The sequence below is a fragment of the Mugil cephalus genome, chromosome 10, assembly GCF_022458985.1.
Source record: "Mugil cephalus isolate CIBA_MC_2020 chromosome 10, CIBA_Mcephalus_1.1, whole genome shotgun sequence".
NCBI lineage: Eukaryota > Metazoa > Chordata > Actinopteri > Mugiliformes > Mugilidae > Mugil > Mugil cephalus.
In genome coordinates, this window is record NC_061779.1 from 21,227,126 (window position 1) to 21,486,848 (window position 259,723).

Consider the following 259,723-nt stretch of genomic DNA (forward strand, 5'->3'; position numbering starts at 1 on the left):
ATTTCGTTTTTAAACACATCTCATTGTGATGTGGGAGTACACCTGAAAGTATCAATCAGCATCTCTGACACAGATTTGATTTTTCTCAAACTGAGGATTAATTACTTAAGACGATCAAAAGAAGATTGGATAACTACCTCATTCAATATGACTGCATAGATTAATTCACAACAATGTAACTGAACATAACAACAGGAGGACTTAGTGGAGAGCTCACATGGGCCCAGAAAATAGCATATTTGTGTGAACAATTTAGCGTCTTGTGGGAGACCTAAAATAATTTGTGCAGACAAGAGATTTATGTGCTTACAGAAGAATCCCTTTTGAGATTTTGGGGCCATTATCCATTATCTATTTTTATATATTTTTCTGTGCCTGTGCTCATTTATAACTTGCAATATCCACCCAGGTGTTGCCAAGTGGAAAAGGTTAACTTTGTTTTTGCTCTGGTGTAAATGTAATAACGGTTTTCTTTTATTAAAGAACTGTGGTTAAGTGCTAAAATGTGTCGGCTCCTACTTGAACAGGACTAAATGCAAGTGAGACTGTTGTGTGTAACGAACAGTAATTTCCTACTAAATGTATATGTGAGGCTAGTACTTCCACCCAGAAACACACACACGTGGCACTTTTAACTCTATCCCCTTCCCAGACGTTACAGTAAATATCCACAATGGAGAAGTGATGCACCTGCACTTTCTCTAAGCCGGGCAAACAGATGCTTTTGCAAGGTTATGGAAAAGTGCTGCAGCCAATCACACAAAACCATGAATTATTGAACAGTACCTCCAGCAAAGCCGGTACTTTCTGTCCATCCACACAGAAGACAGTCCCAACTTTCATTGCAACCCAGGCACTTGCTCTTGTCCTTGTTTAGCATTTGCAGTGTGCTCCTCCGGGGTAATGCAAGCACAAAATTGTAGTTCTGTGCATGAGAGTATTTCTGCTTTCTCAACCCCATTATGACTCGCGAGAAGCGCTCAGCCCCTGAATTTCCCTGCAGATCGCCCAGCCTGTGTAGCATATGCATGTCTAATTCAAGGGAAACAGTGGAATTGATGTGTGACAGAGGCTTACTTCCCTGTATTTACAGCAACGCTGCACTTGCTGATAGCGAACGTCACAACAAGAAGACATCTGATCGAGCTACAAGACTGAGATTCTCAATCAAACAGACTCGACGTTTTAGGCAGATGACCACATAATCTCAGACGTATCTTTCATTTTGTTTTGTGAAACATCTGAATTTAATTTACATGTTACATGCTCCTGTGTAATAAATATCAAAGTATACTTCTTGACAGTTCCTCATGCACTGGCGTTCGTCATCACTTTTTCCTCCAACGGCAGCTTGCCTAGGAAACATAATTAGCCAACACATACTGTACCTTTGCCCTTATTACCACGGTAAACTTTCTTTCCTCCACATTTGTTAGCAGTATCATTGTTTCGTGGGTAAAATAGAGAAAAGGAATCAGGATAAGGGCCAAGCGCAGACATTCTTTTCCCGTAATGAGCATGAGATTCACAGACAATGGGGATGTTCTCTCCTTAATCCAGCAAAGAGTCACAATCCTGCCGAGCTATAGAGTACTTAATTACATGCTCAAGTTAGCAGTCGGTGCGGTTTGCTACGCAATCAAGGCGTCCAACTGGCTGTCCCAGTGTTTCTCAAGGCGAGTCAAAGTTATTAGGGAGAACTGTTAATTGGTTTTATGGGTGGCACAGTGGAGCAGTGGTTAGCACTGATGCTTCACAGCAAGAAGGTTCTGGGTCTGACTGGGGCCCTCCTGTGTGGAGTTTGCATGTTCTCCAAAGACATACTCATTAGGTTAATTGGTGATTCTAAATTGGTTCTCTCTCTCTCTCTCTGTTAGCCCTGCGATAGACTGCGGACCTATCCAGAGTGTACCCTACCTCCAACCCAATGATAGGTAGGACAGGCTCCAGCCCCCCTGTGACCCTCCAGAGGACAAGCGGTTACGGAAAATGAATGGCTGTTTATTGGTTTTATTTTGTATAACCACTTAAGCAGCGGAATGGAGGAAACTGGGGGTCTGAAAAGTAGATACACGGATACATGTTAACAGGAAACAAGCCTTTAATTTGCCCACAGCATCCACGATCGGTGGGGAGCAAATGAAATTGTCCTTCTATGTTTGTCATACAGACCGTTTAGTGACAAAACAAAACAATGCATTAAAACTAGTATCGAGCTAAATTTCAAACACTATTCTAAAATGCCGGCCTGGAATTTCCCAAACGTTATAAATAAAACCTAACTTAAAATTCCATGTCTCACTTATAACATTTCCTTTCATCCAATATTCAATTTTATTTATTTATTCATGATGCTTTAAGTAGCTTTCATTAGTACGAGCTGATGAATATTGCTCACTTTTGTTTGCTGTAATGGTAACATTTTCTCTGCGAATTTCAAATTTAAACGCTGACATCATGCCACAGTGAAACTAACCGCTCAGCCACAACGTTACCTTAAAATGTCCCATACATTTTCAGTAAAGCCCTACCTCTAGCACAAGTCTGTGTCATTGTTTAAAGGGATTGTTAATTAATGCTATTGTAGTTTATAGAAAGACGAAGAGACCACCATACTTTCCTCTTTTTTTCCACTTTCGTCAACTAACTATCAAAGTGTCTATGATACTGTAAAGAAAATCAAAATACCAAAAGGAAGTACTAAAATATTGCAGCAATAATAATACGCTACATTAGGTCATTCAGGTACTATCAAGATGCAGCAGTGTGCCATAAGGCAGGCGGTAATAAGGCCCCGCTGCCTTCTTTATTTCTAATGTAAACACTCCAGCCTTGCTGCTGATGTAGGTGGCAGCCGGCTTCAGTTTTCAAGAGCTCTTTCTGCTTGCTGTCACAGCTCACCTTGTGGTCATGGCAACCAAGGAAAAACTGATTAAATGACACCGCTCTTGACCTGTTCAACAGATTAATCAATTAAAAAAAACTAAACAAACAAACACTGAAGGGTTAATATTATAATCAATTATAATTATAATCAATTGAGTTTTATATTTCCTGTTTTGATCCCTTATGGGGAAATCCTTCCTCTGCATTTGAGACTAGTGAGAAAACTTGGAGCAAGTGCATCGTCTAGGACACAGTTTGGAGGGTTTGGATGTCCAGCTGTGTACACTGAGGGGCTTCAAACCAGTGAATGTACTGTTGCAAATGGCTCCTCTAACCACAGCTCCCTTAGTGTTATCACTACAAATTCTCTGTATTTTAGCTGGGGCTTGCTCTGTTGAAGTGTATAAAATGATCATGAGTGGTGGAGAGCGGAGACGCCAGTGTGTGGCACAGGCTGCTGGTAGAATCTGATGTACCACTGCAGCTCACCCCCACGTCAACGTATAAAGCAGCAGCTTTGTTGGATGGTAGAGCAATCTGCGGTCTGAAAGCACTTCAGAACAAACATTTCCACTAGCAGCTGACGGACAGTGTTTAACGGGAGAAGCTGTTCCATCTTCCCGCTTGTACAATTCGAAATACATTTTCACTGTGGCAGTGAATTGAAATGGTGCACACAGAGGTGACATTTTCAATGACATCACGAGTCTGTTGAAGAACACCAGCCGTCGCAACTCTTATTTATCTTACTTTATCTCTACTGGTTGTATTTATGTGTGGACGGCCAGAAAATGTTCCTCTTGAATCGCCATCTGAGCTTCATCACCCTTCGCGACTGTGATTTCCCGAGGAGATTAGTCGTTTGAATGGGTTTTAGAAATAATGGAAACAAAAGCCGTGTTTTCAGCTCAGCCTGGTTAATTTGGGCATGAATTAGTTGACTGTTTCGCGGTGTGAAAACAGCCCATGCCTCAGACATCTGGCCTGGCTAATTCCTGTGTCAGTGGCTGTGTCTCCCCCCTTAGCTCCCTCTCATTAGCTTGACCTCTTACCCTGCAGTTTTAATAATCCACAATATTACTACCCCCTGTGACCCATGCATATTTATAAAGCTCTCATTATGCCATCACTCAAAGTAATCATTATCCTGGGGCCCATTATAGCAGATTTTTGGCACTGTCCACCGTGGGACTGTTTTCCAATAGATACGGCACAACCGAGAATACTTGGCAGACATTTACACTTTGGGGGATCACAGGTGGCATTGAAGAGTGACAGAAAATACAAACAAGCAACATGTTATATTAAAATTATCTGGACGAGAAGAGAACGGGGGATAACATCACACAGCTTGCCATGGTGACTCAAAACAGAAAGGAGGTGCAATAAACCCGGGCAATATTCATCTCTCCCTGCCTTTAAGGACTGGATTCAGTGTTCGCGCTCGCGTTCCAGCTCAGTGCCTGCTGCTTTATTTGCTTTTAGCTGTGTATTGATTGCTGGCAAGTCAAAGATACAACTTCTGCTGCGCTCCCCTGTTGTATCCTGGTGTTGATATTGTTTGAATTTGTATCGGTGTGATCTGTATGATTGCAGTTTGCTCTTCATGGCTGCCTGCAGTGGTGCTACTGAGCAGCCGTGACTAGGGTCAAAGAGCTGAGTTATATTACAGCGGGAGCAGCCAGAGATGGAAACCAAACTTTTTTTTTTCTCAGTACTGGAATGGTTTGTCTGAGGGCAGGACAAGTAGCTCTGTCAAATATGTCTGTATTTGAACTAGTGGGCTTGTATGACTCACCCCTCATTCCTCACCATCTTGCTGCAGGATTTCCTCAAGCAGGCCCTTCAAGCAGCTCTTTCTGCTGCTTGGTTGTACCACCATATGTGTGGCCTTTCCTGCTGGCTTCTGGGACTCCTCAGTCTTCTCCACCTCCTCAGTGGGTCACGGTCAGTATGTGTGCACTTGCAAATCTGAAATAATGATAAAACATAATATATAAACTTCCATCATACTTTGCCTCGATGGTTACATATGTCATTGTGCAGTAGGTTGCTTTGGGTTGAGGGGAGGAGATTCTGTGGATCATCCCACAGATACTTGATCAGTTTGTGATCTAATGAATTTGGAGGCCAAGTCAACACCTTGTGCTATTCTTCATGTTTCTTGGTTTGTTCCTAAACCATCTGTCAGTCTGCATCCTGCTGGGGATGGCTGCTGTCATCAAGGAGTGTCATTGCTATGGGGTGAGGGAGCCTGGTCTGGTCTAGGTGGGTAGTACATGTCAAAAGAACATCCACATGAATGCCGGGTCCAAATCTTTCCAGAACATTGAATTGTTACAGGATGGTCAATGTTATTTACTTCTCCTGTCAGTGGTTTTAATGTTGTGGCTGATTGGTATCACATCTGGATATGTTTTGATTGTACTATGTACTATATTTAATAAGCATACTGTTATACATGCATTATACCTGGCTTTGAGTAGGGGGTCCAAGAGTGCTCTAGAGGGTTAGTCTTCATCGTCTTTATACCCGTGTCATGCTGGTTCTGCCGAGCAAGCGGTTGCTTTAACACTGTGACCAAGCGGATAACTTCAGCTGCAGAGGAGCTGGAGGAGCTAATCTGTCTGGTCAGCTCTAACGGTGCCAGAGGTGTGATTGGTTTGTCAAGCAAAGCCCACTGGTCGGCTGCCAGTGTCGCTGGCAGGTCAAGGTAAGCATCATAAACGATGAAACCGTTCACCTCTGCTCCAGAAGACTCGCAACAACTAAAAATGTAAAAGGCGCCACATGTTTGTATAAACGTCTGGTGAGAACTTAAAAAAAGCCCTGTCCGCATACTAAGATTTGCTTGCCATTCTGATTGCTGGGGAGTTGTGCTTACAGAGGTCACTGGTTTGAATCCCTTCTATGTCCATAGCTGAGGTGCCTCGAGCAAGTAACTAACTCCCCATACTGCTTCCACGCCTGCATTACTGCTCCAAGCGCGCTCACTTGGACGGATTAAATGTAGCCAATACGACTGATTTGATTTGTTTTAGTAGACGTTCCAGCCTCTGGTAGCTTAGCCAACACCCTTGTATATTTTCTACATCAGATGTCTGTAAGTGAAGCAAAGGGAGCAAAATAACACTGGTTTGCATTATTGGATGGAGCTAGCTTTTTGTTGAGGGTGTTTACCTGCAGTAAATATTTGGGGAACTCTGTGTTTGCACCCTTTGTCAGTCAACTGTATCAGTTTTCACTAATCGTCACTACACCATACTGAGTGTGCTGCATTTGTCAGAGCCCCACTCACATTTTGTGTACTTCACACATTTACCTCCTCCATCGCTTTCTTCCTGTTGCATAAGGTATTGAACCTTGAACAGCCCCATATGTTCAAAACACCACCGTGCACAGTTGGTTATCATCAGTGCAACTAAACATGAAAACTGTTAAGTAATTATAAAGTGCTTTTTCATCAAGATAGTAGTCGTCACACTTACTTTTTTTACGTTTTGTTTTGTATTTTTTTAGTTAGAGCATTTTCTGCTTTCTGCTTTTTCTTTACAATTTGGAAAGGGAGAGCACAGTATTTATTTTTTTCTAGCCTGGTTTTAGTGTAGATAAGTTTAAAAAAAAGAAAAGAAAAAAAGGTAAATAGTAGCAGAAATTGTATCTTTTCTGTCATCAGTGATGTTCCAAAAGATATTTTGAGCAACTCTACGTCATGACAAGACTGAACAAATACACTATTTATTTTCCAATCTTTTATTAACTTGAAGCTGATGTATCACATCTAGGCTCATCTGTGTTTGTTCAGTCATAATACTGTGTCAATGAAACTAATACCACTTCCTCTCTTCCTTTTTATGATAGATATACATATTTGTAGTAGAGCTACGAGAAAGTGTACAATCACTGAGATTAACACATTATTATATTAATACATCTGTTAACTGAAACTATAATTTAAGTACCATACTTGATTAAAATGTGTAGTGTATTTGACTATACTGCAGAATTCTCTCTAATACTAGCTAGACTTGAAGATAGACTTTTAAATAAAAAAAATATATAAAGAAAACAAATTCACTGCAGATGTGGCCTATATTCCAAAATAAGTGTCTTCAGAGTAAGAATTCAATTTACCCCTAATTTATTCAGAAATATGAAGGTTTTGATAGGAAAGCTCTTGAGGGTATTATCTGCTTCACAACAGAGGGTCTGACTAAATGAAAACTGGCAGTGTCACACACAATGGTACATTGTGCATTCCGTGACACAGCAGAGGTACAGTATACTGGCTATTTTGGAGATATAACCTTCAGTCTGTACCAAGGTTGTACTGTTCAACTAGTGTAGGGAAAGGAGGCGAAGCCTGGCCCAGTACCTGAATTTTAATTCACTCATTAATCGTGTTTAAACAATCTGAACTACTTTGGCACATTTGTGGTACTTTGTTTTGCTTGTATTTCTGGGATCTAGACAAACAGCTCTTTGATGCTGCCGTGTACCACATGGTCACACCATTACCTTATGGGGAGGGTTATGTAGCTCTACACATCCTGGTCCATAAACAAACTGTCAGACATCTTATTATGGATCAGCATGTTCATTAATCAGGCAACCAGAGGAACAAGGTGTCAATAGTAGAACGCTGATACGTCTTACCACTAGAAGTATTTTCATCCTATCACTCAACTATCAGTAGCATCCAGCATTGTGTTTGGTGGTGTCACGCTCCTAAGTCTGAGCTGCCTGCTGTGGAAACTTCCTCCAACTGTTCAATTCTGCTGCCAAGGATGTCGTGCGACGCGACCCTGCTATGGCCCTTCATGAATATTTTAAATGAGAAGGTATGAATGTTGAAAAGATCATGAAAGAGGTAGGATTCCACAGTTAGTGGCTCAAATGTTTAACTGTGTATCTGCATAAATGTTTTGCCTGACTTAAGATGTGTTGTTGCTACTTTATCTACAACAAAATTACAACTGTCAATGCCATCTTTTTTATGTCCGGCAAAGATAATACGGTAACACTTTCTATGAAGGTTGTATTTACAATGCCCTATGAATGCACTCATAATGTTTTATAAGGTGTCTATAAAGCATTATAATGGTCATTATTACCATCTATACATATTCACAAGTCGTCATAACCAACTTCATGATGCATTATGACAACTGGTTATGAATGATTATAATTTTAATCTGAATAGTGCATTATAAATATGTCAATATCTGCCTACTCACTTGTTAATGTTATGATGCATCATAACTACTTCGCTTTGCTAAATGTGCATAGTGATGCATAATGAGTTTTGACTTCGCCTATAGTGCTTTATATCTGTAGTTATAAGTATATGTAATAAAGTTATAATAATGTATACATCTCCCTACAGCGCACTGTTATAAACAGCTATGCAATATCATAAGTGCTATTTGTCAGCGCTAAGTAGAGTGACAAGAATATGACACTATTATTAACAGATATAAGTTACTATGAGTAATTAAAAGGTGCAATAAACTAAGTCCTGAGTCTGGCATCTTTACCCCATATGCACAATGTTAATATCATAGGTGTTATTTGTCAGCTTTAGGTAAATTAGTGCAAATGAGGTGTTGTGGATATAAGACTATTATAAACAAATATGAGGCGCAATGAAATGAGAGCCTGGACAGTAAAGACGAAAGGAAAGCATTTAGTTCACTTTATTTTCATTTAAACCAACACACATAATCAGAATGATTATCAATTTTCTGAGCACATTACACAAACACATGAAACACATGAAACAGGCCACAAAAGTGGCACAGCGTGGTCCTAGAGATGTGGATCTTAAAAGTGCCTTTGGGTTGGTGAGGTGATTCAGGGTCAGAGGTCAGGAGATGGTTTGACAGCAACTACAAGAAGAACAGAGGCAAATCTTTAGTGCTCTAGCTGGGTTTGCTTTTTTATGCAGAAAGGTTTGATTGAAAACACACAAGCAGATCACGTTTTTTTGTTTAAAGCAGCCTAATGAGACATTGTGTTACCGCATATCATGCAGGCAGCGCAGATTACCCGTAGGTGGCTTAAGCTAGCTAGACGAAAGTTACCAGACACGGCTAGTTTTAATTCACAAATTAGATCGTTTTCATTATCTTGCGTTTAATGATTGAAACCATTCAAAACCATTGCATTAATATATAAACGATGTGCTTCATGTAAGCAAAGTAAGACATTAGCTCACAAAACATTAGCAGGACAGAGAGACAACCTACCTGTCCTGGAGAGGACTCAGCGGAGAAAGGAAAGAAAAGCCGCTTTACGATTAGTACATACAGTCAATGCTTTACGACAGTGGGAGGAGCTGGGACGGAGGTGGGTGGGTGGGTGGGGTCTGAGGTCAGGGGTCATGGACTAAAGACTGACATTTCTACAATAATAATAATATAAATAAAAACGATATTAAAATAATATCTGATGGCATTCAATAAAGGCGGACATTTCTAGCGACCCTTTATAAAGAAGCGGTGTCACGGTGGATGTGAAACTGTCACGAAAATTAATCTACTGTTTGGTGCCTGCCGATTTTTCTCAAATTTTCATGCCGCTCGAAACGAATTTCAAACTGATGTATTTCAATTGGAAGTTATTTCGTGCTATGAGGACGACTGTCAATGTGACAGTGCGCAATGAAGAGGTTTGATTTTATTTCATTTAGACTAGATTTGTAATGATCTTATTTCGGTTTTTAATGTAAATTTTGCTGCAGGATTCGGCACTTTGAGATTCGAAAAAAAAAATTAATGGTTATTTGTTATATCGGTCTATTATACAGGATCACTAGAAATGTCCGCCTTTATTGAATGCCGTCAGATATTATTTTAATATCGTTTTTATTTATATTATTATTATTGTAGAAATGTCAGTCTTTAGTCCATGACCCCTGACCTCAGACCCCACCCACCCACCTCCGTCCCCAGCTCCTCCCACTGTCGTAAAGCATTGACTGTATGTACTAGTCGTAAAGCGGCTTTTCTTTCCTTTCTCCTCTGAGTCCTCTCCAGGATAGGTAGGTTGTCTCTCTGTCCTGCTAGTGTTTTGTGAGCTAATGTCTTACTTTGCTTACATGAAACACATCGTTTACATATTAAAGCAATGATTTCGAATGGTTTCAATCATTAAACGCAAGAATATGAAAACGATCTAATTTGTGAATTAAAACTAGCCGTGTCTGGTAACTTTCGTCTAGCTAGCTTAAGCCACCTACGGGTAATCTGCGCTGCCTGCACGATATGCGGTAACACAATGTCTAATTAGGCTGCTTTAAACAAAAAAACGTGATCTGCTTGTGTGTTTTCAATCAAACCTTTCTGCATAAAAAAGCAAACCCAGCTAGAGCACTAAAGATTTGCCTCTGTTCTTCTTGTAGTTGCTGTCAAACCATCTCCTGACCTCTGACCCTGAATCACCTCACCAACCCAAAGGCACTTTTAAGAGCCACATCTCTAGGACCACGCTGTGCCACTTTTGTGGCCTGTTTCATGTGTTTGTGTAATGTGCTCAGAAAATTGATAATCATTCTGATTATGTGTGTTGGTTTAAATGAAAATAAAGTGAACTAAATGCATTCCTTTTGTCTTTACTGTCCAGGCTCTCATTTCATTGCGCCTCATATTTGTTTATAATAGTCTTATATCCACAACACCTCATTTGCACTAATTTACCTAAAGCTGACAAATAACACCTATGATGTTAACATTGTGCATATGGGGTAAAGATGCCAGACTCAGGACTTAGTTCATTGCACCTTTTAATTACTCATAGTAACTTATATCTGTTAATAATAGTGTCATATTCTTGTCACTTTACTTAGAGCTGACAAATAGCACTTATGATATTGCATAGCTGTTTATAACAGTGTGCTGTAGGGAGATGTATACATTATTATAACTTTATTACATATACTTATAACTACAGATATAAAGCACTATAGGCGAAGTCAAAACTCATTATGCATCACTATGCACATTTAGCAAAGCAAAGTAGTTATGATGCATCATAACATTAACAAGTGACTAGGCAGATATTGACATATTTATAATGCACTATTCAGATTAAAATTATAATCATTCATAACCAGTTGTCATAATGCATCATGAAGTTGGTTATGACGACTTGTGAATATGTATAGATGGTAATAATGACCATTATAATGCTTTATAGACACCTTATAAAACATTATGAGTGCATTCATAGGGCATTGTAAATACAACCTTCATAGAAAGTGTTACCGATAATACTTCTAGTTTTAAGAATGTACTGTATGCATACATACAATATTAATCCTATGGTAACTCAGTAGACGTGGATGGAAAATGGGCAAGTGAAGAAGGCTGGATTTAAAATCCCAGACTGAACTCTGGAGCAGGGCCGAGCAGGTTAGTAATCCAGTTACATAGGTAAACAAATGTTTCATGCAAGAATATAATGCATGTATTTTGGCACCAGAGCCTCAGAATTTTATTTTTTATTTTCAGATATCTACTGCTTTGGCTCTCACCCATGGGTCTGCTCTTCCCTTGGGAACCTGGTCTGCTCTCAGTGGCCAAACTATTTTCACATGTAAAATACAATCACAATGACAGACTCATTGGATGAACAAAAGTCTGTGCATTCTACTACTTAAAAAATGTATTTTTGGTCTCAGAACTAGTGGGCCATTCAGTCGGCAACAGCTCCGTGTCCCCTCCACCTCTGTCATTTGGCAGTAAGTTTCGCCAGGTCACGGCAAGTTCACCTCAGCTCATCCTCCTGCAGTCACAGCATCGCTGTTTCATGAATAAGGTATGTCTGAGAAAAGTTCAATTATCGTTATCAAAAAACATAAACAATATCTCGAGAATTACCTTAACTTTGGTATTTAGTGGAACACAGGATTGGACTCGGCCAGGGAGTGTCATTTGTGGCGAGAAGGCGGATAACGATGTGTGGAAATGTGTACTTACATGGTAGTGTTTCCTATTTATTAACAATTTCTTCCACCTCAATGCTACTACTTGTTTTAGCTGCTTCGGTTTAATCGTTTGATATGACGTCAATTCTTAAAGTTACAGTGTTGTACTAATCATACTTATTCACACTTTAGTAGTAAACATGAATGATGCCACATTTTTATTCATACATTACAGAATTTTCACCACAGAAGGGATGTGAGAGATGCTAATCAAATATATTAGGTTCCACTCCGATGTATGTATGGAAGAATCCAATATTAGGCTTGATAACCAACCCTAAAATACAATATACATTAGGTGAAGCCAGCTTTCTATTTACTAAATTTAACACCAGTTTGAAGACCAGTTGTGGAGAGTTTACATCCTAACAAAATGCTGAGCTCAGACTTGACTCCGCTGACTTAGTCCTTGGTTTAAGAAGAATACAAATATCAGACTGCATGCAGCAGAAAGTCTAAGGGACCTGGATTAGAATTTTTTTTTTACTGGCGTAAGAGGGTTAGTCAGAGAGCTTTTTGAAGAGGGCTAGTCAATATGGCTCCAGTGCTCATTCTGCTGCACCAGAGCCAGAAGATGTCAGCCTGCTGGGACTCTAAGTGTGTTTCAAAAGGAATGCACTGAGCCGCAAACCTGGAGCCATTCCAGATGATCCCTTTCTGAGCTTCAATACCCTTGTGCGTGTGGGTGTGTGTGTGGCACATATATTAACAGACGCACAAATACATACATACATACATGCACACACACACATACAGAACATCGTGGAGCATGGAACATGAAAGGATTCAAATGAATGGATGAACGGGTTTGACCGAGCCTCTTCAGGGTTCAATAGGTCCCTGGTGGTCTGGTATAAGATTTCTTGGGTAAAATGAAACTTCATACATGATTATAATAACTACATATTGAATTCTGATATATCTGGGGAGGGTCAATATCTCTAATGAATGAGAATTTATCAGTCGTGAAACCAAAACTCAAAAATTCTGGTATTCATTGATCTGTTCTCTACTGCAAACTTATTAGCAGACAATACCTTGGTCTGACTGAAGTAATTAATTTATCCAAGCTTCTACCAACACAGAATAAATGCAATGCATCTGTGGGGTGGTGGAGGAATACTCCCACTATATACTTATATACTGTCCTTGACTGTTGCTTGATATTCTTGAAAGGACTATGTGTTTGCTTGGACAACGACCTTGATAAATTAACAAGATAATATTAAGCATCTGACAAAAAGAAAAAAGTCTAATCATGTACAACGTTAGTATAGAGTATCAATATTCAGTACTTATTCATCACGTTACCAGGAGGGAGATATCTCATCAATCCCAAATTCATTCTGCAGCAGGAAAACAACCCTAATCACAGAGTCAGAGTCATGAAGAACTCCAGCAAGAAGAAGAAGGAGGACTACAGCAGATGGTTTGGCCCCCAGAGAGTCCTGATCTCAGCATCGTGGTCTCAGACTGGGATCACATGAAAAGACAGAAGCAACTGAAAGTCTACATCCACCAAAGAAGTGAGGAAAGTTCAACCTACCTGCCAAGGTACCTTGGAGAATTGTTGAGGTTTTTAGGCAAAAGCTTGTGTCATAAAAATTTTATACATTTATTTTTCTCACCTTCACTTTGTTGACTGTGAAATAAAAACTCAGAAAGCATTCTGGCTTCTTGTTTATCACCTACATCTTTGCACAGTAGTGTGTAATATTGGAACGGAAAGCGAGGAATGCCAAAATTAGTAGCAATAATTTACCATTCATTTGACATGTTTGAGATACATTTCTTTTCAAAGCATTATTCCAGGTGAATCCCTTTGGATGTCCGGCCGTTGCATTATTCCATCTCACTTGGTACAGTCAAAGAAACCTGTCAGAATGGGGATAAAGTCAGCTCATTCTTAAAGGTGCCCTTCCCTTTAAAGCTTACAGTGATAACTGAAGGTTACCGGCTGAATGGAGCTGCCATGATAATTGACATTTAGTGATGAAATGCCTCACACAATGAATGCTAACGGGGAACTAATTGCTGCCTATCCAAGTGTCAATAGCATCATCTGCTCTCTTCTAAATGTCAGTTTTACATTGAAATGCTGGAGGCACGGTTGCCAAGCCCTAATGGCTAGTCATTGGCAGCACTACTTTTGGAACGCACTCTTAGGTAGGGCGTGGTGGACATTACTAAAGCTATCACCCCTGCGCCGCTGTTTGCTCTGAGAGATTCAGTGAGCGAAAGTTTCACATCTTTGAATGATCACCTCCTATCAAATGCCATCATTAAGCGGTGTCCTCACAGCATGTTGTTGACTTTGCACATGAATGCACAACTCAGTCTCACGGCAGTTCATGAAACTGTCACGAAATGAAACTAATCTATATGTCTAATTCGTGCTCCACGCAACGATTTAATTTCTTGTTTTCGTGCTGCTCAGGACGAATTTAAAACTAATGCATTTCAATAGGAAGCATCTTTCGTGCTTGCACCACGCACTTTACAGCTATGCTGTCATGGTTTTGATGATCACATTTATGTGTTTATAATGTCTTTATTGACGTTTAAACGTACTTTACAGGTCCCAGAAGTGCACAGTTTTCATGCGTAGGCGGCACATATGACAGAAAATAAGAGTGTTTTCGTGATTCTTTCGGGTCAAAATAAAATAAATGTAAACTCCTGATCATTAACGATACTGCAGAGTTGTGTAGGGTCCATCGCTAAGAAATATTTATGCTTCTTGTCTGAGAAATATCCAATTTCATTGTTTTTTCCGTCAATTTGCACTACAGTTCCCATGAGTCTCAGCAACCGTCGCTATGTTGACGAGGCCAGCTTTTAGTACAATGTTTTATATTGCTGATGGGTGGTTATCGTCAGTGGCTGGTGAAATACTTCCCTGTAGCAGTTACATTGAAATGTGAAGAAAATAATGTGTGTATAATAAAAATCGACCAGCCACAAACAGTACAGAAAACATTTCATGCATTTCAGCAACTACCTGCGGGGATCGGCTCATTCATTGCGATCAGACCACCATCCAAGTAAGTGTTGTGCTCATAATATTCTGCTGCATGTGTGGCTGAAATGTCATTAATGATGCCGTTCTTTGCCATAACTCGCATGGTTTATTCATTAGGCCAATAATTCAAAGTCTGGTCGATAGTTTGGACATTGTTAGTAAGATAAATTTGACAGTTTTTTATTTTTCACAGTGAAATTAGGCTTAATGTTCAACATAAGCTAGCGCAATGCTTCATTTCCATCAGGTGAAAGGAAGCAAGCTTTTTAAAGAGTAGAATGTGACTGTGACTTTGGCTAGTAAATGTTCACATCTAAAAAATTTAAGTTCCCTTACAACCTGCATGAATGTATCTGTTATGACAATATTAATTTAGCTGACCAGCCTTCTGCACAGTCCCCCACTTTTAACAGTGTTACGGGAAGTGGACAACCCCGAACTTTCAGTCTTTTACCATAATTACTGAAGAAGCAACGGAAAATTACAATTCCTTCATTCAGATACACATTTCAAACCTTTCAATATGAATATAGGCACAACTGTGTCGTAAATTATTACTTTACTTTTTCTACAAAAGAGTAGATACATATGTGATAATATCTTTTTTCTCCAGTATTCTCCACTCAGCAGTGACCCTGGTGAGAGAAAAAAGAACTGTCTAGAATATTCAAAATGCCGATTATAGCCACGGAAAATGTTTTCAGATGTTTACATAGAAAAAATATATTTATTTATTTTGTATTTGGTACAATTAACTACTGTAACTTTCTCTGTTCTCTCTGCAGCTACATCCAACCAATACACAACAACGCACAGCAACACACAACTCATCCTACACCCACACCACAAAACCAATGGCACTTTTAAGAGCCAATCTCTATCTGTCTCTCTGTCTATATTTCCAACCAACTCTTTATCTTTACCTCTGTGTATCTAGCCCTGTCTGTCTGTCTCTGTCTTCTATACCGAATCTGTCTGTTTGGATATTTGTATTCCTCGTCTGTCTGTCGGTATCTGTCTGTGTTGCAATGTCCTACAGACATATCCCAGACCCCAATAGTCTGGCCTACAAAGAGGGGCAACGCATGGCTGTTGAAATTGATTTTGACCAAACTTCAGCTGAAGCCTGAGTAAGTATTTTATGTATCTCATTCATAGTGTACTTGAACAGACGGGTGACAAAGTGCACAGGGCACTTGGGCTCACTGAATGGTTTGATTGTAAATGATGTGAATAATATGCTGTGGCCTTCAATCACCACATCTAAACACCATCTCCATCACCACCATTAAAACACAAAATGAGGGAATATCTTTTTATAGAATGCTGTTCATCCCTTGAGACATGTCGAGTCAAAGCTGTTTTGCATTGAAGCTATTCAGTTCCTCAGTAACGCACTATGTTGGGGACTCCTTTCATTTGTCACCTCTCTTTTGGTTTCAGTATCTTTAACATCAGTCTTACACAATTTTTCATTTCAACACACAGAGAGCATTTGAGGAGTGGAAACGAGCACACACTGGGGGAGACACTCCACAGACCTCTAAAAGGGGCTGTGCGAGACGAGGGTGACGTCATGCCTCAGCCACAGGTTTATATCTGAATGTGTATTCATTTTCAATTGTATGAATTTTTATTTGTATGAATTAAATAAATGGTGGACTAAATCAAATCAGAACTTATTGTTAAGAATTTAAAATTTTCCAATCTATAAAAAATACATGTTGAAAGTAGAAAAAAAAAATGTGCAGTGGCATTACAGTCACATTACATTACCAAGTACTTAACATATTATATCTGTTTTTATAAATTGTTATGAACATGTAGGTTGAAAGAAACATGCATGTAGTGATAACCTAACCTGTTCTCGTTCTTCTATGCACTGTTTTACAGTCACATGCCCATGTCACACGAGTGCTCCGTCTCATCCAGTGTGGAGGTTCTAATTTACTGAACCCTCAGCACAACTAAATCCTTGAGAGAAGTTTGGTAAGTCACAGTGATGAATTTAAGTTTAAATCTAAAATACATGTCTAATTAGTTATCAATGAGACAGAAAAATCACAACAGATAGTACCATGCATGGATTAATAGATTTAATAGAATTTGGGTCAGTTAAGTAAAATGGTTATTTATTTATTTATTTTACATATTGATCAGCTGGCTTTTAATGGTTCTCATAATTGCTCATATTTTCTTTATAGAAAAAAATATGGAGAGGCTCCATACTATTTTGGCCTCATGTCCCTCTGCTGACCCTCAAAGAAGCGCTGCATCATCGTGGTTTCTTCGGCAGCAGAAAGCCTCAGAGCGACTTATTGAAAAAGAAGCTTACGGTCAACCCTTGTGTGGCCTCTGCCATAAGCCTGCTGTTATCAATTGAATCTCATTAATGTTATATTAAACTTATTATTAATCTATTTAGCCAGGGTTGGCTTGTTGAGCATTAACGCTCAGTGCCCTGCTATATATTGTCAGCTTGCATGTCTTTTGGGGTGGAAGAAAAGATGGATACCAGTAGGAAACCTACATGAATATGAAAAGTTTATCTTGGACCCTGGGTCTGTGAGATGCTACCACGCAATAAAATCAAACCTTGTATCAAACTTAATTCAGATTATCTTTAGTTGAATGTAGAGTACTATATGAATTATTCACCTGAAAATGCAAATCATTATATTAGCATAACTTTGTATTTCCTCCCAAGGTGCAGAGAATGTCTACCTGAGGAGTGGTTCTGCAGGGATTGTGATGTACGGCATCACAAAAAACAGCCTCTCCACAACAGGGAAACTGTGATTGATGGGTTGTTTTAAAGCCATTCCTCCAATCACATACATCATGACAGGGGAGGGTGGATATTGCACCCATGAGCAAGGTGTGTTCTCACAAAAGCCTTAATTTTGCTTTTCACATGTGTCTGCAGCCAGGTAAAGATAATGTACACAAATGTTTTTCTTTCTTTTTGCCTGCGTGCATTTTGCAAACTGTGAAGGTGCAAAGCTGCTCATGTGAAGCCACAAACTTCACTATGTCTCCAGGCAAACCAGTGATTTTGATCACCATCAATGGTAAAAACTATTTACCATTTATATTTCTGTTGTAGATTTGATCTTTGTTGACAATACTGTACTGTGGCATTGTGTCTACAATTGCACTAGTGTCAAACCCATGGTATAGCACATGGTATTGTTATTAACCCGAAACATAAACAGACATAATTTTTGGCATTTGGCGTCATGCACCTGAAATGTTTGGATTGAATTATTATTATTATATTATTTATCTGTTTTTTTTCTTTTGTTTTTTTGCTTCAAGGGCGTTGCATCAGCCACTATATGTCTGTGAGTCGTGTCAGCAGCAGTGAACCCCCGATTTAAAGAACCTCCCTAGGAGTGGATGTTGGCCGGCGACTGTCAACACGTCCACACTGTACACGTTGGACCTTCTTAGCTCCTTTCAGGAACTCAAGGTTATCGTGCATGGATTCTCCAGACAGGCTTTTGCTAAGCTGCTGGAGCATCGCACAAAAGTGCATGAAACTGTTTTTGATTTTTTTCACAGTCAAGAAGCAGCTGCATGACCATGTGATGTTGACAAGGCGACTGCAAGAATAAAAAAAAAAATGTTTTGGTGTCGGAGATGGCACAGCACTGCACATGGTTGCAGAACCTGGCAGTTCTCAAGAACAAGGTGGCTGAGGAGGGTAGGTAGGAAAACTTAGCAATACATCTAAAGTTTGAGTTTCAAATGACAAAAAATCTGACCAAATCAGCCTTAGTCACAGAACTTGGATGGAGTAGAACACTAAATGGTTTGTTTGCCATGTTCATTTGGCTTGTGCATAATAAGATGGCAATTATAGTTGCTTGCTGGAGAGACATTCAGCTCCATTCAATTTTATTTATATAGTGCCAAATGGTAACAGAAGTTATCTCAGGATACTTTTCATATAGAGCAAGTCAGACACTGGCTGCCTCTTTGGTCCTTGTAGCAAAACCTCTCGCTGTAAATTTGAATGGGAGAGGCCTTTCTGCTACCCTACTTTTGATGTAGTATGTAATCTCTTGTGTATTTTCAAAAGTAGACACGGGAAGTGAAGGACTTTGCTGTCTCTTATGAAGGAGACTTTCAGAGGTGTTGGACAGGTTTCAAGTGGTCCTCCAACAACAGTACAAGACTGTTTTAGGTCCTGAGGCCTCTGTCCTTCTACATGTTGATGAGGACGAACGTAGTGACCTTAGCCGTCCAGACACCAGTGAAGATGAAGAGGAGAACACAATGTAGGTAATTTATTTATGATTCTATGTTTGTATGGGCATGGGTACATTTACTTTATGTATTTTGACATTTTTAGGGTAACCAGTGGGAGTGGCTAGGCCTGGGAGAGCTTTTGTCTGTGTGAGCAGTCTTGTGGGTAATGCAGTCACAAGTATATTTGTGTTGTTTAGTTTGTTTTGTTTTATGCACTTTATTTTCTGTACATTTGTGTTGAAAAATAGCCCTAACCATAACCAGTAGTGGAAGAAGTATTCAGATCCTGACAATACTAATACCACAGTGGAAATACTCCACTCTAGGTAAAAGGCCTGCATTCAAAACCTTATGCACCCTATGCCTATGCAAGTATTATCAGAAATATGTACTACAAGTATCAAAAGTAAAAGTATTGATAGTGCAGTAAAGTTCTTTACTATTATATGACCCTGGTCCTAACATACGGCAGATCTAACACAGATCTTGCATTTCATCCTAAAAAATAAGGTTAAAACAGGCCAAGTCCAACAATTTTAACGAGGAATCAGAAGAAATGAGTGAGTACAAAAATAATCTAAAATAAAATATTTCCGCCTATTTCACTTTCAGAGGGTTCTGTAAAGCTATGCCTGTGCAAAGCCATGTCCATGAAATGTGGAAATTAAAACTTTGTCGCAGGACTAAACCAAATACATCATTGGAAAGCTCTCAACTTGTCGAGGATACCATTAAAACAAAGCCTCAACATTTGATTGTCCGACGTGATGAAATTATTTCCGGGCGACAGGCGGGGGGTTCCCCCTTCTCCAATGGGAGGACTGATACAATGAGGGCCGTGACAAAGCGCTGAATCTCCGGATGAAGAACTTAATCCAGTTGTTGACCCAGATAATAATTGTAACCACATTAATCCATCAGTTATTAATCCAGATAAGGATCAACTTATTATTAAATTATATTCTACCCCAAACTGTTAGACTACCTCTAAAATAATCCACTTAAAACGATCAATAATGAAGTGTGATGGAAAATTAAGAATTTTACACAGGCTAAGTGTAGGCTTTGAGTTGAAGAACACAGAAGAATGGCTCCTTTCACAGTATTAATAGAAAATCTTTTTTTTTTTTTTATCACTGATAACTACATGAAAATAACTGTAATATTGAGGTTTGTAAATGTGGAACTAAGTACTTTGTGTACTAGTGGGTAGTTAGTATAGGGTAGTAAGAAAGTAGAAGTAATTTAGTTTTAAGGGTGAACCACCTCTTTAGGACATAAACATTGATCCAATCTTTTGCATATCCAACACTACATCTGAAATCTTACTTAAAAAATACTGTGCATGCTTCTCACCTTCACAAAAGTACTCAAACAATGAGCTTATTTTCTCAAGGTAGTCCTGGGCATAGGCGGTAAGTGTGCAGCGCGGGGTTAACATTTCGCACTTCTTCTTGGTGTCCTTGCCTGGAAGTAGCAGTGGATTGTAACCAACTGCAGTTTCTCAAGCTGTAATGACAGAAATATGAATTTGCTTTTTAAAGAAATGGAAAAGCAACAGCAGAAGTATCTCAGCATATTAATTATTGAGGAAATACAACATTATTGGTTAACGTATCCAGGTTAATGCCATTTTGAATTATATTGACTTCATGGTGGGTTTAGCATTTGTATGATGACTTGTGTGTAAACAGGAAAGACTCATACAGTAGAAGCATAAACCAACTATATGTTGACAAACTAATATCACAAAATTGTACATACCATGACAACGGCCTCATCCCTGATGGATGCAACACTGTAGTTCTTCTTACGACCAAACACCCATTCCTCTCGCTTATCATCAAACCTTTGAAGCTTCTTCATAAGGCGTTGCTTCACAGGCTCCTCTTTTTGACAATGTGAACATTTCTTTTGTGCACAAAATAAAATGCCCTGACAAAATGGGCAAGTCTTTTTTGTAGACCCCCCTGGCATTCTGACAAACTACAAACAAAGACTAACAAACAAAAAGAAGACAAATAACACAGATAAGTAGACAGATAGATAGATGAGACCAGATAAAGAAAGTGAGGGATGAAGATATAGATAGAGATTAGAGAGATGGTTAGAAATACAGACAGGGCTAAAGATAAAGAGATGGTTGGAAATATAGACAGAGAGACAGATAGAGATTGGCTCTTAAAAGTGTCGTTGGTTTTGTGGTGTGGGTGTAGGATGAGTTGTGTGTTGTTGTGCGTTGTTGTGTATTGGTTGGATGTAGCTGCAGAGAGAACAGAGAAAGTTAATGTAGATACCAAATACAAAATCACTAAATATATTTTTTCTATGTAAACATCTGAAAACATTTTCACTGGCTATAATCGGCATTTTGCATAATCTAGACTGTTCTTTTTTCTCTCACCTGATCACTGCTGAGTGGAGAATACTGGAGAAAAAAGATGTTATCAAACATGTATCTACTCTTGTAATCTGATAATGTAATTCTGATTAGCCTACATGTAATAATTTACGACACAGTCGTGCCTATATTAATACTGAAATGTTTGAAATGTGTATCCAAATGAAGGAATTGTAATTTTCCTTTGCATCTTCAGTCATTAAGTTTGGGGTTGTCCATTTCCTGTAAGACTGTTAAAAGCGCGTAATAGCATCTGGGGGCCTGTGCAGCAGGCTGGTCAGGCTAAATTAATATTGTCATAACAGATACATTCATGCAGTTTGTAAGGGAACTTAACTTTTTCAGATGTGAACATTTACTAGCTTTTTTACTTTCACTTGATGGAAATGAAGCATTGCGCTAGCTTATGTTGAATTTATGATACTGACAAAGTCCAAACTATTGACCAGACTTTGAATCATTGGCCTAATGAATAAACCATGCGAGTTATGGCAAAGAACGGCATCATTAATGACATTTCAGCCACACATGCAGCAGAATATTATGAGCACACAACTTACCTGGACGGTGGTCTGATCACAATGAATGAGCCGATCCCCGCAGGAAGCTGCTGAAACGCGCCGTTGCCTGCAGGTGGTGCTGCGCGCAACGTATAATAATGTCCACCTTAATAAATAAAATAATAAAATATATCTTATCCTAAATGTAAAAGCTTCCATTTCTAACTGTGCTGGCTTTAAAAGGTACAAATAAAAAATACAAATTATGTTCACAGTGTGTTGGTTTACATATCTGGGCCAGTTCAGCCAATCAGAAAGCTTCACATTCTGTTTCCTGTCCCGTTTGTGGCTGATCGATTTTTATTATACACACATTATTTTCTTTACATTTCAATGTAACTGCTACAGGACAGTATTTCACCAGCCACTGACGATAACCACCCATCAGCAATATAAAACATTATACTAAAAGCTGGCCTCGTCACCATAGCAACGGTCGCTGAGACTCATGGGAACTGTAGTGTAAATTGATGGAACAAACCAATGAAATTACGCTAAAAATAATAAAGTACTATGAAGTGTTGGGCTACTTAGAAAATGTAGTGAGCTAAGCTACAAGTTATTCTACATTAAATGAAGCTTCACTACACTGAAGCTACACACCGGAGAAATGTAGCAAGCTAAACTATAATAAAATTACAAAAGTAGCTTAACTACATCAAAGCTTCTTTTTTATTCCAAGTCATTGCCATCTAGTGATCAATGAAACGGTGAGACAAACAGAGCAGATCAGTTCAATTGTTTATTAAACTCTTTAAAAGAAAAAAGGGAAAGGAAAATTTTCAAATTTTGTAACTTTACTCTTCAAGTATAAATAAACACTAAATTCTAAAATCTTTGGATAATCATGTATTTTATAACCACTGCAATATCAATATGTAAGTCTAATTAGTCATTGTAAATCAGTCTTTAGTTTTAATTAAATATTTTATCTACCTCATTGTTTTGTGTTTTGATTAATTTAAAGTGGCTAAAGTAACCTGTTTATTTCGTTTTGGATTAATAAAGTAGTCTTGCTATGAATATGTCTGTGTTTAGTAGTATATTAGCCCCATTCTGTACTACTGCCATCTACACAAATATCAATTATCCATTTAAATTGACCACAAGAATTTTGTTTTGTAGAGAAAAAAACCTGCACAAACTTAAGTTATACTGTTCAGCTTCTCCTGTCTTCTCATTTTTCCGAACTTTTCCTGCCTGAATTCCTTTCACACACACATGCACTCACAACACACAGACAGTGTTATTCTTGTGTTTCCAAAGTAAAGACAAGTTTCTAGCTAGTGCTATGTTAGCTTAGTTGGCGATTGTGTTAACTTCGGCACAAACGAGCGCACACAGAAACAACATTATTATTTTGCTTCTAAAGGACAAGTTGCTGGCTAGTGCTATGTTAGCTGTTAATGTTTGCTGACTGAGTTGTGATGATAGCTAAGCTGGTGATTGTGTTAACTTTGGGAAATACCTGAAAGTGCGTCCTTAACTTTGTGTTAGACGTCTTGGACATTGACAGGAGCTTCCTCTTGGGGTTGCATAGTCAACAATGGAATGTGAAACTGCTCTGTGAGGTCTCGACAAGTGACACAAAGTTGTTGAGGCATGGCCATGGTGAATCACAAAGTGAAGACGACTCTGTCTCCTCCCCAACCATTCAGTCTCCAGCTGCCGCGCACTTTCTATCTCGACTGCTTCAGCCAACTCTCGCGGGCATCTTTTTATACGAGTCTAGGGTGATCATCAGCAGGATGATAGCTAGGCTACCTGACGTTACACGGGAGAGACGCGTTTAAGGTCTAGAAATGCCTGGGAAAATGTAGCTTCCGTGGACGCTGCCCCGCTGCCTGGCCACGTAAGTACCTTCATTACTGAAAAGATATTTGATGTAGAAAACAGCGACGCTACGACCACGCTACTGAGAAATGTAGTTAAACTAGTAACGCCGCTACTTGTAACGGCGCTACTGCCCAACACTGGTATTATGACACTGTCATGCTGATATTTTGCGTCTGGAATCCAGCACATACTACATTGGCCTATTTATGATTATTCCCCAGTGTACTTATACTACTACTACTGCTACTATTGTAGCAGCATGATATTTTGCTGTTGTAAGCATATAACAAAGCTACTGACATGTTTAAAAATAAACATACGGTGGTAAGCCTTTACTGTTAAACACCCATGGTGCTTGCATTAATACCCAGCAAATGCTTGACACATGACTAATAACTAGGCTGAAAGAATGAATACTTAACTATAGGAAAATAGTACATAGGTTGCGCAATGAGAAGTTTGGTTTTGAATGAAAACGAACGGCCCTGTGTGCAAAAATATGATGTAAAGGTTGGGAAACAAGTGTATTACAGACATCAGACTCATGCAATTTCAGTTCTTGACCTGTGGACATACTGAGGACAGCATGGCTTCAACAAGGGTCTGAGCGTAGCTGCACACAGCACTCTGTTTGTGAGGGATGTTCAGCAACTACTCAGGGAACTACAACTAACAATTCCCCTGAGACAGATAAATCTGCAGAGATGAAGTCCCTTCTCAATTACCTACATGTGTAGATTTCTGTTTTAAGTAGCTAAAACTGATTACCTGTGCATCAACACCGAGACGCATTGGCAGTTTATCCTTATCATTGTCGCTCGGCTGGATTCGTTTCCAGTGTGACCCTTACACGAGTCAGTCTCTGTTGATATCCTGGTACTCATTACCAGTTGCAACAAGGGGTCACAGCCACTTTCGTCCCAGATATGGAAGGTCGGGGCTAATTACAGTGACGCGGCAATCATGTCAGCTGAGAGAGAAGTGTTGAACGTCGGGGCTCATTATACTTGTAGTGAAATGGGAGGCAAGTTAGCAGTTAGTGCATCCCTTAACATACCTTAGTCTCACAGAAGGGAGCTCTGCATTGATTTCACGATGTCATCCCAGCCGCACAAAGGGGAGACACTGCAAAATAAATAAATAAATTACCGTAGAGAAAAAGTCAAGGCGGATCAAATGCTGTGGAGACAGTGTTAATGTTAATACTGGTTTGTTCCTAAAAAGAAATCTCCTCTATCTCTAGCTTTTGGTTTAGTGTTTCAGACTTTTCTGCTATTCACATATTTAATCTCTATTTGTTCAGTTTGAACATATTTGTTTATTTAAGTCTTTTTATAGTCTTACAATGTGTTGTGTATGGCAATTTAAACCCTCTCTTTTGATGCAACCATTAGAAGTCCACCTTTAAAGCGTATCAGACAGAGAGACTGTCAAGAACTGGATCGACATACCTTCCTGCATCTAAAAGGGTCTGACACAGTTCAGATCAGTTTGAGCTCAGGTTTAAGAGGACATATTGCTTGAACCCCCTTCAACCGGCTAGTTTCAAAATGCCGTCAAATTGCTCTCCCTTTTTATACTGACTCTTTAATGCCTGTGACTACATTGACTCTGCAGTCGTGATGGTAGAGCCCACACAGCAGTACCTGAAGTAGTCCAGCCCTTCCTAATCAGTCTACGATTATGAACCACAGGGAACACGAATGATGGAGGTTAAGTGTTTGACGCTGTTTCTGCAGCGTGTCTCTTATTTTTAAAGTTGTACAAGTAGTTTGGTGCAGAAAAAGATCAACAAGAACTTTTGCACAAATGAAATATCAAAGGATAATTTCATCTAAATCCTTCCACTTATGAGTTCAAACTGAGTGTGGCGGTAGCCAAGCACATACTCCATTTTAATATGCGAGTTCACCTTTGTGACATGGTATGCTCAATATTGTCTTATTTCCTGGACAGATGTACCATCCAACAGAGGCAAAAAAAACACAAGAAAACAAGCATAGCATGTTTGAACTGTTGCACCTTAAATACAATGCATTACAAATAACACTTGCTGGAATCAAACACTATTGGGAGTTAGGTTTGGTCCTCATTTGACTTTCAATGACCACCTCCCCATTTTAATCTGCCAGATGCTGAAGAGCTTGTCCATGCATGCATCCATTATCTCCTCTAGACTGGACAATTGCAACAGACTCTTTGACAGAATTCCTGGCAAGTACATGCAGAAGCTGCAATATGTCCAAAATAGCTGCCAGGGTCCCAATGAGAGTCCATAAATAAGCGCATATAACTCCCAACTTTTACTCACTGTGCTGGCTCAGTCCCGGTCCCATTCGGGATCAGTTACAAAATTCTGCTGCTCACCCTCAATGGGCACACATCGCCCTACCTACAAGAACTCATTAGTCCTCCACCCGTACCCTCAGGTCTGCAGGCAGCCTCCTCCGAGTTTCCAGCAACAAGATCTCAACCATGGAACACCAAGCCTTCTGCTCGACTGCACCTCATCTATGGCACAGTCTCCCCATCCAGTTGAGGGCTGCACAGACCTGGACTATTTTAAAGATGGCCTAAAAACCTTTTGATTCAAGGAGGCCTGTGTATTTTTATATGTGTGTGTGTGTGTGTGTGTGTGTGTGTGTGTGTGTGTGTGTGTACAATAATATGCAGATCATGTACAAACATAATTACAAACTATATTCTTATATTATGCTCTTATGCTTTGCCTTCAACTTATAGCACTCTGAGATCCTTGGATGAAAAGTGCATTGTGAATACAATGTATTATTATTATTACTATAACCATTATTATTGTATATGATATTGTGCCACATTTATATGTGTGACAGATCAAATCGACTCACCTAGGTCATTGGGTGCACTCAATTGTCAGTGTTGTTGTTTTTTGTTGTTTTTTCCATCTCATCTCATTTCATACTACTGTTTATCCTCACTAAGGTCACGGGGGTTGCTGGAGCCTATCCCAGCTGTCATCAGATGAGAGGTGGGGCGACAATAATTATAATTATAATTATAATATTAATGCAAACTACAGAGTAGAGCTAATTGTTACGGCTAGAAGGGCTCACAAACCCTTATTATAATGAAATCTTACCAACTAGTAATAATCTTTATAAAGTAAAAGATGGACAGGTGCCTCATGCAAAGGACAGACAACTCCTCACAGGCAAGACACTGAACCTGAAGTAGCTCCCAATGGCAGGCTTGCACCTCGATGGCAGCGTTTTGCATTTGGGATGTGTGAATGAGAATTAAACATGACGAGATAGTGATCTGAGTACACGAAGGTAGAAAGGTTCTAAGCACAGATCATTTAGAATTATTATTAACAAACTGCTCAGATTAACCTCTGCACTGCACAACTAAATGAAACAACAGCTGGCAGGCAGAGTGCATGCGAGGCCAGGATTGCTGGAGCCGTTTACATGATTGTCAGACTGCTGAGTGTCCTCCATGTGTACAACGTGGATGCTTCGACGCAAAGTGAGTAACAGTTCTTTTCAGAAAGGACCTTGGAAACAAAAGATCTAAGGACGACAGACTGAAAAATGAGACTTGCTAACTTTACCACCTACAGATTCAGGGTCTGTTACCCCTGAACCTCTAGCAGGTCCTCCTTTTCCTCCTCTCCTCACCTGTCCAAAGGAAAGTGGTGATATGTCTGCCTGCTGCACCAGTATAACATGTAGAAAGCACAGCAGGCCAAGTTAGCTCCTCTGATTAACACCATTGTGGGTAAAATACACCACACGCATTCTTAAATATAGAGGGTCAGGGTTATGATGACAGTAATCAAAAAAAAAAAAAAAAAAAAGATGGGACACAGTGTACCTGTTGCTTTTTTGATTCATGTTTTCATAGAATTGTTTGATTAACAGAATGACATTGAACCACTGGGTTTCATATTTATTTCATGTCATGTCAGACTGTTCTGAATCTCTCATTAACCGTACAAAAGTTTTTACAAAAGAGTTCCAGTAAGCTGCATATAATTACGTTCGTACATGATCTGGATATTTTTATACACAGTGTATCCTGCCATTTTATAAACGCATGTTGAATTGAACCATACGGCATCCAGATACAATCAGGCATGGTGAATTAGCATCCAAGACTTTGAAAAAAACCTGCATATAGATGGTATTACTGTGAGATAGAAGTTCATGCTGACCCGGGGGAGCTTCTATTGCCAACCGTTGTGCCCCATAAACTGAAGTTATCGCTCTCACAGCAGTGGTGCTGTTTCGATTTCAGCCTGTGCCCTTTGCTGCATGTCATCACCTCTCGCTCGCCCCATTGCAATCTGCTTCTCAACGCTGTAAACTATCCAATAAAAGCACAGAAACAAACCAAAAAAAAATAATAAAAATGGAAGTTCATGCCAATCCATATCACAATGACATTTTACTGCAGCCATCTACAAGCCTGAAAACACAGTCTTGGAAGTGACAGGTTGTAAGAAACCACACTCCCAGACAGACAAGTGAAGGGAGTTCAAGGTGAAAGACTATCATGCTGGCATGAAGAAGACAGTAGATGTTCTAGACTTAGGGATGTGTAAAAATCAGTATGAACAAGGAAACTAACGCCCAGAAAGACATTAGCTGGAGGAGACATGATTTATTTTCAGAGTCAGTAAAACGTTTCCAAAAGTGAAAGGGAGAACTCCTCTCCAACTAAACTGCACCAGACTGGGCACAGTCAAGTCAAGGGCTTTTCTAAAAACCAAAGCTGAAACAACTAGACTTGTAGAATTCAATGAAGACTTTTGACAACTCATGGACTGTAGCACCCGGACAAAACCCACAAACACACAGAGACATACTGGATGCAAACATATGAAATCAGCCCCAAAGATCCAATTTACAGACATGGATCCCTCAGCATTATGATGATGCAAGGAATTCCAGCAGCCAGAGAAATACATTTACTGGCCACTTTATTAGGTACACCTGCTTAATTGCTTATTAACACAAATAGCTAATCAGCCAATCACACTGCTGCAATTCAATGCTTTTAAGCATGTAGAGGTGATCAAGACAACTTGCTGAAGTTCAAACCAAGCGTCAGAATGGGAAAGAAAGGGGATTTAAGTGACTCTGAACGTGGCATGATTGTTGGTTTTTCAGAAACTGCTGATCTGCTGGGATTTTCACACACAACCATCTCTAGGGTTTACAGAGAATGGTCCAAAAAAGAGAAAAAATCCAGTGAGCGAAAGTTGTGTGGACAAATATGCCTTGTTGATGTGAGAGGTCAGAGGAGAATGGGCAGACTGGTTGGAGATGATAGAAAGGCAACAGTAACTCAAATAACCACTCGTTAAAACCAAGGAATGCAGAATACCATCTCTGAACACACAACACGTCCAACCTTGAAGAAAATGGAATGACACAGTGGAAAAAAAAAACAGTTGACTTTTAAACGTGCTGGTGTGGATTCACTGAGGCAGTTTTTCTGACTGAAACAGTGACGTGGGAATAAAACAGTGACTACTGAAAAAAGTTGGATCCATGCACAGTCTTGTAAAGCAGTTCTGTGAAGCTAAAGTTAAATGCTAAGCATTGTCACTGGGATCCTTATTGAAACCACGATTTGTCATCAAATTTTCTTTTATACTGTGCACTGTATCTGTTTTCAATCGTTTTCTCTTGGTGGAATTATGCTGCTTCATAAACATGTTGCTTTACAATAGCAAATCCAACGGAATTCATTCATTCAAGTGCTTTATGTGTAGAAATTTAGTTTGGGCTTGTGTATTGCTAGAAAAGGGCTTTTTCATTGGTCTTCACCTTTTGCTAAGTCTTTACTTGTAAGTATTTTTTTTGTACGTAGAGCCACTGATGATTAAGTTCATTTCTACTTTAAATGAACATATTAGCTAGTAGAAGCTAACATCTGGTCCGGAATGACTTTGATAATGCTTTTAAATTTAGGCATGGGATACACATTTCAGCATCTGTGCCGTTTGCTAATTACTGTCATCATCACAAATCTAACACTAATTTGAAGCCAAGACAGCTGTAAAATTAGTGTTATGCAGCATCATTGTCATGAAGAGTAACAATTACATGTAGTTAATGTTCAGCGTGTTAGATAAATTACCTCACAAGTAGGGAGCGTTCGATAGGATACAGTTGTCTGTGCTAGAAAACTAGAAAAAAAGAAACGAGACCTTTAGGACCATGTAAGTTTGAGATTAAGCCGTGAACTTGAATAAAACGAAACTGAAGCAAACCCTGTAAATTGAAAAGCATACATACAGTACAGAACGCCATATGAAAATGAGTGTAGATATTCATAAAATGCCTTAAGTAACAGTTTGAGTCAGTTTACTGAATTTGCTACCTGTTACTACACCACTACGGAGCAGACTTATGTGGGAGACAGATTTAATGTGCCAGATGTTACTTGCACCCACTCAGTTTGTTTAACAGCCATTTACAGCCATGGCCAAAGCTGCATCACACATTGATAAAATTGTAAAATGTTTCCATGAGTTTTTTTTGTCTTTCTTTTCTTTTTTTCCCATTTATCTCCACCTCAGTCATTATGTGAGGCAGCTGGCTGTAAACAGCAGAAATAGGACCTTTACAGCGTCTACACTGAATATAAATCCACCACAGCCCTCATAGTTCATCAGGGCTCTATTAAGCTTGCATAATGATGCAAGGAAGAAAACATACCAGAGGAACATTATTATTCTTCGCCACATCTCCTTGGAAGCTAAACAACGCTTGTAAACCTCAGCGACTTCTCTGCACCTCCTTAAGGGTAATGAGTCTGCCACTGGAATTAAAGGACACCGAATTGGCCCTCGCCTTCCTTTTAATCAAGTGTCAGATCAGCAGCAGATTGTTCATCACTACCTCTCTAATTTTCACAGGCTTAATTATTCAGAACTTTGTTCGTCCGATGAACTCTGCACCACCACAAATTAAAGAGTAAAAGAACGCCAATTTGCACAGAAAATACGACTGAGACAGCGGCGCAAATCACCTGCTCCAATAAGTGTTCTCATCATTTAACCAATTATCCAAGTGTCTGAAGCCATAGGCATGCACAGCCTGTTCAGGAACCGAAAGCACTTCACTGAAATAAAAACACTGTGTTTCACATCGAGTTAGGACTGGTTTAAAGTTAAAACTGAAACTTGCTCATCTTTACCTGAGGCTTCTACACCAGCCAAACATTATGTTATTGCACAAACTTCAGATATAGAAAACATAGTGGCGTCAGATTTACCTGTTACAATTAGCAGGGAGCTGAGCCATAAAGCAGCTTTTGATTTACCAGTCCATCTATGTTATAGTCTTCAGCTATGGTTGTGGGTAGTGACCAAAACAATGGCGTTGCATACATAGCTTATAGAAGAGCCATTGCTCTACTATAACACCAAACAGGGATAGGACAACTTGTACACAATGCTTAGCCTGTAGTAAAATCATTTGGATGAATTGTTAACTGGTGGCAGATTGCTCAGATGTAGTGACCTGGTTAAATGTTAGCTTCAAGTTAGCACTTGACTTGAGTTGCCTTATAACATGGTCTTTTTACAGGTAAGTCATTTTGAATCAAAAGCCTATACCTAAACCTATTGAGGCCAACAGATATTCCGAAACAAATGCAGGCTGTATCAGATGAGTTGCTGACACTGGAGCGATGGTTCACTATTCCACTGTGCACAACTGTTAATGCGCAGGATCTGCGAGAGTCACAAGAAGGAAAACTTAGCTACAACCCCAGTGAAACGTTTACTATCCATAATTTTCCAATTTTTTGTTAACGGTCGAATAATTCAGAGTCAGGGCTAAATGCAATGCATTTGAATTGATAAAAATAACTCTCTAAAATATCCTTGGGGACATTTTCAGCTTTAGAAACAACAGTGAGGGCTCAGAGATCAACACTACAAAAAAAGGCAGTAGGATCTGTCAGAGCTTCACCAGAGCCCTTCAGTGGAGTAAAGGAGCGAGATAGAAGCCTCTCACGGCTGGTTAGGTGTGACCACAGCTCTGTGTTGCTGTCCATGCTACAGTGAGCAGTGGTCAGAGGGTCTAGCCCATGTTCCTTGACCTTCCATGTCACACATTATCTGCTCCTTCATTCCTCTGAATTTGTTAAATATGCTAGGAGAGAGACTTCAAGCAAAGGGATTCGATTTGAAGGATTAATTAACATTCAACGTTCACATTAAGGACTGACAGGGGAGGACTGAATGTACACCAGTGAACATGTTGCACAAATTGATTTATTTTCTGTGCTCAGTTCTTATTCCTGATTATCTAAAAGCTAAATATGCTTAATGTAAGTCTTTGTGTTTTCAAAAAACTATTAAATTATTATAAGCATTTATTTTTTCTTTTTTTTTTTAACTGACTAAAGACAGGAAAAATAAACTAAATCTGAATGAAAGAACACATTCTGTGCTTAACATTTGCATAACAATCCATGGCCTTTCTCTGACATTTAATATAGCCTATGAATTATAATCAGCCCCAATAACGAGATGAGAAATACCAAGTGTGTCAGTAAAAGGTTTGCCTCAAATGAATCGCAAGCCCCCCCTCCAGATAACGGTCTCTTATGTATCACGTCGAAGGAGACAGTGCATCTCAATAGAACTGCCCCAGGTTGAAAGGAAAGTTTGAACTTAAATTTGCTAACCAAAGTATTTTCCGATCTACATGGGAGCATACAAAATGCCTAGAGTGCAATGACATTTATTTAAAAGTGGTGGTTAGCTGTCAGCCTAGGTAATGTGAGATAATATCATCACGGCTCAGGAAATAGACCTAAATGAATTACACAACTTTAGATACAATGTCTAAAAACGACAGCAGGACAGACTGTGGTGTTTTCCCTAGCCCGGTGTAGCCAGACTCAGGCCTTAGTCTTGTGAGAATATGATTATGATGACACACCACTTCAGTCACTATAGACAACAAATACCTCATAGCTCAAAGCAGTTACTTTATTTTTACACTGTCCTCTCCAAAACAACAGCATCAGCTTTGTTCACGTAGTTAAAGTGAAGAGGTTGGGATGGCTGGCTGGGTACGCGATTAGCACCCTGCTCTAACTCAACAACAAATATCATTTTCTGGTAACCATGACTTCAAACAAAACAGAGTTTCAGAATAGGCCTATGGGTAATTGTTAATCTGGTCAAGATGAACAGGGCCTGACAGCAAGGTGTGATGACAACAACCTGGTCCTGCATCATAAAGACGTTATTGTGGAGAGGGTGGAGGACAGCGTACACGGAGGACCCTGTCTTCAAGTCCACATACTGTATGTAAGGACCTTTCTTGTACTGCATACATCTTACCTCGCCTATGAACTGTTAGCCCTCCTGTCCTCTGGGAGACAACTTAGGATTCTCTGGTCCAGCACCATTAGGTTCAGGAAAGGAGAAACCGTATCTACCAGCTTCCTGGTGTCCATTACACAATTATTTATCCAGGCTTATAGCTTAATAAAGTTGTACATACTGTATATTCACCGATCAGGCATAACATATGGACCATCTACCATACATAGTGAAGATCTCTCTTGTCCCTCAAAACAGTTGTGACTCATCAGAAAATGGACATGGGTCTTCTGAGGGTGTCCTGTGGTGTCTGGAAACAGAATGTTGCCTTTGGGTCGTATGAGTTAAGGGGAGGGGCCTCTGTGGATCACTCCACAGATTCTTGATCAGTTTGGGATCTAATGAATTTGGAGGCCAGGTCAACACCTTGTACATGTTCTTCATGGGGTGAGGCTGTCTGGTCTGGTCTGGTCTAGGTGGATGCTACATGTGTAAGTAACATCCACATGAACGACAGACCCAAACATTTCTCAGCAGAACAATGAGTCATCACAAGATGGTCAATGTCATTTACTTCTCCTCTCAGTGGTCGTAATGTTATGCCTGATTAATGTACAAGTATCTGTGTGTGTGTACTGTACTGTGTTGTCGACACTGCCTGCACTTCACGTGCTTAGTTGTATACACTACTACTCTGTTATAGTATTATTGCATTATATTTATGTAGTTATAGCTTGTCCCCTGTTATGAGGTTAATTTGCATCTCTATTTGCATTCCATTAAGTACGTACACATAATTTATGCAATGATAATGCACTAAACCCATTTTGTCTATTAAATGCTTGTTGGAAAAACAGTATTTATACCGCACATTACAGAACATGCTTCCATTATAATGGTCTTCAAGGACTATTTACATATTGTATCATGGAAAAGTCTGTTAATTAAAAAGACCTTGTGATTATGCCTCACCTGAAGAATACTTCAAGATTTCTGTTAAACCTTTATGTTATGTAAAATGAAAATCAGCATTCTGGGAAGAGTAGATCTTGACAAAATAGAAAAGTCTACAACATTATCAATTCAGATATTCCTCATATTTTCTCTTTGTGTTGTTGCTGCAGGCTCAGCCATCCATCTCTGCTGACTTGTTCCACGTGCAAGCTTAATCGAATCCCGAAACAAAAGAAGCAGAGCTCTCCAAGAGATTTTATGTAACTGCATTACATTTCTTTGCAGAGGCTGATACTTTCACTCACCGGCGTGTTGGAACGATGTAGGGTGTGCGTTTGTTGGTTTCCAGAAACAGTACGCTATAAATGTGGACCAGCTTGAACTTGAATTAAATATTTAGAAGCGATTACTTGACAGAAAATGCTCGATTAACTGGTTTGTGGCGAGAAAGAGTGGCTTTAGAAAGTGTTCAGAAGTTGGATTGGTTTCACAGCATGATGAAGATTAGCCTGAGACTTATTTCTCTTCATCTAACTCATTTTGAAGTCAAGAGTAGCTGTCTGCCTTTCACAGATTACAGGAAGAAAAGTGGTCACTTCCCTGATGTTTTACTTGGAGGGCAAGGACAGAAGGAACGCAGCCAGTAAGTAACGCGGTTAAACTGTCTACGTGCTGTCACTCTTTTGATTTTATTAAAACACACTTCTGAAGGTCCGAATATTCGGCGCCATGTAAACAAAGCAATTGTTGTTTAGAACTACACTTGTATAAGAGGAAGCATTACGACCAGATTTTTACTCTTGTTGGTGACTTCAACCATGCACACTCATAAATAACATTAGCTTTATCCATATCCCTGTTACTTCTCGCTCAAGGTTGGCACTAGATGGAAAGACTTAACTGACCTATGACCTTCCAACCAGAGAACAATGTGTCACTCTCAGAAATATGCTGATCAGGGCGTCAATAAGACTGACCATCTTGTGACAATACAACCGTTCGTATTGATGTTACCATGTACCACCCACCCAGACCAGACCAGGCACCCCCACTTCATAACAATGTCACTCCTTGATGGCAGTAGCCATCCCTAGAAGACTGACACAGACACACACAAAAACAGTGTAGAAAAAAAAAAAGGCAGCCAAATATTTGTGGATTGATGCACAGAGGCTCCTCCCCTCAATCCATCAGATCTAAAGACCCCCACTGACAACATTCTGTTACCAGACACCACAGGACACCCTCAGAAGACCCATGTCCATTTCACAAGGAAGACCCCCACAATATTAGGAAGGTGGTCATAATGTTAAGCCTGATAGGTGCAGTATTGCACTGTCAGTACATTTGTGTTGATCTACTACTATCTAAATGCAGTGGGAGTTTTACTATGCATATTTAGGACACACGGTGGACTATTGCACCTGGCTGCTCTCAGTGGGTAGCTTCATAATCAGCCGGAGGAACAGATTGTTCACTTACACTTTGTGTCTTGTCATCATTTCTGGCTGCTGAAAGATTTGGCTGATCTTAGCACTGTAGGGAGCCAAAGCCCAGCCAGTTTGTCAAACTTTCTTACGGAACATGAAGCAAACATCGTGAACTGTTATACACCGAGTGTTTCTGACAAATTAGACACGTTCCTAATATGGATGTATTGACTTCCTGTGCATGACTGTATGTCTCAACCGTGAAATTTAAAATCCTTCTTTTTCCTGTCCTTTCCTTTATTATGTTCTCTGGGCGTCTATTTTCACCTGGGGAATGGTAATCGTTTTTTACACTCAAAAAATCAGACGCAACAAAAGCATGAGCTACTTTAATGCAAGCAAATTATACTCCTGATCATTTACTTTCAGTTTTTTAAGAACCACTGGGAGTCTGCGGCAATCTTAAGAATTACAGGAATAATTACATGTACCCATTTGCACAATAACTCGACGCCAGTTCGTTTCAGCAAGTACAATAAAACGTATAAAACATATTGGTACTGACCCAGTGTGTAACGTCAATTACATGATCATTACTTCACTCCCCTTCAGAGTGTTCCGGGCAGATAAATTGGAGTTTAATATGTTTCCACAACAGCAGCTCTCAGAGCTACCACCAAGCTAGTACAACTGAGTATATACCCAAGCAGCAGTTCTCCATTTTTCTGACGCACAAATAATGGTTAATTCTGATGGTTAATCAGAATCTGAATTCAGCCAGGATTTTGTTGTATAGTGTCTGACATGCGTAAAAGCCGCCACCATTGAATTCTGTAAGATTTGTGAAGCGGAAGAGAGTGGGCATATGGCGTACGATTGTCAATTCAAGACCATGATAGATGAGTCCATGTGAGAAGGTGCACTCGCCTGCATTTTCCCTTAAGACCTTGAACGCATGTGGCTGCTGACAAGGTTCTAATCTAGTTTGTATTCCTCTATATAAACGTGCCTATCAAAATGCTGTTTTCCTTTGGGGCCTCTCAGCTTTCATGTCAAGCCATGAAAATACACACGTGACGCAAGATAAACCAAATAAACTAAAGAGGCTACAGAGAATAGGGACCTACACACTCAGAGCCACAGTAACACCCAACAGATGTGGTAATACAGGATATTAAAACAGCCCCCTTTGGCTGAAAGATCTCATTAATTATCCAACTTGAAAATAAAAAAGCACGGCTCTGAATAGGAACCCGGCAGATTCTAAGGAAAATAATCAGTGTATTCATTTTTGATGAGCACCTTTTGCTCGCAGATGTGATCGCTGCTCCAACACAATGCAGGCCAGAGATAAGGCTGTGATTACACCCTGCTGTATGGTTCTGTCCTGATACCAAAGTGGGCTTTTTCAGTACAATTAAATGAGCAAAATGTGCCTATAATTATAACATGTCACTTTAAACACTGGAAGCACATTAAATTAAGCATTGGCTGCGGAACTTGGGCCTACTCACTTTTGGCCTGGAGGCAGTCCAGTCCAAGGAGAGACAGTGAGCAGGGACACCAACAAGAAGGAGTCATTAGTGTTTAAAGAGGTCATGATCCCTCGCTGGCTTCCCACCCATAAACACTGTCAGTTGCGTTTATTGAGGCCAAGCCAGAAGCTGCGCTGGCAGGAATTGTACTGTGGTAGGAGAGTTTCTCATTTGCCACCCAGCTAATCGGTTGAACACTCCACTGTTGGCTCAAGTTGAATTGGTACGTATGTGCCCCTTAAAGTGCTTTACGCACTCATGTCAGATCAAATTCATCAAAATCACTCAAACGATTCCAAGCGACGATGGTGATGTGCAATGCGACGCAGTTTTATTAGACCAAGCCCCCGGTCACCACTTCATAGAAGCAAGCAGCAAATGCCTTGTTGCCATGGTTACGCGAAGAATGTCTATTGCTCGGGAACGTAAATATGTATTTACTGTATAGCACAGAGGAGTGGGATTCTCCTTGCAGACGAGGACAGGAAAAAACAAAGCAGCGGTGATTCAGTTTTAACTGCAGGGTTGTTTGCCCTTGGGAGTCCGACCATGTGTGTACCGCATCAAAGAAAGCCAATTAAGGAATGGACATTAAAACGGGCAACACAAGAAAAGCTCAGCGCTGCGCCTCCGGAGAGCAACACAACAGTTACACTTTGCTTTAATTACAATTTAATGCACTTAATTACTAAAGGAGAAATTTAAATATCACGCTCCGTTCAAATCCCACACCACAACTTTAACATCTCACTGCTTGGCAAGTGATGAGCAAGTTTTCAATTGTGATGCTGGTTTTGTGAAGAATGTGCTAAAAGATTATTAAGTATCTGTACGATTTTATCAAAAAGCACAAAGAAATCTGCGACACTCTACCGATTCCCTGGAAGTTCAGTATGATGGATCACAAACGGTATCAGCTGTCCATCAGATTAACGTTAATGTGATTTTATGTTTCCTTTGTTCCGGCTGACAAGGCCATGTGGAGCTGAAACTGAATGTTAACTGGCTAGGCTGTCACATTCGCAGGCAGCTCCATTGTCATCCCTGAGATGAACAAAGATACCTGTCGTATCGCTGCATTCCCGTTTGCCTGCCAACCCCAATAGGAGGTGAAGTTTTGCCCAACTGCGGTTTTGCTGTGCGCACTGTTGATGTGGGCAGTTTTTTAAAGAAGAGTTACGATACCTGACCTGACGGTTAAACAGCCATTAAACTTTGTGAGCTTTCATATTTCTGTACTTTTTACTCAAAGTATACAAGATCACGAAGGTCGTGAAGACAATTAAGGTTTAAAAGAGTGTTATTTTTCTGTTATTTATTTATTTATGTTTTTGTGAACATAGCAGAAAGAATCCCGCTGGCAGGGATAGTGAGAGCTCAAGTAACACTCAGACAAATATAAACTGAAAAGGCGGTTGTAGATTTAAAAGAAAACTCAAATCACACACAGCCTTCTCTCTCGTCACTTGCTGCTAGGCCATGTGAAAACGTTCAATACAGGATTGCAATTTGTTCCAGCTCTTGCCTATGCCTGATATGACTGCAAAATATATTTTCGTAGAGTGGAAAACTGAAAAATTTGAAAGGGGTTGAGGGACTAAGAAAACTACACATCTCCACAAAAATTTCCAGTTTCTGGATCAATTTAACGACCAAATATCCCAGGTGATGGGTGCTTTTATTCAAACCACCCCACACTGCTAGAAGTGAATATTTTGGGGATGGGTGGCATCAGTGGGTACCCCCCAGGCATACCAACCAGTCACCAAGACAAACAACAATCTACAGCAGAACCATGTTAAAGCTGTAAAGCTGTGTTTTTTTTGTTTTTTTTTTTTTACTTGTGCCATATTTCTATTTGAACACATGCACTCACATCCAAACCGATTGCACTGTCTCCAACAGGAAATAGCATTTGACTCTTCACCTTTTCACTTGCAATCAGTGACTAACACCGCTGCCTTTGCACTTAGCCTCTCTGACAACTGAGATATTTTTTTCTTCCAACAAAGCCCATTTCTACAGAGAGGCAGGCCTACGTCAGACATGCCTGAGGCTCTGGATTTTCTGGATTTATACTCGTTTTAGGATTTGCAGTTTGTTGTTATCTCTTGTATTTATTCACAGTTGTTTTCGGGTAGTGATACGTAGGCCAAAGTCAAAGGAAAACTGACAAATGAATGGAGCACTTCACCATATGGAGATCACTTGTCACAATAAACATCAATTTACCATGCAAAAACAGTTTTGCGATGTCCTCTCTGGGACAGTGGGGAGAATTGTGCAGCGTTGACAGTCTTCATATTTTCAGGAAACCACCAGCTCTACTATATTTATTTTCTATCAACCCATTTAGCTTCTTATTGTATGCTAATGCCAGTGTATGGTTTTTGGTGAACTACATGTACTTGTCAAGTTAAATGGAACAAAAATTGGGAATGACTGGATTGGGCTGCTGTTTAGCACAAAATTGAAAGGAAGAACCAGTTCATATAAACAGGGTATGACCATGTAAGGACTATAAAACAACTCCATCCTTCTCTGGTTGGGTTTCCTTTCAGACTTTTCCTGCATTTTTGTATCACTTGTTCTTTACCTACCTATATATAGTCTGCCTTCTGTCAAACATTTGAGTGTTATTTATTCAGCTTGTTGAAACCGTTCCTGTACCCGACTCTAAACTTGGCCTGTGACCCTATAAGTGCTGGTTGCTTTTTTATGACTGTGTATTTGAACTTCGCATCTTGCTGCAAATTACTAGATGTGGGTTGCCCTTAGAGGGGATTCTAGGGTCCCGAGAAAAAAAAAAAAATTGAAAAGGCCTCTCCACCTAGCATTCATCACCATTATCTTACTCACCGAAAACCCACGGTTGTCAAGATCAGACCTTTGAATTGGTTTGTGATATGGCTGTGGTAATGCTGTATCATCCCCCAGGTCATGAGATATATCGGTTGTCAGCCTGCTGAAGGTAGACAGTTCTGATTTTCTGCTGCAGGTGGACCAGTGAACTGATACGAGTGGCTGTAGAGCAGCGGTTACAGATACAGTTTGGGACGGGAGGATCCCAGATTCGCTGAGGTGCCTTGAGTAAGCACCCGATGCCCAACTTGCTCCCTGAGCCTTCTTCTCCAAATTTCCCCATGAGATATCAATAAGGGAATAATTAGAAACTTGGCCTATCATGTCTCATCAGACTTGTGAGCTTAACTTAAATCTTCCAACAGTGGCACTCACACTTGTTCTGGTCACACTGCTGTGCTAGCTTAGAAGTTAACCAACACAGAATGAACAGAAAAATGTGATGCTAGTGGAAGAAATTTACCAAATGTCTCTCCTCCTTAGTAAAGGCTAGACTAGCAGAATTAAGTTAATTATTTAGTAATATTGTGAATCCTCATTGTCTGATTTACTGACCTCTGCCTTGTTTAATTTTCTCCCCTCTCTCTTTTCTTTTTCTCTCCCAGGGGGACAACTTTTTAATAACTTTTGTCTGGGTGCTGTTGCCATATTTAATTTCTGTAATTACTTAACTACTACCGTTAAATGAACACGACATGCAATAGAAGCGAATCTGACTTGTCGTGTTGTGTCAGACTTGTAATCGGGGCACTTACTGCCACTGAAAACCTAGTATAGTGGTGCCCACACTTTTTTGGTTCACAAGTGACTTTTTACAATGACCAAGTAAAAATGATCCACCTATATTAAAGAATATGTTGTGTAAATACTCCCTGTGTCTGCGTGGGTTTCCCCCGGGTACTCCGGTTTCCTCCCACCTCCAAAGACACGCTCATTAGGCTGATTGGTGACTCTTGACTGATTGAATAGGTGTGCCTGTGAGTGGTTGTTTTTCTCCGTGTTAGTCCTATGATAGACTGGCGATCTGTCCAGGGTGTACCCCGCCTCTCACCCAATGACAGCTGGGATAGGCTGCAGCAACCCCCGCGACCCTAGTGAGGATAAGTGGTAGTAGAAGATGAGATCAGATGTATTATAAATATATATAATATATAATGAGATCTCAGACTGTCTTGACCTACCTTCACCTACCTTGGATCGTGATCGATGTACTGGGCACCCCTGAATAAGAAGATTAGCATAATTTTAGGTTTGTCATGCCTCTGGGGCCCCATACGGTTGCCTGCCTTTCCTGTTGCCCAGCTGCATCCATGGCCCTATGTGTGTGCGCCTCCCTGTGTGAGGAACCTTGTGCGACCAATAAACTCCAGATTTTGCATTCTCCCGTTGTTTCTCATCTGATCTCTGCATTTGAGTCATTACCCGTTTCCTGGTCTTCAGGCAAATCTCTGCAAGTGTTCAGAGATTGAGCACCAGTATTCGAAAATGTATTCTCTCATGTTATGATGATAGTGGTGTGCCACTTCAAAAGCTCCATATTTGTTCAGCTGGGTGAGATCTGATACGACTTTCACACCCACTGGGTAATCCTCTATGGAAGCAGCACAGTTTTAATGTTTCTATTTTCATTTATCCAAGGTCATTTTTTTAATTTGTCACAGAGCACAAGCAGAGCATATAGAGTTTGTAATCCGTTCTATGATCTTATTAACATCTAAAATGGGTTACTTGGACTTTTCAACCGGTTACGCTCTCTTATTTGTATCAACTCAACCAGAGTCAGCAAGAGATGTCATCACTTCACTTAGCTGTGAAAACTGTTTCACGTATTCCTGTGATACATTATACCTAAATGATTTGCCCCGCTGCACATCCCCCTGGTTACATCCCACCATTCAGATTTTCAGATGAGTGTGGGAGGAAGTGAAGTGCTCTCTGCCTGTGCCTGTCTGCCTATAGGGCCATCCACATGATGCTGGTGCCAGAGAGCCTCGGATAAGAGATTCAAGTATGCATATCGAAAGGCCAATGGAGACAGATGGAGGACAGGGACGTTTAGACAAGCCCCTCTTGTATCGCCTTTGAAAACATGTGAGGTATTTTCTGCCTGTCATCGCCTGCAGTATAAATTACCGCTTACCCAAAAGAAATGCCACGCACAACATAAGAGAGATGAATGGTGTGCATGGTGCTGCCATGGAACACTGCTTTCTTATGTATCTAGGATGTTAGCTGAATACTACTAGCGATGTCTCAGACGTTGGTCAAAATTTCATCAAACAGACAAATGCCTGCCCACCGTTGGTGTAACTGTATTATATTCCCTGGGGATTTAAAATAATTTAAAGGACTGAACAACTGAGAATTCCTAAACCAAGCCATAATTCACCGGGGACTTGAGCCTAAATGGCTCACTGGCATAAATGAGGCTTTTCAAGTGATGAGCCTTGGTGCTGGCTCTTGCCATGGGGACAAGCCTGATTAGCATTATGGTGAGGGATCAGAGAAGGGGTACAGTCAACGTTTAGAAGACCTTTGATGCTGGTACACTAGATCATTCCCTAGCTATATTGCTGCCTAATATAATACTCAGCACTTGACCTTATGGGTGCTTCTTAGAGAAAATAGCTCTACAAATCAACAATCTTAGTTGTTGTAGCCAATATTGTGAATTCAGGAGTAACCATCAAGATAGTGGGGCCAGTTTGTTAGCCTCATTTACAGCAGGGCTAACACAGAGACAAACAACCAATCCCACTTACAATTTTGGGCAATCACCAATCAACCTAATAAGCATGTCTTTGGAGGGTGGGAGGAAAGAGTACCCAGAAAGAAAGGCCTGAGTCGGAGTCAAACCCGGACCTTCTCACTAGGAGGGATTGTTGGAGTCTATCGCAGGGGGGGAAGAGGCGGGGTGCACCCTGGACAGGTTGCCAGTCTATCGCAGGGCTGATGTTGGTTGTGCCACATGAATATTTTTTGCATTCAACCAAGGAATCTCTCATCTAAATCTAACAGGTATTTAGTCAAGGAGCAGCAATACATCAACTATTTAAGGACCTGATTATTGATTTTGACATATCTGCAACGTATGGGTGATTCATCTGTATAAATAGCATGTAAAGAGAATATACCCGTTATTAACCTAAGTAGGTTATACAAGATTCCAAATGCTTGCAAAGAAAATTGTGAGGTCAGCAGGGACCAACATGGAAATGAATCTTTCCTCATCTGTAGGTGGGTTTGGTTCAACTTCCAGACAGAAATTTGGCTCCAAGCTTTTCAGTAGGCGAGGACTAAAAGTCCTCAAGGTACAGCGTTGCAATGGTGCAAACAAGTGCTTAGTGGATTTGAAGATGACCTTGTTCATCTGCTACATGAAAAATCAAAGAAGGAAACATATTTCTGACGTTCAAAAAAAATGTTGCAAAAATGTATATTTGCGCAAGGTTTCATTTTTGGATTGTTTCCTCAAGTGCTGCTGTAACTTTTCATATTAGCCCAGACTTACAGACCAACAGCATCTAGAACTTTCCTCTCAACCAGTGAGGCCTGGGATGGCCCCAGCTCTCTTGTGACCCCCAACACGGTAAACAGTTTAGCAAATGGCTGGATGGTTGGATGCCTCCGACATGAACGTGTCCCTGTTCTTACAAAATGTAAAATCAATAAAGTGGCTCTTTGTGTTCAGTCACAATTGTATATGAATAAATCATTCATATGCAAACAGCAACAGATTAGATCTCCAGTTATTTGCACTCAACATGCCATTATTATTGTATATGACAACCTTCAAGTGGCAAATTATCTTACTCCCTATATTATACATCTGAGCTACGCATTGTATCAACTCTGCACCATTATCTGCAGGGTTTCCTGTGGGGACGGCGGCTGTTCACTCACAAGGAAAAAAAATTGAAATGAATCATTTATTCCTTATGTGCCACTGGGCCTCCTTCTTTGGCATCAGCAGTACCGCAACCCACCACTGACTAGCCACACTAAGCAAGGTCATTAGTGGAAAATGAGACAGTCTTTGGTCCTCTGGGCCATCTAGACAGGTACTGGACATGATCCAGCATTGAAAAGCACAGGTGATGACAGAGAGCGAGAGTGGAAGTAAAAGAGACAGAGGGTCAGAGAAGAGTCTGCGACAGAGGTGGTAGGGGAGAATGAAGTGGAAAAAAGCTAGATAGGAGACTGTGGGTGGAGGGGAGGAAGTGGACGGTCTGAAAGAGAGTGATAGAGACGTAGAGGATGCGAGCCAGGGAAGAAGTGAAGGTGTGTTATCTGGGGAGAGTGGCAGTCCAAGGGGCTGCCTTTTCTGCAACGCTGCCATCAAGTCCTAATGACCTAATGCTGTGCTAGAAGGGGTGGGACGTGTGCAAACGCCATGAAAGCAAAGCCATCCAGCTGGAGAATCACTGACATGTGAAGTAAACAGAGCCGTGTGGACCACAGGTAGCCACACAAAAATAGATTGGGCTAAATGATGCATGTTTTGGCCTAAAAACTGCTTTCTATCCCTCAGTGCAGGTGTGAGGTTAGACGATTAATTAAATGATTTAAGGTACATAATTTAAAGCAGGTACAATAGGTCTATCAAAGGCTAAGGCCTTTAGGTCATATAATATAAACCCTAAATGCAATTTGCATCCCCAACTGAATCTTTTCATAAAAAAGAAAAAAAAAGCAAGATGATAACATAAGAAAAATGACACATCTCTGACAACAACCAAAGTGCAGCTTGTTTGAGTGCAGAACGGATGTTGTGAGGAGACAGATTTAGATAAATCTCTGACATTTCCCAAACAATTTTCAAAGCTAAAAATCTCAAGACTCAAGAAAATGCACATCATTTATCACAACAGTAGAGACGTGCTTTTTCCACTTGCCAATACATCTAAGAAGAAAGAGCCATAGGGTAAAAAAAAACACATCAGACAACAATCGTAAGAGCGAAGATGACGTGTAAAAAGTCCTGTTGACGTGCATTTGTTTTTGAATGTCCGTGACAGCAGAAATCCATCAACCAATACGGACTTCTTGCTGTTATGTTTGAGTACTTGCATGGTACATGACCTGGAAGAGATTAAGGCTAAGTTGTGACACAATGTATCACTGAATCAATGGGAATCAATAGGAGACCAGCTGTAAGAATGTCCTTGCACTAGTTGGCAACTCAACGTGGACCACATGGACCAGCTGTGATTGAAAAATGGACCATACGGACTTTGACAGTTGGGGTAGAAGGGGTTCTGTGCAGCAATCGTGAATTGGAGCATTAAATCTTTCTACTAACAGGCCGTGCTGAGGCTTCCTTGCACCCTGCGTCAGCATTTCGGGGGAAAGACAGAAGGCAACCTCTCTGTATTCTCGGATAATTAAAGGCTTTGACCTGCTCCATCACCTTGCCTTTGAGACTCAGGGGGTTTGACAGGCGTCATGGGTCTTGGAGTAGTTGAGCTCCCAGGAACTCTCTTTGATGCCCCACTGTCCGCACAGTAGCAGCACATCCAAGTGACACACAACTAGAAGGCTGCGACCAGAGCGAGTATCCCGCTGCATCAGCAAAGGGGTAACAATGCAAGGACATGAAGTAGAAGCACATTTATGGGGAATATGCCTACAAGTTTGAAGGCATATGAGAATCAGGAGGGAAAAAATTGTGAAAAGTAGAACACACGCGAGATGGCATCCATATTGCTGCTGGAGTGTAGAAAATGATTGCTGCTCTGCTCTCTGATAATATTGGAATATTGATTTCTGTCTCGGCTGTGCTCTGCTGAATGTCAGTTGTTGGGCCTTTTATGACATGTCTAACAACAACCCTGAATGATTGACTGAACCTTTAATGAATAATAAACTGGCATCGCAGACACGGACTACAGGAACGGGGCAAACGACGAGATGAAGCGCACCACACATACTGCCGAAAAAGAGGTTGATGGACAGCGGCAAAAGCTGGAGATGAGCTCCCGATCATTTAAAGTAGCAAAGTAAAACTAACTTTAGTTGAACATCAACTTTTCATTGAATTTACTATTCTGCTTTAATTGCTTTTTTTTTATTATTATTATTTCATTTTATTAAGTTTCATTCCCCTCGATTTGTGGTAGAGTGTTGACAAACATACACGCAGGACAACACTGCTTACCTAGTAGCGCGAGGGAGCCATTGTGGAATATAGAGTGGATTTTAATTATACCGCTGTTCTAGTTTTCACTCAAACAGAGGGCCATTAATTCAGAGAGACAATCATGCCCTGGCCCCGTAAGCCTCCCGAGAGATAAAGGCACATTGCTTTGACAATGTCAGCTCGGCAATAAAAAAAAAGATCTTGCGCAACATATTGACAATGGGCCCATAATATCATCCACACAATCAACCCAATAACTATATTCTGTGTAAATGAGCTAGTTTATTTATATAGTACCTGAGGTGAGGTGACAAAAACACAGCACTGCACTCCCGTCTCTGACTGTGACAAAAGTAACTGTGACGATTTCTATTTTTACAGGCACTTAGAGCGGATAATGTGATTAGCATTTACTGAATTATTTGTGGAACAGAGGTGATTTTGTGATCACCTCTGTTTTATGATGAATTCCTGGTAAAGTTTTTTTGATTTAATCCTCAGTATGTGCAGCTTGTATGAACAACTGGGAATGTGGCGTGAAAGAAGCCTTGCTGTACTCGCTGCGGCCTTTTACCGGCACTCCGTAAGTGTTGGGACCTCGTCTGACAAAATGATTTGGAGTTTTCGTCTACCAAGATTAAGAAGTTGACCTTGAAAGAGAGGGCCGCTAACAAGAATCTAAGGTGGCATTTAACAAAGATAAGTGCGGGTGAAACCTGTCTGGAGATGCAATCTGTGGCCTTTAGAAGTTAAATATTAGGTGTGATGCCGATCATTCCTTTTTTTTCTTTCTAACAGCAAAGAAAAATTAAAAGCAGGATTATTGCGCCCACAAGAATACACCCTTAAGAGATACTCCAGTTTTGCTCAACAATGAAGTTGGTGTTTGCAGCCATACCCGCTGTACATCTAACGAAGCATTTTAGATGATAGGTTGTCCTAAACTGATCTAAGATAACAGGGATTTTGAAATCAGGTGTCATCGTGCATATAAGGGGAAACTTTAGTGATATTCTAAAAGCACATACTGGAGGATATTATTTAGACCAATGGTTCACAAGGAAACAGATGTTATAAACCCAACACCTCTGCTGTGTAACTTAATGTGGCTGACTCTACATTTGTAACACTAATAAAAGTTGGAATCAGTGTGGATGAGAAAAAATTTTCTCATATATGGGATAACACCAGATCATATTGTTTAAATTTTGCCAAATACAGCTGGGGCTATACTTTAGGTCTGAGGACATCATGTCCGCTTTATTTAGGTAGATATGAAGAAATAAATAAATAACTATGATAAAAAAAAGGTGTGTTTTTTTGTGAAAATGTGCCTAAAAAGGCTCCATTTGGCAAAATGCTTCACTGGCCAGTGAAAAGGTGGCTGCACATTTCCTTCTTTCTTATCTTTTTTCTTTTTATGGCTTTATTTTAATAGCTGGGTGAGCTATCAGGGTGCTCTGACATGCACACACTTCTCTCTGTGATGTCAGTGTGTTTCCGCTATTTACCTTTCGATAAACGGCAGAAACTCGCAATAGAGGAGCGAAGTGTTTTAGTAGGAGATGAATCTTCAAACTGACGCTCTACATGCAAACTGCACCTTTGGGATTAAATTTAATTGTCTCATTTTAACTGTACAACGCAACCTCCCTGAGGAGCCTGGCAAGTCAAATACAATAACACAACAAAGCGTTTTGTTAAACAGCCAACAACTGTCACTGTAAATCAAGTTGTTAAACCTTAAGTGACCCACTTAGAAACTGTGCAGACATTTGTTGTCTTACTTTTTTGGTCATGCAGTTATTTGTAATAAACTTATACACCGATCAGCCACAGTCGAGTCGCAACTGTTTTAGAGGCTCAAGGGAGAATTACACAATAATAGAAAGGTGGTCATAATGTTATGTCTGATCGGTGTACACTGATGATTCACTGAATTATATTTTACACTTTTATTGGAATTAATTGACATTTTCTGACTCAACATAAACAAGTAAATGAAGTAAAACGATACGTTATAAAACTAAACACAGTATAAAACACAGTTTTGACAAAACATAGCAATATCATTTAGTTCTAATGTAAGAAGCACTATTGAGTTTGGATGTCTCAATGACACACAAGCTCTTTTAGGTTGCCCCGTCACCCATCACGCTTTAGGGAAGAAAGCGCTCTGAATCAATTACACTCCTCCCTGCAGCCTTCCCTACCATGGGCTCTGGAATCCAGTAACCCACAGCCATATGCTAAACAGACTCCCATATGTCGCCTGTGAGACTATCAAAGAGCCAGGAGGACCCAGAGGACAGAGGACAGCGCTGAGACTGGGCTGGGTGGTGCTGGATAAGAGGCAAGTTGGTGCCCTGTGCATGTCTTTGGGTTGCAGCGTGGGGAGAGAGAGATGGGGCAGTGACTGGGACAGTCTGTCTGGCAGTGTACTGCCAGATGGAGAGACTGCCTGCGGACATCCGCGCCTCGTAGGAGACTAGTGCACATATACTGATGCCAAAGAGGATCCAAAATAGCCTCATCGTTTGCTCAGCGTTCTTTTGAGCGTAAAAATACATCTAAAAGATGGTGGGGTCATTTTATTGAGGATGGCAGCATTTGAATTTACACTATCTGTAATGTCAAATCCCCTTATATATATATATATATATATATATATATATATATATATATATATATATATATATATATAATTCTTGTAAGAGATTGACAGGTGTCATGTCAAGCGCCCGTCATTCACTGATCATCTCATCTTCTAGTATCACTTATCCTCACTAGGGTCGCGGGGGTTGCTGGAGCCTCTCCCAGCTGTCATCGGGCGAGAGGCGGGGTACACCACCACTCTATCAAACCACCATTCACACTCACACCTAGGGGTAATTTAGGACCCCCAATTAACCTAACATCCATGTCTTTGGAGGAGAAATGCTGATTCAGCAGTACCAGATGTACGGTTGGATAGTACAATGGTGACTGTGACCATCACACGGGACATTGGTGTTCAAATCACGGTCAAAACACATCCCACTGAGGCGTTGTTTGGCTCAGTGAGTGGAGCACCCTCCCCATGTGCGGAGGCTCCAGTCCTTGCTGCAGGCGGCTCGGTTCGTGTCCGTGTGCCTCCCCATTTCCTGTCCGTCTCTACTGCCCTTTCAAATAAAGGCTAAAATGCCAAAAAACAAAACTTTTTTTCTTTTTGTTTCACATAATTTGCATGAAAACACAGACTGAGTCTGTTAAAAATGGCTGTTAGTGAAATGTTGTGATTGTCACGTCAGCCTTATGATAAACGCCTGAAGAAGTGACTGAATAGAACAACACTTAATAGGACACGAGTGGGTCCGCAGCTAAAGCTACATATTATTCTTTCTGAAACCACTTCTCAGTTGTTGGACTTTTTTATTTGGTGCATGAAAGCTCTGTTGAGTCTGTTAAAAAAGGCTCAAGTTACTGAAGTGAAAGGATTCTGGTTTGAATTGAAATGCAGCTAATTTAGTATAAAAGGGAATAGATGCCTCTCTAGCATCACCACTTGTTGATCGTTTTAGTTGATCACTTGTTTACCATTTGTTTTCTTTGTGTTTTCCTCCTGTGGTATTATATCCTACTATCTCAGCTTCAAACTGCTCAGTCTTTTGTCTGACTTGCTTTTGTCTGTGCTAAAAGAACATAACTTTATATTATACTCATTCCAGTGTGTGGTTGTTGTTCGAGCGTGTATAGAGCAATGATGCAGGCTGACCTTGCTGGCAGAGGCTTGTTCCTGATAAAGGTAGCCGTTAAGATCACTGAACACTGACGTCTGATGTCAAGACTCATTCATCTACTAAAAACACAAAAGATAATTGAAAAAGAACACGGTGTCCATGGCTAACAGTATATACGCAGGTATCGGTGCAAGGTAATTGGCCTTGGGAGAAGAACGAGAAATGGAAAGGAGAGCAAGGTGAGGAAATGAGCGGCAAAGAGCACGGATTGGCGAGGTGCACTTCATGCTTGTGCGGTGGACCTTCAGAGTACATTAAGACTCTCCTGGCAGCCTGGAGGCAGAGCTGCTCACCTGACAGCGGAGGACCCCTCGGGGTTCTCTGTGGCCTCAGTCATAAGCCGTGCCCCACATGCTGTCAACATCTCCGGACAGAAAGGTCCCTGGTTTGAGACACGCAAGCGCACCTCCTAACGCTCATAGAGAAAAATAAATAAATAATTCCACACAGACTCTTAAATTCAGAGTATTTCAGTCGCTCCAGTCCCATGACATTCTTGATAATTACGTCATTATTATGTAATAAAAACCACATGAGTGTCATGGAGAGTGGTTTGTGGTGGGTTTGAAATTGCACTTTCTCTTGTCAAAACCTCTTTTATTTGTATTTAGTCAGTTTTACTGGGTAATCAATTTACATTCATCACTGCCTGGTCTGGTCCACCTGGGTGCTACATGTCGAACAAACATCCACACAACCTCAGTCATGATCCTGCTTCTTCCATGGTGTTTGCTTTCTTGCTTTATGTCCCTATGACCGCCTTCCTAATATTGTGTAAGTCTCTCTTCAAAACAGTTGTGACTCATCAGAGAATGGGTGTTCTGTCCTGTAGTTAGTGTCTTAGTGTCTTTCCCTTTGTTTCTCTATGTTTCCAAGATATATTTCTATGTTGTGAACTTTAGTTTGGACTGTTATTTGGATTTCCCTGCCATGGGAGTTCTGCCCTTTTTGCTCCTGATTCGTAAATTTAATTAAAGTTCTTTTGTTTCCTGCTCCCGCCCTCCCTGGCGTCTGCAGTCGGGTTCCTACCTCTTTGCCACGCAAAAAAAAACAACACTCACAAATCAGCATGCACAAATGTATCTGCCGTCTCACTGGAGATGTGAAGAACCGGAAAATGAGAAATTGACACCACCCTAAAGATTTTCCGACGTCACTGAATAGTTTGATAGAGGAGCTTGGTTAAAGACTTGCCGTGTTGTCTGTCATCCATGAGTGACTGGAGCAGATGGTAAACACATGGAATCATCATTGAGAGGATACAGTTTAAGGCTGGAATCCCCTCATGGTGGATAAATGATAGATAGAAAAGTAAGGTGGTATGGAAAGTCAATAATAAGAAAGTCATGGTACATTTTTAATGTGGGGAGCGAGTGGGATTGTAGCACCGGCACATATTACAGATGTGTATAATAAAACTATCAGGCACATTTTACAGTGTGATAATAAAATATTAAGAGTTCTGAAATCATTTCTTTTACAAAAAGGCGGTGTGATTTTGCTTTCATTTTTCAGCCGAGTCTGGCTGGATCCAATTTCTTTTTTGCAGTCCAATCCCGTTAGGTAAGATCCCATTGGATACGAGGCAGCGACTGTGAACTGTGAAGTGCAGGGCAGGAATATACAGTATGTGTTGCTGATCCTTCTGAGGCTACTTGATCATTTGTGGCTCGTAAGTGTTGGTGTTCTACCCATGTTTGGGTCTGTTCGGGTTGACTGCAGTTCAGGTTGGGTCTAATTAGCCTCGGCTCGTTTCAACTGGTGTTGACTTTGCTTCTTATTTCGAGAAAGCTACCGTATGTCGAGAACCGGTTCATTTCGGACCAAAGCCTCCGTCCACAGAGTTGTCTGACCAAATTGCTAAAAAACTATGGCAGCTCACTGGCCCAAACATGCAACATAACAGGATTGTTATCCTTTCCAGTGATCAGATGGTGTTATACATATCTCAACATGAGAACAAAGTTGTGATTGTTCTTGTTCAAATACCCTGGAACAGGTAATTCTTATAGGTTGTAGATTTGTATGTTGGGTTCTCATAATTCTTCCTCTCTTCCTCACACAGCCATAATCACAAAATCGTCTGGGCCCGAGAGTCATATTCAACCATTTGTCAAACAACACAGGCAATGATGAATATTTGTGCTGGAATAGGACTGAGAACTAATAGCAAAGCAAGTCACTTCACACTGTTAAATTTACAACCTCTGCCATTGTTGAAATGGGTCACAATATGCCCGGGTGGCCTGTGTTTGAAAGCTGTGGTGTGCTGCATAAATGTACGTAAAGCAGACCCCTCCAAATGTAACCTGAACTGGAACACTGATAATTGGTAAACTGGTACACACAGATCACTGTTTATTATTTAGACAGCCGTAACTGGCTCTGATGACTGCGGTCTCTGGAGGCCTGGGTTCCAGATCAACCTTGGCAAAGGGTGACTCAGAATTCAGATTGTAGCCCATTAAACCACATCTCCCAAACTACAGAGGTGCTCAGTGGGGGTTTTTACATTTAGAGAAATCGAGTCAGGCTTCACTGAGCCGCAAAAGATGCCATGTTAATGCATATATTCCGCATCTGAGATCAAAACCCTTTCACAGGGTCCCTGGGAGCCACAGTACAGTATATTAGAATCTGCAATAAATCAAGCGTGAACACCTGAGAGTCTGTCATCTTAAGCCAAGAAAATGCCAAACAATTTTTTGGGGCCTAATTGGATGAAAAAGTGTCTTTGTTGCAGTGTGTTTTGTGGTTCGAGTATTGGGTGCCTGGGTGCCATTAATCAGAAGCAAAAGATCTTTACTGAAGCGAACAGCAGGCCAATGACTCGGTGAGAAGCAACACAGAAATGCTATCATCAAAACTGGATATAAGTCAAACAGACAATGGTTTAAGTGATAATAACAATAACAATAATAATAATGCATTGGTTTTATATAGCTTTATCATTAGATGCTCAAAGCATTTGAATGCATTATTCATTCACTTACACAGTGGTGGTAAACTACCTCAGTAGTCACAGTTGTCCTGGTGGAGGTGATAAACTACCTCAGTAGTCACAGCTGTCCTGGTGGTGGTGATAAACTACTTCAGCACGGAACAGAATCGCCAACCTTTCGATTATTGGACGACCGCTCTACCTCCTGAGCTACTGACGCCAGCTAATGCAGAAGAAGCTTGGGAATGGTTTCTGTACAGTGTCCCATATAGTACCAGAAACATATTATGTAACATTTACTGTGCAAGCGTTTATGAAGGAAATAGAACTACTTTTGAAAGAAGCATTTACATAACTTTTGCCAAAATGTTATAATGCTTAAAACTACTTACTATCAAAATCCATGTCAATAGCAGGACATTGTGCCACACACAAAGACTGCTCAGAAGCAACTTGAAGAACCTGGCCTCCAAACACTCCAGATCCCGGTTCAGTTAAGTGTCCACGGCTTGGACCAGAACAAGCCCAAACCACAGAGGCGCCACCCCACAACCCACGGGTCCCAACAGACTGCACAGGACGCCCTCAGTGTACCATGCCCTCACATATCAGAGCTATTTTAGGGGGAACAACAGGATGCACACGTGTTGAAAGTACTTCAACAAGTCTCAGAAATTACTAGAAAAGCGTATTGCACAGTTTATGTATTTAATATAATTAGGAAATACAGTAACTGTTCAGTTATAATAAAGCAGGAAATTCAGCATTTATGTGTCTTATCTATGACCCTGGCTGTATCAAAGGTAATTGAAGACCGTCTTATCAAACAGAAAAAAAGCTAGATTGACTGAGCGATTAAGGCGTCTCCATTAACGGCTCGTGATATATCTCCCATTTGAAGTCGGTATCCGCAAGGAGTGTCCTGGTTTTGTGAGACGCGTTAGAAGAGTTCAAAGCCCAATGAGAGGAGAGAGCCTGTCAATAAATAAGCCATGAGATTAACACAGTTTACTTCTCACTGTATACCTTGAGCCCTGTGCTCCAGCAGCAGGCATTTGATGCATAGTGCCTTTCACAGACCCACCAACAATGGAAGTGTATGGGCATATTCAATAGACACCAAACTGCATGGTTGTAGCAAACTGTGGAACTCTGTGGAGTTTACTGCATCTCTTCTGAAGTCTATGCTGTGGCCCTGAACATATTGTAAACCATGATGAAAAAGATCTGATTTGCACAAAAAATTCTAAGACAGATTAATACTTAAGACATTGTATTATCAGACAAGTGAGGATTATTTTATCTCATGTTATCTTGTATAGAATAAGAAACAAACCAGAATACGTTTTATATCTTTTATATTAGATTCTTTTAACCCTTTATGGGACACAATTATTAGATTGGTCGAAATGTTTCGAAACGTTTGCTTTGATGAAAGCTTTCCACACTCTTGACATTGTCTAAATATGATTCATGAAGTATATACCTAGAAGGGTTTACAATTAGCACATGTACCTAGAGCGAATTTGTGGATTTCTTGCCTCCTTTAAGAGTCTGACAACATCAGTGGTGAGTGGATGGTTTCAACAAGTGTGGTTTTCACCGTAAAACATGGAGGAGGGGGTTTGAAGGTGTCTGGGTGCTTAACGGTTGGTGATTTATTTAAGTATACTTAAGCAGCATAGCCACTACAGCATTTTACATGCATTCCCATATGGTTTTAACATCTTAGGGCCACCATTTGTTTTTTAACAAGACAGTCCAAACACCTTAAGGCTATATAAGGCCAAGAACAAGAGTGATGAAGCACTGCATCAGAAGACCCATACCTCCAAAATCATCTGACCAAAATAAAGTTGAGATGGTTTGGGATAAGGTGGACCGCAGCTCAACAGCTCAGCGTCTCTGGGAACTCCTTCCAGACCGTTGGAAACTAGATAACAAACTCATAAGTTGACCGAGAGAATGAAAAGCTGTCATCTGAGCAAAAGGTGGCTACTTTGAAGAACCTAAAATATAAAACATATTCAACACTTTTTTTATAACTGAATTATTCTTTCATACTTTGGATGTTGAAATTATTAATCTACAATGTAGACAAGACTCTATTTAAATGAGAATTTTTTGCAAACAAATGGAAAGAAAATATCTTATTATCTTATATAAATTGAATTATCCCTACTATTACTAATCCTGCATTAAAACACGACCTCCTAAGTGAAGAGGTTATGTCAAAAGACACTGCCTTCGATTATTTAGAAATGACAATACTGTTCACTGCCATGTTTACATTTTATGGCAGTGTCTTATTTCATCTTCACGTCCAATTGCATTTTGCAGCCACATCAAGAATACGGACTAATTACATGTTTTTATTGTCTTCTCCTGCGACATAGTTCTCAGTGTTAAACTGCACAGTGGAATTATTCCGTAATTGTACATTTGGTTATGATTTGTACCTATTTCGTCAATGTCACAGCAGTAATTACAGTGATATCCTTCCAGTGATTACTGCTGCAGTAACCAGTGATTTGTCTCTCATGCCATCCTGCTCACTGGCACACTCCCAGAGCTCTCCAAAAGGAGAATTGATAAGCTATGGATCTTCGGTCCTTGGATTTGTGGGACATAAGCAAATTAAGTTGCAGTGAAGTTAATTTTTTCTTTCTACAGAAAATGCGTTTAAAGTGCAGATGTTAAAGAAACACAAAACGCCAATTTGTGAGGAAACCACAGTGGGAATAACCAGTAACTAACGAAAATTGACTCTAATTAACTAATTGCAGTAGTAAGGGGTACATTTCAGTGTCACTATCTGGTTCATGACCAGACTACAAATTGAGTGATTACACAGTGCATGAAGGTGCCGGCAGAACAGGGAGCTGAGGTCAGGGACATTATCATAATTAAGGATGGCACATAATTCCTGACTCGAGATGCATTTTGTAAATACGTCATCTCAAGGTCAACATTCAAGATTTTCTGAACTTTGATCTTGTGAACTCCGTCTCAGGCAAATACACACACACACATAAAATAATTTCAATGCAGTTTCCAGCGCCACATTTTAAATGATAAAATGATGTCCAGGCATCCTGAATAAGCCTCTAACCCTGAGACAACTCGCGGCCGTCAGCAACCTGACTCAGCACCAACCGAACTGCGCTGCCTCTGGACGCAGCAGAGTATCAGCCTCACACTGGGCAACATCTGTCCTCCACTGCCACACAAATGCCTTCCCCGCATTTATTTTTGTGAAGCAACAACGCAAAGGGTAGTTTATGGATAGATAAACAGACGGGGCAGAACGAGCGAACGAGAATGTCAAATCATCAAAACAAACTGGCCATATGCTACAGTATGCTAACAGCGAGATAATTGTTAATGTGCATGCATAAGAGGTTTTAAGGCTGACAAATAATGTTCAGTAGGCTAAATGATGTTTCTCCTAGGAAATACATTGTGTACTTTTGTAAACATGATTTGGTATGAAGTAGCCAGTGATTGGATCAGTGTTGGCGAACAAGAGTATAAACGGACGATTATCAAAGTTAACGCACAGCAAGTAGCCAGGTCGGACAGTGGTTGAGGACTATTTGGGAACGAAAAAGGAAAGAGAGTCACTTTGCTGTTGGTCGGCATTAAAAATTTGGCAGCATTTCTTAAGGGCTCCTCAGAAGTACTGCTGTATTCAAGGCAGTGAGAAACAAGTCCTACCCTAGGTTTCAAATGTTCCTGATTGAATTCTTCTTCTCTCTGTTTTTGGTGTGAGCCATATTGATTCTCCTGCCATGTGTCACCAGGCTATCACTCAATACCCGAAGGTAAGGTACTGCTTCACGGTTCACTAAAGATGAAAAGCATTCCACCAGGAAATGCAAAATAAGTGAATCACTCCTGAAATATGACAAAGTACTACTACAACGCACACTTATCTGAAAAGGCGTTTTTAACGCTGGTAGAGGGACAGTCCAAATCCTCTCAGCTGCAGCCAATTAACAACTTCAACAAACGCCACAGGGAAACAGAAAGAAGGAGGCTGCAAATCAACAATTTGCTGGTGAATATTATTGCCAAGCTTATTAGAACTTTAGCTACAGTACATGGAGGAGTTTCAGAGAAATACTGCATTTTAAAAAAAAAATTTGAACGCAGCTACTCTATGCCATCCTACAATGCGCTGTGAAGCTAGTGATGGAACTGAGTTGAAATCTGTTTTTATAAATACCTGCACACATGATCTGTCTGTCCTCAGCATATGTATTCAGGCCAAGAAAATAGATTTAATTCTTGTAAAAGATTACTTTTACTACTGTGTTTTTATGGGTGATGTCATTAGCGACTAGTTGATCTTGACTTGACTTTCATAGTCTTTAAGCTGTGCAAACCCTGGTCTGTAGTAGGTCTAATATTGCGCATATAGAGATGTGATATAGAAATGTGGCCTGAAAACATCATATTTTTATTTTTATTTAATTCTTAGTCTTCAAGGAAATTCAATAAGTCTAACTTTTTGTTTTTTTGGATATACCATGACCTCAATAAATATGAATCACAGACAAACAGCAAACTGGTTTATTAGAAAAACTGAAGTGGCTTAAAACGAACCCTTTACAAACATTTCATCTTCTACTAACCAGCCTGAAACGTTTCTCACATAATTAAGAGTACAGATGCTTGCAGGACCCTATATAGCACATAATTTCATTGCAGATGCAAAGTGTTACATGTGACACCTCTACAGTGCTATGCTGCTCAAGTCAATGATCCGTGACTACAATCTTTGAAATCATTCCCATCAGCACGCCTGGTCTGTAACAGTGTGAAAAATAAATTTAAACTCGTTCTGCTTCATATTTTGCATCTATTTATGGCAGCTGATACAGGTGCAGCGCTGGTGGTGAAAATCATTAGCATGTGTGGTCTGTGGAGCTCCCGGCGAGGTTCTATTGATTTTTCTTTCCTCCTCCTGTTTCTGAAGCCCTTAAAGCCCAGCGAGGAGAGGGCTCTAACGGCGCTGGTGATCTTGGGGGAGCCTCTGAATGAACAGGATGTCGTTCCACCCCAAACCCCGAGCTCAACAAACCTTCACCTTGACTGACCCTGCCTTTCCCCCATCACCGCTGGCTTTCACCGGGGCGCTAAGTGCAACAGGGCTGCGTTACATGCTATGCCTGTGGGTCCACTGTGCCTCGTTGTTTTCGTTCCAGCCTCCATAATTAATTGGCCTTGATGAGCGTAGAGATGGATGCTAATTGGTCGGTTAGGGATCTCTTAGACTTGATGTTTCAACATGGGGATGACGGACAACATTTTAAATGATTCAGTCTAAATACTGTGAGTGAAGGGCCTCTATGGTGACTCTTTGCCCTTAGAAGTACTAAATATTTATTAGTCTGGAAATATTACACATATTATAAGCAAGAAATGTGTAGTTTCCACCACAGTGGCTTGAAGAGGTGTCACATCTAATAGCATAATACATGAGATATCAGGATGGGTTAGAGACGGGTTCAATGAAACGACTTCAGTTATGTTGTAAGAAAGTGATACATCATATTACAGCTCATTTATAAACAGTTCATCAATATACAGTCACTATTTTGGACAATAATATATTTTAACATTTAGAAATCATTAGTTTATGACCTGAAATTAAGATTACAATGTCTGCCGCTTATATGTAATTTATCTGTTATAAATATTTAAATGGTATGTTAAACATTTAAATATTTAATACATTCTGTATTATTAAAATGAATAATTCGGTTCATAAAAAGGACTTTTTCTGCGCCTTTTCCTTTGACCCTTCAAGTCTGAAGATGACTCTCACACCTGGGAAGTGTTTTAACAGCATTTACACAACACCAGATTGTGGAACTAATCTTAACAAAGGCATCATTTAAAACTTGTTGTTTAAAATCCTATCACTCCCAAGTATTTTGAATTTAAAAACAACTAGACAGCAAAGTGACCAATGGGAAGTAAAGGCTTGATTATCTTTCCTCCCAGTATGCAATAGTTATTTCACATGGTGTAATTACTCCTCTTCAGTGTCTCTAGAGGCAATACCCCTTTGGAATCGTTCTTTCTTAACCAGAGCAAAAACACGCTGGTCCATATAGCGTTCCCGGTCAATCGCCTCCCTCTCTGTTAATCTGAATTCACTAACTGCTGAGTGACCTATGGACCGCGCCTTTAATAAATCCTCAGATCCAACTCTGGTGCAAGGCTGAGCAATCTCCTCGTCCTTTTTTTTTTTTTTTTTTTTTTGGTCTCCCTCTAATTAGTCACATATTAGAAATGCAGTGAGAAACAATCTCATTAAGAGGCGCCTGACTCAATTTGCTTGTGGAAAGTTCAGTAATGGAGGTGGGGAGAGCGAGGGTGAAGCACGAGGGAGAGGTGAAGTGGAGAGAGGGAGCCTAATCTCAGCCATCTATCTCTCCATCTCCACGCCAATTAATGAATCTCACGGCAGAGACGTGCAGGAGACGGGCAGACGCGGGAAGCTCCGACCTGTCATGTTTGTTTATTGTGTACACCTCTGTGTACGTTAGTACCTGCAGCGAACTGTAAACCTATAGAGATTTGCCACGCTGCGATGAAAGCTGCGATTAATCAGCGCAAGTTGGACTATATGGATAAGCAATTCCCTTCTCTGTTAGCGGTGCTTAAACTAAACATACTGACGAAGCACATATCTGGAGAATAAGCCATTTATCTTGAGGCTAATTTGATTTAATACCTGTAATCGTTTTTGGGCACAGTTTGGGACGGTTCGCGCTTATCTTTTTTATTCAGGCGCTTTGACCGAGTCTTCACAATTATCCGGTAATCTGCAGTCATCTACTGCATTCTGCTTGTTACAAAGTCTGTATCCTTCTTAAAATTTTCTGTTTCCGTGTTTGCACATGTAACACCATGTACTGATTTCTGAAACCTGGATAAGACTGGCATACGCAAGCTGGTGGAGTCAGAACGTGTACCGTGTTCCGTGTTGTTGCGGGCAGGTTTCTGCCAAGTTACATAAGCAGAAACACAAACAGGTGGGAGAAAGCATGGACGCGCTGACCTGTCTGGAGCAGACAGGTTACAGAATGCCGCCTTCCGGAGATGTACAGTGGAATAAATCAGGTCAGTCACAGTCAAAATCATTTAAGGCAGTAACATGGATGTTAGGTTCAGCCTTTCAGAATTGTGTCAGTAGATATTAGAGAGGCCTTACAGATACAGGCAGTTATCAGTAACTGGGAGACTAGTATCTATCATGCATACAGGGGCATGCATAGCTAAACTGTTCTGCCTATCATGTAAATGTCATATCCACCTATTTCTGAATAATGCTGTTCCCTGAGAAAATTCGCTGCACTCCTAACACCTCACAGTATTCTACTAAACACCATAGCACAGGTGTCTTCAACATTTTTCAGGCCTACTATATGTGCTCAATATTAAAGTCCTAGTGCTGTTTATGACTATACATTATTATTATAATCTTGCATTCAATTTAAAGTTATTCAAATAATACACATAATTTAAATTTCAAACATGTGCAACAGTCGGGTGGTGACTGAAAGTCTTCTGCCTCCCTTTACTACTATATGCTGGATTGACGTTAATGTGTTTTTAAATAAATTTAAATTTGTTAAGCAAAATTCAAAAAACAAAACAAAAAAAAACATAAAAGTTGTCTAATCAACCAAAGATTTTCGGACTCCTCTGCAGTACCTCCGTGGACCCCCTAGGGGCCGCCGAACCCCTTCTACCAACGTTTTACCTTTTATACCTCCTTTATCCAGTTTACTCATTTTGGTGGACTGTTTTTTACTATTTACATCATGATTTAATTCTGATTATTTTGATGTCTGTGAAGGTTCTCAGTCATCCAGGTCATGGTAATCCAAAAAAGCGTTGAATAAGGTCAGCTGGACTTGTAGAATTTCTTGAAATTCTACAAGTCCAGCTGACCTTATTCAACGCTTTTTTGGATTATTTTGATAGTATTATTACTATGATCAGTACTATGGTTTGCTCCTCAACTCACTGTGCCTCCCAGCAAGAACTGGGCCGATTTTTCTTCATTCATGTTCTCCCTGTCTCGGCTTTGCTCCTCTCTAGATTCCCCAGCTGACCCAGATGGTCCAGCAGTGATTCTGACTGGTCTACTTGTCTGTGCTACACTGGCAACCGATCCAACAGGGCGGGGTATCACTGCAGATATCCAGAATTTGATTCTGATTCACCAGTTCCTGATTAGACTGGATTCAAACTGATTTAGAGATATTTCAGTCAATTATACTTTAAACCAAAACTAAAGTCCTCATTAGTTCCAGAGACCTGTGGTATCTCCACAATATATAACCCCTAGCAGTTATACCGTAGCAGACTCTCACTTCTACCCAGATTTAGCTGACTTTCTGTATGCCCTCATTCATCATTCTACACAGAAACAATAGTATGAGGTAAAAAAAAAAGTGTTCTTGTTAAGCATCTCCTTCAGCTCGCTGTGGCTTTACTTCATTAAAAATGTACATGAAATTGTGTTTCCAGAATGCAGTCGAAAGAATATGAATAGTGCATGACTAAAAATATAAAATACTCCATCGAGAGCTAGACCCAAAGTAATACAAGAAATGCACGGACAAGAGTTTGGGTCTACTTAGAGGCTGTTGGAAGTACGGCAAACTCACCTTGTAACATACAGTATTCTACATTACCTAAACTGTTACTAGAAATGTACTATTCCTATTTCAAACACAAACTGGTTGAGGGGTTGAGAACTTCATTAACATTCTCACAGATGGCCCTTTTGCAGTTTATTGGTTTCATGTATCATGTAATGTGCTAGCATTTGTCCATATTTTTTTATACGCCCCAGTGCATGGATCTGAACTGGCAAGCTTCATTCATTTTGGCACTTACTTACCTTCCCAAAGAAAGAGTTGGACAAAGGAAAGGGTAATGAATGGAGTGTCTGAAGGTCACTGCACTGCCCACTAATGGGTAAAGCACTCCCTACGGTACTCGCTGTTCTAGAACAGTGATTTCCTACAATGAAGCAAAATTAGGAGGAATCCAGTAGCAGCCCACGGGAAAGGAAACTATAGGTTGAATTCTTGGCCTACATTGTATTTTGAAGATTACAACTGAACGTCACTCGGTTCAAGGTCAGCGCATTACACCATCGTACAGAACATTACTGCATCTTGGTAAGAACTACTACCTAAACAGTGCACACCCTCAACCTATCAATATCTTGCCGCTGTATTTGCCGCAGAACAACCGAAATGTGCAAGAGCAGGTGAAAAGTGTTCCCAGTGATCACAATGACCTGCAAGAATGGTCAGAGGTCAAAGCAAGAATGGAAAACAGGGGGCTTTATCCACAGCACATGGTGGGGACTGAATCCAAAATAATTCACCAGCTAAGAAAACTGCCAAAGGCGTGTTGCATACGCTGCCAAAACAATGTGTCCAAAATCTTGCCAAAATAATTACAAAACGCCATAGACAGGCAGACAAAGAGACAACGAATAAAAGAGCGGGGTGTCGTTGCCGTTCACTCTGCATTTCCTTTGTGGACCCAGTTTATTTTAAATCAGCCATATTGCCATGGCAACTCACTTCCAGTTTATCTGGTACCAATAGATAAAACTAATAGGGTAAACATGGAATAATTTTTTTTTTTGGAAACTATTTAATAGCAGCAGCCCAAGAAATGTCACTGATCTATTGCTAAAAAGCCAAATAAATAAACCATTTATTTAAGCACTTCCTTCCTGAAAGGACATGGCTGAAATAAACAAGGAGAAAAAGAGGGATTTCTTGTGTCCTAACCCTAACCCCTATCCAAAGTTATGTTGTCCCATCCATTCACCCCAACCTCCTGACTATGCACAAATGTCAACTTTATGGTCATATCTGGTGACAAAATGTGTTTGACAGTACTATTCACCGATATTAATGGTTTTAGACACTGTTATTTCACATATTGTTTCAAGGTTCTCTTGGACAAGTTACTTCAAAAATGTAATTAATTGTCCCTAACAAATTACGAATTTAAAAGGTAGCCAAAGTAATGTAACTACTTAGTTTAGTTACTCCACTTTTGGCCACAATCCCTGTGCTATTGGTACCTTTTAAACAACAAAGTCTACCTTCAACCCAGTGGCAGTTCTACTGTTCAATCAGTCCCTAGGCAAAAAAAGTCAACACTAGACATGGTCATGGAGGCCAGAGATGGAGACACCTCTTTTATAGCTGAGTAAACTAATGTTAACCACTGGTTATATTGTTAATCATCCTTCAATCCACCTGTGATCAAGCCATTTATAGCCTTACCTGGGTTTAATATGAGCAAAATGGTTTATAAGGCAGAGAAGGAGCATGAAAAAAACTGCCTCCAACCCTCCACAGTTAGCACATATATGAACCATTCCACCCTCCATGATAGCGAACCCTCAAACTGTCTATATAAAAGAACATCAGCGCCCACACGTTTTTAAATTAGCAATGGGACTACTTCGTTTGCATCACACGGCATATGTATGCACCAACATGAGCTTCAACAAGTACCAGACGAGGCTGGCCTTCCCAATTATGTAATTATGTAATGTGGAAGTTTAAACATCCCCCAGAAAGTGACGGCCTCATGCTGGGCCACAAATTCTTGCCTTCCAGGATGATCCCACACACGGATGCGAGGTGGGATGCGCCCGCTCCCCTACTCAAAGAGGCTCATAGTGAGGCTGAGGCTTGAGACTCTGATGTAATTTGCCAAGGTCTGCATTTAAAAGCACTACTATGTGGGCATAAATACTCCACATCTTTCGAAGATGAAAGATGTGGAGTATTCATGCTCCGTGACTAATTCTTTGGGCATACATTACCAGTTAGCATTGCCCTTCAAAGGCACAGTGGGATGAGTTGAGGACATACAGTACCAGTCAAAAGTTTGGACAACCCTTCTCATTCAATTCAATGACAGCGTGTGTCAAAACTTTTGACTGGTGGTGTATATGATTAAAAAAATGCTTAGTTGGAAGGCTCACTGGCACCGAGGACAGGCAAGCAATAAAACATAAAGCATGAACTCAATTTGTTTCTCAATTTTTATTTTGTGATGTCAAAGAGCGACAGGCCCCAAGAGAAAAAATTTAAAGTGTGGAATGTGCTGAATGTTTGATGCTGAAAGAACTTCACAACTATCAGCAATGTTTTCTGCTGATATTCAAATTCAAATGTACAAAATGTTGCTTCTTCTCTTCCTCAACGTACTGTTACATGCATCTATCTCACCTGCACATTTTACACGTCGGTCCTGAATAAATCCCGGCCAATGCAAATCAATAGGTGATAAAGTGACTGTTTTCAGATGCATGCAAACATTTCAGCCAAAAATGTCTGTAGATTTGGATGTGTTTTCGAGGCGGCATCGTTACGCCTAAGCAAACTGTGCCACTCAAGAAACGGTTGAAGGCAGTTCTGGCAACGGAGAACTGGGTGGGAACAGCTTGTGTTTTGAGGAGACAGCAAGCGGGAGGGTTAGCATAGGAGGAGAGCTCCGGGGTTTGATAAATGAGGCTGTGTGGCGGCTGCAGTACTAAACTGCTTCCCTGCTCAGCTGCGGTGACAATGTGATTAATATTTGCACGGCATTAAGCTAATTTATCATGGCCACGTGCAAGCCAATGGGAGAATAGGCTGTCACATGGATGCCTGGTCTAAGAGAGCAGACGGGGTTTGGCAATGTGAAGCAATTATTTCGAGCCAAAATAAAGAAATAAATACAAGAAATTTATATTAGGGTGAGGTGACTCTGCCAAGCAAGAAATTTAGGGATATGAGAAAAGCTGCGAGTAAGAAATTGAATTTTGCTGGATGTCACCCTCTTCTTTGTTTGATAAACATGTACGTATAAAACCAGCAGCAGTTATGTACTATTTGCAGAAAGGACAGGAAAATGGTAAGTGGCTGCAAAACTCCTGCAATTTGTCATGAAATTACTTTTGGCTTGCTTTCGCATCTGCCTAGTGAGGACAGTGAGACTCTTATGTGTTTAGATTCATAAAATTACATTTTTGTTTGCATTAATTGAAGTAAAAGCAACATTTCAGTCAGTAAAGGGAGTCCCTAGCCACTCTTGATTGGTCATGTCATATTGGCTCGTTGTCCTGCAACCTAATCTTCTTCACGCCCCTCCATATCCACTCAAAGGGCTTGCCAGCCTGTCTAAATGCCACAGCCAAACTGGTAGATCACACAGTTGAAAACTTGGTTGTAGTTGGGTAAAGCTCACTTACTCTCCTAATGGCTGAGACTAAGCGTCTGAATAATTGAGGGCGAGGAAAAGCAGCTCCTCCGTTGCTAATTTTTTAAGACAGCTCGTGGCTTTTCAGCACACTTTCAATGTAGGTAGACATTGTTGGTCTTCTACCTTGCACACTTTGTGTTGAAGAATGTGCAGCAGTTTTACAAAATGGGCCAAACCACACGCTACTCATGGAAATTACTGTTTTAATGTTATCCACTGAGAGCAGTTTGAATGATTAATGCAGTCTAACTATCCTGATGAACATCAGATGGTCTTTGCTACTTCCAACTGATCTAATGATCTAATTTCTTTTTTTTTTCTTTTTTTTTCATATAACACAATCTAAAAACCCCAAGTCCAAAAGCAGTTTTGGAGAAGCAGAAATGTTCATTGTCAGAAATGCTGCGTATTAGCACCATGCTGTACAACTAGAAAGATGATTACATCAAACTTAGATCAGCAGAACAAGGAGGATGGGATCATGAGATCATGTTCATGAGCAACTCAACCCACGGGAATCTATCCTACGGGTTTATTTTGGGTGCAGTAAGGACACGGTTGGGTTTAGGTGAAGCTCATGTTTCTGAATAAATTGAGGTGTTAAGCTCCTTTAAACAGAAAACAGCTGCGTTGACCCATCCATCCACCCAGACCTTCTCGCTACTCACTAGCAGATGTCATGGTTCTTTCATAATTCCTCCGGCCACTTTATGACATATTCACAGAAATAAAGAGATTTTCAAGTAATGAGTAATATAGCAAAAACTATGGCAGCTAAAGATCAATTCATTTTTCTCAGATGTGGGAGGGTCCAAACCGAGCTTAAAGCAAGTTCAGACATTTAGAGTTGTACCTATCAGGTTTTCAGATCCATAGAACATCCTCACCTCCTGAAGAGAGTTCATTTATGTACAACCTGGACAACATGTTTTGAAAAATATGGGCGGTGGCATTAAAACGAAGCTGTACCCAAATTAGTTTTTACTAGCAGCGGTTAACCATGAAGCGGTACACAGACCTCATTTCTAAACGACGGGGAGGATGGTGTGTGCATGTAAGAAGGCAGCTGTCGCTAGCCTTGACAACTCAGTAAGAGGGTGGTACGTCAGGGTTGTGTGTTCATCAGCCTGGTTCAAAGAGTCCCCCGGCAGCTTAGCAACACCGGGAGCCACTCAACGTACTGAAGGAACATGCATGTACACGCATGAATTGTGTTATGTTGCCTATAGGAACAGATAATGTGTCCATTATACTCTGGCTGGTGCATAGGGGTTGTTGTGGAACTAACATTGGACTGAGATCCCCCTCCATGGAGCCATATCTGTTATCCTGTGTCGAGCTCCTCTGCTGCCACAGGACAGACTATCCAGTTGGCAGGGAATCTGCCTCCATGGTCTGTGGCCAGTATTAAGACGCTGCTACTGTCAAGAGGCCCTGGTAGAGAGACCAATAGCCAGGGCAGTAACTCACCCTTTAAGACTGTTGCCTTGTTTAGGAAAGTAAGCCACTGGCTCATTCTACACACGATACATCATAGACAAACACTGGCACAGCAGTATTCACTGCAGTCACACTCTCCATGCTCCCTGCCGCCCAGCGCCTCTCAGCTTGGCCTTGCTGTTTGGAACATTGCACTCTGCCCTAAGCTAGGCCGAGGCAAGATGTCAGAAAATAAGGGAAGCACAGGGACTTATCGAACATGTGCTTGTGGGTGTCTGTATTATGATAATACTTCATGCAAGTCACATCTGCCTACAGTGTGTCGTTACTGCAGTGAGTTCAGAGTGGTACAGTTCACGTTCCGGCTGTGGGTGTTTCACAAATGGAAATGGGTGAATAATGTTTGAAAACAATTGTGTAGGTCATTCTCACTCATCCAATCTACTCGTTTAGATGAAAGTAGAAACTGTTGCTTCAGTTATGGTAGAATAAAACAGCCCTCAGAGGAAACACAGGCAGTAATTAATATCTCATTTAACTATCATTATGAGCTTACCAATATGACAGACGGAGATAGACATGTCAACATCTATTACAAGTGTAATATTTGTTGTAGATGGTGTTGATGCTCATGACTTAAGAAAGCAGAGTAGTTGATGGAGCATTAAGGTTGTTTCTTTTCTGCTGTGTGTTCGAAATGATTTATGGTGCATACCCAGCATGTCATGGTTGAAATGATAAACTGCACACTTGGCCTTCAACATAAAATTTTGGATTTGGTTTGTGTGTATTTTTTTTTTTCTTTCCATCCAAGTTTTGTCATATGCACAATTGGAAATCACAACACGTTCTTTTTTTACTTTTGGTTTCCATATACCATGATCTGGATGACTGAGAAACAAATTGTCACCTTCTTCCCAGTCTGACCTACTGTGAAGCAAGAAGGAGGCATTTTACTTTTCTGTTTTACTGTTATTTAATGGGTATGTTGGCTTTTGTAAAACTATTTAAACAAACAACATTCACAGGAGGCAAAAAACAAAAAGAGACCACAAGTAAATGGAGAAGTGGGGGGTATGACAACATGAGTCATACCACAAAGAGCTGCAGCCCAGCCCCAAGTCATCAGAGTCACCAGATCTGAAATTAAAACACTTGAATAATTGACAATGTGGCAATGCAACTCCTCCAGGGCTATTTTATAAAGACAACTTGTGGTCTTTCAGCACACTTTCAATGTAGGCATCGTTTGTCTTCTACCTTGTGCACTTTGTGATGAAAGTGAGCCAAAACAGCAGTTTGAACATTTAATTCAGGCTAACATCAAGTGAACATCCAAATCATCAGATGCATAGTCTGTATGTAGATATGGACAATGCATCCCCATTCCTTCCTTGCAATGGCCAAAATTACACCATTTTCCCAGGGAAAACAAAGTCCAGCACTGTCCAAGAGTGGAGTCATTCATGAGGCCGATGACCCGCCCACTCTTCCAACAGACTCACTCACATTTAATTTAATACTGCACTCTGGTCTACTTATTTTTTTTCTAACTTCCCTGTTCCTATGTCCAGTTGGCATGATGACTTGGAGTGATCATGACGTCACATCCTCTTTCTATAGCATCAAATAACTAAAACCTGACTTAAAAATGGACACAGGAGTATGTATCAGTATTATATTATCTATCTAAAATGACTGAAATCATCTTTGAAAATAACTTATACTATTTTCCAGTTTTAATTTGGCCCTATTCACTAACATGAAGGGGGTGGAGCTTATGGTCTATACTGGAGCCAGTCACCAGGTGGAGCTCTACGTTAGAAGATCTGTTCCGCTGTCCATCTTTATACTGTCTATGATCAGATTTATAAGTCGTTGCAATACATAAAGAGTCTTTGCTACTTTTATCTGATCTAATTTATTATTTCATCCCACCAGCCCTTAAGGAAACATAATCCAACCACTGGAACACTACAAGCAGTAAACGTTTTGGGCAGGCAGAAATGTTCACTGTCAGACAGGCTGCTTATTAGCACCGTACTGTACAACCGCAAAGATGGAATGTATCAAAGTTAACTCAGCAGAATAAAGAGGACAGTTCAGTCAAGCCAAGTCAATTATATTAACACCCACCTACCAACTATTCTTAGAAGGTCTTACTACGTCACACTGCACCTCCTGTCACGGCAAAAGTTAAATTCTTCACCAACGCATCAACAAAGTAAACATGATGCAACAATCCAAGTCATAGATAACTAATGCTAACTCCTCATTTAAAATTGACACACACTATACACTATATATATATACACACACGCTTTTTTTCTTGCTGAAATTATCTGTGTGTACTCACTCTCCATGTTTTGAAGCTTATACAGAAATGCAATGCTTCTATATTATGAGCAGACCGGAGGCTGTTGATTTAAACAAACACACTCACAAACTGGGGCTGACTGTTTGCCTCCACTCGTCCGTGCTTAAGTGCCTAACCTTTTCCTACTGCAACTGCCTGGCTAACTCTAAATCATGAGTTCGTATCAGATGACCCGTGAACATAGACAACAAGATGCTTGTTCTGAATTAAATAACACAGAACTGTTTAGTTAACACTGCCATAACTATGTAGTCAAGAGACAAGATGAATCCAATCAGTAAATGTTCGCAGTGCTTCAGAGGTTTATTATGATAATGTGACATTAGGAACTGGGGTATCTAACGTGTCATAGCAGGCTTTAAGTACTGCATAACTAATTACTGTTACCTCAAGAGAAGTGGTTCAGTCTTGAAGGATCATAAAGATGCAAGAAGTTGCAAAGACAACAGCCATAAACAATCACAGTTTGATCTCCTCTGATGAATTAACTATTAACTATCAAACTCTGATAGTAACACTGTCTTACACTGCGGTCATTGTAAATGAGTGTATCAAGTGGAGGATGCAGAGAAGCCTTGGCTCAGTTGCTTCTTCACTGTACTGTATAATCAGGCACCTATGCAGTGGGATCCATGTCACCAACTACAGCAGCAGTCTCCTGAGATAAGAGAGGGAGTTTGCTGGGTTGGGGCTGCTTTGTCACTGGTGCAGAGACATCAATGAAGTTATGTTGACATCAGCTGTGACCTTTAGAAGAAAGAAACCAGCAAATATGTCATGTTATATGACATCCAGTGGGGTTAAGAGGTAGCTGACAAACTGCAACAGATGGACAGCTGCCTGACATCCGACACGTTGAAAGTCAAGATCTGAAAGCAGCGGCAAAAACACAGCGAGAACAAGATGTTCACAACTGTTCCACAGATCTGTGTGTGTGTGTGTGTGAGTGGAACAGTTCTCAGTGCAGCAGCAGTAGTACAAGAAACAGCACTGATGACACCATCCCAGTCTAATCAAGTGTGCTACACACTAGCAGACATATATCCAAGCAATGCCAGTTGCTAATAAGACCAGGAGAACCTAATGGGGGATTCTCGTAGCAGCCAACACAGCCTCAACATCAGGCATCTGCTGTATTTTGCATCTAATTTGCATTAGCAGTGCAGCACACGCCGCAGCCCATGCATTGTAATGCTGACCTATGTCAGGGAGCTGTATCGCCAAATTCAATCAGTCAGATTAATAATGGATGAACAGGGCGAAATGATTCCTCTCTGGGTGGAGAATGGTGCAGGAGTAATGCAAGACATTTGTGGCTAAAGCTTCTTAAGAATGCAGCATATATGCTCTCCGGACCTACACTAAGCATAATCTGTAAGTCACCATGTGTAACAGTGCGTATTCAGCGTGAGCTTCCTTCTCTTTGCACACCAGGACGATTCATGTCTTTTCATACTGCTTGCATGCTTGCAGGGACATCAAGGTGCATTTAAGCCTTTCAGCGGAAAATTCTATTTGCAAACAATTATGTTCTGAATATGTAGTTCAAAACACAATCACTGCCACTCACGTTCTCCACTCCCTCCGACGTTGCATTTGTAACAGAACATATGCCGTTCATTGGGTGCTTTTATCTAAAGTACCTTAAAGCATTATGAGTGCTTTCGTATTCTGAATATGTGGCTCTGGTTGATTTGAACCATTAAGCCTGGATGTGTTATTGGCATGCTCAACAAATAAAAATCCACTGGAATATTGAGCCTGCAAAACAGTTTACACTGTATGCGTTTACATGCAGAGCTTAATCAAGCTATGCTCAAAATTCGACTTTCTCACTACAGTCCTTCTCCCAGTTTACATGCAGCGCAAGAAAATCGAATAACTGTTCTCCTCCACACTAGGTGGCGATACGTGTCTTTTCAGTGGGATAATACCACATTAATACGGCCCGTTTTCTGATTGACCTATTATGTGATATAATAATATCGATATCCTTCAAACGGTTCTTCTAGAGGCTCCGTTTATCTTCTTCTTCTTCTATGACTGGCATTCGTGGATGTTTTTGTTCCAGGGTCACACGCCAGCGCAACGGTTGTGGAGCATGCACACACGCATTATCCAATTGAAAAATGCAATGCCGGAGAAAATCGAATTCCAATCAATCACATTATGTGGGTGTCTCAATCGGATAATGATTTAACCGGAGTTACGTGTTTACATGCACTTAAGTTCTCCTGTTATAGTCCGATTAAGGCAACAATTTGTTTTTTTCACATGCATGTAAACACACTGAGGACTATATTCAGTCTAACCTCATTTTGTTCTGTGTCTATTACACAATTTTAACACTCTAAACCGTAAATCTTCAACAGGGGGTTCGTGACCCCTAGGGAGTCCACAGAGGTACTGCAGGGGGTCGTAAAATCTTTGGTTGATTAGACATTTTTTCTATATAATTTTTTAATTTTTCCCAACAATTTTGCCCCACAAATTTAAATTTCTTTAAATACACATTAACAAAAATGCAACATATTTTAGTATGTTCGTACAGAGCTATGTTTAAATGTTTTAAACATAACATATGTTTTTGGCATTAGGGGAACCTGGCAGAATCAGCACGTAATATGCAGCATTGTGATTGGCACAGTAGCAATATGGGCGGGGCCTACAGGAGGATTAGAATTAAAAGTTTAAAGCTGTGTATTATTGTATTATTTGAATAGCTTAATACTGAATAATGTATATTTATAAATAGCACTAATTTAATATAGAACACATATAGTAGGTAGGGGATCCCTGCATAATCTCTCCATGAGTTTGGGGGTCCTTGGACTGAAAGACAATGAAGACCCCTGCTCTAAACCATGCATCTGGAAAATGTGCTCACATCAGGTATATACAGTGGGGGAAATAAGTATTTGATCCCCTTCTGAATTTGTAAGTTTGCCCACTTCCATAGAAATGATCAGACTCTGGTTTTTATGGTTGTTTACTGGTTATGGGTATAGACAGAATATCAATCGAAAATGCATAAAAAACACACAATCTAAAAGTTATAAATTGTTATGTATTTTATTAAGGGAAATAAGTATTTGATCCCCAACAATTCACTTAGAATTCAGGCTCCTACAGATTGGCTGGTGCGCATGTGGCACACAGCTGTGCTCAGTCAACTAATTACCAATACTCCTGATCTTAACTCGTCATGTATATAAAGCACACCTGCTCTAAGAATCAGTTTCTTACATTCCAACTTCTACAGCACCATGGGCAAGACCAAAGAGCTGTCAAAAGATGTCAGGGACAAGATTGTAGACCTGCACAAGGCTGGTATAGGTTACAAAACCATCAGCAAAAGGCTTGGTGAGAAGGTGACAACTATTGGTGCCATTATTCGCAAGTGGAAGACCCATAAAAGGACCATCAACTGTCCTCGGTCTGGAGCTCCCCGCAAAATCTCGCCTCATGGAGTGAGGATGATGATGAGAAAGGTGAGGGAGCAGCCTAAAACAACACGGCAGGAGCTTGTTAATGATCTGGAAGCAGTTGGGACCTCCGTCACCAAGAAAACAGTTGGCAACACACTGCGCCGTTATGGATTGAACTCTTGCAGTGCCCGCAAGGTCCCCCTGCTCAAGAAGGCACATGTACAGGCCCGCCTTAAGTTTGCCAGTGAACATCTAAATGACTCAGAGAAGGCTTGGGAGAAAGTGCTGTGGTCTGACGAAACCAAAGTTGAGCTATTTGGCATTAACTCGACCCGCCGTGTTTGGAGGATGAAAAAATGTGAGTATGACCCAAAGAACACCATACCCACGGTTAAGCATGGAGGTGGAAACATCATTTCAGCAAAGGGTACAGGGCAACTTCACCGCATTATGGGGCCAATGAATGCAGCCATGTACTGTAACATCTTGGACAAAAACCTTCTTTCCTCAGCAAGAACACTGAAGATGCCTCGTGGGTGGGTTTTCCAACATGACAATGACCCAAAACATACTGCCAGGACAACAAAGGAGTGGCTCAAGAAGAAGCATATTAAGGTCATGGAGTGGCCTAGTCAGTCTCCAGACCTTAACCCGATCGAAAACCTGTGGAGGGAGCTGAAGCTCCGAGTTTCCAAGAGGCAGCCAAGAAACTTGAAGGATTTAGAGACTGTCTGTAAAGATGAATGGGCCAAAATCCCTCCTGCGCTGTGTGCAAACCTGGTGACCAACTACAAGAAACGTCTCATCGCTGTGCTTGCCAACAAAGGTTTCTCTACAAAGTACTGACTTGTGTTGTGCTTGGGGATCAAATACTTATTTCCCTTAATAAAATACATAACAATTTATAACTTTTAGATTGTGTGTTTTTTATGCATTTTCGATTGATATTCTGTCTATACCCATAACCAGTAAACAACCATAAAAACCAGAGTCTGATCATTTCTATGGAAGTGGGCAAACTTACAAATTCAGCAGGGGATCAAATACTTATTTCCCCCACTGTAAACCTTAATGGAGGAGGATCGTGAGAAACCCAGAAATGTAAACATTGTTCATAGCTGTTATTTTTAAGTTCAATTTCCAACTGAGATCAGACTGAATCAGATTTGAGTATTTGGTTTTTAACGTCACAAAACAAAGCAAATATTGTGGTATTGTTTCCTCTGCTGGACAATTCTCTGTATTGATGTACTCAGAAGCAGTTACAGACATGTTGCTTTTTTACCATTCCAGTAGAGTAATGGCAGCCAGAGATCATATCAGAATATTATACCAAATAAGATAGTCATGTTACATGTCTAGTTACTTTGGTGATACGGAAAAGTTCTGGTTGGCAATGTCAGACGTGGAATGGAACACCGTGCTGTATAGTTTGTAGAAAGTTTATTGAAACCTAAAGTAGCACCGCGACAAACCTGAAACAAAAGCACGCAGTGGAGTGGAAACAATGTGTATCCCTCCAGGATTCGACTACTGCCTCTCATTTCTGCTCCAAAACCACAACTAAAATGCAGCATACTTTAGGGGCCTCGTTTTCCAGTGTCACTTATTTGAAAAGTTGGGGCAATGGTGGAAAGACATTTCAGAATTGTTAGTATTTCATACCAGGAAAAAAAAAATGGTACCCACTCACATGGGAGAAACGGCTAGATTATAAAGATGGTGAAAACAACATATCCCAGTACGAAGTCTCAAATACACTGTACAACAAAACACGAGAGAAGATTGTGGTGCAGTTGGAGACAACAACAGATTTCTGGACCAGTGGAACCACGCAGCACGACACAAGCCTGACTCTTCATCGTATTGATGGGCACTCTAAGCGATGCAGTTCCCATGTGCTGCTGCTGTTTTTCTTCTGCTCAGCAGCGTCACTTTATTACAGAACAATGTTCCCTTTAAGTGGAGCACAGCAACATAACCACACATTCTGGCGAAAGAGAGCGCACTGGAGACCTTTTTTGACAAACTTAACAAACTATTTTTTTGTCCTGACAACATGCAGGAAGACAGAAAAATAAAATCCAATATTTTTTGTCCAGACACCAAACTTCTACTTTCCATCTGTGCTGTGTTCTCCAGCTACAATCAACAGAATATAAACCTCATGGTGAAAACAGTAATTAGAGTATGCTGAGGAAAGAAGGCTAATTATATTCTGAGTCTTGGATTGTGCAGACTTTCTTCTTAATTATTGATTACCACAATAACTTCTGCAGATACACATGTTTGTTTTATAGGCGTTGCAATGGATATATGTATGTTTGTGCGACAGCCCTGCACACACTATGACTTCTGGTTAGAGCTGTCAAAGCTAGTAAGGTAATAATGCTAATTGACTGCAAGGCAACATATTTTTTTAACATGTGACCATGCACACGTTTCTGTTCTGACCACCAAACCATAGGTCAGAATGCAGCAAAACCACTGTAGGAAGCGTCTAGAGTCTAAAGTGCGGTTGGAGTAAATCATTTTATCTTAAAGAGTACAGTTGTACGCCCTGTAGCGTAAAAACTGCCAAAAAGTCATAAAGAAAAAGCAAGAGGAGTAGAAAAGAAGAAGAAGAAAACAAGCAGAAATGTGCCTTTTCAAGGGCAAATTCAGCTTCAGAGAATCAGAGTCAGAAAATACTTTATTGCCAAGTATATCTGGCTGAAGCATTGCCTCCCGACAACAACAGAGTCATCTGCATTTACTGCCGACGTGAGCAGTGTTACCGCTGGATCAGGCACACAGCTCAGAGTTCTCTGCTCCCACATTACATTGCAGTCCTGAATCAATATACATTAGTGATCAGCTTATAGATGTAGTAGTACTGGTATCTTAACACTTCACTAATCATTATCGAGTTTTCATGAGGGTTATAAGATCATTTCAAAAGTGTAAGTGAATGATTAATTAAATATTTAAATGTGCATTTATTCATTTTATTGTTTACGCACAATAGTCGCTAAGTGTGTTCATATATGATATATAAAATAATATTTGCACACAACTATATAATAAACAACTCAATCATGCAATCCAGTGCATATATTCAAGGGCTTAATTTAACTATACATTAAGTATAACAAACTTTTAATTTGTGGAACAGTGTAGATTTTAACAATGCATGAGTCAAAGAGTGAGAAGTAAAAATGAAAACCATATGGTACCACTAAATCTGCTTTTTACTGAATTACAGCCAGTAGAGCATAGGTATTCAACAGGGGGTCCGTGACTCCTCGGGGGACCACGGAGGCACTGCAGGGGGGCCGCAAAATCTTTGGTTGATTACACAAATTTAAATTCTTTAAATTCACATTAACATAAATCCAACAAGGGATAGTTTAATATTAAATGCAAAATGATAATAATACTGATATTTATAAAGGGCACTAGCCTGAGTTTAATAACACATATAATAGGCAGGGGGTCCCTACTTGATCTCTCCATTAGTTTGGGGGTTCTTGGCCTGAAAAACGTTGAAGACTCCTGCAGTAGAGGAAGGATTATGTCAACTGTGTTTAATTTGTTTAATGTTTGAAATGGGCACAGATGTTTGATTTTTTTCATTGTATGAGATTGCAGATGTTTCTTTCTTCATTTTATAACCATTTTCCACTTGAAATAAATATTTCCGTGTTGTATCTCCTATGCATAGTCCTCACTGTAGATTAGATCACACAAATAGTTTACTAACAACCACTAAACAGTTTACAACTACCTGAACAAATCATGAATTACATTTTTGGTCCTATAAACCCCGATAAGTCCTTTATAACTTTTTTGGAAATACTTTAGTATTTCATTTATAAATGATACACTGACCATTAGTAAAGTATGAAAAAATCATTACTCATTCCGGTAACTTTTATTGTATTATAACTACTCTTGAGTGATGAAGTCTTCTCAAAGCTTTATTGATCACTCTCTTCCAAATATAGAACTGATGTATAAATAGAAATAAAAAGAGGAACTAAATTATTCCAACTTCATGGGCAACACTGTAGATTTTTTCAAAAGTGTGATAAAGGTATACTAATCGCGATTAAATAATTGAATCTATTGACAGTCCCACGTCCAAGACACACACTTGCAAACTACAACTTTTATTGTTATTGACTGAGAGAAAATGTCTAATATACACAGTAAACATCTGGAGACATCTTTTTAAATGGTTGCTAATAGCGTGCTTTCTATCAGCCCTCGGAATTCTTAGCTATAGCAATAGCTGCTAAGGCTAAACCAGATGGGTAGAATTTGTGACACTTTGAAACCACTGCCCTGAGCGAATATTACAGCTCTGGTTGGTTTACTTTTTCCCCCAGAGTGAAAACACTGACCCCTGACGCCCATCTGACGCTGAAAGGGTCACGAGACACAAATTTTAATTCTCAAATTTCATGCAAGCGTGGAAAAAATACCCAGACTGCATTTGTGTGTACTTTCTTCTTCTTGCTGCGCTCCGACTAGAAATGCTGTTTATTGGAAGTAATCCAAAGGATGGAGGAAGAGCTGGGTTCATGCTGCAGACTGTGTGAGGCTGATATGGACTGAGAGAGAACATCACAAGTCCCAGAGTTGGGGTGTCTCTGTCAGCCAGTGATCCCCGCAGCACACCCCGGGGCCCACTGAAAAAAAAGAAAAAGAAAAAAGAAGAAAGTTCCCAGAGCTTTCCACCTGCATGTCACCTTGATTACACAGTGGGATGAGCAGAAAGGAGGTTACTGATCACGTTTGCTCTCTCTCTTGCTGGCTGTGGTTCTCCTTCCAGGTCCCTTTCTGGCTTTTTTTCCCTGAGACTATCAAAATCTGAACCTCCCAACAGAAAACAGACGATAAAGGGTCAATCCTCTCGATTCCAATTGCCCACAAGGCTCAACACATCTGTCAGAACCTGCCAGGAGCGGCTAAAATAAAGGAGGTTGCCATGACAACAGCTCTGCCACTTTGCCAAGCGTGCGTGTCCTGTGGGAGAGGAGGAGGCGGCGACGCCTTTCTCACCACCATCAGGGTCTTTTCACACCTTCCTGTCTGGGAAAAAATGTCCCAGTAGAACACGTTAATGGCTTGACTGAAGTCATTTCACTAGATTTGCCTGATGCCAACAGAAAGAACCACAAGATGTTGCGTCGTGAGGTGTGACTTGTGCTCTGTTTATGGAACATTTCGGTGGCGTTATCTTAACACGGTTAATGGCCTGTTTGTAAAGTTGTCCATTTCATCCTTTTTGACCTGCTGAAAGGATCTGCAGTGAAAAATTGGAAAAACAAAACAAAAAAAAAACAGGAAAGAAAGGCAGCCACTGTCATTAATGCTCCTTGTTATCCAGGTTCAGCAGCACAAGAAACAAACATCCTCTGAACAAGCTGCATGTAGGCAGCGGGCTTTTCTCTTCAAGCTGACACAAGCTGAGTGGACAAACAACAACTGGCACTACTGTGCTTAACTGATCTGAGAGCAGTTTCCTTTGCTGTGCACTTCTCCCTCTAATTGGTCCAGCCCCCATGCTCAGGCTCAGTGGCTTACTCTTCTCCTGGTGCTGGGACCAGAGGGCAGGTTGTGGGTAAGGAACCGGACAGTCGGGTGATCGGGGGAGGCGCACTTGGGAACATCCAGAGGGCTTAATTAGCAGCAAATATGTGTGCACCCGCTACCACGGTATTGATGGCTTTTGCGGATTGTTATTCGTTATCAGGTGGCAGGGGCCGGTGAACCCTCATTAACACTTCTCACCTCCGGAGCAGGAAGCGCTGAGAGTAAACAAGCAGGAGAAAGAAAAGGAGCGGAGCGGTTTTCTCACATGTATGTCTGCTACACACAAATGCACACAGGTTAAGAATCAGTACTCAGGTTTCTTGTTAAATATATGCCACACCTGAACATACACATTTTATTAACACATATCAAATAATCAGGTTCTCTTACTTATAGATGAGATGCTTCTGCTCAACTCAGCTGAAGGACATTTTTGTTGATGTCACTGAATTCTGCAATTGAAGGGAGCAGTTCTGCTGTGTGGTTTTCTTTGTTTCAGGAGGTAATTAATCACCTCCATCAGCAAAACCCCGCTGCTCTGGTTACTTTCGCCAGCTGTTTTGTTCTTGGTACAGTTTCACATAAAAAGCTTTGTAAAGCCCTCAGACTGCTGTCCAGACAAATTAAGTGATGTCTCAAAACAGTCACCGGGCTTAATGACATTAAAGCCCTCGTAGTCCCATTCAGTGTCAAAAAATGTTGACATTTTGTCAACGCGATGACGGAAAAGTTTTGATGAACAGTTCAAGAGCGTTCGTTATATAATGCTTTTTCCTTTTACGCTGAGACGCATTGAACTCAACATTTTGAGAGAGTTATACGCTGTGAAAGCACGTGCCGAGTCTTGCTCGTTCTTATTTTCTTCAGTTTAGATGACCGCAGCTCTTTTTTGTGCCAGAGTCAAACATCTCTCTCCCTGTGGTCAGTGAGCTTAGGCTTTCTCTCATGTGCCTCCCCGCCTGCTGCCTCAGCTCCTTTACTTTTTGTATGAATATAAGAGCGCAAAAAAACAACAGAGACAGCAGTCAGGCTGTTATTATGCTTTGTGTAGACTAATGTAAAGCAACTATTACACAGACAAAAACAAAGACCTGACTTTTGGATTCTGCAACTTCATGGCCGGCGGGAAAACACCTACTCCATTGCTTGGTTTCAGTGAATGACTGTGAATGACTGATCTCACATCGCAATCAAATTGTTCGCGTGTTATGTGTGACATGTTACTATTGGAAATATACTAATTTCCCCCCTAAATTTAGCTTTTATTTTGCAATATTTTTATTTGCAATATTTTAGCCACTAAATATTTCATTTATAGCATATGCTCCAGATTTTTAAATATTGGTGCCAGTCTGATATTACGGTGGTGATATAAGACCATTTTTATCAAATCTACAGTAAATCCTTCTGGCTCTTAGGTTGTAATTACATTTTTCTATTTTTCTTTTCTTCCCACAACTTCACATACAACATTGCTTTTCTTTCCAGTCCCTTCAACAGTGCTCTGCAGGGCAGTAGATAGTAGCACTGAACAAAGGAATTGTTTAAAAAGACAAACGCTCTCAGCTTCCTCTAGCTTTCTTATTTTTCCTGCAACCTTTGTTCATGTATGCACTCTCTATATTTCTTGGGATTATTTCATTATTTCTGTATTATTATTAAATTTGCACTTCTATAAGCATCTGTTAATATGATTAAATAATAAATTTAAAAGTGACAAATTGGTACATGATTCTCACTCTCTCATTTGCAAGCGAGTATGAGCAAAGCAGAGGAAAAAGAAAAAACAGTAGCTTATATTCTACATCAAACTGATCTGAAGATTGTGATCGGGCGGTTTCAGGCCCAGTTGGGTGCTTTTGAATTTTGAAAGTTGGACCGCTGAACAAAAATGGTTTGGGATAAATTTGACGTTTTTCTAATTACTTACTATGCTCTGCTTGTGCACAGAGGAAGATGCCTATTGTATTGTCATTTGTCTGTCTTCACATGACAAGCGGTATTTTCAGTATTATTGTACATTCGAGCTGTCTCTTTCTGAAGAGAAGCAGTCAATATGAGTAGTTCTGCTGTTTGGCTGCTGCGGATTTTTGCTGTACGATTTCTCTCCTTTGACTGCATTGATTTTTTTTATGATAGGTTGCACTAGCAATGAGGGTGGTTAAGGCACTAAACAACATATTGGTCTATATTTTGGGCGGCTCTGTGTGCAGATTGGCAGTTTTCAGCTGTATCTGGCACATCTGACTCAACATTACATCCTCAATCACAGCCTTTACACCACCTCCCTCTTGTGCTTATTTTTCCATTACCTTCTCCCTCTTCCCAGGTCACATTGCTTTATCTCAACCATTACTAGTCTGTGATCATGTTGGTGATAAGATATTTCAATTTGACAGTACAAAAATATTTATCCATTAGGGGTTGTGCCGACGAGACTTCTCTCCTGTGACGCTTTAAGCATCAAGTCGACTTGTTGACAATAACAACACGGATGCCTCCGAGAAGACAAGTGACGGGCCCATTGGAAGGCTGCAGCAGACTAGCAGCCGTGTGGAAATGCTTCACGAAAGATGAAGCCCATACTACTGTGACATGGAAATTATGGAAGTCATTCCTGAAATACTATTGCATTACACACTCATCTGAAAAGGCATCCATTACCGCTGGCACAGGAACAATACAAATCTATTCAACAGAAGTCCATTAATAGTTTCACCAAACTTCCTGTAGTAGTAACAGAGAGAAGGAGGCTGCAAATCAACAATTTGTTGGTGAATTTCATTGTCTTGAGTTATTAGACCTATATCTGCAGTACACGGAAAAGGCTTTAGAAATATCCTGCTTTATCCCATCTTACAACAAGCTAAGAAGTACTATTAAATGTTACTGGTGGTGCATTAACACATACCTGCAGTGTAAAGTTTTGATAAGTCCATGTATTTATGTTCAGTTCTGTTTTGTGCTATTAGTTTTTTATTGTTGCTGTGATTGTAGAGCGTGTTTTTTGTCCTAGATGTCAGTGAATGCACCATGTGAAAGACAGAATTTAGGATAGAGGTGAGAGTGCCAAGTGAGAGTGTCAGACTGACAGTGTTTATGGTGGTGGTGTGGATGCGGCCGACAGCCCGTGTTCAAGCTTATATAAATTTGCAGAAAAGCCTCCATAGCTTCCTTTGTGTAATACGCTGTAACATGTTTTCAGGTCAAGAACATACATTCCATTGTTGCAAAGCATTACTTTGTACTGTATTTGTATGTGTGACGTCATCACCGACGTCAGCTCGCCTTTCTCCATATTTAGTAGACTTTAAAATTTGTAAGTTGTTCAATCCCTTGTATCCATATGTAAAAGTAGGATGAGATGGGCAGGTGTTGCATGTCTTTATGTATATATTTGTCATTTTACACAATGGGAAAAGTGATTAAAGATAATAATAATAATAATAATAATAATCAGGGCCTATAGGTGAAGTTGTGCTGACAAAAAAAATATACCAAAGATGGGTATGGTAAACTTTTAATCTGATATATAAAGGTAAAATAAAAAGTATTCAAAAACCTAAGGATTATTATTTTGGGGAGACTACTTTGTTAAATACTTCATTTTGCATCATCTATTTTCTTACCCACACTGTGCATATCATTTGACTGTAAGTGGAATTTAAATCTCATAAATGATACTTATTGCAGATTTTGTAAGGGCATCATGTACACTTTGCTCCCTGTAGATAAAATAAAATCCCTAAAATCCTTTGTCCCATGTATATATTATGGTCTATTCTATTTTTGCTACACCTGTGACTTAAGCAATGGTGATAATGAGCCTCTGTCATTTCTTGCAGTTTCTTCATGACACGACAAGCTTGAGTTATCTGAGAGGGGCTGAACTATCAGGGGTGCCTGAAGATGTGAGGGTGATTTAAGGAAGTGTGTCGTTCAAAGCAATTAGTTTTGCACTGTAGTCCAGGGGGACTTCAGACATGGGAGCGCGGGGCTCAGTGGTTGCAATTAACATCTTGTGACTTGATGTTCCCTTATACATTTTTAATAAACCTGTTACAAACATCAGTATTGTGGTTTCTCAGTGCAGTGACAGAGTTGATATTGCGCATTTCAGTGAACCAAGAGTGTTCATACAAGTTTTTATTATACTCTACATTTTGCAGCTTTTCAACATCCAAGAAGACAGATGAGGAGCCCAGTGGGTCATTGCAGCACACTAGCAGCAGTTCATCAAGCAAAATATGTAAGTCAGTCCTAAAATACAACAAATGTACTACTGCAATGCACACTCATCTGAGAAGACATAGGCTAATGCTAATAAATAAACAGCCCAAATCCTCATGACAGTCAATTAACAACTTCACCTGTGATAACGGAGAGAGAGTGAAAAAGATTGAGAGATATATGGCTTTTTTTTATCCCGACTACATTATCCTATCTTACAACAGCCTGTGAAGTAGGTTCAGGTTATTTATTTGCACCATATTTTTTTCAAAGAAAAGGAAACACAAACAATGAACAGTTTACAGTACAGTGCTAGAAGGGGAAAGGAAGCCCAAAGGCCTTATACAAAGACCTCTTCCATCTGAGAATGAACATTAATGGTTAATCAGAGGGTGGGAAAAAACAATAAATCCAATCAAGTTACAATACAGTTCTGACATAGAAATTCAAAACGGAAAAGTATAAAATAAGAGAGTCAACAGAAGTACCAAATCAGAATGAAAAAATTAAAGTCAGAGCAGAGGGTAAAAAGGTCATGGAGAGAGAAACAGTCAGATTATGTTCACCTTTGAGGTATTTGAATATGAAAATGCACGGAATGTTTTCAGTTTATCTACAGAAAAAAATGGAGTTTTTGAAGAGAGAGGCCGAAGGCTCTTGTGAGTTGGGGTGAGAAACAAATCTCAAGAATTTGTTCTGTGTGATGAATAGTTTAGAAAGATAGGAAGGACAGGTAGAGCCCCAGCTAATACGGCAATAATTGAGATAAGGAAAAAGCAAACTGTAATATATTGTTAGATGGGAAGATAGGAGAACAGGTGTATAAACTCTTTGCAAAATAACAAGCATTTGTTTTTGTGTGTGCATCATGACTTGGGCACACACACTGAGTTATTATTCAGTGATGTCTGTTGTTTTTTTCGAGACCTGCACAAAATTCATGTTACAGGAGCTTCCATACTGACCATAACCCAGTAATAAAGAAAAAAAAAAAATAGCAACCATTGAGGAAACATGTACTTTAACACACAGGTCCTTCATGGTCAAGCATCAATTAAATTAACCACATTTTGATATGCTATTTAATGACAGAACCACACACCGTCTAGTAGTAAATACATTAATCGGTTACTTCTTTTTTCAGTTTATTTATTATTTGATTAGTTAAAAGGTACGAGGAAGGGCTCATTACTAATAAACAGACATCACTTATTTTTTGTTGTGTTGTTTTCTGGATGAATGGAGCAAAACAGTAATGATACACGAGAATCCTGGTGAGTCTTTTGGTGGTCTTAGGTGTGACTTAGGATACATTGTGTGTTCACACTACCAAAGGAATGTGGACAAATGACCACCTCCAAATGTGATCAGAGTTTGGATCTCTCAAATGCATCCTCAATGCATCCTGGGTGTCTTTACTGCTGTATTTTATGGGATTCCCCAGCATTAGGGTCGAACTGGGACGGACTAACCCCTTTTCAGCTCTTGCAAACCATGAAATGCAAAGTATATTATTACCAGTGCACCTGCATGGAAATGCTGCCACAGAATTAAAGTTCAGTTGTATTATAAATTACAGATTTACCAGTGCCTAATTAGCTTACTAGATAATTAGCTCATAGGCTGATAAGGCCAAAATTAGATATTTCTTCAGAGACATCAATATTAATACCTGAAGACAGCGTGAAGCCGGTGAAGACATTAACTGTAACACAATAATGCAAAATAATGACATGCAGTCACAACATGACATAAGCTGGTCAGCATTCTGAGGAGTGAGTACAGACTCACTAATGACATTTCCGTCTGCAGGTTCCATTACGGTGCGAGGCGACTGATACAAATGGCAGCACGGGGACATCCCTGACCCCTGGCCGATTCTATCTCACCGTTATCAGCCACGTTGGTGTATTTCTGGGTGAAGGACACAGTAAAAGACTGCAGACGGTCATTGATCTGACGCCTTTGACTCGAAAATGCAATTAGAGGCCAGCCAGGGCTTCGTTGGTGGTTATCACAAGGCGCGGAGCTCCATATTCAGATGTCTAAATGTGGATGCACACGGTAATGATTATTTCCTAATTACTCTGGCCTGATTCCAGGGACTCCATGACTGCATAGGATGAATCACAGTATTTATTTTCATGTATTATCTCTGCATGGCAGTGTTTTGTTCTAAACCGTGTGATAATACAGCACCTTGATGCCTACAGTGTGCAGTGAGACTTAGAATGGTATTGTAGGTTGACAAATCAGCTGTAGCCACTTCGAGTGAATCGACCAAAGTATCTGTAATTCACAACAAAAGTCTGTAATATGCCTTTTTTGTCCATATCGGCAAAGCTTTGTGAAATGTCTATCCCACAGCATTTAAAGGCAAGCACGTTGCTTAATGAATTGTAACTTGGAGATGCACATTCATTAGTATTCACATGAACAGTGAATTCATTACTCTTTAAACTGCAACTGAGAAAATGAGAGATTTTTGTTCTGAACCGCCTCAACTCAACATTTGGGGTCACTCCATGGAGGCAGGAGCCTAGCAGGCATCGCCCCCTTACAGCACTTCACCTGGCTCCTCTCCTTTGAACTACCTCCAAACTGACAGACCACTGTGGCTCTAGGGGCAGGTATGGACCTTCATGACAGCGCTCTATTTTAGGCAAAAACTGGAGTGCAGAGATTCAATGCATTTAGCCTTCTCTTTTGTTCTGATGTGCTTTGATAATTACTGCAAAGGGCTATTATAAAGACTGAAGCACCACTAGAGTAGCTATTATTCTCTCCATGTCAAGGCTATTTATTTTTTCTGTGTAACTGGGTTCAGACCCCTGCAAAAGAGAATGTTCTGAGTGTTCAAGGTTGCCAGACACAACAGTGGAAATCTGAGGGAGAAATGAACTACATGATTCTGAAGTTTCATACAGCAGCGCATTCACCATTGCTTCCTGCCATCTGCTCTCCGAGGTTTAGTCTCGAGTTCACCTTGAGAGTGCAGAGCAGGTAAGTGTCGCAGGGCAAGTTCATTCAAGTACATAAAGATGGTGGAGGTTGAACCGATTTTTTAAAGTCGACTAACGTGGTGAAAGTCAAGTTGGTGTCGTCTTGTTGATGACATCACTCACAAAAACACAGTAGAAAGTTGCAGCAATGACCTGAATACGTATCGTAGCATTTTGTACCAAGGTAAATGAAACTTAAACACAAACTATTAGTGGCTGTAGCCCACATCAACACCATAAACACTGTCAGATTGGCACGTCTAACATGTGACGCAAAAACAAACCAAAAAAAAAAATAAAAAAACGCGCCACAACCACAGCAACAATGTCATCTAACAGAACAAAACAGGACTGAACATAAAAACATGCACTTACCAAGGCTGTACTAAAGTGCACTGCCGCTGTACTTTCATTGTATTTCAGGACTGACTTACATATTCTGCAAGAGGTCACTAAAAATTTCAGCAAAGTGTGCGAACGTGCTTATTGCCAAACTGGTCCTCATGTCACATCGCTGTTCACATTGCTTTTCAGATGCTGGAGGTTTTAAAGTAAAGAACAGGTTCCAATTTCAAGGATTTTTGTAAACTAATTAAAGCTTTTACTGTATCCATTATTTAATTCCATCTCTTCCTGCATATTATTTCCTACTCCTTAGTAAGTCCACATCACATCTCTCTTTTATGCATTACAAGGGCTTTGAAGACACACAGTGTTTGAAGGTCAGAGATAAAGACGTAACTTCTCTTATTTCAGTTCAGGAAAATATCAGAAAAGTCCAGACTGTAATTAGACCAGAGAGGGTCTAATCAGAAATCAAAGAGAAACTAGGTTGGTTTCACAATGTATCTCAAGATCTGCATATGATTTGTGGCCGTGATTTTTCACCCTCCAGTAGCCTTTCAGTGTATTTGCATTCTGTAATTTCCTGCCTTGTAGTTTTTTTTTTTTTTTGTTATTGTAATTTGTGTCTTCCACTCTTCTTGCGGAAGACTGACATTGTGTACCCGACCACAGAAGATTCACAGGAAATGACCAATGCATGCACAAGATGCATGAAATGAAGGCTGGTAAATACATGCATCCCCTGCAGCGCAAGTTATGAAACACTCTTCTCCTGTTTTCTCCTGTTTTTCATGTGTGTCTCACACTGAACTCTGTCAGATGCTGGAACAAAGTATAAGACTACAAAAGCGCGATGACGACTAATCAAGAATGATGCAAGGAAAATTTCCAAAGAAGTGCCAGCACACTACGGCTCAGTGTTCACAACTCCATTTCAAAGACACGGAGCAAGAAATGCCAACCACTAGAGTGGTGGTAGGAATACAACTGCAAGCTCTAAGGGTTGTCTAAATATTCTCTACAACATGCAATGGTCCTGGTACATCTAGTGCAAATGCTGGTCGAATGCTGTGGAGAGTTTTTTTTTTTTTTTTTTTATAAATAACAAATTGAAACATGACTGTCTCTTCTCCTCAGAAAGTCTTGAAGTAGAACATAAGGTCATCAGCATCAGTTAAAGCTCATCTTCATCTGGGTCATGCTAACCTGGAAGCCAGAACAATGTTTTCTGTCGATAAAGTTGGTCTGGAAATGATCACACTCAAATCATTTAGATGGGCTTTATGTGGAAATGGACAGCAACGTAGCCATATACGTCCATACAGGTGCTGGCCAGTAAATTAGAATATCATCAAAAAGTTGAATTATTTCAGTAATTCCATTCAAAAGGTGAAACTTGTATACTGTATACTTTCCTTCCACACATAGTGATATATTTCAAGTGTTTATTCATTTTCATTTTTATTATTACAACTGACAGCTAATGAAAACACCAAATTCAGTATCTCAGAAAATTAGAATATTCTGAAAAGGCTCAATATAGAAGACACCTGGTGCCACACTAATCAGCTGATTAACTCAAAACACCTGCAAAGGCCTTTAAAAGGTTCCTCAGTCTTGTTCTGAAGGCTCCACAATCATGGGGAAGACTTCTGACTTAACAGTTGTCCAAAAGACGACCATTGACACCTTGTACAAGGAGGGCAAGACACAAAAGTTGATTGCTAAAGAAGCTGGCTGTTCGCAGAGCTCTGTGTCCAAGCACATTAACAGACAGGCGAAGGGACGGAAAAAATGTGGTAGAAAAAAGTGTACAAGCTCTAGGGATAACCGCACCCTGCAGAGAATTGTGACGACAAACCCATTCAAAAATGTGGGGGAGATCCACAAAGAGTGGACTGCAGCTGGAGTCAGCGCTTCAAGAACCACCACGAAGAGACGCATGAAAGACATGGGATTCAGCTGTCGCATTCCGTGTGTCAAGCCACTCTTGAACAAGAAACAGCGTAAGAAGCGTCTCGCCTGGGCCAAGGATAAAAAGGACTGGACTGCTGCTGAGTGGTCCAAAGTTATGTTTTCTGATGAAAGCAAATTTTGCATTTCCTTTGGAAATCAAGGACCCAGAGTCTGGAGGAAGAGCGGAGAAGCACAGAATCCACGTTGCATGAGGTCCAGTGTAAAGTTTCCACCGTCAGTGATGGTGTGGGGTGCCATGTCATCTGCCGGTGTTGGCCCACTCTGTTTCCTGAGGTCCAAGGTCAATGCAGCTGTCTACCAGGAAGTTTTAGAGCACTTCATGCTTCCTGCTGCTGACCAACTTTATGGAGTCTTTATGGAATCTTTATGCAGATTTCACTTTTCAACTGGACTTGGCACCTGCACACAGTGCCAAAACCACCAGTACCTGGTTCAAGGACCATGGTATCCCTGTCCTTGATTGGCCAGCAAACTCGCCTGACCTTAACCCCATAGAAAATCTATGGGGTATTGTGAAGCGGAAGATGCAATGCGCTAGACCCAACAATGCAGAGGAGCTGAAGACGACTATCAGAGCAACCTGGGCTCTCATAACACCTGAGCAGTGCCACAGACTGATCGAGTCCATGCCACGCCGCATTAATGCAGTGATTGAGGCAAAAGGAGCCCCGACTAAGTATTGAGTGCTATACATGCGCATGCTTTTCATGTTCATTCTTTTCAGTTGGCCAACATTTCTAAAAAAAAAACATTTTTTTCATTGGCCTTTTCAATATTCTAATTTTTTGAGATGCCAAATTTGGAGTTTTCATTAGTTGTCACTTATAAATATCAAAATTAAAAGAAATAAACATTGGAAATACATCGGTCTGTGTGCATTGCATGAATATAATGTACAAATTTCACTTTTTGAATGGAATTACTGAGATAAATCAAGTTTTTGATGATATTCTAATTTACTGGCCAGCACCTGTATATATGAGCACTATATAGGTGAATTTCTTTATGACAAAAAAAGCTCTGATTGCTTGTAGGACTATCCAATTGTGTGAAGTATTTTCCTCTGTGTTGGCTTATACACATCCCACAATGAAATCCAAATGGTTTGTTACCACCACAGGCAAGGGTCATGCAGCGAGATTCAGTGCTTTAAAGTAACAGAATGTGCAGCTGAACCTTATCGAGCATTTGTGGCGAGATTTGAAAAGAGCAGTTAATTCGTGCCAGTCGTCCTATGGGGCCACATTAAACCTCTAAAGAGTGGGGTTGCAGTTGTTGCTGCTTGGGATGCCACAAATGGAAATGAAGTTTGGGGAGACAATTACGTTTGATTCAATAGATTCAGTTAATATTTAAAACACGCATTTTGTGCTACCTGTAGTTTCTTTTATTGGTTTTCTTTGAAGATTCAGCCTCTGGAAATACACCCCGCTGTGCAGGAAACAATCACGTTTACAGCATTCTACTAATGATTTGCTGGTTTAGCACCTTCACTCTCCGACAGCATGTTTACATCAATATGCTTCAGAGGTAACTTGCAGATCTCATCACAGAATAGTCGTTAAAATTTAACAGTTTCACAAGTTTTCTAAGCACTACGTGTGTACAGCATACAGGATGTGTAGATAAAGTGAACCAAATCTTTTCAAAACCATCTGTGTGTAATTCATGTTACATTAATATACCAATCCGGAAAGTAAAAACCACAATTATAGATGAACTTCGCGAGCATTACAGCAGCACAGTGGGGCTATGGTTAACACCTTCATCTCACATCAGCAAGATTTTGGGTTCTGACCTGCTAGCCAGCTGGGGCCTTTCTGTGTGGAGTGTACATGTGCTCCCTGTGCCTGCATGGGTTTTGAAGATATTCCAGCTTCCTCCCACAGTCCAAAAACATGGTTGTTATGTCAACTGGTGACTCCAAATTGGCCGTAGGTGTGAATGTTGTTTGCCACTGTTAACCCATCACTGGTGACCTGTACAGAGTGTACCCCGTCTTCCGCCCAATGACAGCTAAGTTAGGCCCTCGAGGGCTAATAGTTAATGGATGGATGGGTGGATGGAGACCAGTAGGGAGCACTTATCAGCCTAAAAGCCAGACATTTTCTTCAAAACTTAAAACAAAAACTGTCATGTCGGCTGTCAATGTCAATTTTAGTGATAAAGCACTAAAATTGCTGAAAATAGCTGAAAAAGCAAAAATAACACATAAAAATGAGCATATGGTCAACACATAGACTAGGCAGATTTAACATTTAAACATAGACACGCACAAAAAGCTCTCACACCGAATTAATCGCATAAAAATAAATTGTAAGATGGGATCGAGGCAAACTGTTCCAGGGTTCGGGGACTGAAGCTGCAGAAGTCGAATCCTCCCAAGTACTTAAATCTTGTTCTGGGGACAACCAAAAGTCAGCAGGCCTGAGGGGCCTAATGGGACATGTTATTGTAGTAGATCAGGAAGATAAGTTGAGGCCAGACCATTTAGTGATTTCTATGCAAACACTTAAGTCTTAAAATGAATCCTAAACCGTAGTGGGAGCCAGTGAAGGGAGTCCAGTACGGTGGCAATTTGTCCGCGCTCATGTTTTCCTTGTGTGGTTATTCAAGCTGTTAAACACAAAGTAATGCTGCTAATGGATCTATAGAAAGGCAACCTCTTGCTTGGTCATCACGTCAACATCATGGAGCCGTATCATGTGATACATTCAATACATTTTTCATAAACTGACTCCTCCACTTCACTTCTAAACTCATAGCTTTCCTCACCTCTCACAATTGTTAACGTGTCTTGCTTTACACTGGGACGCAAGGCAGCATTTCAGACAGATCATTTCTGTGCTGCGTCAGATGCAGTGGGGGAATGGGGAGCGGGAGGAACACTGTTTACTCATGGTTCATTAGTTTCTTTGTGAGGTGGGTTCTCCCTTTAGGCACCCACCATACTAAGTAATGCCTTTCCTCTTTTTAATACCTGCAATTAGCCTTGTATGTTAAAGTGCTTGCTGATGTCTGACTAATAGCAAGTATCTATCACACCCAGCAAAGCAGGAGGGCTCTTTTTCAACTAAGAGCATGCTGCGTCATGTGTTTGTAGGACACACCTCATTTATTTATGCAAATCAATCAACAGCTGTAGTGTGTTTTAGGGACATTTCGATAATGTCTGCCATGTGGCTCTGGGAAGGCAACACAGGGCCACTGGGAAAGCTGCACACGAGCATCATTCTAGGATCTCGCTGTATCTCAATTTTGAAAAACGATTGCCTGTGACATTTATGAAAATTAGGACATTAATGCAAATTCTGGTGATTAAATACCGCTTCCACTTGTACTTCAGCTACAAGTGTGCGTGTAGGTAATGACAATCTTCCATAATTCCTTCATTCCTGCGACTCACATTTACAGTGAAATGACGCAACATTTGTCACATGAGAAGCTGACAATTCAGTGGCTCCAGATCTGCTGCTGGAGCCGAGTTAGACATGCATTATGTATTAAAATGTGCTTTTCACACCAGCTTACCAAAGGGCAGACAAAAGAAAGGGAAAAATAATGAACAAAAACATATGCTGCCAGGAACTGATGCAATGCAGGAAAAACTGAAGCTTTGGATGCAGCTGCGGTTCGGCCATGTGACAGCTGTACCTTTTACCTGTCTCTGCATTTCAGACATCTAATCAGGGAAGCCACATAAAACCAACACTGCAGTAGACGTCTGGGGAACATCAGTGATGTCCTTTTGAAATATTCATATGTGTTCTTGCTGTCCTGGGAAACTTTAATGTAATGTAAATTTGTTATAACCTTCTAAGCAAAACAATGGTGAAAAAGACATCTGACACCAATTAGTGCTTTAAAAGGAGAAAATACTGGTGTATGATTTTATGTGATATTTAGGTTACTGAGACATTTTTACTATATATTTATATATAAAAAGCTTCTTCTTGGTCTGCGTTTCAGAAGCTGAGTGTCATTCAGTTTGTTCAACTTTAACTGTAGTGACACACTTGAGTGTGTAGCACTTTAGTTGTTCAGTTTAAATTGGTTCAGAGGCCCGGGATGTCAGATTGCTTTACCTGTTCAGAATGGCTGACCAAGTGCCAAGATCATCTGGGCTAATCGAGTAACAATACCAATATGCCGGTGTCAAATGTTAAATTTAAATAGGGCTACCAAAGTTAACACGATAATGAGTTCCCACAAAGTGTGCGTTTACTTCCATCTCATCTTCCATACCGCTTAATCCTCACTAATCCTCCCAGCTGGCATTGGGTGAGCGATGGGGTACACCCTAAACAGGTCGCCAGCCTATCACAGGGCTAACACATAGACAGACAACCACGCACTCACACTCACACCTAGGGTCAATTTAGAGTCACCAATCAGCCTAACGAGCATGTCTCTGGAGGTGGGAGGAAGCCGGAGTACCCAGAGAAAACCCAGTCACAGGGAGAACTCCACCCAGAAAGGCCCGAGCTGGACCCGACTGCAATTATGACCCTCCGCTTGCACCGTAGTTTGGGGTATAAAGATTTGATGTGGAAATGGATGAAGGAATCAGTCTTTTGAACATCAAGTTCGACTTCAAAACCCAGCCACATGATTCTCTCGACAAGACGGAAGTTATTTTCATTTACTGTCGCTGTCAACTCCAGTTCACCAAGTACACAGCTGGTCTTGAAAATCTTCTTACCCTCAACGGAGCGCGGTGCAGGGATTGTTCTGTAAAATCTTCTGGACAGTATTTCATTGTTTTGGATTGTTGCAGTAATAACATTAATAACATACATTTGAATAAAGTAAAATAAACTTGAAACTGAGTGATCACATGAGTGATCACTTGGTAGTTAATTGTGAGTTAACTAGGGGCAATCATGGGATTAATCACGATTAATTAATTAATTGACATTAATTTTATGACATAATTTACTATTTCATAAAAAACACAATATTTCCCCAGAAATTAAATAAAAATGCAAAGTAGCATAAAATATTTTTTTTTTTATAAAGTTTTGATTTCTGCCCATTTTCAAACAAGAGTCCTGTGTACTTTATACTTTAATGCAGTTTAAAATGCCATGTTGGTGCATCACATACTGAATATCTTTGGCTGAGAGCTACTAATGAGATTTGAAGAGATTTCACTGGAACCTCTCATGTCAAGCTGAGACAGGGTGTCTTAGTCCTGGAACCAAACATTGCACTGGAGACATAATACTGCAAATAAAGAGCCAAGGAGGGTTATTCACAAAAAGCTCTCAAATTCTATGCAGAATATAATCAGGCATTTTTTTTTTTACCCCTTTCCACAATAAGGCGTTAATTATTGGCTGATTTCTGGCTGAGCAGGTCCTCGCAATCACCAGGGCTGAGCTGAGACTGAGTTGGCCTATATAGCAGCTAAGCCTCATTAGCCACAGCCTCAAACCTGCAAGTGACTGGGGAGGCACAGAAACGCTGATTTCTCCTGGTGACAACGAGACAACAGATTCCCAACAGAGCCGCAGTGACTATGGCATATAATTGGATATATCCCCGTTCCCCAACAGAAATTTCCCGATGGCCTTCTTGAACACTTGGTGAAAATGTCTCCTTTTTCAAAGAAGACCTGTGTGATTCCTGACCTCCACAGGCAGCTGAAATTGCAGCCCTCGGGCTGCACCACCTCTGTGTGAGTGGAGGAAACGTAGAGACGCTCAAACGATACAGTGATTTTTGAAATAGGTGGATTCTAGTACAATCTTACACTAATGAATGAATGTTTATGTATGAATGAATGTTTATTCCTTTACATAGAATGGAAATGAGTCAACTAGTACCCTGCTTCTCTGCTGCTCTATACGGATTAAAACCTGTTGTATTTGTTGTAGGAAACATACAGTACGTTGACATTAAATTATTCCCTTAATCCGACTTTAACTGGACAACTTAAGTGCATATAAAAGACGTTACTCCGTCTAAAATCTGAGTTTTCCTTATCCAACTAAGACACCCAGATAATGTGATTGGAAATCGATGTTCTCCATCATGTATACGCTTAATCAGACTTAAGTGGATAACACATGTGAGCCTGCTCCACAACCGCATATGACCCCAGAACAAAAACATCCAAGAGAGCCAGTTGCAGAAAAAGAAGGTAAACAGCGTGCATCTTATCTGCACCATAAGTAGCCTGCACATTGCATACGAGATAAAAAGCTGTACTATTATCCATCTGGTTGTTGTTTGAAATGCCACATGAACAACTCTTGTTTATCATATGACGTAATAGGTCAATGGGAAAGGGGGCCGTATTAATCCACTAACAAGATACATATCGCCACCTAGTGTGGAGGAGGAGGACATGTTCCCATCAGTCATTCCATTTCCTCTGTTGCATGTAAACTGGGACAAGGACTGCATTCAGGAGGTCAAATTTTGTGCATAGCTCAATTAAGTTGTGCATGTAAATGCACTGATTGTTTGCAACACAAACAGGGTTCAGATATTAATTGATGTCTAGTCTAGAACACTCCACTGATGTGTCACCCAGAGACGAAATGCAAGCTGAAAGTGCTCTTAACTCTTCCAAGAACTAATGACGTCACATGTGCCCAAAAGAACAGCAAATTGTGATATATATATATATAAGATAACATGCTCAATCACTCACGTTCTAATTGTGTTAATTACTTACATTGCCTCTCTGAAAGGGAGTTCAGGCCTCAGTTACACCACAGATTTTGCCACACCCCCTATGTCTGAGCCAATCATTTCACTGCTGTGAATCAAACAGTTTCCTTTGATGCTGCTGTCAGCTGTCACTACTTCTCTCTTGATTTATTATCTCAATAAATGAGTTTGTGATCTCAATCACTCAGTGGACCTACATGCGCAGCTTAATTGAGCTATGCCCAAAACTCAACCTTTGGAATGTGGTTCTTGTCCAAGTTTACATGAGAAACTCAAATAACTGACGTTAACATGTCCTCCTCCTCCGCAAGCCTTAGCCTGCCTTTAGCTCGTCACCCTTTTTTACTTACGTGTTTATTTATACTGTTGACTTGCTTATTTATGCCATTGCTGTAAATCACTCTGTGCATTCGTGCTGTAAAGGATGCTATATGAATAATTTTTTTTTACTTACTAGGTAATTGTGACTTTTCAGCGGGTTAATATGCCCCTTTTCTGGTTGACCTATTATGTCATATAATAAACAACTGGAATCATTCATGCAGCAGACAATAGCATTTCAGACAACAACATGTGTAACAGCACAGTTTTTTTTTTTATGTGCGTGTGCCTTATCGTGATAAGATGTGTGCTATCCCTCATGGTCTGTGACCGGCTTTTTGTCACTTATCCAACTCTGGAGAATACGGTAAGTGACTAAATTTCACATCGGGGAGGCGTATCCTTTTAAGGTGTCCAGTTTGAGTCAGCTTAAGGCAATAATTAAGTGAATGTACAGACTGGTTTCACGTCTCCTTAAACACAGCATGATGCTCATTAAGTAAATTATGGTTATTTTGAGCAAAACAGACAATAAAGCAGGGCATGCTTTAGAGCGTGTCCACCTTGTGACTGGCAATTTGATACCATATGGCTGTGCACAGTATCATGTCAAATCCTCCCCTTGCTCCTTCTCAGCTCCACCCTCTCATACAAACATATATTCAAAAAAACAAAAACAAGCCAAAATGGCTTTGAACCAAAATGCTCAACTCAAGGCTTCAAAACTATGGTAAACTTTCACTGTGTCCACTTGAGTTATTCAGATTGATGTAATTCCCTCCTCCTTATTTTCCTCCAGTTCGCTTCAGAACCAACATCTATGGCTCGTTGCCAAGAGTTCATCAGCAGTCCTGCTGTCCTCAGTCATGGTCTTTGATCCCCCGCTGTAGCACCACCAGAAACTCCTTTTGGAGGTTTTCCTGAACAGCTCATGCTGTGACTGTAACTTATCCTTATTGTGTATTCTGAATCAAATACGTATTATCATCTTCCAACCTTAAACCTTTTCCTAATTTCAGTCTTTCCTGCTCGGACTGAGGTCAACGGCTGATGCTGGTCGATAAGACGTGACTCACGCTCGGAGCTCGTCGTCATGCTGAATCAGGAAAAAGGTTGTCCTGCAAACTGTTCCACCACATTGTTGGCTGAAATATCACAGCATAGCTGCATGACTTCACATGACTGGAACATACGGTTCCACCGAAAGACCCAACAAACACTTTCATCTTGTACTTTCCATGTTGTTATGTTATGTTGTTATATGGAGAACAATATGTTAAAATCCACTGGTCTGTGGTCACACTATTCCACTCTTTAGTCTGCTCTTTTTTAAAAGGTTAAATAATTTTAGGTTCACTTCTGCTGTTGCTCATAATTATTCCACCTATTCTAAAATGCCCAGTAACCTTTTTTTTAATTTGAAATCTTTTATGTGAAACGCTAAAGAGTTGCTTATTTTTACGAAAAATGCACTGTGCAGATACAACAGCCTTGCCTCTAATGTAATAATGAGACAAGATGCTCGTCATTTAATTCCCCAGACAAGAAAGTGAGCGGCAGCGTTACTACAACAACACAACCCCGTCACACATACAACCACACCTACGAAACTATTGAGGGGAATCATGTCCCTTAGAGCACTGCAATACAGCATTTATAAAGATGTCCAATAATGTATTGCTGTATAGCATAATGAAACACAGTCTGTTTTTTTTTTCATGTCATGGCTTGTCCAGTCAAATCTACTTTTAAAAATGCCAATTAAAATGATCAAACTAGCTGTGACTTGTTTTTAAACCTCTCTCCCCCATTTATCAACCTAAACAGTCCAGCAGAAGCTATGATTATTTTTTCGTTTTACTTTGTGGTGCAAATTTAAGAAATTGTAGAGGGTTAGTCACTGAAAGCTCTGAGAAAGGAACCACAGTTTAGTTTAAACAACAAGAGATTGTTGCATATGTTGTAAAATCAAAAAGCCTGCTCCACTCATTGAGTACTCTCGATTTGAATGTACAAGCGCTTCCCTCTGTTCTCCCGCCGGCCGTGCTAGCAGCACATCCAGTTTGCATACATTAGTCAAAGCCGTGATGTGGATTTATGCATCACTTTGATGTGTTTTTGTTTGTAATCCACTGTCCCTTTCTGTGGAGTTGGAGCTCATGATGGTTGGAATTCAAAGCGGGGGAGAGAGAGAGAGAGAGAGATGGGTTAATGACTCCAAGGAGACAGGCCCGACTGCAAAGCTGAAACTGTATTCTAAATATTGGTAATATAGGGGGGTTTTATGAAAATACAAAAAGAAACACATGGTGTGTGATGAAAGAAGACATGGGATATTTTAGCCGTATCGATAAACCTCGTGTGAGTGTTTTCTGAACAAATATATTTCTTTCCCTTTTCATGCACTCACCTAATATTTGTAAGACATGCATATTTCACGAATAATTTAACTCAAATCTTAATTCAATATTTACAGTACAACATGTGCAAATAAACCAACTTGGTGATTAGATTCCGCCGTACAATATCTCAGCTCATGAGAAAAAAATCTCGCTTAACTGCCAGTTTATCGCTATATTAATCAATCTGAGAGCGAAAAACATCTCCTCTGTTTTTATCACACGGCTCTTTTCTGAAATGTCCCAAAACTGTTTAATAACCGAGCAATTATGCAACCTCATGAATCTTAAACTGTCGGTCTCCCAGTGCTCTATGAAGAAAAAAACAAAATATCATTGCACACTTTCTAAGATTAGCAGTTAATGAGCTTGACAATTTCAGAAAGTTCGGAGTGTCGCGAAAAAAATATGACCCAAATTTCATGTCGCACCGCGCATAGTAAAAGTGCACCAGCTGTAACTGTATGCATATCAACTTTTTAATATGCTATAAATATTCAGCAGAACGTCCTTTTGCTGCGCCAAGCGGTCCAAGGGACAGATTCTGTTCCTGAGCAATAGAGAGAATCTCACAAAGTGGAAGAAATGGATTTAAAACAAGGGACATGCCTGCCACTGGACTTTGATGGAACTTCTCGGCCGAGGAGCATGATTTTATTTTTCTTAAGGGGCCGAACTCTGCACACGGAGATACTGCTCAGTCAGCAGTTAAGTGGGGACCCAAAGTGCAAATTACTTCAATTGCAGCAATATACCCCTACTGGAACATCAACGGCCCTCTATTGCCTACTTTAATATCGTGATTAATTACACTGCAGAATATTTCAAGGCTGAAACACAATATATATCTAAGCATTTAACCAGATAAGACCACAATATGTCTTTAATTTGAGTATTTCTGACCAAACCATGTTTTACCAAGAGCAATGTTTTTTTCATGAGACAATATAAAGGTTGATGTGCTCAAAAGTGAAGGCAAAGCAAGTAGAGCTCCCCCTGGTGACTGATTGCAGTATAGTTCATAAGCTCCACCTCATCCATGTTAGTGGATGGGACTTTGGCCAAACTGAAAATAATAATAATAATAATAATAAAAACGAGTAATGTATAAAATATCCATGAAATGTATCTAACATTTCCTTGGAAATGGTGGAGATAAAGCAGAGCAATAGTATTCATTAAATGAAAATGCGGCCGAGGAGCATGATTTTAGGTCCGACTCTGAAGTCGCAAGATGTCGCTGCCTGTATCCCCGGGAAAATAGTGTCAGTTCGGCCAATGGAAGGAACTGGAGAGACACTGTCCAAGTTTATATGGTCTATGGGACATGTACTGTTGGTATCTGGCAAAAAAAAAACAAAAAAAAAAACAGATAAGTCAGTATGAACACATCTGCAGATTTTGGAGGGTGTACTCCATTTTGTAAATTACAAAAATGGTTGTTGAAAGAGTTGGTTTATAAAACTAAAAGGCAGTATGGGAGAGCTGCTGGAGATCGTTGCAACTTGCAAATGACATTAAAGTGCTTCTTCTTCTTCTGTGTTTAAGGCATGTTCTCCAGTTCGACAACCAGATCTGCCTTTTTTTTTTTTTACACATAGGCAAGCAGCTAAACAAATGATTCAAAACAGATAACAGGTAGGAAACTAGCAGCACTGGCTCAATAGCTGAAATCCAACTTGATCTGACAATATGCTGAGTGAAAATAGAAACACTGGCTGCAAGTGTGAACGAGGAGCAGCTGAGCGGATGAATAGGTCAGGTGATCCCAAGAGGATGGACACAACTAGAGGGCAGGAAACAGCATGATTCTTTATGGTATGAAGCTATTTGCAGCATTACAGCTTCAGTCAGACCTGCTGCGAGATTACTAGGGTCCGTATTAGTACCTTGCAGAATTTTAAAATGTCTATTAAAACCTAAATGAAATTCATGCAGAACATCAGATTAGATCTTTTCAAAAGATGCCACAAAACAGAACGACAACATTTTAGTGCCCGAGGAGACAATGCAAAGCTTTCCACCACAGTCCCATGGTAATTTGTGATAAAACTCTCCTAATTGAATCAAACGATTTGCATTTATTCTTTTATCCGTTTATTTTTGGTAGTTACATATGGGACTTTTAGACAGACAACTTGGGGTACTCGTCATTTCTGTTAGTTTTGCGCCTTGAATTTTACTTTTAAAAATCCACTACACTTGAAGTGCCAGTTGAAACACATTACTTTCAAAGTCATGCTCTGTCACAAATTGCCCTTGGGGAATTAGGAAACTTGGAAAAAGCACTTCAATTACATTTTGTTAGTATTTCGCAAAATCCATGGACCACAGTTATTGTGAATGTAATAAGAACATTTCTTCTTTCACACCTATATTTCATTCTGGTTTAGGGCGCAAACGATACAATATTGTTACAGCGCTGACAACGTTTAATGGGGCAATCAAGACAAAGTTCTGACAAGCCCTCTACATAATGCACTTAATGGATTTCAGGAAATCAGGATGTGGAGCATCCGCAGTGAGTGTGGGCTCTGACATTGATCGCTATTCTGTGGTTCATGCACCAGTGATTTGATCAAGCGTTGAGGCTACGCTTCGAAAAGAGAGAGACGAGAAGGCAAACTGCTGCTGTCAGGCACCTTAGGGTGCACACTCTTCCAGACTTTAGGTAAACTGCGTTGTCATATGATTGTAGCCATCACAGTAACCTGTTTAGCTACTGCACACTTCATAGTTTCTCTACCAAATATGTATGTATGTTATGCCCTCCTCCGGCATTTTTGTACATTTTTTTTTTTTTTATGATCTTTTTGGCTGTGTTACAGCTTATGGCTTGAACTCTTCTCTTTAGCCAATGCATTTTGCACCCTCTGGACACCTTTGTGACAAAAATGTACACATGCAAAAAACTGCCATAAAATCCTCATACATCAATTTTTTTTTCTACTTTTGTTTTCATAAATCCATCATTTCACTAATGCCAGTGTGAAAATACGAAGGCTTAAATGTTTTTTTTGTTTTTTTTTACTAGAAAACACAAAAACAGAATTATTTTTCATAAATGGTAGGATGATGGGGCTTGGGTGGTGATTAGAGTCTTGGATATGTCAAAGATTAGTAATAAAATTGATTTGATTGCATTAGTATTTTTTATGTAGTGTCAGACACTCCCTCTGAACACCTTTGTGGCCCAAAATGCCCCATAGACTTCTATTATAAATACATTTTTTTATTTATTTATTTTTTAATCTGGCTGTCATTCCAGTGTAAAACTACGCATTCTGTAATGTTAGAATTTCATTTAGAAGAAAACTAGTGATATTTGACATTTTTACAGAGGGAATATCTGAGTATTACCACCAAATCCCCATCATCCTACTGTTTATTTTATGAAAAATAATTCTGTTTTTGTTTTTCATAAAAAATAATGATATACTTCAAATCATTAGAACTCTTGAAATACTTTTGACACTTGAAAAAACAGGTCTTAAGTTGTTTAAATCATTTATGAAAAAAAGTAGAAAAATATTGATGTATGAGGATTTTATGGCAGTTGGTAGTAAATTTGAGGAGGGCATAAGGTTGGACCTGACAGAGAAACACCTTCAAACTGAAGTACCCTTTGTGTACAGGAACAATACTCAACAATTCTTCACACTGTTACTGCTGGGAAACTTTTGGACCTGGCATTCATGTGCATGTTACTTAGACATATAGCACCCACCTAGACCAGACCAGACACCCCCCCCAGAGCAATGACACTCCTTGATGGCAGCAGACATCCCCAGCAGGATGCAGCCTGACACAGACACACGCACACAAACGGTTTAGGAACAGCTCAATAAACATGAAGAACAGCACAAAGTGTTGACCTGGGCTCCAAATTCACTAGAAGATCCTCAACTGATCAAGTATCTGTGGGATGATCTGCAGAGGCCCCTCCCCTCAACCCATGAGACTCAAAGGCCCCCACTGACAACATTCTGTAGCCAGACACCACATGACACACGCAGAAGTCTGGCAGTAACAGTGTGTAGGACCAAGGCCTCATAAAGTATTTTGTTTGTTTTTTTTAACCATGAAAAGGCCAGAAATAGTGCTGTACTGGAAGGATGTTTCCCTGTGAGTTTGCTTTGGAAAAAAACACATTGGATTAAGCTTGAATCAGTGAGGAGGGAAAAGGACATGCTAATTGCGCACAAATAAAGAGTAGAATTAATCACATATTTTGGGTTTCGATATAAAAACTGCACAAACACAGCATAATCAGAATCAAGTTAAAGCTGAACGTAATTCTGTAGAGAGCTTTGACATAGATGTGTATCAGACGGCTCGATAGGTCAAAATTGTGATTCATACATAAAATATTGATCCTGAGGAATCCAGCCTGGTGACATGCATATTATGCATTTTAATATGGATGAGCATCAACAAACACTGTTGATGGAAATCATGTAAAAAGATGGGGGGGTCAATAAGGCCTGTTAATTAGACAAGAGCAGCCCAAACAGAACTAGATTACCATCTAATTACCAAGCCGCAAGTAAGACATCAATGCACAAGATCATGTCTGACGCTTCCCATTTTTTTTTACTGAAACATTATGCAAGGCGAGAGGATGCTTACTTAGTCTGGAAGTATGTTGACCTACAACAAATGTAGGGCTTTGCGCAATTTTCTATGCATATCAAAGCTAATGTAGCCTCATAAAAGGATATTGCATCCAATATCAGTCCCAAATAACTTTTGTTTTGACATAGCCAACACATATTTTGGTGCTTCTGTCATTCATGTCAAAGCACTGTTGAGTCAAAACGTGGTGATGCTTTCATGCCTTTCTTTTCTCAGAGCCAGCATCTTTGCATGGTGATCTTAATCTGTGATGGTGAAGGCTCATAGCTGATATCTGTATGGCCCATTTTTATAATATAATTTATGTGCACTTCAAGCTACAGGGAATCACTCTTCTCTTAGCACCATCACTATGAAGGCCAACAGGAACCAGAAGCCTCAGTGAATAACAAAGTTCACAAATGAAAGTCGAAAAAGAAACAGAAAAAGCCAAACACTAAGTAAATGAACTGCATTTCCTGTCATTCATTTTGATCTTACCTAAAACGTAGTTACATTGACTTGAAAAGGAACGAACTTCCACAAGCTGTTAAAGTAAATCAGTCATAGGTTGTTTTGGCTTGAAGTGTTACTGATTATTTAACTGCTGTCTTGCCCCTGATGGGGTAAAAAAATAATAAGTCTAAGGCAAGAAATAATCCATACATGCTGTCTGACAAACTCAGTCATGTCTTCTAATTAAGGCCATTTTGTCAACCAAGAGATATTCATTTCCCTTGTTCACATTAACTTTTTATAGTAAAAATTTGTCAAGGTTATTATTATTGAATTAAATTTTAGTCCCAAACCAATAATGGGAAAATTGATACATACTAGCTAACAAGTATAAACGATGTGATTAAATGTTGAATAGACCATGAATTAAAAAAAAAATAAAAATATATATATGTATATATATATATATATATATATATATATATATATATACATATTTATTCACTTCGATTCTTAGACCCTAGATGATTATTATTTAGTGGCATAAACACTGCGGTGTTCATTTTTACGCTGATGATACAACATTTTAGCTGTACCAAAAGCTAGGTAACCTCCGCATCATTCTGCTTTCCAGGACCCGATAATTTAGGATTAACTTTAATCTTGTTCGAAATTGTAAATAAATTCATAAACTACACAAATCTTAATTTCTTCCTAATGTAAAAGATTGGCTACCACTATGTTTTTTTTTTTAACATACACAAAATGTGTAGCAAAAGAGCACGAGTAGGGAAACTGTTGTTCACTAGATTTAATGTAAAATTAGCCAAGGAGTAAAAAGAGACGGAACAAGATGTGACTTTGCTGTACATACAAAAGCATGAGAAAGTACTACCAGGCTTCATCATTTCCTTACTGAGAAGAGGCAAATCACAACGTTTCACTGAAGGTCTGATAATGTGACACAGTTTTGCAGATGGAGCTGCCAGCACTCGGATATATGTATTTGTGCTTCTCGGGGTGCAGTTTGACCTACTTCAAGAACATTACAGGGCATTAACTGCAGCACTCCAGAGTTGATTAATGCTGACATGATATGGCAAAGAGAAGACCTTTTCATATCCTGTTTTATCCTTCAGGGACACATGTTTTAGGTTTAATTAAATGTCTTTGTCAAAAAAATGGAAGTTGTCAGTGAAAGCCCAATCTTGTAATTTTCTTGAAAGCTATAAAGGTATTATTTGAACAAGTAGTGATAGAAGAAACCACAGAGTATGATGTGTAATGTGTAAGTTTAAGAGCATAAAAAACTGGGTACTTCATCTGGGTTTGATATTCTTTTTCAAAATAAGCTTTACACTAAGAAGGTTAGTCCACATCAGTTACACACTAGCTGTAACCCATACTATCATTATCATCCAACAGCTAAAAGTTGTTTTTTTTTTTTTTTTTTTTTTTTTAAAAGACACTGGCTACATTTATTTAAAATGAACTGAATGTTGGCTAGGTTCACATACATCACACTGGGCTTGTACACCACGGTAAAACAACAAAAATATTTACAGTGATGACATGACAGTGTAGCGTGTTGATGAGTGCATGACTTTTTATGTTGCCCCATTTTCATTCATTTGTTATCACACAAATGTAGGGACAGAGATCCAGGACAACAGTCCTTTCTTTCAAAGCATGAAGTGCTGCTGAAGTGCGGTTTCTTTCTTAAGGTTACTCCAATTAGCTGATAAAAGACAGATCGTTTGTCCTAGCTCGTTTTTAAATTACCTATAACAGCAAATGTATCATAAAAATTTACAGTTATCAGGGAGCTCAGCAATATCAATGCTTGGCTGAAAAACCTGTTGCATACAAATTGATACCGGTCCTGGAGCCTTGGTGGATTTATCTTTACTGTGCAGTCAATAGCAGGCTTCCTATGTTCACAATGGCTCATTTCTGGGATTGACTTTCCATTATTTGTTACTTAAATTCCAACAGGGATGTATCCTTTACTGAAGCAAACTATAAATACTTTATATTGTGCATTGTATTATAGTAAAATACGGTCTTCAGTCATTACTGTAATGTGTTTCAGAATGTAATCTTCATTATGCCTTCCACGATACCTGTTTAGTTCGTTGTTGTTGTTGTTACTTTTCTTTTTTGGCAAATCTTCCTTCTTAATTGTTTAAACTGAATACTGAAAAGACTCTGATGTAATCTTAACCAATCATAACAAACATCTAATGTATATCTAATTCTAATTCATCTACAGCCAATTCAGAGTACAAATACACATGTTTTTTAAGTCTGTCTTTCTTGAGCAAAAACAGAAACATTATTTTTTCCTACCAAGGCCTAAACAAGAGGATCATAGTTAAAGCCCAACAGATAAATCGGCCGACTCTAGCCATTCCAGAATAATCAATAATCACTCATTTTTCACAATAAAATGCAGGTAATGAGGTGTTTTTCTTAGAAATCATGTCCTTGTGTTACGTATCCAGTAGTGGACGGTCTTCATGTCAAGCTCCACAGTCACGGCCCACGGCAGAGTGAAATATTTCTAAAGAGTCGGCAGCGCATCTACTTCACCAGCACATTACATTATTTGCCCCATTAGTAAGTTTATAACTAGTTTTTGAAATAAACAATAACTTATCAAATTTCCCATTTCCCATGACGTGCCTCGTTGTGTCTGTCAGGCTTGACTGATATGTTAGCAAGCTACAGTTAGGATAGCCTAAAATGCCATGGCTAATCACTTTAACCGAGTCAGTAATGGCTAAAATTAGGATAACACCAAGATAACTGGCTTAAATATTTCCTTGCTAAAGACTTAAACCGAGTCAGTAACGGCACAATGAACGTAACGGTAACGTACCGCAAAGTAATATAATGCTCACACAGACAGCTGCATGCGTCCAGATTAGATAAGACTGGAGCAAATTGGAATAAGGCGTCAAAGCCACCATGGAAAAAACGTTGTGGGCTATGTTTATTTTCAGTAGCTCACGACTGTGTGTGTTTTTTTTTCTTTTTGTTTTGTTTTTAACTCATGACTATTGAGGAAGAAAAGGCATATGTGGTCGAAGTTAAGATTTATCATGTTTTTGATTTATTTTATATTCAAAATATATATGCTGCTCGTTCTTCACAAGTTCTGATAAAAGTATTTGAAAATAATAAAATGTTCTCCCTTCAATTTATATCTTGGTAACAAGTGTTTGGAACTGTATTTAAAAAATTAAAGGCAGGTATTTTGTCTTTTTTTTCTTTCAATTGAAAAATGTAGACATTTAACCAGCCAATATATCGGTTATTGGAATTGTTTATGCCCCAATGTCGGAATCGGCATCGGCCCCAAAAAATCCATATCGGTCGGGCCCTAGTTGTAGTAAAGGATCCTGTTTGGGGGAGAAAATTGAAACCAAAAGTCTGAAATATCTGAATGAAGTAGCGGTCGCTTCAGGATTAGCTTTTTCACAAATCCAGCGTCGAACTGAGGTTTGTTTAGAAAACAGTTGTCCGTGAAATGCAGAGAGCACAAGAGTGGCGAAGGCGAAGGAGTTACTTGCTCCCCCCGGAAAAAAAAATCTTCCCATTGCTGCCTTAATCCATCTTCTTTGGGAAGTCCATGCAAAGATGAGATGTGTTTGCCCCCGAAAAACAACACCGTAGCAGGGCAGGGGGGGCAGACCTGAGGTTGTGATGTCAAAACTTCATGATGTGATGTCACAATTTAAGATTTTTGAAAAAAGAAAAAAAAAACGTTTAAAATCCAAGCGTTAACAGCAGGGTTGAATGATACTGCCCCTGGGATTACTGCAACATGCACCCAACTCCTCTTGAACAAGTACCCAATATTTTAAACATATTTATAAGTCTGAGAAGGAAGAAGGAAAACCACAATAGGTCCCCTTTAATAAAAGATCTTTCTATTAGTTCATACCAAATGGTTAGAATGTAAGCCTTTCTCTGCCTTACTGAGACTGGAAAGAGGCAAGGTTAGTGAGAGAGACAACCTCCAAACACTATATTAACATTGTGTGGCACAATTCCTTATTCTGGAGAAAATGGGCCAAAAGAAACCAGCAACCTCGGGATGTCGACTGAGGATGTGACGAGAAACAAACTAATTAGATCTAAGACTCACTTGTATCAGCAAGCAACTGATTTGCTTATTACTAAATTTCATAAAGAATAGAGAGCCAACAAGCGGAGAATAGATTAAGATTTAAAATATCGTATGCGTGACAAAAAGGAAGCTGTTTTTTTTCTGTTGAATGCATCAATAAGAAACAGAGTGAGACAGCAAATTTTTGCATACGTGTTTTTTTCTTTTTTTAATGAAAGTTTTCTTCCATCCTGAATGCTAATGGAGCGACACCAACTTTCCAATAACGCAGAGTAGCTTGATTGCCAACAGTACATATTGCAGTGTGTTCACTACTGTGTTGGGTAATTTGTGCAGAAAAAAACAAAACAATTGCTATTAATTCTGCTGATGAATGTTTTAGTTACAGTTAGATTGAGCGAGCAGCGCTGCATCGTGCATGAAAGATTCAGAATTAATTACATTTGTATAAGTATACCCCATGCACACGCTTGAGCCTGGTAAGCAGACAGGGAGCCTGTGGAGTTAACCTTGATATACTTGCTCCAAAGGTATCTCGTGCAGCTATAGGGGAGCAGAGGGAAACAACCTGGTAGGGTCTGTTGTCTTACACTTCTTTGTACAAGAGAAAGAAAACAGCCAAGTAATTGGTTCCATTTGAAGTTGAACATGGTGGAATGTGGGTAGCAAGTCTCTCTCTGGCTGTTATCACAACAGATGTCAGGTTACATGTGGCTAAATATACTCTTTGGGGCTATGCTATTTCCTCAGATATCGATTCCTCCCAATGTGTCCTGTGACTGAGGAGCTTCTTTTCGTTTTTACTTCGAGGACCCCATCACGAGCATCATTGACTGCACTGGAATTGACTTAATTTGGTCTTTGATCACTAGTAATCACTCCAAACGATGATGTGTTTTTATCTCCATATTTTTCCAATTTCACAGACATCACATGTTGAACTTCTAAACTTCTCATAACGCACACATCAAGAACTTTCAGTCTCCCCGATACCAGAGTAATTACTGTTTATGGATGTGCGGGCTACAGTGGGCAATATCTGGCGCCAGCTGCTTCCTTTGACACCTGTCAGATCTGCTTCAGCCTCTGATCTGTATTCATTTGAAAGGCTTCGTGTCGCCTCAGACAGATCTCGAGGAGCTTGCTTGTGCTGCATGCGCTGCATCTCAATGCAAGTGAGGATTCACATCTATCTTTGTTATGAAACCATTTTCATCTGTTATTAACATTCCCACAGCTCTGGAGACAAAGATACAGGAGAAAAGAAAAATTATATACCTTGTTAACTCCCACTTCTTATCCCCCTTTTTCCCCCCTTTCAGCTTATGGTCATTCCAAGGTGTCTTTATTCAGATTGGGCTGCATGTTTTTTCCTAGCGTGGCTGAGGAGAATGCCCACCGAGGTGTCTACTTGACGCTGAGGCCCTGGAGGGAGTTCTTTGCCTCTGAGGAGAGCATCATTTACTTGACAACAGAAGACCTCACGGGTGACTGCCTTGTTTATACCGTGGACACTTTCAAAAGAATGAAAGACAAATACTCTATCTATCCGGAGAATGTATCATATTTAGCAACAAAAGTGCCTACATTCATGGCACAGCTATTATGTCTGTGCATACAATAGGACGTGAGGGTTACAATTTACAATCTTTTGCAAAGAATATAAACAGACCCTAGGAAACTTGTTCTTCTCTCTAATGCATCATTTGTCAAAATAGCAATAAATACTAACAATGTTGGATAAATTGCAAAAATACAAGAGAACTACAAAATAAGAAGAACTAGGCAAAACAAAACCAATGCAAAGGAAATCAAATTATTTCAAATTATTTGTTTCATTGTGTTCACATCCCTATAGGAAAGTTCATGCTATGATAGACTGGGCCTAATCCCAAACCTGACCCGAGATTATCCTACCAGATCAAGGTTCATTAAATGCACCACCTCACATGTTGTCGTTGGGGCGACAACACGGTATGACTTTGTGATATTTTGAAGAGATAAAACAAAAGCAAGAAAAGAAAGTGTTAACACGTGGTTTAGACTTCTGCGTTAAGTTGACGCAGCTGCTACGATATGTAGCTATGCACCACGGCGATTCAGAGCACAAGAACTGCGATTGGTCCGCTTTGTAGTAGCGCGTTTCTTTTACTTTATTATTACTTTAGCATTTCCAGCTGCTTCTCCTTATCAGAAAGAATTGCTAAGGTTAACTGAGGAGGTTTAGAGACATTTGTATGACTCGCACTCGGCAAAAGTTTGGCCTAAAGTTTCAGTCACCACTGTTAAGAGTGAAGCTGGAAGTGGAAAGAGAAGCAGGAAGTAGCAAAAACTTAGCCAATGAAAGGCATAAAAGACACAGCGCCACCTAGCCTTTGAGTGGCGTTGTTACAGAGTGAGCCAGACTGACGAGTGCACAAGCATAAATGGCTCCCACCAGTGCCTAGGCGTGAACTTAGTAAACTCTAAATATAACACTGATAACATTGTTGATGTTGACGCCCCAGAGGAGCCTGTGAGTGCGTAAGAGTGGATCCTCAACCTATCACATTAACAGATAATCTTGACCGAACCTTGTCCTTACTGGGGTCCAGGCGGGATTTCTCCTCTGACTGAAGGGTGAATTGTGGGATAAATTGGCCCAAATCCCCTTGTACTGTGAGGCCAGCAGAGGGGATTACAATTGCTGTGTTTAGATGGACACTAATCTCTTCTGCATACGTTTACCCTCTTTATCAACAGAACATATCCACATCTGCATGTGGATATGTTAATTCCAGGTGTAAGTGGGGTCAAAGTAGTCAGAAATGCCAGTCAGATCAGCACGTCTACTGAGCTTTCGTAAAGACATTTCAGTACAGCAACCGAAAAATCCATCTACTACAGATAAAGGTCTCTGCTCAAGTTTTGAGGTGCCTCTAATTGAAGTGAGAGTATATAATACAGAAATAAGGATGTAAGATGTGAACAAAGCTGCTTTTGAATGTGTGTTTACTGATTTGACTGAGATGATTGTGGGAACACCATCAACTATTTAAAAAAAAAAAAAAAAATGAACATTTAGATCTTTTGAGTGGAAATCTCTAAAGAAAGCTTCTAATGCAGTGGACTCTTGACGTTGATATATCACAGAAACATCATGTGTTACCCTGGAGACCCTCACAGCCCACTGGCACACATTTCACTGAGCTGAACTATGACCTACACGTGAATCTGCTGCCAGGTTGAGGAAGGGCTCTGAGGACAAAGGCAGAGGGAAAACCAGGCCCGGACCCTTAAGCTACGTGCGCTACCTTCACCGGTGCCCACTCGCATAGTTGGTTTCCCCCTGTGCCGCCTTTGAATGATGTGCTGAGAATTAGATTCTGTCACTTACAGGCTCACCAGGGCGACACCCAACAGACTTTCCACCGGGGCGAAGGCAGAGGGACCGCCCCGGTGGTATTGGCAGAAACGGGAATGAGGTCACTTCCATTTTCCGAATGCTCTGCATGACTGCTGCTTCAGTAGATGCTGACAAAAGCTGAAGATTGTGGAGAACAGAAGTAGCACCGAGTTACTGCAGTAGTATTGTTTTACAACAGATGTAGTAACATAATAGTTAATAATAATAATAGAGATAAAAGCTGAGGGAATGAAGCATTTCTCTTAGGTGAGAACTAACATCAAAATCCTAAACTGCTCTGAACAAAGAAACATGGTGGACTTAGAAACAAATCACTAATGCCCAGTGTTCAGGTGCATGATCAAAGCAACACACTCTGACCGTACCTACATACAAAAATTTGGACACACCTTTTTATTGAATAGAATGAGAAGCTGTGTCCAGACTTTTGATTGGTGGTATATATCAGTATATCTAACCACCAGGCCAGAGCTAAGCAATTTAAATGGAGAACGCTCCACTGAACAACAAGAGCCTAACGAGACCATGCATACACTGAGGATGAAGAACTCTCCTGGATTACTGGAGCAGATGTTCGAACCCTTAAAACATCTTGTTTACATGTCACCAACCAGGATCCGTCTCTCAGATGGAAAGGTGGACGCTGCATAATCCTGTAATTCTAGTCAAGTTGTTGGATGATAGAGAGGATTGAGGGTCCTACCAACTGTCAGTGTTTTTGTTAGTGTTAGTGAGGACTGTGATCTCCTTAACCCTAAACCAAGTAGTCTCAGTGGCTTAACACAAATCTAACACTAGGATTTGAGGCACAGCTCAGACAACTGTCATATCAGACACTTTGGAAGGCAGTGACTAATAACTTACTCCCACAGTGTGTCTTTCTGACAGGCTCCTCAGAAGAAGACATGCAAGGGTTTTGTTTCAGTGACGTAATATTAAGCTTTAGTGTCTTTAAATTTACTTTAAATTTAAAAAAAAAAAAACATCTCTGATCTCAGATTCCATTTTTTACGTATAGTACATATCGTTATATATTTCTGTTAAAGCCATTGCAAGAAAAAATTTAAAATAAAAATAATAATTAGAAATACACCTTGTCAAAACGAATGTGGTGACTTTAAATGTAATTCATTCAATGGTTTTATTGGCTTGTGTTGAAATAAGGTTTACTGTTGAAATATGGTTTACTGATATCAGCATTCTGATGAGCCACTCACGCCGGGAGGATAAAATGTGAAATTAGGTGGGAGGCCAGGTGACCAAGTCGCTGGCGTTTACCATCTGTGGAACCTTGGATATTGTTGTGTCTAAGGAAGGAATGCAAACAAGACCAGGTCAAAGAGACCCTGAACAGCAAGTTTCTCCTTCACAAATCTCCCTTTTTGATCAACAGATAATAACTAACTATTCTCAGAACACAGAGACTCACAACCAATCAAAAAGCTACAAATCAAAATAACTTGTCTTTTCATTACACAATTATCTTCTATCTGAATTGAATTATGACATTTACAGACTGGAAGCACCAAAGGTTGTGCAGGTAGCAACGAAAACCCAGTGGGAAAAACTTCCCTACCACTCCCCTGTAATTTTAGAGATAGATGTTGAAACACATGTCCAACCTCTCAGAAATGCAAAGTATGTTAAGCATAAAATCAGATGGAAAAGGCCAGACATCTAATTACATAATTACCAAAGCATCAGTTGTTTGTTTTGTTGACCTCAGAATGCTGTCGGCTGTTTAATGAAGTAACTACCGGTGTGGCTAAATCAATCTGGACTGAAATGTTGGAAAATGACTACTAAATAAAATTACAGACTGAACTACACACATAAAACAAAATTAATATATGGGATAACTGTCAGTAAAAAAACTGTCACTTGTACCTAAACAGGAATAAAATAATTTATATGTGTAAAGGCGCTCCCTCTGTATATAACAATGTTTGCTATGTGAAGTACTTAATGCACCCTCCACATATTCAACCTGATTCAAGTTAAACACTCCAAGCTATTAATTTGTAATCATTATACCGTCTTCAGCCCCATTAACTTTACACCCCGTGTCTCTGTCCTGCATCATTCTCATCAGATGGAAATTATTACCAGTGTGACAAGTCTGTGACAATGAAAAGCTAATGTCCCTGCATTTGTGAATGAATGTTAGCTGTACGTTATTCCTGCATATCACTCAGAAATGCTAATACATGCTTTCCATCCCTTATCATGTGTCAATATTGCGAAGCGCAGAGGACAAGAAGAGACCGATCCCTGATGTAGAATTACACAATAAAATCCTCTTGTGTGCAGAGGAGCTGGGTGATATCTGCTCTGCATGCTACACAGACCTTAGGAGATCACAGCACTTGGCGGGCATTAATATTCCTATTTCTGCTTCAGTGCGCAAACTTAAAGTAGAGCTTACTGAAACCGCTATAATGTTATCAAAGTGGTCTATGTTGAGAAGAATAACACTTGAAATGGATGATGGCTCTGGGACGGTATAGTATTCAACAGCAGAAATGAAAAGTCAAGTGGCAGAATGTAGAACTCACCTTTTAGAGCAACAGTTTAGCATTTATTTGCTTTCTCACAAAGGCTGGAACGAGAAGGACAAACATATAATCTGGAAGTAGGTAGCCTAGCTTAGATAAACAGTCTTCAGCATTATGCTAAGTCAGAACAGACGGACCCAATTTCTATGCAGCTGGTGTCACCAATTTATTTTAATACATGCAGACACCCCCAGTTCTGACAGATTAAACCAATAGGAACTACAAAATACTGCAGTTCCCTGAATGGCCACTTGAGGCTAGGTCCAAAAGCTAGCATATATACAGTAACTCACCTGTTTAAATTATACAAAAGCTTAAATAAATGCATCATTAAGGCTGTGGTCAGTCACAGAAAGCCGGTTGTCCGATTAGGTTTTCCCCAATAGACTCAGTTCCACTCACTATCAAACTCTTTTCCTGTTTCAGAATATAGCAGGAGTTAGGTGGAGACAGTCACTGCCACGATAGCGACAATCGTAACCAACACTGAGCTTCAAAACTGATCTGGAGGAAACCTGTGGGTGATGTCTTGGAAGTCCATCTTTATGGACTTTTTGCCTGGTGTTCCATCCAGCACTACGCCCTCAAACACAACCACCAAACACCAGGTTTGTCTTGTTATGCCTTTTGAGGAAATGAAGTGTGATTCCCAGACATCTGCACTCACTGTACAATTAATACAATAGATGATTATATCCATGCATTCTGGACCTGCCCACCAATACACCATTTCTGGAGAGAAGTAACCAACACACTATCTCAATTTTCTGGCTGCAACATCCCACTTTCCCCATCCATATGCACACTTGGAAATCTGGACGCACTCAACATAGACTCAAAACAAATCATAACACCCCTACACAGGGGCAGCGTTACCAGCCTAGTTCATTATTTAGACCAGTGGTAGACAAATAATAGTTTGAGAGCCAAATCTAGCTCACAGATGTAAGATGAAGCTGAACATTTCCTACACTTATACACTCAATCTCCAAAACATTCATGAAAATAAATGCATTCTAATATAACAGCCCTGCACTGAATCTAGACTGTTATAATGTTCAGTTAAAGTGCTATCAACTGGATGATCATTTAGGAGGACAGTTTGTGGTGGTGAATTAAACACTAAAGGGTTATTATTCCATTTTATTGTAATTCATCATAATGCAGCTGCAGATAGTTAAGCAACAAAAGGAAGTAGTTGACCGAATAGGAATTTGAAACAACCCAAGGGAGCAATTCTGTGGGACTGGCTTCCACGGTGGTGGTGGGACAGTGTGGAGGTATGGGAAGGCATGGGGGCTCTGTCTCAAAGGAAAGGGATGAATATCTGCTGTGACCTGCTCTCCAACAGGGTCAGGCAGCTTAGAGGTGGCAGAAATGAGGTTGGCGCCCCTGTGTCTTTCTGTCTGAAATGAAAGTCGTAGAGTCGCTAAGTCCTTTCTTGCTTAAAAGTAATAAAATTGCAGCTAATAGTGACTGAGATGTTGAAAATCTGAAATTTGCACACAGCTTCCCTTGCCTTGGAGAAAACATCTCCCACGTTCCTTCAGTGCTCACTGAATTTGAAAGAAGAAATTATTTGCTGACATGATTAAGTATTTCTGCACCCTTGCTGAAAAAAAACTTGCTTAATGCAGAAATACGAAAATATTGAACCACCAGCTTTTAAATGTATTTTTTAATTGCAGGAAATATGTAAACAGGTCTCCACTCTACACCTTTCACGACTACTGGACTATTAAAGCATTTATTCATTTGACAGCAGCTTGTGATAAGGCAACAGTAAAAAGCTTTTCACTATAAAAGCACGAAAGGTGGAGTAAATACAGGTCTAAAGGTGGCCTAATTAATATTGTGCTGCTATCAAGGAGCAGTGACAGCTTTCCTACCATAGAATGGGCTCTGGGAGCTGCAGCAAATCCCTCAGCATCTTTTTTTTTCTTTTTTTCCCCGTTTGTGTGGGCTGAGAGTCGACTTGGAGAGTCGAGATATGTGTTTTTCCTCAGTTAGTGAAGGCCTCCTACACACAGTGGTTGATAAGAGAAAAGATGCAGTCAATTTAGCATCATCGCTACACTGGAGATTTAGTTTATTCTAAGAGTATCTGTCTGGAGCATTTTATTCAAAAAGGTATCCAAATGTAAATATTCATTTCTATAAATGACACTGCAAAAAAAGCAAGTTCAGTGTTTTGTATTTAAATAATAGTATCCTATAGGGATGTCTCAAATGGTATCAGGGTCGATCGAGGTATTTTTAAAATGAACAGAATGGTTGGTACTGGGCTTCCACCAGTCCATACCATAGCCTAAAAAGACATACATCTTTTATTTTGTTCAAACACAAGAACTTTGTGCTCATTTTAAGAATTTCTGTCAAGCAAAAAAAGCTTAACCCAATGGCAGATATTTTTTTTCCTAATACAAGATGATTTGATTGCTTCTTTCTAATAATGCTGTTCCTCCAGTGCAATTTTAAAAAATCTCTGAAAAATAAAGTCAGTCAGACAGAAATTTGAAAATGGTGCAATACAGAAGGAGATCGTCATTCAGTAATACCAGCTTGATTCACCACCCAAAAAAAAACAAACAAAAAAAACAAAACACACATAACGGCAAGGACACTCAGGCAAAGGCTGCACTGTAACAACAACAACAACAACAAGCACAGAACATTGTTTAACAGAGAAAAGTTTCCTGAGACAGTGTACAGTGAAAAATACTCCAGAGATGGTTTTGCCATTGGACCAGGTACTTTCTGGAGCACAGAACACAGTTGTGCTTGAGCCAAGTACAAGCTACCCTCTCGACGCTACATTAGCATTGACAGCACTATTTATTGAAGTCAATACAGTGCCAGGGTGCATATGTCATCCTATTTAAGTTGGGATTGTAGCTCCGATAGGTTGAGAAGAATCTTAAGACATTTGTTTCGAGGAGTTTAATATCAGTTTGCAAAGTTCTATCATCTCTGTTATGTACAAAAGTACACTGTTGGATTTCTTCCCTTTTGTATACAAACAGGAAAAACGCATACGTAAATATGCTTGTTTTTTTCTGTGGATGAGCACTTCTTTTCCATTATTATTTCATATATGTAATAGTAGATGGGAAAAAACAAGGTCTGTTTGTCTCCGGAGTCCAAATTGTTCAAATTAAAGATTAAAAATGAACCTTTAAGCCGTCTGTTAGCTTTAAAGCTCGCTAAATATCAAATACTGATACTATGCAGCCAACTGTTCTGTATCTACAAAAAGCATTTAAAGTGGCTGAGAAGCTAAAAAAAACGTGTGTTTCTAGAGGTAGACCACAGTACAACTTAGGAAACTTTGACAAGTCTTTCTTCCACTCAATAAACACTGCACGCATCATCTACCAGAACCCATCAGGGAGCAAGTAAAGCTGGGGATACATGTGATAAACAAACATTTATTAATAAAATGTAATTAAACCTGTGACAAGATCAAGATTAGTTTTGGGCCTTTGATTCTGAACCCTTTCCTGCCCGTTGACTTGTTTCCCTCCGCAGTGCGCCGACCGTAAATTAAAAACAAAATGGAAACATCAGCTCGGCTTCTCCAGGAAAATTATAAGCTCCTGGCCATCAAGGAGCCACGAAGCTGAGCATTCACTTTTAAGACCATCTTCATATTCTTCTGGCTGCCTCCAAGCTAATGGGAACTCAGAGGATGCGAGGAGAAGCCCCCCTGAGCGTAAACACGTTGCATAATAGGCACTCCTTCAAAATGCTATCAGCCCCGGAAAAGGTCTTAACATTTCAGAGGCTTAGCACATTCTGTATAAGCAAAGGTGACACACTGAAAAGGGAAAACACACATTATTGTACATACTGACAGAAGACACATAGCTGACGAGACACCGATCAGCCACAACATTAAAACCACTGAGAAACGTAAATAACAACAACCTTCTTCTGGCAGTTCAGTGGGAAACCTGTGGACCTGGCATTGGATGTTAGACCAGACTCCTCCGTCCTACAGCACACGCACAAAAACACTTTAGAAACAATTCAAAGCCGTGAAGAACAGCACAAGGTGTTGACCTGGCCTCCAGATTCACCAGATCCCAAATGGAGACCCCTTCATTCAACCCAAAGAAACAACATTGGACACCACAGGACACCCTCAGAAGGCCCATGTCCACCCTCTGATGACTCTATCCATTTGGAGGCACAAGGGAGACCTAAACAAATATTAGGAAGGTGGTCATAATGTTATGCCTGATCTGTGTATGTTGTTATGCTGCTGAGGGGACTTGTGTGGACGTTGCTACCCAGTGAAATGGCTCTGGAGGTAATCTCTGCCAGAATTTATTCTCCACCAAAAAAGTTTGAGTTCAGTCTTCCAAGAAGTATTTTTAAAATCTCAGCCAGTCTCTGGACATCAATGTAGGCACATTTTCTTCTGAACGTCTCCTCACCCAATTAATTCATAACGGGTTGTGGCCAGCATCAGTGCTCCCGTCTCCCCGGTCTCCTCAGTGTTGTTTACTTGGTGTTACAGTGTTCTTATTTTGCTACACTAATAAATAAGAGGGATCTCAGAGCTTGCGACTAGTACTAAGCTTTTTTTTGTAATATTTTACATATAATATTTGGGACGGGTCACTGGTTTGAACGTCCACGGGTGAGATGCCAGGAGCAAGCACCTAACCACCAAACTGCTCCCTGGAGCGCACTCACTGCTCTGTATTTCTAAGCGTTAAATGCAAAAAAAGAATTTCCTCTGGGGGGTTCAGTAAATAAGAATAAACAAATACATGCAAATGCAGATGTTGGAAATTGAAGAAGTACTTCATAATATTTTGAAGCCTGAATTATTCACCCCCATGTAGTCTCATGCTAGCATGTCCTTGTCTTCTTCTGCTTTGATCATTTTTTCAGTACATTGCTAAACTTCCTGGTGCCGTCATGTAGAACTACACATTGCCAGGACATCATGTAGCTCTGAGCCACTATACCTGACCACTAGCTGTCAGAGATTCCACCTTCATCCTCTTGCAGTGAACAGCTTTCTCAACATGACGCTTTCAGGTGAAGTTAGTGTTATGTACTGTTCTCAGAATATTCAGCAAGAGCAGCCTGGGGACACTGCAGCTTTGGTTTTTTCTTTTTTTGTGTGCTGGGATTGGTGGCTCTGAGTTCATAACTGTAGTAATGGATTTTCTATGAAAGAATAGTTGGCAAAGACTTCTTTGTCCTCTGCGAAAAAGATGTATCACCATAACTTCCAAAAACTTCCACAACTTTTTCAAACTGGGACTATAGTCCAAGTATGTTATTAGATGTTGTGGATTAAGATTCGCCTTGATTTTAACTCAAGAGCCTAAAAGGTGAGATGGAAGTTGTTAAGCATAATTAAGACAAAGAGATGTTAAAGAATAGTTGGCCTGGAATCCGAAATGTACCCGTACAAAACTTTTCTAGGTGGAAAGTTGGTCAGAAAAGTAACAGCGACGTAGTAGTCGTCTGAGCGAAACTTCATTTACAACTAAATGGCTCCGACTGTCTGAGCAACTAGCCAACTGTGTGTGGAGATATTATTTTTTATGGGTTAAAACACACCCCATTGTGAGATCTGACTTAAATTCTCACAAGATTTGAGTCTGGCTTTGACAAGGTAATAGTGGGGTGTGTATTAATCACTCTTCTATTGTCTGAGCTCAGAAATAGATTTATGATTTTACAACCTCTGACCGTCTTCTGACAAATTTGCATTAACTCTAAAAAGAGACAATACAATTCTGTACTGAGGTATCGACTGAAACGCCCTGTAATGAAACCCCAGTGGTGACTGTATTCTCATTACATTTAATCTGGCTATGGCAGGCTGGCAAAATACTGTAGGTATGACACAAATCCTACTTTATTTCTGACCCCTTTTTGCTGTCCTAGTAAACCAAACAGATAACAGCTCGGACTTTCTCATTAAAACAGTTTACAACAGATTTACAATATGTGAGGAGGGGAAGAAGGTACAGAGAGAAGATGGTTTGATGTGAAAGTTGAAAAAAAAAGCCCCCTTTTGCTATTTTCTCTTTCATGTCTTTTTAACAGATGAACTTTGATCAGACATGAGTAAAAAATGGTTTGTGGTTAAAAGTTGGTCTGGAGTCTCTGTTGGGAACTGGTCACGCTCCAGCCATGATCATGCAGGCCTACCTAATCCTTTTGCCACACTTCATTATAAGCCAGACATACAATATATAGTTTATATCTAGAATAATAAACACTGGTCAATGTCTCCCCTGGCCAATGTAGAAAAAGTAAAAGCCGCTATACGCTACCAGTCAAAAGTCTGGACTCGCTGAATTGAATGAGAAGATGTATCCAAACCTTTGACCGGTAGTATGTTTATGAAGAACAAATTACATATTTATGTATTCATGATTTTCAGTGAGGGAAGACCACACCACAGGTCATAATAAATCATTTAATTGATTAATAGCTAATTGTACAATAAAAACATTAACACTAGGCTAAATGGAGAGGGCTAGGATGAGGTCAATGATTAACAAAACTGAACAGGTAATTAAAGCCAAATGGGAAAAGGAATTGCTCCTTTAAATTATTGATCAAGTGAGAGAAATCTGCACTGTATTATAAAACACTGTTTACCCTCTGGTGAGCATGCAGTTCAGGGCAGTCACTAAGTGTTTAAATAAATGAATATGCAATGTACCCGTCAACCTTGACGTGGAATTGTAGTAGAGTTTAACCTGTCAACTTCATCAGATATAAGGATATATTCCCTGGGGAGCATGATGGGCCGCACATATTTTGTCTGTCATGTATTGTCTTAGATGTTTTGTTTGCAAAGTTGACAGTCTGCCCTGAGAGTGACAACTGTTCAACACAGTCAGCCTTTTCAACAGCAGACATGTTGGCATGTTACGGCAGGTGTACCCGGTAACATGAATAATGGATGCTTCCCATTTACATGTTACATATATGATGCTGTGTTGTAGTACAAGCCTTTAAAGCTACACTGTACATTTGATGCTTTAGCACATATTACAAAGTGTAAAAAAAATAGAGGTGTCAAATGCGTTAACACAGATTAATCCATCAACATGATTAATCTGATTAAAAGTTTGCAATGAACCCATCTGCAGTGCAGAATGCATATGTTAGTCGGGGAATCTGCATCGTCCGACAAACCACGACAAAGTCAAGCTGGCAATGCTGGCTTGCAAATATCTGGCCACTCCTGCAGCCACTGCTCCAGTTGGAGGCAACACTGTAAATGAGAAGCGGTCAGCTCTCCTCTCAGACAATGTCAACAAGTTAGTTTGTCTTAGTAGCTGCTGAAAGAGGAGTATCAGGGCCACATCAAGGTGGATAAATGTTTGTTTAAAAAAGAGACAAAAAGTTAAGTTGTTTTGTTGGAACTGTTGAAGGTGTTTAATAAACACATTAAGAGCACATATTCCCTTCTTGAGTCTGTTTGCGCATGCAAAATGATATGCGATTAATATAGATTAAAAATGAATGATATTTAATCATGATTAATCGAAATTAATCCACAGCAACTGTGTGATTAATCTTATTAACAATTTGAATCATTTAGCAGTCAGAACACACGGTGGTTAAATTTGACACCGTCGTCATTGATTTTCTTCACATCACAGATCAGATATTTGCCAAAACCGCACACTTAAATATGCCTACTTGAATGGGCAAGTGATGGGGTGAAACAACTCGAGGCTGTATGTGAAACATCTTCGACATAATATTGTGTAACATTAACAGGCAGGGCTTTGTATTTGATACTATAGGCATGGCTCATTAGCACAAACTGCCTGTTCCTCTGGTGTCTCCTGTCTTGGTTGAATGGTAACGACTCACTACTATCTTTAACTACCAGGCATGCACTGTGCTCCCTGGCTCTTTGTCAAACCCAAGCAGAGAGGCTCTTGGTTTAAGGAATGAGAGTAGTGATTGAATATTTAAGCACCTAATTAAATTCCCCTTCTATACTTGGGTGCTAGGGGGGTTCAGCAACTTTGAGTCACTTGTGCTCGAGTATTTGAGACCTTGTGGTTTGGAAAAATTTTTTGCTTTCCACAATGAGCATGACATTCAGGATTACGAGGGGCAACAATGAAAGGGATTGGGAGCTTTAAACGACGATTGCTGTAACGGCAGTGATGTGACACAGGAAGTTAATTTATTTAATTTTAAAAACAGCAGTCTGCATTCTTGATATCAAGGTTTATATTAAGGTCAAACCCAACAGAATAGTACAACAACCTAAATTGGCAATTACACAGATCATTTATAACATTATGACCACTGGCAGGAGAAGTAATTAACACTGACCATCCTGTGACAACACAATGTCCTGCTAGGAAAATATTTTAGACATGGAATATGTTATCCACGTCCTCGTGCCTTAGAGTTGTATTTGTTTACAACCGAATGGCTCTGATTGTTGTAGGAATATCAAACTGCGTGCAGAAGTATTTTTTTGTCTCTGAATCAGTTGAACCATGACCCGTAATGAAATCCCAGTGGCGTATTACCAGACTCATATTCTGATAAACAATGAGTCTGGCCACGTCAGGCTCAGGAAAGGGTGAATTTGGAGATAAATCGGTCCAAAAGCCCAGCTGGCTAAGCCCAGTGTTGAAAAATAAAGCTCTAACAGATAAATTTCCGTTCAGTCAAAGTTCAACATAACGAGTCAGGCGCAAGGGAGCGAAACAAAAAACTGAAATACTGTTAGGACTTTCCTGTCAACAACCGTTGTAACTAAAGGTTACAAGTAGCTGGAGAGAATTTCAAAAAGGCACTTAGGCTCAACAAGAAATTTCACGTGTATATGAGGGCAACACAGAGCGCACTGTATATCTGGCTATTTTCCAGAAAGTGGACTAAATGTTCAGTTGGAGACATACGCTGCCCGAAATAGAACGACTTACACTCTGCATCCGTGTTCTAAAGGACTTAGCTACAAATACATTCCACACAATAAATTAAATAATTAATTAAATATTAGGACTATCCAGGGTTTGCCCAAATTTAGGCTTTACTTGTGGATGTGTGTGGCACAGCATGTGACTGAGGTGCATGTAGATGCTCATGCACTTTGGAGGCAGTATAATCCCATTGTTTTGTTCTTCCCTGTAGCTACAATTTACTGATTCTCCCTAAACACATCGGGACACTGATAAAGGCTAACTTGGTGGAAGCACGCAGAGAAGCCTCTAGTCGCTCCAGCATACAAAGCTGTACATAGGTGTGTAGTTAAGATTTAGCCAAGCTTAAATTGAGTGATTTTATCTACCTGGGCAACCTGCCCAAGTCTACGTATAGGAAACACTGCTGTGTCCGAGAATGTTCCTTCAATTGTTTCAATAACAATAACATTAAAATAGAATACTGTAATGATTAACTCCAGTAGTGTATACCAGAGACATCTCTCTTATCCTCTGTCCTAACCCGAGGCTTTCATTACAAGAAAGAAAAAAAAACACATGTATGCTACGGCTGGGTGGGATATACAGTATGCTTTTTAGGAGGTTAATGTGAGTGCGGGCTGGGGTAAGCACTTTCCAGCTGGATGTGCCCCTGGGACGGTAATTCCTGCTTATTAAGACGTGTCCAACAAAACTCGGATACAGGCAAGTTAAAGCCATGACTTACCACTAAACTTCTAGCATTACAGATAAATGCTCTTGGTAAATTACATACATAACATCATCAGTCTCCGCTGGCATATAGTGCCAGAAAAGAAATGTGGTGCAAAACCAGAAGCACTGAGAAAAGCCACACTTTTAACATTTTTGTCAACACAGTCTAACAAACCGTTTCTGTGAGGGTACTAAATGGATTCAAGAACTTAATTGCCATCAATCACATGATTTACAATGATGCACATTAAGCTAGTGATGCAACACTTTGTGCTGTGTCTGGCTGCATCCTGCTGGGGATGGCTGCTGCCATCAAGGAGTGTCATTGCTATGGGGTGGGGGTGTCTGGTCTGGTCTAGGTGCGTGATACATGTCTAAATAACATTCACATGAATGGTCCAATAGCTTCCCAGCAGAACATATTTTGTTATAACAAATGTTACATGTTTGCAGCCGAGTGTGAAGTGGCTGGGATGAAGATCAGCCATAGTTCTCAGTCGGAAAAGAGTGGATTGCCCACTCCAGGTTGGGGAGGAGGTCCTGCCTCAAGTGAAGGAGTTAAGAGAATTATCTCGGGAGAGTGGGATGGAACCGGAGATCGGCAGACGGATCGGAGCAGCGTCTGCAGTGATGCGGGCACTTAACCGGTCTGTCATGGTGAAGAGAGGAATAAGTTGAAAGGTGAAGCTCTCAATTTATCGGTGGATCTACGTTCTAGCCCTCAGGAGGAGCTAGTGGACGTGGTCAGGGAGAGGGCCGCCTGGACCTCCCTGCTGAAGCTGCTGACCCCATGACCCGGACAAGCGGGAGATGACGACGACGACAAATATACCCACTTAACTACTGTACAGATATAAAACTCTGAGCTTAGGAATGTATGTAGCCACTGGACATTTTTTTGCCTTTGCAAGACTGTTACACCATGTTGTTGTACATCCTTTAGAATTGATGTTGTACAAGAGGACAAGTATAATATTCAACTGTCTCCCAGCACAATATTTATTATGTTCTAGTATGTGTAATAAGATGAGTGAGTCCTGGATGACCATGCAAGATGTTTAAATGATGCTACTGTTCAAAAGTTTTGGAACATATTTATACGTTATATTTCTTTCTTTCTTTTTTTTTTAATTGAAATGTATGCAGTTTAAAGTCTCAATTTAATGAAAGCATATACGAGATATACTGAAGTTAAAAAAAAATATGTATATTCCAAACTTTTGCAAAGTAACAATCTCTGGCTGATTTAACATGTGAACATACTTGTGACATTCTTCCTTTCTAAAATGGAAATCAAATATATATAGTTTATCCAAATTTTGTTGCAGAACTTCCCAGAAATGTAAGGTGCCTTGCTTTCACTCTTCATCATACAGTTCATCACAAACCATCTATAGACTGGGCCACGGTCCACACCATGTTTTCAAGCTATCCATCTCATTTTCATCCTGAGGTAGTTCTGGTATAGTTTGGACTAAAGTTTTGGGTCATTATCTTGCCGTAGGATGAAGCCCTGACCAACTATAACAGAGTATACTGCATGCTGTTCTAAAACTTTTGACCGGTAGCGTATGTTTCATGCATAATGCACCAGACCGGGAGTTAACCTGAGCTACAGCTTGTTATAACAAAAATAAAGGGGTGTATAAAACGTCCCATTCGAAGGTTTTCTTAAAGACATGATACAGTCTATAAAAGGGATGGGTAACATGGTGGTTGGCTCCAAAGCAGTGTAATATTTTGAAAGTCGTAATATTTAAAGAACTAAAAACGTACCTTTACATCATCTCTGCTCTGCTTTTGTTTTATTCCACTCTGGATGAGGATACTCCAAACCCCTCACTGAGCATGAGTGATCAAATCATACTTTGAACAAAGACCAGCCTATCTCAGGTTATTTTTGCAGTAAAACAGGGCCAGATGTGCTTCCTGTCCCCTCAACTGAAGGCTAGACTATTCTGTAATTTGAAGCATTCGGCAGTAAACTTGCATACACTTGCTGAGAAGTGATTCATTATGTTGTTCCTTGTGTTCTAAAATGTTCAATAGTTGTTGTTATCATTCACAAATGTAATGACTCTCCAAACTGCCTCTCTCAAATCTCAACCGTCACGCAGCTCACAGAACCTTGAGATTTAGTTGGAACATAAAAAGAAGCAAAAATATGTTACCATCAAAATCCAGTTTGCTTTCTCATTTTTCCTCAAGGTGTAGTTTCCTTTTATGCGTTCCCAAACGTTGATTCATCATGGATGATTATTCATTTGACATTTTCAACAGCAACCTACCAAAAAAAAAAAAAAAAGACGGTAAAAGGTGTATTCCCCAAATGCTCATCAGAGAAAATCAAACACAGTGTGACTTTCAATCCTCGGAGGCAGATTATAATGAGGAGAAGCCTGGATGAAGGAGTCTTTGCCATTTTCTCCTAAAGATCCCTATGGATTACCTGGCTTCAAAATACAAAATAACTCTCATGTTTAACAGAGCAGTCACGTACGGAGTCCAAGGAACAAGGACAGCGAGGTTGATCGGAGCATAAAAATTGTCCAGGTGTCCAGACAACCTGAAAGTTGCTCCAGTGTGCTTAACTATAAATGAAACGGCAACACTGAAAATCAGGTGAGAACGTTTCACTGTAGAACAATAGTGGTTGAGCTTTTGATGTAATTTGTACTGGTTATTTTTACATTTTCAGAACGCAGGCTACGAAAAATGTGTATTTCTGTCTGTTAAAGTGAAGACAGGAAGAAGACATGCTCAATTAAAGTCTGTATTATAATATTCATTGATCAGCCTCAATATGAAAACCACTGAGAAGACAAGTAAATAACATTGACCATCTTATGACAATTCAGTGTTCTGCTGGGGAACATTTGGACCTGCCATTCATGGGGATGTTACTCAGACATGTAGCACCCACCTAGACCAGACCCCCACCCAATAGCAATGACACTCCTTGATGGCAACAACCATCCCCAGCAGGATGCAGCCTGACACAGACACACAAAACACTGAAGAACAGCACAAGGTGTGTTGATCTCCAAGTTCACTAGATCCCAAACTGATCAAGTATCTGTGGGATGATCCACAGAGGCCCCTCCCCTCAACCCATAGGACCCAAAGGCCCCCACTAACAATAACCTGTTACCAGGCAACTCAGGACACCCTGCCACACCATCCTGATCAGTTTAAAGCATCACGTACATGCAGATATTGATTAAAATAGGTCCCCATAATGTCTTCAGTTATTCACTTGCCATTAGAAGTTACTAGACAGAGTTATTTCTTTATTTTTCAACAAGTTGGTAGAGGGATTTGTTTGTTTTGTTTCTTCACAAACTGTGCTTGCTCGTAGATGAAAGCTGAATAGTGTGACAAGAGGAGATGAGATTCTCTGGCTTAAAAGCTTAAAACTACACCAGCGGTTCCCAACCTTTTTTCTTCAGAGACCCCCTACTAGCACGAGAAAAGTTGATCCACAACAGCTGAAACACACCAAAGAAACCACAGCGTACTGGCAAAAATAACTGACATATCACTTCTGTTTATTGTTCTCCCCTTTTCTCTTCTCTACTTCATGGTGAATGTAAAAGAACTTCCACTGTTGTTTGCCCGTCAACACTGGTGAAAGTCGCCCTTTTACAGCCTCCCAACCGTGGACTGCTGAGCACTATTTGTACAGTTTGCCATTTGTTTCACCTGGGGACAACAAGTGATTTAGCATTTGCCTCTGTACATCTGTGTTTCAAATGTCTCATTCGCACAGGAATAAGTGAACGGAATAAGTGCTTTGGTCAAATCATGAAGTCTCTGCAACTTCCCGCTTCTACTTTTTGTTTGGCAATTTAGTTTCCTAGTAGATTACCAGTAACAAAAAATATATTTTTGAAATTGTAATGAGACTATATTAACAGGAGAGAATTTACAAACTATTTGGCTGTATTGAAACCAGCTCCACCTTTGTTGTTCTGTATTGAACACATCCCACACACTAAAATATGTCTAGAACATATGTCACCCATCTCATCATCCTTTGTGAGTTACTCCGATGCTTTATTCTGCATGCTACGCAACACTGACTTTGCACCCAATCAACTGTCCAGACTTTGATTTAATCTATGTGAAAAGAAGCAGAAAAAAAAAGAAGACGCAAATCAGACTAAACTCCCAAATCACAGAGATGCAGATTTGCGGAGGAGCCTTGTGGTGGAATGTCCCTGGTGAACACTGCCTCTCACCCAGTGACAGCTGAGATGAGCTCCGGACCCCCTGTGAGCCTCCAGAGGACAAGAAGTTACAAATGAATGAATGAATTTGCTGAAGGTTTTTTACTTTATATATTACAGACATGGCTGATTCCCCAGAGACGACCTCCGTCATTATTACAAATTACTAGCAGTCCCTGGGTAAAAACAGTCTCGTGCAGATAGGGCTTATTATAATAAGGGTGTGCTCACACACAATGTAAAATAATTTCACATAAAGTTAAGGAAAGACAAACTGAAGAATTATTTTAATCCAACTGAAACTCCACGCTATGATTACACACCATAAATGCTTAGAAGCATCAATCATTTTTGAAACGCAAACTTTACATCAATTATAATTTATCTGAGGAAAATATCAGAAAGAGGAGTTCTGAGAGAGTTCTTAGATCACAGCATCACAGCACTCTGCACACACACTCACACCCAGTTATCCAGCTGCAGATGACACCTGTACGGATGGTTTCTTGGCTGCTTCGGGCCAAATGAACAAACCGCAGTGAAAGTTGTGCAAATAACTCAAGGCAAAAATGAGTTTGTTCGCTCACCACAACACACCGCAGTCACTCAGCAGTCATCTACGTGTGTGCTGAACTCTTTCCAAGAACATTATAGTACAAGTTGACAACTTAAACAACAATTTAGAGAGTTCGGCTTTAGCCGCTCCCATTGTTGTTGCTGTTGCGACAACATTAATGTCACAACGTGTTTTATTACAGAACGGAGCTATACGAATATGAGTATCATCTTTTCAGGAAAACTGCTCATTCTGGTCCTTATTACATTTCTTACTAAAGCTGCAGTGTCATCCCATTCTTTACTTGAGACAGGGAGAGGGGATTGAAAAATCATTAGAAGTCCATCAGAATTGTACGCTTCAGACGTTATCGATTCTGTAAATGATGCTCCCGCACCTAAGTCTCAATTGACCTACATAACACACTTGTCTCTGAGCCAGACGTGTTCGGATTCAGATTCATACTTTATTGTCTCCAGGGGGAAATTTGATTTTCAGTCCATGCACACGGCACACAAAACAACATATAATATTTAAGTACATAAAGTATTCAGCACATAACACAAAACACCCAGCACAAGCCACAATATCACAAACAGTAACATGAGAGATATGATGACGGAAAACAATCCTCATGACCTCCTCACTCTAATGCTGCTACTAAATCCAGTAAGTTAGGATAATTGCACGGGCAGTTTTTTTTTTTTTTTGTTCTCCAAACCAGAAGCTGATGAGTTGACTACAAACACAACTGAATGATACTTTCAGTTCATCTGGTTTCACAGGATTCATGTCGGGATGGTCTGGATTCACTGTAGTGTATGGATGATTTGTAAAGACCCAGACATCTGTTCATTTGTATAAAAAGTGCTTAATGAGACGTAATTAAATACATGAGTCCCTCATTTAAAATATATACAGACGGACCAGTCATTCGCAATATTTTTGAGAAACAGAACAAGCAAATCCTCACGCTCCTCATTAGGTCTGGATTTAAGTTACAGTGTTCTTATATTTTTCAGATTATCTACATCATAATGATATCCCAGGGCTCATCACTACAATAAACATAGACTATGATTTCTCTTGGACTTAGTTTGAAGGGAAGCGCTCATAAATTTACTAATAATAATAATACTATTTGTTTAGTGTCCCTTGAATTGAGACCACAATCATTTGTAGTAGAATCTCACTGTTTTAATTTTTTATTTTCTGCTCGTCACTTGTTCAGGTGGATTCAGATGGTGTTTCCAATTTACAACTACCCTCAGGTCAATTATGTTGCATTTGCACATTTTGGAAATAGCAAAGGAGAAATGGAGAGACTTAATAAAGGCAGCTGCTTTTTAAACGCATGAAGTCACTGAATGCTGCCACTGTTACAGCTGACAGTGCTCAGTCAAGTCCTCTTACCATCAGTAATGGATTGCCACAGGGCTCTGTTGTTGGTCCATTACTATTTACATTATACAAAAATAACATCCGTCTTCCTACTTCAATGTCCTTTTTTTTTTTATTTTGCAGATGACACTTCTTTGCCCCAGGCCTCTCACTGGAATCCCGTCAGTCTGCAGTCAGTTATTCCCATTTCTTAATCAGACGTCTTTTGAACACAGAAAAGACCAACATTGTGTCAGACACTGTACTTCTATTATTTTACCTCCAGGACATTGGACCTCCATCCCAACTATTTGAGTAGAGTTCCACTGTTGCCACACTCACTTGCCACTTTATTAGGTACACTTGTTCAATTGCTGGTTAACACAAACAGCTAACCAGCCAATCACATGGCTGCAATTCAGTGCATTTAGGGATGTAGAGATCATCAAGACAACTTGCTGAAGTTCAAACCGAGCACTAGAATGGGGAAGAAATGGGATTTAAGTGACGTTGAATGTGGTGTGGTTGTTGGTACCAGAAGGGCTGGTCTGAGTATTTCAGAAACTGCTGATATACTGGGATTTTCACAGACAACCATCTCTAGGGTTTACAGAGAATGGTCCGAAAAAGAGGAAATATCCAGTGAGCAGCAGTTGTGTGGATGAAAATGCCTTGTTGATGTGAGAGGTCAGAGGAGAATGGATAGACTGGTTGGAGATGATAGAAATGCAACAATGACTCATATAACCACTCGTTACAACCAAGGAATGCAGAATACCATCTCTGAACGCACAACACATGGAACCTTGAGGAAGATGGGCTACAGCAGCAGAAAACCACACCTGGTACCACTCCTGTCAACTAAGAACAGGAAACTGAGACTACAGCTCACACAGGCTCAACAAAACTGGACAATAGAAGACTGGAAAAACGTTGCCTGGTCTGACGAGTCTCGATTTCAGCTGCGACATTCAGATGACAGGGTCAGAATTTGGTATAAACAACATGGAAGCATGGATCCATCCTGCCTTGTATCAATGGTTCAGGCTGGTGGTGGTGTGATGGTGTGGGGGATATTTTCTTGGCACACTTTGGGCCCCTTAGTACCAACTGAGCATGGTTTCAATGCCACAGTCTACCTGAGTATTGTTGTTGACCATGTCCATCCCTTTATGACCACAGTGGACCATCTTCTGACGGCTACTTCCAGCAGGATAATGCACCATGTCACAAAACTCATATCATCTCAAACTGGTTTCTGGAACATGACAATGAGTTCACTGTGCTCCAATGGCCTCCACAGTCACCAGATCTCAATCCAATAGAGGAACCTTTGAGATGTGGTGGAATGGGAGATTGGCATCATAGATGGGCAGCCAAGAAATCTGCAGCAACTCTGTGATGCTATCATGTCAATATGGACCAAAAAAAGGAAATGCCAACACCTTGTTGAAAGTATGCCACCAAGAATTAAGGCAGTTCTGAAGGCAAAAGGCAAGAAAGTATTTAAATTTAATGTAAAATGTTTTATCTTTATACACTGATATATTGAATCACACCTGAAGCACCTTCTTCAGATTAGTGGGAAAATGAAAAAGAAAAAAAGAAAAAAAAGAATTAACACATCAGCACAGTTTCGTATTTGTGGCAATATCTATGAATCTGGAATTGCGTGTCGCCTGACAGGCTGGGATTTGTTTCCTGGTGACCCAGTCATGGTTCATCTCCTTACTGACAACGGCTCTCACTGGAGGTTGCGATGGGGTTGCAGGGAGGATGGTGGGATAAATGCCGATATGCGGAAATGAAACAACTATTATCCCCCACAGCTCTGTGTGGCAGGTTATTAATCAGTTCACCATGCATCACTTGCTCATCAGATAAGTATGAGGCTGGAGTCTGTTTCAATCAGTGCTCTTGCAGCGTCTTTATGATGGTGAGACCACGATGACACCGATAGAAATGTGCTGGCGCAGTGAGTATCAGACATGACATTGGAAGGCCAGTGGATAGCACCATTGTGGAGCCCCGGCTCATAATCAGCTTAGAGAGGAACAAAAAAAAAAAAACTCCCTTCAGTTTTAATGATTCATCTATAACAAGGTTCCAGCCTGTGAAAGCTTTACTAGAAGAGCAGCAGATGTTGTAATATGGAACGAGATGTTCATCAATTAAATACGATAGTAGGACCATTTAGCAATAAGGTTTTTGCCCTCGTAGAAAATGTGCAATTGTCCACAATGTACCTCATATATAACCACAAACCTGGTTTCTAATAGCATTATTTTCCAAAAAGGGAAAATACATTTAGAATTATTAAAATATTTCAGATACCGTACCTTAATTTCCTTCCTAATAACTTCAATCATTATTTGAGTCATGAATGGTTCGAAGGGGGATCTACGGCAAACTTAATAAAGAATACTAAGATAATGATAATTAACATACTCCTAATCTTTGAATTTATTTTTTTCTCCATCTTTGGAACTAACAATCATGCTATAGTACACATATAACAACAGGACGTATTTTTACACAGATACAGGACACATCACATATTAAATTACGGTTGAATATTAACGATTCACTAGATTTCAGTCTGCACTGTTCTCATCACAGTAGACACAAGAAGAAAAATAACCAAAATATTTTAAATAATTACAAAAGAAAAGTCTTTACCACAATATTGTCTGAGTGAAATCAAAAAATAAAGCATATTTAAATATGCATAGTACTGAGGGGAAAACTGTCACCAGTCAGCTGAAAAATGCACTTTTCCTGCCTTCCTGCCTTTTGAGAAGCTGGAGCGAGTTCTTGGAAATCTCAAGCGGTGAAGTCTTACTTAAATGATAAATATCTGTCAAGATGTTCTCTGTCATGTGAGAAAGCTGGGGTTTGTCCCTGAGTGCGTGTCGACTGTGGAGAAGGAGGCTGCCTTCGCCACAGCTCCTCATTCCTGCCGTTTAGGACTCAAGTCGTGAGGCGAGGGATCATGTGGTTTGAGCTACTATGGGAACAAAGGCAGTACGTTTTTACTAAATCGTCCGGACAGACGAACCAAGCAAATGAGTTTGGATGCAGCTTTTGGCATATGACACCATAAACCCACTTAAACCTATGAGGTCCAGTGCAGTGTACTCCAAATATTCTACCACCTTCTATTTTGTGTGGACAGGGGTGGGGTAGCATACGTACACATTTGACTGAGGGCCCCCCCAGAACCTTGGATCACCATTGTTTTGCAGGCAGGATTTTCATAGATTTAAACAAGAGATTCATTGATAGCACATTGCCCCCATCAGTCTGTCAGTCATTCACTGGAGAGAAGAGTAAAAATCTCTCAGTGAGTCTAGTGTATGTTCTCATATCCTAAAGCCTTTGTAAGCCACTTTGCATGATAATATATTTTTTTAAATGGCTTATGTCTTGTTTTAAAAATTGAATCAATTGTCATATTTTTTATTTCCTGGTCGTTCAAGTTTACCTCTGACTGAGTCCTGGCATTCAAGCTAATTTGTGCTATCTGAGTGTTTTCACACACGCGTGTGCTGCTATTCGTGACAGATGACACATTTGCACAGACACACGCCCGAAGCCTGGAAGTGACAAGACAAATTGTTTTGGAACCGAGCCCCAGATAGCCATCCTCACGTTGACTGAGGCATCTGCAAGCGGCAAGATAAAAGCCAGAACTGGATGTGGATCCAAAACTCTCCACAGAAGGATGAGCTCTTGCGCTCGCTCTCGACGGCGGACGGTTTGACACCGATGAGCCTTTCCTCCGGCAAATAAATTGTGCCCAGATCCATAATCCCCTCCATCCAAAAGTTCAGACCATTGTCTGGTTGCAAAACTGCAGATTCGTGCAGAGTCTGAACATGTCAACGCCACGCTGCTCATGCCGTCTTGATTAAAGAGATGGCAAAATACATTCCAGACTTTCTATGTTTTATTTTTTTATTTTATGCAATTTCCCATCAGGGGCACCTATATGTTTTCACAGAGATGAAAAAAGAAATGCAGTTAATCCATCTTCCAGTACTATATCAAGTTTATATCAAGCTGCTGTATCTGTTCATACAGACTGCACTACCAGTCACTTAGTAAAACATGACTTGGGTCAGGTCAGATAGACGAGCCAAGAGCTCAGACTAAACAGGACGAATTTAGCTGTTATGCTGCACACAAATGGAAAACACTGCAGACTATAAACATTTCTCTTTGCAAGTGCTTATTGGAGAGCTCCTTGAATGCACTTTAGCATTTCGATTTAATGATTTTAAAGAAACTCTGCACTCTTATTTTATGGTCTACTTTAGTCTAGCTTTTTTTTCCTTTGACATTTTTTTATTGCTGCTACCATAACTTTTTTCTAACTGTATATCTTATCACCTTTTTAATGTAAAGCACATTGTGTTGCCCTGTGAATGAAATAAATAAAGCCGCCTTGCCTCGCCTCACCTTATCATGATTATACTTTCACCACTGTTCTGTTTCCTCATATTGAGAAACCTGATGTGACAAGCTTTCTAACCACCATATAACCTCTTCTTTCAAACTCAGGTCAGTCGAGGTGAGATGTAGATGACGGGAAAACCTGCTACTGAACTTTTTTCAAGCTTTGATATAATTATGACACCTCATTACCATTACTACTGAATAAAGGACTCATCATGATATGTGGGCAAGTGACAACTCAGCTTTATTTATATAGCACTTTAAACAACAGCTACAGCCGAGACAAAGTGCTTTACATGGATAAAATAAGAGCATAAAAAAGTAACACAATTAAAAGCAATAAAACAATAAAAGCATTAAAACAATAAAAGATAAACAATAAAACAAAAAGCAAAGAAATTAATAATAACAGAAAGCACTAAAAGCAGTGGAATAAAAATGTGTTTTAAGACGAGTTTTAAAAATGGACAGTGCAGTTGTCTGATGTGCAGTGGTAGATTGCAAGGAGTCAAGGACATATTTGCCAGCTCCGGAGCGCTTCTTTTTCGTAAATGCCAACAGAATCCGTCTGACTCTTAAATGAGTTATCAACTTTTAAAAATGCCTCTGACCAGTAACAAAGAATTACATTATAGACTGTGATATTCTGGAAGGAAGTTTCAGACGGAGTAAATTACTCTGCTGTCAGAATCCAGGTAATGATTTTTCCCAAAAATGGATATGCCACACTCCAGAAAATAGCCACAATTACAACCAGCAGCCAGTAAGAGCCTTTGAGAGTCTGTGGCGACGCAGACTGCAGTGGAGATCTGTAAAATTCTATTAGGAGCACGGCTACCATCTCCTGCACAGTCATTGACTATTCTGCGGGCCAGGGCGACAACCATTATGGATGGGGGAACCAATTACTCCTTCTACACCATGCAATATTTATGAAACACTTAGCCAGCGGTCTGGAGGTTAATATTTCATTCACAGATAAGACAGAAACTTATACCCAGAATAGAACTTCAAAGAGAATCGCTTTAAGTACCTCCTGCTGTGAGAGGCATGTCTTGGGTTGTTGCAATGTCACCAAACGCCCACACCTGTTAATGGGATTGATTAATAAATAGTGCTTTCAGCACAGTGCGTACCCTCCACCCGTTTAACATGGATGGAGTGTACAGCGTACTGTACGCGTGGTTTAAAGACTCCAGCTAGTGATGCGACATTGATCAAGCTCCGCGTCTTTGTTAGGCTTCAGGCAGAAAGGAGGAGCACGGATTAGTTGTTCAATAAACAATCTGCCAGTGCCGGGGTCATTTTCAGCGGCAATTAGACTTTGTTAGAGGAGGATTGATGAATGGCTTTTCCACGGCAGACAGATGTCAGGCTTCTTCTCAGACAGTAATTCTAATCCTCGCAGTCCAGTGCGACGCTCCAATGATCCGTCATGATAATTTGAGCCACTCCGTCACTATACCAGTGGACATATTAATACAAATAATAATGGTAATGATAATATATTTTATTTGTAGTGCATCAAAAGAGCTCAAAGAGCTACATAAAAGCAACAGGAGTATTGTGCAGGTGAACCTAAAAGTGGCAGTCGTCACAACTCCATTGGCCTGGCCAGCCCTTCGTCTATAATCTCAGATTGTAATGCTGAAGAGATTGGAAAATTATATATGTTCACATTATGTAGGGGCTCAATCTGGGCGTTAATCCGTTATCGACACCCAGAATGCCACCTACCTTCCTCCATTTCCTGATGGAAAAACATCTTCCTCTGGAGGTGTGATCTCCACCAGCCTACTGTTTTCCTTGAATGAAAGACTTCTATTAAACTCATATAATCCTCTCAAGAATCCTCTCGGAGCTGCAACGTTTTGGCACAAGACAGTTATCCGCACTTTAAAGTTAAAATATAGCAACACGCATTGAGAATTTTAAACATGAAGTGGCGGTCTCGGAGATTTCAGTGAGTTTAAAGGAGAAGTCAGTTACTTACAGAATCACAGTCAGTAATGGGTAATAGTCTGTGATCTGATTTTATTCTGCACACAGCATGAGTCTGAAGAGGAGGACACAGTGGGCCTGTTCAGACCTGGGCTATCAGCTTTAGGTAAACATGTTCAGACTTGGCATTAACATACGTCTCCAAATGTGTTTCCGTTCAATCTCAGTGTCATGCTCCTTATGCAAATAAACTGAAGCGCAGTTACCGTCTCTGATGGATCGCTACCGCTGCTCCCCAAACTAGAAATGCTCTGTTTTATGTTTGTGCTTCATGACTTGTTTCTATTTACTGATCTCTACCCTGACGTTAATTAGACCTGCACCTGACTCAAGCATGTAAAAAAGTCTCTTGGCTGGAGTTGTCCCCTTAACCCTGAATGTGAAGAAAACAGTCTCTGTGTGTATCTCTACTTGGAACAAGCCTGTGAATTATCTGTTTGAGGTCAAGATTAAAAATTAAACAACTGCAAAGGTGAACGATGTAAAATACTTGGGAATCAAACTAGATAAGAACTTAAAATCTTACAAGCAAAAAGGTACATCTGCAAGAAGGTTAAACCAAACCAAACTGTTTTCAATTCATTAGAAGAGACATTACATGCAAAGTTGCACAGCTCTACATGCACGCTGTGATTCTCTCTCATTTACTATACTGCATCACATCATGGTCACAAGCTTCTCAGGTCACTCTTAGACCCGTAGTAGCAATATATAAACAGGCAAAAAACACAACCTCCTTGCATTTGAAAACCTCATCATTTACTGTAATATCAGACTGGTTTTTAAATGTCTTCACAATCATGTCTCATCCCTGCTTTCTGCACTGATAAAAAGACGTTGGACCTCAAGTCAAGCAAACACGCGAGCCTCCTCAATGGTGACTGTATCGTTCCTAGGTGAACAACATCATTTAGACAGTCTGCCTTTGCAGTGAAAGGGGTTAACCCATGGAACACTCTACCCACTTACTTAAAAATAGAGACGGATGCAAACACTTTCAACAGAGCTCTTAAAGCAACAGCAATGCTCACATGTAGAAATATCTCCTTTTACCATTGTTTTTAATAATACTATAAAGTTAATGTTGCTCCTCATACATCAACATGACCACATTAATAATTAACATAGAAATCGCACTCATTGTTCGTAAATATGTAAATTTTTACTTTGATTATTTTCTTATTTAGTTAGTTAACAGCTACAGAAATACCTGTGACTGAGACCATGTCCAAATGTGCTCAAAGATTAGATCTCAATACTTCCTGGTGGTGTTCACACCTGTCATTAAAGTGATAGAATGCAAAATCTGAACAGGCTCAGTGAAAGGAGGCGGTTACCTCTCTGAGAAGGTGAAGGTAAATGGAGGGAGAAAAATGAACAACATCTGAAAAATGTCACCAAAATAATTTTTAAAAAGTCTTTTTATGCCCTACAATGACACTGGAGGGTTGTAATTTAGAATTCTGAGTGGCCTATTATATGTAAGGGATGATACCCAACGAGGAGGCGATTCATTTCTGATAATGGACACCTCAATAGGCATTATCCCGCTTATACCATGGTCACTTATGAATTAAATAAATATTAGGTCAATTATTAATACGTTAATGTTGTTTTTAACTTTTCAAACTGAATATTTAACATCTCCCGTCCTGCATACTTATAAAATCACTCGTTTTGTCGACCGTATTGCTGCTGTGATAAACTGTGAAGTAACGTTTGTTTTGTGTTTCTGTTGCCATGGTTACAATCATTTAGAACTGTCATCAGGTAATTTGACCAGAACATCTTTATGGGTGTCCATTATCATTTTTTAATGTACACCCCGCAGCAAATCAGAATCCAGGATTCACCCAGACCATGGGTTAAAGATTCCCTTTTCCAGAATTTCACCTACCCTCCTTGATGGAAAAACGCCCTTCTCTGACGATGTTCTCCATCCGTGTCAGACCCATGACTGTTGTAACATCGCCGCTCACAAAGTTTTAAACAGCCCTTGTTTAATTATACTTCTGATTTTCAATGGGTTTTGGCCCAGCGTGATTAGCAGATGAAGGCAGACAGGGATAAAGCTCCTCGTAAGTAATTAGTATGATCAACATAATAAAGACTTGGCACTTTCTCCTAATTTTAACTTCAACAGGCACAACTTGGACTTTTATTTGGCGACTATAGGGAGAAATGTAAATTACCACAGCAAGCTTTAATCTACACTTAACAAGCATTTTATATGTGCGAGCTTTATTAAATATTAATCGGTTTATTATAATTACAAGGTAGAAATGCAATCTAGACTCCCCCCTTGGGATCTTCCGCATAAACACAAAACCTCTAATGACAGACGTTAATCAGTCAACCAATCAATCAGTTGTAAGGACTGCACTTCACTACTTAGCAACTACTGATTTGTTTTTGTGTGCTGATAGTCACTCTAGGCCGTCATTAATATTCGTTTTACACAGTTAAACAAGAGGCTCCGGCATGCTTAGCATCCTCTGAATTCATGATTATTCCAATTTTCAGTGCTCAGCTGAGGATAATAAGTTCAGTGGGAGCGCACATGTGGAGGTAATACCACTGTGGTGGTTTAACCATTACTGCTGTGTCAAAGAGCCCTGCCTGCCGCACTCTGCCAATTCACCGAGGGGGCTTTATTTTAATGCATGAATATTTGCTATAATTAACACTCACACACACTGGTGGATAAAAAATATCACACAGCAGAAAACATTTTTGATCCGCCTTTTGCAAGAGGGAATTACATGGCAGCGCGGCGCTATAATTTGGGTGGAGAGGAGGTCTCAGTCAAACAGGATGAGTCACCGCGGGAATGGGCGGGTGGTGGTGGTGGTGGTGGTGGTGGTGGTGGGGGGGGGGGGGGGGTTGCAATGATTAAACTACGCAGACACAAAGTCCTGTCAGGAGCACTGATGTATGCCACAGATGTTTCTCTCTGTCAAGGCACAGCCAGCAGCACAGGGACGCACAAACTGAAAGCACGCTCGCCGAAGATCGAATTCATGGACGCCGGGCTCAACGTTTCTCTGCTTATTGTTGGTCCAGATATACTACTATTAAACCGTTTTCATGACTGACCTGAGAATACCTCAATAAACTAAGCTGAACTCAATAGTGTTTGAGAGTAAAATACATTTGCTTAGTCAAAAAAGGCCATGTCAACATGACCGTGCATCTAAGTTTTTTCCATTTGTTTGTTTCTCTCTAGACACAGATGTGACTGGAAGCCAATGACTGAGACGGGGGCTGTTCTTCAAGACGAAAAAAAAATATATTCCCTAGGCTTAGTTCTCTTTGCTGACTGTGCAAAGCCTCTTACATTTGAAAAGACGGGACCCCACGTTTTGCTTCAGCCAGATATTCCTTTCTTTCTAACCCTCAGAGAAGAAAGACACATCAAGGTTCTGCGTGACAGGAAGTTAAATTACGTCTAATATCAGGAACTGTTTGATGAAGAGAAAAACACTTTTTTTTTTTCGTATTCGCCGGCATAGCTCTGCCTCCGTTTACTCGGCGGACTGACATCTCCATCTACGCGCGATGCAAATTCGACGGGCTGTCGTTTTGCTATTAGAGGCAACAAAGTCATCAGCAATTTTTACTTCATCGTGGTTAACAATGCAGGACCAAATGCAGAATTAAGCACCATAATAATGCCATCTTCTCGGTTTCAATAGTATATAAATCCCTCCGCGCTACGCTCTGTTGATTCACTCAATAGTTGGCCTCTTACATTGTTCTAAAGTGTTGCCTAATAGGAATTCAACAAACACAAGAGAGCGCTCTTTTTTCAGGGGAAATTAACAGTAATTACACACTATAATAAAAAAACACAGCGTTCCGAGTCACCCCATTTAGCGTATACAACGGGAATGTTACAGAGGGAAAGCAAACTGCCCAGTGGTTTTAATAAGCCCATTAAAATGTGAAATCCATTTTGACCACCGGACCTACTTAACAAGCCAACAAGGACCTTGATAATCCAGCTTGGATATAGGATGAAATGATTCACTGGATACTGTGCACGTCCCTAAAAAATAAAAATCAATCACAAACAAAGGGTATTTACAATTTTTTTCCATGATGTTAGTTCTAGCAGCCACTGTGCACAGTATACCAGAGGTACTGGAGAATTAATTTAATGTTGTTTGGTACTTTTTTTATTTTTTTTAGTGTAAGCAACAGGTGACAGCAATTTCCACTTGAGAGTATTCTAAAAAACACAGATATCCAGTCAGAGAGACTTCATGGTCTTAAAAGTTTTCCCTCAAGAGATTCATGCTTCCACCCCATCTTCACAGATGAGGAACTTTTCTGCCAATTTATTATTCATTGCATCTCGGGCCAAGGGAAAATTAATTCCTAACATGGAGATATTTGCAAAGGCATGAAAGCAATCTCATTTTCCTTAATCTCAATGGCAGGGGCAAAAAGAAAGCCAGCCTTACATCAAAGGGCCGTGTTTGTTTGCTTGGCCACTTTCATTCACTTTGATTAGGTCCACATCAACCCCTCGTGCGATCTGTGTTGTAATTCGTGTGATCCTGACATTTTCTTTGCTTCCCCTGAAAGATCCTATTTCCACACGCTGTGGATTCGATTCCATTTATCACTGATCCACGGTGCCCAAATCATCTTAAATCGTGGAATTATTCTGACTTTTCTTATAAAATGCCCTTGATTGTAGTTTTTTTTTGTGATATTTTGCATATATGTTAATTGTAAGTATCACTGCATTTTATGAGAAAGTATTTAACACAGTTTTCTTATAAGAAAAATATTCTTTACTATCGTGCAATGCTTTGAAAATATATCTATGGGGCCACTTAAAAACAACCAGAGAACCAGGCTCCATGGAAGCAGTGGAGAGCAATGAGGTATCCTGAAGTGGAACAAAAGTAATTCTAAGCTCTGGTAATGAGCTCTAATGCTTATTACCAGAAAACCAAATTTGCCTGAGGGTGCAACAGAGGAAAGGCCGCGTTCTTACCAAAATAAAAGAAGCAGAATGTCTGTGCAGTGCAAATTTACTGACATCTTTCGGCCTGTCAGATTAGACCATTTTCACCCGTCTGAACGGTGCAACACGAGCCACGGGTGGTTGAGCTGCACGCACATATGATGGTGGTATGGTGCGCCACCATCACTGCTGGGTTTTTTTCTTTGTCACATATTGCCAACTGTTGAACAATTTGTTTGAAACACTGGTGTAATCTGGTGCAACCTCCACGTATAGAGGCAAGTTAAGGTTTCCACATGGGAACCATTAACCCCTATCCCAAAGAACCCCACTAACAACCTTCTGTTGCCTCCCTCTGGTGGAAAGTTGGTCTAGAACCTCATTCTCTGGCAAAGATCTACTGGGCCAATTGAATCATTTGGACGGGCTTCATGGAGTGGACAGACAATGGCAAAGTAGTCATACATGTCATTTGAGCCCCGTGGTCGTAGGAATACCCAATAGATGGGGTAGATCAGGTAGATAGGAGATGGCACTGGCAAAGTCTAACACTTCTAACTAATTGTGCATCATAACAGAGAAAAGTCTTTGACATAATGTCGTGCAATTTGTTTTATAATACTCGTTTTTTTTTAAATCACCTTCCCAGTCTGCCCCTACTTCCTGTTTCTACTATTGTAAGTCTCAAATATCATTGTACTTTTTAATGACAACTTCCTTAACAGTAGGTGACAGTAGGTTGCACACCATAGAAGAAGATCCGTAAAGTTTGTTTACATATCATTAGCCTTATAGCATAATTGCCCAAGGCATTTTCTGACTTACTGTTACAATAAAATACCAATGTGCTTGCTAAAAATTGTGTTTTTTCTTATATTCTGAAAACATTCAAATACGACTTTGGCAATTACGCTCTTAGTCTAACGATATGCTAATTCAGCACGGCAACACACACGTACGACGCAGATTATATGAGATCTTACGCTGAGGACAAAGGAGAAGAAAAACCTCAGGGAGTTTTGTGGAGTGAGGTGTTGACACTTCAAAGCACAGTGTTTTTCAGTCTTTGCCTACTGATGAGGTAATCACAAAAAAAGGGAAATTTTGTGTACTTGAATCCTTTTGAATTGCACTCTTTGTGTAATTTATTTTGTGTTTGTGGATAAAAAGCTGCTACTTAAGATACTGTTTTCTTCCATAGTGCAGCGTTGGCTGTTATAGATACAGTAAGTGAAGATTCTCTTTTCTAAATGTACATAATTAGAGTTTTTTTTTTGCATATTTCTCAGTAGTTACACTTTTTTATTTAACGTATTTTGCATGAAAACACCAACTGAGTCTCAAACTACCCAATCTTTTCATTCAATACATTTGAGAAGTTGAACATTTTCTTCAGGACCCACCATCTTTTATCAGTGGTGGATCCTGAAGCCAGATCAGTTGAGAACCACTGTTCTATAACTTTAAGAAATACTGTTTTGTCTTTGAACCTAATATCTAGATCTGTTGCCAACTGTGAAAGAGACATTATGAACACATCTGTCTGCTTTAACTGAAATGACCACGATGTCTTTGCCATCCCACATGTTGAGACCTCCTGACACCAACACGTGGCCGTGTCTGCGGTATTAAATAAAATACTGTCCACGATGTTAGTTTAAGGTCAAAAAATAAATTTGGAAAAAATTTTAACTTCATGTGACAAGTAGTGCCACATAAGGGTGACACGTATCCAAAGTCATAAATCACGATTTGAAAAACTCATTCTTAATATAACTAAAGATCTGTCTACTGTGGATATTGTTTACTACAAAATAGCTTCCAAAAATGCCTTTTGCAATTTAACATGAATTTCAATCATCGTTTCCTCATCGAGGCACAAAAGCATATTCATCACTGACAGCGTAATAATGTCCCATCTACAGTTCCAATGGTGACAGAAGAACTCCCCTCAAATATTTATTATGCAACATTATTAAATTATGTTCAGCAGTTATGGCTTTGTTTTCTTTTCCTTTTTTTCCACTTCCTCTGCTATCTGAGATACCCAGTGGCATAAAATACCATTAACTTTGCTCCCTTGCTGCCGGCTGTCTGTTTGTCTGATACCATATATTTAACTCTTCTGTTAAAGCCAAGCCCCCCCCCCTCCCATCCCCCATCGCTCTCATCCACACAGACTCTGTATCCTCTTTCTCACACATAGGCGCATGGCTCCCTCATCCTATCTTTTAGAGAGAATGGGTAATTATATAAACAGCTTTCAGCGAGGAAGGGATTAGGTCCCGGAGAAAGTGATGCTGTCTAATGTTGGCACGTCGTATACTGAAAAACAGGCTCAGGAGTATGCTGTAAAGGCAGCTATGGAGCCAGGAAGACCATGCAGAGGACTGTAGGGGGGAGTCGTACCACGCATGAGCGACTTAGTTTACAGCGCAGTGCTGATGTTTCCCATTGTTTCATCAATTCTGCGTACCTTGCCGTGGGATTGACAGCGCATTTAACAAATGCAGAGATGAGGGAGTCCAGGTGAGTTTGTTAAGCTGAGACGCCCACCAGTCGCAGGTGTTTTCTCGGTATGATACCTTAAGATGTCGAATAAACTACGCTTGCACCTGCGACTGCCGTGTCTCGCCAACCCATGCTTCAGCGCATTCAAGTGTGCGATTTGACATCCGTGTTCAGAAAGACGACGGAAGCTGGAGCGTAGGAGGCGGATATGCATAAAATCGCTTGAACTGGTTTGTGTGTAATATCTGCTGACAATTACTGCATAACCGGGGAAATCGTCTCAGTAAACTCAGACTTCTCATGCCGACAGAGTATAAGCGCAGACTCATTTTGTACCTTCTTCATGTCACAGAGAGGATCTGTTTCTCGCTGAACTACATTTCAGACATTAAGAAATCCGGATCCGGCACGGATTCCAGGAGTCAGACTGTACAGGTAATTGAAGCTGTGCCAGCCATTGTTGAAAAGCACTTCCATCCTTTTGAGCAAAAAAAGTGAAGAAGAAAGAAAGGGGAGAAAAGTGTGAAAGAGGGGAATGGGAGGGCTAGAAATGGAAAGAGATGTCTTTGCGCCAGATATAGGTGCCTGCGGAGACAGTTTTCCAGTCGGCGGGCCTTCTGGCAGGAGGTATTTCCTGAGACTGTACAAGGAAAATAAAATGTCAAGCTCTGTCCCATTGCAGCCTATACAGTGCAATGTCTGGTGTCAAATCAAAACCTTGACAACAATGAGGACGCCGTAAATTGCACCTCAGGGGAAGTGAGGTGAAACTTGGCATAAATCCAGTTAAGCAGGGATGCATGTGGACTTCAAGGTAAGTGTCACAGAATATGCAGGACTTTTGCTTGAGACATATTGCTGGGGCCCTAACTGATTCAGTGACCAAAACAGAACTAACGCAGCATTAGAAGCTATTAGAACCTCTCCACTTTATCTGCAGCTGTTTATGCCAATTACAGTACTTTACATTGCCCTGCATTTAGTGTGACACAAGTTCAAACAATGGAGTAAAAGTATTACAAAACTATGTAGTTATAACAAATAGAACCACAAGCTGGCGGCTGTGTGCCTCCACCAATCACTCAAAACGTGCTTTACATCCATTCCTGTCCATACTCATAATAAATGCTGTTAAGACTTCTGATTTCACATTTAAGCTGACCTTTTGGATATGAAATGCCATCACTTCATCATTGGATTGGAGCTGTGTAGTAGTAGTTAGAGAAGCAGCTTTGGGGCTGAAACAAATCGTTTGAGTTGGTTTTGTTTACAACAGCATGGCTGCAGCTGGAGATGTGAACAGCTAACAGCTATTAAGGCATTTGTCAAGAATACCTTAATCACTTAACGTCACAGACTTAATTGCTCTGCTTGGTTGGAAGACGAACCAATTGCTGCATTTGATTGAAATGTGCCCAATAATGAAATTCAAACACAGTGTTACCAGACTCATATTTTATAAAAGCTGAGTCTGGCTGAACAAGGCGACAGACCAGCGATTTCTAATCTGTGCGTTCTTGAGTTCAAGTGGATATTTGTGCCAAATTTGAATGAATGCAGTCGAGGTGTTACTGATATACTGCACTCAATTGCCACTTTATTAGGTACACCTGTTCAATTGCTTGTTAAGACAAATAGCTGATCAGCCAGTCACATAGCTGCAATGTAGAGGGGATGAAGACAACTTTCTGAAGTTCAAACTGAGCATCAGAATGAGGAAAAAAGGGGATTTAAATGACTTTGAACGTGGTGTTTGTTGGTGCCAGACGGCTGGTCTGAGTATTTCAGAAACTGCTGATACTGGGATTTCCAAGTACAACCATCTCTAGGGTTTACAGGGAATGGTCCGAAAAAGACAAAATATCCAGTGAGCAGCAGTTGTGTGGATGAAAATGCCTTGTTGATGTGAGAGGTCAGAGGAGAATGGGCAGACTGGCTGGAGATGATAGAAAGGCAACATTAACTCTGGCAACAACTAAGCACTGGTTACCACCAAGGAATGCAGAATACCATCTTTGAACACACAACATGACAAACCTTGAAGAAGAAGGGCTACAGCAGCAGAAGACCACACCTGGTACCACTCCTGTCAGCTAAGAACAGGAAACTGAGACTACAGCTCACACAGGCTCACCAACACTGGACAATAAAAGATTGGAAAAACGTTTGCCTGGTCTGACGAGTCTCGATTTCAGCTGCAGTATTCAGATGGCAGAGTCAGAATATGGTGTAAAAAACATAAAAGCATGGATCCATCCTGCCTTGTATCAATGGTTCAGGCTGGTGGTGGTGTGATGGTGTGGGGGATATTTTCTTGGCACACTTTGGGCCCCTTAGTACAAACTGAGCATGGTTTAAATGCCACAGCCTACCTGAGTATTGTTGTTGACCATGTCCATCCCTTTATGACCACAGTGTACCATCTTCTGACGGCTACTTCCAGCAGGATAATGCACCATGTCACAAAGCTCATATCATCTCAAACTGGTTTCTGGAACATGACAATGAGTTCACTGTACTCCAATGGCCTCCACAGTCACCAGATCTCAATCCAATAGAGCAACTTTGGGATGTGGTGTGAGATCATAGATGTGCAGCCGACAAATCTGCAGCAACTGTGTGATGCTTTAATGTCAATATGGACCAAAATCTCTGAGGAATATTTTCAACACCTTGTTGAAAGTATGCCACCAAGAATTAAGGCAGTTCTGAAGCAGTTCTGAAGGCAAAAGGGGGTCCAACCTAATAAAGTGGCAAGTGAGTGCAGATTCAAAATTACATTTAGTAGGGCTCTAGCTTTTAGCTAGGATGTTTGTGCAGAGAAAGCAACTTCCTAAAGGAATTACAACCTTCTAACCGAACACACTGCATTGTTAATGTTTTCTTATCTGCACTTATCCTTAGAAGTTCGAGCCTATCCCAGCTGACAAAGGGAGAGACCCGGGGTACACCCTGGACAGGTCACCAGTCTGTAACAGGGACTAACACAAACAGACAAACAACCATTAACACTTCATTAACACACCTACGGCTCATTTGCACTGTGGGAGGAAGACGGGTAGCAGATAAAGCCCTTGCATGCACAGGGAGAAACATGAAAACTCACCCAGAAAGGAGCCAGCTGACAAACAGGTTCAAGCACAAAACCTGTGGCGTCCTAAATGGCAACATGATAGGTGTATATTAGATGAAATACTTATCAATATATGTGCGCAGTGAAGCCTCAAACTGCAGTGTGGCACTTGACTGGGAGGAGTGAATTCCTCAAGATTTGTCACCGGAAGGTTGCCATGGATGCAGCAGAAAATCCAGGCAAGAAACCGAATATGCAGTCTTCTGAAAATGTCAAATTCTTCCTGTGAGCGTGGCATTAAAGCTTAATGCGACCCAACCATTGAGGAGCAAACTTATAATAATACTGCTATCTTCCATTTCTACTTCATGACTTTTTCCCTTGTTTTTGTTGAGAGCAGAATGACTTTGCCTTCAGACATTTTTTTGTCTCAGTTTTGCAGATCGTATTCTTCCCTTTGATGGCGCACAGAAGCCCTTGCTGTCGGCCACTGTCTATCCCAAATTGCAGGCTATTACACTGCAGTAGGTGCTCTGGAAAGTGGACGTTGGATATTGTCGAAAGAAAGGCGTCCAACATAGCAACTAAATGCGGTCTATAAGTGTGCCGTTTTGACAACCTGCTTCTGCATGTGCTCCATATGAGAGCCTTTTAATCACCCTTTTCATTACGATTACAGAAGATCTCACAAAGATCTGCAGCTTACAGATCAACGTGAAACGAGGCTGTTTAGCTCAAGCCTGTGAAACAGCAATAAAATCTGACACTCACCCATCAACATGCTAAATCACAAGGCATAATAAGATATTTATGACGGTTTGATGGCCGCTTCTTGAAGTCAGTTACGTCACAGCAAGCCACATACGAAGCTGCTGATAGAATCTTTCAATAAATACAATGCCAGTCCTCTCTCTGCTGCTCATGAAAGGCCATGTCAACAGCTAATCCACTATTATAGACATCATTTCAGGACCGATAACTTGTCACAAACAATTCCCCACTTGTGCGTAGGAGGGACCTGAAAGGACAATCTGATAGTCACCCAATCGGGGGTCCGAGAAACACAAAGGTTGTCTGGGGTGTGCACAAGACATTTAGTGAAGGAAAAAAAAAAGTGTAGAAGGAGGCAAATCTAATTCCTATTCTCTTCCCTTAACAATTCTTCAATTAAATTGTCAACTATCATCTCAGCTGCAGAGGCAGAAGGAAGAGAATTAGGATAGATTTACAGCCGTGGATCTCAGCCATCCAATGTTATTTTACCCTCGAGTCAACCTTGGTGATATCAAAGGAAAAGCGTGATGAAACGCCTCCAAATGACACACAATGAATCAAACCAGAGACAAGTGCTAACGGAATTACTCTAAGAACCATACCATTTACTGATGTTCTGCAACAAGCACTAACCTTTGTGCTTCTCTTTTTCCTCTCTAGTTATGAACTAAGAGACAAACGGTGGTTAGTTTGTTCAAATGTTAACCTAAATTACAAAATAAAGACAGATTTATTATCCCGGATTTGTTATAATCATTATTCTTTCAAGATCTATACAAGATGTTTATTGCCGGAGGCTGCATCTCCTCAAATGGCCACTTGAGGTTGGCTTCAAAAGTGAGTCAGTGGCCATACAACTTTTTTTCTAGCAGCAGGGAAACAACCAATAACATTCAACATATTTCTGCTATTTCTGTGATAGTGTACTTGGATCCAGGTCACTCTGGGGGGCCCTAAGAGTAGGAAGCATTGAGGGGGAGTGGGGCCGGTCCACTGTCTTTCTGACTACAAGATCTAGACTGACAGCTCCCTAATAAACAGACTCCCTCCTCAGGGTCTGAGGGCTGTCTTGGAAGGGGTGTAGTGATGGGTCAGCCCTCTCCTGGCAGGGTCTGGGGACAGATCCACAAAATGTTCAGTCCCAACACAAAAAAATAATCAACTAGAACACAGATGGTCCTTATTCCCCATTTCCATATCTTTAATATCATAGTTTATTGTATGCTGCTTTGGGTAAACATATGTCCTGCATTCCAGTTGTGGTGTCCGGCAACAGAATGATGTTAGTGGGGTCCTATGGGTTGAGGGGAGGGGCCTCTGTGGATCATCCCACAGATACTTGATCAGATTGTGCTGTTCTTCATATTTTTTAGTTGTTCTTAAACAGTTTTCGTGTGTGTGTCTGTGTCAGGCTGCATCCTGCTGGGGATGACTGCTGCCATCAAGGAGCATCGCTTTGCATTACCATGGGATGGGGGGTCTGGACAAGGTGGGTCGTACATATCTGGTTTTTATTTGTGAGAGTGAGACTTTTGGTCTTCTTTCAGCTCAGGTGTCTGCTTTCATACATAAACGTGAATATACCATTTCCCTTTGACAGGTACCAACTGAGTACCTGAAAGTTAAGGCAGCAACAGATTACTCCTGAGAACCTTTAAAGATAAATGGAGGGATTCCCAGTCAAAGCAGCAAACAGGAAACGGCACCACTACAAGGCTTTCAGAAAACTTAAATGACTACTCATTACTGTCAACCTGTCATCGCTGTTACTAAATATCCATTGATATCTCTGAATGATTGAAGCCTTTGATAATAAAAACACTCTATAACACAGTAGTTTGCATATTACGTCCAGCACTCTGAATGCATTTGTCAGAAGAATTCACCGCTCACACAGACAGCGTCAGTCATTTCAGGGACTGCAGTGAAGTACTGCGCCAACTTCCGTGTCAACAGACATCTGCCTTGCTGAAGTGTCTAAGAGCAAGATTGTGAATCCCAACAAGCTCAAAGGAGGCTGCTCTGCAGTCTGGTCTGACCTCTGACCACCCTGTGGGAGGAAGGACGGAAAAAGAAAATTCGGGAGGGGTTCAGCTGAGGGCCAAAAAACGCCCAGGGGAATGTTCGGAACCATCAGAATACCGAATATTTCTCGGAGCGAGGAGATAGCCTGGATCGCCTTTGCAATCTCCCAGAGTTGTAGCTATCAGTCTGAGGGTTATGGATGAGATGGGACAGGTGAAACTCAATTTGACTTCACTTAAACAAGGCCAGCTGCCTGTGCAGATGTTTACTGTGCTCATGGCAAATCGAATCATTCTTTCTTCTCTCATCGCAAGCACAATATACACACAAGGTAAACATTGATCAGCAGGTATTACATGAGCGTATAAATACATTAGAAACAGCATGCTATCAGATTAGACCACGAGATTCCCTTCAACCAGGGACAGCTCAATCGGCACATCGACCTCACTTACACATGGCCGAGACGGAGAATTAATTAAAACCTTAATTAAGTCCGCACACTGGGCATTAGGAGCAGGCTGCTTAGAATACTACAGCGCTGGCTGGCTGTGCCCCGAAGTGGAGCATCAGCATTTCTGCAGTTGCACAACAACACAAAAACAAAACAAATGACATGTCACAAGAAATGAAGCTGGCTTTAGTTTAAAGCGGCAGCGCGAACAATCTGGCTGACTTGGCGTTTGTGACTAAGAAAGAAAGAAAGGAAGAAAGAAAGAAATGCTGTAAAAAAAAACAAGAACACTAGAATATTAATGTGTGCAGTCATTGTCCCCTTGGAAAGCCTGTGAGTCACACAACAGCCACGGCTTGGAGTTCAGGACTGGGCCTGGAAGATGTTGAAATGGACCGCTGAGAGATTTATTTCTTCCAGGGAATTGTGAGCCAAAGATATTTTTATACTGGGATTAATGTGTTCTGACAGAAATGAATCTGTCAGTTACTCGTTGCCTCGTGGTTTCAGAAAGAAATATTCTAAATAGAACTGTTACACAATGCATTGTAGATTCAAATCTGGGGCTGCGGAAGTAACAAATTCTACTTTATGTGTGTTTGTGAAGGCATTTCGTAGTTCTGCGCGCAGTACGCTTGCCGCTGTTACATCACAGAATCACAGATGATGCATTTCTTTCAAAGGTGACTGTGAGAATTTTTGAAGGTCAGCTCGGCGTGCTCGCTTTGATATGTCGGCAGTGAAGGAAATACGAAGGAAATTAAAGAAAATCTCCCGAATCACTTGGTACAAACTATTCTCACCACGTTAATCACTCTATCACAGTAACATCATGCTACTCACATGGATCCAATCACCATCTCTTCATTTACCAACATAATCAGTTCTGATTGGACAATTATTTTCTCCCCTCGCCTTATTTGCCTTCCTGCTTAGTGTATGGAACATGATCCGATACAAAAACAAGGTGGAGGGATGGCGGGGAAATGCCTTCCTGGGTGAAGTAAGTTGATCGTAAAGATTTAGTTTCACCCAATTTGTCGATGCCAGACGCCACAGATTTTTTTTTCCAAGCGGAGCCTCTGTAGGATGCGGCCAGCGGGAGCCGCTAAAGATCGGCCAACACTTGCCCTCGTGGAGCCACACTAGCCTTGATCCAAATCCAAACTGACACCTCATAAACAGGTTGTCAAAAGGCTTTACCTTGATTTTGTCTGTCGTTTTGTCCATCTCTCAGTCTCCTCTAGGCTTCACTCAATAAATGAATTACATCCACCCAGTGGAGATGCTTAGTTGGTGGATTGTTGGCTCTTGCACGCTACCTCTCTCAATGCTACTATCTGTTCTGCAGACATCTGCTTTCACAAATATGGATGTGTTGTGTCAGTTGAAAAGAAAAAATCAAGCCCAGTTATGTCTTGCACTTCTTCTTCAACCTCACATACGATGAATAGACTCCCCACTTCAAAGAGGCGTGAAGTCAATAAGGGCAGATGGTTATACATCTGTCAGTTGAATGCGCGGCTGAATGAAACATTTCTTTGTGATAATTTGTTGATTCAGAGGTAGGGGTTGAATGGGTAATAGCTAAATTCCTTCAGCTCTTTGCTTAACTAAGTACATTTCAATTGCCTATTAAAATGCAAATTGTTTCATTAATTAAGCACAGGGGTGTGCTAACTGCTGCACACAGCATAGGTAAATAAAGAAACACACTTTGGTGATCATAGCACACACATTACTGGGCCTAAACTGCTGCATTACATTGTTAAATGATTATTTATTTCTCTTTTGATTTTGACTGGCTTTACAAATAAGATATGAAAACAAAGTGTGAGGTTGTGCATTTGCAGGCACATGTGAAATGACTTGTATGCACCATGCTAATGCCAATAAGGGTTTGGAGAGGAGTTGTAATGTAGCTGCCTGTAAATTTGACTCGGCATGCAGTTTTCAACATTTCAAAACTTTTAGGAACTGCCAGTGTTTCGAGGACCAGACTCAAATCTACAACAGGACAGAATCTTCCTGCAACGGATGATCTGACCCATTAATAGCTATGAGACTACCTGTAAGACTGATATTGGATAATAAATACACATAAGGAGAAATAAGTGCAGAATAAAAGCCAATAACGATATCATTATATGAATCTCCAGAGCTTCAGTGAGGGAAAAAACCCAACCACTACACTTTCTATGATGAGGCTCAAATCATTTCCCACTACTGCGTTCAAAAATCTTTAAGGAAGTTAAGGGAGTCGTATGATGAATCACTTTTAATTTCCAGGGAGCTAAAATAATGTCCATTTATAACTGGCCGCAAGTGTTTCCAAACCACTCTCCTAAGGCCTCATTACGGGCCCTCGAGACATCCACGCTCTCAGTTTTCCAATACATGCTCAGTCTTGAGGACGGAAGGAGACAGAGGAGAAGAAATTTGCGACACACACATCAAATCAATTCCTTTCAAAACAACACAAATCGCTTCAAACGGTGCTGCCGGAGTGATGGGAGCATTTAGGATGTTTACCTCTTCATACAAGGCAAATTTCATGGCACAATTCAGTTTTTGATGAAGAGAGTTAAAAGCTTTCCCCAAAGAGGATGTGTTAACCTGTCAAACACAAGTGTTACTAATGACATTAATTGCAGCTTCATTTCATTTTGATTTTTCCGTGTGTCAGTTCCTAGTATTGAGAGAGCTGACTCACTGGGAGGGCTTACTGGTACACCTTGCATGATACTGAGCCATCCCTAATATCGTTAGTCACACCTGCGCGCTTCCTGCCATGGGACATCAAAATATCTGGAATAAAAAGGCCAATTTCATTTCCCGTAAAGCAGAATCCAATAAAAATGCCTGATAAAATTAGACAATTTACTGGAAAAGATGGAGACTGGTGGGGTTTAATAACTCAGCGGCAAGTTATTACATTTAGATTACAAAAAAAGGCAAGCTGATGCACTGTTTGCTCGTTGATAGCTGTATGTTGTTTTTACAGCTTTAAACTATAGTTTCAACACACATCAGAGCTGCTTGTGCAAATGTCACTCAGTGAGTCTCATGTTATTCCTCTGTAATTTCTATGGCTGCCATTAGAGGCACTGGGAGATTGGTATTGGTGCCTGAACAAGGCACTTTTAAAATGGTGGATCAGTACTGAGCCTCAGCCAAGCCTAAAGGTTTGCAGTGATTTGTTCTAGATGTTGATGTTGTTTCAAAACGTCTTCTTCCTCTTGGTGGCTGGATAGCGTCAAAGCTTCCAAACATTGAACGAGACAAACCAAAATCATGTAAAGTGCTTTCCTCTGGAAAATTAAGTCAGTTACTCAACAATATGTAAATTGTGTAATTGTGGATGTTTCTCTCATTATGCCATAAAAGATCCCAAAACAGAACACATGGAGTACACTCAGACAAAGGCTGCTCCGAAACAACAACAAACCCTCAACAACAATTGCAGATGGAGGATATTGTCAGGTTGGAGCAGTCAGTTGAGTTCACCTACTAATGGAATGAGAGTAAGGCTTTCCCTCTCCAAACTAACAGCACTAGGTGTGGGTTGGTTGAGATCCAGCTGCAGCTGATGCTGGATTCAAGACAACTTGGGGAAAAATGAGCTCTGAGTTGAAGAACTCCAAAATCACTGCTCCCAAAATAAGAAAACCTGCTGAACATATTTTTATGACAGAAAAACGAAGAGTAAATTTATGAAGCTAGGAGAATGTGTCTTAACTGCAAACAAAGGACTTAAAAATAGTAAAAAATAAATAAAATAAAAATAATAATAACTAATGTTAAATGTTAGGATGTAAATTTTGCAATTTATAGTTAGAATATGATCTACAGTTGTTTGTATATGAATTGAAACAGAATTAAATGCGGCTTAAACTGCTGATCGACTAATTCCTCAAATTAATTGGCTCAAACCAAGCATGGTGTCTGGTCTAGCTTCTAAATGATTGGGTCTTTATTGAGAATAGATGTTGATGCCGTCCATCTTTTAAGTTGTGGGTGGGATATCTCCAGATTTTAAGGATGCGATTTAGAAGTGGACCTCAGAGAATCCAAGAGTAAGAAGCAAAGATCTGTCTCGCGAAGACACACTGAAAATACTGAACCATAGCTTCACACTAGCAGAATGACAAGGAGGCAGGTGGCAGCCATTGACATTGCCGAGAACGTAGAGCAGAGTCCTCCATCACTTGAGAGAGGGAACGAAGAGGAAGGGCAGAGCAATCGCCAGGAATGCCAAGCAAATTAGATTCTCACAACAACTCACTTGACTTTTAATGCTATTACAACACATAAATTATGAGTGAACTGTCAAGCTGACGTGTTCTATTAAAAGGAAAGTGATGGAGAGATTATAAAACTATTAGATACTCCACAGGTGAGGCTCAAGCCATCTAGTCATCTTTACTGACAACCTGTGGCAACATGTCATACAAACAGCTAAATGGAGGAAGCACCGCCAAAGAAACCAGTACCAGTTGAGTCATACTTGAGTGAGTTACTAACAGTGTTTGAGGTTTTATGGTTTCTTTGTGCCAATATTTAACCTAGTAAGAGAGACATAGCGTTATGTAATTACATGCTAAAATGCATAGTATTCCTTTCAAGGTAGGGCTGGGCGTATCCATCTAAATATCGATTGTATCAATACCAAGTATCGGTATCGGATCGAGCCCAGCCTTATTTCAAGGTGGTACAATTCATTGTCAAACACAAGCCTCTGACACAAACAGGCGATGGTTCAACTGAATTCTTACTTTTTGACATTACTTTAATTAAGTCAACGTGCGATAATTAGCAACAGCAACATCCCCCTTTACTCTAAAGTCATAAAGTCTGCTGCATGTCTTACAAGTACTATCAGCTAAGTATTTGGTTTCATGTCAAAGTATTAGGTGGCAGTTTACTGCATCCTATGGGACACCTGTGTTGGGATAACAGCCTGCCATAAATGTCTGCCATCGAATTAGTTTGCTGTGACTTACGCAGAGCAATTATCTCTGTGCATCAGTATCTTTACACTTGCGTTGCCTTTGCTGTGGGTTCATGTCCGTTGACTCACCAAATAAACACTGTTGTTAGCTCAACACTTAAATAAGGGCAACATTTTTGCAGTAAAATGAATTATGTTATGCCATCATTTTTCAGACTGTTGTGGGTTTGAATTAAAACCAATCACCGATCAACCCTTAATTATGTGTAAGCATTGATTTTAAACGGGTCACTTATAATAAACAAAACAGAATAGAAAAATTTGCTATAGCTATAGGCTGTGAATATATTGTCAATTCTCATTACTTTAATGCAATGTACATATATTTCTGTACACCGAAACCTGTAAGTAATTTATTACATTTTCTTATTTTACATGTGTTTATATTTCTGTATATAGCTGCTGTTGCAAGTCAGTGAAACAAAATGTAATACTAACGCATACTGCTGTTGTATAGCTTTGAATGACAATAAAAAGTCTAAGCTTAAGTCTAAAGGCATAACGTATGTACGTAGCCTATGCCTGCACCATCTCGTCAACATCGATTTCTCTGTAAAAACGCCAAACGCTAGTTGGCAGTGTGTCTTTTTTACCAGCTGGGTTAATTATTGTTTAATATTTTTAATTATTGTTATAGTTTTTAGCACCTTAGAGTAGTTTTTTGATTATTTCTTCATCATTTATATTAATTCCAAGGAATGACCAGGGTTATGAGTTTGGCCACGAAAACAAAAATCCCTCATGAACCCTTAACTACATGCGTATTGTGTAGTGCAGTTCACTTGTAAAGGGTATGAAATATGACGTGACCTGTGAATCATGCTCTCTGCCCCAGCTCAATCCATCGCCCCCCGCTCCCCTCACTTAGAGACGAATTATTCAATTATTATTCAATTCAAGAACAATAATACCAAGAGGAGGTGGTGGAAAGGTACATGATAGAAGTTTACTGAAATGAGTGCTGAAGACTGGACTGTAGCTCGCCCTCCCCACTTCCATCCTCCTACACATCTATATGAACCAATTTGCTGGTGTGAGTTACGGCACCACAGGCAGATCAACCACCCACCAGGGACAATATTAACTGCCGATTTGATGAAACACACACACATTCACTGATTAGCAGCCCATATCTTTGGTGGGATTAAGTGAGCAGAGCCATGCCATCACCTGTGTGGGTGTGGGAGTGATTTACTCAGATCTGTGATGTGTGTTTGCGTGTATGTGGGGTATGGTCTGCGTTAGTGCGGATGTAACGATGGATACAAGCATGTGGGAAGGCTAGTGATTTTTTTCCCTCTACCATCTCTGATAGACCATTATTTACAGCTGAGTCCTTAATTTACCCATCAATTACATCCCTTAATAATATAGCTTATATTTCAACTCGGGTTTTATTCATTAAAAAAATGACACTAAAGTAGATAACTAGTGCAGTCTTGCTTGACGCCCTATGAGGCTGTGGTCAGTCTGCACTGGGAGATGTGGTCTTGTAGGAATCAGTTACTGATGAATACAGCTACAATGATGACACAGATTTAAATTGTCTTGTTCGAACAGAGCAAAGTATAAGCCCAGATCCATCAAGGTCTGTACAGAAAAAAAAAAAGTCTGTTTGCTATGGAGAACATCAACTGGTGAATAATTGATGCCAAAACAAACCGTCTGCCTGCCCTTTTGGCTACACAGCAAAAATTTGAGTTTTGAAAGTTCACGGTTATTTGACAGTTGATCACTCCGGTATTAGCCGAACAACTTAGTGATTGTGATTACGCTCTGCCCACTCATAATATACTGAAACATGTATAGCTGCTATATATAACTTTAACTTCAATATACACTGAGACATTTATTTAAAGGCTGTCACGAGTGAACCAAGTCATTAGCTTACTAGCTAGGAAGCTCTGTAAGCTAGCTAGTTTAAAAGCTAAAGACAACTTAATAAAGTTGGAGAAAAATAAAATATTTTTCTCCATGTGTCTTGCTTTCGAATGCACCAGAAACTGTGCCGACATTGAGCACGTCAGCGTCTACTTTGCTTTACTCTTTGTTAATTTGAATGAATCCTTGTCCTCCATAACTGACTCAAGCGACAGCTCCAGTGGATCAACTATAATCCTGAATGAGGTCCCTAACAGACGAAGAATATGAGGATACAACTGAGGCAGTGTCTGCTAAACGGGTCAGAAAAAAAGTCTCTTAAAACGTAAACGTTGATTTTGTCCTGTTTTTGGTAGTTGATTGAAACTGTGCTATAAATTAAGAACGACGGTGAAGAAGTACTTACTCACTGCCTCCTAGCATGTAGGGCAGCGACGGTGAAGAAGTACTGCAGCAATATGAAGCAACGAAAACTTACAGACACCGCAAGAAGACGAATGGTTAGGATGACATAATCAATACTGTGTTGCTTCTATCGGCACGGCTATTGTGTGATATAAGATTATCTTTGGATTGCTTTGAAAGAGCTGATATACCATCTGTTGAAAATTACAATTTATAGGCCATTTTAGCGCTTACAGTGTTGTAGATGAAGGCTTGCATGAAACTCTGAACATGTTTTTCAGAACCAGCTTTAGTATTAGTTTAACACTTTTGTAAGTTAGAAAAAGCAACTCTGTCATAGTGTTAAATGTTATATTCCACGAGAGTGAGGAAACACATAGACCCTTAAAAAGAGTTGAAATGAACCCTGTCAGAGTTAATTCAACACGTGACTTTTTGCTGTATAAGAATATACAACAAGGCCATTACACAGCCTATATGTATCTAAGTAGGTACTGTTGGCTACATCATCACTACAAGTACACATACATGCAGATATCCTGGTGGTGTTTAGAGACACATAAGTCTCATCACTTACAAATATGTCCTAAAGATACGCATGCAAGAAAAAAGTTCCCCACACATCATACGTTGAAAGATAAGACAGTTTTCTAGTTGTTCAATTATACAATGACACTCAGAAATATGTGACTTTTGATTAGTCACATGTGTCATTCATGTCTGACTGTCATGGGTGAGAGAAACACATTGCTTGAATGTGTACTTAAAGTGAGGGGATTCTTTGAAGAGCAGGGACATGAGGACTAATCATGGAAAGTCTAAACAGGAATCAAAGACTGTCATCTGTTCAGTGTTGGTAGGAGAAGAAGGAAAAATGCAATCGTTCAAGATGCCTGGGATGTCAAAGTGATGTCTTATTCCGAAATAATTAGCTCACGCAGATAGACTAGCATCAGGGCTTACACATTTAGTCTAGTCTTCACTTGTGTTTTTCCAGCCTCACTAAGAACTCTCCAGGCAATCCAATTATTGGAATAAGATTATGCGGGTGTGGTTGCTCCGCCAGTGTTTTATTGCCCTCCAGCCTGTAAGCCACAAATATTGGCCGGCTAACATCCAATCTCTTCTCCCCGTCCCTCATTCAAGCCCCCTCTCAGCAGACCCCTCACCTTTGATAATGGCCAAATTCATCAGCAGGGACCGGTGGGGTCTTAAGGGCAAGGCAGATTGGACGAAGCTATCCTCTCCCGCCGTTTTTCTCCCCATCTCTAGTGAAAACCAGCAGCTATCTGTCTCCTCACAGTCACTGGCTGGCATTCCAGCAGACAGATGCTGTGTGAGGGGGAGAAAAAAAAAAAATCACGGCTCTTCATCCTAAGACTTTTTAAAGGTCAAACCCTACAGCTCTTATGACTTTGTACGGTTTTCCATTTAAACTCACAATCCTTCCTCTATGCCTTTTAATGTAAGGTAATCCAATTCACTTGGCCGGCAAAACTGATTGTATTAAACTGCTTGAACTCAGACGTGATATCATTTAACATGTTCTGTTACGTGTGTGCTTCACAAAAGTCTTTACCTAAGAGACCTTCTTCAGACTCACATGCCTGCCATTGCTTTCTAGCCGGAGCATAACAAAATACAATCATATACCTGCTGTGACACTTTAAGGCTTTTGCAGAATTCAAACCTTTTTTGTGCATAAAAATGACTCAAATAATCAGGGGCCCTAAAAGTGGGCAAAGAGAACCCAATCAAGCCAATGAAATGATATATATATGTATAATACTTGTGTATTTGCTTATTCGCAGATATTACATATGTGTGAGTTCCACAAGTTCATTTCAAGAGCAATATGTGCTTCCAATCAATAAGGTATTGTTCAGTGCCCCGTCAGGGATTTCTTTACAGTCTGATCTTCTCAACACTTGCGTGATGGTAGTGACAAAGGAGCTTTCAGACGTCTTCGGAAAAAGACACTGTGGCTCGTCGAGCAGGAAAATGTTACAAAACCGTCTCTAAAGAGTTTACAATCCACGAATCACAGTCAGACAGACAAAGGGACTTTCACACAACAGCTACCCTTCACAGGAGTATTTAGTCAACAAATATCACTGCAAAAGTAAGACACAATAGTCTGAGAGGTCATAGCTTGGTCTGAATATGTAAGCAACTCAATGCCTCTCTCACATTGGCTAATGTTGATGCAACTGTAACTGGGCCATCATGATTGATGGACCCATGAATTCTTGAATTACACCTCTGAATACTAAAAGAAAAAGGTTAGGACAGCTAGGATGTCTGTCTGTGAGCTAAATATTGAGAGAGGGTCGTGCAGCAAGACAACGAGCATAAGCAGCCACATGTTCAACAAAAGAATGGTTAAAGAAGAAGAAAATACATGTTAAAGTCCTGGCCTTAATCCAACAGAACTATTGCTGTGAACTAAGGAAGCAGCAGGAGATGACGGATCAGCAACTACCGGAAATATTTAGGAGCCATTTCTGCACAAGGGGGTGGCACCCAGATAATGAAAACCCGGGATAATTTATATTTCACACACTTAAAAAATGCTTTAGAAAATTCTGAAGAGTGGAAATACTTCGATGCGGCACTGCACGTATTGAATTCAAGTAACAGTAGCCACAGTTAAGTATAAATGAGATGTTAGCCATGTGGCATTAGGCATTTATTCCTCAGTCATCCATGTAACACATCACTTACATGGATGACTCAAGAGCATAAACATGAATGTCCAATGTGTCATCTCAGCTTTTATGATTCCCAAACTAAGCAATGTCAAAAAAGCTAATTTGTTGCAAGAAACTCACGACGTCATGAGGCTGTTAAGTCCTACTGGACTCGACAGCAGCAGACAGTGGGAAGCCTGCCTTTGAACACACCGTTCTCTTTCGGCATTGCACTGCTTGATGCCTCGTAATTACGGCTCATTTTGAGCAGTGAGTGATAAACTGATATGTGTATATATAAACATACATGTTTGTGTGAGTATTTTACATCATTAGCTCTGTAGGTTATACAAAGGAATACAAAAAAAATCCATGCTCATATCGATTTCGGATGTTTCCACATCAATATTTTGTCCCAATTAAGTGAGTACTTAAAATGTTGCATTCAAGTTTGATTCTGTTAGTGTTCAAAGGGCAATCAAGACAGAGCCGTCGAGACAACGTTTTGACACACTCTCAACACTACACACTTGCAAACTATGGAATATTGGATTTCAGGAGATCAGGAAATAATTGCATCAAAAGCAGAACATCAGCAGCGAGTGTGGGCATTAATTACTGTTCTGTGCTTTATGTTCCAGTGTTCTGTTTAAACAACGTGCTAAAAATGTGCATTTGATGCTGCCACATGGAACAAGCCTCTGTAGTTATTGTACTATAGTAAAAAAAAAAAAATCTTATTAAAGCAGGTGTACACAAGCAACTAGCCTTACAGCATTAGCGTGTGTTCCGGTCTAAAGTGAAATTTTAACAACACTGCATTTCATCATTCAAAAATAGACCTGAACATTAACGCTGTCAAGGGCAAAGCTGACATCATTAGCATCATCCTCTGGATCCGTTTCCAGGATAGCACAGCGAGGATCCTGTCATTTTCGCATGATATCGCCTCCAAGCCATCAGTACAGCAATAAACTGCTCAGCTGTGGGTGTTTCTCAGCAAACTGGTTACTTTAATTTCACAGTCGTTCAGTCAATGTTCTTTGTTATTTTCTGGATTAGGCAAAACAGATTAAGACAGAGACTAGCTGACAGACGAATAACAAACGTGCAAAATGCTAATTAACTCATTAACAAAATGACTTTCTCAATTTGTTTTTCTTTTTGAAAAGAGATAAACAGTTGGATAGAAATACAACTCTCAATTGAGTTGCGTATATGTGTGTATGTATATATATATATATATATATATATATATATATATACATATATACATACACACACACACACATATCAAAGGTGATTTTACTACCCAGAAGCTCTAATATTTATGTCATAATATTCACCATTTTGGAACATTTACAGGTGATATTTATTATGTTTTACCAAACAAACAAAAGGCTGCAGCCTAGAAATGCACTTGAAGTCACTTGAAATGTGGCTGCTGAATTAAAAGAAGACAGATGTATCATTCCGCCATATATTTTCTTGTCTCCGCTCACAATCGCAGTCCTCTGTCACACGTGTTTTGACATTTCTGCAGCCTCTGGGCCGGCGAACGACCATTTCCGGACTCGTGAGTTTGTCCGCTATCAACTAAGAATCTCCAGCCAAAGTTGCATTGGCTTTTTCCCGAGGCGGTGACAGTGACCCCCGCAGAGACCTCATCTTGCGGTCCAGTCCGTGACATTTAAACCGGCCCCCGGGAAAGGAGCAAATAAACAAAGACGATGAGAGGGGAAGAGCCGTAAGAAGCGCACCCTTGTTTGAAAACGGTTCAAAAGTTCTGCCAGGACCAGATGGAATGAGACATGGCCACTTGGTTCTGATCCCCATTCTCCATGTGTGCTTGGTTAGAAAATACAGGTTACAGATAAGGTTCTAGTTTTCCCTTATTTCTACTATGAAACTATTCTAGTTTCCAGGGATGTAAACAAAGCTTTAATTTAACCTTGTTACACAACAAAGTCCTCTTCCAATCTCTAATTGTCCTTCATCTCAGAATAAGTTTGTTCCAACATTCATTGTATTCAAATGTACATGATGTGTGTCTACAAAACTAAAACACAAAAGGCAACTCCTAGAAAAAACACAGAAAATCTCAATGCTTTTCTGACGTGACCGTAATTATGAAAAGCCCTGAAGGTTCCCCCAGGAGCACAGACACCTTGATTAATGAATCTCTAGCTCGGTTGTATTATCGTGAGGCCTCGGTGTAACGCAGAGAGATCAGAACAGGGATGGCTGAGTGCAGGTTACCTCACACCCTAGAGAGGAGGTCATTTTAAAGTGTCCTTCAGGGTTTCTGTAATTAGACGCCTGGCTAATGTTCTGTGATTACCGTGAGATGAACACACATGGGAACGCACAAGGTGATTTTACGTTTCTTCTTCAAGAATGCTTCTTTCTACAAAATTAGACTTCCTCAACTTTGATGACTTTATAATGTATATATTTTGCCAAAGATCAAAAGGGGAAAAAGTCGTTTCTAGCAACTAGTCAGAATGGCCAATCTGTTTCTAAATCATTTTCAAGTGAACTGACCCCCAGTCAAAGCTGTAGAGAAAGCGCTGCCGCTCTGCACCGAGGCCAGCACCGTTGACAAAAGTAGTTAATATGGAAAAGGGACAGGTGTAACACATTCACAATCTGCGAGTTGACAGGCACGGCTTTCCATTACGATTTTGTCATCGAGCCAAAAGCCTTATCAGTCTCAGTGAACACGCCGTGAATTCTGAATTTGGCTTTTTGTTCAGCTGTGTGACAAGTTGTACCTTTCACAAGATGCCAGATCTCTGGAGGCCGTGACACATTCTGAATCCAAAAACAGCTACGGACCCTGCTTGTGTTTTAACACCCTCAACAGCCAATACAATATTGTCCGTATACTGCATCGTATGTCACAACTCAACACTTCTTTCTATGGGTTTTTTTTTTTAAGTTACAGCACTGAAACCCATTAATGTCTGATATCAAATTAGATTTTGGATTTGAACACTAACTCATCAACTCTGTTCAGATTAATGGTAACATTTCAGGGTAGGAACATTTTAAAAGCATATACAACTGAACTTGTTCTTGAATTTCCCTTTAATCAAAGCCTCCAGCAATCCTGGTAATTATGACTCTTGGTTGAAGTAATGTGTTGTATTTTTAGATCCACAGAACTCTAAGAGGGAAAAAGTTTAGAGCGGATAGAACTTGAACTTGACCAAAGAAAGTTATTTGATTCGTGTTTCCAGTCGATAGCCGTTGATCCCTGTTACCTAATAGTGGTTATTATTGTTAACATGGTACCATGAGTACAAAGGCCACTAATTGCAGTATGCGTCGCGCCACATTAAACTTGAACTGGCTCAATCTCACATGAGCATTTATTTTTCATTCCAACTTATGCTCTTTCCCCTAAATTCCAAGAGGCAGCAAGTACATCTGCAGCAAACCACGAATGCAAGTATATATCATGTTGAAGAACAACACATCTGCTTTTTGTGTAAAGGTACATTTTGTTTTCTCTTTCCGTTTCGCAGGACCTGGCATTCGTGTGGATGTTACTAAAACTTGTACCATCCACCCAGACCAGACCAGGCAGCCCCACCCCATAGCAATGAGACTCAGCAGACAACCCCAACAGGATGCAGGCTGACACAGACACACACACAAAAACGGTTTAGGAAAAACTCATGAAAAACAGACCTGGCCTCCAAATTCACTCGATCCCAAACTGATCAAGTGTGGTATGATCCACAGAGGCCCCTCCCCTCAACCCATACAACCCAAAGACCCCCACTAACAACATGCTGTTACCAGACTTTGTCACGACTGTTTCAGAGACACAAGGGAGACTGACACAATGTTGGGAAGATGGTCATAATGTTATGCCTGACTGAAGTACAGCTGTCATGTATTACTCAGTATTAACTCCATCCAATCTGAGGATACAGGGCTTTGAGTTGAAACCAAATGAATGATTATCGAGTCATTTCTAACCACATGTCAACAGGTTGTTGTCATAGTTGAGGGAAATAAACTGATCATCAGATCCAAAAAGAAATGACCCTTTAGTGTTTGTGACAGCAATTTATTATCCATTAAAAACCTTTAAAAGTTTTTCTTGGAAGTTTTGAGTTCAAAATGTAGTTCACTAAAACTTGTTGCACGTTCCTCACCTCCCACATAAAATTACAAGGACCAAATGTTTTAAAATTGACAAATTTTCAATTCAAAATTCAGTGGCTTAACATTCCTCGGTTGTACATTCTACAATAGTCTTTTCTCTGAATCAAAGACTACTTAACCAGCGACAGGATTCAAAACTAGCTTTTGCCTCGGATCACTTTTTAGCAGGGCGTCAGGGAGGCTGGGCCAATAATCTCAGATCAGCACCCTTTGACGAGATAATAAGCCTGGCCAGGACCTCCCTGCTTCCATCGTAATTCCTTCTGAACTATCTGAAATAGATCCCCCTCAATATTCCGTGTGAGCCAAGTCTGCCGTCTTCATTGCGACATCCATCTTTAAAGTTCTTCAAAGTCTTCTATCAGGGTGCATGCCTGAGGGACGGCTCACAGCGGGCCGAATGACCCACATATTCCGTGTTGCCGTCTTCATTCACTTTGGTCTCATGCTCTTTCTCTTTCCATTTACCAGGGCCTATCTACTCATTTACAGGCCGGTATCTCACAGCCCATCCATCATTCTTTTTTGTGCCATGCGGTGGCTCCGTGTTAATGTATTTTCTCGGGGCTCTCCAACCGCGTTCCCTCGCTGGGGGAGACGATCTGTCTTATAGAACTAGGAATTCAAATAACGGGGGAAAAAAAAAACTACCTGGTTCACTGCAAACTCATTACAGTAATGTTGCACTTTGGTGTTATGTCTTTTATCTTTTTCAAAGAAATGCAAATGATTCGCTGACAATGATTTGGTTTTTCATACAATATACAGAATGTGAAATAGAAAAGCTCAGGATACTAAGTTAGTTCAGCGGGTTAAGGCGCTTGCTCAGGATGTTGAACAGGTTAAATATGAGATTAAATAAATGAATGAAAACTAATTGATAACATAATACAGAGAGAATGTGTATTTTCTATTTATTAGCAAATTGTGCAGGATATCAGTAATTTATAAAGAAAAAATTCTACACCGCTGGCTTTAAAACTCACCGTTTCATTGTGACTGCGTTGTCTCTCTGTCTTCTTATGTGGACAAAATAAAGTCAATATTCAGGAATGTTCTTTCAAATCCGGTCCATTTTGAGGACTCAAGAGTCAAAAAAGTACACCCAGTCAATATTATTTAATTCACTGGCCTGAATCTCACCTGTTCAATAAGTAATTTCACTCTTTGACACGTACCAATTTTAAGAACTGAGAAAGAATATCTGAATGTCAGAGGTAATAAAAGAGGGAAGGAAGCCTATGTTTGAAATTGATTGAACCTGAACTTCTGCGTATGCACTCGGTAAAACAGAAAATTGCACATCAAAGAGAAATATCACCTTAAAGTCCTTTGGCTGTTGTGAATTACAATGCAAACAATACCGGCATATTGCTCAGGCTTGTTGCCAGGAGTCTCATCAGGTCATTCTAAAATGCACTCACATAGTCACACGTCATGTCTGGCTGTCTTCATCTGAAGGCCGTTTGCTACTGCAACCTGTCTGTGTGTGTCCAGCCAGTCTGAACGCTGGTCCGTCTGCACGGAGAGACGCGGGCATCTGTCAGTTCAAAATATTCAAACTGAATCAAAGTGAATCACGGCATCCACCCCTGAGCATTTGTGCTGCTTGTCTCCCTCTTTTTGTGTCTCTCCCTGACTCTCGCCCTTGTGACTTTACAGTTTGCTTGTTTTTTTTTTTGTTCTGGAGAGATGAAAAACAGGGTAGTTGGCTTAAAGGGTTTGACACAGATACGATCTTAAATGGCAGAGGATCGACGGAACGCATTAGACTCACCTTAGCTGTCCTGAAGAGACAGCAACAGCAGGCCGGTGTGGTAGTCTGGATGAACACCGGCAAACAACAGGAAGAGAGATTGGATCAATATGGAGGTAAATCAGAAAGGCTTTAACTAGTGCTAGAGCCAGAAGACAATGGAAATCAACTTTAAAGCCCCACAGTGGGAGGATGAGAAAATCCTTGGCTTGGGTCAACCACTGCTTTGTATAGTATATACTGCGTTTACACCAAAGTGTATGACATGCATTATACAGTACACACTGGAGTCTCCAACGCTACGTCAACATTTTCTGATTAACTGAACTAATCTGAGGTCGTATAAGTCAGTCATAGCATAACAAAACAAGATTTTCCAAGTTTTACGTTAACACATTAGTCACGAAAATGCCCCTTTTTTACTACGAGTGCTGACATAAAAGCCCTTATTCACGACCGCATACTTACTTGTTTTGGATCTAAACATTGTGAAATGAATTTAAGCCTTTCCACCCTGGTTTTCACAGCCTCTGCAAAGTACGGGCTCCCTAGTTGACAATGCTAGGGAAAACTGGGCCATCTCTGAATGTAACTGCAGATCCCACGCACAGGGACGTGGGAATTCCTTATTACGCATAAAACAGGACAGAGGATGTCCCCAAAATAGATAGAACTGCATTACTTGGTGAAGGTTAGAAGGTTACCACTAGTTCACAGGTTGGGGAATGGACCACCCGGGTGGGAACATGGCCACTGTGGGTGGATGTGGATGATCAGAGGCGAATGGGGAGTGGAATTCGGTTTATGTAAGGGAAAAATGAAAAGCAGTTTATTTATGCTATTCCACTGACCTGATCAGCTTGAAAACCCTTTACATTAGACGCTTCCCCTACCATTGTTAGGAATTTATAAAAACCGCGGTGTGGACCAGCGGTTGAGATACTCGCTACGGTTTTAGCGATCCATCTGACTTGGATGAAACCCGTTCTCAACACCTAACCGTGTTTTTCTGACCTACTTGTTGTGCTGACATGTAGTTAATTAACAATGGTGCCGTGTGATAATTGTAATCTAAATGATTTAACACATCTAAATTGTGAGACAATCGAGTAACAACATACTACCGAGCTCAGTAAACCAATAGTTGTTAAAATCCGACCAACTCAGTATTTCACACGATATTCTCAGACATTTATGGTCTGCAGTGTAGATTTCCCACATGCTTCTGATGTTGTTCTCTCTTGGGGCCATGCAAAAACCTCCCATCTCCCTAATATTCTCCGCTTTCTGCACCAGCACTGAAGCGTAGAGATTGCATCCTGTCAAAGATGAGAATCGAATCCGGACTCTCTCATGGACTCAAGGACATTCCAGGAACAAACCCTGAGGTGAGATCTGACTGGATTCAAATTCTTTTTTTCAAAATAGTCATTCACACAATCCTCAATAAGTCCTGAGCTCCTACAGCAGAAAAGCACCACCGCTACAGGACGGACCCACCTCCAGCCTGGACTATTGAGGTTTTTCTTCTTGCCATACTGGCTTTGACCTTATTTAACCACGAATACAACTGATCCAAACACTCAGTTTAATCACATGTTTGTTTAGTTTTTTTTTTCTTTATTTAATCAAAAGATGGAATGAAAAGGAGTTGTAAAGGTTTTCAAGTGTAATTCCCTTGGGAAATGTCCATCCCTGCTGCACCATGAGTTTTGGACTTGCATATGATGTTGCACCAAAATGTTTTTTTGAGACAGATGGGGTATGTATATTATGTATATCATCAGGGCTGAACCCATTTCAGTGTCTCATAAAAGCTTAACTGCATCTGGCACTAGTGATTAAAAAAACAGCAGTGAAACAGAACAAAAGACTTTTAAGAACAAGTTACACATGAACTTTATCAATTAAATAATTATCATCCTACATCAGATCAAATTTACATAAATTGGATTCTGAAACCAGCTACATGCTATTCTGCTCTGTCATTAGGGCTGCGTTGCAAAAATCATTTTCTGATCCAAATCAACCTGGGTAATTTCCACATTTGAGTTGGATTGGTTTTGTAGAAGTATATGCCACTTCCTGCATCGTCTCGGCAGAAAGTCTCACGAGACAAACCGCACAACGAGGTAAGTCCATGTGTGAGGGAGATCCGAGACATGACGGAAGCTACAGCCCCTTGAACACCATCAGACTTTAAAACTGGTTCGACTGAAACATCATGACAACAGAGAAGAGCTGGACAAAAGCAAAGTTGTAGGCAAGATGTGTCAACTGGAGTTAAATGTGATGGAATTACCACAAATCTCTGGGACCAATGACAACATTAGTTCTATGAAAATGTCTTTCATAACTAAGGATAACTGGTTCAAATGCTAAATATCTTATAAGCTAATATTGAATGAAATTAAATTGATTAAAGACATCAGCACCAATACTCAGCCCCAGTAAACATTGTATATGTCCAGGATTTATTAATATGTGGTCTCATGTGGTACAATATTGAGTCTGCAGTCCCTGGATGTCTCAAGCGTCTCAGTGTGGCTGTGATCTGCATATATTAGGACATACGTCATGCAGAGAGGTGAAGTGTGACATCTCAATCAAATGTACACCACCTGTGTTTTGGGGCTTTCAAAAGGTGCAATGTCCCGTCATTGAATACTTGTTCTCTTCTCTCTGTAATTATTATGTTATATCCGTGCCTGTTGCTAATGGGACAGAAAGAATACACTGCATGTGGAGAGCGATAAACGCTCAAGGAGATCTTGAAGCTCGCGTTTCCCAGAACTGGGGCGACTTTTCGTCGGCGTGTACATAAAACACGATACTAACTGCAATAATACCCTGCCGCTGCCACACACTCGTGGGCTGCCAAGATAAAAACTGAACACGCGCCACGTCTTTGATCTCCTCCAGTGGAAGCGCCAAAGAGAGTGACACAGCCAGCCGGGACGCTGCGCGGTGATGTCACCACTGTTTATCTCTCAGCCAGCCGGGATGTTTAATTTATTGGTAGGAAGGTCAAAAGCGCCGCCTTAGCTTACAACAATTATCATCCGTTTTACTTTGTGCTTCCTATAGCAGGAAATTGGATTGCACGTTGGAAAAGTCATTCATATTTCAGGACAAACTCAACATTTACAGTACAACTCCATCCATTACCGAAGCAATTTGTGCTCATATGGAAATTTGATTCCACAGAGACAACACAGCCAATTTACTCCAGCGTGATAACTTGGTTTGTTTTGATGACCTTTGCTTGCCCCCTGCCTGCGAGTCCCACTTCATTTTCCATGTATTTGTGAATATAAACAGACAAAACGTGACAATGGTTAAATTGGAGCACAAAGCATGTTTTGTTGTTTTCTGTCTCTTATTCTCTCCGGGATGGACAGCTTCTATTAAAGCAGCTCGCTAGAGCGAAAGATATTAAGTTCCGCGTCTCACACCACTTTCATGCACTCTGGCTGTGTTGTGCCGAGCAGTCGTGCAGAACTTGCTCAGTGAAGCCGTTTGAACCTCGTCTCCCGGGGGAAATGTCTAGGATGTGAGTAATGCATGCCAGTCACACGTGTAGCTCTCTCAGATGGTGTCCTTCCCAGGCTTCATGTGTTGTGTTTGATACCAGGTAGAGAACTTGTCACGCCCCCCGGGACGTCAATTATTGTTAAGACTGTTTTTACATCTAAAAGGTTCAAGTAGCTTTAATCACATACAGAATATATGTGTACTTCAGATTTAGTGTTGAACTGTCTAGTTGTAGGTCTTAAAAGTTTTTAAGCATTTAGCTGAAAAAGGTTTCATCAAAAGTTATTTCTAAGCCGATTTAACTTAACTGAATCACTATATACCTGAATATATAAACTGTAAAATAGATATATATATATAATAGAAAGTTATTATTTGGGCTGTCAAAGTAAAATTCCTTTCACGTCACAAACTATATAAATTCCATGTTCCATAATTATGACCCAGGTCTGGTTTGATCCCAGCTATGGAAAGAAACAGTTCTTATCTATACTTGTGTTCTGTGGACTTCAGAAACATCCTCACTTGCTACTGAAATATTCCACCAACTGAAAGTACATATGAAAACTATGCAAGACAAAATTATTTTCAATTGGAATGTCTGTATAAGTATATGGCAAAAACACCAATACTGTGAGATGTATCTTTTACACTTTATGTGGTCGGAACCATCCAAGTTCTTACCACACAGGCAGGAAGATAAACATCAGATGAGGCTGAAATGATGGTGAAATTGGCTCTTACTATACGGTCCAACTACGAGGGTTGGCCATCAGAGGCTCCTAGGGGCCCACAGGAACACATTTCTTGTTCTGGTACTCTAATGATGACTTATGTCATTTTTAAATTTAATGTAATTGTTTAGTTGTGTGTCTTGCACTTGTGACAATCTTTTCTTCCATGGATGCACATTTTTGGAGCTGTTGAGTTGTGCCTCTAAAATTTCAAGCTGTGTTCCTTCATCTTTCACCAAAGAGCACAGTGCTTCCAGTCAAAGAACTTAATCTGGAGTCATCAGTTTGCACACTTTAATTGAGTTTGCTATAACAATAATTACTATATAATAATATCACTAGCATGCGTGAAGGTGTGTGGATATAGCAAACATTTACATCTCACCAATTAACTGCCTTCTCTTTGCTTTCACCTTCACCTCTGCATGCCCCTCTGCAGTTTATAGAAGGAAACCAGATAGCGTGTCTCCTGTCATTAACCTGCTTGTGGCCATCTTTAGAAACCACAGCGGATTTGAATCAATAAGCAGCGCGGTGAAGACACTGATTGCAAGCCAGGACAAGAAAGGGGCAGCGCAGGCTGCTACCTGCATGTGCAGATGGTGTCGTGTCAGTGGTTCATCTCGTTTCGTGCTCAGTGTGATGCATGTCCTCGACAGGCGCCGGTGGCAGAAACACCGAACGTAAGAAGCAGGCGGAGCTAAATTAGATTAAGCCTCGCCAGAGAGCCGAAAGAAAGCATCCGAAGCTGCGGAAGTACCTGTTGTGCAGCCGTAATTCAGTGAATTACCTCAGGGTACATCTTCTCCCTCAGCCTAAAAGGCTTAAAGCAGATCCGAGTTAAACTCTGAGCCACATTCGGGTCACGTGGTCTATTTTCATACTTGTCCTCCTCCCATAATGGAGAATGCAAAACCAACAAAATGTCAGCATTTCGGTCTGACCTTATGCAACCAAAATAAATAAATAAATAAATAAAATCCTCTCTGTCCCCAATGTCAGACTAAATAGGAAGTCGGCGGAGATGAGCAGTTCTGCATGACAATGACAACGAAGTTATCCGAGGTGACAGTGCAAGAACGAGTCAGCTCCGCTGCCATATGAAAAGGCCAGCGTGTGCAGCTCGCCTCGTGCTCCCAAGCATGTTGAGGCCATTACTGTTGCCGTCCATCTTGCGGGGTTGTTATGGTCAAGTTAAGTCAACAGCGGGGCGAGATCTCCACGAGCCCCGAAAAACAGAACGGCAATTAGACGGGATAAATCCTAACGATGCATTCGGTGACAATCGTCGAAGCGCATGCGGGCAAACGAGAAGGCCGGAGCCGAGAGCAGCAGACATGTCCAATCCGTAAGTGGATGTCATGCTTTAAATGTCAGGTCCCGATCTGGGCAATGGTGAACTCTCTTAAGAAGACATGTGAGGTTATTCAATACCAAACAGGCACGGTTCTCCACACACTGCGCGCGGCAAAGCAAATGTGAGGATTTACGTGTCTTGGAATCGCGCTAGCTAAGAGAAATTGTTTTAACTTTGACATTTGACAAACAAGAACCTCAGGTCTAATGCATTACTGTCTATTATTTCCCTGTAGCAGCCGGGGAGTGTTTCGTGCTTTCATTTCCCAATCGATATGACCTTGAATGTGATCTATACGCAGCCAAATGCCTCTCAGTTCACTCACAAACACAGCCACCTCCGATTGCCACTGCTTACCGTACGATGCTCCTAAAGTTATGAACGCAGCTCACTGCATTTTCCAAGCCCTGACCGACCCTTTTGAGATTCACTATTTCCCTTGCACGGTGGAAACAGGTGTAATCATTTAAAAAAGTACTTTTTTTCTGGGCGCACTCAAGAGAAAAAAAAAAATATTGCCATCAAAATGATTTTGGGGGCAGCATATTACTCCTGACCTTGGCTTTGACTTGATTATGACTGATTTCTTCCAAAAGAGGTTCAAAGTGGGAAACAACATTACTGGAAAAACTATGATAAATTGGATAAAAGAGAGTCTGACTGTGTCTAATTTAGGATATCTACATTTATAAAAAATAAAAATGCCATTTGGCTGAAATAAACATTTCTGTCTGGTCTGTTAAACTGACACTTGAAATCGTTGTGTCAACCTGCAGAGCAGTGACTCTCTCAGCGTTGGTAACAGACGGGGGTGTAGGGATGCCGACCAAGGAAGTTTTAAAATGATTAGATTGGACTGAGCACACACCCGAAATTAATCGATTGTATTTGTTTTACGGCTTAACATGAGTCTGGCAACACGCTACTGAGATTTCATTATAGGGTGTGTTTTAGCCATTACAGAAATAAAAATATTGTACAGTCATAGGACTAATCTGACCCATTTCGTAGTAAACAATTCAAACTCCACAGCGCTTGGTTGACGTGTGCGACTACATTGATGTTTCTCTTTTAGTCCATCACCCCAATGATTTGACTGGCCCTACAGATACTGGCAGGAGCATAATTAGGTCCCAAAAGAGCAGTTCCAGACCTACTTCCCATATTTGTGGGTGGGACAGTTGGTTTGTCTTCCCGGCTTTGGCTGCCCTAAACCTAAACCAAACCCAAACGTGAACATAGTCATTGTGTGTAAGTACTTTCCACTCTGTTACCTGCAGAGCCTTCCCCTTAAGGGAAGTGGGTGGGACACGCTGCAAAAAGCTAGCCACATGAAACTGACAGAGCAATCTGCACACAATGATTATGTGCCAAACAAAGTCCGATGACGATTTATTATTTATTTATACTCCAGAGAGCTGTTTAAAAAGATATTTAAATTTGTTCAAAAGCTATTCATTTCCATTACTAGTATTTATTTTGTACAACAAGGAAGACAAAGAAGATTTATGATTAAAACTAAATCTTTAAGAAGGGTTGATTTTTTTCTTAATGCATTGCATCATGAGCAGAAAAACATAATCAGGACATAGTTTCAGATGCTGATAGTATCAGGTCAGCTGTGAGTGGCCACCACACAACTGCTCTTTATTCCTGCTGTCTGTAGCTGATCTGGAGCACATGAGCTAACACATGAGTTCTGTTCCGCATCCTGGACTGAATAACTTTTTACGAGCAAGTCAAGTTTGGTTTAAACTTGATTACACAGACGAGTTATTTGTTATATCCCTGATGTTATGGCTCACTCTCATCCTCATGCATGTCCATGGCTAGCCCCAGCCATCAAAGCAAATTAAACCCACGTAAAATCAATGTCCATCAGTCAAAAGTCTGTAGAGGGAGCCTGAAGAGAACACAAGTCTAACACAAAGACAAGTGATGCAAAAAGAAAAAAAACAGCAATCCCTTATAACACAGTGCAAGTACTAATAGGCAGTAAATGTCTAAATGCTCCAGAAACTAAAGCCTAATCTGACAATAGTGTAAAGATCAGCGCACTGGCCTACAAACCCCAGAATGGTAAGTCAAAGTGAGTAATGCTGAAAGTGAAGAGGGTACGTACACATCAAACACTATTGCAGCCATCAAAGGCTGTATGCGAGTCAAGCAAGCTGTAAATGCAGCTTGAAGTGGTTTGGCCAAATGGACAAGGCAACAATGAGTCTTTCTGGTGGATGACTGATAGAATAAAAGGATTGAACTAAAAGTCTGCACACACTGAAGGTTGTTCCTGAAGTGTAAAAAGGTACAAACAACATGGAACTAGGCAGGTGATGTTTTGAGACCAGTGTTTCTTGTCATGTCGCTCAGACATACTGTGTCACACTTCAAACTCTCCCTCTTTCCAAACTCTTTCTCCAGGAAAATTGCTCCAACTTACGAAGAAGAGGTACTCATGCCTGAACAGTAAAATAAGTCATGTGTAAAGAGAGTTGAGAGTTTAAACTTTGTTTTAAAATAGTTCCAGGATAAAGTTTAAAGACAGCGCGCTGTATAAGGATCACATCTCTGCCACTGGGGAATGTACAACGGAATTAACTCGAAATGTGCCTTCACATTTTAGAATTTGTAAGATTAACATTGCTCTTATTTTTTTTCTTTTGTAGCCTCAAAGCCAACTAAACATTATCCTGCCCATGAAATAGTTCCCGTGGGGAAAAGTAGCAGCTGATCTCTGGCGTAGTGACAAAACAGTGACAACAACGTAGTCATCCACATCACCTGAGTGTGGAGATGAATTCATTAGCAACAAAATGGCTCTCATTGGTTGCAGGACTATTCAGTGGCATAAAGAGGTACGGTTTTCTTTGTCCTGTTTGAAACACACCACATAATGAAATTCCAGTCACACGTTACTAATTTGACCATGACCATAGGTGAGAGTTGGAACGTAGGTCGGGAAGTAAATTAGGATTCAACACCGATCCGATCCGCCTGTCGATCTGCTGCTCCATCCTACCCTCACCTGTGGACAGGGTCCTGAGACAGATGGACCCAAATAAAATTATTGGTCACTGGGTTAAATATTACTGGTAGTGTGTGATTGTGTAAGGACCGTCTACTCCTAAAAGAAAGACAGTACTCAACATGATCAGGTTCATTTGCAGATACATGAAGTGGTGTGGTGGCGTACTCTACTGTGTTCAGGACGTACCTGACCTTTAACATCTGGGCAGTGGGTGTGTAGCCTCCCTATAGTAACAGTGTGCAGGGTCTAAGTGAGGCACTCATGGAAAAGTACAGTGTCACCATTACAGTTTTCCTGAGTACGATTATTGTCAGAGAATTTATCACGATATTATGATAATTACGATTATTATGCACTGATTGATTTCACAACTCTAAAACACACAGCTGAGCTTTGTTTGGGCTGTAATGGATTATTTTGACTGTCAAAATATGATTATATTACTAATTATATGACCCAGTATTTGTGTTTGTATATTTAAGTATTTATTTATATAGGACCAATAATTAATCCCCCAGGAGAATTGTTTAAATTATTTAAGTCATCAATCGTCATCTATACCAGAACTTTAAGTTTATTTTTAATCATTTGTCTAATTTTATGTGGCCACATATAAAACGTATCTATTATTTTGCTAAAATATTGGATCCAATTATAATTAACTGCAACATAATTTCCAGTTCAGGGTTGATCACAATTCCAAAGTGAGCGATTTTAGTCAACACATGCCAACTTTGCTGTGTAATTGAAACTTTTATTTGTACATTAATAGGTATAATTGTAATTAGATTAAGTAATGCATGTTTCTATTGCAACATTTAATTATTAGTACATGAAATGTTTTAGTTTCACTTCTGGTCCTCCATACAAATGCAAACGCCCAGTAATCACTGGTCACTGGGCTCATACCACAGTGTCTTATTGCACTCGCGTTCACTGAAGCAAGCAGAGGCATCTACAGCCCCATCAAGGTAAGGATCAGTTCAATTGTCTTCAGTGTGATTCTAAACATGTTCAGATATAGGTAATACAAAATAAGAGGGGAAATAAGATCTAATGAACAAATTGACTTGTTTTCCCCACAGGTGTTCTTTGACACCATGGTCTATGAGCGGCCTCTTCAGATCCGCTAGCATCTCGGCTCCTACAAGTGTACAGAACAAACAGCTCTCACCTAACATGTCTGTTGAAGACATGATTGAGCTGCTGATTGAGGAGAGAAAGAAGACTCAGAATCCAGTGAGTATTTGAGAAACACACCACACCTGGCTTTTACTATGCTCATAACAAGGGATTGTACATTTCTTTGTGTTTGAAGGATGAGAGAATTTGAACTGGACGGCTTCCATGAGACAAATGCCAAACCTCTTGCCCAGCTGGTGAGGACCCACTCTGAATACTAGTTTGAATTCAAATGATGCTTAATTCACTTCTTTTTCTCCTGTAAATATGTTCAATCTGCTCAACACTCCTTTTCTTTTCTTCTTTCAGGTGTGGGAAGTGAGCAACAGCATGAAAAATAGAGCCAGAAGATTCCTCCACACTTGCAAGCCCATGCCTCCCAACTTCCAGTAAGTCACATCTGCCATTCATTTCTTCTCAGTTTAGTTCTTTGGTTGTGCTGTTTGTGTCGTTCCCCAAAACCAACTCTGAAAAACTGTAACCCACAGACACCCCGTGATCATCAGCCAGGCCAAGGAGTTTGCCAGGAGGCTGACGGAGCAGCAGTGTGAGGCCCTCAGCTCCAAACAGCCTGAACCATGGAGGGGTGCGGAGGTGGTTCCCAAAGTCTGCAGGCTTCGGACTCCATCACTGTGTGGACTTGCTCCAAAAGCTCTGAAATGCTGTGATCAAAAGTTAGACACGGTCCTAACCGGCTCTTCGCCAAATATGCAGTGCACGTACCTGCTGCCATAGAGACACATGATCCGTAACCCGACAAAGTTAGACAGGCCTACACCGAAGACGTCTTGAAGAAGAGTCTCAACCGGTTTGCTGCAGAGTTGCTGAACACCATTGTTGATGTCGCAGTGGAAGAAATCTGTTTCCTCCTGTTTGTTTGCTCCAGACTGTCTTGTCACCACTGCTGACCCACCAGTGCTGTGGTGTAGGACCCTGGATGCAACAGAGGAACGGGAGTCGTCCATCCCTGTAGTCCACAAAACCCAGGCTACATCTGCTGTGGCTCCACCCCCTCCACCTGCACCTGCCACCACCGCAGATGAACCTCCAGCCAGCGTTCAGCTTCCATCTGGGTTTTCATTGTTTTATTCTGGTTTCATTTGTTTTCATTTTTATTTCGCAGTCCATGCATGTAGTTCATTTTCTGTGGCGTATTTCGCATCATTTCCGTGCATGGCATTTTTTTTCATGTTCATTTTCTTTAGTTTAGTTTCATTTAGTTTTTATTCAGTTTTATTTCGTTTTCATTGTTTCTCGTTTTACTCCAAGTTCATTTACATTTACATCTTGTTTTCATTTTTCATTTCATTTTCATTTTGTGTTATTTAGTTTGAATTTGTTGGTCATGCGACGGCGCGTTTCACATCATTTCCTTCCATGACATTTTAGTTCATGTTCATTTTCATTTCATTCAATTTTAGCATTATTTAATTGTAGCTTTTTTTGGTTTTATTTTTTTTCAATTTTATTAAGTTAATTTTCAATTTGTTGTTCTTTTGGAGGTGTTGAAAAAGCTGACTGCCTCTGCCTGAACTGAGCCCACAAGAGACTCTCCTGTAGTTTCAGCTCCACTCCACCATTTTCATTTAGATTTTTTTTTTATTTATTTCATTGTTATTGCTTTATTGGTTTTGTTTCATTGTTATTGCATTTCAATAAATTGTTCCATTCAGATTATTCTGAATTTCCATGTGGCTGTGAGTAGTAATTTGTCTTCCTCCTTTCCCTGTGACAATTCAAATCAGTAATAGATCATGAAAAAAATGTTTGTGCTTCATTCTGATTGAACTGAACCTTTATAATAAAGAACCGTGTCAGGTCTGTTTGGCCAAGCGCTGAGCCGAGCTACACAAACACAGATATAAAGTGGAGAGGCCAAGGCGGACGGGATCAAGCGTCTTTTTCAGCTGCATTTACACAAAATCCGGCAATGTGGGCTCCTCCCCTGGGACTGTCCAGAGGTGAGGGTGCATTTATTTGAGCTTTGCAATGTAACCTTGCTGAGCCAGGGAGGATGGTCCATGTCTGAATGTTTGCAGAGAGTCAGTGACTTATGCTATCAATTATACTGTGTCTCCACCGGTGGGCATGAAGATATACCTGGCTGTATATTTAGCTAAAAAAGTAACCCGAGATATGCATCTGTCCACATCTTCAACTTAAACCCAGGTTTCGGAAAGTTTATGTTCCTCCACCTTCCACAGTTTCAAAGGAGCCAGAGAGAGCAGAACGTTTGCATGAATTAGGTTTCTTGCTTATCGGTCAATATTTTACCAGTAGACTGTGGATGTTTAACATGCTGGGTTGTGATGGAACTCGGTTCAGTATAAATGTCAACTGTGCTTCACAGTGATTTCTCATTCAGCTTACACTCTATGAAAAATAGTAAAATATAAAACAACAAAAAGAGCAGAATATTTTCAGCTTTAAACTTAACTACACAATAGGAGTGCATGCATGGAACAATCCTAAAAATGCATTGTTACATTTCTCGTATTACTCAATAATACTCCTGATTCCGTTCATTACATGCTAGCGTAGCTCACGGTACCTGGGCCCTGCTGAGGTTGCAGGTTGCACTTGTACTTAACTGACTACACAGAGAGCGATGGTTAATGATATTTATTATGTGGCCCCCAGGGATTTCTGCATTGCTGCTTGTTAGATAATTCCTCTATAGTTTATAATATGGTGTGGTATTTACATTTTCAACATACTCTGAATGAAATGTATTAAGAATTTGCCTCAATTAACCCTCAGCGCTGGGCTGCAGAGACATCCAGCCCGCTTTCCATTTTTTTCAGCATTTCTGGAGTGACCATTAAAGGGCAGCCCTGGCAGTTAATATTCAATTTACATTTCAGCAGTGCAACGAGTTTGTCGGTCCTCAAGCTCTCGCTCTGATCACTGTATTTTCCTGCCCAGAAAAAGCCGCGGTTGCTTCAACACATCCCCACAGCAGCGTGCATCATATTGATATACATGTAAACACCCCCTGGGCCGATATGAATGGCTCACATAAGCAGCCAGCTTACAACAGTGAAGCATCCACGGTTTCAAAGATGCCCCCGCTTGTCACCGCGTAACAGATCAGCATAAACAAGTCGCTGCTCCCTGCTCCTTAAAACCTTGGATGAGAGCGCCGAGCTGCTTGTCATCTCTCTCGTCAATGGACTCGTCAATCAAAACGGCCCGCTTTGACACCCCTCAATGACAGGCAGGTTACTGCATAGCGTCTCTGCAGAAATGTTTGGTAAAAATGCAGCTTCACGATCAAGCACAACGACATGACAGTACTGTATGCTGAGGTGAGATTTATTCTGACACAAATTTACAGAATCTCAGCTCCTGTTAGGAACATACTTGTCACTAACCCATAGATGAATTTTGTCAAGTATTAACTTGCTGTGGTGCAACAGCTTGCAACAGCTTGCTAAGTGTAATGGAAATAAACAAATTATCTATATAAGCTCATACATCCTCTGCATTCTCTTTGAGTGAGTAAAGCACTTTGGGAACCTACAGAGAAGCGCTGGGAACGTTAACTTAACTGTCAAGATAGACAAGTAGTAGTAAAGATATCTAGTGAAGAACAACTCCTTATACGGTGCTGTTGAACCTTGCCCTTCTCCTTTAGATGAATCTACAGTATACACTCACCAGCCACTTTATTAGGTACACCTACCTAGTTATAGGTGAGACCCCCTTTTGCCTTCAGAACTACCTTAATCCTTCGTGGCATACTTTCAACAAGGTGTTAAATTGAGATGTGATGACTGTGGAGGCCATTGGAGTACAGTGAACTCATTGTTCTAGAAACCAGTCTGAGATGATATGAGCTTTATGACATGGTGGATTATCTTGCTGGAAGTAGCCGTCAGAAGATGGTCCACTGTGGTCATAAAGGGATGGACATGGTCAACAACAATATTCAGATAGACTGTGGCATTGAAACCATGCTCAGTTTGTACTAATAGGCCCAAAGTGTGCCAAGAAAATATCCCCCACACCATCACACCACCACCACCAGCCTGAAGCCGTTGATACAAGGCAGGATGGATCCATGCTTTCATGTTCATGTTGCCAAATTCTGACCCTGCCGTCTGAATGTCTGACTCGTCAGATCAGGCAACGTTTTTCCAATCTTTTATTGTCCAATTTTGATGAGCCTGTGTGAACTGTAGATTCTGCATTCCTTGGTTTTAACGAGTGGTTATTTGAGTTACTGTTGCCTTTCTATCATCTCCAACCAGTCTGCCCATCCTCCTCTGACCTCTCACATCAACAAGGCCTTTTCATCCAAAACCATACCATACGTTCAAAGTGACTTAAATCCCCTTTCTTCCCCATTCTGATGCTTAGTTTGAACTTCAGCAAGTTGTCTTGATCACCTCTACGTGCTTAAATGCACTGAATTGCAGCCAAGTGATTGGCTGATTAGCTATTTGTGTTAACAAGCAATTGAACAGGTGTACCTAATAAAGTGGCAAGCTTGTCTCCACTTAAAGTTGGAAGGTAATTCATTAATTCAAGTATGCATGCATAAATCCTCACATTTTGACTTGTGACAGTTTATTTAACTCAGCAGAACCAATCCATCCAGGTAGGCTATGTACGTAGCCAAGCTATGCGACTGTGGCTGAAGTGAGGGCCAATCAGTATCCTGCAAGGAGCTACTGGCAGCTGTGGGAATGTATTAGGTTTGCTGATGGTCACAAAGGTGGAAAGAATCATCTATCAACATGTCAATTACAAGGCTAAAGTGCTTATGAACGCTCCCCATTCAGCAGATGTCTCCACATTGTTGATATGATTAGTTAAATCATCTCATAGATGGACATAAGTTCCGTCAAATGCTCTGTCAAGTATATTTTGAAAGTGCCTGCCCTTTCTAAACTGTTTCCAACGACAACTTACCAGATGGTTTCCATATAATAAACCATTGTCATCGGGTTAAATTGATCCTTATCCATACAGTACTGTCTAATAATTCCTCATTTGTACACTTGCAGTGGACTGTGTACATGTCCTACTATCTGACTGTTTTAACTTCTGATACACCAGACAGTCAAAGACTCTAAAAGTTAAAGGCAAATCTTGGCAGGAACAGGCCTCCAGCAGAAGGCAACAATGGCCTGCAGGATCAGCTGGAGCCACTTTCAGGTGACACAGAGCCTGCCCTGGACCAGTGTCCAGTCAATCACAGCACTGACAAGTAGAGACAGACAACCATTGTTGCTCCCACTGGAGTAGCCAGCCCGCCTCACCTGCAACACTTCGGGTTAGAAAGTCATTGTGCCTGCAGATATGCCACACTGAGCCACTGCAGTATCACAGCAGCCTATTTTGTAAATTACCAACATGATTAATAGTGTAACTGTAAAGTAAATGACATACTGGGAACTGTCCAAGTTATTGAGAGTAGTTACTAGGTCAAAACAAAAATTAACAAATCCTTTGATGCAAGCAATAAATATTGCCGTTTCTGATAAACTGGCCCATTAATTTACAAATGGCAACCATCCCAGAACTTACAGGAAACTTCCTTCGTTTTCCTTTCTACACTTATTCATAAAACCATATGATCTCTGCTCATTTCCTTTTGTCTTGTACACTAAATGTCCACAAAGATTCACCAGGGAAATGACAACAGCAACTAAAACACATACTTGAGTTTGTCAAACGTGCTGATTGGTGGCCTCTGGACAAGTTTCATAAGAAGAACATGAGCAGTTTTTGAACCGAAGTAGCGTACTGAGTCGATACTTTTTCAAGTACCATTTTCAGTCACTTTTTCATTCACATGAAGGTTTGGCAGGTTTTAAATGGGAATGTTGTTTCTATCCCCTTCCACCAGACACTTATCTGTGATCCCCACAGTCGTAATCATCATAAATCCACACGAGCACGGGCAGTGACACAATAGCTGGCAGACAGGTTTAGAAGTGTTCATTTTTTTTAAAAAAGCCAAATGAAACTGTATTAACATCATCAAAGCCCAACTAATTCTAAACAGCACTCCATGTCTAGAACTACAGAATAGAAAAGTATGTCAGCATTTTGAATTTCATGTGACACAAATAAACCTAGGCATAAAAAAAAAATACGAAATTAAGTCTATTGCAAACCCTCCGCAGAGTAATGTGTTGTTTGTTTCGATTAAGACCACGCTGATTTTGTTCTTCTTTGTCCTGCCCCTGTTGGTAGATTTTATTTCTGGTGCTGTTTTTCCTCAAAGTAACAAGACGGCATAAAACTGACAAACACAAAAAACACGTGAGTGACAACACAATCATTTCTATCATACTAACAAGCATTAACTGGACTAGGTATTTAGACTTGTCCCCGTTTGGCTTTACTTTAAATTGATTTTAATCTCAAAAAGGCTACAAGTACTGTAGGTGGTGGGCACAATATCAGATCGGCTCTTGGAAGGAGAAAACATTGTGGAGCATGAATACATTAAACCGAGAAGAGAAGTGACATAATGAGGCTACAGTGCATTTTGCCTGGTTTAGTGTCCCTCACTAACCGAGGCTCAGGTTGGCTGCGGCAAGACCCAAAGAGACAGGCATGGCCGTTCCCCTCGTGTCTTCGACATCAGCCAGACTGAAAAAAGGATTAAGGGTGTTTATCTGATGCATTTCTGTATGCTTCAAATGCAGCCACGTCTCAAAACAGGCAAACACACGCTTGGGAGATGAGTCATTCCCTTTATGAATCATATTGTCTCATCTGGAAGTCGCGTGGGGTTTGGTTAGAAAAAAAAAAAAAGACTCAAATAATACATTCTCATACTGTACTCCTGCCTGGTTCAGACGATGCAGCAAATTTCAGCAGATGGCCAACAAATGAAGGTGTGAACTCGTTATGGATTTATTTACTCAGTGGGGCTCAACAATTTAATGTTTTTCTTACGGTTTTTGAGAGAGAAATGTTATAGTTTTATCCAACAGTGAACTGAAAATTTTAGTTAAACTCAGCCCTTTTTTGTCTTTTAACTATATGTTCTGACTAAATGTTTTGTCTTTCCAGGGATCTGATCCCATATTTTGTGATTGTCTGTAAATAAATAAAAAGCTCGGACACATCAAATTGACGGCAAAGAACTTTCAGCAATACCTACCATAGAATTAGATAAATATGGGCATCTGCACTTCCTTGCACTGGCCAAATTTACTTGTGAGTTTGGAGTCTGCCTTTTCATTTGATTAATACAGCGCTCTGCTTTTTTCTTTTATGTGCAATAAGACAAAACAATCAGGGGACAAAGTTACAGACTAGGGATGTAACGATTACCGGTTTGACGATAAACCGTGGTAAAATTCCCGATGGTTAGTACTACCGTCTCAAATTTTAATCCTTCTTTAAACCGTGATCAATTACCACAACTGATTACTGAAAAACTCACATTGATACCGCACATTTCCAGGAGAAGCAGCAGCACCTGAACAGCACTCTCTCGGAAGCGGACCAGCATGTGGAGTTTGCACTGTCTGTCCTGCGAAAACATGGCTGCAGGCACCTGCGCTCCCGGTTTCTGCACGCACTACTCACTAAGGTACTGAAAGTACTGTATTTTTCGCACCATAAGGTGCTCCTGACTATGGTAGCTGTAATGCTCCGACGCTAGCGGTTAGCGGTGCAGCTTCGTAGCTTAGCAAAATCGCAATAAAACATTTTGACAGATGTTTGAGCTCTGTGCACCACATAAAACTGGTTCGAGGTCAGTAGGTACAACCAGAATTAATACATAAGGGTCAGCGGATTATAAGGTGCACTGTCGATTTTTGAGAAAATTAAAGGATTTCAAGTGCGCCTTATCAATCTGTAAGACTAGATCTAGGCTTGAGCAGTGAATATAAAGAAAAATGTTCTTTTTTAAAATAAAACTTGGTTAAAAGATTTCAGTGTGTGTTCAGTTCTTTTTCAACATTTTGAACACATCTAACAAAACCGTGATAATATCAATAACCGCAATAATTTTGGTCACAATAATGTGATATGAAATTTTCATATCGTTACATCTCTATTACAGACAAACAACTGTTGAGCGTGTGGTTCTGTGTGTGTGTGTTGTATGGGGGTATAAATGGCAATGACAATCACATTTGTACAATGATAATTATAGCAATGATATAAGTGCAGGAAAACATAATAATAATAACTTCTATAATAGTAGACATAATAATATTACGGAAGAGTATTAGGGCCATCCATAAGAACAAAAATGAGAGGAGATGGATTTTTTTTTCCATCATGCATTTCGAGAATAAAGTCGAAATGTTGAGAAAAAAGTTGAAATACAAATCGGCTGTACCATCTGTACTCATGGCGAAAGTGAGGGATGGAAAAACTGTGTTGGGACCCTCAGTGTGCCATGAGCAGTGTTTTGTCTGTGCCCAGCTTCAGGAATCTAAGGGCAGAAAAGGACACGCTCCTGAGCCTTGGAGTTTACGTCCCTCCCTCAGCGACAAGGCAACAGTGTGTGAGAATATCCAGGCCACTGCTGACATGCAACAGTCCAATATAATGTATTAGTAATATAATTGGGAAAAAAAATTATCTCAATACAATTTTCAATTCTTAATATTAATTATTAATTAAGCCCCGATACTCTTCCGCAGAGTATCTGTGGTACTGCCGGTTTGAAGGTCTGCTTTATTCTCGACATTGTATTTCAACTTTTTTGTTTTTGGAATTTCAACTTTTTTCCTCAAAGTGCACGATGAAAAAAAAATCTACCTCCTCTCATATCTTTTCTCATGGGTGGCCTTAATACTCTCTGGTATTATACAATCAATCACAACAATAATAAAGAAAAATGCAGCGCTCTGTTCTACCTCCACCAGTTGCGAGGAAATATTGGATTAAACACTGCACTTATTTTTGTTTCCTTTTCTCACATTCTGTCACATATCAAATGAGCAAATAAAACAAAATTCATCAGAAGAATGGACACTTAAACTGTATATGCTTCAGCATTATACTAACTACCTAAAATGATAGAAACCATCCATGAATGAAAGTTATTTTAGAGTTTTAGTTTGGCCCAAGTCCCATCCACTAACATGGTTAGTGAAGCTTATGACCTACATACTGCAGCCAACCACCAGAGGGAGCTCTACTTGCTTTGCCTTCACTTTTGAGGCGTTTTTCAATCGTCCATCTTTATTTACGATCTATGACTTGAACTGACCCCAAAGACAACGGTCAATAGCCGACTCACAGAAATGCTCCGTGACCCCATGACAGGAAATGACTCTTTATACCAGTGGGTGGCAGTAGTTGGGATTCGTCATTTGAAAAAAAACAAAAATGCCGGGACTAGTTTTCCTGAATAAGTTAGTGCACAGTTTATTCATTCCAGATGAGATGAAGGTAAAAAGTGTGCAGTTTGTGTGTGCCATCTTGACACTGTCCCGACACTTATTGATTGCCTGACACCAGCAAGCGGCCAGCTGTCATGGCCTTTACGTTACATTGCGTAAATAAAGCACTGTTGTGCATGTAATACGTTCTTGATGAAGCATTTGTACAGGCAACTTCTTTAAAACGCGTTTAAGTGTGCAATATTTGAATCTACACATATTGTTATTGCTTCATCAGTGTGTTTGTGGGTGTATCACTCCATTCCATTTTAAGCAAAAGTCTAACTAATTCATTATCCTTAGAGCAAGGAATAATAAACGGGTAATCTTCACCTTCTATTTCTATGTACACATTGGTGTAATGCAACAACCACTTTACAAGGCACACCATAATGTCTACATGTATTTAAACTAGGTGGGCTAGAATGTGTTAAACTGTGTTATGGTCTTAGTGCACAACAGAACAGAAAATTTGCAGAAAATGCTCAACCTGTGACTGATGTTTATCATCAGATCTAAAAAAGATGGACAAACACTCCACAACATCATCATCCTTTCTGTCAGGACTTTCAGAGAGCGCTTTTGGTGACTGAGGTGATTGTCCAGCTGCCACCATGTAGGCAGTGTCTGTCTCCATCAAACTCCTGGTTCATTGAAAAATAGCTGAAAACTCACCTACAGTTGTCAAGGACAGAGAATTAATCTATAAAGATCTATAAAGATGTTCTGCCAGACCCTACAAAACCTGTATTACTGCTGAAAATTTGGCCTTTTAGAGAAACAGAATAATATGTATTTCCAGTCTGACAAATGTCACTGGCAACCTGTGTTACTGATGAATTCATGTTCAATTCTATTGAAGATCATGAGATCTTTTTATTTTCTAGAGAAATATAAACTTTAGCACTACTACTATAGTCTGTATTCCATGTTCACTTTAAACCCAGATATTTAACATTTCCTCTCAGTCACAGCTATGCATTCCCCGTAGGCCTCCAACTCTCCAAAATGAATCTAATCCGAGAATGAATGGAACACATATCAGCAAAATGGTGTCATTTCACCAGAATATAATCATTTGAAATCTGCTATAACCACAAAAGAAAAACTATAAATGGGTTCACTGATTTACAATGGACATTCGATTGCAATTTCACATTTAGTGAAATTGCACATTGCCTGCAATTCATGAACAAATAGAAACTTTTACGTGTTACTGAAAATGAAAAAAATAAATAAATAAATCCTGCTGTGAAGAATAAGACTCTGGGCTAAGGAATTAATAGAGCTTTTTCACGGCAGACGTTTTGCCTTGGTAGGGGAAGCGTGTGTATTAATGATGGCTCGGTTCCATTGTGTATCCCAGTAAGCCATGGGCACGAACCAGCATGCAAGATAGCAGCATCTCCCTGGAGTGGGATGCAGATGTCATTAATACACCTGGGAACTTCCCTGCTGTGGGAAGCCAAAATGTCTGCTGTGAAAAAGGTCTCTTTAAAGTGTGACCGCTGAATCCTGTGTCAGTTTACAACGAAATAAGTTACGCAAATTGCACAATCCCCTGTAGGAATCTTGTTATAGTTTCACCCTCTAGGAGTTTGCAAGGGCAACCGGACCTGTAGAGTGACTTGAAGACATTTCACCGCTCATCCAAGTGGCTTCTCTACGGTTTAAATGTGAACATCCAGAGCCGTATATTAGAGAGAGTCTGGCCAACTCAAATCATGAGTGCCATGCTAGAAACACTGGAGGGAAGATTCTACAGCTATGTTGAAATAAATGTCTTATTTTCATTGTTAACGGGCCTATAAATGTCTGTCAATATGTAAAAGGGCCTCACTTAAATATCCCAGGGTCTACACACTTTAAATATCTTGAATGCTTTGTAGCCCAATCTCCTCATCAGTCACAGAGCTGTTTACCTTCTCCTCAGTCTCCGTGTTCATCCATCGCTGTTAAAAGTTTGAAATTACTAAATTAAACTAAGTCTTACTGTTATTTAGTATAATCGTTGTAACTCTAGCAAGCACGCTAGCCATAATAACTTCTTGGCTATTTACATGGACAGTAATTACATGTACACATGGGTTTCACAGTATATATGACGGTAGCTACTATTTTTCTAAGCCTTTAGTGTAGATAACTGGCTAGCAAAAGGCTAGCATAAGGCTTGGTTAACTTCAAACTTCATTCATTTGTAGAGCGGTATAGGTATACAGGGTACATTAATGATGGTATGACTTAATTTTTTCTATATAAAATCTTAACAAAAAGAGAGACACTGACATTTTCCTCACATAATAGGGAGAAATCAGTCGACATCCAGTTCTTCCTTTTAGCCTTCTGCTCCCATATCTTTCTCTGTTTTTGTTCACTGGGGAAACGGTGGAGTTGCCCCTGTGTTTTCCTGATCCGGTGCTGCAGTCGAAGGTTAAGCACCATATTTTAACTTTTAATCCAACTTTATTCTCTGTTATTGCCACTTCTCTGTGGGTGACTATTGGTTAGATGTATCTAACATGGCGCCCATGAAAAACGTGACCAGCTCAGAACCAATGAAAATAGAGGGATAGCTCAGACGGTCCATTCCCTAGTTGGCCAGACTCTCTCTAATGTACGGCTCTGGGAACATCTGCAGATGTTGCCCATCAGAAAGTCACATTATTAAGGTCTGCAAAACAGTTTCCTCCAACTGCAGTTTAGTGTCTCGCTAATGGACAACACCCACATGTGTTCCTACCAGTCTCTTAGAACAAAAGAAGCTACTGGGATGAGTTACCATTGTTTCCACTTGTTTTTTGGATATACAGTGTTTTAGGAAGCCGTGGGCCTGAGAGAAGGAAGTGTCCACCTGGAAAAAAGTCTTTTATGCTTTTAAAACCTCAGCTTTGTGACGCATGCAATCGACCAGGTGCTGAAAAACGTTCCATGGTGAACTTGGTCCTCGCTGACTCAATAACATCACACACTTTTTGTTGTCCTAAACGAAGAAGAGGAAGCACTGCCATGCACGCAAGCCCCAAGAGGTCTGCTGCTTCTTGAGGTAGCTGCTAACAGTGTCTGGCACCAACGACCAAACTACCTTTAATTTTACTTAGGCAGCATGTTATTACTATTCAGACATTTTGTTAAACGGCATATTTCACTGTATTCTGTGCAAAGAGAATCACTGTTATGTAACTGTCTCAAGGAGAGATCTATTAACGTGGAGGTACAGCCAGTAGTGTGCACCAATATACATCAGCCACTACATAAAACCACTGACAGGAGAAGTAAGTAATTTATTAGATCCCAAACAGGTCAAGTATCTGTGGGATCATCCACAGACACCTCTCGCCTCAACCCGTAGCACCCAAAGGCCCCAACTAACAACACTCTGTTTCCAGACACCACAGGACACCCTCAGAAGACCCATGTCCATTCTCTGATGAGTCACAACAGTTGTGCTGGAGACCTACATAATATTAGGACATAATCATAGGTCATAATGTTATGCCTGATCTTTTAAAATATAAAAGTTGGTCCTTTTTGTACATGCATAATGACTTATTTCATAATAATAGCTACAAAATGTCTGTTGATGATTGTAAGTAATTTACCAGGCTTACAAAGCTTTCAGGAGAAATTTTATTCATCAATTTTTATTTCTTTTGTCATTGGATCGAAACAGAACCTAATTTTATTTTTGTCTCTCAAGGCCCATATCTCCTTCACTCTCAAGCCACTTCATCTCACTAATCCTGAAGTATTGATTTTATGTGAGTGCTGGTATGATGTTTGGTGAAGTGCAGAGGATGGTCCTGAATCTAGAGTCCGTTTTGATGCTGGCTGCAGAGTGAAATGTAAATTAAACGGCAAGCTGTCATTTCATCAAACTGGTAAACAGGCAGTGAGTGGAACTGGTATCTTGTGAAAATCTGACCCATCACTTGAGGGTAAATTTTAGACCGTAGGGAAGTTGTCCTTGGAATAGTGAGACCATTTCCAAGACTTTATGTAAAAAACGGACAAATAAAGATGCATGTTCCTACTCCCACACATTTGCAAACTGTAATTTATGATATTCAGTGGGCTTGTTGGTGAAATGCCAGATGATTTTTGGCAATACTTCGCTAGATTAAAACAAGGATGTGATATAAAAACCTGTCCTACTCCCTTACTGTGTAGGAGCAGTGAGTTTATTTAGTAGGTCCTGTGTCTAAAACACCACGAAGGATGACTGATGCAAAAGATCTACAAATGACTTGATGTGATGTACTTGCTTATCAAGCGTATGTTCAGTCTCCTCCTATACACTATTCAGGTGACAAAGGACATTTTCACACCGTGCATTAAAGGGAAACACCAGCCCTGTGTGAAATTTAGTCACTCACTCACACCAGCGTGTTGATGGTGTCTTTGTGCCTGGTAGCCGTGATTTGCTGGAATATAGTGCCAAGTCTATATCTGCCCTAGACAATCCCTTTATGTTAATTGCATTGACATTTGTACTCGATGTGAATGGCTATTGGGACTACTGGCTAATTAGCAACACTATGTTACATGGTATGCTAAGCTAAAGTTAAGAGCTGTGCTGCCAGATTAGGACAATGCCTGGACCAATTTAAAAATGCTTTTTCTCACGTCATCCGATCATCCGACATCATCTGGGATGCAGCAGAATATTTTAACAGCTGCTGTCTCCAATGGATTTCTACCACTGCTCCAGAACCAAAAACAGCTCTGTTTTATGTGTGTGCGTCATGACTTTAGCACACACATTAAGTTATTATTTATTGATCTCCGGCCTGACGTTAGTTAGACCGGCACAAAATTCTGATTATAACTCCAACCCTGGAAGTTTCCATACGCTGTAAACCTCACACATCAACATGACCACATCAATAATTCACACAGAATCACACTGAGATTAAAGACTTTCATTTGTAAATTCCTAGATTTATTTAATTTTTAGTTAGCTACTAGCTAGAGAATATTTTAAAAGGCTCTCATTATCACTGAGGGTTAGTTTTCCTTTTCAGGAAATCATTTATAATAGCTATCTTAGACTTTTTTCCCAAATGAGGCAAAACTCCTCTGATGCAGGAGCTCACCTGTTATTAGATCTCAATGGTGCTGAGGTGTTCACCCCCGTTTTTTACGCGATAGGATCCCCAAGATCGGACCTTAATGTGAGGCCTAAACAGGTCTAAACAAGACTACTACGCGTTAAGTGGCCTTTACATGTAGGACCGAACCTTAAGAAAAACAGAATCTGTTTTAGGATTTAAAAAGAAAAAAAACTCCAAGAAAAATACAAGGTTTCAGGATAGAGAAGGACAGTGCAAAGATTTAAATATCAAGACAACCCTGAACCAGTTTTGTCGTATTTTTTGGGCCATATCATCGTCAATTAGAAGAACTCCAACATGTGTCCTTGTGCATTTGTTTTAATTTGATTCTGATGAGCAGCACAGAGCCTTGAAACAAATCTCCCTTTCATATCCGTCCTCCTTCCCAAACCCTTGGACAGCACTCGTCTCCCTTTTGTTTGAATTTTATCCATCTGGACTGACAGACAGACTGGAATACAAATCCAAACTTTAAGACTTCACTTTAAACTAGTTTCATGTTGCTTTAAACCGGGCAGAACCCAACACACACACAGAATCAGATTGTTGCGCTGTTTAGTCAACCGTGAAAAGATCGGACCGAACGCTTCAAAAAAAAAAAAATAAATAAATAAAAAAAAAAGGATTTTCTGTTCTCGTTGAGACGGACTGATGAATGAGAGGAGGTCATTTGAGAGGCCAGGGTCTGTCATGTTTTAAGATGCACAGGATGGTTTTACACCCAGAGGCATGAGCTTTGGTCGGAGAGTGAAATCTGTGTAGTCTGTCTTATGAATCTGATCAGGACTCAACCCTACGCGGCGCTGTCACAGGCAATAGATTTGCGCGAGGGTTTCGGAGTGAGGGAGAAGGGGGAGGGGCGTCACTGTGTGGGGGTAACATCTGTTTCAAAGCAACCCGGGGCCCTCGCCTGTGTGTTTGACCTTGCATCAGCAAAGTTGGCCGGGGTTCTCTTCCATGGATGCCGCGTCGCCCGTGGCATAAACAAGGGAAAGCGATGCTTAAACACGGCCCTGTTGCGTCCAGAAAAGAGCAGCATTATTCTTCCTCGAATCACACAAACGCTCCTTTTGGCTTGTGCCTGATGCGCGAATATCCATTCACAGACACACAACTTAATGCTGTTGTGGTGAGCTCTGTATTTCCTTGCCTTAGGCCCCAGAAGGAGCACTTGAGTGCGGGCGCCTGGCTTGCATGATTGCGGTGCGGTGTCAGCGTTCAGATACGCAGCTGCTACCCTTCACACAACCCATGCATGAATTTGACAATTATATTAATGTCTGCCCCGCGCACACACACGCACTCACACTCACACACACACACACATGCAAACACAAGCAAAGAAAACAGGAGCACATGATGTGAACACAAATGAGTGCAGAAGTGCGTACATATCAACACACACACACACACACACACACAAACACACAGAGACTCTCAAACAGGCCTCCGGGCTTTATTTGTATAAACAGAAGTTCTGCTGGAGCTGTGCAGACGACCTGCTTTTCAGTGTCTGTGCCTCCCTGTATTTTTCTCTTGCTCTGTGGTCTTGAACAACAGCTGTCTCGCTCCTGTAGGTCTTTCTTTCCGCCGCCGTCTTTCGCTCTCCTCCTCCCTCAGCCTTTGTCATCCCCGTTTCTCTCTCTCAGCCGCTGTCCTCTTTTGCTCTCTCACCTTCACACAGTCTGCTTGTCATCCCGCCCGCCGTTTCCAAATTCTCATTACCACAGAGGGTGAGCAAAGACTGTTTGCCTTCTGTCTTCCTCTCCTCCTCCATCCTCCGTATCCCCTTTTCCTCAGCTAACCCCCGCTTCGCTCCCTCTTTTTTACGCTTCCTCTCACCTCTCTCTTTCCCTCCCAGCACTCTCCTCGACGTCTATCACGGGCGAGAGTCGCAAAAGCCTTTGCATCCCTATAGCATTAGGACGATGATGGGGAGGAGGAGGAAGGGAGAAGAGTGTTAGTGAGAGGAAAGTAAGAGCTGGCACTGATGGTGGCATGTGACTGGCGCAGGGAGCACCCAGCTAAGTGGAATCGGATACTCTGCTCTTCTCCGGTGCACTGCGGTGTCTGAATGCTCAGGGTTGCTAAAAACTGAACCCGTCCTCTTCAACCCGCCTGACTTTTTTTTTTTTTTTTTTAAACTTACTTCAAATACCACGCTTAGCACTTAACCTAACTGAGAAAGACAAGGTGAAAACACAGGTACAATAGGTAGACAAACATAAGGGGGGGTTGGATTATTACTTTAATACTTTTTAAGTGTGCAGATGACATGGCCCCGATGCTCTGTCCCAATACCAACAGACAGTCCACAGCATTTAGCGAAAACTCACTCGAGCTCAACATCACAAAGACCAAAGAGTTGTGCTGTGGGGGCAGAAACAAAGCAGCAACAACACCATCTGTTCTCCAGCCGCTCAGCATCCAGGGACAGCTGGTGGAGCAGGTCCAATCTTTTAAATATCTGGGGACTGAGACTGACACCTGTCTATCCGTCACGCAGCACACTCAAACTATTTATGAGGAAGCACAACAACGCCTCCGCCTGCTGAGGAAACTTAGGACTTTGAACGTCGGCAAGGACATTTTAACAGCGGTTTTCCAGTCACTCGTTGAATCAATAGACACTACACCTTTTAATCAGTTGCATGACTAAAAGGTGTGCCTGTCATGTGTGTTTTTATGGACAAAGTCCATCTATCTATCTGATATACATATTCTACAAATATGCAGCTTAAGTCAGACTAGATGAGAATATAAATGATGGCTAGTTGAAGATGCATGCATGATTTATCTGCATCTCTGTTCATAAACACATGTGCCGATGCGCTCCTGTCTTGTGGAAAGGTTTTCCTCGCTTGCATTTTGTTCTCACTCAGAAACAGGTGCATGAGCGAGGTCAGCTACTCGCGTTTAGTGATTAGGCTAAGCTCACCGCCAGCGGCCAACTCCACCCCAGAGATGTCGGACGGGGTTGAGGTCAGGGCTCTGTGCTGGCCCGCGGAGATCTTCCACCCCAAGCAAGAAAAAAAAAAACTGTAAAAAAAAGTCTGTGGAGTTCATACTTATTCATCTTGAAGGAGGAAATGGTTAGTCCACAAAGGCCCTATTAGCACAGGACTACTAATGTTTGGGGACCTCTAGTCATTTGTAATAGCTGGTGAGAATTTATAAAGTAAAAAATGAAATTGTGAATTTTAAAGCCTGAGTCAAACCTTCTCATTTAATGGTTTCTCTTTATTTTTAAACAAAAAAGTGTTAAACAATCCAGAATATGCTTTACAACTTTTAGTAATCACTAAACTTCATGAGGTACTCATGAAATGTTTTTCCAAGTGAATTTATGGAATTTCTTCCCTTATTAATTTCCAAAAACATGAAAGACAACTGAACCCTCATAACATGACCTGGATGACTGAGAACCTTCACAGAAATCCTGCCGTCTTAACGCATCCGACGAGCTTCAATTCTTATTGGAATACGAGTTTCGTAACACTGGGCTGTTGTTGGGGGTGTTTCAACTGAATCAGAGACAAAATAGCTCTGCACTCAACTGGATAGTCCTACAACCAATCAGAGCCCTTTTCAGACGATGGCTCTGATTCAGACGATGTGTACGACTACATATTACTCTTCCATCTCCGTCCATCAGCACATAAAGCCTGCCCAAATGATTTGATTGTCCCAGCAGACCTTTGCCAGAGCATAATCAGCTGCTAACACAGCAAACCCCACCAACGTTTGGCTGAAAAAACTGTGGGCAAGAGAATTTGGGCTGGCAGCCAGGCTACTCCTGTTCCACCGTCCAAAGACGTGCTCGTTAGATTGATTGGTGATTCTAAATTGACCGTAGGTGTGAGTGATTGTCTGTGTGTTAGCCCTGTGATAGACTGGCAACCTGTCTAGAGTGAACCCTGCCTCTCATCTGATGACAGCCGGGATAGACCCCAGCAACACCCATGATCCTAGTGAGGATGAGCGGTAGTAGAAGATGAGATTACATATATTTTATTTTTTATTTTAATCTTATTTTATCTTTCTTTTTTACTTGTGGTTCTTAAAAGTTCTTTTATGTGCAACTAAGCTCAATCAATTTCTCATTAAATCATTAAAGTGTTTCTAAGTCTAAGTATAAATGTGTCCTCACATCAGTGAAGGAAGAGATAATTCACATACCTCCAGGTTTTGTGAATTCTCCCACCTGCTCGTCTTATCACATCATGCTATAGATAACACTGTAACAATATTTACCACTAACATGTAGCGGAGTGGAAGCACAAAGTAGAGCCGTGATGTCAATAGAGTCAAGTAAAACAGAGTTCCCTCATCCCGTACAAAGGCGCCTCATGGAGCACAGATGTAGTGGGATAACTTAAATCTTTTATTTTTAATATTCCACAAGGGAAATTGCTTGGTCATAGTAGCTTCGTTGTCACAAAAATATGAGCTGTTATACAGCTGGACAGAGTAAGGAATAAAAGAAGAAGTTCTGTAGCGTTCACTACGCTGGAGAATGAGCTCCTCTGTCCCTCTAGTGTTTGGTGAAGTGGATGGGATGGATGGTGCATAATGGAGATCAGTTTATCCAGTGTCCTCCTGTCCCTCACTGAGACAAACGTCTCCAACTCCCTACCATCACATGTCCAGGTTTTTGGATCAATTTGTTGATCCTACTGAAGTCTTTTTTGCTGGTACTATTCCCCCAACAAATCACAGCAAAGTACAGGGCACTTACTACAGCAGACTGGTAGAGAGACTCTAGTAACTCAGTGCACACAATGAAAGACCTGAGCTTCCTGAGACAGTAGAGTCTACTCAGGCCCTTCTTGTACACAGCATCACTGTTGTCCCTCCAGTCCATCACCTCCAGGACCTGGATGGTGACGGCCTCCGCTGGAGTCCTCTGGTGATGCCAATCCTGTGTGGATAGGGTTTAACAGGGGACTATGCTGTGGTAGTACAGAAACCCCCCCAAAAAAAGGGCATCTTACAATAAAGGAACAGTTAAACATTTTGTGAAATACCACAATCTTTGAGAAGCTGATAACACCATCCTGGCTTACAGTCTGTTAGCTTAGCTCAAACCAGAGAGAAGCAGCTTACATAGCTTTTTCTGAAGACAGTTAAATCCAGACCAGCACCTCAAAAGTTACAGCAATTAAAGGGCTTTGACATTTTCCCACTATGTCACTGTGCACTGTACATTTCCTTATGATGTTTTGGCCTTAGAGCCTCAGAAAAAATAAAAAAGTACACACATTAAGTATGGAAAAAAGACCTGGGTGTCCACTATCCACATACTTTTGGCCACATAGTGAAGCACCTGGTGTAATAATGCTACAATGGAAGGTCAGAAATGAGTCACTTAAATCGAATAGATTTCCTGTCTCTTGATCTTTTCTTCTTCACTCTCTCCACGCAGCCCCCTGCTGAATGTTTCCATCTGTCAACCACTTTTCCACTCACTCCTCCTCCTGCTCTTCTCCTCCCAACCCATCTCTTTCCGTCTCCCTTTCTCTCCACTAATCCAGAGATGCCATGTTAGAGAATGGGTGTTTTGAGGCAGCACAGGCTTGTGTCTCGCCATCGATTCAAAGTTGAATCAGAGACTCTGTTTAATTAAAAACGCAGACATCCAAATCTCTCCTGCCCCACACACTTCCCATCACGTGTTTAGTGCCACTTACAAAGCTATAGGTTTACAGAGCAGTCGATGGGAGGTGAACTCTGTTTTCATGGTGTGTTTATATGACTTATGTGCAGACAAAAAAAAAAAAGAAAGAAAAACAAGGGGATTTATTGAAGCACAATGTGGCCCCCTGGTGACCGGCAGGGGTAGTGCAGGTGCTCTGCAGAGGTTTTCCTCCCCGAGCTCGCTGCCCAGTTCTGTGCTTTCATTCTGTTCACACACTGTCTGGGCTTCCACTGTCAAGTCTGCAGCTGATTTAAAGAAAGGCACCGCGCGCTGAAGTTGCATCCAAACGCTGCAGAGTTCTATTTTGAGAGGCAGATGGTTTACCACGTTAGTGAGGCTAATATCTCTGTGGGTAACAACATTTACAGTGTGTTTACAGTTTTAATAGTTTCAGTCTAAATCATAATGTTGTGGTTGCGAGTAGCTCAGCAGAGACAGCGTGGTGCCAGAATCGCAGATTCCAGCTGCGAACGCTGAGCTTAAAGGGAAATCAACCAAATTACAAAAGCAATACATATTTTCTCATTTATCTCTACTGGTATCTAGCAACATAGAGTCACTTTGGTCTAATTCAGCCGTGCTTTGAGATATCGCCTGACACTTCCGCCCCAATGCCAATGAGATACTAAGGCACAGCAGCGCTTTGTGCTAAATACCTAAGACAGAAGGCGCCAGATATACATGCTGATATTTAGAAGTATTGCCATTGTCACCATGGAAGCAGCTGAACAAGTTGATCAAAATTCATTGATTCATTATCATAAACCTAAAATTACAGGACAAAGAGAAATACTTCCACACTCTGTATGAGCTGTTAATGTCAATATATCCAATAGTCACAATAGTCCTAGTTCTATTTCATTTCACATGTCAGTCTGGATCAGAGCTGTGGACCTATTCTTTAAGTAATTAATCAGTAATAGGGCCTTTAAAACATATACATGGTTAGTTCCACTTTCTCAGCTTTCAAGCACAATATTACATTCAAATAAATATGCATTTCTTTAACCAGCACTGCGTGTAGAGAATGTAACTAGCCTGGAAGCCAGACGAACATCCCACCCACATTTGTTGTGGTGCAAACTTGATCTGAAATCATGCTCCAGCAAAGATGTGTCGGGCCAATCAAATTGCTTTCAAGGTGATGGACAGAATAGCAACTGTGACAGAGTCGTACGAGTCATTGCTGTGGAGTTTAGAGCTGTTTAGAATTTGCGATCATGTCCGTTGTAAAAGACACCGACTGTGAAATAACTTGGAAGGACGAACAATTGACAGCAGTTGAGGCGTTTGTGGAGAATGTCACAGTTTGTTGCTCTAAATGGTTGCAGGACTGCCCTGTCATGCAAAGAGAGATTTTTTTCCTGTAGTGATATTCAAATGCTTACAAGAAACATGCCACAAGACTCTTGAGATGGCTACACCAGGATAGCACGTAACAGCTAAACAGGACTGATGGGAGAAGCATTATGTGTCTTACAGGCATCTTGTTGACATTTTCTGGTGCTGTCCTGTTCCGATTTTAAATTAAATCCACATAAGCCTATAAATAAAGTCTTAAATGACCGAATAAATTCCGAACTGCGTCTTTAAGCCGATGTGACATAATGAAAACAATACATCCACGGAGGCAGCCGGGCACAGACGTGCCTGCACTATTTCCATGTGTTGTTTTCTTTTCTTCCGCGGATGCCGAGGCTGGAAAGCAGATTTTCTGTCAACATGAGGAGATCTAATCTCAAAGCGGCGACGGTGTGAGAGAGATGTGAGAGTGCAGGGCATGTCATTAGACACATATCATGCGCAGCATTAATGAGGATGGGGTGACTGCAGGCATACTGAGCAGTAAGCCCTGTTGATCAGATTTATATGATGTGATTTATGCGTTAGATTGGATCCTTCTTTGTTACCTCTATGCCCAAATGAAAATAATTACAATCCAAGAAGGACTTGTCATTATTGTAAGGTTTGGTGTTAAAGGCAGCATAAAACTTCATATTATTCTCATAACACCCAACAGCATCTACCAATGAGTGCAGCAGCATTATGAAACATGAATCATCCCAGAAGGAAATCTGTGACCAGAGCAATCAGAGGAGTGAAGGAGCAGAAGCTTGGCTGATAAAAATTAACCAAGAGGGAGCTAATTGGTGTTTCTCCCACCTTAAAGTAGGATTTTAAAAACCAGTAAATCGTGAAAGAGCCCACGGCCTTCCACCCACCAGACACCCTCTGTCACACCCCCTCAACCTTCGCAGCCTCCTTGCAAGCTGTTCGCAGCCTCGCCTTTACTTGTTCGGGGCACAGCGAGGGGTCGTGGCACAGGATCTGTAGCATCCTCTGCAATACAGTCACACACGCCCAGGGCTGCTGTGTTAGGTGAGTCAGTTCAACAGAAGGAGAAACATACATGCAAGCACATTTTAGAGTATCCTTCCAAGACGCCGAGACTCATTAGTTTTAATCCTGAATTTATGTTCTGAGCTTGTATGTCTGCGTTATAGAGGAGATTAATAATCATTTGACGTTTCAGAATGTACACATCACTTTTTCAACAGAAACTGCTGAAAAGCTCTCCTCTGAAAACAGTGGACTGAGCAAACCATCTGCTCCTTCCTCCAGGAGGTTTTCTAATAATTGTTTGTAAAAGATGCTTTTAGAAAGAACATACTGTTTGACTTTAAATCCGGCTCTGACATGAGGCCAAACCTCATTAAGGGGGAATCTGACAGGCATCAGATTGAGAGCTATTACTGACGCTGCCATGAGCACACTGCAGATGGGAGAGTTGAAGCACCAATGGACTCAAATCAGCAGCGTTTTGAAATTCACTGGATATAGGCCTAATAAAGACAAGATCTTCTCAACCATTTTATCTGAATTCTCTCTATTTCAAAATGGAGAAATTCAACCAATCTGTGCAAGACTGGATCACACTGCACCAGTGGTATTCTGCAGTACAAAAACACTAATGTAAATAGACTGGAAGTATTGAATACATAGTACATATAAGTATATTAAGTAAATAGAATACACTTTTCCTTAGTACTGCTTGCAGTAATGGCTCTGAACGGCCCGTGTCACATTAATACCACCGCCTCCTTCATTTCTGTTCACGGGAGTACAGCAGTTTGCTACTTCAGTGGGTCCCACCATCTGCCATCATGAGCAGGTTGACACTGCTGATTCACAACGAGGAAGTTCATTGTCTGATATAGCTTGGGCATTCCTACGTAACAGATTAGGTCCTCGGTTCAGTGGGATATCTGAGCTGGCAGGCAACAAATGATATGAACATGCTGCTTGTTTAAAAGTTCCAAAACGAGACTCTGAAAGCAGCTACAAGCCATAACTTTATATTAACAGTGGATCATGTGCAGGCTCCTGATAGAGATGTCCCCATCGCATTCAGACGTTTTTTTTTAATGATCGGATCAGATCGGTATCAGGCTGACGCCAAGCCCCATCTTTTGTAGCTATTTATGTTTCGTCTGCCACAAATCAAAACCACGTCCCTGTAGCTTCAAAACACCTTCATCCTTTCCTGTTTTAACGGCACTTGGCAAGTGGCAAACCTGCCAAAAAGAAAAGACGACAACAGCTTCTTGCTTTTCTGTTTTAGGGTTGAATAACTGTGACTACACATGTCTGCTCTGTGGAGAATGATGTCATTTCAACTAGCAATGTGGATGTTTCAAAAGGTGGGAGTGAGAAAGCATTACTCAGTACCACCAAAAATGTATGGATTCCCATTTCTGGAGTAGAGAACACGGACTTCTACACATCTGTTACAGATTTTAGAGCCATGCAGAGTCGCTACATTAGCTTTGACTGTGCTATTCCAATCACACAGTGTGTACATGATCTAGGAGAATATATACAAGATACAAAAGCCTTTATGAATCTGTAGGATTCTCGGATCGACCGTTCAGATTAGTATGAGATCAGGGGGCTTAATGGGATTTGAAAACCTTTAAAACGCAGTGTACACTAACTTCCCAAGAAGAAACAATAGTCACAGTAGCCACTTATATAATGAACGCCACACAACATTTAGCAACTTAAGTTCTACATATTTATCTTAGTTGGTGGAGACCAAAAACAGAGGTTAAGGATGATGCTGGTGTTTTGTAATATGGGTCCGTCCAATAAAATGTGGACAAAAATGGGTTAAATAATGAGCAACAGTGCTACAACAGGCAACTACAAAACACCTGCAAAGTCATCTAATGGGGCACGGGTGGGGCTAGTGATATTATGATTTTTTTTTTTTTAATAATTATGGACAATAATAATTAATAATTATTTTCACTCGGACTGTCTCTCTTTTTCAGCATTTTTTTGGCAATGGATTCTGTCGTCCAGGTCAAAATAGTGGTCTTCTACAGACTGAGGCACCGTTAGCAATTTCTGAGCGGGTCAGGAATAAAGCTTCACAGAAAGAAAGCTTCACAGTATGTCGTTTTTGTCTCTTCCCAAAACAGCTTTCCAACTCTCACTGATGTTACGGTTTTACCTCCCAAGAGGTTTCATGAGAATTCTCAAACTCGGCTCTATTGCAAATTAGACACATGTCTGCCTGTGTAGGAATCTTATCGTGCTGTCAGTCCTAAAGAAAAAGAACGAGCCAATGCTCCTTCGTCAGACTGTGTTTGTCAGACCTATTTAGTCATCACAATAGCAAAATTGCTCTTTAATAGGAGACTGGTTTATATTATCACACAACCAAAAAGGAGCTTGAGATACTTTAATGTTGGAACTATTCATTATATATATATATATACATACATATGTTTTTGTCATTATAGCCACATTTTTAAAGCTACATAAAATAGTGAAATATATGAACCCAGTTTGGAAGTCATTCGAAGCAGCTGACCATGCTTCCAGTCACATATAATATAAACACAGCGCTGGGCATCTGGTGTCTCTTCACTTGCTGTCCAGAGCCTCTCTAGCACAAGACAAACCTGTCACAGGACGGTGTTACTGGAATGCCGATGCTATCAGAACCTGCACAGCAACACTTTGCTAAGTGTAAAGAGGAGAGGAATTTCATTACACGGCTGTCATACTGAGGCACACAAGCTCACACTGAGAGAGCGCTGGCTCCGGGTTCAGACTGTTTACTGTCATTCACCTCGCCAGTCTGATATTACTGACAGAGCTGGCCTCTGCTGGCAAATTCTAACCAACTATGAAGGATCTTGAGGGAAACTCAATAAGAGGGCCGTCCATGCTGTGTTTATCTAAGATTTATTTAGGCTCGGCCTCTTCTTCCTGCAGCATATTCTGATGGAGGACTCCAACTGGGACAATTTCAAACTACTGTCAGAGGGGTTTGATTAGTTTTGTTTTTCACTACTGATTCTATTTATATAATTATATGCTTGAGTTAGGTGTGTGATTCTGCACATAAACATTAACATCAATTAAATACTCATTCACAATATTGATTTCATTGATGAGATGTGTGATTTGTTTTGTGTTTGATTCCTACTGTATGTGAGGAGCAGTCAGGAGGAGGTTACTGATGTAATACTAGATCAGAAACGAGGCTTCTCTGCACCAAGCAGTTTAAAATATACTTGTTCAATGTTTTCCCATCTCCTCTTCATATTTTTTTTTTTTTTTTTGTAGCTTGAATGTACTAAGTTTAAAGAGCAGCGGTCTTTTGATAATGTAACTGCCATTCTGAAATGAAATGAGTTCATTATGCACCGTTATCATGTTAGATGTGCTAGAAACAGCACTGCCTGCGACTTAACTTCTCACTTGCCGCGAGAAGCTCAAATTTATTTTGCCGGAATTCAATACCGCCATTTAGTGCTTTGCTCCCTCTCTCGGTAAAGACTAATCCTTTTTACTCCCACACTGGCGACTGAAAAGGGAGCGAGGGAGGGAGAGAGAAAGAGACGGAATGAGAGAGAAACAAGTTGAGAGCGTGTGAGGGAGGCGAGAGTGAGAAATACAGTCAGAAGTTGTGAGGGAGGATGGAGGTAACGGTAGAGGAGGGAGAGAGTGGGAGAATGGGAAAAGTGAAGGTGAGGGTGAGGAAGGCGAGGCAAAGAGGGAGAGAGGGTAAGTGTGTTTGGGACGGCCCATTTTCGCCGTAGTCTGGCGAGTCCATTTCGGGCTCTGCAGAAATGGAGCGGGAGTGCTGCCACAATGACGCTATTACCAAAGGCCCGACCATCACCCAACACCCATTCAAGAACGCGATTCTCTCAGAGGCTGCTGGTTTCCAAGTCTCGCTCCCTTTCACTGAGCTTTTCTGAGATCTTTTTTTTTTTTTTTGATATGCGCGTGATGTCCTGAACGAAAATGCATCTACACACCACAGAGATGAATAGGTGACACCGACATTAAAGCTTCTGAGGCCAGAGCGGTGGATGAGCACACGCACGTGGCCTCATATATTTCACTGGCATTGTTGCTTTTCTGTTTTGTTTCATACAACCTGCGCACAAATAACATCAGCTGGAAAACTCTGAGCTTGTGAGACAGCTTATGCTTTTAGCCCTGTTTATACTAAGGCATTTTGTTTGCTCCTTATTTTTCTCATATTAGGAGGTTTGGCAAACGTCTTTCCAGTGAAAATTCTGAACTCAGCGGTGCAGCACAGAACTATCAGAGTTAATGTTAACATTAACTGAAGGAAATGTGTTACAACGCCAAGGTTGTGTTAAAGACGCTGGGGATGGATATATGATTACTTTAAAAAGAAAAACAAGTAACGGCCCTGTTCATTTGAAATGCTTCTCTCATCGTGTTTGGTTAGAGTGGTTCAGATACCGACACCATGGCCGAGCGAAAACATACCAAAAAATGCAGTTATACACCGATCAGCCACAACATTAAAATCACTGGCATGAGAACGTATGATCAATATGCTGATCTCTACCCAGGAGAGAGTAGGAGTCACACTGTGAATCTGGGAGCTCACAGACTGGTCACCAGCATTTCCGCTTTGACCACGCCCACATCCAAAATATGACCAATCACAGAACAGTAACCAGATGCGACTCGGGAAAAAAGTTCTGCCTGGTTGATGTGTCAAGAACAAGCTTCTCGTGGAGTACGTAACAGCCTTCAGATAGCCTACCAGATCAGACGCCCCCACCTCATAGCAATGGCACATCCCCAGCAGGATGCAGCCCGACACACACACACACACACACACACACACACACACACACACACACACACACACACACACACACACACACAAATGGGTTAGGAACAACTCCAAATAACGTGAAGTACAGCACTAGGTGTTAACTTGGCCTCCAAATTCAATAGATCACTATATTCCACATGCCACAACAAACTGATAATTATCAGTTACCAACATTGGTCCTTTCATTCCATACTGGTGCAAATATAATAATTGGTTAATATTAATTAATTTATTATACTCACTATATTATTGAATTAAATAAGTAATTGCCAAACATTCCCCACAGGGTCGGGCTACATGGTCAAAATATAAAGAAGACAATAAAAATGTTGTTTTTTTCCCCCCAGTGTTATGGGCTGTGTTATTGATTTAGAGTCTGTATAAATGAAGCCAACACAAAACCTAATTCAAAAACAATTCTTTTTTTTTTTTTTAACTATATGGCATGAAGAATGAAAAGAATCCAGCCCTTGCAAGAGTGTCAATATGCATTATTTGTTAAAAAAAAAAATAAAACTTTTATAGAAAATAACACACAAAATTTCTAAATGCAACCTGTCTGTAGTAATTACTGTTAAACCGGTTGCGTAATGAATATTCAGCATCTTTACAAACACAAGCTGGTTGACCGTGGAAATGGGTACGAAGGTTTTTCCGATATGAAACACCAGTGCTTCTGTAATTTCCTTCCATGGGAACTCTCCAGTAGATCGTTTCCACGTCTTCTGGGACTGCCCAGCTATCCGACCATAGTAGAGATGATTAACTCAATAATGGGCTTTTAAGATTAAGCAGGACTTCTGCACAATATACCTTGGAGATATCTCGCCGATGACTAACTGCAGCGATAGGTATCTGATTAAAATGATGTTAACAGCAAGTAAAAAAGCCATAACAAGAAGATTGCTGACCGAGGAGCCCTCTAAAAAAAAAGGGGGGGGGGGATGGACTGTAACCATAAAATATATAATAAGGAAAAGATCATTTTCTCACCAAATTAAAGCATGAACAAGGTTAGTGACTAATGGATGGAATGGACACCACATCTCATACAGCTGCTCATCACCACGAAGAGCGATAAAGACGTGGTTGAGAATTGAAAAACCAATTCCAGCTTGGAAAGAATCATGATTTTTGTATTCAATTGAAATTGTACAACCCTGACGTTAACAAAAAAGCGAAACATATCTTTTTAGCTTTGTTCGCATTAAGTTGCTACCACATCCAATGAACTAGCCTATTTTTGTCATAAGTCCAAAAGTTTCCCTTTGTTCAGTGAAACAGTGCAAAAGTAGATTGTATGAACAACCTGGAATTCATTTAAAAAGGGTGCAAAGAGACCTGTTTAGCTTCATATACAGCTATGCTGCACACGAGAGCTAAGCCTCTCATGCATTAACAAAACCACTGCAGCCTCTTAGTTCCCTACTTGTTACCACCTCATTATCACAAAGGTACTTCTAGAAGGAACAACATTTATTTCTGCCTAGGTGGTGCCCACCTCTGAATTTAATATCAAAACAAGCAAATGTATTTTAAATATATTCTCAGCTCATATGAATCCAGTTGACAGTGGTTTAACAGTACTCACAGTTCCTGGGGTGCAGAGTGATGTTAAAGTGTGGCTCCTTTCAGCTTTGTCTCGTCACTGTGGTGAAGAACACGAAAAGAACTCAGGCTCCGTCCACGTTCATAAGCGTCCAGTAAGTTCTCAGCAGCTTGGTGCAGGGAAGTGTTTCCGAAGCACAAGTCTCTCATGCTGCTAGCACGAGGAGCTAACTAGCTTTAGCTTCACTTAGGTAGAATTCCCGACGGAAAAGCGGCCCAACCGAGTTTCAAGTCTCCAGCAAACAATTACACTAAATCGTGCAGGCAGGTACTACCTAGCTAAACCACGCTAACTTAAAACATTACAGCTTACTGGACCGAGTTTTAGCCGTGACTTTCTTACTCGCTCCGTCTTTCTACTCTCGTTCCCACCTGGAAACCAGTTAACTGAACTGAATCATTAACTGGCCAATCAAACAGATTAACACCTGTCCATCGCATTTACCACACAAAGCAGTGCTGCGTTCAGGAACCATGTTGACCATAGGACATCCCACGCCCTATAATTTATGAACATTCCCAAATAGCTGTAGTCTTAATATATAATTTCCGCATTTTGCACTTTGCAAATTCATGCCGCGGGCCAAATTAGATTCTCTGGCGGACCGGTTTTGGCCCGCAGGCCATATGTTGTGGCTAATCACCAGTACTGATTAATCACAAAATCGTGAGCACTGACAGGAGAGGTTAATAACACTGATCATCTTGTGACATTTCAGTGTTCTGCTGGGAGACGTGAGGACCTCATGTGGATGATACTAAGACATGTAGCGCCCACCTAGACCAGACCAGGCACACACACCCCATAGCAATGATGGATGATGATGGATGGATGGATGGAAATGCATTCTCATCACACACTATATGATCACAAAAGAGGAACTATCTCTAACATAAAAGGATTAAAAAGAGAAATGGGAATTAAATTACTTATACTCCATCCCTTTTAGATGGTAAATATTCCAAAGTTCCTAGTCTGTTCATTTGTTTCAGTCTGTACTCTTTTTATTGTTCTTTTAATTCAAATATTGTAAAACAATAATAAAAAAAAAACAGTGTATTTTAAAAATGATTGTTGATCTTTTAGTGTCAGATAACTAAATGAAGTAGGATACTCTTATAAAATATTATAAAAAAGAAAAAGAAAAAGACTGCTTGTTACTATAAAGAGGCACAGAGGGAAAGACCTGCTTCAGTGTTCACATTAAAAGTTGCATTAAGTTCCATGCTGCACATTGGGTATATCTATTGTTACGTCGTATTTGATGGCCAGTTAAGAGTTTGGGAACAGAACATACAAGCATATGTATAAGAGGAAGACAGTCATAAGGAATAAGCATATTGGCAGGATTATTGAAAACAGCTTTTATATATTCCCATTTTTCACTACCCAGAAGAAAAGAAGTCAAATGGCATTTACTGAAAATATAAGGCCAGGCCAGGGATAATGGAAAATTGCTCATGAAAGAAAAGAAAATGCCTCGAAAAAGAAGAAAAAAAAATCAAGGCTAAATCCGCCTCTAAGCCATTACAATAGTGTAAAGGCAGGGAGACGAGAACGGATGTGGGGTGAGAAAATGAGTGGGCACAATTAGAGATTATGTGGGACTTGAAATGGTCCATTCCGGGGAGGTGGGGGTAAAGAATGGCGTGCCATCTTGAAATTAACATCTCCATCTGATAGTCTATATTTGGCCGGTCACACTCAGTAGGTGGAATTGAATCCCACGTCTCTCTCATCTTCCGCTCGTGCAGCTTCAAGCAGCACATGTCCTGCGTTCCAACCTGCGTCCCTGGCACACAAGGAAGCAACACCCCCTCCCCTGCCAGCTTCACGGCTGACTGACCCCTTTCGCAGCTTCATTTTGTAGCCTAATAAATAATGAAGCTTTGATTTCACAGAGGGGTGTCTGCACACTGTGCACCTGGACACACTGCATGTCTGCGAGCAGGCATTAAAATAAGCCAGGCAGCAAAACTCCCCCTAAGAGACACAAGGACTTCCTGCCATCCACTGCATCGTGTTTAGATGACAAAAGCATTTCCACTGAATTGACACGTTGCACGTACAGTGTTGCCATGCCTATTGTCTTCACAGCTTAGTATTTGCTGGCAATTGCTAACAAAAGCAAAACACGAACATACAATACTTTGTATCCTGGCAGACAAAGCAAGCTATAAAGAAACGTTGTGACTGTCAGGGGCATGTCAGTGAAACGGCAATAATGAAGATCACCTGAAAGAAAAGTGGAACTGTATTTCAAAAGTTGAATCTCCTCTGAGCTTCATCTTTTAATAAGCTAATGAAAACAGAAATCTTCACAGTGGAGAACTAATCTTCAGTATGGCAGCCAGTCCTCCGTATATACAGTGCCACTTAACATTTTTTGTGCCCCAGAATTTAATACATTTGTGCAAAAAAAAAAGAAAAAAGTCACAAAACATCAGCTTCCAAGTCCTAAAGCAGAAAAATTAAACTGAAATATATTTGTGGAGTTATTTATCTGAGAAAATGAATCCGTTTCTGCATTTCCATTACGCCTGGAAATGTGCTAAACCTAAATATCCCAATAAAAAAACAAAAAAACGAAAACGTCTCAAATATGGCTAAAACAATTAATGCTCTCATGAGGTGGTTTTTCAGACATATTGATATAAAAGTGTATCGCATAAGTGCAATGGAAACACTTTTTTTCGCATTTCCCCGACACTGGAGACGACACAGGGGTCATGTGACCTGTTCATTCGAAATCCATCTTCTTCATAGTGAAGTCTGATGACAATTTAAGAGAATTATGGGATATTGCGAGAGTTACAGCTCACTCACAAAACTCATTTCAATGGAAAGACATACAAAGCGCAATTGCACTTTCCCAAAATTTCAGAAATATTGCTTTTTTATTTTGCGAAAAACTGGAATGGAAAACGCAGCTGCTCCGAACTCACTTTAATCTGACGGAGCCAACGTCATGTTCAACTCATGTAATGTTGTTCACTAATTAATACTGACGTTAACTTTGACTCTTGGTCAAATACACAGAGGAGTCAATTCCATCCATAAAGTGAACTAGCTTAACTTTATCAGAGCTAACTAGCAAAGTTAGATTGAAAGTCAGCTGTTTAGCACGTAAAATGAGTTACATTATTCCCTTCCTGGACACACCAGTTACATGAAATATCCACTTTCAGACACCTTTCTGTTGTTCCACATCAGCCTCTGCTGTCAAAGGCATTCCAGGTGTCATTTCAACACGAAACGGCGTCATTTACGGTTTTTGTTGCATGCTGCTTCCCTCAAACTCCCTCTCCTCCACTTCTGCTTCAGTAAGCGCATTTCCCACATTGCCCGGAATGACTCGAAATTCCCCAGAGTACAAGAGAGAACATACTGAATTCAGCTGTGGGTTATGCATGTAGGTGGAGAGAGAGCGAGACCGATAGCAATAGCATTAAAAAAGCAACAGCTGTTGCACTAGGGGGAAACATAAAATGGAACATGTCTTGTGGCTGCATTGCATTCTGTTTAACTGGGGATCCAGTCATGGTATGAATTTGTATCTTCTGTGATGGAATTCTGCTCGTTTCGTGAACATGAGAGGTACTGTAGAGATTGGCCATAAAGAAAGTCTGTGCTTTGGTAAAAAATGTGATCCAAGCACATATTTTACGTGGTTTACAAAAAAAAAAAAAAAAAAAAAAAAAGTATTCCAAACGTATAGAAAGCTCTTCTCCTTCTCCTTAGGGTTGACTGGCAGTTGACAAACCAGCTTGCAGGTGCATTACCACCTCCCACAGACTGCAGACTGGAGTGGGGATCATTAGACTCACAGCAAGTTGTTGGACTGCAGTCTTGGTTTCGTTCACATAGGCTTCCCACGTGAGGTTTCGCATCCAGCGCTCCCTGTTCCGGCACATTAATATTCAGCACCGTGTGTTGTGCTGTTGACTTCAAATCGTGTTGTGTGTGCAAGTGTGAACTTGGAGAGAAAACTATCTGTGAAGTTTCCCCTTAAGTGTTCACACTCAGGTAGGATTTTAAGTCAGAGTCCAGCCTAACCACTCCCTGGTTGGCAAATTTACTATACAGCAACAGCAGTGAACAGCAGCTCTTCTTCTGATGTGTTTGTTTCCAGCACTGGTTTCTCAACTGTCTGGTGTTAATTAGTTCACAGCAGCACCTATGTTAGCCATGTTTGCTACAAGGACTAGTATGTTTACCTGCAAATGGCATTGCGTTGAACAGTTCTTAACCCACTATTGTTTCTGCTTCAGTCTCTTTAGATGTTTTCTGTGCTTGATGCATGCCAGTGATTTGACGCTTTCTAAACAGACACATCCCATGGTCTTTTCCACGACCACGGGATGTGTCTTTAGACACGGTTGTTGAAGAAATGAGAAGTTACACATTTCATCAGTTGGGGTTAAATAACTTGTTGTCAGCTGAAAGGCTCCTACCTATTTGCTTAGCTAAATGCAGGTGGCGATTTTGTTTTGGCCAGGCAGTGCAATAAGACTGTACTTGTGGCAGTGACATGCAGATCACGGTTAATCCACAGATTGGGAAGGCTGGTTAATAAAAATGAACACTCTCTTTTATAGCTCATTTAGGTTGCAGGTGCGTGAAATAATAGCTGAGATCATTAGTGAGGAATATATAAGCTCCAGCATTCTCTTAAATGTGACTTTTCATTAGAAATGAATTTATAGTTAATGAATGTAATTATCATGTTTTAATATCGCCCAAAGAGAAATACAGCAATGGCGGCCTGTGATCAGGAGCAGATGTCTAAATCAAAGTGAACAATAAGTGTGTGTGTGTGAAAGGCAGGTGATTTATGCGTTTTGTGAAGGGGTCACTAATTTGCGGTCAATGTGGCCTTTATTTAAAGTTATTTTAATGCTTTCAGCTTTTGATACATTTCTTGGATCTTAAAAGTGGCGCTAATCAGAACACTAATCAGTAAAGCCTTTGCTAATGAAATAGGTGGGACACAACAAAGGTTGTGCAAACCGGGGGTGCAGGTGTGGACCAGTCTGTCTCTTCCTTCATGTTCCTGCTGACCGGGCATCAAAATGCATCAACTCTTCATTCATCTTCCCTTCATGCCCTCTCTGCTTACGTCTTTATTGGATCAGACTGCTGACGACTATTTATTCCCTGTGGAATCTATTTACTGACCATTTAGGTAATATTAGACTCACTCTGTATCAGTGTGAGGCAGCAGGGTAGTACATTGAGCCCAGCAAAACATTTTAATGGCAGATAAGCACGTTACTGGACAGCATAGATTGACTTGTGCATTACTGGAGGAAGTATGCCGGCAAGTTTGAGTGACTCAACACAAACATTGCAGTCTTTGTTCTGGTACAACATATCTGCTACATGCGGCGGATTCTTAATGGATCCTGCATCAAACTGGAGGAAGCAGGCCTCTGACATGGTTTCTCAGGACATTGTAATTTAAACATTTCAACCTGGAGCTGGACCGGACTGTGTCTTTCACTAAAACGCAACCTACAGCCTCCACTTTGAGAAGGTCACTAAGTACTCAAGTGCCATGACATTTTGTCACAGCTGTGTGGGGACTAGAGCTGGGTTTACAGCCATATGGAAGACCGGAGGTGAAACGTTGTGGAATTACCACAGATCTCTGGAACCAATGGCAACGTTAGTTTCAAGCAAAATTGTTTTGAATCTGAAATCTCCCTCAAATTAATCTATATTTGATCAAATCGGGCCACTGTGACTTGGAATGAAATCAATTCAGGAAATCAGTAACGATACCCAGCCACAGTCGGGACATAGGCTTCCACTGAACAGGAAGGAAACCAAGGTCATGCATGTAAGATTAAAGAACATTAAACACTTAATAAGTGCCTGGAAAAGGGGCTCTGTAGGTGGTTTATATACGGTTGAGGTCACATGAAAGAACTGAATCAGTCTTATTCACCGAACGTCCCAACGGTTTCACAATGAAACGCTACAACTGAATGTTTGATGGTTAGAACGATGCTAAGAAAGCGCCGCTGACCACTGACGTACACATCTTTTAGGTTTGTGTGACGCCCACTAATGATTTCCACTTGATCGCATTGACTCATTGCTTGTCTCTATTTTATTTTTATTTTTTTCACGTTTTGTTGGATAATGGTACCAGGGACTTTTATGTATTGCATGTGTCTCTTGGCTCATTTTGGCCTTGCATTGTGTAGCTCTATACTTCAATATAGGTCATTTAAAAATAATAGCTTTGGGCTTAGGGGGTTATGGCAGTGGGTTATGTAAGCTGGACATGTATATACACATTTACAGTAGATGTGAGGGAAAAGAAGCATCAAGCAAGTGTTCTAAAAAAGACACAAAAGAAGTAAAAGAATTACATAAGTATGCACTGATGTGTGTGCCCAGTTAACCCTTCTCTTTATTGGATTTGTGCATAATAAGTCTTTTTTATATTTAGCCATCTCTTTGTCTAGCTGAAGTTCAAATATCTGAACTCACGCCTTTTAGTTGTTCAAAGGACAACGGCGCTTTAGTGCTTCCCACACTATAACTTTCCTGTTCAACTTTCACATTTCAGACTACAGACCGAATCCGCTTCAATATCCTGATTTAACCTGACTTTATTTGATTGACCTGATCTTGAAAATGCTGTCGTATCTCCCCATTGTAGGCCGCTGAAAGCTGTCTGGTTTATATCCTATTGGTGTCAGCTGTAGCTGAAGGCAATGTGATGCATCAAAACGCTCTGGGAGTCATTACTAATTCTCCCTTCCAAAGAGGGATTAAATATTATTTATAGGGCAGAGGGGTAGACTTAAGTTCACTTCAATTGCCTCTGCCCCTGTTGTCAATCTAAATGATACGCTTCCAAGCGTGAGGCCGTGAGTTTAACTCTCCAGTTCACTGCAGGAAATATGCACGATGAGCCGCAACACAAATTACACGGAGTGCACTGGGAAAGAGAAACTGAAATTGACCGGCAACGTTGGAACAATTAGAGCTCATCTACATATTGTAACTGAATGTGACTACTAATCGCTCCTACAGTTCAGTCTAAACAGAGCTTTTGTAAGCTTTGAATGTAGTCACTTGAACACTAATATTACCCTTCAGTTTGCGTTCACTTCTCATCTCCGGTGGAAAGTCACAGACCTGAGTGGGTTTTCTTTTTCATGGCATTACCCTCCATGCCCATTCGTCTGAGGTTATGGTGCACTAAAACACACTCCAGTGCCTCCACTGACCCTGCCCAGCATCATAGATCTACATTACAGACTTAGTCTTGCATAGGCTGTCTGTGTAACTGATTCTGCCTGCCATGTGCCCCTCCTCTTCCTATCTTCACAAGGGCAGAACTCGGAGTTCTTGTAAAGTTTTTCGAGGGTGTCGACGCAATGATGTGCTGCAATGAAACCATAACTTACAACTTTTCAAGTGTTCATGTAGACCCTTTTATTGCTCTGTGAAACTTTATCAATTAAGAAATGAAATGGCAGCGTCGTTTTAGAGATAAACTCCATCCCAACAGTGATGAAAGAAACGCCGGTTAAAAATGTCTTTATTGTTGTATCTAAACATCCAAAAGTTCCTTTGTGTTGTCTTAGTTGAATTTGTGCTGCAAGGACTGAACGATAAGGCCAGCGATGTCCTTCAGCATGGGTCTTTTAGATGTTTACTGTGTAATCTTTTAATCAGAATAGTCCTGGTAACCACATTCATTTTGCCTGATGACTTGAATCCTCCTCTGGCAGCAACATGGGTTTTAAAAGGCTTCCTTTTCGTTCAAGGTTCTGCTCAGCACTGCTCGGAATTCGTGCATCTGCCACCTGCGTTCTCATTAGTGTCCAACTCTTTTGTCCATGGGACCGTGACTTCCTGAGCAGGTATCTTGCTCTGTTTTTGGATGGTGGATGTAAGTCCGTCTGAATTAATTTAAGTTGAGGGTCTTTTGATGTCCTCTCCTGCAGACAAGTTGTGGAGTTATTACCCCCCATCTTCGCTCTGTCTCTCACCTATTCCCATGCGTCCGTCCTTATGAATGTGGCTGCTGTCAAGACAAGGTGGGGACGGAGGGGAAGGCAAAACATCTCTATACAAAGCAGCCTTCAAAACCTCAGCGCCACTAAAAGCAATTCCACCGTGACGCCGACAAGGCTGAGCTGTACTGTATCAACGGTGTCAGTTCAGCGCTTGACACAAGCCATTGGATTTCTGATCGGGTTATTATCCCATTTACTTGACAGTGACCGTTATCAACTTAACATTTACAGCCCCTAAACTCAGGTTTTCTGGTAGACAGATGCTGGTTGCAGGGTTGTTTTATGCACTTGTTCTCAGATTTACTTGTTTGCCACATACTTTCTTGATAGTACATCCCTCATTTTGTTCCTTTTCACTTATCTCTTCTTCCTTGTGATGCTTATATCATGTTACCCTGTACGCTCAGTGCGGAACCAGAGTCAGATATCTTGTATGTGTGCACACAAGGTCAAATAAAAGTGACTCTGAAGATGCAGGTAACAAAAATGGGGGTGCTTTGGTCTCGATAAATCGTGTATTCTGTCAATTTATAACCAGTATTTGTAGCCACAGTATGAATATCTGGATACGTGACTTACAAGTACTGTTCACACCAACCAGGTCTTGCATTACATAAACAAACTGACGGAACATATTGCCTGTGTTGTTCAGTCTAATCCTACTGACAGCCATTAAACTGCCTTATGTACTAGGTCACAGTTGTCCGTCACACTGCAAGGAGAGAGAGGAGGAAGGGAAATGAAAAGTCGATGGAAGTGTTCAGGATGACTTGGCTGTCCTCGCCATGATGAACCACCATTGATTAACTCAGATTAAGACGTAGATGCCTGGCCTTCACTTTGCTGTGGTCATTTTCCCAAGACAGACAAGTCTAAGGCAGACAATGTCTGGTAGTTTCGTCTTCAATTTTGCAATTGCTGTTTGAGCCCCATCATTACCAAGTATTTTTCAGTGTCCAATCATTACATATCTAATAGCATCCACTGATTTTGGGCTTTAAACAGACCGACTTTAGTTATCACACACTATTCAAAAGAATTAAGAAACACTTGGAAAACACTTTAGATCTCAATGGGGGAAAAAATCATGCAGGATTTCAATATTAAAATAGATGGGTGTTAAGAATGAAAGAATGCCAGATTGTTTGGTAGAAATGAAAATTTAAGTGAAAAAAATGATGCAGCATGATACACAGTAGTTTGTATGGTGCCCATGTGCTTCTATGCATGCCTGATGCATGAATGCTCCTAGTGAGACAGTGAGTGGTCGTCCTGGGGTATCTCCTCCCTGGTCTTGACCAGGGCATCACTGAGCTCCTGAGGTGTAACCTGCTGGCATTCGATAGACCAAAACATAGTGTGCCAGAGGTGCTCTACTGGATGGGTCAGACGAGCGTGGGGGCCAGTCAATGATATCAATTCCTCCATCCTCCAGGAACTGCCTGTCTCCATATTCTGGTCACATGGGGTCAGGCATTGTTGTGGACCTGGATGAACCCAAGACCCACTGGGGTGTTGATCATAACTGACGACCTGTCAATTCTGATGTTCTATAAAAAATGCTAATCAAGCTCAGTAGTGCCGGGCAGTGAGCACAGGGCCCACTGGAGGACATCAGGCCCTCAGGCCACCCTCATGGAGACAGTTTCAAATTGTTTGGTCAGAGACATTCACACCAGTGGCCTGCTGGAGATCATTTTGTAGGGCTCTGGCAGTGCTCATCCTGTTTCTCCTAGCACAAAGGGTCCTGCTGATGGGTTTATTTCCCCAAAAATCTTGTATAATTTAACTGAAACATCATTATCTACTTTTTAAACCACTCTTAATCTTGTGGTGTCTCATCTCATCCCATTTTCTACTACCGATTATTCTCACTAGGGTCTCAGGGGTTGCTGGAGCCGATCTCAGCTGTCATCAGGTGAGAGGCGGGGTACACCCTGGACAGGTCGCCAGTCTATCGCAGGTCCAACACAGAGACAACCACTCACACCTAGGGTCAATTTAGAATCACCAATTAACGTAACAAGCATGTCTTTGGAGGTGGGAGGAAACTAGAGTACTGAGGGAAAACCCATGCAGACACAGGGAGAACATGCAAACTCCACCCAGAAAGGCCAGAGCCAGACTCGAACCTGGTCTTGTTCAATGCTAACCACAGAGCCACTGTGCCCCCCCTTGTGGTGTGTGTCTTCTAATTAATGCAGTTATTAAGATTTTATTTGTGACCAAATTCAGGTACAAAGCTTGGATCAATGGCACTTCAAACACAATGGCAGGCCGCGTATTTTATACCTAGGCCTTCAGTGCCTCCAGGCAGATTTCTTTGACCCTAGCAACAAATCATGACTGGCATGTGATTGGATAAGAGCTTTTATATGAAAACACATGTTTGAAAGCAGCATGGGAAAACCTATGAAAGGAAGCGAACAGACATTTAGGAATCATTTAATAGGTATTCATGGAAAACATAATCTGTTACTCAGATATTTTTTAGGCCAGCAGAGAAGTCCTTGCAGGCCCTGGTGGCCAATCACTGTGTAAACATATGACTGTGTAAAGTATTTCCCACATATACCGGTCTTCTTGACTTACTGTATACCCCCACCCAGGAAAGGCAGTTGGTCCGCACTAATGTGTGGCCATAATGAGATGCCATTTAAATGATGGTGCATTTAAAAGATAACACTTTCATTAAGCTTGTATAAATCAATTTAGGAAGGCAAAATCAAAATTAGTCAGCTATGAACAATTTCAGGCGGCTGCGTATTAGAAATCTGTAATTAAAACAAAATGTAAAATCAGTTAGTCATGGCACATTAAAGCCAAGAAACCGAGTTGAAACTTGCATTCACTGAGGGTTCAGAAGTTCAGTGAATATGTCTAAGCACTAAGTACAGGCATTGGAGGGAGCATGGCGAGTCCTCAAGCACCAGTTTTTTAACAGGCTAGGTGGGGATGACTTGCTGTGATCTTGGTGTGGACCAGGCCAGGCAACTTCTAGAGTCTCTCTCTCTAAAACTCATGAAGCCTTGTTCAAATCCTCTAATGCTCTCTAGTAACTCCATCTAATCCTGCACTCCTAATTTCACAAATTCTTGTTTCTTCTGAATCACTGCTTATCCCTCAGAGTCCGTTACTCATGATGAATTATTAAAAATGACGTAAATAGAGTGGAACCACTCTGTCTTTTGGTCAAAGAGGAAATTAAAAAAAATTCATGCCAATGTAGTGTGACTGTAAAAAGGGCATTTGCTTATTTGTAATACCCAGGGCACTGCTCTGACCAGCCATGCTAGAAGGACGAGAACAGGGCAATAAAAGGCAAGGACACTGGGCCCCCTCCCCACCTCCGCCAACACCACTACTCACCCATCATCCTGCTCTCCCCTCCCCGCTCACAATGAGGAGGGAAATGATGCGTTAAACACAGTGGAGCCACTCATTCTATAAAACAGCGCCATGAAGGAGAGGAGATATTGCTGGTAAAAAAAAAAAAAAAAAGGGAAAAAAAGGCAGAAATGACAACTCGTTATTCACAGTTCTCAGACACTGCGCCTGCAGTTTTATGACTAAAAGCTCCACAAATGTGAACAACGATCAATCTGCCCACAAATCCCTCCGCAGAGCAGATGCAGACTGAAATCAACAGCTCAGTAGATGGTCAAATTCAACAGAACCACAACAAAATGGTCTTGAAGATGGCTCTGCTTGCTACTAGTTGACAGTTTTTTTAAATTATCTTGACAACAGCTCCTCCCACCAATGAATGGGTCATTAATTATGATCATGGATTTGTTGGGTGGATGGCAACAATACGTCCAAACTGATGCGATATGGTCTTGACACAGTGCCACCCAGGGCTCCAACAAATAATTACTTTTCTCGATCAATCTATTGACTTTTCGTTTTGTTGACCACTAAATAACTAACCAATGATCTATAATTAACTCAGATGATTTACAAAATCAAACCTGGAAGCCCTAGAGCAAGCACAAAGGCAATGGTGGCAAGGAAAGGCTCCCTTTAAACACGAGGAAACCTTTAGCTGAACCCAGCTCATATCCGGGGGAAGGCCAGCCAGCTAAGCCTTCTGTATAGGTGTCTGGGGAGTCCATGGATCTAAGAGCGAGCAGTCTTTATGCTTTGAGGAACCCAGCGGATCGTCTCCGTTGAGGTGCTTGCTCAGAGAGGCAGCTTCATTTTTTAGCAAGTGTGCAACCTAGTGGGTCACGGATTAACGGATTCAGGAGGATTCAGGAGGTCATTTTTGGCACCAGAAGACACCACATCGCAAAGCGCTGATGCAAATCAATGTATTTAGGTAGTCAACATCATCAGTGACATTGACGAATTGTTGGAGATCTCGTGCCAACTTCTCAGATTTACTTTTTGCGGTCCTACAGCTTTACAATTAAAGTAAGAAAACTTAAATCAGGGCTCTTCAACATTTTTCAGGCCAAGGACCCCAAACCTATGACTTATATGAACCAAGAAAAGCCATGTTGCATTTTTTATTGTAGGACTGAGTTAGCTACCTGTCTATCTTTGAAGACGGACTCGTTGCCAGGACAGACTATAAAACGACTCTCTTATTGCAGTGTTCACACACACTGTCTGTTCATGATGCGATATTAGCATTAGAGACTATTCACAACATATGGAAGAACACCTCAATCTTTGTTCAGATATCTACTGTCGACACATTTTAAGTTTTATAACTAGAAAAGGAGGACAAGGGGTGCTGTTGTTAACTCAGATGTTACTGTTACTCCATACTCTGCGATCTGTCAGATTTTATAACCTTTAAAATACAACCCTTTTATGTAAAGTTAAGTGTTCTGGGTTGTTGTTATTTACAGCACCTGCTACATCTTCTGCAGCACAGGCCTCTAGATAGCAGCAAATGTGTTTTTCCCCTCAAAGCAAAAGGAAAAGTCAAGACAGGATTAATAGATGTCACAAAGCAGTGAGCAGAGATGGCGTATAGGGAAAGCCACACACAGAGAAGAAGGTCTGTGTTTTTGGCGCAACAGTTCATTATGGTAGTTTAAGTGGAATTACAATCTACACTTTATGAAAAAATGTTTGGGCTAAGAAACTACCCGAAAGGTCTCAAATTCAATAACACCATTCCAAACTGGATTCAGATTAGATAAAATGCTTTCCACATGGTTTCAACTCAGCCTACAACACTACGAGGCGCTTTTAAGGGATTCAGCTGTGCCAACCAGCAAACACAGCTTCCTAAAAAATACCTTGCAAGTCCAAAGGGGCCACGGGAAGGCAGGAGTATCGGGTTAAAGTGTTTGCTACTGCGGTTAATCTTTTTACTCTGTGGACTCTGAAAAAGGATCTCAGGAAGCACCGGGTATATTGTAGAAATCGCTCTCTCCCTCACACACACACACACACACAAACACACAGCACAAATATGCACAGTCCTCATAATACAGGTGGAGCACAGCTGAAACAGAAGAGATTCGGGCCAAATTGAATTGCTAAAGCTCATTTGTCAGCAAAGGAAGAACAGAGGAGGTGGAAGTAGGAAACAAGAGCAGTGCCAGCCAGAGAAACACTGAAATTTCTCTTCTCCTTGTCTTGAATTAATTGCTTTCTGCTTCCCTTTATTTCACCTACTGATAGATAACAAGTGCTTCCTGTACTTCTGCACTGCTCTGAAATCTGCATCTGTGTAAAATCTGCAGAGCAGGGTTATGACGTTGATGTGTTATTAAACTTTTCCTTGTGGGTACAATGCACATCTCAGACACATCTGGTACATGTATTGTAGCATACCACAAATGTATTGTGTCTATTTGCCTTGTTCATTTAATCTGCTTTTGTGCATGCATGAATTAAGTGACACATAGTGACTACAAAGATCCTCTGCTGATCTGATGTTGTACTGGTGATTAATGATGGTTCAGTTCCATTAAGTCGAGAAAGTAAACTAGAATGAACAAAAGCAATCCCCTATGTGGGAAGTTGGCCAGCGATTTTAAAGTATGTTCTAGGGCTGGATTTAAAAATACATAAATAAATAAATTTAAAAAATCCTATTTAAATTCATATTGATTCATAAAATCCTCTGATAAATTTCTTAAATGCGCTGTCTACCGCACCTTCTCATCGCAAATCTTGCTGTGGTTTCCCAACAAATCCACTAGAGGTCAATACTGGCAAAAAACGTGACACATTTTTTAAACCAGTGATGACATTAGCTTCGAGTAAAGTTGTTTTGAAACTGTATTCTCCATCAGATCTATTCAACCAGCAGCGAAAGCCAGCCTTAGTACATACCCAATTATGTTGAAGAATGGCCGATAAAGATTGAACCGGGATGTCAAAAGTGTGCAAATGCTTCAACCAGAGAATACGACGATTTGTAAAAATGAGCCAGTCCACCACAAGCACCTCAACAGAGAACATCTGCACGTTTTTTTGTCCTCAAAACAACAAGGCAGGAGCATCAGGATTTGAGCTATCACAGTGAGCTTCATCTGATTGTTGTTTGAGTGTCCGTTTTGTCAGACAAGAGCTTAGCGAGGACTCTCTTGAGCCCATGCTCTTGCAATTTGAAGGCAAATAATACAGGCTAATTTCCAATTACACTCAGTAAAGGCCGTAAAGTTAAATCATACTCAACACTATCCATCTTTGCTATTTAATGCCAAAATATAATAATCAGCATCTTTCTTCGCAGGGCCTTAACTGCATAAAAGGTTAAAGACATCACACAAAACCACTGATGGAAATGACAATAAGTAGTCCTAATTGCCTCCAGGACAAAATAATAAAGATCCTTGTCATGTTGTCGCTCTGTGCTCTGCACATTTTCGCCCAAGGGTCCTTAAAGTTGTCATTCAGCTGTGAACAGACTGTGTGATTAAACTTTTGCTCGACACTCCAGGGTAACTCATGCACCTGGTCGCGGATGAATGCCTTTGCAGAATTACAGCACGTTTAAGGTCTTTGTTTCCTTCACTCGTGCATCCTCCATTTGGAAAGGCGCAACATTTAAGATGAAAACCGCTGTGACACCAAGTCAGCTTGGGCAAACCGTCTGCTACCTCCAGACGTTTAAGCTCAGGGTATTTGTTGTGCAGAACGCAACAGCGTCAGGGTCTATTGATTTAGCCGCCAGCTCCTGGCATAATCAAAGCCCATCCCAGAGGCAGCGCCGTCACTGCTCTGCTGCACTCCAATCATATTTGCACTTGATCACATCCCGACGAGCTTATCACCTCAGTGTTTTGCGACACCTAAATGTGACATATATACATCCTCAGCTTGTTAGATGGAGCTGAACTCTCTCTTCTCAGGTAAACTGGAGGCTCCAGTGCCCTTTGAATGAGATGCTGATTCACCATGGCAACGTGGAGCTAATTCTATGCACTGCAACACCGACCCACTGAAGAAATCATGTAACCTACTGTGGAGCAGTTAATTTAAACTTTTGGGCTTTTAGAGGAATCTTGCACTTGCTGACTTGACATGGCTTGGCCTGCTCACCATCAACCAAAGTGCTCATACCTTTCGTCACATCCTGACTTCCTATGTTACTGTTGCTAGGTTAGACGAACCATAGCCATGTGGGTGTCCATTTCCATATAAAAACACTGAAATCCTGCAATGACAGAGTCTCATGGTGATGTGGAGGCAAGACAACAATGACGACGTTAGCTGATAACGACCACATACATTGAAAAAGATCTTTCCATAAGTTTTCATGTTTTATGTACAGCACTGCAAAGAAGTTCTGGGTCTGAATCCATCGGCCGACTGAAGCCTTTCTGTGTGGAGTTAGAATATCCTTTAAGTTTGAACTTTTAAATATTGTAAATCGCTCTCTCTAGACGGGCGTCTTCCCCCCCGCTTTCAATACGGCAGTGGTGAAGCCCCTTCTGAAGAAGAGGGTTTGGATCCTGATATTTTAACAAAAACAAAAATAAAATTTTATAAAAATATCAATCTGGTGTTAGGATGAGCAACAGTACCGAGACGGTCCTCTTCAAGATTATTATGATCTCTGGTGTAACATGGATTCACAGAAACCTTTAGTCCTGGTGCTACTGGATGTGAGCATTGCTTTTTTGCTTTTGACACAGTAGATCACCACATTTTTGCTGAACAGACTCAGAAAATGGTGGGTTTTTGTGGTACTGTTTGTAACTGATTTTATTCCTCTCCTGATACACAGCTCTACGCTGCTGTGTCACCTAATGGCACAGGGCCAGTTGATACCTTTTTAAAGAGTTTTTTAGATATAAAGACGGATGGCAGAGAACTTCCTACAGTTCGGCCAGGACAAAACAAGTTTTAATCATTGGTCCTGAAGGCAAGACGAGAAACTTTTACCAAAACTAAAATTTTTAAATTTTAAACTCTCTGGTCATCCTGTTCGACTCTGAGCTTGATTTTATTCCACATATTAGAAACACCACAAAAATAGGATTTTATCATCTTAAGAATACAGCCAGAGTTGGCCCGTTTCACAGAAGTGTTTAACGCATGCTTTTATCTCTAGTCGTATAGATGATTGTAATGCTCTGTTTTCTGGGCTCCCCACAAAGAGTATTACAAATCTTCAGCTGCTCCAAAACTCAGCTGCACGTGTGCTGACAATGACCAGAAATTGGGCTCAGTACAGTGCACCACATTCAGAATCACTGTATTGGCTCCCTGTGCGTTTCAGGATTGATTTTACAGTTCTTTTATTGGTTTTTAAGTGTCTGAACAGCCTTGGGGCTTCTTATCCGTCTGACCTGCCTTTACCCTATTTATCAGCCCTCTCGGACCCCGAGGTCCTCCGGCTCCCGTCTTTTAACCGTTCCCAGCGTTAGAACCAAAACCTATTTTATTATTACGGCCCACCCCTGTGGAGCAGCCTCCTGGTGGGCCTCAGGGCCACAGAGACTGTTGATGTTTTAACTTAGCTTCCAAATGAGTCCTCTTTAACTATTTTTATTATTAATTTATGCTGTATCTTTATTCTTCGTGTTTTTTTAATTGCTCTTGATGAATTCCTTTTTACTCTTTCTAGTAATGCTTATTTATCTATTGATCTATGTGTGCCGATCTTACTGTTTCATTGTTTTTAATTGCTCTTAAAAGTTTTCTTTTGTATTCACTCTTTTTTTTATTAATATATGTTGTTGGTGCTTTAGGGTTAGGGGTAAGGGTTTATTTTTCATCCCTTTTAGTATTGTTTATATTTAAAAACTTTAACTTCATCTCACAAGCCCCTTCCAGGTTTGTGTCACCATGTCAGGTTGCATGATTCCTTTGGTGGGAAAACGGGAAGTTGGGACTTGACAAGGGGTAAATGTGCTGGATGGTGGTCAGCAGACCAACCAGGAAGCCAATTCTAAAGCCCAAGCAAGGAACGCAAAGTCAACACCAGCAATTTTGTGGGCATCTCTTACAGACACAACCTCGTTAGGCATTTGCAGTGACCAGAAAATGGAAGCAGTTATCTTTCCATTGCAGTGTTATGGGGTGAGACAAACCAGGCACTGGCTTGCTATAAGTATCGATTTTTTACCTTATCGTGTAAACGCACAGCTTTTAAGGATGTTGTGCTGCAGAGGGAAATGTAGCAGAGCTCCAGATAAGTTCATAAACTAGAACCCTGCTTTAGCCGGTCTGACCACGGAAAGAAAATTACTTGTTTAATGCGTAGCTTAAAACAAACAAGTGTGCAGACGCGGCACACAGGGGAACAAGGTTTTGATGTGCTCTGCCATCCGTGCTGTTAAGTAGGTCTAGACTATATGATTAATTATTAAGAAATGTTGTCTGGATGTTCCATGATATTAAAATGTTTTCAAAGCAACGCTGCGCTACACAGCACAATATAAGCCTTCAGATGTAATTCTCATGCCCTGGATGCATTTATTTCACTGCTCTGTTTGCCAGACTGTAAACATCGACACACGTTGTCTAGGGAAAATCCAGAATTACCTATATACTCCGAGAACAAGATTTGCTGAGAGTTAGCTCAAGCTGTCTGGAGTGTTCAGCCTCAGTGAGCTTCAACCAATGGAAACTCCTCAGAGACAAAGCAGTATCTCCCTCTCCTGTCTATCCAACGGCCTCAGACTGGCATTATTTAGCTTCAGGTCATCTCAGTCTATACTTTCCCAACTCCTGTCTTTTGTAATTCATGCAGTTCTGCTGTCTTGTCTTCTAATTTACAAGGAAGCAGCTTGAGAATATATATATATATATTTATAGTTTCTCAAAGTTTTCCACAATACGTTGCAGTTTTTTCATATATATATATTTGCGTGTTTTGTATATTTGTAATTTTGGAGTCAACTTCATATTTGTTAGACAAGCACTTTTGCTCCCGTGGGAAAGGCGTAACGTTGGGTCAGAAAACATCAATGAAGCAGTGCCGCAGCTCCGTACGACCGCAGAGAAATGGAGCGTGTCACATGCTGGCTTGACCCTGGAACAGTAATTGATTGATATATGGTCGGATGGATTAATGACAGACAGCATTCCACCAGAGACCGGCTGGCAAGAAGACATCTCCAGTAAACTGTGTACGAATCGCCATTCTAGCCAGCGTGCCCCTTCCCGTCAACCTGCATCTGGCTGGCGGGGCAAGTGATTGATGACAGCTGTCAGTCTGCTCTCCACTCCACCTCGTCACCCCCGCCGGATGCCAATTCTGCAGAGGTAAGAGTCCATCTCCCTCTCCTGGCAGGTCTGACAGTGGAGCCACATCGAAACTAGGTCTCATTCTACCCATTCTAACAGCAGCTGCCCCCGTCTCCCCCTGCAAAGTCACCATGCCAGAAAACTAGGTGTGAGGTGCTTGCGAGAATGACGGGCTTGTATCCTAACTGAAGTGTGATCAGTTTTCCAGGACATGCACAACATTTGTTCATTCAGACAAGTGTTAACGGCCATCACACCGTAGCCCCGGGCGAGCGACTAATCGAAAGGACTGTGGCTGGGCTGCTGAAGAAGAAGAAACGGTGTGACCGTAAGAAAGGGGGATCAGTCAGACAGCTGGCGTCAAGTAAAAACTGAAGAGGCCAATCATTGCGCTGCAAAAGTGGCTTGGGTTTGAGCAAACCTGCCGGGATGACAAGTGATAGGCTGTGAATGTCATTAATTAGTCTTAATATGATCACAGGGATCAACATCAAAATCAAGGACGGTAGTTTTAGTTTCATTTTGCTAGAAGAGCTGGAGGCGTAGCAGTGTGATGGGGTTATGCTTTTTGGAGGGGCTAATAAAATCTGTCTGACATTACAGATTCTGGGAACATATCGAGAGCAAAGTTGCTGAATAGTTAATATATGCTCTGCAGTGCATCTTTAATCAGGAACTAGAGGCTAATTACTAACCTACTGGGTGGTAAATATAAAAAAAAGAAAACATCTGTCTGGGAATTCAATGAGAGTACACCTTGTACCTTTATATGAATTAGGCAGTAGGTAGAACATTTCAATTTTCTCAACATTTGTATACCTGATAGGAAATGGCATCTGCTGCTTCTAATATCAATCTTTATCACATACCTTTAAAATAGTCCTTGCATGAGTTATGGTACTTGGTTTGCCATCTGGTTTGTTCCCACGTGGACCTCATCAACCACCCAACTTCCTCTGCTGCCAGCTCCCCATTGGCTGGGAGCCAGAGATACACAATTAAGAAACTCTAACGACATGACAACATGCCTCACCATGGAAACCGACAACCTGGTCAAGACAGCGGCACTTTGTGCAGGAGGTTTTCCTAGAGTGGGACTGTTCACGAGCAATGACATAAAGGTATCAGTGTGTTGTTGCTTGATGAAACATGAAATCGAAGATTGATTATTATCCATAAAACATCTCATATATCCTGACAGACTGTTACAGGGGAAGACATTCATGGTTAATCTACCAGTCTGTCAATAGCTGATGACCTTCCTGTGACTGTTCACAGACACGGGCCTATTACACAGGCTCACATGACATCAAGCAAACTTAACGTGACATGAATGGATGATTTCTGTCTCATTTGAAATGGAGAGATCAAAAACGTACGACACCCGCTAAAATCATTTAATGATTACCTGCTGCAGGGTTCAAAAGAAACACAGTTGAACAAATGCTGATGATCTATAGAAAAGGTGCGTGAGCTACACACAAGCATCCCACCATTATTGCCGTGGTTGTGTTCTCTTTTTATTTATTAAATAAAAGGCCTGAAGCCATACTAGGTGAAGCATTAATCAAGGACTAGGTCCGTCTCACAAGCGCGACTGATGATGAAACAAATTCTGTCAAATTCAATTGAACGAGCACCGGCACAAAATCAATCCAAGGAACAGGAAGTGGTGAAAACAGAAAGGAAAACTACTTCCTTAAGAGAAGCACGTTTCTGCTCATTGAAATAAAGCTGTTTACTGGTGTGTAATGAATTTTCACAACTTCACACTTCTTCCTTCCATAGCATAGGTCTACGCGGGGAAGGAGCGAGAGCGGGAAACCCCCGAGGGGAGTAATCACAGACTTCCATTTTCCAGATACACGATTACTCCAGAGCAGTGTCTGTAGTAGTGACAGTCATTTTCATCCACACACAGGGTAATTTAAAATGGACAGGGCAGATCTGCTTTTCCGAAAGTCAAAACAAACTCGTGGCACTATTTATCTCAACACCTCCAGCTGTAATGCTCCATACATCTGACGGGTAAAATGATGCAGATTCTCGTCGGACTCGGTTGTTAGTAGCAGATACGGCTGGTTGTATGTGCATGTTCCCTCTGGTGACTTTTGCCGGAGGGGGATTAAAAGCATAAATATGGCGAGGGAATCCAATAACCGTGTGCAGTGAAGGGAGAATATGCATCATCTACACCTCGCAAACACAAAATGTCAGCAAGCGTAGCCGAAGCCTTAACCTTGACAATGACAATAATGCCTATTAAAATGGAAATAATGACGGCTTTGGCCAGCGGGATTACCATGTCTGATTTGTCTGCGCAACACTATTGGAGTCACAAGCGGCTGGAATCATAAACCTCATAACAGTGTGATCATAACAGTACGGCAGCCCGAGATTGATCACCTCGTAAACATAGTTTACAGAGTGTGATATTCAGTTGCAACAAAGGCCAACGATGATAACGCGAGGAGTACAGGAATTTCTGAACGCACATTACAGCCTCATCTGGAGGACTACTGTGGTCAGCTCACCTGTTTGTTAGAAGCAGCAGCAGTAAATAATTCTCCTCCTTTAACCGATAAGAGCATCTAGTGTGTACTTCTTAAGAGATGGGAAGGCAGCATGTGTATCAAAATCTGCAGAACAGATTTAGTTGTAGCTAGTTTTTCTTCAAATGAATGATGTATTTTTTTTATTACTAATTTATTATATGTAATGTTAATCAGTTAAGGTATAATCTTGAGCATGGTGGGTCGGGCCTTGAGATGAGCCTTGCTTTGATTTGAACCACACTAGTTAATGTGGCCTTGAGGATCTCTGAACGCTAATTCTGATGAGTGGTTGCCTGCCCGCCAGGTATGCTAATAATAAAAATGGCTGCTGTGTGAGTTAAAGGGAAAACCGCTGAATGGTATCTGCATACAGCTAAACTCTGATCACTGTGGGCTCCTTGTGTTCCCACGCTGGCCATCACATGCTACTTGTTCTGCTACTCATGAGCTATTTTTGCCTTGGGTTATGGAAACCGAAAGCTGACGATGTGTGAGGCGCCAACTGCCACCAAAGCGACCGCGGTGCAATTTGCGGCTAGTTGGACGCAGTTCCAGAATCGGTTTGTGCGGTTTGGTAGCTGCTGATCGCTGAGAAGTACATGCTAACCGCGCAATGAAGTGCCCAGTGCCCAAACATAGGTCTGTTGAGGACAAGACTAAAAGCGCGTGGCAGGTTGGCTACAGAAAGCTTTTGGCAGACTCTCCGCTCAAATCAATACAAATGAAGATGTCTTTTTGAAATAGGGCAACGAGCCCCTTCTTCTTCTTGTTTTGGCTCCAACAGAGGATCAATCTGACATCAGTGCAAGAGGTCACAAACACAAGGTTTGACAAACAAAACATGCTTGGAGCTATCCATACCGAGATTGTCATTATAATTGCAAACCCTCCCCCACAGATCTTAGGTGATAGGACATAAAGCCTTCCCTCTTTATACCTTGTTATTTACACTCAGTAATTCTATTAGATCTTAAAGGCTGCAGGAACGGAAGGGCTTGTGTGTTTGTGCGTGTACGTGTGTGTGAGAGAGACTATTTGTTCAGGGATTTAAGTACCAGAAGTATAAACAAAGACTGGATGATTCCACAGGTTTAATTAAGGATTAAACGTGTGAAGTCTTAATGGCAGTAAATATTGAAGCTGATAGCAGTTTGAATTCGGATTAGAGGTATTACTATGGGATAATAATCAATAGGAACATCAGTGTTGGAGCTAATTACAACTGCAACATATCAGCGTCTATTCTTTTAGCTGAGAGGATCGCTGAGTTGGCAGTCCGTTCGGGGCATTTCATTATTCATCCCAGTTACAGTAAAAGGTGTTGATTATTACGCCAAGTGTACGCGTTAAAAGAATGAATCACCTCTGTTCCTGGATCCATTTATCTGTTTGTTTGGATCAAACAGTCTTAACAGATTTTTGACGCTGAGGTTTCCGGTAATGTTGCATCTGTGTATAGGCTTAAACTCCCCCACTGACATCAGATGTATAAGAAATAGGTATATGCAATTAATCTGTTAGCTGTTTATTTCAGTTGATCAAATTTATTGTGGTGTTTTGCTCTTGGCTGATGTGTGAGTGCTTTTATTTTAAACTGTTCTACGACAAGAAATTTCCCGGCAGAGAGCGATAAAGGAAATGATCTCCCATCAAATGTGAGTTCATACCACGCTACAGTACATCTGATCTGACAGAAAAAATAGTTTATTATAAAAACTGAAACGCTTTTGTATCTTTTCAGATACTCATATTAAAGTTAAGCCCAGATTCTAAATGTTTGCATCCAAGCTGCCATTGCCCGACTGTATAACACTATTTGGAGCTTTAAACATTAATGTTTCTGTTGCTCTCATTTGACACTGTCAAAGAAAGTTGAAACAAAGGTCAGGAATATTTTTTCTATTCTGCCACCTTCAACCAGTGTTTGTCTGGGAGTCAATCACTGTAAATTGTCTGTCTAGCTCTGAATATAGTCAGTGTCAAGATGTGTTCCATGGAGTACTGTTTCACTGACAGGTGAAATAAATAACATTGAACCATCTTGTGACAATTCAGTGTTCTGCCTGGAACCGTTTGGACTTGGCATTCATGTGGATGTTACTTTAGACCTGGGGTCCTCTGTGTTTTTCAGGCCTAAGGCCCCCAAAGTGATGGAGAGATTAAGTAGGGACCCCCTACCCACTATATGTGTTCTATATTAAACCTGGCTTAGAGCTATTTATAATATTATTATTATCATTTTGCATTCAATATCAAGCTATTCAAATAATACACAGGTCCAAATATTCATTTTTTTTCCCACACATGTGCAGCAATAATCACCAAGCTGACTGATGGCACAGATACTATGAAATTACTGATATCTGACCCTGATGGGAAGTACACAACTTATCAATGCCCATGTGTCTCCTTATAAGTCAATCCAAACTTTATAATATTATAATTATATATATAGCATAAAAATGCTGGATCCATGTTAATGTGCATTTAAAGAAATGTAAAATTGTGGAGGAAATTTTTAAAATATATGTATGTGTATAAAAAATGTCTAATCAACCAGAGATCTTGTGACCACCCTGCAGTATATTCTGCCATCTAGGGGTTGCGGACCTCCCGTTGAAGACCAGACCAGATACCCCAACCCCACAGCAATGACACTCCTTGACACACACAAAAACACTTTACAAATACAAACAAACAAACAACAAAAACAAAACAAACAAAACAAAAAAACATGAAAAACACCACAGAGTGTTGACCTGGCTTCCAAATAATTCACTAGATCCCAAACTTATCAAGTATCTGTTGGTGTGATCCACAGGACCCATAGAGCCCCATTAGCAGTGGGAGTCAGAACTGTTTTGGAGGCACAATGGAAACCTACACAACATTGAGAAGGTGGTCATCAGTGCATTAGGCCCGATCAGGCCCGATCAGTGTGATTACATCACGGAGGCAGGAGTGTCTACTATAATTTACCAATTTAACATGTATGCGGCACACCTACCACTTGGATGAATGGTAAATGTTTTAATTCAGCGCACATCATCAACTCCAGTGCCTCTTCATTTGGGATCTACACCTATGTGATGAAATGTGTGTCCACAGAATGTGATGACATTTTAGGAGTTATTCTTTATAAGGCTAAATCACTTTTACATCTAAAGGTGCTGAATGGTATTACCTACACTAACCCCTCAGCTCCAAACTGAAGGTGAATGCTGGACATTTATGAGGTGGTCAGAACCTGAATCTGTATGAATGCTACCGTTGCTCCCTCGCCTGGTGGATGTGTTTCAGCTTGATATAGTAATAATCTAAGTGTAGTGCTCACATCTTGCTCCACAGCTCCCAAGCGACTCAACCATTAATAATTCATTAAGTAGCGTGTTAAAAAGTACAACTGGTTCCTGTAGGTGCTGCTTTCAAGTTGCTTTGCACGGTCCCCTTTTAGCTGATGGAAATGTGTAATTTACAGCAGATCCAGTGACCCTCGGTTCTGTAGAGAACATTTCATAGTTTGGCTGTCAGCCTCAAAGTGCCACTGATTTGTATCTTCTGGAGGGGTAAATAGGGACTCGTTTGGTGCCATAATTTTAGGTGATAATATATAGAAATGTTTTACTGTCGCTGTAGCCTTCCAATACAATGTGTGCACACGGTAGGTGCTTCCAGGAGGTGTCACGTCACAGCCTAGAAGGCAGGACATGCCTTGTTCTTCCTTCTGGCTGTAAAATGTTCTCTAATACAGACAGTATAAGCACACAAAGCTAAAAATCAGTATTATCCCCCATTTAAGACGCTGTCAGCTAAAGACAAGAAATACTCCATCAAGCTTCAGGGAATTGTAATACTCCCACGCAGACTGTGGAGTATTGAATAACAGCCTGATTTAAGTGCCCATCACTGTCCTAATTGGTTTCCTCTGGCTCCGTGTCTACTCCGCTTTCTCAGGCTCCATCTAACATTCTGACCAACTCCCTCCGTCTCTCGCTTCCCGAGGCATCCAGCTCATCTCTCTGACTCTCTTCTCCCTTATAGCACTTTCTTGCTTGGTCTTATACCTCGGCGGCTTCCCCTCCACCTACAGTGACTTATTAAAGTTGGGCCAGGTAGCGCGTACATTGATCAGCTCTGCAATACAGACAAGCGTCAAGCAAGTGTTTCAAGTACATATCTTATTTCTGCGGCTGCTTTAATCACCTCAGTTGATGTCCAGAGGAAGTCCTGTGATGATTGTGTTAAATCAGTGAGCTATGCTACCAGCATGGAAGTGTAAGCTCTTTGAAATCATAAAGGCGGTCATAGCGGACAATCTCGCTGCCTTCTGGCTTCATTTTTGCTGCTTACGGTCAGACACGTTTCATTTGACCAAAAAAAAATTAAAAAGAGAAGAGGGAAGGACAGAAATTAAAAGTAAACTTGTTTTTTGTTGAGTAAAATGAAGATACTGTTACAACAGCCCCAATCGACTAAGTAGGTAAAATAAACGGATAAATAAGACAAATCAAAATGTGGTTAAAAAACTGTGTGGTGCCGCTCTGCCTGAGCCAAAGAAAACCGAGCTCTAAATGATCAGACAGGAAAAAAAGGTGCAGGAGGAGAGAAAAGAGGGCGTACAGCCAAACAGGCAGGCAGGTCACCAATTATCCCACTGATAGTTAACAAAGAAGAAACCTGTGGCAAAAAGACACAATTTCCACAAAACAAAACATGAGTTTGGCTCCAACAGAAATATTAGTTGGAAAGCTGCCAAATTAGTAGGTACGTTATGGCTTTATTTTTTCTTCGACTTCAGTTTGGATAGAAAAGTGGCTGTGACATCACCTTTGTGTGATTTTCTGAGCATTGAATGGACATGAAGACGGACAAACCCTGTAACATTACCTCTAGGTTTCTTGACGAGCATTGCTGCCCAACTCCTACGTCTAATTCAGAAACCGGCAAAGAGGCGGAGGAGGAGTGGAACCGGGTGACACCTCGATTGACAGTTTGGAAGACAAAGCATCCAAGTCTCAGTTATCATCTATCACCCATCAAAAATCATCTATTTACATAAATTGGCTATAGAGGCATCAGAGAATGTTCTCAGACATCCAGTTTTTGGTATATCCAAAAGCTAAAATGAAAGGCTAGACAAAGAATTTCAGACCTAAACCTCCCACCACTCATTTAAAACTCTCACCAAGTGGGTGGGTGTGTTGTTCTGGAGTCACTCCATTGGAAACTGATTATGCTCCAGCAAAGAATTGCCAGGCTGATCAAACTGTTTGGGTGGGCTTTATGTGCTGATGGACAGAACAGTAACAGGGGCATAGTACAGTCATGCATGCCATCTAGGTAGTGTGGAGTTATATTATTGTACAATAAAATAGCTGTGATTAGTCGTAGGCCTATCCATTTGCATGCAGAGGTCTTTTTTTCCTCCTTATCGGTTGAAATGCAGTTTTACCAGACTCAGATCCTAATTAGAATTGAGCCCGGCTATGCCAAGCTAAACAGGTTTATTTCTGCTGTAAATTTGAGCATTTTAACGTGGAGGTCTGTGGGAACTGACTAGCTTTTGGAACTGGCCTTAAGTGCCCATTTCAGGAACTGCTTTTGGCACTTGCACACTTGGCTCCGTTTTCCTGCCCCGGAGGTTGTCGTTTGGTACCGTCGTGCAAATACGAATATGTATATTAGGTGTATATTTACTTCCAAGGCATTTGTATTGCTTCAAAATGAGAAAGAAGGTGCATATTTCCCATGTAAATATATATTTGTTAAATCATAGTACGTATGAGGCTGTACACAGTGAAGGGCCACAAGGACAACATCTGACCCAGCAGACAGTAGGCGGTACAGAGGCAGCATGGTAGAGGAAATAAAGCTCACTCAACTGTAAAGCTCAAATAAAGCTTCCGTGTGGCCCAAAAGTCAGCGTGCCCTTTGTTGTTAGTGGAGCAGCTGCAGGCTGTGCAGGCGTAACTACAGCACACCAAGTCATTATAACCTGAGATACATTCGTAAATGTCAACATCCATTTATCAGCCATCACTTCCATCTTTATTCACATATTTTGTAGCTGCTGACTCCCTGAAGGGTTTCCCTTTGGCTTCTTTTTCTCTCTCAATTACGTGCATTTGCAGCCTAATGCTCTTCTGTAATGCATTCTAACGTTGGTTCCTCACTGTGAGGGTGCAGGTGATTGCTCCGGATTTAATTTGCTGAAATACAGCATCAATTATACTCTGATTACGTTCCAGTTAACGCTCATTTACAATACTGACTCATTTCTGACAACAAGACAGACAAAAATAGCCACCACAACTCACAAGAGATGTTTTTGTTTCTAGAGCACATTTGCCTCTGTCTCGTTTGTAAGGCGCAAACAGATGGAAAAGGTTTTAATATAGCTCTGTACATATTTGTATTCCTTTCTAACATTCTTTTCCTCATTTTCCAACTTTTTATGACACCTAATTTGAAATTAACTGCTGCCCCAACTGTGTCCCAGATAAGAAAACACGAGTGTGTTAGTAAGGCATGTAGTGTAAAAAATGCTCGCAGAGTTTTCCGTCTCTTCCTGCGGGTATCGGGTGATTGACAGGAAGTAGAGTGTTGCGTAATGCTTCGCACTGATGTAAAAATTCACGCATAATAAAACTACACGCACTAACACTGTCAAACTCAAATTTGGGTCTGGTGTTTGCTGTGGTGGATTATTTCAGTCAGGTGGATGTTGTTTTTCCTTACTGTTTGTACTGTACACGAATGAATGGCAGCTAATGGGGCAAAACAAGCTCTGCTACTTCCAGATAAATACACGCGCCAGGCAAAATGAGGACAGGAGAATAAAAGAATTCTCGTCTTTTTCTTAAAGATTTTATTGTTCTCTTATTCTTTTCCCTTAGATGTTGGTCTTCTCAACACTGCCTGCAAAACAAGGGTGTCAAACTCTTTTCGGTTCAGGGGTCACATACAGGTAAATTTTATCCAAAGGGGACGAGACCTATAATATCATGGTACATTATGAAAATGCTGACTTTTAATTAACTGTCCTTTATCAAGGAAAAAAAAAACGCATTTTATGAGTGACATGGAATTTATTAAGAGAAAAAACCTATTTAGTTCTAGGTCTCAGTTTTGTGTTTGCTAGGCTTTTTAAGGATTACCTATCTCTCAAACACTTTATCCTTCCAAGGTACTTGTAAAGGTACTTGATCTAACCACTGGCTCAGTAGGCAAGGCAGAGAGGGATTTCCATAAACCAGTTGTCAAATCCCACATGTCTTAGTTGCTCCCAGTACCTGGCACTGGTGTGTGACTGTGTGTAGTTGTGTGAATAAATGGTTAGATGCGTCACTGTGACTGTAAAGTGCTTTAAGGAGCCCTAAATGTGCTACATGAATACGAGACCGGTTTCGAGATTATGGCGGCAGTGATCAAGAAAAAAAAAAAAAAAAAAGGTTTATCCAGGGATAATCTGAGATGTAAAAACAGCCAAGCACTGATACCACAGGAATATTACAAGGGCCCTGGTTAATAGTCTCTTCATAGATCAGGCATTTAAGTTTAAAAAGGCAGCTGTGGGAACCACTTCAGTGCCATTTAATCATTAACAAAGATGTAGAAATAGCAAGGATCGGTTCATAATATTAGGCAAATAAGGAATACATTCAAAATTGCTAATGGCAAAGCTAATGGAGGACAAAATGAATGACTGAGGAGTTGATATTACTAGTACTTGATATTATAATTAGACAGACCAATCAGGAAACTCTCAGAGCATCTACAATAGTATAACAAGCAGCACTAAAGACAAAAATAATGTATTAGATGTCAAATCAAGCATTCACAATGTACTGAAGTAAAACCTATTAGCAAAATGTATCTAAACTAGCTACTGATGCATTCATTAACAAGAAACTTCTTAATCTTCTTTGTGGGGTAGGTTAATGTAGTATTCCAGATACTATTCTTAACAACTTTTGGCTGAATCAAAAAAGCGTCTCGAAAATACACTCACTTGCCACTTTATTAGGTACACCTGTTAAATTCCTTGTTAACACAAATAGCTAATCAGCCAGTCGTATGGCTGCAATTCAATGCATTTAGGCATGTAGAGGTGATCAAGACAACTTGCTGAAGTTCAAACCGAGCATCAGAATGGGGAAGAAAGATTTAAATGACTTTGAACGTGGTATGGTTGTTGGTGTTGACTATTTCAGAAACTGCTGATCTACTGGGATTTTCACATACAACCACCTCTAGGGTTTACAGAGACTGGTCCGAAAAAGAGAAAATGAGCGGCAGTTGTGTGGATGAAAATGTCTTCGAACCTTGAGGAAGATGGGCTACAGCAGCAGAAGACCACACCGGGTGCCACTCCTGTCAGCTAAGAACAGGAAACTGAGACTACAGTTCACACAGACTCAACAAAACTGGACAATAGAAGACTGGAAAATCTTGCCTGGTCTGATGAGTCTTGATTTCAGCTGTGACATTCAGATGGCAGGGCAACAACATGGAAGCATGGATCCATCCTGCCTTGTATCAATGGTTCAGGCTGCTGGTGGTGTGATGGTGTGGGGGATATTTTCTTGGCACACTTTGGGCCCCTTAGTACAAACTGAGCATGGTTTAAATGCCACAGCCTACCTGAGTATTGTTGTTGACCATGTCCATCCCTTTATGACCACAGTGTACCATCTTCTGACGGCTACTTCCAACAGGATAATGCACCATGTCACAAAGCTCATATCATCTCAAACTGGTTTCTTGAACATGACAATGAGTTCACTGTACTCCAATGGCCTCCACAGTCACCAGATCTCAATCCAATAGAGCAACTTTGGATGTGGTGGAACGGGAGATTCTCATCATAGATGTGCAGCCAACAAATCTGCAGCAACTGTGTGATGCTATCATGTCAATATGGACCAAAAACTCTGAGGAATGTTTCCAAAAGTATGACACCAAGAATTAAGGCAGTTCTGAAGGCAAAAGGGGGGCCAACTTTTAACTAGCAAGGTGAGTCTAATAAAGTGGCCAGTGAGTGTGTATCTAAAATGTGAGTAAAAGTATCGGGAAAAAAGTTGAAGTATGGATGGTAGATGGTACAAGCAGGCCCACAATACTTAATGTATGTCTATGGACAGAATAACATAACAATGCAAGAGGCCTTGACAGATGACTTAGTCTTTGAAAGCTGATATACTGTATATAAATAGATAACATCAAACAAGACACCACATTGAAAAAAAGCGTCCAGCTATCAGTGACCTCCAACCACATGATCATAGGTGACCCGAGAGATAACGGCACAACACGATGTCCATGCTATTGGGGAGGCGCAAACAAATGGTACATTTCTCTTAACCCATTACAAGAAAGAGACAGCTGTATGTGTTTGGCTCATCTTTCAGGTCATGTCCAAGGTCCTTCACTGTCCAGGGGATCATTGTCCACCACAGGCGACTGTGAATCCCCAATTTTCTGCTCCAACCCCATCCTCTTTTCTGTCTGGGCTCATGTCCAGTCTCTGATTAGCCCATAAATACAGCATCAAGTCATTGCAAGTTAAAGATGGCTCACTGACAAGGTTAGCATTAGCATAACTGACTAATGTCCCTGCTAGTTTGACTTTGCTAACTAACTGTTTGAGGTTTCACTGGCATGTAGCTACTTTGGACCTATTCAAAAATATTCTTCTCCTCCACAATCCTGAGCCACTAGCAGCAGCAGCAGCAGCAGCAGCAGCAGCATTAAGTTACTAGTCACAGGTGCAGGGACAGACTGGCCATCTGGCATACCCGGGCATTTTCCCCTGCCAATGTGCTATTTGGGCCGATGCTTTTTTTAAATTTATATATTGGTATGGCCGGCCCGTAACACCAGTAATCAGCGATTGACACTGGGCTGGCCCAATTATTCTGCAAAAAAAAGTCGGCACAAGAGTTTGTTTCCTAACCACCAGCCCTTGATACCGGCTGGTCTACGGTCCATTGGTTGATTTCTTCTTTTTTTGCTCAGTGTGCGGGAGTCCAGTGCAGTGTAGAATGAGAGTAATGTTGTCTGTTACGAACTTCTGAGACGGAGAGAAAAATGCAAAGGGGGTGCAGAGAAACTGCAAGAAAAAAAAGTTTCTGTTCGAGCAAACGCTGCCAAATGTGCCACAATTACAGACATGTTTGCCACGGCAGGGCCTCCAACAGCTCCCGTGGCTGATGACAGTGGCAATGGTTCTTGCCGTGGCACTCACAGGGAACTGGAACGTGTAGCAGAACCAGCGGTAAGCTGGACTGCTTTCAGACCACTTAGGCCATGTAATGAGTGGGCTGAAGCAAACCAAACGCTCTAGGGTCTGTTAGGGTCACTTCAGAGCTTAATTTTATAATGAGTAAATATCAAAAATAATACACTTACGAAATTAAAAGAAAATGTGAAAAAGTAAAAAAAGCAAGAAAGTAAGACAAACTCTGCATGAACCCTGTGTATGTTGTTGTAACAAAATAATATCTTGCATGTATCAGTGCTGAAGAAATATTCATGAATGCACATGTATAGAAAGGAAATAATGAGTGGAAAACTGAGCCATTTTCTCCTGTGATCTAATATTAAAAATATGTGGGATTATGCAAGATCACATTTACACTGTGGTCAATTGAACCGCGTGCTATATGTGTGCTAGGCTATACGTATGTGTTCAGACCCCCTGCTGATTTTACCATACATGCACTGATATTCCTGAGGTATTTTTGTTCAATTAATACAGTATACATTAAACATTAATCTGCTTTTTTTTTAATGTTCATGATCCGATTAAATTACTGTTAGTAGGTGTTGGAGCTCTACCTCTTAGCTGGTTATCCTTCAGTGAATAAGAAGAAATAAATGATAAATCTGTTTCATTTTGAAGAGAAAATAAATTTGAGCTGTTTCCTTGTTTGCTCTGCGGGGTTTCTCTGCTTTCATCCTAATGCTGAAATCAAACAGTAGACATTTGTGACGTACCATTCGACTGAGTTAATTTCACAATTTAAAGTAATGACTCTGGCTAAAACTAGATTTGTGCTCCCTTGTCTGAGCTGTAGGTACGATGTAACTCTGTATGTTCACCTCCCAAGGAATGCAGCTGCACTTCACAGCGGTGGAGAGTACAGCAACTGGTATTGCTCCAAAATGCATTTTCTTATCTATGTTTCTCAGTGACTGGACATTCACAGAAAACTCTCCCTCCTTCTGCTTCAGTCAGTCTAGTGGACTTCTTTTTTTGTGTGTGCATTGCAGTGATTTCAGGAGCAGTTGCTCAACATTTTATTATCTCTGAACTCCAACACGATTTGCTAATTTCCAGTAGCCACTGTACAAAGAAACTCAAGATAGGCACATTGAAGACAACTGTATAAGTTTGGAGTAGGACCTGATCTGCATAGCCTGGTGTTACCGGACTTGATTGTTATGTGAATATGAGTCTTATAACATCACATTTGGATTTCATTCATTTAATTATAGGTTGTGTTTCATCTTACAGTGGGAAAAACATACCTATGTACACAATTAGATGTTCCCACAATCAATCAGGGCCATTTTCTTAAACTATAGGTCTTCAACAGGGGGTCTGCGACCCCTAGGGGGTCCACGGAGGTACTACAGGGGGGTCACAAAATCACATTTACACATTTTTCTATATTTTTTTATCTACATTTCAGCCCACAAATTTAAATTTCTTTAAATACACATATTTTAGTAAAATGATAATATCCCAGACACACACTGCAATGTTAGCAGAAGAGAAGCTAACAGTGCATATTTGAAATCTTGAAAAGACTTGATTTAAAGTTTTTAACCGCCTTTCAAGTACTTTTAAGTTGAATCTTCTTTTATTAACCACTGTTGGTGGGAAATTCCATACTCATGGCAGCAGCTGATATTAATTGTAACGTGACAATTTAAAATATAAACCACCTCAGTGAAGCAGCAGGTATAAACTTCTTGAATAAACTTGAAAATAAGTTCTTTTCTCATTCATTTCTCACTTTATCACTGTTGCTGCACTCTGATACATTTATCCATTTAAAACCTAAAATGTTCTCCAGTGCTTGGGCTTGTTTTGTCGTGAATGATCATTTCCTTCCGATCACGAATGTGTGATGTTAAGCAGCAGTGGGTCAAGCAGTTTGCCTCTGCTCCGTTTGCTGGTGAATGTGAAGCTGCGTCGTGATTCCTGTTATTGTTGTTACCACATGATGACTAAAATCAGACTTTGAGTCAGAGGAGCAATCTCCTTGAGACTCAGAGAAGGCAGTGCTGTTTTTTTCCGAATCTCTTTGAACTGAGGATGAATAGCACAATCTGTTTTAGTGATTTCTGACTGATTCAGTGCTGGCAGTGTCTTCCCTCCATCTTCCAGGAGACTTTTTCTTCAAACCGTCTTCTGGAGTCTTAAAGCGGTGACAAAGAAACACTTGTGAGTCAGCCCGTGTCTGTGTTGTGGCAGGACTTGTTGTCTGTTACAGTAACACTCAAGCAACCTCCTCGCCGTGAAGCAGCTCAATAATGTTGACATGAGCTGCAGGAAAGAGATGCGTCACAGAATGTTAAAGGCTTGTCAGACCACCTGTCATGTCAGTGAAACGGCAAACTTGTGACTTCGTTCCCATGCGCATGAAAACTAGAATATGAATTTATGTTCATAATCATCTCCCCAGATTTGCGCAGCCTCCTGTTTAAACAGTTCATGCTGACATCTTGCAACATGTTCCTTACGGTTATTTCAACTACTACTACTAAACTAAGGGCTCTTCCTACGCCAGCAAAACCTGACCTGTTATATTTGAGAGAAACAGCCGTTCTCACCGTTGTATTTCTTTTCTTTGGAAAAGTGACTCATCATGCTGTGGGAGCAGATATTTAATTCAGGTGAATGTGAGGCCCTGAAAATGTTTCCATTTACGTGTTAATTTGCATTTCACAGCAAACCTGTTGCAGGGTGATTTTTCAAGGTGCCAGTGTCTGCGCCGTCTCTGCATGGATTGTTAAATGTGAATGTCACTGCCGGCTGAAACAGGACCTTTGCAGATAAATATGTTACACCGCCGTCGTTTTTCATGTTCATCGCTTTACTGCTCTTCATCCACCAACTCATTTGCAAAATTTACTCCTTTTGGAAACCGTTTTAGCGCAAGACCGTAACTTCTGATGTCTGTTATACACAAAGCTGGAAAAAAATAAATAAAAAAATCCAATTCCGGTATGTAAATATTGACTACATTAGAACATTTTCCTCAAAGTGACAGCACAAAATAGAACCCTCAACAGAGAGATTTTAACGTTGCTATAAATACTTATTTTAAAATACTTAAGTTTTATGTATTTTTTTTGTTTGTTTTTTTGCAACAGTTACGCTTGCGCTGTTTCTCCGGTGAGTGCACACGGTGTTAGCTCCGTAATTATTTTGATTATTTACCTTATCATAAGTGGGATCTTTTTTTTTTTTAGGATGAGCTAGCTAATGCTAATTAGCATTTTATTGTTATTATTATTGTTATTATTATTATTATTTTAGCTTCATTGTGTGAGAGCAGGTTTGAGAATCTGACTGACTGTACATTCTCCTGCCAGGAATAACCGGCCAGTGGCAGCAGTGGTTTGGTTTAAAACAACGCACGAATACTACAGCTACACATGCAATGAAAACTACGCACACCTACTAAGACTGCAGATTCCTACGATGTCACACTGTTCTATATATAGTAGTTTTCTTTAACAGACATAACAAGTAACTTCTTTCAGCTCAACCACTGCACACTAGGTCGTTAGCTAACATACCGGAGCATTTAAGCAGAACAAGGTAGACACCAAAAAATAGAGCTAATTGAGAGTTAATATTGATTTACATTTGCTAACAAGTTAAGCACATCAACTTGAAAGGTGACATGCCAACATTGTAGAGACAACTTCTTTCCAAATGCTAAAAAAAAGTAGGCACAAATGTTTGATCACTAATACTACGTACTGTATGTAAGCCTTTAACATATTTTACCTTGTTAAATTGTTATTTCACATTTCACGTTTCATGTGTGCTCTATATATATTTGTGGCCTTTTCAGTGGTGAGAGGATTTTAGGAGCAAAAAACACTTCGTAAAATTGTTAAAATTGGTAAAACAAAAACCATAGGTTAAAGTTCACAGTGCATGCTTCACCATAGTTGTCATTAACACTGGGATCCTAAACCTGCTTTCTGAAATGGCCAATGCTTTCTGTGTTATATATATTAAATGCCATATATATTATATCTAAAGAAACCAGAATAGTTCATGGCAAAAAAATAAATAAATAAAGAACAAAAAATCCTGAGAAAGCAAAAATGTTCCCACATACTAATATTTAAACCACATGCTTCGAGTGAGTCATGAGCGGATGAACTATGCTCATGAAATCTTGCAAACTGGGAGCATCCAAAGCCAGTTTGGTTTATTCATTATCTTTAGCTTTTAAAACATCATTGTTGTCCCCAAAGGACTTAGTCACTTTTAGGGGTATGATTTTGGACATTGTCACTGGGCTGACTGACATATGCTGGTCCTTTCTACAGTAGATTGCCATTGTATTGATACTCATGCGATTGAAGGTTGTTGTAGAATTTATTCTCAATGCTGCCAGAGCTAAGGCATTCATGAAGCTGATTCACCTTTGTGCACCATTTTTCCCACTGGAATTATCTACCAACTCCACATTTTTTTCATCTCAGTTCATTTGTCCCCTTGACTTGAATTTTTCACGGTGCCTGTTGGATATGTTGCTGACTGCCTTTTGCTTAATCATTGGATTTAAACCAAATATACTGTATGTCAGCCATGTCATGCTTTTACTATTACTATTAAGACAATGGCACACCTTGTTTCAGGAAGTCATGTGATTCAAATGGAAAAACTGAGACACAGTTTCCCACTGTAGCTCTTATGCCCAAATTGCTCGTCTGTCTGGCGCACCCTACATTAACAGATTAATTTTTCTTTACTCAGCCTGATGCATGATTTCCAAAAGCTGGGAAATGTCACAGTTGTCAGAGGGCTGTTTTAGCATTTTTGGAAGCGATGAGGTTTTGCATGTACCTTCTGAAATGCCATGGGGTCTTACAGAGGGCTGTGGACCTTACTTTGTATATAGCTTCCATTATAATGACACAAACCAAGCTTTTCATAACACTAAAAGTCATTTCAGAAAAGCTGAACTGGTTTGGTTGAACGCCTCCCTGCTAAATTATCATGCAAATGGTGATAACTAGTGGAAACAGTGAGCCCTGGAGATTAAAACAATTACTATTATTGTGAGAGACGGCTACAAATGAAATTGGCAAGCCTGCAGCTTTGAATGGGTGACAGAAAAAGAGGTTAGCAGAGTCGAGCTGCTGAGCCATCTCCATCAGGTTAAGTGCTTGAACTGCTGACAGTCTGGTTGCAAATGAGGTCTGTGAGCGTCCGTGAGCTGTTATGTGACAAGCCGACTCTCAGTAGACCGGCCCAAACTAGCCCTTGCCGCTGCATGGTAGTCTGCTGATTACGAGGTCAGCATATGCTGAGCTTTAAGCAACAGCTCCCCCTTTAGAGCACGGTTAGCTTGAGAAAAAAAAATAAAATAAAAAAAGTGCTACAGAGAATGTAGGAGGAAGTAAGGCCAATAAATGTTAATCTGTCAAACTCCACAGTGCAGATGTGCCCTGAGGGAGAATTTGGACCGTCTTTGCTTTCTTTTCTCTGCTTCCTGAAAACGAGTAGACATCCCCAGAGAACTGAGTTCACGTGCCTTTATACTGACCACTAGACATTTGGCAATCTGGGTGCAGACTCTGAGTCTACACTCTCTGGCCATTGTGTTGTTGTTGTTCAGAGGAGTTTTCTCTCTTTCTTTTTCTCTTCCTGTCCCACTCACTTTCTAAAGCTTTACAATGAAGAATGTTTGGAGTCATAATTCTTTTAACCATCTCTAAATCTGTTCAGTCACCTTCCATACAAAATAGAAACATGGACATCGTGACTCCCAATATCAGAGTCACCCCTGAATCTGTCACCTCCTTCAGCAAGTTGCAACATGACCTTTGCTGTGCCCCACGGTCAGGTTCCCTCGTCAGTGTTCACGGATAGAGATCTTCTTTTCCCGTATATTATATGTACTGTATGTGTCTGTGTGTGTCTGGCAAAAATGTTGAATCAGATGTGTTATCAGATTTTTTGTAGTTAAATGTCATCTTGAAATCAGTGTCTATAACGAAACATTACACAGCAAATTTGAAGGAACACAATTTCTTTGTGATGTTTTTACCTAAAAAAAAAAATCAATAATACTTTGCAGTCATTAGAAAGCAGAGCTACTTCTCCACGGTTGATCATAGCCTGTTGATAGATATTGAGACGATGGGCCTGTTTGATGTTTGACATGTGTACAGTAGAAGGAAGAAAAATACCCAATCACACTCCTAATTACACAACAATGAAGACCAATTCCTTTCACGGGAGAAAATAACGATCAACCATTTTCTCTCTCCGCATCCTCATAAATGTCTTTCAAGTCATTCTTTAGAAATCTAAAAAAAGAGATCACAAAGCAAGCAGAAAGGATTAACAGAGGAATTATTGACAAGTTTTACTTTGATGCAGAACCACGGAGATTGCTCATTTGTCTGTGACTTGGTTTTATCAAGTGAACAGTCCAGCAATTACTTCTCAGCCTCACCTTAGGGAGATCAGGAAAGTAGGCTTCTGTAATCCTCGCTATTGTTCGAAGGAAGTGGTGTCTCGTTACATTCGCACCGGCTTACATTAGAATTCACCTTGATGGAGGCTTGTAAGATCAATCTATTATGGAACTCTTAGCGTGGAGAATCTCGGACACTGTGCTGTTGTTATTTAGCCTTCAAGAGCCGCATTTAATTAACTGGCAGAATGTCAATTCCCGAGAGACTGGAGGATTTGGCATCTGGTCGCCTAAGCAACGCTGCTGCACTTGTGTTCGAATCCAACTTTGTCATCATTGTTCATTTACTTCATTCTACCTCTCTATTAAATTACATGTCTTTGTATTAACTGGTTCAAACGCTGGCTCCGGGAGGCTTCATTTGGCTGTTGTTAAGCTGTGTCCTAAATGCAGCTCATTTTGTCTGGCTTTACTGGCGGCCTAGAAGGACAGAGTGATGATGATGGGGGGGCAATTGCTGTTTGCGGCACTTGGCAAAGTGTCAGATTGAGATTCCAAAATCACATTCCACTAACGCACTGGTGATAAGGGAATCCGACTTCCATAAAGAGCTAATGTTGGTCGCAATCTAATTTGCATGAAGAAAGCTGTGGCGTCAAAAACACCACAGAGAGCCATCTGGACCAGCAGCCCAATGGCAGCCGCCTGAATATGCCATTAGCAGTGAGCACTGCTACTGTACCTGAGCCAATCAACATCTCATAAGGAGCCCACCAAGTGGAGGCAGCTGACGTGGACTTGGTCCCAGCTCAGTCTTGGTTGCTCCATCTTGTCCCTTGTGTCATATATTTGTTTTTAACTATCTGCTGGACTTCAAATTAAATTTTTTACTGAATTATGTAAATTACAACTAAACTTTCCCGTGTTCTTTTTTGTTTGTTTTTGTTTGAAACTGAACCTAATAATTACCTCTAGCTAAGCTAGCGGTTATTTTCCCAACATCAAGGTTGGAGTTCTTTCTGTGCACCTTTTCGGCCACAAGAACGCAGTGCACACCTTCCGAAATAAGTTACATAAAACTTATAGGAGGTTTCTACCTACTGTACTCGTTGTGTTGATTAACTGTTAAGTAACTGCTGGATAAATTAAAGGATTATCTATCTTTATTCTTATTGGACTGTTTAATCATGAAATGTGAAGTAAGCTGGAGGCACTGAACAACACTGAAAGCTGTCATGAATAAGCTAGCAGGCTAACTGAGCCTACTGTGACATCAACAACTATGATGAACTATTTACATATTTTGCATGTCATGGTAGGATTGGCTTCATCTTAAGTGAAAAGTTTTCCCACACTTGATGAACCGCTGCTAGCTTGCTTCAATGGCCCACTCTGACTAGTAGACATGATTCTTAAAGCACCATGGCACAGTAGTGAAGTCAACAAACTGGCTAGTTGATGAGTCTGTGCAACCCCTGTTGTCTACAGAGTTGACGGTCTGAAAATATTCAGTATTTAACACACACCCACATGAGTCCCATGTGAGCAACAAATCCATACGCCTCACATCTACCATGTCAGTTAGCCATTCAATAACAATATCACTACCCTAAAATGTCACAAAATAGAAACTGAAGGAACAACCTTAAATAAAAGATCAGCTAGGCTAAAGATATTATTGCTGGATGTTGTCTTTAACTGCCTTGTGGTTTTGCTACTTTATTTAGGCCTGGTATTTATATTTACGTCATGTTGTATGTTTTCTTATTGTGCAAATATTTCTCACTCTCACTTTATCTCTCTTTTGTTAACATTTATTGGTGCTTTGTTTTGGGAATATTTTTAACTACGATTTCAAAAATTGATGGTGACAAATTCCAGTGTTCACAAGAAGTGGTGGAGACATGTCCCCGGTGTAGATTAAACCTGGGCCTTTAAGAGACAGGTTTGTTCATTTTTTTTGTCAGCGCTAATTTATCCTTCCCCTTCCCCAAGCACAGAGACATGTCTCGCGCTGCACCTTGGCCTCCCGCAAGAGCTACAGCAAACAAAGATCCACAGAGGAAAAGAGCACCGCTAACGTCAGTTTGTGAGCCGAACAGCTAATTAGCTACTCGGCGCACCTGAAAATGTCACTTGTTGTAGATGTTAAATGATGTGGTCAGTGTCACTGCAAACAAAACAGTGTCTGTCTGAACCTACAGTTTAGCTAAACTGTCAATCATACCTCAGTAAAGCATCTGTTCAATGCCTGTTTTTGCTAATAAAAATAGTGTATTAACAATATTAACAATTCTTTTTTTTTTTACTACAAAAATGGATCTAACAATGCATATATTTCAGAGCCACGCAATTATTTAAAGATTTACACAGTGATCCAGCATAACATTATGACCACCTGATTAACATTGTGTAGGTTTCTCCTCCAAAATAGTTGTCACTTATCAGGCCTCTGTGGATCAGGCTTGTTTCAATGCATCTCACAGATACAAAATCTAGTGAATTTGGAGGCCAGGTCAACACCTTGTGCTGTTCGTGTTTTTGAGTTGTTCCTACACTGTTTTTGTGTGCGTGGTTGTGTCAGGCTGCATCCTGCTGGGGATGATGTCTGCTTCCATCAAAGAGTCATTGCTATAGGGTGGGGGTGCCTGGTCAGGTCTTTCTTGGGTGGTATATGTCTCATATGTTCTCAAACCAGCATTAATTATAATTTAATACTTCTCAATTGAGGGTTGCACAGTGGCTCGTTGGTTATCTTCCTCGGACCTCCAAAGACATGCTCGTTAGGCTGATTTGTGACTCTAAATTGACCCTAGGTGTGTGTGTGTGTGTGTGAATGCGAATGGTTGTTGTCTATGATGTGATTGCCCTGCGATAGGCTGGCAACCTGTCCAGCAAACTGTCCTATACAGCAAACACTATTATTCCTCATATATACTGTATGTTCATAAAGCATAAAATGCTTCTCCTTACCGACTTACCCTTGTGTACTGACACCCTGCCTCTCCCTCTTTGCCCTACTGTCTTTCCTGGCTCCAGGATTTGTTTCCATTTTATTGCATTTGACTCACTCTTGCTTTCTGGTTCGACCTAGTGGCACTCAGCTGACTGCGCTGAGTGAGTAATAAAGTGCCAGTGAAGAGCAAGCATATGCATCTTTTCAAGAGCAGCTTAGCTGCTGCTGCTGGTATCTACATATTGTATGCTGAATATATGGACCAAGATATGTTAATGTGCACGGGTGTCGGTATGTGGGCGAGAATCTTTGCAACAACCTTTGCTTTCTGCACCTGCTTACTTTAACTGTTTTGTGTTTGATTGGAAACTGTTTTCGAAACGTACGTACGTACTTGTGAAGATATCATGCATTACATGTCTATATTGCACAGTCATGGAACAGATATTTTGTTTATGTAATAATAAACATACAGCTTAGATTTCACATTCAAATTCACTCTCAGTTTGAGATACAAGAGAAGACACCATTCATGGAAAAATGGGGGGAAAAAGGGTAAGGGGCAATATGTGTCAAGGTAAAGCATCTACAGTTGAAGCAGTGCAGAGCTTTACTGCGGTATTTTCTTTTGGCAGCGTGTGAGGCCTTATTATTGCAACAGAAGCCAGGAATCCTTAATCCACAGGGGTGTCAGTGGGAAGGAAAAGCTTCTTGAACAATCCCCGTTCTGGGAGCCTGTGGTGAAATCCAGCGATCAGTCAACCCTGAGCCCCTGAGCCTCCTGAGGGCTTGGGACTCAGGCCAGTGTTTTACAATGGCACCGGTGCACTGAGGAGAACGAGAGGAAGAGACAGGGAGAGGTGAGAGGGAGAGAGAGAGAGAGAGGGCCAGGGAAAGAAAAGAGATGGAGATGCAGCGATTGAGAGAGGGAGAGGGAGAGAGACGACAGCCAAGGTCTGCTGGGAAAAAACACCATAACTCCCAAACACATAAAAAATAGGCTCAGCATCGGTGTATTCATAGAGCTGAGTTACAGGGCTGGCGGGACACTGGAGTGGGTGTTGATTTGAAGCCTACACACATATACACATCTCCACAGAGCGTGTCTGTATTGCGCCAATGCATTTTTTCTCTTTCTTTTTTTCATGAACCAAACAGCTTTTCAAACTGTCGATATCACTCAAGTCATCAGGGTCCGACGGGAGGCCGCAGGAGGCCATCTTGTTCGTTTTAAAGCAGTGATTTAGAAGGCATTCATGCGGCCCCGTGCATAATCTGGCCATGGTACTTACCAGAACCTCCTCCATCACTTGTAGTGTTGAAAAGTGAATGGACTGCCACATGGTTTTGCCCAGCTCACGAAATAAGAAAGGCAGCTCTTTGAGCAATGGAGAATCTTTAGCAGATTGATCGCAGCAGAGGAAATGTAATCCAGTGTTAAATGTCAGTGAAATGATGAGATGCGTTGACATTTGTATTAATAAAAGAAATGGATTTTAAGGATGGAATCGGCTGCAAATGGTGAGAAATTAACATCAGATAAAAATATTTAATTTCCCCCAGCTGGATGCTGTTTTCTACGCAACAGTTTTACAATCCGTGTGAGACAAGATCATGTCCTTTGAGTCATTCAGTTCTGATTTAATGATGACAACCTTTGACCACAGCTAACTAATGAAATTACATTCACATGCATGGGTTCATTTTTCAAGCATCCTGCGCTAACTTGTTCCCAGGGACCCAGAGCCTGACCCTGCATTTCTGACCATCGCAGCTCACCGGAAATGACTGTTTATTCACTGCGCTGTTTATTTCCACGGGTGATTCATTCCGTGGGCCCTATCACGTTGCTCCATAAATACGAAAAGTATCTGCTCTGTGAATCGGAAGCACCGAACGTGAGGATTTTCCCATGGATGTGATCCCGGGGAGTCATCCAGCTGTGACTGTTTTATAGGAAAATCCTGTGCCCCCAGTGCAACAATGTTCATTACAGTGATTGTAATTATGCTGTGGAGTGTGTGCAGGCGAAGAGGGGCCTGATGGGTGGTCATCAGAGCTCATTTGAACCTCCACCAGAGGGCAGTGCTAAGTGCTCTCTTGACCTCAGAGCTCAGCTTGACTCCCTGGCGATGCAGCGGCTGCACCTCATCCCACTGTATCTCAGTGCTGTGTTTATCTGCACTAAGTACACACACCCACACACACACAAGACACCTAAATACAAGACAAACCACTAATTGCTGCAGTTGTTAATGTAATTCAATGGTTTCTCTTAGATTCTTGCGACTCGCTCTTTAGTAGTTAAGTAGGAATTGTGTAGCTTTAACTTTCACACTTTGGGATGAAACTTCTTTTGCTTTGACATTACATATAAAGCATCATTCCTTTAAAAATAAAGTAACACCAAAGGGGGGCATTTTGGATCTCTGCCAGTGCTTTAAAAAAAAAAAAAGAATACAAGGACAAAAGATGCTTGGAAATCACTGAGAGCACTGAAACTGAGCTTTTTTAACAATCTCCTCGTGGCATTGTTCTATGCTTTGTATCTGAGTGTCTTTTGTGTCTGAACAAGCCTGCCGCACAAAAAAACAAAAAAAAAAAAAAAAAAAAAAACACAAAAAGCAGTCAAACATTTTTTTTTAGGCTCCCAGCAGGTCCCTCTTTTAAAACGCTTAAAAAAGATGAATAATACTCCAGTCTCCGTATGGTATCCTTAACCTGCATTAAAGAAAAGGAGGTAATAAAGGGGTTTAAGTCTCAGGTGTTTACCATAGAACTCAACTGCGTTGTTGAGCTTGAATGAAAGCTTGAATACTTTATAAGAGTTAAGACAGACTGTATAACTTTAGCCTAAAGCCTTGACAACACATTTGACAGAAGTTTGTGTGTGAATGTTGTGGTTTATCCAAATAAAACAAGCTGAAACAAGGGTAATTGGACTTAGAGATGTTTCACCGTGCATCCCTGAAGCCTCTAGTTCCAAACGACTTCCACTGCATGGATTTCTGAGCATTGTTTTTATAAAACCTGCATGTTAATTAGTAGTATTCACTCATAGCCAAGACTGTGCACTGACCTTTGCCATGACAAGTTTTTCACCACCCACTGTCTCGCATTCATTCATCTCGTAAAATCACATGTAAATGGTTCGTATAAATACTGTACGCGATTCCAATTCAGGCACTAATAAAGCATGCAAAGTGAGAATGACGTCCTGCTCTGTGTGTGTGTAAAGTGATAGTTGTGCAGTATGTTTTGCCTGGATAAATGACAACACAGAGGAGACTTGGCAGGGGCTTTGGAGGGAAAATGTGTGCAGTTACACGCAAGACATATTTGAGAAAGCAATAATGCGTTCATCACATTGCAAGGATTCCAAGATGACAAATATACATATGTGAAAAGGTCAAACAAACTGTAGAGCTCTTGTGAGTAGATTTTTTTTTTTACCACAGAGCATGTATTCTATCATGTACATCATTTTCTTCATATCTGCCCATTTACTGTTCATAGTATTCATCACCACAATACTTGAATGTAGTGTGCAGGCAGCTATTTATTTAATGACAACCAGGGAATAGTCTACTGTTATTACATACCGATCAGCCACAAAATTAAAACCACTGACAGGAGAAGTAAATAACACTGATCATCTTGTGTTCTGCTGGGAAACTTTTGGACCTGGCATTCATTCATGTGGACGTTACTTAGACATGTAGCACCCACCTAGACCAGATCAGACACCTCCACCCCATAGCAATGACACTCCTCGATGGCAGCAGAAATCAGGATGCAGCCTGACACAGACACACACAAAAACACTTTAGGAACAACTAAAACAAATGAAGAACAGCACAAGGTGTTGACCAGACCTCTAAATTCACTCAGTCCCAAACTGATCAAATATCTGTGGACCCATAGGACCCAAAGGCACCCACTAACAACAAACTGTTTCCAGACACCACAGGACACCCTCAGAAGACTCATGTCCATTCTCTGATGAGTCACAGCTGTTTTGTGGACATAAGATATTATCCACAGGTATTAGAAGGTGGTCATAATGTTACTCCTGATTGGTGCATTTCCATGATCATGTTTACACCGATCTTCATTATTACACTTCATCGATTTATTGGGATATAGATGTGGCCCAGGTTAGAATAAGGGCGGACCTGGTCCAAATGTTTGATTCAAATCAAACCTAAAACTGAAGAGTAAAATCTGCATGTTGGGGTTCCCATGGTGTATAACATCCTGGAACCTACACTTGAAATCCATGAATTCCATAGTGGCAACAACAGACATGTTATTTCAAATGTTCTGGTTTCCTAGACAAACTGAGCTGCACTGGATCTGCAGTATAACTATACATTTTCTTGTTATTCGCAACTTGTTCACAACTAAAGCCCCCGAGTATATCGACAAAGCCTTTTTTTCTTCTAATGCTAACAATGTTTTTTTAATACCTATCTGTTGTGGAATGTCTGCTCTTTATCATCATCAATAACTGAAGCTGACTTCTGCCTTAGTTAATCAAATCCAGTCATTAAGAGAGGAACCTCTCACGACTCTTTAAATACATTTCACAATGTGTGAATTCAGTTCTGAAGAAACAGGAGTTCCAAGCGGAGCCTGCAGCCCTCTCCCGTTTCGGCAATGTGCCGCAGTATATTACTTATTGATTTCAGGAGCAAAATCAAAGGATGTTTTTCCTCACTTCAGATGAAAAAAAAAGCCTTACAGTCTGACACACCTGTTCTTTCTCTCAGTGTCTCAGTCACTGCCTGCCTGTCTCCCCAAAGAAAAACAGCACCTTCACATGTTCCCTCTGCGTCAAGCCACACGTTTGCCTCCTTAAAGCGCCGTGATTTTCAAAGTCTCCCTCTGTTCACAGCAGGGGGACTCAGCGTTTCAGAAACAATGTTTGCCGCCCTCCCATCCTTCCTGCCATTTAGCAAGTTCATTTGCGAGCAGCTGAACAACTGACATTCCTCTCTATCAAGTGAAACGGTGCATGAAATTCTGAATTTAGTTCTGTGTACTTCTGACGCTGGCACACAAATGATTGTTAGAAAGATTTCGGTCCCACTCTGTCACACTGATGATCTGTTTGCTTCGATGGAGGGAAAATCCAGTTTTAGAAGATCAGCTGTTGCAGTATTGAGCGAGAAATATTACTGGAGAAGATGTTTAATTCTAACAAGGTTGAAAAGAAAAGGTAATGGCTAATCAGCTATTCTTTTCAAGTTTGCTTCATTATTATTACTCCATTTCACTCTCATAATTTAGTTTAATTCATTTATAATGTCTGCTATTCCTCCAGAAGCTCATTTATTACCTGAGGATCCCCAACTATCTACTGACAATAAGACCCAGAGTAACACATTAAGGATGGAGATCCAAAGTCACAAAGCTGTCAGGAACGAGATAAACAGGCTGCATAGGGAGGGAGGGTTTAGTCAGGGAGCTCTGCACTGAAGAAAATACATGCTAATAGCGATTAAAAGCCCTGAAATGAAGTTTACATCAAGTGCCAGAGCACATTTTTTAGGCTGCAGCCCCTTATTATCGACTTAAATTGCTTTAAAAGCCGTGCAGTGATGTAATTGACAGACTTAATCCTCTCCTCTGCCTCTGCAAACATATCTATACGAGTGATTACTTAAGTTGAAAGGAAATGAAGGTGACTCAAAAATTGTCATGGGAATTAGCATCACTAATAAATGCGCAGTGTTAGCCATTTTCCAGAGGTCTCGCGCGTTAGCCGAGGTGAGAATAGCAAATTAAGTTGACACTGCCAATGGACTGTCAAGAAAAGAAGAGTAATAGGCTTACGACGGAAAGAAAGTAACTGACAACCACTGTCTGCTACTGTCGCAGCACAAAATAGAAGCCTGAGAAGTTGTATTTGCCGTGCTTTTTTAAAATTATTATCAGAAAATGTTGCCTAGTGGTCATTGGGAATCCTTTGAAAGTTGAACGCGCGTCCTGTGAGCAAACTGACTTTATCAGCGGCTGTCAGTCAGGGAGGAAAATCAGTGTGGGTGCAGGATCATTTATTGATTAAAAAGCCCTTCTGTAATTCTTAGAGCTTTATTTTCCCTGCACGACACGAGCATCAGGCTCCTGCATCAAATAGTGAGTTTAATCAGAGACCTTTAAGGGCTTCGGTTCAATCAACACCTTCCTAACAGCATGGGGTGCGTTAATCACACTGCAACACCTCTGCCTTTGAGGGTAACGCAGGCATGGATTCGCACTATTTAAAATAGATTATATCTAAATTGATATTCCGCCAGAATTGATCAAAATAAGACTGTTGACATCTCACAGTGCAGGACATATTTGGCAGTTTGGCAGTGAGTCCGTGTACATAATGTAGACTTGGAATCCTAATCTTATCTTAATACTGTATGTGACAAATCCCTCTGTAAGCTCCACAAACCTGCACTCAAAATTCATGGAATGTCTGCAAGGCATCAATCATAAGTAGATGAAGTCGAAAGTTATTTTATGAATACAAATTCCAAGATTACTAGTCATTTTAAAGTAAAAAAGGATTATTTGAACAAAAAATGGTATGATTTGTTGTAGGATAATTAATTATGTTCATTTTTGGCCCAACTCCTAAAATTAATTTTTGTAATTCATCAAATATCAGAAACAAAAGCCCAAAAATATTCACTTTACTAAGATACAAAATGGAATGGCCAGATATTTGTCTAACTTGCTATAAATGATTCATACAGTCACATATACACAAATACCTGTCAGTGTACTGTATGAGCTGATGGTCGACTAATTAGTATACTATATAGTTTACTATATTAGTAAATTCTTCACTTTATAAACCACACGTTCCGTGTTTCATCTGGTTGATCCGTAGATTACACCTAAAATTAGCTTATTGGTTGGGCATAGAATAAATATACAGTACACTACTAATTTAGTACAAAATTTTGAATTATTAAAATTATCATCATTATTAAATTGGAATTATTAAGATTTTAATATACACCAATCACCCCCAACATTAAAACATCAATACTGATGATGAACAGCACCTAAACTGGTTTTAAGGGGTGGGATATATTAGGCAGCACGTGAACAGCCAGTTGTTGAAGCTGATGTGTTGGAAGTAGGAAAAAATGAGCAAGTATGAGATCTGAACAACTCATAAAAAAGGCCTAATTGCCCTGGCTACATAACTGAGACTCCAAAACAGCAGGTCACATGCATTATTCAATGGATGTAGAGGTTAGTACGTAGCTCCAAGGAGAGACAACCAGTGAACCAGTAACGGGGTCACAGGTACCATGAGACTCAGCAATGTACTGCACATGGGGAGAGATGTTGGTGTAGTCCGATCCCACGGAAGAGCTGCTATAGCACAAACTGCTGACTCTGATAGAAAGGTGTCAGAAGTACAGTGGAGACGAGTCTTCCTGATGACCCCTTCCAAAACCATCTACAGTCGTCCTGTGAGAGTCGGAACTGATCCATGGAGCAGTGGAAGAAGGAGACCTGGTCTGATGAATTACATTTTCTTCTACCTCAAGTGGATGGGTGGGTGTGTGCATTGTTTTATCCTGTCTTTGTTTTTTGAGTAGTTCCTAAACCATTTGTCTGTGTGTGTGTCTGTGTAAGGCTGCATCCTGCTGAGGATGTCTGCTGCCATCAAGAAGTGTCTGATCTAGGTGTCTTAAGAACATCCACATGAATGCCATGTCCAAAAGTTTCCCAACAGAGCACTGAATCATTGAATTGTCAGAAGATGGTCAGTGTTATTTACTTGTGTCAGTGGTCATAATGTTATGCCTGATCTGTGTACACCATCTACCCAAACATTGATGAAGACCATGTTCATGCCCTCATGGTGTCCTCTCAGAGGCAGTGGCCCCTTTTAGCAGCATAATGACTCCTTCACAATGGTTCAGGCATATTTTAAACTTGACAAAAAGTTCAAGGTGTTGACTTGGCCTCCAAAATTCCCCCAGTCTCTGTCCGACAAAACATCTGTGGGATCTATCAGATCCGTGGAGGCCCCACCTCACAACTTCCAGGACCATCAGAATCTGCTGCTTGACTCCACAAGACAGTCTCACAGGTCTTGTGGGGTCCAGGGGTCAGAGCTGTTTCCACAGCACAAATGAACCTACACAACATTAGTCAGGTGGTTTTAATGTCGCAGCCAGTAATTGTGTATCTAAGGTGACCTGTCAGCGTGCTGCTTTCTCTCACAGCCTCTTATCAAGGTGCTTACCTGTGCTGTTAACTGACAGAGGCTGCAACCTGACACCCTTTCCACTCAGAAAATCTTATCCAGGCTTGAGGTTCCCATCCTCCTGAGATCAGTGATGTTACGCAGGTAGTTTCAGTTTATTCTCACTTTAAGTTGCCACATGAAAGGAATGACTGAGTAGTCACTTTGGATTATTTTTCAGTGCTCTTTGAATGGTCCTCAAATCACCACGGAACGGAGACAAATGAGAGGAAAAGTGAACGTTAGTCAAACAATTGAGGTAATACATGGAGTACTAAGAAACAAAAAGTGAGTGGGTTCAAATTAGCTGAAAAAAACACAAAGAACTGATCTCTTAGACAAAATTAACGTTCCCCAATTATAAAGTTGTTCTGTTTTACCACACCAGGGTCCTTGCTGCTGAATGCTCTGTTAAAACTCTTTGTTCAGGGGCCGCTTGATTATTACAGTGTGTTTTAGGGGCAGTAAATCGTGATGATCAAAACAGGCCGCTGCGATTATCTGGCCTTTAGCTCAAGTTTCTGTGCTGACTGTGGAAAAAAAGGAAGGTTTTGAATAACCTTCTGCGGTTTAATCAGGTTTGCGAGCATAGTGGTGGTCTGGCCAGACCGCTGCAGCAACACACGAGGCTGATATTTGAGGCTGCGCGGTGAGAGCTGATAGGTGATACTTCAGCAGAATGTCCCCAGTTGTTGCTAAGTGTAAAGATAACATCGACTCTGAAAGAAACCAGATCTGAGAAAAAATTTTGAACCGACACCAAACTCCGAAAAAGATACAGCAGTTAGGGTACTATGGTGAGATGGTTGAATCAGATGCATTTAACTGTTGCAGAAGTCAACAAACTTGTTTACTGAGAGTGTAAATTAACATTTTAGATTGTAGTGATTCTGACATATCCTACAAACGGGGGATGGAGACAAATCTCATTCATTATGGAAACACATCGTGATCCGAAGTTAAATGAGGTTTGGAGGATCTGTCTGGCTTAGCTCAAAAATTCTCCAGTCTCTTTGTTAGACAGTGATTCATTTTGCTGATGTGGAAGGAAGAGAAAGGGAGGAGGTTCTTAATGTTGAGGACTTGTGTAAGCTTTAGGTGAAAGTTAGTATATACTATAGCTGCATAGAATTTATGAAGAGCAGTTTGTTATAAAATTAAATAAGAGTTGAAGGGTAAGCGGAGCTGCGGCAGGTGGGCGATTCCTAATCAGACAGCAAAAAACCAGTGAGGACACCCATCTGTCACTCAAAGTGGGCGTGCCCTTGTTTATGCCTAACTTTACGCTTTGATCTAAATTAAACTTGTACTCCCAATACAATTGTCATGAATGAAGAAACTGGCTATAAGGGCAAAACGGTTTCTTGTACCAGGCTGTAAACAAGTTTATTTCTGCTGAAAAGCCATTTTAACCAGGAGCCTAGTCTTTTACACTGGATTTAAGCTAGAAAATGATCACTTCGCAGGTGATATGAAAAGTGAAAACTATTACAGAAACAAGTATTCTATTAAGTTTTTATTGTATTTATTTTTCCCTCTGTGGACATGTTACTGCTTGGTGCGCTGCTCGTACCAGTGGAATAATGTGAAACATACTGTCGGTGTGCATGTGAATGGGTAAACATTTATTCTTCTGTTTAACAGAAACGTGACTTTAAATGGATGCTAATGTTGCTCCATGACTGCTTTACGTGTGCGAATAATTGCTAACAGGTTTGCTTTGTGTTAAAGAACATTGTCCTCCCAACTCCTTCTCCTGCGCCGCAGTGGTGAGAAACACCAGTTAGCGCAGCTTTAAATTAGGTTTCATGTTTTTTTTTGTTTGTTTTTTTGTAATGTTAGCATGGGTCTGTATTTTAGCCTCCACCACCAAAAGGATTCCCATGAACAACATACAATTAAAGTGACATAACGTCGACCATAAAATATCTCACTGCAGCCATAAAAACTGACACAAAGATTCACTGATGAGGACAAAAGATTAATAATGGGTTAGCAGATGTTTTGTGCGGTGGTAAATACATTCAATGTGTTTTTTAGGCCTTGAGGGTATACATATGATGTATTTTGGAGCGCATAGTTGGATGTAAACAAAACCGCGCTATTTACGAGCCTCCACAGGACACCTTTAATCAAAGCGCAGTCCGTGCGTTGTTAAACCAAATAAATGTCACAAATAGCCCCGGCTCAGTCCGATAACTGCGGGTTCGCACACACTTGCATCATGTGGCGTGCTTATGCTAAAGGGGCCGGCGGTGTTTTGCGGATTACATAAGCCTGCCCGCGCTCGCACATACTGCAGGAGCCCACTCATATCAGTGGGTGACATCCCTCCAGGGAAAGTTACGCGTCCCCAGAGAGGTGAGAGCGTGTCGCCGGCCCAAACGACCGGCTGAGGGCTCAAGGGGTGCTTTTTAACTGCAGCTCGTGTCATGCTGAAATAATCAGGAGGGGCTGCCGTGTCAGGAGAGGTTGTCAGCAATAAATGGTGTCATGTTACAAGTGGCATGTGTTATTCTACAGGTCATCTTACAGCCACAGTCGCTCATGCTCTTCTGCAGCATGAGGAGTTGAGAGGTCTGCTTCCTCCTGTGATTTTTATTTTTCAGAAAAGGAATGCCACCTGAGGGAGAGAGCTGTTATTTTCCACTGGAGGTGCCGTACGACCAGTGAAAGGACATTTTTGGACATGTGCCGGATGAGGATCCAGTTCTTTTCAGCAAAGATGCGACAAGTTCGTGTGAAGGCTAAAAGGTTTTCAAGCCAGATTGGCGATTCACACGTCATTCCATCAACCCACAATCCATCATTTATGCCACATGCCCCCCCCCCGTGTGTCATTTGGAGTGGTTTATTATTTTTACATGCCAGCTAAATTGAAGATTATTTCTGGGGAATTGTTTCTTTAACTGAAAACAAAAAAGGGAATAATGGGAGAACATCAGGCAATAGTGAATTACTGTTGTAAATTTATTCCACACCTGAGAGGAAGTGTTAAGAAAATTATAATTGTATTCTCATCTCAGCTGTCTGGAAGGAGGAGGAGTAATATGCCAAACTAGCTGACTGTAAGACAGGTGAAGTTGAACGTCCAGGATTCGCGAGTGAACTCGAGGTTTAATCTCAGCCTCCGACCAGAACGTACTGATCCACGCGAGGAGTGAGTGCATCACCAAAAAATGAAAGCAGGAAGCCAAGTGGAGAACAATCAGCGACCACGCTCGCCAGGATTAAACAGCTTGAGATAAGTTGAGCTGTAAAACTTTTCCATTGTCCCGGCCCTATCAATAGTGAGGGGATAGTGAATGCAAATCCAACACAACCCACCTCTACTCCACGCTAAAGTGTGAGCTTAATTAGCTCTGGGAGCAGGTTGGTTGAACAAAAACAGAAAGAACGAGACATTGATCAAGGGAAAGACTAGGAAGATAAAGCGCCAAGAGAATTGGGCAACCTGATTTGTCTTTAATTAAAAGTAAAAGGTTTATCCTTGCAGACGGCTGCTGGTGGTCTCCAAAGGCCACTCCAATTACAGACTGAGACAAAAGGAGAGAGTCCGGCAATTCCAGGAGAGGCTGCGACTGATATGGTAAGACAGAGGGACGGTGAGGTTGTCTTGTTATTTGATGTGTGTGGTGGCATCTAAAGCATCTAAACCTGTGTGTGTTCATTTGTGTGTGTTTGGTGCCTTTTTCTCTTTCTATTGTTGGGTTAAAACGCTGTTTTTATTCAGCGCTATGGCCAATAGATCCTAGATGTTCCTAGATGTTACCTATTGCGGAGAGTGATTTTGAAGCTCAGTATGGCTTTGCACCGATTGTCACCATTTTGTCATAGCCTTGTAACCCTTGTTACGATATAATAACAGAGCACAGGTAAGTAATAGTCAATGTTAATAGATGGACCAGTAATAGAAGACTAAAAGCTTGTAAGAGCCTTTGTTGTTGAGTAACCAAGAGACACAAGCAACAATGGTTTGAATTTTTTTTTGTGTGTGTTTGTGGCCACTTGTATTTTCATTGTGTTATTGGTTATTAATAACAACAGTCACAGACATTGAATGAAAAATAAACTAAAATAATAAAGCCGGCAAAATAAAACCGTCTGTCCCAAAGTTGGCGTTGGGGCCCTTTTTCTTCAGATCCGTGTCAAGTGTTTCAGTGTATCAGTGTATGTGTATTTTGTCCTACCACACAGTCCGTGAGGAAGGGGAATGAAGGAATCCTTCACCACTCTCAGTTCAATGTCAGTAGTTTCGATGTGGCTCGCCACCCGGCTCACACTGGGAATCTATGGACTCTGGAAACAATCTCTCTGGATCTCTGGAATCCTCACACGAACCCAGCTGGAAACTCCCCGATGGACGGTGGACCGTGGCTGGGACTGCATCAAATGAAGTCACAGAAAAAAAAAAAACTTGACCTACAGAGGACAGCAGATCCAAATAGCATATTGATTATCACCAATAAATAGTACTCAATTGCATTGACCAGTCTAAATCATGTTCTCAAAAGGTTTACTTGTACAACAAAAATCTAATCTATCTTTAGTTCAAGAGTTCAAGTATTAATTTGTAGTTGTCAAACTATAAATACATTCAAAGTGCTTTTTTTTATATTCAAGTACTGTAGTTACATTAATAACTTTCGAGAAAGTTTCAAGAAATAGTTTTAGTTACGTTAGTAACAGAAAATACAATTTTTCAAAACAAAAAAATAATGCATAGTTATTTTGGTAAGAAACCGCATTAAATTCAGAAAACCCATTATTTTATTGTATTTTATTGTACTCAAATACCGGACTGCTGTGACAATCTAATTTCCCTTCGGGGATGAGTAAAGTAATCTGTCTATCTATCTATCTATCTATCTATCTATCTATCTATCTATCGATAGCTAGAGGCATTAAGGCCTAACGTGCTTAATTGTCTCTCTTTGCACCGGTAACTGTGAGAAACTGCACTAAATATTTACCTCTTTAAGTACCACAAGCACACACTTACATCAAGCAGTCTCACCAATATCTTTTTTTTTTCAACATATGCAATGAACAACAGCTTAGAAAAAGATTCCTAAGTAAATAACAATAAACAACATTGAATTGATTAGGCCATTTGGATGTGACACCAACAAACGGTTAAAGAGTGTTTTTTTTCACTCACCGAGTGATCAATTAAGGGACGAGCGTTCCAGAAATTACCCTCGCCCAGTCGGCAGAAATCGTCCGGTCTCACACTGCTCTACCAAGTTTAAATGTTAATAATATACAGGTCACCGGTACTTAACATCATCTAAAATTATTCCAACTCAGTTTAAAACATTATTTTCAGGTCTTACCCCGTAGATGAAAACAGGTTTAATCTCCGTTTGGATCAGACAACGCACAAGGTAGCAACGCTGAACATGGCCGCAAAACAGGAAGTGATGACCGGATGTAACCGACAGGTTGATCACCTGGGACGCACGAGATGCACTGATTGAGAAGCTCGTTCTACGTAGCCCTCTGCAGCAACTCTTTTTTTTCTTTTTTTCTCTCTTTTTCTCCATTTTAAACACTTTTTAATAGTTTTTTTGTGCATAAAATCAATTTCAATTAATTATTTATTTCAAAATATAATTAATTATTTGTAAAGCATCTATTTATTCCAAAATAAAATAAACTGCTTTTAGAATTTTAATGACCGCTCAATAAATTTTTCAATGAATTGTTTATTTTTTTTACTTTCACAAATAAAATAGATTATTTTAAGAGGATAGTCTTTTAATTTATGTCAATTTACAGCCTGGGCTACACCTCATCTCATCTCATCTTTAGTACCGCTTAATCCTGTACTAGGATCGTGGGGGTTGCTGGAGCCTTATCCCAGCTGGCATTGGGCGAGAGGCGGGGTACACCCTGGACAGGTCGCCAGCCTATCGCAGGGCTAACACTGAGACATACAACCATTCAAACTCACACACACACCTAGGGTCAACTTAGAGTCACCAATTAGCCTAACGAACATGCCATTGGAGGTAGTAGGAACCAAAAGTAATTGAACAGTTGACTCAGAAGCTATTTCATGGCTAGCCCCTCAGTAATCCTTCATCATTTAAGCAGGTAAAAGGTCTGGAGTTGATTCCAGGTGGGGCATTTACATTTAGAAGCTGTTGCTGTGAGCCAACGACGTGCAGTTAAAGGAGATCTCAATGACAGTATAACAGACTTTCCTCGCGCTGGAAAAAAAAAAGAAAAGAAAAAAAGAAAAGAATCCATCAGAGATATAGCTGAAATCCCATAGTTTACAAACAGTTTGGTACATTCTGAGAAAAAAAATGCACTGGTGGGCACAAAGAGGCCTGGATGTCTATGGAAGACAACAATGGTGAATGATCACAGGATCCTTTCTATGGTGAAGAAAAACCCTTCACAACATTATCCCAGTTGAAGAACACTCTGCAGGAAGCAATGCAGGTGTATCAGTATGTAAGTCTACAATAAATAGAAGACTTTGTGAGAGTAAGTACAGAGGTGCACCACAAGATGCAAACCATTAATCAGCCTCAAAAAAAAGGCCAGACTAGACTTTGCCAAAACAATAAAAACATCAGAAAAAGTCAGCCTTGTTCTGGAACAGGATTCTTTGGACAGATGAAACTACTAAGATCAGCCTGTACCAGACTGATGGGAAGGAGAAAGAATGCAACAGGCTTGGAACAGCTGATCATCCAAAGCACACCACGTCTTCTGTAAAACATGGTGGACAAAGCGTTTTTTTGTTGTTGTTGTTGTTGTTTTTAAGGCAAAGAAGTGGCATGTCTTGCACTGGCCGAGTCAATCACCAGATCTCAACCTGATCATTTCATTTTGCTTTAGACAAAACTGAAGGGCAGAAAGGCCCACTGACAAGCAACAACTGAAGACAGCTGCAGTAAAGGCCTGGCAAAGGATCACAAAGGAAGAAACAGAGCTCTCATTTTATTCATGGTTAATTTGTCCAGTTACTTTTGAGCTCCTGAAAGGAGGAGGCTTTGTATAAAAATGGTTTGCTATTCCTAAACATTACCTAGGATATTTTTGTTTAACCCCTTGGGTTAAACCTGAAAGTCTGCTATTCCACTGCATCTCCATGGTTTCATTTCAAATCCAATATGGTGGCATGACGAGCCCAAATCACGAAGATTGTGTCACTGTCCAAATATTTCTGGGCCTTATGATATGTTATATACATAAGTTACATGTAACTGCCAAACCCTCCACATGTGTCTCATTGGCAACTACCCTTTTATTCAGGGCTAAGACCATTGACTGTATGTATAGATGGACAGATCCATGCGAGGCTACAGCGCTGACAGCAAGCAGTTTTGAAGCTCAGTGTGGCCCGCACCAGTGGTTGCCATTTTCGCAATGTCTTCCCTTTTGAGGAACTGACTCAACAAGAAAAACATTGCTAAGACACCAGAATAACAAAAAGGCCATGAAACACCACAAGTGGGCCACTAAAGACGGAAAGAGTGTGTTACAGGCTGGTTAATCAAAATTTAAAATATTTGGTTCATCTTTAGTTGTCCGTC

The 259,723-nt window shown here is 40.6% G+C and overlaps 2 long non-coding RNA genes across 3 annotated transcripts; both read right to left on the minus strand.

Annotated features, from left to right (window-relative positions):
• Positions 1-76,598: 76,598 nt before the first annotated feature.
• On the minus strand, positions 76,599-203,430 carry LOC125014421. Of its 2 annotated transcripts, XR_007113512.1 has the most exons (3): positions 202,984-203,430; positions 156,742-156,904; positions 76,599-77,155 (listed from the first exon to the last, which is right to left on the minus strand). It is a non-coding gene; the product is annotated as an uncharacterized LOC125014421 (long non-coding RNA). The 2 variants fall into 2 exon arrangements; XR_007113511.1 differs by lacking the exons at positions 156,742-156,904; positions 202,984-203,430 and adding an exon at positions 124,008-124,250.
• A 48,226-nt stretch (positions 203,431-251,656) lies between these two features.
• LOC125015221 lies at positions 251,657-256,643 on the minus strand. Its single transcript, XR_007113571.1, has 3 exons — positions 256,361-256,643; positions 252,171-252,367; positions 251,657-252,062 (listed from the first exon to the last, which is right to left on the minus strand). It is a non-coding gene; the product is annotated as an uncharacterized LOC125015221 (long non-coding RNA).
• Positions 256,644-259,723: the final 3,080 nt, after the last annotated feature.